General features: G+C 29.9%; 15 protein-coding genes across 23 annotated transcripts; 8 read left to right on the plus strand and 7 right to left on the minus strand.

Annotated features, from left to right (window-relative positions):
- The first annotated feature begins 19,574 nt into the window (after window positions 1-19,574).
- On the plus strand, window positions 19,575-32,993 carry LOC130898314 (UDP-glucose:glycoprotein glucosyltransferase). Its single transcript, XM_057807526.1, has 23 exons — window positions 19,575-19,792; window positions 19,854-20,083; window positions 20,139-20,368; window positions 21,098-21,286; window positions 21,547-21,719; window positions 21,862-22,057; window positions 22,596-22,939; window positions 23,921-24,011; window positions 24,512-24,824; window positions 24,883-25,197; window positions 25,906-26,105; window positions 26,357-26,548; window positions 26,889-27,135; window positions 27,442-27,727; window positions 27,953-28,162; window positions 28,984-29,208; window positions 29,565-29,732; window positions 29,878-30,049; window positions 30,855-31,037; window positions 31,406-31,554; window positions 32,312-32,555; window positions 32,634-32,796; window positions 32,857-32,993. The coding sequence occupies exons 2-23, from the start codon at window positions 19,855-19,857 to the stop codon at window positions 32,883-32,885; spliced, it is 4,548 nt and encodes a 1,515-aa protein (XP_057663509.1). The 5' UTR covers window positions 19,575-19,792; window position 19,854; the 3' UTR covers window positions 32,886-32,993.
- Window positions 32,994-33,101: 108 nt separating this feature from the next.
- Window positions 33,102-46,598, minus strand: LOC130898329 (protein Wnt-11b-1-like). Of its 2 annotated transcripts, none has more exons than XM_057807562.1 (5): window positions 46,372-46,598; window positions 39,600-39,883; window positions 35,258-35,598; window positions 34,874-35,166; window positions 33,102-34,256 (listed from the first exon to the last, which is right to left on the minus strand). In XM_057807562.1, exons 1-5 carry the CDS (start codon window positions 46,446-46,448, stop codon window positions 34,082-34,084), a joined length of 1,170 nt encoding a protein of 389 aa, XP_057663545.1. In that variant the 5' UTR covers window positions 46,449-46,598; the 3' UTR covers window positions 33,102-34,081. The 2 variants fall into 2 exon arrangements, with proteins under 2 accessions (XP_057663545.1, XP_057663555.1); XM_057807572.1 differs by lacking the exon at window positions 46,372-46,598 and adding an exon at window positions 40,201-40,246.
- Window positions 46,599-48,053: 1,455 nt separating this feature from the next.
- LOC130898319 (uncharacterized) lies at window positions 48,054-54,337 on the plus strand. Of its 2 annotated transcripts, none has more exons than XM_057807541.1 (7): window positions 48,054-48,222; window positions 50,227-50,312; window positions 50,444-50,855; window positions 51,214-51,536; window positions 53,332-53,436; window positions 53,642-53,808; window positions 54,180-54,337. In XM_057807541.1, the coding sequence occupies exons 1-7, from the start codon at window positions 48,183-48,185 to the stop codon at window positions 54,301-54,303; spliced, it is 1,257 nt and encodes a 418-aa protein (XP_057663524.1). In that variant the 5' UTR covers window positions 48,054-48,182; the 3' UTR covers window positions 54,304-54,337. The 2 variants fall into 2 exon arrangements, with proteins under 2 accessions (XP_057663524.1, XP_057663533.1); XM_057807550.1 differs by having other exon boundaries at window positions 50,444-50,807.
- A 352-nt stretch (window positions 54,338-54,689) lies between these two features.
- Window positions 54,690-55,055, minus strand: LOC130894992 (general transcription factor II-I repeat domain-containing protein 2B-like). Its single transcript, XM_057802082.1, has one exon. The coding sequence runs from the start codon at window positions 55,053-55,055 to the stop codon at window positions 54,690-54,692; it is 366 nt and encodes a 121-aa protein (XP_057658065.1).
- Window positions 55,056-61,571: 6,516 nt separating this feature from the next.
- On the plus strand, window positions 61,572-64,232 carry LOC130892506 (thyrostimulin beta-5 subunit). The gene is made up of 3 exons (XM_057797954.1): window positions 61,572-61,645; window positions 62,161-62,397; window positions 63,973-64,232. Exons 2-3 carry the CDS (start codon window positions 62,170-62,172, stop codon window positions 64,213-64,215), a joined length of 471 nt encoding a protein of 156 aa, XP_057653937.1. The 5' UTR covers window positions 61,572-61,645; window positions 62,161-62,169; the 3' UTR covers window positions 64,216-64,232.
- A 2,592-nt stretch (window positions 64,233-66,824) lies between these two features.
- Window positions 66,825-68,909, minus strand: LOC130892476 (thyrostimulin alpha-2 subunit). The gene is made up of 3 exons (XM_057797916.1): window positions 68,855-68,909; window positions 67,887-67,996; window positions 66,825-67,175 (listed from the first exon to the last, which is right to left on the minus strand). The coding sequence occupies exons 2-3, from the start codon at window positions 67,993-67,995 to the stop codon at window positions 66,916-66,918; spliced, it is 369 nt and encodes a 122-aa protein (XP_057653899.1). The 5' UTR covers window position 67,996; window positions 68,855-68,909; the 3' UTR covers window positions 66,825-66,915.
- Window positions 68,910-70,744: 1,835 nt separating this feature from the next.
- On the plus strand, window positions 70,745-78,546 carry LOC130897471 (tumor protein p63-regulated gene 1-like protein). Of its 3 annotated transcripts, XM_057806368.1 has the most exons (7): window positions 70,885-71,140; window positions 71,235-71,330; window positions 73,772-74,018; window positions 74,512-74,688; window positions 74,959-75,069; window positions 76,759-76,892; window positions 77,196-78,546. In XM_057806368.1, the coding sequence occupies exons 2-7, from the start codon at window positions 71,285-71,287 to the stop codon at window positions 77,396-77,398; spliced, it is 918 nt and encodes a 305-aa protein (XP_057662351.1). In that variant the 5' UTR covers window positions 70,885-71,140; window positions 71,235-71,284; the 3' UTR covers window positions 77,399-78,546. The 3 variants fall into 3 exon arrangements, with proteins under 3 accessions (XP_057662335.1, XP_057662343.1, XP_057662351.1); XM_057806352.1 differs by lacking the exon at window positions 71,235-71,330 and having other exon boundaries at window positions 70,745-71,140; XM_057806360.1 differs by lacking the exons at window positions 71,235-71,330; window positions 74,959-75,069 and having other exon boundaries at window positions 70,752-71,140.
- A 6,220-nt stretch (window positions 78,547-84,766) lies between these two features.
- On the plus strand, window positions 84,767-88,997 carry LOC130901691 (glycoprotein-N-acetylgalactosamine 3-beta-galactosyltransferase 1-like). Its single transcript, XM_057813229.1, has 4 exons — window positions 84,767-85,730; window positions 86,137-86,306; window positions 86,452-86,562; window positions 88,314-88,997. The coding sequence occupies exons 1-4, from the start codon at window positions 85,067-85,069 to the stop codon at window positions 88,455-88,457; spliced, it is 1,089 nt and encodes a 362-aa protein (XP_057669212.1). The 5' UTR covers window positions 84,767-85,066; the 3' UTR covers window positions 88,458-88,997.
- Window positions 88,998-90,528: 1,531 nt separating this feature from the next.
- On the plus strand, window positions 90,529-91,301 carry LOC130901699 (cytochrome c oxidase assembly protein COX20, mitochondrial). Its single transcript, XM_057813241.1, has 2 exons — window positions 90,529-90,664; window positions 90,921-91,301. Exons 1-2 carry the CDS (start codon window positions 90,641-90,643, stop codon window positions 91,239-91,241), a joined length of 345 nt encoding a protein of 114 aa, XP_057669224.1. The 5' UTR covers window positions 90,529-90,640; the 3' UTR covers window positions 91,242-91,301.
- A 7,969-nt stretch (window positions 91,302-99,270) lies between these two features.
- On the minus strand, window positions 99,271-101,868 carry LOC130901708 (vesicle-associated membrane protein 7). Of its 2 annotated transcripts, none has more exons than XM_057813262.1 (5): window positions 101,669-101,868; window positions 101,351-101,554; window positions 100,953-101,181; window positions 100,590-100,657; window positions 99,271-99,789 (listed from the first exon to the last, which is right to left on the minus strand). In XM_057813262.1, the coding sequence occupies exons 2-5, from the start codon at window positions 101,552-101,554 to the stop codon at window positions 99,634-99,636; spliced, it is 657 nt and encodes a 218-aa protein (XP_057669245.1). In that variant the 5' UTR covers window positions 101,669-101,868; the 3' UTR covers window positions 99,271-99,633. The 2 variants fall into 2 exon arrangements, with proteins under 2 accessions (XP_057669245.1, XP_057669235.1); XM_057813252.1 differs by having other exon boundaries at window positions 101,613-101,868.
- A 2,226-nt stretch (window positions 101,869-104,094) lies between these two features.
- LOC130901717 (sortilin-related receptor-like) lies at window positions 104,095-136,280 on the minus strand. The gene is made up of 20 exons (XM_057813271.1): window positions 135,855-136,280; window positions 128,666-128,917; window positions 120,351-120,512; window positions 119,981-120,229; window positions 116,921-117,183; window positions 116,543-116,865; window positions 115,896-116,260; window positions 114,010-114,191; window positions 112,667-113,457; window positions 111,965-112,535; window positions 111,688-111,881; window positions 111,340-111,617; window positions 110,701-111,039; window positions 109,967-110,211; window positions 108,288-108,762; window positions 107,599-107,868; window positions 106,955-107,171; window positions 106,592-106,848; window positions 105,958-106,152; window positions 104,095-105,463 (listed from the first exon to the last, which is right to left on the minus strand). Exons 1-20 carry the CDS (start codon window positions 136,074-136,076, stop codon window positions 104,954-104,956), a joined length of 6,360 nt encoding a protein of 2,119 aa, XP_057669254.1. The 5' UTR covers window positions 136,077-136,280; the 3' UTR covers window positions 104,095-104,953.
- Window positions 136,281-136,571: 291 nt separating this feature from the next.
- LOC130898194 (uncharacterized) lies at window positions 136,572-143,819 on the plus strand. Of its 3 annotated transcripts, none has more exons than XM_057807291.1 (6): window positions 136,572-137,078; window positions 137,231-137,316; window positions 138,907-139,418; window positions 140,323-140,701; window positions 140,981-141,110; window positions 143,623-143,819. In XM_057807291.1, the coding sequence occupies exons 1-5, from the start codon at window positions 137,037-137,039 to the stop codon at window positions 140,994-140,996; spliced, it is 1,035 nt and encodes a 344-aa protein (XP_057663274.1). In that variant the 5' UTR covers window positions 136,572-137,036; the 3' UTR covers window positions 140,997-141,110; window positions 143,623-143,819. The 3 variants fall into 3 exon arrangements, with proteins under 3 accessions (XP_057663274.1, XP_057663290.1, XP_057663283.1); XM_057807307.1 differs by having other exon boundaries at window positions 136,587-137,078; window positions 140,467-140,701; XM_057807300.1 differs by having other exon boundaries at window positions 136,618-137,078; window positions 140,461-140,701.
- A 1,095-nt stretch (window positions 143,820-144,914) lies between these two features.
- LOC130891637 (transmembrane 9 superfamily member 2) lies at window positions 144,915-151,738 on the plus strand. The gene is made up of 6 exons (XM_057796488.1): window positions 144,915-145,326; window positions 145,451-146,007; window positions 146,131-146,437; window positions 146,552-146,850; window positions 147,430-147,589; window positions 150,459-151,738. The coding sequence occupies exons 1-6, from the start codon at window positions 145,210-145,212 to the stop codon at window positions 150,960-150,962; spliced, it is 1,944 nt and encodes a 647-aa protein (XP_057652471.1). The 5' UTR covers window positions 144,915-145,209; the 3' UTR covers window positions 150,963-151,738.
- Window positions 151,739-157,563: 5,825 nt separating this feature from the next.
- On the minus strand, window positions 157,564-171,291 carry LOC130903986 (MFS-type transporter SLC18B1-like). Its single transcript, XM_057816469.1, has 13 exons — window positions 171,197-171,291; window positions 168,164-168,347; window positions 165,867-166,098; window positions 165,678-165,751; window positions 164,946-165,093; window positions 163,552-163,620; window positions 163,236-163,326; window positions 162,562-162,704; window positions 161,041-161,234; window positions 160,106-160,201; window positions 159,844-160,012; window positions 158,711-158,917; window positions 157,564-157,735 (listed from the first exon to the last, which is right to left on the minus strand). Exons 2-13 carry the CDS (start codon window positions 168,334-168,336, stop codon window positions 157,655-157,657), a joined length of 1,677 nt encoding a protein of 558 aa, XP_057672452.1. The 5' UTR covers window positions 168,337-168,347; window positions 171,197-171,291; the 3' UTR covers window positions 157,564-157,654.
- Window positions 171,292-178,369: 7,078 nt separating this feature from the next.
- LOC130891360 (MFS-type transporter SLC18B1-like) lies at window positions 178,370-224,492 on the minus strand. 2 transcript variants are annotated; one of them, XM_057796026.1, is made up of 10 exons: window positions 224,120-224,492; window positions 186,722-186,929; window positions 185,216-185,289; window positions 184,598-184,745; window positions 184,444-184,512; window positions 182,919-183,009; window positions 181,611-181,750; window positions 181,063-181,253; window positions 180,621-180,716; window positions 178,370-180,273 (listed from the first exon to the last, which is right to left on the minus strand). In XM_057796026.1, the coding sequence occupies exons 1-10, from the start codon at window positions 224,125-224,127 to the stop codon at window positions 179,946-179,948; spliced, it is 1,353 nt and encodes a 450-aa protein (XP_057652009.1). In that variant the 5' UTR covers window positions 224,128-224,492; the 3' UTR covers window positions 178,370-179,945. The 2 variants fall into 2 exon arrangements, with proteins under 2 accessions (XP_057652009.1, XP_057652002.1); XM_057796019.1 differs by lacking the exon at window positions 224,120-224,492 and adding an exon at window positions 197,852-198,327.
- Window positions 224,493-225,907: the final 1,415 nt, after the last annotated feature.

The following is a 225,907-nucleotide window of genomic DNA, read 5'->3' on the forward strand; positions in this document are numbered from 1 at the left end:
TTCAAGACACCCTTCTATTTTTTCAGCGAGGCGCCGTAACAATTCTCTTCCCTTCGGCTACTATTAATATTTTATATATTCAACGAAATTTTTTCATAATTTTAGTATAGATACAAAAATAAAGTTGATCACATAAAAAAGTATTGATTCTGTAAGGTTAAAAAACAAAAAATGAATCTGCGTGAAAAAAATTTTTTCTTTTCGGCATTTTTAATAACGTATTTGTTCAATCTCTAATAAAATTGTACATTAAGAGAAATCCAGATTAAATAAATATAAATAGATAAATTAAGTGAAAATCATCTATGTGTTTAGCACCGGGGTTTTTGATTCCATGCTACGCAGACAGATCTAGTTGGTTACTTGGTATTCTTTTTAGAAAAAAATATAATATTTAAGCACATAGAATTTGTCTAGGACTGCATTTGATGTGGAGTCAGCGAAATACCGACATTTTTGTCAATTATTCGGTATTTTTGTATGACTGATAGGCAGAAAAAAAGTTTTCGTATACCAATTGTATTGGAAAATCTAGAAAGGAGTTTGGTATTAACTGACTCTCATTTTTTAAAATGGCTGTTGCAAAAGTATAAAATTTTACTATAAAATTGTTAATGTTAAATTTTTTATTGAGTTTTAATTTGATACCAGTGAGTATGTTTGCCATATATGCGATGAGAGATCTTATGAAAATTCAATGAATACATCCGGTTGATGCCAAAGATCTGAATCGGTCCAGTTTTTTCAAATCATTACTTGAAAATAAGCTAAATTACAAGTCGCACTTTTTGCCAAGAGCAATAATAATTGGAGAGTTATGTTTTTTAGAAAACTTTTTTTTATTGTAAGTACTTCTTCTATTATTAAATATAGAATAAACAAGAAGGCAGTAATTTTGTTATTTCTTTTATCTCAAACAACTAATGAAATATCATATATTATAGACAAATCAATGGAGCATGAAAAAACAACCAATACCTTTTTTTAATATGTTTTATCGTATATTGATTAAGAGATAACAGAAATATGTTAAACAAAGCTTATCAAATTTTAGACAAAACATCTTTCAAAGCATCTAAGTCTGCTTGTTCATAATTCAATTTTGACATCTGGATTACCAAGTTAAATAATACATTCCAAAAACGCTTTTCTTTCATACTCATAGCAGGTTAGCCCTGCCTTTGATTACTTTGGTGTTAAAAATCCATAATTTTTAAAGATGTAGCTTCTATCCAGGATCTTTTATGTTAAGGTATTTTTAAATTTGACTTTCAATTGATATAATTTTGTTGCAATAAACTATTACTCAAATTAAGACTGGCAAAGAATGTCGATCTACGATACGATTTGCCTAATCTTAGCCAGAGGGTTCTAAAATATGTATAATTTTTTTCTTTTCTTTAAAATCAGAATTAGTCTGGAAATATTATTGAAGTTTTTGGCTAGATTCCGCTTTTCGACTATTTAGCATTCTCCCAAATTTTGACCATCTTTTCTGTTGTTATTAAGTAATATAAGTAGTATTTGATTCGCACTCATCTCTTATACGGCTTGTTTATTTTCAGTGAATTGAGGATACAATTTTACCAGTAGTGCATATATAGAGAAGAGTAAAAGCAATTTTCGAAAATAGGAATAACATATCTTTGGAGCTGATTTTTGTTCTTACTACTTAGATAGTAAATTAAGATTGGATAAATTCAAACAGAATAATCAAAGATAATTTTTAAATATAACCATTAGATTTCAACTGTTTCCGCTCTTGTCTCATAATAATGATCCTTTTTAGATAGGAAATCTATTCTAGTTCCATAATTTTATATTCATACTTCCACTTATTGGTTACAACTGAATTATAGTCTGTTGTTGAGCCTTCTTATTTAATTTATATTGTTTGTTACAATTTTAGCTATATAAATTTCTTATGGTTGAATTTTCTCCACGTAACTGCACTTTTTCAAACTAGCAATTATTCTTAGTAACGTCGCAACGAAATTAATAAAATCAAATTATTATTTCAAATACTTACATTCAGATTTGCACGAAAATTATTATATGAAATTCAAGTTCGTGGAAAAACTACAATCGTAAGTACCTACTTTGAGTTTGCCTCTCCGTCCAAATGAAATAAATAATTCCACGGAAAGTGTGGATACTTTTTTGAGGCACTAAAAAGTGGTACAATAAACTAATTGATAATTGAATTGAACAGATTCAAATATATAGAAATGTTACATTATATAAATTTATCTTTTATGAAATATACTTATCAATCAGCCAAAGCAGTCAACTCTTTTATAAATGGATCGAATTTGAATAAAATATTATTGTCTTTTCCTTTATTCATTTACGTACAATTTGATTTTTTTAATGAACGTCCGCCTCATTTTATTACGAATTCGAATATTTTTGTGAATATCTATTGAACAGATCAAGTGGCACATGAATAACAAACAACGAACTAGAGATGTCACTGCCAGTAACTTTTAGATAACTAACCCTACATAAAATACATAGCAATATTACTGTATTATTTTTTAAAGGTTTATATTATCTTCAATTTTGTGAAAACAGTTTTTTTATTCCGTAACTAATAAATTTTTAGAATTTTTTTTTTGATTCTATCCAGATATTATTTTTCTTTCGAAGTAACTCCTCTAATGTATTGTCCTCAAATTTTTTGGATTTGTCTCTTCACTCAAACTTGATTTGCTCTAATGTTCAATAGTCTACAGATATATCGTATCCACTATAATTTTCTCAATTTTTTTTATTACTATTTGTTTATACTGTTCGAGTTCGTTGTTCCTACTTTTAATTTTATCTGCATAGATACTTCCAAATAGAACTTCTACTTTTGAAAAACTCACCTTCTCATATTCCTAAGTTATTGATTTTTTTTCACAATTTAGCACTTCACACAATATTGGGTTATATGTATTTTTATTTCATGTTAACATTTCTGTTAATGGTTAGTCTCATTAATATTTTAATGCTACAGCTATTTCATTTCTTTCATTTTATGTAAACGCATTTGGTGCATTGACTTTTCCATTATTAATTTCTTCGATTAGTTTGTCTTCATTTCGGGCTTTATTTTTTCTGCAATGTTAACAACTCTTGTTATGTAGTCTATCAATTTTCCCTCCTAATATAATCAAACACGTAAAAGCACTTAAATTATTCATTCAATTATATTATGTGTATTCGTTATGATTATTTTAATAACTTTCACATTTGGTATAAAAAAATACAGTGACAATACTCTGGTAGCTTAGCATAAAAATATGTGGTTTCAAATTTTTTCAATAATTATGTAAGAAAAATGTGTTTTTGTGATTTTTCGCAACCAAATCGGACTGATAACTTAAGTATAAAGAAAAGAACTATCAAGGCCGATAATAAAAATTCGAATTTCCTCCATTTATATACTTATTTAACGAAATTTGGCATTCCTATGTAGAATAACAAAAAAAATGAAAAGAACCTACTAATAAAAGTTTGTTAACTGTAAGATCTTGTAGTTTTTTGGAAAGTAGCTAAACAAATATTGGAACTGATCTTGTAGCAAATCAATACTACATAGAACACCATATTTTAGTTTAGAGAATTTGTGCAAAAAATGTCGACTGCCAAAAAAACTCACATTGCGGGGTGATTTTATTAGTGTTTCTGAACTGTTCAATGTTCAACGACACACCCTCTTCATATCAACAGATGACTTCCTGTGTCGATATTTATTTTTCTTTTAGATTGTGAACCCGAAAATGACCGATTAAAAAGATATTTTTTACGAAGAGCCCATCTTTGGATTCCGTTTTTGCAAATGAAATGTGAACTAATATTCAATTCTTGTGATATTGGAAAACCAGTAAAGTTTTGGTTATATGCTTATATATGTTCATTAGAATAATTTTATTTAAAACCTACATTGTTCAATCAAACGATCTGATCTCTACTACAATCTATTAACGCTATGTGATAGGCTGAAACATGTGTAAACAGTAAGTCGGAAAGTGAATGGATAGTTGTTTCTTGTGACAAAAAGTTACACTTACTATTCGCTACATGTTTAATCTATTAAATTAATGAATCATAGATTGTATTCAAACATACGCAAGTATTCATAATTCCTCATTATTTAATAATATAAAAATATAACACATTGTACTGTTACTACGTAAAATAATGAATGTATTGATTTAATTCATAAAACGTTGTCAAATTACATAAATTTGAACCGGAGACCGTAAGGTTCGCCTATTTTTTACTTTATTGATGACCAGATTTCTCAATAAGTAGAAATATATTATCATTCAACTCTAGATATTTTATTGAACTTAGTCTTCTCGATTTTACTTTCATCACCTCTACTTTTTCATTGAAACTTTTCTGCAGAAACTATTAACGTATTTCCCATAGTACTGTAACTAGGTTATGTTACTATTCATTAGTAAAAAATACACTATTAAGCTGGAATGGAAACTCATTCGTAGGCCCCTAAAAATATTAATTAATATATTTTCGGTTTTCCAATTATGTCTTCCTCTATTAATGTTTTCTATATATTTGTCTCATGAAACCCTCATAAGTGAGAGCAATGTACGGTACACATTACTGCAATTGTCATGCTTTTATTGAAATAAAGAGAAAAATCCTGGGACTTGACCTGGTGGAAGAGCTTGCTTTAACGCCAGCTATTTTGGAAAGTCTCCATGGGCTAGGGTAAGGGTTACAAAGGAGATGGTAAAGTGATTACTTAGGTAATTAGGATTGACAAGGCCGCCTCATTTGTATTTTGGTGTATCTATTTTCATTTGTTATTATCTCTTTATGCTATATTATCTCTATTAAGATATGTTTCACTTCCATTGCTGCTTCTAAATTGAATGTTTTGGGATTGTTCGAGATATTCCATATCACATTATGCTGCCACTTTATCAAAACTTAGTGTTAGGTATTTCTTGTTTTATCTTTCACTCAATATGAGTCATATTTCTGGTGTTCCATGTCTCATTACTATACGATATTAATGACTACATTTCAAAATTTCTATATCTACTTTATACTCTAATCAATTCTTTCTCCTGATGATTTAAACATTATGAACTTTGCATTCCAGAAGTAAATAGTCAAAAATTTTTGTAGCATTTTACTAGAACTCTCAGAAGTAATCACAATAATCTACAAAGTTAATCATTTCTTTTTTAAGTTATTGTATAGTTATTTTAAAGATTCCATGACACCATAATGTTCAAAATAGTCAAAATATCTTCATCGAAAAAATTGCTTGTCAGTTTTCTATAACAAATCAAAAGTTTCAAATATTTTCCTTGATTTGTATTGCTTGAAACAATCTGAAAAAATTGTACAAGGAAATTCCAGTTTAAATTTAGATAATAAATATAACATTATGAACATTGAACAATTATATTTACCCAAGGCTTTTTAATGAATTCATCATCGTCAATATATTCATAAGCGAATTATGTTGCCCATTCTTCATTAGCATGAGATGTAACTCATATTCAGCCGTGTTGTTTAATAAGAATATACACACCAAACTTATAAAAAATCATCTATTATTTTTTAATACATACAAAATATCAAATACTTTTAATAACAACAGAATTGAGCTTAATGGTATTTTTTCGTTTGTCAATCAGTATGATTAGTATAAAATATACATTTATTGAGTAAAGTTATAATGAAAATTGGTATATAGGCTGGTACTCTACTGATAACGCATTCTATTGGGATAATTTCTTCTATTTTACTTATGCTGTCTGGATGAACTTCGTCATATTTACTGGATTATTTTGAGATAAATCTAGCATCCTTGAGTCTAGCTTGACTCCTTGGAACCTGAAGAGCACGAATTTGACCCTAATTTAATCTGAAGAAATGTTTTATCAATTTTTATTGAATTGTCCAAATGTTGGTGTTGAAACAAGTAGCCTGGATAACTTAAGAAGAAATTCAACTGAATTTTGCTAAGTAATATTAAAAACAATATTTAGAAGATAAGCGAGCTCAAAATTGTACAGTTATTTTTATTTATAATGCAAAAAATTTGTATTCGCCGAATTTATCAAGTTTCTCTTACACATAATAATATTGTAATATAAACAATTTCATCGTAGGTTTCTAAGAGGATTGAATTTATATCTTAAGAGAAAACAGTGTAATTGTCTCAATAGTATCAGTGTCAAAATCTTCTATGGAAAAATATTATTTATTTAGATTGGATTTTAATTTGAATGAATGAAAATTACCAAAATATCCACTACTATGAACTGAAATCTCTTTTCATCGTACTTTCTGTATGCTCCTTTCAATGGCTTTATTCACTTCTGTTCACAATTTAAAATAGGGAAATCATTATTATTATATTTGGATGCTTTGATTTGTGAACAAAATGAAATATAAATGAAAATGTATCTATTATCAATTGGTAACTATTGTAAAAACTGATGACAAAAGTGCTGAGTGTCGAAATCTTATTTTTGTCAAAAGATTTTAGTAAAGATCAGCCGTTTATGGAGACGAACTTATCCACATTTGCTATTTTATTGCAAACTTTGTTCTTATTTATGAGGTAAAAAAACGAATCAACTTAAATTGTTTTTAGCAAATAATTATGTTATGGGAAAACATTTCTTCGCGATTACAGTAAGCTTTTTAAGGGAATATTTAAGTTGATACGTTTTCTGGAAACACCTTGTATTGTGAAAAGAAAACTAGCTGATATTGTACACGAGTATCGCATTATTACTATAATAATTTGAATCAGGGTAAATTTATATTATTCTATTAGTTGAATTAAAAATAAAGTTAACTTGAAAATGTGAAACATGTGGAATAATAATGCTAATTTTCTTGTTGTTTATTTTATCCAAATTATATAATATGGGAATATATCAGAGTTTAATCTAAACTAAGCACAATTTTCATTTTGGCTTGTAACAAATGTTGTTTTATTATATACGTATCATCAGTCATTATCACCTCAATGTTATTTCATAAGGTGCTTGAAACGTAATTATTTGTGCTTTAAATATGAATGAAAATTGAAATATTCCCCAGCAGTACCAAATAAAAAAATGTAGTTTATGTTATGAACAACTGTATTCACAAATTGTTAAATAAAACTGTCAGGTCCATGATTTTATAATTAGGAAAGTTGTGAAATTGTTTGTGTGCATAAATTTTAGTACCAAAATCAAAAAATATATTATTACAATATGGTAAATAATTGGAGGCGATTCTAACTGAAGAATCGTCTGCAATAATAAGATTGTCGCTAGTGGTGTCTACTAGCCGTGTTCGTTAGATACATCTGCAAAAGCTATGAAATATGAAATGATTGGACATTCTAGAAACCATCTTCAGTTTATTAAGGAAAGATCATTTTGAGAAATATATTAATTATTAAAAACATTAATGCTAGGAAAATGATAATTTTTTGGTGAAGTATAAATACGAATATTAATATCATCAAATTTTTGTTTGGTCTTGGTGATTTCAAATATCATACGATAATTAATAGTTGTTATCTAATCTAAGCTAACCTTACTTTTTCGGTTATATAATAAAGTGTTTATTATGATAAACTTATTTTAGCCAAAATAACTGATAAATTGATAAATAGTCTTTCATATCAATTTCGTTACTGTATTCTATAATCTTGCTTTCACTATTTTAATATTATATTTATCATTTGGATCTTAGTGGGACTATTCTTATGCCGAATTCTTTTAGTGGTACGATACTGAAGCAAGGTATATGTCTACAACGTAACCTAAGACATTTTATATAACATACTGACGTTACAATTCGTATCCCCTTTAAGTTCACTCTTGTCATATTTTTTTGTACAATGGAAGAATATTGATAAATGAAATGAAAATGATTAAAAAATTAACGAGGAGAAAGAAATACTTGCACGATAGCTAACCTAGAACGAAATGGAAAAATTAATAGAGAAAAAAAGAGTACAATGAAAAGGAGGAAAGATTACTTTCAAAATTGTTAGAAAGCAAGGATACAAACGCAGAGGAAGATATAATAGAGAAAGAAGATATTATAGGACAAAGATTTAACTGCAAAAAAGATCACGAGGAAAATGAGAAAGTAAGAAAAAAAGAGTTGTACAAGCAATTTATCTTTTAAAGAACGGAAAAACCCCCGGCGGAGGTAAAATAACATATGAAATGTGGAAAAAGATGGGTGAACAAAGGCTATTGCAAATATAAGCATGTAAACAAAGCTTTGGAAGTAAAAAGAATCTCGAAAGATTGGAGAATGTAACTAATAACGCCAATACAAAAAAGCGGGGAGAAAGCGGATTGTAATAACTATAGAGGAATAAATTTGATAAGTATAGTGATGAAAGTATACGAAAAGATAAGAGAAAAGAGGTTAAGATGCATCATAGAGCCAACACTAGCAAATTCACAGAGAGGGTATAAACAGACCAAAGTATACAAGACCACATTTTTACATTGAAGGAAATAATAAAAAAGTATTGACTACGAAAATAAAAGTGTATTTTTCAATCATCGATATGGAGAAGCGTTCTTTAGGTATAGTATAGGAAATGTGAATAACAAGCTAATAAGAATGATAGAAAATATAGCAATCTTAATTGTATTATAGGCAAAACAGAAAGTCAGACACATTCATAATATAGAATAAAGGAAGGATTAAGACAAGGAGGAGGATTAAGCCCATTGCTGTTTGTCGTATTTATGGACGATATAATTAAGCGATGCATAGAAAAAGCAAAAAGCAATGTATGTGGGGCATAGGTATTCAAAAAGAGTAAAAATTTCAGATTGTACATTTGCTGATAATATAGCATTAATTACAGTGACTGAAAAATAATTACAACAAAACTTATTTATATGGAACAAAATACTAGAAGAAATGGAATGAAAATCAATAGAAATAAAACGAAGGTAACGACAATAAACAACGGAGAAGAACAAATAAACTTAGTGCAATATTTAGGAGTTGAACTAGAAATAGTTGATGATAACTTAGAGACGGGAATAAATAGAAGAATTAAAAACGCCAACAAAGTATACTAGGCTCTGGTCTATGGATAAATAAGAGAGAGGTGTCGAGAAAAACCGAAACGGAAGTATTTCGAACTATATTTAGGCCCATACCTACTAGCATATGGCTGCGAATCATGTGTGCTAAATCAGCAACAATAAAGTAAAATACAAGCTACAGAGATGAAATATTTGAGAAGTGTAAAAGAATTGACAAAAAAGATAGAATTAGAAATGATAGTATTAGAGAAAAGCTGCATATCTTTCAAGTAGTCAGTAATACACTAGGGAAATGATATATTTAAAAAATAAGAATACAAAGACTAAATAAATAATCTCCTCAACCAATCATTTCGCCTAGGAAAACACCAGCCAGACATCATTTTTTTTTCTGGAGGCAACTCAATGGACAGGTTTCAGTTGCGTATTTCGCCAATATTCCTATATTAATACCGTTTTAAGTATACCCTCATTATATTACCTAACAAATCAACCCTGCAACTAGTCGAATGAAGTTACCATTTTTTTATACTTCAAATCTTCCTACAATTTAAAAAAGTTTTATTTTATTAGAATCTCTACTAAAAATATAACAATTTTTTTGTAAAACAACTTGCGCTTCTTTTCATTTAGTATGCCGTCGTTTTTTTTGTTGTACGTACTGACTATCAACTCCAACATCGCTATCAAATAATTCCAACACTGACTGCATTTTGGTAGTACCTTAATGTAGAACAAATATAGTTTTCACCAATTCGTAAGACCAAATGAGTTGTACTTTTCAAACAAATCACTGTTTCAAATTGACTCCAAATTGTTGAGGTTGGGGAAAAAAATCCAAACAAACGAAAGAACACTACTGATGGTATAGCTAACAAGTTCAGAATTTCATTGATTAGATTCCTAATGACTGAAGGTGAATCTACCTAGATCTAAATTCAATCGAGGGTATCATTAAAGTAAGGAAAAATATTGGCTAGCCCAAGACAGATAGTTTAATAATATAATTAATAATATAATAATTGATCGTCGCATTAAAATGTTTTCATACCAATAGTTCATAGGGTTATTCATGCGCATTGGCATACATTGTACAAGTTGATAATTTTTGAGGTATAATAAATAAATACTTGTCCATCTACTAGGAGACTAGGCTAGCAACAAGTCCAACTTTGACAATGTAGTTTAGGAACTTACCTTCGACAACCAACTTCTGAAAGTTCTTATGAAACTTAGGAACAGTGTGCTCAGAAATAAATTGAATGATAAATCAAACCGGAATTAGTAATATTTCTTGTTTTTGTTATTTAAAGTTTGGTCAGGGGCTTATAATATATTTACCATTCATTGCCATTATTAATAGGATAATCATAAGGTGTTGAATAAATTCAAAACATTAGGTTGGTTTGCCTAATTAGTAAACTAGAATCAACTTTATAAAAGTGTTGAACTCTGCTGGTTATAAATCTAACAACAGAAAAAGTAGAGATGAATGGCAGTGTTTACAAACTTTAAAATAATAACAAAAAAGTGGATAGTAATTAAAGCTATATACTACGTCTTAAGTATAGAACAAGATATTTAAAAGCATGTGGACAATACTTAATTCAATATTGTAGGTTTTAATCATAAATCACGAAAATATAGGTATTTCTAGAATGTCCTCTTAATAATATCCATGTAAATTTTCAAACGTTTCCATAAAGACGTAACCAATCACATTTCACATATGTATTTTGAAAACAATATAAATATATCAGTTTTTCAATTTAAAATAACAAATATTTACCACTATCTAAGGAAAATGTGTCGGACTGTCTCAATATTTCATTTTAACAAACGTCTTATGTGCAACATATAATATTATTAGTTTAAAGTAAATGTATGATACTTTTGTGATCATCTCAACAGTATTATATTAGATAATGTTAGCTGTATTGATTTTGTTGAATGTGGCTCAATGAAGAAATATATGTGAATTGCCTTCAACAATGCAAAATGGAGCATAAAATGTTTCATTCCAGATATGAACTGATTACAGCTAAATTGAATTCAAATATTAACCATTACATCCGTGTTTTAGAATAAAATTTAAACGAACCTGTATATAATTATTACGTTTTATTTTTTCTAAAATACATATATATATATATATATATATATATATATATATATATATATATATATTATGGTGTTTAACTTCCCGAATACTGTCTAATTATTACCTAAGGAAAGGTCTAAATGAAGTCATAAATGGATAAAATTAAAAGAATAATTTATCGAAAATCATATATATATTATATTCTTTTATTACTTAGTTTATTTTCAATATATTACTAGAAACATTAGTGTAACTCACTGTCGAGGAATGAATAATCTTTTTTAGTGTGCAGACGTTGTAATTAAAAATTTTTCATATAAAATATTTTCAAGTAAGCTCAGTAATAAAGAGTTCAAGTACTCATTGGTCAATTGGAAAGCAACTTATTTCTTAGTAGAATATATTGGCTTTAATGAAATATTCTTGCATAATTATTTTTGTCTAGATAATCCCGAGAATAGGGATCCGATGAATAGAATGAATACGTATATAGTTTTGATGAGGGACAAATTATATACTATATATTATTATATATTCTTACATAGGTAATAATAATTATAAAAGAGTAAGAAACCCATCAACGAACAAAGCATCAGTAATAATGGCAAAGGAAAGGTCTGACGAAATAATTAATTAACCACCATATTTTGTTAGTTACTGTTATATTATTTTTCACAAACTATTGAATAAGTTTTAAATAATATACCATAAAATGCAATATAGAGTGAATTGAAGAATTATAATCAAACACTGAAATTGTATTTGAAAATTAAATATTACGAACAAGGTTCCTTTGCCTTTTGCTCCAATATTGAATACCATAATTAACAGTTACATAATTTGTGATTAGTACCATTATTGCATAGTTTTATTTCTTCTTAATAAGGATTTTCGGTAAACTAACTTTTAAAAATATGTAAAATCTCATTTACATATATACAAATATAAAATCTGCTTTGCATTGTTGTAATTGTTAAAAAGTTAAAAATATATACTTATTGTTGCTAGTGTTAGCATTGTTGTTGTTATATTAAATAATAGTATAAATATATTTTTATTTAATTTAGATGAAATGTGATTTTTCATACATAGTATAGAAAGCTCAAGTGAATTTTGACAGTTAAGATCTGTACACATTGGATCTGCACAAAATAGTTAGTAGGTTTTAATATTTATATACGAAGCCTAAAAAGGATCTCCTCTAGAGAGCAGTGACAAAACAATGTAAGATAGCTTTCTTCAAACAAAAAGGCAAGAAAATAGATCAGTACTAAAAAAAACATGTATTTATGAAACAATTACAGTCAATAGTGGGCTAAGTTTAGAAATTGAATACAAACTTAAATAATAATAAATGTAGTGCTTCAAACTCTTTTGATGTTAAAGAATACGCCTGAAACTGAGGCGATCATTCGAAAATAGGTTGCAATTTTATTAAAGAACATTTATATGATATAAGAATAAATAAGATACTGAAAAAATTAAGTAGTACAAAATATATCAAGAAAATGAGGCCTATCAAAGCGAAACTTGTAACATTCATTTTAGGTAATTTTGCACAAAAAGCTAAAAACCTCAACTACGTTTATTTTTTCAGTTTCTATTATGACAAATTAATACTTCTATCATTAAAAAATAAAGTTATGCAGTGATTGGGTGGAATATGACAAGTTTTGCAATAGGAAAAAGCTAACCGTTTATTAAAATACAGTAAAATGTATATATAAAATCATATTTTTATATTAATACCCTCTTCTAGTTCTGGCGTTTTTGGTTCATAAAAGTATTCTTCGAGTTCGTTGATAGTGTCTTGAGAGCTCCAGCTTGACTGATACCTGACATGAACGTTTTTGAAAACAAATTTTCTCTCCTCTGTCATTCTTCTCCAAAATGCTAAATCAGTAATTTATCAACATCAGCTAGTTTTGTTGCTTTTACTGGAACGCCCATTGGAATGATCTAATCAGAAAAAATCGCTTTTTGCTACTTTTTGAAAGAGGTCAGGGTATTTAGGTATTTGGATTATAATTGTTATACTTATATTTCGTAGATATGAAACTCTTGGCTAGTGAGAACTCAAGAGGTCAACAACTGGTTTAAAAAACTCTCTACCACTCGATTTCCAATCCATCACTGGACAGTCATTCTCAAGCAATACCTTGTTTTTCAAGAATATCCAAATAAGTTTTGGAATCAGTGATCGTTGTCTACTTTTGCAATATCTTTTCGATCGAAGATAGAAACGAACAAATTCTTATTATTGACTATAAAGAGATATCAGTTTTCGAATACATATACTGCTGTCACAATTTCGTTTCGTCAGCGCCACCCGCTACGGATTATTCCTCTTGGTCAGGCAGATAAAGCGTGTTATGCTTTGGTAGTATAGCTTAGATAAGAGCAATTTTGCTATTATTGCCATGTTTTGGGATATAGATATATCCCATTTAATTTTATATCCCATGTATCCCATATATTTTAGCTACGCTTTAACTTTGCCGAATGCTGCGAGGCAAATTAAGTTAAATAATATAATATCTAACTCTATTTCCGTAAAATGAGGAAAATGCGAGTTTTGCTTTGATAAGCCTCGAATAGAGAGTTTGAGAATGAGCTTCATGGATTGTTTGGCATGATTAGATTCTGCCATTCTTTTATTCAAGATCGCTAGTGGTTAGTAACTTTTGAAATAGTTTGATATTGGTTTTGAAATGGACAGGATTGGCTTAAAGTGCACTCGATAAATTTAGACATTTCCATAGACATAGTTACTTCCTAAAAGGCAGATATATGTAAAGTATTCTTTAACAATCTTGTGCAAGGCTCCTCGGAAACTCGTAAGAGAAAAGAATGGAAAAACTTAGATTTTGTGAGAGGATAAGCATAAGATTCTTAGCCTTTCTTGGGTAGTATGTTATTAACAGCAAGCTTACATAAAGTATTTAAACGGCTACAGGTAGACTATGGCTTTCTTTCTTTATAAACTTTTATAACAATTTTCCACAATGTCTGCCATTTCTCTTTTCTTTTATTCATAACATTTAAATTTCTTAAGTGCGCTAATGTTATACTTTGATGTTTATTCTTTAGCCTCGCCTCACTTGTTGTGCATCCGAGCCTAGCCTCACTTGTTTGGCCACACATTATGTATGTATCTAACAACACTTGCTAGATCCGAATTACATAATGGCTCATTCAATTACCTAGTTGTTCTTTTTCTCCATCCGTCCTCTGCTCTTTTCGTCGTTATTTGCTTTCGAAATTGGTCTTCTGCAACTTTCTATCTGTGTATTTTATTGATACATCATCAAAAAAAACTCTATAGTAATGAAATTATGTATTTGTCAATAATTTTGTGTAATTTCTTAATCTCAAACTCGACATTATAACTATAGTACTTACCATGAAATACAAAGACAAAAAATATTTCTCGCATTAATTGTTGATATTGACTTGAATTTTATATAATTACTTAATTCATTCAATTGTATCCAAATGATTATTTCTTCAGCTGTTCTACTTTGCTCTTTTTGTTTGATTCAATCTTCTGTTTTGTCAATATCCAATTAGGATTATTAAACTATTTTGTGTTAAATACTTTCAATATGTCTGCAGGTCAGACCAACATCTTTCCGTTTGTTGTGTGTAAACTTGTAAATGACTGAGTGCATAAAAAATAAAACATTTTATACAATATGATGTTATTGTTAGTGTATATAAAAAGTAGCGATAGAAATTATTAAAATACTCGACTGGTACGCCAGGTTTTTTTATAAAGCCTTTTTGTCTGTATATAGGCGAGCGTGACTTTGTATTTTGATAAATATGATCGAATGAAAATAGTTTCAAAAAGTTGGAAAAAAGATATTAGTACAATTTAGACTTATAAGTGTAAGGTTTTAAAAGTATTTCATTTGAAAAAATAACTGACTAGACTTTTTTCATTCGATATGATTTCACAAAAATAAATTCATGTGGTAAATATTTGTTTATAACATAATATTTTGAATTTGAACCATAGTTTCCAATAATTACTCATAGACATTGTTTATAATATGGACTAAGCATCATTTTTTTTTAATTAGAAACACATCGAAATATAGTTGAATTACAAATAACATGGCAAATAATTATGAAAAACCTGCCAATGAGTAAAGGAAAATTCGAGTCGAATTATCCAAATAAATCTATACTTTTTTATGGAAACGTCAAACGTATAGCGATTAAGTTTGCAGGAATTTAATATAAACCTAATGTATAAGTCACCAAAATATTGATTTAAGGTTGAAAGTTTTTTTTTATTAGTGAAAAGTATTATAATATTGAAAACGATGAAATAAATAATTCAAACTAGTACTGTTTAATGTTGTTAATATAGCACAAATGACAATAAAGAACAACAATTGCGGTGTCTTTACTTTAATAGCAATTATCTAAACGAATATTTAAAAAGGTAAGTATAGTTGATACAACTTGAGTATCTATTTATGGCATATTCCATTTCGAGTTGTGGAGTAGAACCCTGTGGTTTTCCTCTCTAATTATCTCGTTTATACAACTTCTTAATAGCCAATACCACAAAACATGTATCACAAATATATTAAACCTAGGTATATCAAAATTAAAGTTAGTCAAATATAACAGTAAATATAGAAGGAATTACTTAATCAACACTTTTAGTTAACTTAAAAAAATATGCTAGAATCCAATAGTGTACATAAAGGACATTACTTAAAACTTTTAATCCATATAAAATACGTTAAATCTATTAGTGATGTGAGAAGTGGTGAATTTTTAAGCCTACGACGGATAATGAATTTTGAGCCAGTCGATTGGAAGACTGAAGGCTTTATTGTAGTTTTCACCGGTGACCACAGAGCAATTGTTATCTTCCTCATAACTTTTGATTGGAATCTCTCGATAATATTTATATTTAAAGAAGACGCTGAATCCCATAGCTGAATTCTATATGTCCAAAAAGCTTTGAATATTGTCTTATATTAATAATTTATACTCGAGAGATAGTTGTGATTTTCCTCCAATCATTCTATATAGTTGTCTAAATTCCATTTCTTCCATGAAAGTCTCCTATCAATATGGACTTGAAGATATTTGGCTGTAGAATTCTCACTCTCGTTTATTAAGTGGAGTTGGGGAATAGTTTCCTCATCTGTCTCTGAAGGACAAGTTGATGGATTTATACTCGTAAACTTGAATTCATCAAATTTTTCCTGATTTGTGTGAAGTATTTGTTGTGCGGTTTGAGGATCATGGTATGCAGCTACTAAAGCAGTGTGAACGGCATATGTTGCACCAAATATATTGAATGTTATGGATGAATTGTCTGTGTAAAGAAGATATAGAACTGAACCTAAAGCGCTACCTTGAGATATACCTGCGTTAATTAGGTATATTGTTGAGTATTCGTCTGGGTACTTAACTATGAAGTACTTATCTTCAAAGTAGAATTTTTGAATGAGGAAATAATCTAGAGGATGGAATATTGTTATTTTGTAAAATAGATCTAATTGCCAGGCTTTATCAAAGGCTTGGCTCATATCGAAATATATCCCGAAGCAATACTTTTTATCTGCCAAGTCTTCCATGATTTTATTTGTTATCCTTTACATTTGCTGAATGGCAGCATATTTCGAATTGATGCTTTGAAATAACTTGGTTTACATTGAGAATTCGTATTATTCTGATTTTTAATAATTTTAGACAGTAATCTGATTAGTCTATAGGAAGTAACTTCTTCAGCTGGTTTCCTAGGCTTAGGCTTATCAATTTAATGGCTTTTATATGTAGTTATTGAAGTTCTAAATCATCATTTGGTTCTAATCACTGCTGTAATTCAACTTGGAAAAATATAATTAATAAATTTTTTTGTAAGAAATCATTAATAACCAATATACTTGTAGTGAATTTTTTTCAGGTTCTAATTCTTCTTCTTCTTCTACTTCTTGGAGATCTGTCGATCTGTTAATTCTGAAGCTGCCTCTGCATCATTTCCTGAGAGGTGGAATGCCAACTATCTTTCCACCTTTTAGGTGGTCTCCCGCGAGGCCTTGAGCTAGACGGATTGTTTTCTAGGACTATTCTCGGAAATCTGTTCTCGTCCATCCGTCTTACATGGTTATACTACTGCCTCTTACGTTGTTTTCCCCATCTCATAAGGTTCTAATTGAAACTCTCAAAAGTACTTCTTTTCCTTACCTTTCCCGTATTTGGGGTGAACAAAATCAAAAATATCGTTGACAAAATTTATTATTTTTCAAATTATAAGGAGGAGCTGGTTCTTGTAAAGATAATAATCTTGGACTACGGATAGTGTTTTAGCTTTTTCTTCATATTCAGGAAATTATCTGTCTCTCGTGTCCTGAAAGAATAGAGCCAGAGAACTAGAGATCTGCACAACAGATGACAACTCAGCTTGAGATTCTGGAAGCATCTTACTAGCAGCATTAAATTGATCTAAAATTACATTCCAAACAACGACTAGAATTGCTGTTTTCAAATGCTGCAACTTTGGATAGAATCCCGAGTTTGAAATTTGTGCGCTGCACCAAAATTTTCCAACGATGGGTGGATATAGTTATAGAAAATTCTTTACAAAAATTAATCCGAATTGATTTAACTTTTTTTCGTATCTGAAATTTTGGTATTCAAAAATAAAATAAAACACTTTTTTAACAAAGAATAGTTTTTAATCAATTATATATTTTCTATTTTGCTCAAACACCTTTTGCCATCTTTCTTTCAGCTTCATGATTCCTCGCTCATAAAATTTCTATCCTTATCAGGTGAGATTGAAGATCATCGTCATTTGTGAAAGTTTTACTATTCAAAGAATTCTGAAAACTTCGAAATAAATAGTAATCAGATCGTGCCAGATTAGGTCTGTATGGGGGATGTGGCATCACTTCCCAGCCCAACTCCCACGAGTTGTCAAAGATGTGCGAAGCCTTGCATTATACGGTGGAACACTAAACCTTTCCGATTTGACAATTCTGGCCGTTTTTATTTGATTGCTTCATCCAGTTCCTTGGAAGTAGCTCAAAAAACACAACACTTTTGTAATTCCACCAAACTGACAGCATGAGCTTTTTTTGTTATTTTTAGCTTTCGATGTGATTTCTGCTGGTTCATCGTGTTTACTCCATGATCGTTTTCGAACTATATTACTGTACAAGACCCATTTCTCATCAAAAGTTATGATTCTTTTCAAGAAAGGGTCGGCTTCATATCGTTTAAGGTGCATATCGCAAATTTTGATTCTTTGTATTAAATGATTTCTTTCAATTCGTGAGGTACCCAAATATGAAGCTTCTTAACTAGCTCAAGACATTTTAAGTGCTTTTCAATTGTTGTGTGAGATACATGTAGCCTCTTCGCAACCTCTCGAAAAGTTATATGGCAATCCTCTTCAATTATGACTTTGATTTGGCCATCATCAACTCCAGTAAGCCGACCAGAACTTCAAAGAAAATGTTGATGCTGGTGCGCATATATTAGTTCTGGATATAAAATGTTGCAACTCCAAGGTACATTCACCCATCATTTAAACTAGGCCTGATTATGTGATGAGTCATTGATCACAACAGTGATTTGAGATCTATTGTGCTATAAACTCATACAATTTTAACTTATATACTAATATTTTCTTTTTTTCATTTCTTCATTGACTCAAAAGATCCCAATTAAATGTGGAAAAGCTTCTGCCGTAGAGCAGTACCAATAATGAAAATATTTTATATATAATGGAAAAAATATTAAATATAATTAAAAAAAAAGAATATCAAGAAAGATTCAATTAGGTATCTATGTGAAATATCAAGGACTGATCTGTTCTTTACAGATTTTTGTGATATTTTTTATTGTTAATATTGACATATTTATATATTTTCCTTATTTTTACTTCTAATACCAACTTCTATGTAAATGTATGGCGGTTATATCTAGTATCAAACTTTCAACTGTGCTTTTATATCCTACAAAAAAAAGTAAGTGGCATTATGTGAAACATGATATTATTTTATCAGTTTCTTTCCAATTTTGATGGACCTAATAATTTCATTCAACAAAATATTACTATTCAATAATGTAATTAAGTGATATATGAATGATTCTTTTTAATAAGAGTTAAACTATATACGCAATTTTGATAATTTCACAAATAACCAATGAATAGAGCCCTATTACAAGCATTGCTAAAAAACAATGTAAGCTAAGTTGCCTATCTACATATTAGTATATTGATGTTTTCTCGCTACATCTAGATAGATGATGATATTTTTTATGTTATAATAAACGTCTACCTTAATAATCTACTGTAATAATCTGTCACACAATCAAATATAATTATACATCAGAGAGCTCAATTTTCCATGAAAGTAGAAATTTTATTTTTTCTAGTTGGTATCCACTTTTATTTCACTTGCACATGCGGTGGCTACACCTGATTGGTTTGAAATTGATAACCGTGTTCAGGGTGACTGGTCAGCTTGCTAAGATGTTTCAGTAAATATTTAAATTTATTATAAAATAATTTCCAATCTTCTGCTAATACTCAGGCTATGAAAATAAACGTATCAACGTAATAATTACTTCTGATTTCAAAGCAATTGTCTAGGTAAGCTAAATACAAATAATAAACATTCCAGATTACTTAAGGTTATGTTTATCTGTTACAGAATGCAATTCATACCGTTCACTATAAGTATCTTATTGTTATTAAGTGTAAAAGAACACGTGGAAGGAAAATCTAAAAAATCTAAATCTGTAACAACTCTTCTTGAAGCTAAATGGCAATCAACGCCCCTCGTTCTAGAAACTGCAGAGTATTTAGCAGACGAGAATATCGACTTCTTCTGGGGCTTTGTGGATTCAATAAGTTCATTAAATCCGCCACTAATATCTTCGAGTAATGACAGCTGTTTTTTTTCATATTCTCATATAATTAACTTGGATTTTTACAGAAAATGAGTATGAACAGTACCAAATTATAATTAAACATGCTTCGAAATTTTTAACAGACTCGCAAATGTCAGTATTAAAGCTAGGATTATCTTTACATATTTACTCACCAAAAGTACAAATGTTTAGTCAAATAGCCCAAGAATTGCATTTGCCGGATTGTCCAACAGTTGCTGACATTGGAGGGACAGTAGTTTGTGATATAGAAAAAGTCAAATCTCTAATAAATGGAGTAAGTGAAAATAATTTTTTTAAAATATATGTTTATTTCAAATCAGTTTATTCTAAAACTTATATTCATAGTTTCTACATGTTTTTTTAAGATTTTGACAAATGCATATAAGTGCAAACTCCAAATTTAGTCTTCTGCAACAAGATTTATTCTCATTTTGTATTGTAAAAATTCAACTTCTTTCACCAATTATTCTGAAATTTTTGTGCAATCCCCCTACCTTTTTATTTATTACTTTATTTACTCTCTTCATTTCAGAGACTTTAATGAATTCAGCTAAGCCTCCTTAGACTATCATAGTTAAAAAAATCAAACACCAAAACTTAACAAAAAATATCAATCAATATTTATAGATAATTTTGTACAGTATTAACTAACAAGTCTCTAATATATTTGGGGAAATTCATATACACTAAAACCTACAAATACACTCTCTAACACCTGTTTTTGATAACCAGCTCGCCTTCAATTACTGAAGATGATTAGTAGTCATCAAATGCACATCAGTCCTAGTGGTTTATAGTGAGTTTTGGTATAGTGGTAGTAATAAATAGTTTGTTAGTATAACATATTTGATCATGCATTAGATATCTCATGAATATATTTTTTATATTGAATTGGACTTTCATCTCTATACATTTTGCATATTTAATGAAAGTCAAATATATTAATCGTTACTGTGTAAAGTATGAAATACTTTATAATTTTGTTGTTTCACTGACTTTTCAGCCAACTAAAAATCACAGAAAAATTGATGTGTACAGAATAGATAATCACTTCCCAGGCTCTGCAAATCGATCTTTAGTAGCGGTACTTTATGGGCAAATTGGTAGTGAATCATTTGGAAAATTTCATGAAGTCTTGAAAAATGCAACTGTTGATGGTAAAATTGATTATATTATCCGTCACTATATCAAGGTAAAGAAAAATTTATGTACTTTCAACAAACCTGAAATTTCATGTTTTTTGATGAACCAATTTCACAGAATTTCCTATTTGAACAATTACCTCATTTGAGTAATGTCAAGGGTACTATTATCTTTGTCATCTTTTAGGACACTAATATTTTTATATTTCAATTCATATTTTTAATTCTCAAATTATAAGGCAGTATTTAATAAAACAGTACATTACAAATATATACCAGATAATTAGTAATTGTTTTAAAAACATTTCAGAAAAATGATTCAAGAAAACTGAGATTATCTGGCTATGGGGTAGAATTACAAATGAAATCAACTGAATATAAAGCTCAAGATGACACTGAGTTACATGAAGATCAGAATTCTGCAGAAACTTCCCAACAAGATGAAGACACTGAATTGGAAGGTTTTGATTTTAAAAAATTGAGGTAAGACAAGTCTTTTAAATTTACATTGACCTGTATATAACAATCTTAACATGTGTTAGATATAATAACTATATTTCCATTTTAATATAGCTTTTTTAATTCTAAAACTTATTTCAAATTTATGAAAGCACATAATTTTTAGAGAAATTTTCCCCCATCTCCATAGTCAGTTAGAAAAATTTAAAACACATTTAGAAGATACTTCTAGTGAATTGGCACCACTTAAAGTTTGGCAGTTCCAAGAATTAAGTTTACAAGCAGCTGAGAGGATTATGAATGCTCCTAAGGAAGAAGCTTTGAAAATACTAACTAATACAGCCCAAAACTTTCCTATGCAGGTAATGTTCATTTCCTGTTTTTAACAATAATTTTAAGCTACCATTTTGTTCACTTTCAAAATACCCATGTACCAATATTTATTGTACATAAACTGGTGCGTGAAAATATAAAGTTAGAATGAGTATGAAATAATTTATGTAAAATTGACAAACCACAATTAAAAATTGAGGAAGTTGTGGAGGAGCAGAAGCAGTACTTAACTAATTAGCTAATATGGGAGGCTAATAGCAAAAAATAGCAGCAAACATCTTGGAAAAAGTGCAAAAAATTAAGAACCACATTAATTAATTAAATGGATTATAATTGATACAAAATACGATTACTACAAGTAAGAACAAACAAGATGAATATCATACTCTCACCAAGTTCCTCAGGAGTCATTATTTGAGCCATAATTATAGCATATTTATAGATTTTTACCATTCACCTAAACCAGGAATGTAGCACTCTTTTCCAATCAAATATAACATGAAAATATTAAGGTCACTTGATGATAAATCCTCTTTATTCATTTGTTTTATGTTTTTTATCTGGTAGGCTAAAGGATTAGCAAAAACAGTAGTTAACCCAAATTTGAAGGCAGAAATGAAGAAAAACAGTGAACTATTTGGCTCCCATCTAAATCTACAACCTTCTGATACTGCCCTTTTTATAAACGGCATGTTTTATGATATTGATTTAGTTGATGTTTATGGTATTTTGGAAGTGTTACGTCAAGAACTTAGAACTATGGAAGGATTACATGCACTAGGTGTAGGAAATAAACGAATGTCCTCTTTAATGGGACTAGACTTTGAAGAAGATAGTAGTGGTCAAGATTTTGCTATTGACATTAGAGATTCTGCTATCAACTGGATCAATGACATTGAACAAAATCCAAAGTAAGTATTCAATACAAAAATTTTTATAATTATATATTTATAAGATGTAATGTGTATACAAAGAGCCATTGAATCTGTCCAATACATTTGCAACTTTCCAAGGAAGCATCAAAATGAAAAAAAGTTAAAAATACTTTGATTAAAATCAACAATTTTCTCAGTTTCCTTTAGATCTTGACCAATATAGTTTTATGAATTTCTATAGTATGCTGTCGAAATTGCTATTCCTTTGCAAATACTCAATTGAATCATTTGACTTGTTCGTTTCAATACATTAATTATTATTTGTATTGTATAAATTTAGTGGATTGATAGATGAAAATCAATAGATCTGTTAGATTTCAAATTCAATAAATTTTACATATTCTTGTTGTCTGGAAACAGAAATGATAGTCTCTTCTATTATTCCACTCATGTTTCTATGTATTAAATACAGTAGTACTAAAAATACAACATAAAAACTCAGCTTTGCTCTTGTAAAACCAGAATTTGAGAGAACTAGTTCCTTGGAATATGAGCCCCGATAAATTTTGAAATATATCATATATCATCTGAATACTTAGATTATTAACTTAATTTATGTCTTCTATTTGAAAGTATGAGAATTGGCATCTATTTTTTATACAAAACCTTCAACCCTCTTTATATTTCTCTTGTCCATTGCGCCTCCGTTTAACAAATAAATGTTAATTTATGAAGGAATATATAAATGGTCTTAAGCCTTAGTTTCTCGAAGTAAAGAAAATCGTGAACCATAAGATGAAGAAATAAGATTAAATAACTTATTTATGAACAACTACAATATTTATATTAGTTCATCATTAGATATATGTTATATCTTCAATTTTAATTTGTGTAAAAATAAAGGGCAATATTTAACTAATCTTTCCTATAAAATATACTACTTGTTTGGCTAAAAATACATTATCTATTATCTAATAATTAATTAGTCCAGTATTTTTACTTGAAAAATATTTGCAGGTATGCTATGTGGTCGAAATCACTAATGGAATTGTTGAGACCGACATTTCCTGGTATGTTGCGGCAAATAAGAAGAAATTTATACAATCTTGTAAGTGCAATCAATAGAACAAGAGATAATTATTAACAAAAAATGAATAACTTCTCATTTGATTTGGCAAATAGGCGTGAAATATCTGAAATAATACGTGTCTTAAGTATGGGCAGCTACAATTTTTTCAGAAACACTTTGTAAATTATCTATATATTTTGGCTGATTACACTGTAAGATCCTCAATTTTCTAAAAATTATCCTGCATATTTTTTTAATTTAATAAGACATTTGTGTTACTATTTATTGCAAGTTTAGCAAGGCTGGTTATCTGAAAAAGAATGAAGCTTTTACCAAAAAACTTGTAATAACTCTCAATTTATATAAATTCTTATAACATGGTCTAAGTGAGTAAATTAGTACAAAAAGTTCCAAGTAAAATCTATCTCTCTACATCAGCTGCACTTCATCACTTAATGACATACATTGTTCAGAATATTACTTACTCCGACTTATTTTCTTTGGAATGTAAAATTAATTCATATTTATTGTTGATTTAGGTACTCATTATTGATCCAAAAGAAAAATCATCTTCTGGTTTGCTAAAATTAGTAGAGTCTTTTGTTATTCACCTTGCACCTATAAGAGTAGGATTAGTTTTCAATGTGACAGCTAATTCTGAAGTGACGGGCTTAGAAGATGTTGGTGTAGCAATGCAATGTGCTCTTAACTATGTTACACAAACTAAAGATGCTCCTACGGCACTAACTTTTGTTAGAACTTTATTGCAATCGTCTCAAGACAAGCTGACCATTGACGACGTTAAAAAACAACTTAGAAAAGATTATGATGAAGATCCCGTCGATATTTTAGGTATGTTTCTAATGGTACTATATAGATTTCAATTTATAATTATTTATTGTTGTTTTAGGTGAAGATTCTGTTTACGATTTTGGAAGACAATTATCAGCCGACTTTATTGAACGAACAGGCCTCAAATCGTTTCCTCAAGCTCTGTTGAATGGAATACCTCTTCCTCAGAGTCAGATCAACGTAGATGATTTTGAGGAAACCATTCTTCAAGAAGTTATGACCCAAACCCCTAATTTTCAAAAGAGTGTTTATAGAGGCAAATTGTTAGATTCTGATGATGTATTAGACTATATTATGAATCAGCCAAAAGTAATGCCTAGGTTAAATTATAGAATATTGAATAAAGAAAAATCGCCACATCTTGATATGACAGGTGAGATATTTTTGTGAAACAAGTAAAAATTATTACATTAGGCGGGATGCTAGTACATACTATTGGAATTATATTATACAAAGGATGAACCATAAACCAAATCTTGCTTCCACTAATAGTTAATGAATGTTATTGAAAATAATTGCACATTTTACAAACATATTAACAAATTTTGTAATGCTAGATAAATATCATAAGGGTGATTTTGGTGTTTTTATCCAAATGAGAACCTTCTATTTTTATTTTAGTTTCATTCGCTAATTTTTTTCATGGTATTCAATATGTATATCATTAGTTTTTCTGTATTTATAGACATTTATTCAATTTCAGTTATTTAGTATTATTATTCAGATGTTATCAGCGATTTATAATACAAACTGATTTTACCCTAAATTTCAATACCAACGAGTTATTTTTTATGTCAAAAAGTACAAATAATGCAAACATCAGTAGTCTATCAACAATGATGCTTATAAGAAGTAACCAAAGAAAACCTTTGTATACAAAGAATTAATAACTTTTCAAGGTAAAAGTAACCAATAAAATGATTGCATTCATCCACTGGTATACTAGGGCAGAGAATCGAATCCTAACATGTGTTCACTTTTTTGTTTTGATATATTTTGAAATTAAGATTATTTATCCATGAGAATATATATGTTACAAAAACTATATGAATTTAAGATAACTTGAACCATTTGATTATAGGCACTCCGAGTAGTACTAATAATTTGGATATGTTGTTGAAACTTAGTGCAAGAGATATGACCGCCACTGCTATAGAAAACTTGAGGTATTTTGCAGTACCTAAAAAGGGAAGCAAATATCATTCTATGACATATTGGGTTATTGGTGATTTAAGCTGTAAAAAGTCGAGAAGATTATTGAAAGATGCCTTGGAACATTTGGTAATATTTTCATGTATTTTTTATTTATTTGAATTGACTTGAACACTAAAACAATAATTTATATAACATTTACAGTTTTAAAGTTAATATGAAGATGATTGAATGTTGAAACTTACAAAGAAAGTCTTTATTTACAATTTTGTGTATTATAACTTTGTAGAGATGAGTTTGGAGTTTAATTTGCTTGATTACTTTATGTCTTTTTGTAAGGTAAATACAAAATTTTTATTAATAGATTCTATTTCACTTAGAAATCGGAAAGTCACGTGAGAGTGAGTTTTTTGCCCAACGTTAATGGTGAAAAAGATAATACGCTAAACAAAATCGTGTTAGCAGCACTACAAGAATTGCCTCCTGAAAAAGCACTGAGCTTTGTAGTATCACTTTTGAAAGATGACAATGTCATGGTAAAATTGGAACTCGGCGAAAAAATAGATATACCGGTAAGTAATTTTCATTCTCTTTGTTTACATTAACAAATTTGATTTATATTGAGGCTGATGAAATATTTGTGGGAAATTGTTAATTATATTCTAACTCTTACCATCTAAAGTGAATTGCCATAATGTTTTCTTGTGTTTGATATATAGTTAGTTGAAGTTATCAGTAGTTGTCAAGAATAGGGTTAAATGGGTTGTCTATTTTAACTCGAAACCAGCCTAAGAGTACCAATGTTTGAGCTGACTTCCTTTTCTATTTCTGATGTGTAAAAAGACTTGTCAATGTTTCCAGATTAATATTAAAACAGTTTTAAAATTTTATCAAATTTCAATTATATTTCAGAATGTTGTTCGATCTAAAATTGATTCCCAAGAGTTGAACCTCAAAATGTTAAGAGTTTATTGTCAGAGAGTACTACAATTGAAAGAAAGCCAGAGAGCCGTGATCGCTAATGGAAGAGTTCTAGGTCCTTTAGATGAGAATGAAGAGTTTAATTCAGAAGATTTTAGCCTCTTAGATAGGTACAGTTCCAACACCTATTGGGAGAAAATTAAAAGTGCATTAGATAAAGACTCCGATGAAGATGAAGGTTAGTAACTCATCATATGTATATATTCATGATAGATAAATAATATCCTGATGTACAATATTTTGTGACAACCTTTTAGTAATCCACGAACAATGACACATGTAAAATTTAAACTGAAAGGCACATGTATTTGTTTAAATGAAATTGCATTTGTTTTATCTCTGATATTGGAAATAAATTGATGATTATTTCCTATATTCTATTGTCATACTTTTCTCGATATCAGATAGTTTTTTGATAATAATATATTAATATTATATGTAATTTTGTCTTATTAGATGTTATCTCGATTTAAATTGTTTGTAGAAATGACCAGTAACTCATTAATGAAAATAATTTCTCTGCTTATTGCAAGACCTCAAACTAGATCTAGATTTGAAATAAAATTTTCTGGAGATGAACATTCTGTAATCAAAATTCCTCCATCTCATCTTGATAGAGTTGCATTTGATATTACTGCAATCGTCGATCCTGTTTCAAGAGGAGCACAAAAGTTGGGTCCTATCTTACAAGTTATGCAAGAAGTATTGAATTGTAGAATTAGAGTATTTCTAAATAGTGTTGAAAAGAATAGTGATATGCCAGTTAAAAGGTAAGTCTTCTACTTTTACTCTTGAAGTCTATTATAAACAATATCTATTGGAAATTGCAATATAAAATTTTCCTCATTGAACACTTTTGAGAAAGTTTATGAAACAAATTGTACATACATGTATATTTCATTTCCAACACTTCTAAATATTCTTTCTCAAATTTCTTTTCAATCTTTTACAACATTTCTTTTACTTGTTTATATTATATCTAAATACTTTTTTAGCTTTTATCGATTTGTATTAGAACCAGAAATTCAATTTGGAGAAGATGGCAAACAACTATCAGGTCCAATAGCAAGATTTAACAATATGCCTACATCACCGCTTTTAACTCAAAATTATCATGTACCTGAAAATTGGTTAGTTGAAGTAGTACGATCTGTTTATGATTTAGATAATATAAGACTGGAGAATGTTGAGAGTAATGTCCACAGGTACAAAATTCTTTTTACATAGTTATATCTAATATACTTTTTAAACTATTATCAATTGCATTGCATTGAGTGTGTAATTATTGGTTATTCAAGAACATTTAAGAGTTATGAACAGGCTCTATCCACAGAAATATGCTAGAAGGAAAAGTACCCTCACGTTTTGTTTTGAAATCATTTCTTCAATAACAAATTTTGTACAAACAGATTATATCACTGTACCATCTCTTTTCACAGTATTTCTTAAGTATCTTCTTTAAAGTAAGTGTGTGAATTTTTTTTATTTCCCTCATGAGTTTTAACATAATCAGGAGGAATAAAATCTTTTATTGATTTTAAAAATATCGGCTCATGATAGTCTCTAGACCTTTGTAATCAAATACTGTTATAGTTAAATCAAGTTTTACTTCTAATCTAAAAAACTATTGAGGTTTTACTTTTTTCGTGCATCCAGACTTTCCTATTGCCTATGGGCGAAATGAAATAACTTTTTTCTCATTAAAAATTTTATATGCAGGTCAACATTATAGCTTTGTGTATGACAAATTAGTTGTACCCGCTTTTATTTTTACATTTCATGTTTCTACGAGAATATTCTAATTAGCGACTCATGTTGCCTAGAGACAAATTAAATTAATATCCTACTTCATTTTCAATTGCAAGAATCTCGTAAAATACTTTTATTAAAAAACTTTTTACAAAATGAGTTGAATAAAAATGGTTATGCAATGTAATTTATTGATGTATTATTAAAATCCGTTAGCACAATTTAAAACCATTTAGCATTTACAATTTGATTTTATTTATATATTTTTTATGCTTAGTGAATATGAACTGGAATATCTCCTTCTCGAAGGTCATTGTTTTGAACAAAACACCGGCAGCCCTCCAAGAGGTTTACAGATAACTCTGGGTACAGACAGTCAACCTGTTATTGTGGATACTATAGTGATGGCCAATTTGGGTTATTTCCAATTAAAAGCCAACCCAGGTGCTTGGATCCTGCGATTAAGACAGGGCAGAAGCGCTGATATTTACAATATAGTTAGGTAATGTTATACATGGTGAAGTAAATGATATACTGAATTTCTCTATCGGTGAACAATTTGTTTATTCATAATACAAATTATTTTATTCCCAATACAAACTTATTTCAGTGTCACCCGTTAGTAAAGAAACAATAGTAAAAAGCTATTATTTCCCAATAAATTCAGGTTCTATTTATATTACATTCTTGAAATTATTTATAACAATCACAAGTGTATTAAATTAGAAGACAGTAATAGATTTTGACAACTGCAATGACAGCTCAGAACTAAGAAATTCTTACTCTCATGCCTTACGCACAAAATATTTTTATTGTGGAATATAGTTTTTTTGTGACAAACATGAAACATTTTTGTAGCCATGACGGAAGCGACACACCCGACAATTCAACTGATATCAAAGTACTTATTAGTTCTTTAAGATCTCATATTGTTAAATTGAGAGTGCAGAAGAAACCAGATAAAATGAATGTGGATTTGCTGTCAGATGAGGATAACGGTAACGGAATTTGGAGCTCTATAGCAAGGTAAACAGTCACAATTTTTAAAGTTTTATTACTGTCATTTATAAATAAATGAGATCAATATATGATTAACCATAAATAGTTATTATCCCATTTAGATATTGGACAACCTTAGTAAATATTATAAACAATTGTAATTTAATTTCAGCTCCTTTAAAAGTAGTGAAGATGAACAAGACGAAAAATTAAACATATTTTCTCTTGCTTCTGGTCACTTATATGAAAGATTCCTACGAATTATGATGCTGTCAGTTTTGAAACATACCAAAACGCCTGTTAAATTTTGGTTCCTCAAAAATTATCTCTCTCCTCAAATTAAGGTAATGTATTCTTCATAAGGTTTTAATATTTTAACCTTAATAAATATCGTTTCTATTTAAATTACCAAATCATATTCTACTTCTAACAAACCTTGTTATGTTTAAAAAAGAATAAACATTTTCAAAACATATAAAAAGAAGACATAGATTCTGGGGACATGTGATAATGCACATAATGACCACGCTTGTGACGTCGAATTTAACCAACTCTACTTTTTATGCGCTGAACGTCAAAAACATAACCTCACTTTCCTAGTGTACCTTGTAATTCCACATAGTAATTTAATAATTATAAATTAAAAAACTTAAAAAATCCGTCAAACACACTATATGGACAGACGTAATCATCCATTAAAAAGTCATTATGTCTGAAAGTATAATTTGGAAAATATACTTAAATCTAAGTTCTGGTTTCTAACTTCGAAGGCCCATAACTAAGAAACGAAGGGTCATATGAGAAAATTTTTTATGTTACAGCATTATTTTCATGTCATCTACTACAGAATTTTTTGCATTAAGTGTTGAAACACTTTGTATAATACATTATAAATAATTCAAAATCGTTCATGACAGTTTAAATTTCAGTCACCTCAATATACATGTACTTTTAAGACGAACCAGCGTCATGTTCGCGTTCATTTCGTGCGGCTTTAATTCCCGGTGCATTTTTGACATTTATGAACTACTAGAGTGCGTCATGTTCACGTTTATTCTGTGTACCGCGTAATTCGTACTTTTGGTAATAGAAAAGTAGTTATTTAATCGCTCAGAATATTTTTGTTAATCATGCACTTTGAATTTATAGGACTTTTTACCATATATGGCGAAAGAATATCACTTTGAATATGAGTTAGTACAATATAAATGGCCAAGATGGCTACATCAACAAACTGAAAAGCAAAGAATAATTTGGGGTTACAAAATCTTATTCCTGGATGTGTTATTTCCTCTAGATGTTAAGAAAATTATATTCGTAGATGCTGACCAGGTAATTTTAATTTTTTTTCCTATTACAAGAGATAATTAATAAGATCAACATAATCTATTTTAGATAATCAAAATTCGATACAAATTCAATCTAATGAACAATTCTACTCTATTAACAATATTTCTAAAACATCCACATTTGTAATTTTATTTACTTTGACAAATGATTGCAGTCAGTCGATGACATTGTATTCATTGTTTCAATGGCAAACTAGACTCACTTAAACATTATGTGAAGTCAATAAAATGTTTCAAACAATGCTTCACATGACACTTCAAAAAGTTCAGATTATTTCTTACAGTTTATTATGGTTATTTATAAGTATTTGTTTGTGCATAATTATATTGCAATTTCTTATATCATTGTAGGTTGTACGAGCAGATTTAAAAGAACTTCAACAGCTGGATTTAGGCGGTGCTCCATATGGATATACACCATTCTGTGAATCCCGTAAAGAAATGGACGGTTTTCGTTTTTGGAAACACGGTTATTGGAGAAACCACCTACAAGGCAGAAGGTAGTTACAGTAAAATAATATATGAATTAACCATGGCAACAACTGGAGTGTGAGTAGGTGTTATCCTGATGCATACATATTTATTTTGACGTTTTTTGTTGTTTCTGTCTTTGCGTTTAAAACACTTTACTTTATCCATTTGAATTCGTTTTTATCCAAAGGGAATAAACACAACACCCAATATTCACATGTCTATTTGGTTAGTCAATATATGACAAACGTATTCTATATCCTATATATATATACCCATATATATATCCTATATATATATATATATATATATATATATATATATATATATATCCTATATATATATACCTATATATATATATCCTATATATATACCTATATATATATATATATATATATATATATATATATATATATATATATATATATACACCCCTAACCACTGCCGTCATTCTAACCGATCATCTAGTACAACTTTTTCAATATAATCGGTGATTATTGCATATTTTAGACTTTATAAACGGACATCATCAGCCTGATGTAATGACAGCTTAGACAATTTTTTTAATTTTTGTTCAAATCGTCACAACGACTTACTTTCAAAATTAAGCATCATGTATTTTGTTCACATTGGAAACTTCAAACAATTCTTGTAGATATGATATAATATTTATTACACAAAATCTGTATAGTTATATCATATATAAAATGTCATCTATATCAGCAGAAAAAGATCTCATATCTTTCATTAATACTCAGAATAGTAACATTGAAAATATTTTTTCAGGTATCACATTTCTGCCTTATATGTAGTTGATCTTAAGAGATTTCGTAGGATAGCAGCTGGCGATAGACTAAGAGGGCAATACCAGGCTCTTAGCCAAGATCCTAATAGTCTTTCAAATTTAGATCAGGATTTACCAAATAATATGATTCACCAGGTTGCGATAAAGTCGTTGCCTCAAGAATGGTTGTGGTGTGAAACTTGGTGTGATGATGAATCCAAGGAGAGAGCAAAGACTATAGATTTAGTAAGTATAAATTTAGACAATTAAGAGGAATATTGTTTTCTCCAAGTTAATGCTACAAAATTTCAAATATTTCTTCAGTGTAATAATCCAATGACAAAGGAAGCCAAGTTAACAGCAGCTGTTAGAATCGTACCTGAATGGAAGTCATATGATGAAGATATTAGAAATTTGCAAAAGAAAATAGATTCTGGTTTATTGGATGCAGATCCAGCTGAAAATATTGTTATTGTTAGTGAAAAAGGTAAATGAAAAACAGGTTTCTGCATATAATTTTGTATTTATATAGTTTATGTTTTTATAGAAAGAACTGATGAACATGAAGAATTATGATAGGTAAATACAATATGTACATATTTTTTAAATTGATTTGTAAGTGATATATACAGGTCGAAGTCATGTATGTATTTTGATTTAAATTAATAAATAGATTTAAGTTTATTGCTTTTTTTCTTATAATTGATAGTGGTGAAACTTTTGTAGTTGTGAAGCACTAAATAGATTGTAATTTTGTCAGCAGTTTGGAAATCCCAAATTTTACCAGCTTTATTCTACAGAAATAGATTTGGAGGAATTGCAAAATTGTTGTTTTCGGTTACTTATTGATTTCAATGCTTAATCATTTACGTCGTTCTTCTAATTGGTAACGAGCTCTATTAGCTTTTTGTCATGGGTACTGGATCATTAGAATTTTCTTCTAAAAAGTATGTTGAAAATATTCAGTGAGCCCTACTATTGCTAGCTTTATTTCATTCAAAGCTCAAGTACATATTCAATTTTTAAGTTATTGCCCAGCCCAGAGGATATTAAAAATATTTGTCTCCGATAGTTTATTGGTTGCATCTGTAACGAGGTTTAATAACTTCGTAGTTTTGAGACTTACGCACTATTTCGGTTATAACAAGATCTTCACAAGTCTCAACATATATCACTAATTCAGGTGAATGTTTTGTCTTTACACTTTTCAGTAAGCATGTAGTTAAACATTGCGCTATCCTAAACATTTAATGCATTTTGTATGGTAGTAGTTAAACCAAAAACTTTTCAGTTTCTTTAAATTAAAAATTATATCTAACATATGAAAAGTATTTTTTTCCTTCTTATTTATGGATCGTAATAATACTGAACAATGAAATCTTAGCCAATTATTATGTATAAAATTTGAATACACGTGTTGTAATTAAATACTCTTTAATAATAATCCTAATAATTAAGCCAAATGGAGAAAATCATTAATAGTATAAAATTATATAGTTGAAGATCCTAAATAGCGATTTTTCAAAATATTGATGAACAATTGCTCAACACTTACGTAAACAATTTTTTTTTCACTAATATGGAGTGGGCATGGGTACAGCTAGCGCATTAATTAACGTAAATTTCTATCTTCAACATTCTGCCTTCTTTTTAACCAAAACCAGACTCTTATGGTCCCAAAATGATGAAATAATTTAATCGTATTTGAAAAGTGCTTACATTCAAATGCGCTAATTGCAACCTCCTTTTTATGTTTTTACACAAAATAAAATTTATAAACATTCATATACTTTGGTTTTAGTTCGACAAATTTTACATTTGACATAACAACAGTTATAAAATTTGCATTGACATCTCTCTATTTTTTCTTCCACGACTGTCCTATAACCTCTTCCACAACATAATTGCCTGCAACTTTCTGGACCAATTGAAGAAACGTTGCAATATCTGAAAATGAAATAGAAGATTTTTGTCTAATTATTAAATATTTTAGTACATGTCTCAATATGAGAAAGCCTGAAAAATGTATATCACGCAGCAAAAGGTACACTATTGACGATTGGTTGAAAAGAGGTGTAAGAATATTGTGCATTGTCTAATTACTCGATTATGTCCTAGTTGATGGTATAAAAAAGACCTGTAAGATAAGCAGTTGTAATTAATAAATTACAAACATATGATATAAGTAGCGAACTTATGCTGCACTCTACATCGAAAGCTTAAACCCCTTAAGGTAAAAAAGTTATGGTCGTTGTAGGTAGAACGCTCGTCTTGAAATTATGGCACTATTAAAGATAACATGTATTTTGGAACGAATATTTCATAAAGAATGGGGTAAAATTTGATTCATTATGTATTTATTTGGATGCCGGATTTTACGGTTCAAGAAACATAACCCTTTTAAAATAAAATCTCAACAAAAAATAATCGACAATAGAATGTCAGGTGCATATTTTCTCTTAAAAAAATGATTTCGATTAGGTTTTACAATTCAATAGTTATCCGAGGCAAGGAAATTACCCGTAATAACTTTTTACAACCCATGGAAAATATATTAAACTCACCTGCCAACTGTTCCAAAGCTGCCAAGTCTTTCGTCCCTAGTACAATAATCTGGTGATTTGGAAATATAAACAAGTTGCGTGCTGGAGGCTTTTTTCGTACTTTTCGGTAAAATTTCCACCGAACCAGTACTATCTATTACATTTCCAAGAACCTTAAGAGCATTGGTATATTGTTCTAACAATCTAACACCTATCTCAGACATTGGTGGAAGTGCGTTCCAGCATGTTTTTATATTGCATGAACCCGACACACCATGACATTTACATTGGGTGCGTAGACTACCACTCATAATCTGAAATAGGAAATTACTAAAAATTGTACTAAATTCTGATTTATAATAAAATAAAAATAAACGTTTCATCAAATAATGATTGAATGATTACCTTCCTACCAACTTTATTATTATGCAAATTTACAGCTGCAATAGAAGATCTTTCTACTCCTGCAGTCTCTGCACCATTCTGCATTTTCTCATCCTTTTCATTCCTTTTATTTCGTGTAACTAGCGCACTTTTTTCTACGTTGTCTATGAACCTTCTGGCGAACTGGATACCCCATTTAACATTATCATTACATCCACCCCATTGGAAGTCCCCGACGGGAACTGTGGTAGCTTTATTAGCACATGTGCATTGGTGTAAGGTGCCACTTGAGCAACCACGAGCCATGGTGTAAATAAGAGCTGCTGAACTTATAGCATATACGTAAGCTTGTTCTCGAGTAGCTGAAAAATAAATGTAAGTAGTATATTAGATATATGCCTTAAAAATTAGAACATAACCTTATTGTGATATATGTGATATTCAAATACCCATAGTGGAAATATTCAGATTTAAAAGTGGGAATTTCTTCCTCTTGAACCATGTCCGTGCTCGGACGAAGGCGACTTTTCACTTTACCTATGCTGTGCTTCCCTGTTACCATATATAGAATGTAAATCTACAGTCTATGTGGAGAGGTTGCACTAGGCACCATACCGTGATTTATCATTGCCTTCCGAAAAGTAGCGTGCCCAATTTTCATTTTCAATGTTATTCAGACCAATAGTTGCGCTCGGTAATATTTTTCACGGAACAGAGCGAGCAGGGAGCGATTTGTATCACGTGATCATAGGCTGTACAGATCGATCGTGGTAATTGCCAAACAGTAAACGAATAACGAAAAAAACTTAACCCAAAATAATTGAAGTGTGGAGCCTTATGAGAGTGTACAAATTGACTTTTTACATTCTTATTTGCTATCTAGCAATGAAAAACTCACTCGTACTGAAGCTGGCTCTCAATTCATGACCTCTGGAGGTGAGAAGTATTACACTCAATCAGTTCTTTTTTATTAGGAATAAGACAACTGACGAATGAAATGGCCAATTAATAAGCATTGCAATGTCTAACGAAACGTCAAAAGTCATAACAAATATTAGAGCTCTCTTTCAAGATTCGGAGCAGAGATTCACTCACAGTGTTCAAAAAATGGCCGAACGATCAGAGTCATGAGATGTACATAGCCGAACGCAGTAATTGAGGTAATATTAAAGATACAGAGAGCAAGCATGTAAGTGAAATTGTACTATTCGAGGAGAGAGAACGAACATTGATTTACCACTTTCTCTCTCCACTAGTTCTTAAAATTAAAACGTGTTATTCTCCTCGTTTGCCATCTCCACCACTCGACGTCATGACAATATAATCAAAAGATAGTAGTGGTATCCCGATGTTCTCTATCAGAACTATTAACTCTGGGTCCGAGCCCAGGCTTAAACTCCAATTGTCACAAGCCAGTGTAAAATCATTGACTCAGTACCTTTTAGCCTGCCTATACTTCGTAACTTGATCCGATCATTAAAACCAAAGAACCTGAAGAAAATTCCTACGCCTCTATTTAAACATTTCGTAACTTGTTAAGGCTAGTCTCTCAATTGCTTTACTTTTATTAAACTTTCTCTCTTTATTTATTGCCGACGAAGTACGTTTTTATAATAAATAGTAGTAATATAGAGTGCCAAAAATATGAAATTCGTGTATTAAGACATTATTGCAAATAAAAGTTTAAAGCAACCATGGCAGCGGAGTTAATGAGCGGACGGCACAGCGTTTGTTTTAAGTTTCAATGGCGGAAATTTGACGCTTGAAGATCGTTCGCGCTCATGTCGAACATCTGTGTAGATAATGAAATTACAAGGGATCTGTGGAAAACCAACCTAGTACCAGCACTCCACGATTATCGGACTCTCTTGGACCTTCTAAAGATATTATACATCTGAATTTGAAATCATTAGGTAATATCTATAAAAGTTGTGAATAGTGCCACACGAATCAACCAAGATTCAAGTAAAACATCGAGTAGAGGTATGTAAACAGCTCCTTGTACTGCCAAAAGATGATCGTTTTATTAGACTCATAGTTACTGGCGATCAAAAATGGATTTATCTAAACAACCCGAATATGAAAAATCAGTGATTAAATAATTGACAATTATAAGAACCCGTTGCAAAGAGAGGTTGATTCGAGCGGAAAATCTTGTTATGTGTCTGATGGAATTATGAAGGTTTAGTATACTTCGAAATCACTCCAGATGATCGAGATATTAGTGGCCAAGTATATAGAAGAAGGTAATGCAAATGTATGTTAACTAAACCCAGGTTTAGTTAACCGAAACCTCTTACAAGAAGACAATACTACAGATTGTGAAATTTACACCGAATAAGATGGAAGAACTTGGCGATATTCAACACCTACCACATCCAGCATTTAGTCTGGACCTTGCATATTTGAATTAGAATTAATATTTATTCAGAGCTATGGCGAAATTGTTGCTGAGAAAAAATTTGAATCCAAAGGAGATGTTAAAATGCAGTGCGACAATTTTTTGCATCCAGGCTTAAAGAATGGTTTTACCAAGGTTTTACACGTTGGATTAAAACCATAGAATACGCCTAGCTATACTTCGAATATTAAGGCTTTATTTTTGTATGATTATTTAATAAACAAAGTGAACTTTAGAAACCGAAATTATTTATTTACTCTATTTACATTTCGATAATCCTTTTCTTAGTACCTAAGTTGATTTATTTACTATTATCAGAATTATCAAAAGTTGCCTTTTTATAACTTTTCGAATTCAATTGAGACTCTAGTAGAATTGAAGATGCAAATTCTTATTGAAATATCTAGTTTCAATGAATAGAATGAATGGTCACAATATCTTTTCAATTAAACGCCCGATCTGTTTTCTCAAACAAAAAGTTTTTTTTGCTTTCCAATTCACGGAATAGAGAACTTTCCTTCCCGTTTCTCTACGTCGAATACAAAAGAACATTGTCTGAAAAGATTAGAAAGTTTTCATAGAAACGAATTTCATTTAACGGAGGTTGGTATAGTATCCCTTCTATAGACGTTGGTAGCTCATTAGCCAATTTCGTGTGTGGAATAACTAATGCAAGAATTGTATACAATGCTATTGCTAGTTGGAAACGACCAATAGTAGAAAGTTTCTACCTTTGAGATACGTAAGGATTTCTGTTTAAAGAATTGATTTGAGAGGTGAGAAACTATAGGTATCGTACACGGCAATTTAAATCATAGTTTAGTAGTATAATAGTGAGCGGATAAGGGCCGTTAAGCAAATAAGCCCTCGTGCCCCACTTGAAATTACTAAAGGCCCATGTCGTTTGAAAATCCAGTCAGATGCTTTGGCTTGAGCCGTGCCCCTAGGCAAGCTGTGAGGATTACCCAAATATTTGAATGGCGCCCGTGTGAGAGCTGGGTACTCACAGACGTGGTCTCAAGTTTCTTCCTCCTCCGTGTCCGGTTAAATGTCCAGTCACTAGTCGAATTTCGCGTTTATTTAATTGGAACATTGTTACCCTTATTGTCAGAGTGACTGGGCGCTCTAACGAGCTGGATCTTGCAGCCATCACTTACCAGCTGTTGTAGAACATTCTTACTCTCCAATACAAGCCTTAAGCTCACCGTTCCGGACGTTATGGCTTGTATAGTAGCTCTGGTGTCTGAGCGTATTGAAATTACTGTGTTTCTATCGCATCGATTGGGTATCACGAGTCCACATTCCATCACAGCGAATACCTCGGCTTAAAAGACAGTTCCCCAAACGAGAAAAAATTCGCTTTTTTTGAGCTGCAGCCAAGCCATTTATCCTGGAACCATCTGTGTACCAGGTGGCTCCATTATTTAGAAGGGCAGGCCTAGAGTCAATAATCCACTGCCCTTTACCCAACCTCCATGCCCTTATTATTAACGGCCATAGACACAATTTGATCAGTGCTCATCAAAATGATTGAAAATTCACCAGCGCCCTGCATACAGATTTTTGCTTGGCCAGTTGGTCCAGCCTGCAGTTGTTTAAGGATATTCAGCGTATGTGCTGTCGTTATGGCTTCAAATTGTATCGTTAGATCAAAGAATAGAAAACCCTGTGATGCCAAGACAAGCGAGGCGCTGAACTGAATTTTAGACGATATTGTGCAAAAAGTAATATTCTTCAACATCTGCCCGAAAGAATACATTTCAACCGAGGATCGCCATGTAAATCATAATTTTTCTAAACATTGAGTTTATTTTCGACCCCATGCGATGTAATTAGATTGGATTTAAATTCGTCCATTTTCATTTGGTCACATATAAAGTTGATTCATTGATATATTTACAAAGTGAAATGGCAGGCAAAGTTGATTTCATTTATTACACAATAAGGTATTATTTTACTCACATCTAGTAAGGTCTGGAGTTAGATAAGGAGCAGTTAGAATCGAGGAGCAATTCCATCTTCTATGTTTAAAAACGGATCTACATGTTTCAGATGCTAGTGTTGCTGCGGTTTGAATGTGAGGCATAATCTCCATAGAACGTCTACATAATTTTGCTTGGATTTTCTCAAATCCATATCTTCGTCTTGCTATTGTACAAATAGATTTTGATCCCGACCCAATTCCTCTCCCCAGATTACTATTTAAAATCGATATATTCCATTGAAAGTGGGAATGCTGAAGAGATCTGCGACAAAAAATTATATAGTATTAAGTGTATAAATACGGTCGTCGTTTATTACTAAAAAGTCATTAACCTGAACCTGATTAACGACAAGACTAATTGTATATATATATATATAAGAACTTTTCAATAAATTTTTTTACGAAATAGATGAAACTAAATTGCATAAGTTACTAAGTTACAAGGCAATTATTAGTATTGACAAATTATAATAGACTTGATTCATTTCCTTTGAAGCTATTGTTTGGAGATTTAAGAATACTGTTTGACTGTTTGTATTGCGCATTCTACAAAATAAAGCATATATATCTCAGACCTACCTACAATCTAAATAAATTTCTTAAAACTAACGAAACTTATTTGTACGAGCACAAAACACAATTGAAAGGTTGAAAAATAATTCTAGTTAAATATCCTGCACAGTAAAAAAGTTTATACGATTGATTGTAAATAAAGAAAAATGGTAATTTGAGTATAAGTAAAAACGGCAATTGATACGGTTCCAAATAAAATTCTTGTTTAACCAAGTAGAAAAATGTAGTCGTCGCCAAATTTAAATACAGTCAACTAAATTTTCAAAAGAGTCACAACATACAAGTGGTAGTGTAAAAATATTGTACTACTGTCTGCTGCAGAAAATACGTTTAAGTTTTCGAATTAATTTGAAATTAAAAACTCAATTTCTGTTGATATACATTATAACCTATAAACAGCAGAAAGCTCTCTTTCATCGAACGGGAATATACTACTTTATTGTAATTAATAAACTATTTTCGTCAAACGAACTATTTAATTGATGTCGATGAGATCGATTCACATTAGAGTAGCACCATTATGTAAGTATCTATAAAGGAAAACCAAGAAACTAGCCGAGGTGGAAGAGTTGAACCATCTTTCAAAATAGTATTTAAAATTAACGCGAAGGGAAAGTTATTGCACTCATTGTTCACATAGAGGTATGTAAAACCGTGCATGCAAAGAGCCAATTACAAACATGTTACCATTTTATATCATGAATCATGAATGATTTTTTTTTAAATATAAGTATTTTTGTGATTGCTGTCCTGATTATTGAGGAACATTTTATACTATAAGTCTATTATCGATGAATGTAGCTTGAAGTGTGCTAAGTGGTTTTTCTTTATTATCAGAGGATTTCTATGCCGTAAACTTAATGTGAACGGAAGAATTGCATTAAGTTGGATGCGGAAGACATGGTCAATGTTTCGTATATCTTTTTTTGTGGGAACTTTAAACGTAGTTTCATTTGTTTTGTGTCTTTTTTTTTAAATACACGATGCCCTTTCAATACACGCTTCCTGAAAAAAAACGCACACAAAAAAATAATTCGAAAATATAGATGAAATTGAGGGAGACGCTTCTATTAGAAAAATTCATCGCGGGTATTTACAGTAAGCAACGAGAAGTTAAGGAAAATGTAATTTGGTTTACCAAAAAACGAAGTTTGCAGTTGGCATTTGAATTTTCAACAGTGATTTAAAAAAATTTCTTGACAGCTGGACCATAAATAACTCTGCTGGGGGAGATTGGTTTACGGCTTGCTTTCGAAACAAGAAAGATGCGCAGATGCGAAACAAAATAATTACAATACCGAAAAGAAATCTAAAAACGAAAATGTTTTAATTTGCAGCAATGACTTCAAAAAAATATTCTAATAGCTGGACGACGAATAACTCTGCTTGAGATTTGTTTCAGAGTTTCTTTTCCAGATGCGAAAAAGATGCGTAACAAAAAATACGATAGCAAAACGAATTCTAATAACGAAAATGTACCGTACGTTGATAATATTAAGAAGAATCATGACATGAAAGATCGTTGGTACTGTTTTCTATGGTGGATATGCTCATGAGCTATGTGTAAGGCTTACAGAAGATATGGATGATTTTTTTGTCACGATTATAATCGAAACTAGTTCTCTGGGCAATATTATATGGAAAACACTTATCCGATTTGAAATATTTTGAGACTGCCAAATTATAATGAATAAGTGACAACGTGAATGTTAAAAAATGTTTATTGTTGTTTTTTGTTTATTTTAGAATATTTTGGTATTTTTCTTGCTGTAAGTACAAACAGCAAGTTCATTATTGTGTAAGATAACTTAATAAAGCTATGATTCAAGATGAAATTAATTTATCCTTTCCCAAAAATAGTAAGGTCAACTCTCCCCATACACCGATTCAAGTGCCCATGTTGCTGGGGAGATTTGACTCATTACTCATTGTTTATTAAAATGCCAATAAAAAAAATTAATTCATCTAAGCCCCGTGAAGAACAAATTATAATGTTTTATGTAAAAAGCGGTTCATATCTTCTGAACTCCTACTTCTTACGATATTATTGGCGAAATAAGCCTACAATGTCAGACCATTTCTCGCCAAACAAAAATTACTTTTATTTTCTGTCAAAGAATGGTAAGAAACAAATCATATACAAGGAGCGCATGAAGTAAGTCTCGAAAAATTGGAAACGTCTTTGTTTCTTGTGAGTTCAACACAGCCAAAATATAAAAACTGCTGTTCAGGTCCATATTACAATATATGTTATTGTAGCGTTAAAAGTTATTTTGTTGATGGATAAGTGAAGAAAAATTTTTCACACCATATATTTATATCTATGATAAAATATCCAATTGTGATAAAATAAAGTTAAAAAATAATAAAGCGTAAGAATGTTGCCTGTTGATTTTATTTAAGCATCAGGTACAATTTCATAATAAGAATAAAAAGGCGGTTTCAACTCTATTGTATATCTCCTGCTAATAACCAGAGGGAGGAGTACTACAGAATGTTTTAATGTCATTAATGTTTCAACTTAATCGCATACTTCCAAGATAGGTAGGTGTTAATTGTATATATTTTTACAATAATTTTGTATTAATCATAGACGTAGGTAGGAACTCAGTCGAAAGGATCTTTATATTCGCCGAGAGCTTCATCAATATTAATAATAATATATTGGAGTAAAAGGCTTCAATTGAGAATCTACAATTGTCTCGTCGATTTATATCGTGGGGCATCAGATCCTCGCATTATCGAAAAACGTTATCTAAAAACTCTCTTATTCTGGAAACCACATATAACTTCTAAATGGAGGCTACGTATTTGAAAAAAGATGTCTGAAAAGACAATACTTGAGAAAAAAAAATTTTAAAGAAACTATTTTAGGGGTGTCGTTGAAATGAATAACTTACATTATAAATAACGTGTCTAGATTCAATTTTCATATTTTCCGAATTGCAATTGGTGTGTGAAGGGAAGTATTTGTCAAAAGCACGCGTGTACCGATCAGAACGTCGACCGTTTGCGGACGCTATTTACATCTGACCAGTGCCTAACCTTTCTTGGCGCATATAAGGGAAAGAATTTTCCATGTGCGGATCGACCTATACAAGATAGGCTGGATTATGTACCATGACAACGTACCGATCCTTTCCTCATTGATTCTGCCAGCATTTTTGCCAAAAAATACATTCCAACGATATCGCACCTTTCTTATACTCCAGATATTTCCCCCCGAGACTTTTTTCATTTCCTAGATTGAATCAAACCTAAAAAGAACACATCAAGAAGGTATGGAGGAGATAAAAGAAACCGTGATTCTAAAATGGTTAACTACTGTCAAGGTCAATTATGAAATTTGGTGTCACACTGTATTGACTAGACTTTTATCGATAAATTTTCGGAACTTGATTGCCACACCTCGTATAGCCCGATGAAACCATTCCAGCAACCCTCCCGTGTAATTTACGGGCGCCATGCAGCCAAACTTGTATGATATTATCACCCCATAATGATGGTTTTCGTCAAGTTCACGCGATATATTTCTGATAATAAATTAGTAGAGTTTATTGTTAAAGAACTGAAATGAAATTTATCACAATTAAAACGTATTAGAATTATACTATTTTCAAAAATGGATTCTTTTTTATTTTGTAGTTTCACATGTTCACTAATTTACAATAATAAATATCAGATACGTTTTAATTGATCTTATAATGATTTTTTAATGAATTGAACTATAGTTGATTCGAATAGAGGTATTATAAATAAGAGCTAATTTAATACAATAAAGGTTGTAATATCTGATGCAGATATTTATAGAAATTAAAACTTAAGACTTGGTTTGAATACTGTTAATTGGATGTGATTAGTCTAAAATATAATTGACACGGAGGAGGAATGTCATTATTAGTGAATATTAAGAATATCTGGATCTAGAATAACTGTAGTAGAAGTGAGTACATCTACATGTATGATTAAATGAATAATTATTATGCGTTTTTTTTATTTTAATAGAAATTGTTAGCAAAATCATATCAATAAAAATTCCCCTAAGATAGTACAGGATTACACTCTACTATTATAACTCATATCCGATAGTACTTAAACCTTGGACACGAAAAGAAGTCTTTCGTTGTATAAGACTAAAATAATGCATACACGTAACCTATTTCTTCAAATTTCAAGATTAAGTACTTAAGCTTTGCTAATAAATTATAGTAACTTTATACATTATTTATCACTAGTTGCTTGACATTGCAACGAAATTGCATGATATGAAATTAGTTAAAAACGGCGACACGCAAAAGATACCGTGAGTAGTTATGTGAAAAGTAAAAGAGTAGACAATAAAAAGTTATTTTCCTTTTCTCGCCGAGTATTTTCACGATACCCTATTATATAACTATTTTTGAAACGATAATGTTACATTGTATCATTAATTAGCAGTGAAATGTTCAAAAATTTGTCTTTAATGAAGGTAGATATTAGATCGGCCAAGTATCCCATCTGATGTACAACATATGATGATACAAATGGAAATGCTGTAACTGAGTTGGAATTTCTAGAACTGTTGGAGATATTTACTGAAACCTGTTCACTATCACTACACTAAGACTCAAAATTACACTGTCTGCCACACGTTTCGTTAACCAAGTTATTGTCTTCAAAGACAGGTTCAAAAACTAGTGGTTTTAGCGAAAAACTTTTCTATTTTCAAGATAATGTTAAAAAAAAATTTGCTCATGAAATATTGATTTTTATAAGACAAAACAACCTTCTGAAATATCCTCTCGTAGAATCATTGTGGATGTTAGGTTTCATTACTTGCAGTTTCATGTGAACACACGAGCAGCTTTTTAGGAGATTGAGATTCTGTTCGCCTCACTGAAGTTCCCAATACGTTATCTTGGAGTTAACTCTAATTTTATCAGTACAAATATCTGTAAAACGAGCCAACTTTTCAAATTTTGGTCAAGAGTAGCTCAACCGGTTAGGTTTTCACAGTGACACATGACGGTTAACTAGTCTCTTGTATCACTAAAACTGTTCGAATTAATGAGAACGATGTCGTTACTAAAAGGAAGACAAAAACAGATTTTCAAAGACTCAGAAAAATAATTGTGATTGGAAAGACGGGTTCAAAGTACAGAAACAAAATAGCAGGATCCCTTGCGCTGTGGAATTGCAGGATTTCAAAATCGACGTCATAAAATGAGATTGTACAATTAGTTGATGTTAATAATGAATAACACAAATCAGATAGACAAAGAGTTTATATGACCAATAAGTTTTCATTTATCCATAACGGATTGACCATGTAATTATTCTAAATTGAAGTATCGGCTCAGAGAAAAAAAAGTTGATGGAAATAACGGATTAACTTTTATTTTGGAATGTTCGTTTTTCCTTTCATTGTTGATAAATTGAATATTTTTACATCACAGTATCACATTTTTCAAATCATTTTTTTCTGGATATTAATACCCTGAAATATCAAGACATTACGTTAGGTTAGGTTGTAAGAAAATAAGACGTTGAAAATGATATATGTTGAAGATGCACTTACATATAAACTGAATAGAGATTATATCTAAACACAGAATAAAATAAAAATAACAATGCAGAGAGGACAAGTCCAAGGACATACATAAAAATTAATGTGTTTATAACTAAGACAAAATAAGTAGGTACTCATTTATATGTATATTTATATATATATATATATATATATATATATATATATATATATATTTAAAATAATAAAAATAAAAAAATTACTTATTTTTTCGTATTTTCAGGCTTTTATATACATATTATTGACACCAATATGGATGGAAAATAAAATTTTTAACATAAAATTAAAGTAAAATAAACCATTATTACTATGATGATAATTAAATCTTGTATGGTAACATTGTTAAATTATTATTCATAATTCGCATATACTTAAAAAAATATTTTGCATTTCGAGGGCGTTTTTATTATCTACAAATCAGATATTTATTACTGACCACAAAATACATAGCTAACCATAGATTTAAAAATAACAAAAAATTATCAATAACCTCTTATTCGCCAAATTATATAAATTACCGAGAAGTGATTTGAAAAACATCAATAATAATTTACAAAAAGTAAAATTTATAAATAGTTAACAAAGTATTTGAAAAAATAGAAAATACTCACAACCATCTAATTGATTCTCCAAAATGAATAGAAAACATAAAAAGATACAATAAATACACGAACAGTACTTTAGCCATAGCGTCAAATAACCGTCACATTATTTTTGAACAAATACCTCCAAAAAAAGAATTCGGATTATGGAAGACATCAAGGATTTTGAAAAAAGCGCTTACATATAAATGTTATCGCTGAATTGTCCTTCACGCAAAGGACGACCGATACTAACTGATGTTGAAGGTTCTAGTCGCCCGTTTAAAAGCATTCAACAACTCTTTTTGGTATACGGAAAAATCTGAAATCGTCTAAGAACACTCTAGCCGAACTATTGCGTGAAGAGTTATTGAAAAAGACTAAAAGGAAGATATTTAAAGGAAAACAACTCAGAAAAGTGATAATTAATAGTTTACTAACAGGACATAGTCTAGGAATTTTTATTGCCTTGATAAATGAGTTCCGTCAAAAATGAAACTATAAAAATGTGGTTTTATAGTAATATAATAGTGCCATATATTTTTTCTCAAGAGGAGCAGTATACAAAAAAATATTTGAAAGTAGGGCAAAAGGGCGAACAAATAATGGGCATTAAATACAATAATTTGGGTTTATAAACTTTTTTATCATACACAAGCACTTACAAGCAATCTCGTTACCTTATTTCGTATACAATATTTTTAATGAAACTCAATTTTTTAAAGTAAACAATTCAAAATCCTTGTATAGTATATTAAAAAAAGTTATTTCCTAGAACCAATAGATTCAATTAAAAAAAATAAAATTCTTCAATATCCCGATTTTCATTCTTTATTAAATAATTAATTACGTATTGAGAGTGGAAAATAGTAAATATGGAAAATGTAAGAATGAATACGATTCATAAGAAATGTTGGCAATGACTGCCTCCAGCATAAATACTAACTTCTAACCACTATTGTACGAATATTACAATTAAAACGAGACGCAGGATATTATAAATGGGTTATAGGACAGAAACTTTCAGAAACAAAAAGGTATTTCTAGTAATTTTCATATTTTGCAAAATTTTTATAAAGTAAGTTTAACTTGGCTATCGAAAACAAGCATCATAATGTAAATATGAGTTTTTCTACTTCCAGTTAAGTTTAACAGAAGTGGAAAATTTACAATTGTTCCTTAAAAAAATCTTCAATGTTACACAAAGAGTAAAAAAAATTCTATTCACTCTATAGTAGTTATTTATTCTTTTCAAATTTTATACTTTACGCTGATGAAACACCGACGAGGTTAAATTTGAAATAAAGCACGAACAATTTTGCATCTAGTGGCTTTTATAAGTAAGTAATAACAATATTTTAGCCACGCTTTATCATAATAGATTTCCAGATTGAAGGGTCTAAAATTCTAAATCGTACAATGTGCTATTCGAGTATATAATCTTTGGTGTTATTTATGTTCTGTGTTAAATGTCAAATATTTCAGTATTACTTTTTTCTTCTTTTTGACTTTTGCCCTCTGTTTCGATTTAGTACTAACATTAAATTAACTAACATGGATGTATAACGAACAGAATACTTTGAATATATTTTTATTTTCTAAGAATGCATTTTCAAATTGCAACAATTGCCCTCTAATGGAAACAATTCAAATTTGAAAAAAAATCCATTTTGACATTGATCATAAAATCCAGTTTGACATTAATAGTGTGACACTTTTAAATTATACCTATAAAATAATTTGCTGTGTATTTTTGAGTTTTCAATTGTGACTTTAATCTATATGTGTGACATTCTTAGACCTGTTGGATATATAAATAAAAAATAAATCTTCAGAAAATAATGTCCTCCTTAACTGCTGCGAATATTGTTGAAATGAATGGTAAGTAGATAATTTTGAAATCACTTCTGAATAATATTAAACTGACATTTAGAGAGTAAATTTTTCTGTTCAACAAGTTTGATAAGGATAATCGAATACAAAATTGTAAATAATTCAAATACCTATAGCTAAAGTTAGTCTTTGTCGACTACTCTGTATAAAAAATATGGATGAAGTGGCATTATTTTTCCAAGCTTTCGAAATTTATTTATTTCTTTTTTCAAGGACAATGAGTAAAATTGTATTACAAGTTTCTTAAGTTGTAGATTATATCTAGAGATCACTTAGACTTAGATAGATCACGACCATGTTATTGACTCTAACCAAATGGGGGTCTCAATCTGAACTATTATATGACATTCCCCATAAAAAACTGGCAAATTTAAATTTTATTAATGGCGCGTAGTTTGAATTATTTGGTAGTTCACATTGCTACTTCAGAACTAATAAACTTTAAATTTCATATGTTTTTATTCATATTTATCAAAATGGTATATTTTAAAGATACGTATCACAAAAGATGAAATTTGAAATTTTGTACAGTATCACAATAGATGAAATTTAGGGAATGTAGACAAATCGGGTTTTAATAGTCATATGATAATCCTTTGGTGAAAACAAAAATTGAAGCAATATATTTTTCTAAATAAAATATTGCCTACAAAATAGTTAATTTAAGGGTTACATATTAGATAATTAGACCTAATTTTGCTAAATGTTATTATTACTTTATAATAAATCCCTTGTAGTTAATTTAGTATTATTTATAGCCATCAGTCATCTAATAGAACATTGTCATTTTAATTTTAAAAACGCTGCAATGAGCCTTTCCATAGATGCTTTTTTGTTAATACCGACTATTTGAATAGTATATTTGCCATTCTGTGAATTTAAAAATGACGATATGCATTTACCGTGAAATATGCGAAGATTTATTTATATACTTTTTGCAAATATCATAAAATTCTTGTGATTTTAAAAGCTTTATTGTGATTTTCTATATCTTCAGCTCATATATAATGTAATTCATTGGATCGACAAGCTCCCACCTATCTCAAGACTAAAGTAACTACAAAAATTAATTTGGTTAAACAGGAAAGTACTAACCTGAATATTAAGTGAATGTAATATTGTTATCATTAGATAGGCACAATCTGGCAATTCCTTAATAAATTTAATGATTTATTTCAGTATAAAATTTTTAGATTGTTGTAGTTAATGCCTTCAGTCTGATTTTTTTATAATGCGTAACTTCATGTAAGTGTAGGTGGATACTATGGTATCAATAGACTTTTTAGTGAAAAATAATAGCCCCACACTGTCCAAGCTCAACAATTATAGAAATTTCAGAAGAAGAAAATATTTTTGTACCAATTGCCATTCCATGAAATTTTTCTATACCGCATCCATCATATTCGTTGATAGACATTTTATCTGCAGCTAGTCGCTTATTTCAAAATGCCTAGCGATGTACAAGACTATTCTTCTTAAACTGTTTTACTATTAGACATGTTTCAAATGATAAGAGATAAGAATGGTACACATCAAATAAATCACCAAACAACTGGGTTCGCATTGCGTACATAATTTAAGTATTTCAGGAATGCAGCGTATTTATTGAAATAATTAATATATTTTCCAATAACTCAAACTAGTAATTGATTAATCCAATATCATCTATTAAAAAATTGCCCAACTCATCACATATTCCAAATATAGTAGCATCTTATGCCATCAAGTACCTTCCATCTGCTCTATAAATCTTTGTGCTTGTTCAAACGTGAGAATTTTTGATTTTTTGGAACTATAACCTTTCTTTGTTATCTCTTAAAATCCCTTGAAATATTTTCATACATTAAAATGATTTTTAACTAGAGTAACTAACGAAATAGTTTACCATATTACCATTACACCTTTTCCTTTCCTTATATATGGATATATTGTATGTTTTATTGAATTGGTTTTACTAATAAGTCTAACATCAATATTTTTTAAATTTTTTAGGCACCCAAGAAAATTCCCAATTCATAATTGGAAAAAATATTTTCGATTCAGAATTGTTACCATCAAACCCTACTCAACTAGCAACGGTAAGTTAACTTGTTCAATAGTTGTATTGTTATTTAGTGTGTGAATGATGATTTAAGAGTCAATCCCTTAAATTTTAAACACTAGACGTCTTATCAATAAGTTTCACAATAAAGGTTCACTTATATTCTAGACTTCAAAGGCAGTAATAAAATTAGACAGAGATCCTAACGATACCAATGAGAAAATATCAAAATACTCAGCATCTTTGATCAACATGAAATTGAGATCACGAAATAAATCTGCAGTACTTAATCCAAGAGTGCCCTCAAGTATTCCATCGTCTATTACCAAACGATCCAAACCTTATAATAATACCATAAAATCAAACGTTAACAAACTGACTAGATCAGATTCATGTTTGCTGAGAGGTTTTAGACAAAATATCAGTAGACACGTCGTAGCACTTCCATTACTCAACAAAAAATTTTTCAAAAAACAGAAGCCTGTTTTGGATGTTCATAAAAATTTTGAACAGACAAAGAAAAAACTTGAAGGTATGGGAAAGAATGTTTGCTATAACAATCAATTATTTCCTCTCTCTGGTGAGTTAAAACTTTTTACAATAAATCAGTAAAATTACCTCATGCTTACATCATTATATACTTTTTTTTAGCTCTACAGATTTTTAATTTCTAGATAACAATAATACGTAAACTATTAGTTGTATTGATCAATATTCAAATGAAATTGAATTATGGCAAAAATTACAATTGCTCTCTCATAACAACAGAAATTCACTACATTTCTATTTATATTCTATGCTCGTTATCATTTAATCAAAATAAAAACTACTTTGTTTAAACCAACTCTTGAAAATATTGACTAAAATTTCTTGAAATGTCACAATGTGATAAACTCTCTAAAGTTTCATCGAAGTTTTCAATGTGTATTTTTCATTAGGAATAATTGCTTCCCAAAAAAATATCCCGAAGATCTCGATGGATATATGCACGGACCAACAATCTAAGAAAAACGTCATTGTAGAACTTTTAGATAGTATCATAAAGGAAGTGAAAATTTCCTATCCATTAGAACAAATGAATATCCTTAAAGGTGAAAAGACCGAACTATATGTCATCATCAATAAGCAGCACATCAAAGTTAAGGAGATCGTAAGAAATCGGCAAATATTGGTCGATGATAAAAAAGATTCATGTTTGAAACTTGAGGCACTCGAAGAGAAGCTCAAAGCACAAAAAAAGCTCAATACAGAAGCTTGCCAGGTAACTTTTCACCATATTATGAGAATTTTATTGAACATGTAACCAAGGTGTTACTTAAATATAAAAATTACAGAAATAGTCAAAATAATCTTATAAATTAATATAAATCTTACTGTATTAGTAACTAAAATATAATGTCTGATATATGTATAAAAAAAGCATTCGTTACGCAGACTATTTCAGGAGGGGATCAATTAAAACCTATAGGCTTAGGTACTTAAGCCAATTGGATTCACATGGCATCTATAATTTGGTATTTCAGAAAAAATGCCAGATAGCCAGAAGAGCGTATCACAGCGTATTAATTATAAAATCAATATCATCTCCTATAGTGCAAACCGACTTTCGTTTCAATAATTGGAATTTGAAAAAACAATCAGTCATCTAATAATATACTCTATTAATAAATTACACAACTTTCCACATCAGCATCTTCTATTTATTCCGAAAATAGTAGACATTTTTACCAAGTATTTTTTTAGCGTATGATTTATAAATATCTGAACTTGTCCAAACATTAGATTTTTCAATTTTTTGGGATTATAACATTTTTCCTCTTTAATTATACTAGTATCTGGAAATATTTGCTTGCATCAAGGTCATTTTTAACTATTTCTCCATAAAGTTGACAATATCTATACTTTTTTTATCTTCTGACTTTTCAGCTTATCTTCTTCAAGATAAGCTAAAAAGTTAAATCTATGTTGAGGTATTATTATTAGCTTCAGCAGTTGCCGCCCAGTAATGTCATACAATAAAGCCTTATTGCACCTTAATAGCGTGGAAGAGCCACAACCTATTGGAATGTTGTTTCCAAATTACCGAGTTCCTCTAGATCTTCAAACAAACCTCACTAGAATTTGAGAAAATAGTTCCAATTCATCTTCTTGGGAAACTGAATGTGTATTTCATGAAACATGCGAGGATTTGAATTTCTCTAATACCTCATATTCTGTTTATTCACATCACAGTTTGGATATAAAGTACTTTCTTCATATTTAAATTCTAGTTTTCGGTCATAGTCGTCGTCTGAGCGAATGATTTTGAATTTGTACACCCTGTGTACAAATGCAACTTGAATTGTTGAAGAAGTGGGATTTTCTGTTACTTCTCCCAATACAACAATTTGATTCTTACAGAAATTTGTGTCCTACAAGATTATTTTGCAATATGAATACTTCTCATTATTTTAATGAAACCTATTCTTAAAAATGTATTCTGCAGCAAAAATATTTTGCCTAGTTTCACCATTACGATTGCTGCTATTCTATCAATAAAGCACGTACTATTTCGCTTCTTTAAGCACTTAAATGTTCGAAACGTAGGAGTTTAATGAATTGTTGAATGTAAAGAAAAGCTTCACTTGCAAAACCGTCCAATTAGAAAGACTTCAAAAACGTTAGATTCTTAGATAACTATCCAGAGACGAATTTTATTATTAACTGATTTAATCAACCGCAGTTTTGTTTTTGTTTAAAGCCATAAACACAAATAGTATCAGTATCATGAAATGGATTTCCATTAAAAATTACTCGTTACAATGACTTATGACGTCATCTTCTACCATCATCAAGAAAGACCTTCACAACCCTCAATATTCAGATTTCGAAATTTCATTAGATAGTTTATGTATAACCCTTCCAAAGATAGGAGGGTTAAGGGAACTTTTGAATAGCAATACATACAACATTTGTGGTTTTATGAAGGCATCGACTGTAAGTTAGTTACCGAAGTCAGACCAGTGCCCTGGTTACGATTGTATTCATTTTAGTACTTAAAACTGTGATTGTTTCAGATCATTAGAAGTTTACAGAGAGACATTGAAGAACAACGTTCCAACCACAAAAAATATAGTAACATGCTTCATGGTATTATCAACGCATTACTTAAAAGAATGGAGGTATGTGATTCAATATTTTATTTCCTATTTTGTTACGTGTCCGTTGCTTGTCAATTTAACATTTAGAATAACTAGAGAAAAAAAATCATTATGCCAGATTTCCAACAAAAAACCATAACTGCAATATTTCAGTCATATGATTATTCAATATCAAAACAACAGAATTGCTAAATCAAAAAAAAAACAATATTAATTTCTTTTATAGGAGTTGGAATTGAATATCGAAGTAGACAAAAAGAATATCGCTGATCATCAAACTCGAATAAGCATGAATAGTAAAGTTATAAAAAAGATGAAAATAAAAATTAGAGACTTAGAAAATGACAAGAAAAACGCTAAAAGCCTCAATACTCATCTTAACAAAAAATTGGAGTAAGTAAAAGCACAAGTAATTTTGTAACTATATGCATAACGCGTCTATTCATTTTATGCTCATTAAATATGTCCATTAACTTATATAGCAAAGATGGAACTTATTGATCAGGAATTCTATTTCTATTATATTCTAACCAAACCCCAAAAAATCACATCATTGTCGAAGGTTGAAAACTAACTACTACTATAACAGAATAAGGAATTTACAATCTACTATGTCCAATTTTTTCCATTGATCATTAGACAATGATGTTATCTGCCATATTTTAGCATATTGTTATGTGTTGCAATACTTGCCTGATTTAAATTCTTTACTCCTTACACTTCTGTGCACACATATGCCTAATATAACATTTTTTCGATTTCAGACAATCAAAATACCAGCTGAAAGTTCAAGAAAACATGCTTCAAAAATTGTCTGATAAATCGATGTCCAAATGTTTGATCCAAATAGCGCTTAGAGCTTTCTCTGAAATTTTAATGTATATCTAAATCTCACCGTCATAATAAATCTTATTATTTTTCACTTGTTTATTACTGGATACAGTCTGTGTGGGAAATATTATGAAATTTGTGTATGAAATATTATTGAATTTGGAATTCATAATTTTTTGTAGAACGCTGATTGAAAAAATCAAAAAAGGGGCATGGTATAATACCATTACATATACATTTTCAGAAGTAATTTCATTATAACGAACACATAATGAAGTGAAAAATATAAAGAATTTATTGTAGTGATAAGCTAGATTACAGAGATGGGGAACCTTTTTGCCATTAAAGGCCACATTTAAATTAGGCAGCAATAAGAGAGGCCGCATAAGCTGATTGACCTAAGAAAGTGACTTTTGTGAAATTTTTTTCATAGATTTAACAATTTATTGCATTATATAGAAAAATGTTGTCTCGCAACAGTAGGTACTTCCGAAGCACGAAAGTAAGCGGCGAGCATGTTCTCGAAGGCATGGATTTTCAACAGCATTTTTCCTCCAGATTTCTATGGGATCCTTTTTAGCGTTAAAAATGGATTTGATGATACTATCTTCCCCTAAATCGATTAACTCCATTTGTAGTTCTGCAGGAGCCTCGGATATATCTATTAAATGTGGTTCAAATGCCAGTTTCATAGCAGGAGTGTGCTCGTCAAAATCAGAAAATCTACTAGTATACTCTTCTATTAAACAATCCAAGACACCTACATATTCATAGAATATTTTATTTTCACAGTTCTGCTCATTTAACATTTTAGCTAACTCCGGGAACTGTTGTGCAGATATTTCCGATCGACAAAGCAATGTTTTGAAAAATAATAATTTTTTTCTAAGTGCTTGGATCTTTTGCCACATTTCATAAATATACCTCGTTTCACCTTGCAGGCAAATATTTAAATTGTTTTGTTTTGTCATCATATCAGACAAAAATGCAAGGTTTCTGAGAAATACTTTTTTCTAAATGAAAAAAGAAAAAAATAAGAAAGAAGAAAAAACACAAACACATAAGCGGGCTTTGTTTCGTTTAGTTCATTCTTATTGCATTATTCTTGTGGGCGCTAAAAACTGTTTAAAAAATTAACATTGAGTGTCCAAGTCTGAAAGGGATGGTCTGTGGGCCAGAGCCTCACTCATGCGTGTTAGGGTCTGTTTCAGACTAGTAATCTGAGTCATGTTACAATATGACTGTCTTTGGCGGGATTTTTCGCGCAACTGTCATGGCGTTGATGTACAATAGTTGTTTGAAACGAACTCTACCATTTTGTACTAGGTGGCAAAGGGCCGCACAAGAACCACGCGGAGGCCGAAGGTTTCCCACCTATGAGCTAGAATTTAACCAGTGATTTATCTGATATATTTATCATGCCAATTTTTCTACGTCCCAAGTGTTCAAAAATCTCGCTTTATACAATGAAGAACATGAACTGAGAAATTACTTTTCAATGAAAAAGTTACTTTGGTGTTAACAAAAAATATTTTATCTTTCAACATAAATAACCATAAATATTTGATCCAGCCTAGTTCGGCTTATCTCTCTACAACAAGATGGAACAAATGGACAGGTGTACTGTCGGGATGAAACAAACATTTTCTCTTCAACTAAAACGGTTGTTTTTCCTAGGGTTTTGCGATCTCATAACAGCGGGCCGCGAACTTATTGGCAGAAAAGTGATTTTTGCTTGATTGAAGCACGATAAAGCTTAAAATATTAGTTTCAATTTTTAATGCAAGCGATCTTTGCATCAGTATCAAGCAATCGCGCCACCCACCTTACTCTTTCCTATATAACCTTCCCAGCAGAATATCGAATACCTGTTTAGTTTTAATTATTTACTGCATTAGCTATCTCACGTACAACGCCAATAACCAGGGTAAAGAGTTTATTAACCATTTTTTGATTAGTTATAGTGAAAGACGGTGCTTTTTCCACGTAAAAAGTAATGTTCCATTTACACTGGAAATTTACCCTACGAAACCAGTTTTGTTTATATGAGTATTAGAAGTAATGTATATGTCAGATTTATCTAACAATATAGTGTCACTGTTACGAAGTAGTATCAACCTCTGGAAGTCACTATTCTATCTTAACGGTCCGGTCTTCTACATTCTTATTGACTAAATCTACTGAATTTGGTACATATTGCAGTTCTTCATTCAAAAACTATATTAATTTTATTGAAATAGATTTTAAGCGAACGTACCAAACATTTTGTCTTAAATAAAGAACAACCGTCTAAGATAACTTCAAGAAATGAATATTCGATTTTCAATAAATGTCTAAGTATATCGTCCGACATAACTAGTCGATAACTATTAAAATAAAATGCTTGTAGAATCACAAAATATTTTTTTCTGATATATGCAATAAACAAATCGCGAAAATATACTTTATTGATAATCAATAAAAAAAGTAATAAGATTGGAATGGGACATATTTTCTCCATTAGTTTCTGCCATAATAACATTAATGTTTTTTTTTTCAATAATTTTATTTCTCCTCTATCATTTCAGTAAATTGAAAATAAATTTCAGAAACATAATTTTCCTGTACCCTTGAATCAAAATCCATAGACATAATAATTATCTATTCGATCTTGACATTTTGTATATGTGGAAAAATTCGCAATATTTTCCCCATATTCCGTATCACCCATTACTCTCTACCATCTAATAGGTTCTTCCAAACCTACTAAAAATTAGACTATATTCCTCATAACAAATATACGGCGCCAGTCTCAATATTCTATTAATTCAGCTTTATCGCCTCATTTTCATGAAAACGTTTTTAAAAAAGACGATGAAAAGGTTATTGTAATTTTTACATATTCATACTTTCTAAAATGCTGTCATATTTAGATAACATTTGCATATCGTTCAAAAATCAACTTCTAGAAATAAAACTCGGTAGTCTTCATCATAAATAATAGTTTCATATAGACTACTACGCTTAAAAAATATAACAAAATATTTTTTAGTCGCTCCAACTAACTACGGTTTTTAGGAACAGAAGACACACCTTATATTACAATATATTATATATATATATATATATATATATATATATATATATATATATATATATATATATATATATATATATATATATATATATATATATATACATTTGAATTGAATCAGTTTTTTTAATCATTTTTTAAAGAAAGATAAAATTGACTTTTCTTAAGTTCTTTATCAAAATATATATTATCATATTACATATTAAAAAAACTAGTTTTGAAACAGAAAAGACCTAAAATGAAGAAGATTTAGAAATATATATATATATATATATATATATATATATATAGGAGTAGTTATTTATTGGGAACGTGGCAAGTAAACACCAAAGTGGACTAACTTCAATATATTTTCCGAGCTTTCGAATACTTGTTTATAGATGTACATTGATGTACATTCTTGGACGATTTCCATTTTATCAAAATTTTCTACATCTTGAGAATCAATAATGATGCAAAAACTTCTTGCATTTTTTCATTTTTTATCAGTAAATCTAAGGGTTTTTTCTTGCCTTTTCTAAAGAAGACAGCAGTTTAATCTGATTCTGTAATAGTCCGGGAGGTAGCGTTGCATATCCAAAAGTCATAGTAAGCCAGCTAATATTAACATCGATAGTTGATCTTATATGACTAATATAAGTAACTAAATACATACTAAATATAAATAAATACATACTAAACATAACTAAATGAACCGACCGTCAGCTGCTCAAGTAACGGTGGGAGCGGGTGTGGGAGGCTGCGAAAGAGGTAAAAAAAAATAAGTAATAGTACGCTGGCTGAAACTTTTTCCATAAATAGTTGATGTCATACTGAGCAAAAAAAATCGTCAGCTGCATCGTGGAAGGGGGATTATGCGTCAGCTGCCCGCATGAACTTGTAAAAAAAACGTAAAATAAAGTTATAATATGCCGAATGAAATTTAACTACGTGATTCTTCAAATAATTTCGAGTACGAAAACAACACTCAGCTGATTGTGTAGCGGTGGAAAGACCGTCAGCTGACCCAGTCAAGATTAAAAATTTTGGAGTATTGCTGTGAGGCTGTTCGCTTTCAAATACATATTTTGCGATACATTCCGGCCTTGCTTGAACCCATAACACGACCTTCGGGCTACCTAAACCTCTTCCCTTAAATTTCAAAGCAGCATCTGCCTGTCCGTGTGGATCTTTTTCGTATACTATCAGTTTCGTTCGAACGGTAATAAGGTAATAGTCATACTTTATTATTTTTTAATGTTATTTTCATTGAAACGCATTTCGATGTTTACTCTTTTATACTAATATTGAAGTTTGCATCGTTGATTCACAACGAAAAAAAATTTTCACTTCATTATTTTTTCATTTTTATCGTCTAAATTTTGGCTATTAGGTTTTGCCCTTAATTCTTGTAAAAAAGATAATTGATTATTTTTATTTCAATCTAATAATATTGAATTTCGCATTTTGCTATCAGATTTTGCCCTTGATTCTTGTAAAAAAGTTTATTCAAATACCGTAGACAAAGTATATGTGGGATTTTTTGTTTTTTGAATGGAAAAAAAAAATTACGTTACATTTCAACGATATAAACTTCGTTATGACCATTTCATACGAAACAATAACAGATTTTATGTTAGGTCGGAGAGAGACGTTCAACCTGTCGATGACTTGGCTGCCACCGAAAATATAAACACCTACGTGTCATCGAGTCAATCCACTGAGGAAACATGTGGAGCTGGAAGCGAAGAAGCAACGAAGCCAGATATACCTGGAGCTGAGGACGCTCAGCAACAATCAATCGAACACGTGTGTCTTTTTTGCATTAAAAGTCGCAAAAAAGAGCAACATCTGCAGACGTGTGCAACTGATGAGAGCATCTTAAATTTAAAACGTAACGTGAGCGAAATAGGGGCCGTAGATTTATTGAATAAAATTACGGCACAATATATAAAATTTGGAGTTGTTTATTATCACAAATTTTGTCGCTCAAATTGTAGAAATGCACTCAAGTTGCAAATCGCCGCACAAAATGAAAAAACAGAATGGCATAAATCGTGGGATATTCATGGCAAGGCTTTTGAACAAGTTTGTCAGTTTGTTTTGGAAAACGTTATTGAAAAAAAAACAAAGCTTCTTTTTAAGTTTTTTAAAATCAGTTTTTATCGAATGCGCGAAAGGTGAAAGAACAGACATATCTGTGGACATCGAACCGTACAGTTTAGAAAAAATATTATTAGAAGCATTCCCCCAAAAAAATTGCCGTGGTATCTATGAACTCGGAAAAGGTTGTTAAGCCGTACGCCGGAGTTCTAGTAAAAAACGATTTCGAAACCATCGAAAAACAGGACATTTTGGATAGAGCTATTTTTATTTTGCTATCGGAAATCCGTGACATGCATCACAATCCGCTGCCAGACAAATTAATAACGAAAGATTTGATAACAGGAGAATGTGACAGACTAAAATTGTTGCAACATTTACTGCGCACTTCATACATAGCGCTCCTTTGGAGCCATGCTCACCTTCAAGACCCTTCTTAATTATCTTCCACGGACTGGGGATGGGAAGAAAAAGACGACAAATATGTCTTTAAATGGTTCGAAGGAGATCAAGTACCCCTATCAGTCACCAGTATAATGGATAGCGGCGAAAATATTGGCGGTATGGAATTTTTGATCAGAACGATTTCCTGCAGGACAGTTGGGCCGATGATTCGTCAAAGAACGATGACGATAGCGATACCATCGACAACGAATAACTTTTGCGATTTTCTTATTTCTATATTTCGATTTTATATTACCCTTCATTTTATTTTAGGTTCATTTCATTTTACACTCGATTATATTTCGTATCGTGCATTTTGTTTCAAATAAAACGAGACAAAAATATATCGAGAAAGATTCTGTGCATTGCTAGAATAATCTTTACCTTTACTGCGTCAGCTGACGGTCTTTCCACTGTACACACAGCTGATTGTTATTTTCATACTTTTACTTATTTAAACAATCACGTAGTTCAATTTCATCCGACGTACTATAACATTATTTCACGTGTTTTTATTACAATATCATGCGAGCAGTTGATGCATATTCCCCCCTCCACGATGCAGCTGACGTTTTTTTTTCAACTCAGTATAATGTCAACTATTCATGGAAAAAGTTTCAGCTGGCGTACTATTACTTAATTTTTTTTACTACTTTCGCAACCTCCCAATTCCACACCCACTGCGGGTGCGCCAGCTGACGCTTGGTTCAGTTATAAGTAATTTGAGATAAATAGTAAAAGAAGGCAAGCAATCGGCGTAAAATCACTGCCGAAAATGCAACGCTACCTCCCGGACTAAAAAGCGTGGAATGCTGGGAGTGCCTGACACAAACACTCACCCAATGCCTTTGACATTTCCGTACAATTTCTACAAAAAATTTTGTGCTGTAATTTATGAATTAATGAATATTAAAAAAATTAACAAACATTAAAATTTTAAAATATATTTGTCTCTTTCATATGTTTTAATTATATTTTCTATATTTTGTCTACGTTGTAGATACGTACGTGCTAATTAACAAAAATTTATTGAGAAAACAATTAATTACATTATTCATTAAAGATTTTAAATATAAAAAATTAGTTGATAAAATTTAATGGGAAATATAAAGATTAAGGTATAACGTTCTTACGGAGTATATTATAGCGTACACTCGGGTTGCCCGTCTTCAAAGTGGGCTGTCAAAATTACTAACAGTCAGAGGTTAGGCAACCATTTTTTTTCTAAACCTAGAAAGTTCCAGCTTTCATTTGATATCAAAATCATGCTTTAACTAATAAGCTAAGCAACTATACCAAAATTCAAAAAATGGATGCCTAGTCAAGTGACTGACTGGCGACTATAACTCCTATATCATTGTTTTCGTCTATTTGAGTACTACCTTTTCCAATAATATATGTCTTTTAACCGATCAGGTGCCTTTTTCAGCGGTCGGCTCTTCGCCTAATAGAATAGTTGTTCTTGATTGAGATGATAAATTATTTTTAAGTAATTTAACATTTTACAAGAAATATTGTTCATGGGATTTCTCTGTGCAATTTGGTGAAATAATTTTGTAATTAAATTTTCTATTAAAAATAAAAATAAATCAAGAAAGTTGTTCATGTACAACAATTGCGCAATCGACGAAAAAATGCTCCGCCCACCGTTCATAGACGCTATAATGAGCGATGCAACTTTCAACATTCGCAAACTCCCAGCTACCTCCGCTTACTTATATGATACAGCAGTTGTAAATAATTCACTTCAAAAACTCCGCAACCAGTGAGAACTTCAATAGAATCAACGTCAAACAACAGGTAGATGTTAAGTTTATATATTTCGAGCTTGTATTTCCAAATCTCTGTTTGACAATTACATAGTTCGTATAAGTATTCGTATTTTGTATAAAGAAACTCTATTCTTAATAATAAAGTTAGGAAAGAGCTAAATGAAAAAAATGCTACCAGAAAAATTTGAGAAAGCTGATACTTTTTAAAAATGTATGAAATCGTTGATAATGATTTATTATTCAGTGAGAGTAACAAGAAAATACATATTACATCACCTTTTACATCTTAATTGAAAAATATAATAAAAAGCATTTCTCAGAGAAAAATTTAATGAAGCACGAAACAATATCAAAATTTTTTAATACGTTATTGAATCAGACACCTCAATCAGTTAAGATATAATAATGTGTGTTAATTTAATGTAATACCTTGTCCAAATTTTTTGTTATAATTCTATAAATGTCTATAAACATGAATGTTTAAAACCGCGTTTTTCTAATTATATGTATTATGTGCTAATACGTTATTCTTACTTGTTACAGATTTGAAATATGATGAGTTTTTTAGTGCTGTTAGTTATAACTTATAGTTGCGCAAGAGCAGTAATTATAAACGCCGCTATAGAACCCAAATCTACTTCCGAAGATGATGATGCTTTAACGTTAAAATGTAACAAAAAACAATACACATACATGGTGACCCAGTCAGACGAAAATGGCAAACAGTGTTGGGATAAAATTTCTGTTAGCGCTTGCTGGGGTCGCTGTGATTCTAATGAGGTGAGTGAGTGAAAGATATATTTCAGTAATATCATATACATGTTTACATTCGTCCTTCTCAGTTTATATCCCCCCAGACTTCCCATAAATCTTTTAAACATATGTCTTATTCTTACTGAACACACTGTTTAGAAAACCACTACACCAACACTCACGTTTACACTGTCTGACGCGTAAGTTATTGACTTCAGAGACTGAAGGTAAACAGTTTACTTGCACTCTGAAGACGATAACTTGGTTATCAAAACGCGCGGCAGACGATCTAATTGTGAATATTGGTGTAATGGTAGTATAAACAGTGTATTTAGTATGAATATCACCAACGGCTCCTTTCCATCCTTTTACTGTCTCTTAAAATTTGTTTGAATAATACTTATTCTGATATTCGCTGGACACGTCTATACCACCTTAGCTTACTGAAACTTTTTCCTTCTGTAATCGTAAGCCATACTTTCATTAATTCTCTTATTTGTAAATTTTACACATATTAAGGTCTTGCCGCACGTCTCCAACAGTTTGTCTCTATTGCTTCGAATAAATTAATTGATCAAGATATCCACGTTCATACAATCCAAACTTCATTGCTATATGCTGCTCAACTCTTGCTCTTGTATTCTTTGTGATCCTTCAACCAGACAGCAAAAAAGTTTTAACTTCATAAATTCGTCGGTATAAGGAAAGAAAAAAGTACTTGAATCTAGACTTATCAATCAGAAAAAATTATTTGCATAATTTGAATAAAGCTTAATCTTCAGTGTAATTACAGTGTAGTCTTTAGATTACTCACAAAGATATCTGGATATGATCCAGGATATGTATATATATATATATATATATATATATATATATATATATATATATATATCTTTTATTGAGTATTAATTATATGAAAGCATGTGATGAGATTCAACGTGACAATTTGATGAAATTAGTTAGAACAACGAGGATTCAAGTGCAAAGGATGAGTTTGGCTCTATTCAATTTATAGTTAGAAGATACAACCTAAAGAGATTTTTCTAGAAATAAAAAATCGCAATATAGGAATCAAAATCAATTGTATACAAATAAATAATATACGATGCGCTGATGACACAGTTTTGTTGACAGACCCACAGATGTATTGCCGAATTCTTAGAATACCATGGGTAGAGGAAGTTACTAACAATACAGTGTATAACCAGAAATGCAGAACAGAAAGAAGTGTTACTAATTATACATATAAAAAACTACACTATCTGGAATACGTTATAAGAAGAGAAAAGTATCATCTACTCCTGGTACTCATAGAAGGAAAAATTGTGGGAAAAAAGAGAAAAAAACATTCATAGTAAATTTAAAAGATAGTCAACTATTTAGAAAGGCGGTTTGCGAAATTCATATTGTTTTGATGATTTTAAACTTTAAGAATAAAGATCGCACTTGAATAAGAAGACTTAGGTCAAGTCTTATATATGTCCTATTTGAATTTAATGCATATCATCAAACAAAACGGAATTTTTTTGTAGTGTAAGTGACAAAACCCAGAGTGAGTAAGAGGTATATCAAATGCATGTTTCACAAATCTCTTTGTTTTAGATTTCCGATTGGCGATTTCCTTTCAAGAAATCCAACCACCCCGTGTGTGTGCACCACGGCCGTACAAAGATGTTCGTATCATTAAGATTTTGTGATGAAGGTGTCAAAGAAGGCACTAATTATTATGAATATTTAGATGCTACTGATTGTAAATGTCAAGTTTGTTCATCAACCGATACAAGTTGTGAAGGATTAAGATACCGACCTCCAAGATCACAAATCGATAGCTTAGGATTTGCATAAGAAAAATTTTCACCGATATCGAGTATATTTTGAAAATATTTATCAGGAAATATATTAATTGAAATTAACGGTTACTATTTATAATTTTAAAATAATGATTATGTGTAAAAAACTAAGTATGTTATAAATTATTTTGACTTGTATGAAATATCTAAATCTTATCTTTTTCAATGATGATGTGATAAAATCAACTTTGAAAAAAAAGATAAGTAAAATCTATCTCTAATAATGGAACATTCGTTTATCAAATAGCGGATGAAAATAAGGACAATTTCATTGAAAATGCTCTAAAGATAGGAAATAGAACAACCAAATATAAGATAAGACCAATATTTTTTTATCAAAGTCAAATGAAAAAGGAAATAAGCAATAGGTTTAAAGGAATCGGTAACTGATAAGAGTTAAATTATTTCTAAAGCTTCTCTAATTTGTTGATAAGTTTTTGGGAAATATTTCTTCTAAAAATTAAATTATTGTATGAAAGATCGAGTACCACTAGATTGACACATTCGACAATATTTTTAATCCAACATATAATGAAAATTAATGAATATTCAATTTCAGTATATCTATTCGTAATTTATTATTTATGTAAAATGAACTTGGTGAGTTTGTTATATTTAGTAAACCAATAAAAAAATATTTATTTAAACGATGTTGTTCATATTTTTATCCACTAACCTTATCCCTATAATCTAGAGTTACGTTCCGGAATTTTATCTTGAAAAATCAAGCAAAAAATTTTTCACCAAAATTTGATTATGAACCTTAACATCTCTCTCTCTCTCTCTCTCTCTCTCTCTCTCTCTCTCTCTCTCTCTCTCTCTCTCTCTCTCTCTTGTTTAGAACCACGGTGACAGCTTCTTTCACTTCCTCTACGCCACTTTATCTTGAGAAATTCAAAAATGTTACAGGGTGCAATATTGGGACTAAAGTATGGGTGCGACAGAAAGTTAAGTCGATTGACCATCTTTTCAAATTTCTTTACCTGGGAAAAACCAGGGTAATAAATCTATTAAATAATGGTTGCAAATGAAGAGTTTCCAGAGGTGGATTAAACAAGCATAAATTTGAATAGATCCGTTTAATTTTATAATCTATACAAATAATGACAACTATTCGGTGCGAAAAAATGTTAACTTAAAATACTTTAGATATCAGGGTATTATAAACTCGATTTATAAGTAAATCTTTCTGAAATAAAATAAAATGAAACCAAAATTACAAACAAAACACTTTACGAACAATTTACATTTCTACCCATTGCTGACTTTGTATACGGGTCATGGCAGGGCCGGATTAAGCTAGGGGCTTGGGGGGCTATAGCCGCGGGCCACAGGTCCAAGAGGACCCCATCATTTGGAAATCATTCTGTATTTTTTGATGTGTTGATACCACAAATCTAACGTATTGATATTATTTTGTGAATTTTTCCGGGTTTTCGAATTGTTCGAGTTGCACAGAATGAAGTATATCAAATCCTTGCATATTTTTTTGTTCATGGGTGAAATTTTTGGCTTTCGCATGCTCGTGTAACTTATTTCAGATGGATTCTATGTTAATATTTAACTCATAAGACCAACACACCGATATTTGGGCGACGATCAGGTGTGATCAGCGTGCGCAAACGGTCGTCATTCGCGATGGCACGAGTAGTGAACTGAACCCCCTAAGGTGGATCGTCTACTACTGTCCACATGCCTTTTTGAATCACTTTACCCATTCAGACTGCATGTTTTTGACATACCTTTTGTTAAGCCAAATGAAATTTGTCAGAAATTTCCGATATGCTTAAGTGAGATTTCACAAAAAATTAAATTATAACAAATTGCTTCAAATATAAGTCACTTATTTCCACGACATTAAAAAATATGTTATTGATTCCATGCTCGAAATTAAACTGAAAGAGGGTCTTTGCTAGGCAGATGTGGAAGAAGTGAAGCAGTGTTATATATTCCAAAGTTATGACTAATTTCTTCCTCACCTCGTCTACTGGGAACTAGATAAATCAAATCACTTTTTGGGTCGTCAAAAGCAAATAAAAAATAATTTGTATTGGAAATTATTTCTGTAAAATGCATTGACATCGGGCGTTTGCATGCATATTGCGCAAAATGAGATGTGTACAAATAGCACATTACAAGATATTAAGTCTAAATAAATAAGACGGGTTCATCAAGAGGTGCAAGAAAGCTCATCATTATTTTTCACTACATTGCCTCATATTCCACTTCTTTCAAACTAATGGAAGACTAGATATTCTAACACGGAATAAGAATTTAAACCAAACCAATTTCTTCAATGTCTCTAAAACTGTAATGTTCATAAATATTAGTGATGCTAATTTTAATGCTATTTAATCTATTTAGGCTCCATTCTTTTATAAATGTATTTTATAAATGTGTTTGTCTAGCGCAACTTTTTCTCTCCCCAACCAGCGAAAGACTTGCTTAATTTTTATTTTGCAATAGTCTTGCTGTTTGTCTTACACTGACATACTACTTTGTTAGCTGTTATTTAATAATTATTTTTAGAAACCATATCAAATTTCTGCAGTGGAAATGAAGTATTTATTAGGAAACAACATTTAATGAACATGAAATATACAATTAGTCAGTCAGTACAATATATTTACAATAATGCATGTTATATAATTATCTCATTTAATAATGGAGTAGTTAATTATACCAATTGCGAAATCTAATCTTTCTTACAATGATAACAAGAGCAAGTGACAGCCGATTTGAAAGTAACCGTCCTTATTCCATCAACACACAAAACTCTGGCTGACACATTTTCTGTTTCCATTATATTGCAACATTGGCCCATTGATGTGATTGGTTGAGTCGGCGTAGTCTTCTGTAGAGAAGGAATAGCCCAACTTTCGCAAAATCCTCGACAGGCATTAGTCGTCATATGAAATTCCACGCAGTTTGGTATACTAATTTTCCTAGTATGACCTTTAACAAACGAATACAAACTATATTCAAAATGAACGAAAAGCCTTCACAAAAACACTTATAAATAATGGATTTTCGAAAATACTATACATTGAATAGATATAATGTTTATAAAAGATAAAATCAAGTTTTTTTTACTAATATATATATATATATATATATATATATATATATATATATATATATATATATATATATATTCAAAAAACATCGTATCGGTGATAACCAATTGAGTACAAAATGCTAGAGAATATTTTCGAACTCAGTTAAGGTTGGTTAGTAGCGGAATATAGACATTGACGTCTTTCTCTCACTCTCTCTCTCTCTCTTAAGCATAGAAAACATAACCATTAAGATAATAATATTCCACTAAATGCAATTGAAGCCAGCGTTATGTTTGGGTGATAATACTGAAATATCAGTAACTGCGAATGATATATTTTTTGTTTATATGTTTTGAATATTCAAAGCCAAAAAAGTCGCACATTCTTGGAAATGCAGGAAAATAAGCCTGATGGTATTCCTCAATCAACATTGCTTAGAATGAAATAAACAATAACTATCAAATTCTAAAAGAAAATTCAAAGTATTTCTTCAAAAAGGAGGAAATGACAATCTATTTGTGAATTTCTGGTCAAATAATTTAAAAAAAGTTATAATGTGAATTAATTTGTGAACTATTTTTTTGAAATATTCTCTTATCATACTCACCAACTTTGTGACAACCCGGAGCTTGCCAAATTTCTTTACCTAATACCGGATCTAGAACAAAATCACTAGATGAAGAAACAACAACAAACAAAAACCATGCTGCTATCATTCTGCAAAAAATAAAATATTCTCAATTTAGTAAAGTACAAAGAAAAATTGATTTATTATTATAAATGTTACACTCATAATGCCTGTTTTCTAAAATATATATCAGTATAAATATCAGAGAATAACGTTGAGTGACGTGTTATTTCTTCATCCGTTTACTCATCAGTACAATTGGCTTCATACTAGTTCGTCGGATTCATGATCTGATGATGAAACAATATGAAGAAGATTAATTCTTAAAGGATAGAAGAATTTTTCTTCTATGTATAGATAAGCAACATTGTAAAGTAAAACCGCATAACACTACAAATAAACAACACACATGAGGGGATTTTTTTCCATCAACCCTTTGTACCTATGTACTCTGTTCTGCTCTGCTGCAATCCAACTTAGATCAGTTTTGTGAACAAATGTACCCCAAAAATTTACCTATTCTAGAAGTAAATACTAGATATGGTCGCAATAATTACATCTGTACGGAAATGGTTGCAAAAGGAAGCAAATTTATTACTAATATAACAAAGTTATTTAGAAAATGATTTGGAAACTCAATTCAAAATCCACCGATACAGTTTAGAAACAAAAATATTTTCTTGTATGTTCAAGCAATCGTATAAACTACCAAAATTCAGTAAAAAAGTTAAAAACAACAAATTTCATTACTTTTTGACGGTAACATTGAAATTATTGTGTACCAATATATTGAGAATGTTTTTAATTTACTCTAATAATCAAAAAACAGATCGTAGGCTCAGAGACGAATAACTGTAGTTTGTTTGGTACATCCAAAAATAGAATTCAAAATATGGAGTTTAAACGTATTGTATAAATTATTATCCCGTGTTAAAATAATTACTCACCTGGCCGAGAGTTTCTTTACTGTAACTCAAACTACAACTGAACTTCGAATGAGGGTAAGAACAACACTTAAAATACTTTCTATGTTTTTTTTCCGAGCATATTCCCCCACTTTCAGTACATGTAACACCCCCGAAGTATTGTTTAATGTAGATTGTTTTCGAGGAATGTTTTTTCCATTAATAGCTTAATTTGAGATTAAATGATGCATACATTTTTTGATTTAATTGTCATTGTCTCCTTTTATCTATTTTTGTTTCATTAATGGATGATTTGTGTATCCCTGAAAGAATAAAAATGTAAATTTGACAGTAAATTTGAACCTACTCCAATTCAAACGTAAATAAATAATTTAGAACTAAGTGAGTTTAAGGAGTGTTTGAATAGAAATCTTGTTAGAAAACTCATCTACTTCTCCTCTGATAACCAAGCGGCCTTGAAAACTCTGAAGACTATTGAGTACACGTCCAAGCTATGGTTGGAGTGTAAACAAACTCTAAAAGAACCAGCTACCAGAAACAAAGTAATCCTCATGGGGCTACAAGACCACCAAATAATACAAAGCAATGATGAAGCAGACTGCCTTACCAAAAAGCGGCATGCCGCATATTTCATAGCCCTACTGTAGAGAAGTCACATCAACAACGATCAGAGATAGTCTTAGTAAAGACTATCTCTTTCGATATGTTCAGAAACGACATTAAAACTGTTATGAACTCAAACACGACATATACCATGAAGCCGGTTCTCCTCGATTATTTTAATAGAATCGAAAATTTGGTGTACGCGCCGGGTACAAATTTCTAAGAAATAAAGCGGAAGCCTTTGACACTATTTTTTATAAATTATTTATAGAATGGTATGACCGCTTTTATAGAATAAATTTATAGGCATTTTTCTTTGCTTACATTCCAGAACGGAATTATCGAGAAATCCATTTTGTATAAAAAGGCACATCAGCGAGATGACGAGAAGTCAGTATATAACCTGATTTCATCCCGAACACATAGGGATAGACAAGTAAACGGTATGTATAACTAAATTAAAATGTTAAGATTGAGATTAGTGTTTAGTAATAAATCTTAATATGTTATTTCGTGAAATGTGAATAATTTATTATACTTTGTTTTAATGTATAAATTATGTAAGAAGCACCTCATTATTAAAACAGCTTAAATAAATAAAAAAAAAAACATTATACTGTTGTTCGGTGCTCTGACAGGTCACAGCCCAATAAATATCGCTTTTAGATAATAGGCATGTGAGCAATCCATAGAGACGACAGAGCATCTAGGTATTTTAGAGATAAAACAATAAGACGGAGAGTGGTGCACAAAATATCTTTTTAGGTAAATGTGCAGAGTGGGTGGAAAACCAGGCCCGAGAACAAAGCTATAATTTTGCAACACCTTAAAAACGCCTATTGACTCTTGTAAAGTCCCTCTATTGGGACAAGACAACAACAGTCTCAATTCCAGCGCTATTTAATCAACTTTTTTCCTTGAAGAAGTTATGGCTACTGCCACATTAACGTTAAGTTTGAAACAACAGAAGTTATCACTGTAGTTGAATATATCAACTCTTATTCTATCTATGGGTTTAAGCTTCTACTCGCAATTTAAAAACATTTTGTTTTATTTGTAATTGAAACTATTTCTTTATCTGTAAAAGTTTTGTGTATATACAGTATCGATTGTTATTATCCCCTCTAAAAACCTTGAAATTTTGAATCTGTGATCAAAAGAAAAATAATTGGTCTATTAATCTTATTACATATTGAATTTATGCTTTAAATATAAAATAGAATGTTATTTGAAGTTTAATAATCATAATATTTTACTTGGATAATGGTTTATACAAACATTACTCCACATAATTTTTTTCGGAGCCGTCTTTATAGTCACAACCATAATTGATTTTCAGTAATATGTGCGCTGCCTGTTACAAACAGCTGTTTTAGAGACAGTTTTATCGGAGGCATTTGTTGAATGAACAATAAATAAACAACACGTTTAAAAATTTAGTGTACCTTGCCAAAGTTAAAATTCCAATAAAAATTCTGAAATATTGTACTGTTGAGAATATGATTGAAATGGCATTAGAAGAAGATTTACCCGAAGAATTTAAAGGATGCAGCCTCCGAATTCATCCTGACAGAAGTGATCCGCCCAAATCACCTAATCCTGATGTTGATAGAATTGATAATGTATCCGATATAAACAATCAGAGTCAAAATTATCATTGGAGAAACACTTTCATGGCTCCTTTATCATCAATTCCCAATAAAAGTTAGTATTTATTGTCTATATTTTTAATTACACACTGTTTTTGTTCTTATGATAAGATATAATTATTCACTGATATTTATTCACATTTGTGTAGTTATTTACCCAGTATGGAAAATGTGATCCCCTCAATTATTCGGAGTGCTCATGTCTATACATACAGGGTTCTTCTGTCCAGCATTATATGATATTTGTATGTACTAAACTACCTTTATATTTTTGATAATTTATTTTGTTGCTAAAATATCTATGTATAGATTGATTCTTTTTTTCTAATTAAATGAATTCTCCAGGACTAATAAAAATCAAACAATAAATATAAAAATCAATGCAAATAAATCTTTTTTAACCTGATCAGCATTATTGAACTATATTTTGTTGATTCAAGAAAAAAAGTTCCATTTAAGCTCCAAAAATCAATCTATACTGCAGTATATACCTCATAAAAACAAACATGTTCTAAAAAAACATGCTTTTGCTTTAGTTTTAGTTATTAAAAACATGAACTAATTTAGTATTAGAAAGATTTGGAAAATGAAACTAAAAACACTAAACACTAGCATTAGCACTTCTGGCTATTAGTTTATTTTTAGCTTAGTATAGGACAAGAATCAATCACAGAGTACTTGTTGATGTAATTATGTTCCAACATTTATCCTTGCAACTTTTTATTGAAATTAAGCAAATCAATTAGAGATAATTACGATATAAGAGGATAATTATATGTTTAGTATTAAATATTGTAAATAGTATCAAATACAATTTCACAAGTTTTCTAAAGTATGTCCTTCAATATACTAAGTAGTGATATACCAAATTCATAAATTATTCATAAAATACTAATCTGTAAGCAAAAATATTGTTAGTTGTTAACCCACTTAATGAACACAATGGAACATGTTGGAAATGGAAAGTGTCCATCAACATAATTTTCAATGATTATTTCTCAGTCTTCACTATACCTTCCAATGAGGGGTAATCAAGCTAAATATTCAACTGATTTTGTTACAGTAGTTTCATAACTTCATTACATATTGCACTGCTTGAATGAAACTTTATATAAATGTGATTTCTAGTATTTCTATGTCATTTACTATATGAAACTTTCTTTTATTTATGAAACTACTTAGAATCAGTTGCTAAAATATATCCCTGTAGATGGCATGGTTTGTGATTTTAATAATTAGTAGTATATGTAGTGTTTTAAGAAGTAGATGTTTGTTAAAAATTGAAAATATACTTACATGGATAACAATCTAAAAAATTACTCATTCAATTATTTATTTTCAAATTTGTGCTTATTGCTTCAATACTATAAGTAATAAAATTTTGTCATTAAAAATTCATTAAGTTTTGTTAGAGAGATATTGAATATGAAATGTTTGGTTTTAGAACGTGTTGTGTGTTAAATGATTGTTTCTTGGTAAAGCCAAATTAACAGGAATAAATTTGTATTATATACTGTAATACTTCTACTGTAGATGGACTGATTGAATCAGTTACGTCGAAGCAACATAAAGCATTATTGTGAAAACTATTAACTGTTTTAGAATGTATTCTATAAACAGTCTGAGTCGAATTTGACAATTGCGTATTTAGTTTTTCTTTTTTGCACTGGGGTCACAATTATCATCACATATTCTATATGATACGGCGTTATTTCCAATATTTCTCAACGAATCTAACATAATATTTGTTTTCATAATTTCCTATATACGCGATATGGAAACTGATAAAAAAGGCAATCAAATCAAATTAATACTGCTATGCGAACTGTGCATAAACAATTCACAGAAGGTGCTGAACCATTGTTTGCTAATAAATCTATGTAACATTATCTATGAATTATAAATATTTCTTTGACAAGACTATTTCAAATCTTATAATTTGATTGAGATTATTCAACAATAATTTTTTATTACATATTTGAATGGTTCCAATACTCACATTTTCTAACAAAATTTTCCTAATAGCAAAGTCCTAATATACACTGAAGAACAAAATCAAGTGATGTTGTATTCCAATACCACTATTTTATATTTAAGTAAGTTTCTGTTGTCTTTGAAATAATAGTATATTGTCAACAACATGTTCTATAATTGAATCATTTTTTGTAATATCAATTGATATCCTAAAATCCAAGAAACAATTTTCAACTTTTTAATAAAGCTTTATTTGAAATAAAAATGAAAAACCAATAAAAATAATAAGAATAGAATATAGAGGGTTTTGTGCAATGGATTAGAGAAAAGAAGTTTATAAAATAAAGGATATTCAGTAACATCAAAATAAATATAAACATTAGCACTACTCAATTTAGTTTTTCATAGGACTTTGAACACATGTGCGCTTCATATATCTAATTCCTAATCTACTTTATCAGTCCAGAAGGTAAGATCTAAAGAAAAGTATTGGGAAATATTCGATATCATGTATCATGCCTCAATTAATTGGAATGTGAATCATATAGATATAATTAAATTGAATGACTAAACGCTAATCATTTGTTCATGTTTGTATTTAGAATAAAAGAACTAATTTTCAAAAACAACTGGTTCACTAACAACTCTATTTGACTCATGGTAACTCATATCTACTTATGAATCAATCATTTTATAATATTTGTATCTCTAGTAACAGAAACCATATGGAGCTCAAAAGGAAGCAAAGATGAAACTCCTCCGCCGACGGCTACTTCTACTACAGCACCTCAGAGCTCCAGCAACGAAAAATGCATCCAACCATCCATTATCATTAAAGAAGACCCTAACAACTTTTTTACGTTCCGAGATGGTGTTATTGAAAGAGCTGTAAAAGAATGTACAGCTCATTTGCTAGATGAGACTGAAGGACCAGTATATGCTTCATTTTTGCTCACCCAGTAAGTATTTAATATTATTTTTCATATTATATTTTTTTTGTCTAGTAGAACTTGTTAGAATCTATAGTTAATTATGTATGAATTTCCTTCACTCTTATTTATCCTGGGTTAATCTATTCTAGTGTTTCAAAGATTATTCCCTCCATTTATTAATTTTGGTTTTCTCTCTTTTTATTTTTCTAATATTCTGCAATCTCAACCTGAAATTAGACCAAGCTTCTGAGATGAGGTCTAACAAAAACATATCCTAAGCAGAACTAACATGCAATTATAGTATACTAAGATCTAGGTACTTAGGTCATATCTTATGAGAAGAACACCCAAATTAAAAATATGCGGTACTAGTTCAATTGCACATTCAATAAATTTTTGATTTAAATCAAAAATATATGATATGGATGTGCATACATATATATATATATATATATATATATATATATATATATATATATATATATATATATATATATATTTAACAAACAATCATTTTCAGAATTAATCATTGGGACACTGACAAAGAACGCTTATTGATGATGACTGCCAAAAACCTAATTTTAGTTAAATATGATTTTATTGCTCTAAGAAGGCTAGGATGTCGTAAGATAATGTTCAGTGACATAGAAGGAATAGTTGTTGGAAATCTAGTCTATCCTAGTGGCTCCCTGATACCGTAAGTATTTATATATAGCTGTTGAAAAAGTTATTCATATTATGTCTGATAAGATATAGTTTAACCTTCAGATTATATTTTTAGTGAGTGTTCCCCTGTTATAAATACTAGTCCCTTGAAGTAACTTGTTCTTGAACTGACTTGAATGTTTACCAGCTGTATGCAAACATTAAATATATAAATAAATAAACAACAAAGATCAGTTCAAGAATTGCTTCAAATATCCATACCATGTAGAATAACCTTTTTTGTGTTTACATTTTTATGAAGAAAAATTAATGGATTTGCTGATGGAATATCCAGCTTATTGGAAAATTGTTTATTCAAACGAATGCCTAAAAACGACAATCAGGCAGACATAGAAAACCTTAATCAAACTAGGTATATTTATGTTGAATAAGGAATTTTATTTCACCGCATCTTTATTTTTGCTGATTTTTCTATCACTATTGCAGTTTTGTATGTTTTCTGCAATTTTCTGACGACGTTACCCTGTGAATTCATGCTTGAAATACTTGAAAATGGAAATATTTTTAGTTTCAAATAATTAATTCTATTGATATTATCATTCTGTTTAAAATATATTGCTTAGATAGATAGAGTTATATGGTAAAATTGTATATCAATGTTGAACTATAATAAGTATTAGTCACAAATTTAGAGTAGTTTGTATGGGATTAAATCTGAGAAAATGACGGAACATAACGTATTGTGTGAAAAATCGCATTTTTTTCTGATCTGCATCTGAATTTATCAAAATTTGTATTTTGTTGAAAAATATGTAGATCAATCGAGAATTGTAAAAAATTTAATACATACATTGAATTTCTCTGTACTATCACCACACATTTTTAATTGATTTTATAAATTGTCAACTTTTTCCGAAAATTTACAAAACTGCGTTTTAACTATAATGTTATGAATGTTTTTATGTGACATTTGAATCTCAAAAACATGCATGTTATTAATTTTCTGAGTGTCGTTGCCTTTTGTATGTATTTTTATTTCTCAAATTACTCAAAAGAATTGTGAATCTCACTTTTCTATTAATATACAGTACCCATATACATTGCCAGAAATTATTTGTAATATGTCTACTACCACTCAATATTTATAAAAATTGGATACTTATATCGTATACTGTAAGTTTAATGAATGACTATTGTATATTAATTAACATCAGTTGCAAATTATATGACGATTTTTCAATATCAGTTGATGTACAGCATAAATATTCTTCACATAACAAGTAATGTTGCCTTAAATCACCAATAATATCTACATTTTCCACTGAATTTCTAATTTTAATATTAGAAGTGAAATAATGATAATAATATAATTATTAATTATAAGAAATAAACTCTCTAAAAGAATATAAATTTTATGGTACATTTAGATGATATGAAATATGAAGATATGAAAATAAGACTTTAATCCTTAGAATGCTGTAACAAGAAATCTTCCATGTGAAAAACAGTATTATTAAATAGTAAAGAAAAAACAATAAAACGCGAAGAAACAGCAAGACATCAGCCTTGAAATATAGGAAAGTTAATGGTTACAAAAGTAGTGAATATGCATCATTCAAAAGTTTTCCAATATTATTTGAAAAAGCTTCTTTGCTTCAAGCTTTGTTATTGTTATTTTATAAATAATGTGGACAGGAGTTGATGAACACAACATTAAATTACTAAAATGTTTATCATTAAAAATGCAGAACAAATATTGTTACAATAATACAAAACCAAAACCGCAGTCCACTCAGAAAACATATCTTGTAGCTGTAATTTCTTTTCACATAAGAAAGTTTCTCATGTTTTATTTGAGTATCTAAAAAAATATGTTTAAAAATAAATTTTGTATCATTTATAAAGGTATTTATGCATTATCTGCCATATTTCAATACTTGGTTCAGCATAAAGTTTGTTTTTGCTGTTGCTTAATATTCAGTATCTTTACACGTAGTTCCTTTAAATAATTTTTTCAGTTTTATCTGCGTTTGTAAATTTTATATTTCATGTAAATTTTGTAATTTCAGTTCTAGAGCTCTAATGAATCTTGATTTTTCAGAGACCGTAATATGAAAGGTATTAGATTACTGTTGAAACAAGATAAGCCAGATAGTTTTGCTTCAAAATGGAATCCATTTAATAGTGAAGTACATTTCCTGACATTTACCTATCATCCTCTTTATTATCACAAAGGTTTGTACATACAAAAAAATATTTCTGAAAATTAAAAAACCATATCTAATGATTACCAAAATTGTAAAGGCCACTTGACATGGAAGACGTTAAATCAGCTGATCTGACTAATATTTAATTGGTTATTAAAAGAAAATAACTAGATTTTTTACTAGAAGTGCATTTGTTAGAATTGCAGGAATCAATCAGCCGAGCGTCACCTGCGCATACTTGTCAAGACCATATAGTTCTTCACAGTTGTTTTGTTTTAATTAATAATATTGAACATTTCATTTTCTCCTAAATGAGATTCTTTGGTTTCAGATTGTGCCGATGAAAGACTTCGCAGCGTATACAATTTAGATTTATTCATCGAAAATATATGCCTTTCTGTACAGAAATGGAAAGAAAACATCGTCATTCTGCAGCATAATATACTGTTAGAAAACTACGTGGGCCTAGGATCTGTTATCCATAACAGACATTCTTTGGGTTTTTTTAAAGTCAGAGGAAAATTTAGTTTCTAAAAACAAACGAATCTATACAGGGTTGAGCAATAATACATTTTTTTTGGAAATTAAAACTTACTGAAAATTTGTGGGATTTTTTAAATAGAATTATACAGTTTATCGCATAATTAATAACATCATGAAATGTCTATTTTGGAATATATATCTTATCTATGTCTATAAATGTAAGCTTTTAGAAAATAATTTGTACCATTCGATTTTTCTATAATATTCTACTAACTAATCGAATATTTCAATGAAAGTTTAGTTATAAAATCTACCCTAACATATAGTTGAGCTCTTTTTTTATTTACAATCAACTAAGTTATAGTGAAATTACTTTCTAATGGATTGAATTTATTATATAGTGTACCTTTCGCCATACTTTAGAGAAGGTTATCATATTGTATTATCAAGGACAATTATCTTTAACAAGAAAAAAGAGCAATTGATCAATATTATTTACCAGAAACATTTAAATTGGATTTTTCCGGAACCATTGATGAAACAGTGTTTACCTTTGGCGTCGGAAAGTGTGTGAATATAGTAAACAGTATTGTTCAGTATTAAAAGAACAAAAATACGTTTTTGTACTAATTATCACTTCAGATAAACTAGAAATTTTCGTTCACACCTTTTATGAATTAAAAATGTTAACATCATACTATTAAGCTGTTTTTTACTTCGATTTTTTTGTAATTCTTATTGCTAATAACTTATAAACAAGTTGGTCCAGAATTATGTACATAATTTTTATAAGTGATATGTTGAATACGCTTTATGCAAACTTCTTAAATCGAATAATAAATGAGGTACACAATTTAGAGGGGTGAGTGACAACCTTGATTTTTCAGTTGTCTGCCATACAATTTTGATTTTAGTATTTATATTTTGCAAATGATTACCCATATGAATACAGGGTAGTTTTGCTTTGGAGTCAGGGATTCTTACGCTACATTTTCGATTATGGTAATTTACATGTATACATTCGAATTTTAATAAATAGAAAACAGTAAAAACTATCTAATTTTTACAAGAGGAATTTTTTGTGCAGAAATGTTAAATAATTTCCCTCAAATTATTGAAAAAATGTGACATTGTACAACGTCACATTTTTGTCTACCATATAAAACTAAACTGTATTCATTGGGATGGTTGATATATATATATATATATATATATATATATATATATATATATATATATATATATATATATATATATATATATATATATAAGCCTAAAAAGTATTTTTTGGGATATAGAAATAGAATAAATCTGTATATAGCTATAAATATGAAGATAAACCCACAAAAGTTAATCCAGTGAGTTTCAAGATTGGAATTGTATCAACCCGCCCTGTAATTTAAGGTAATCTCGATGTGATATGTATTATTTTATAGTCAATTAATCAATGCTTGTGTAAAAATAGCAAAATATTTTTGGAGAATCTCATTGATTTCAACGGCAAATTCCTATATATTTAAACTCAATTCTAAACACTTCAGACCAATGATGATATATCAAGAAACTTTTTTTCTACATATCAAAGTGTATTAATTACACATATATATGCCGCAGGTATTGTTAAGGCTGTGACATTTTAATGTCCTTAGTGATATTACAATTAAACAATAGGTTGTCAATTCTCACAATTTAATGGCTTCTTTTCTTTTTCTTCTCTATTTTGGCCTCCACCTAAACAGTATTTGGCCAGCGCTGGTTTTCGCTTTGATTTATTTCAAACCAAAGCTTATATTTTTTCTGTTTTTTTTTTGTTTTATTTTCCTTCTTTTTTTTTCAATTCTTCCGTTCTTGTGAGATAGGCATGTTAAAATAGGACGATCACAACAAAGGTTAAAACTCTTCTCGCTCAGGGGCAACGGCCGAGCATTTCACACATTAGGGTTGTTGCCTGGGTTAGGAAAATTAGGACCAGGGTCTTGGAACGATTCTTTTTTGACTTATTTTCATATTTAGCTTTAAATGTGTACTATAATTATTATTAATGTTTATATCTCATTATTATTTTTGTTTATATCTCAATTTTGATAAATTTCATGATTAGCTTTATAATGTTGTAGTTTTCTCTGTTTAAAATGTTGGATAATGTAATTGGTGTAGGTATTTTTAATTCAATTAGCTTGTTATATAAATCAAAATTGGAGGTTCGATTAATGGGGCATCCGAAAAAAAATGTGGTTAGGTCTTCCGTTTGTCCACAGATACAGTATGGATCAGTAGCACATCCTATTCTAAATAAATGTTTTTTGTTGCGGGAGTGGCCTGTTCTAAGTCTGCTTATTATGGTTAGATGCCTTTTATCTATAAATGGAATTTTGTAGAAGAAAGGTGTTTTCAGGAACTCGTGTTGAATCGAATTGTACCATTTTCCTTTGTTTGCAAATGAGTTTTTCCAGTGTTCGTTGTGTTCTGTTTTAATTTGTTCTTTAAAATGTATATAAATATCTTCTTTATCTATTTTAAAATTTTCGGCTGGTATATTAAGATTTCTTCCGATTTGCGCAAGTTGGTCAGCAATTTCGTTCCCTATGATTCCAGCGTTTCCCGGAGTCCATGCTAGAACAATATTGTGATTTTCCGTTACCAAGTCCACTATTAATTTTTTCCCCATTAACGCGGTGTATTTAAATTTGCCTGTTATTTGATTACTAAGACTTTTGATGGCGCTTTGCGAATCGGAAAAAATTATGATTTTATTTTTTTATTTTTTGCTATATCGATGGCGTTAATTATTGCAATTATTTCCGCTGTGCATATTTGTATGTGATTATGTAGTCTTGAGGAAATCGGTAATTTAGGGAAAGAATATATACGCTGCACCTTGTTGTCTTCCGGATTCAAGGATCCATCTGTGAAAATCCATGTATATTCACTGTATTTCGGTGCAAATTCGTTGATGAATTTTTGTTGTGAATATATTTCGTCTTTTTTTGTTTCAGAAAATACCGTATTAATTCTCTCTGATTGGTATTTTATTTCTTCTTTAAAGCGCAAGTCTATTTCGCTTACGTAAATATTTTGATGTGTTTTTCCAGTACCCTGTTTTTTCTCTACACTTTTCCCAATTTTCTACGGTATTATAACGCCATTTCTGCACATTCTGCTAAGAGACTATTAGTTGGAGTAGATTTCATGGTTCCAGTTATGATTCTTAGTCCCTTATATTGGTTTTGATCTAGTTTAATCAAGTGTTTTTTATTGCATGGCTTAAGTGTAGTAGAAGCATAATCTAGATGAGATCTTATTAATCCTTTTTATAGTAGTAATAATGTAACTGGATTTGCTCCCCAGTATGTTCCACAAAGAGCTCTCATTATTTACTTTCAATGTGTTGAATGTATGATCCCCAATTTAAGTGTTTGTTCATTATTACCCCTAAATATTTAATATTGTCCTTGAAGTCAATTTTCTTGCCGTTTATTTCAATATTTTCACTTGTTACCCTGTTTCTTCTATTATTTCTAAAAATTATTGCCGCGCATTTGTCAGTGGATATTTGAAAATTATGCTTGTTAGTCCACTCATGAAATTCAATTAGATATTTGTTCATATCTTTGATCATTTTTTGACGATCCGTTCCTTCCATTGTAATTATCATATCGTCGGCTTATTGTATTATCCTGAATTTTTTGTTAATATCATGTACTGATTTGGTGTAGATGTTGAAAAGGATTGGGCTCAGGGGTGAACCTTGGGTTAAGCCTTGACTGTTGTTTTTGGTCCTATTAGATTCCCTTCTGTATCTTTTACATATAAGTTTCTGTTGCAGAATAAATTGAATATAAAGTTTGTTATTTTAATTTCACTCATTACGTTGTATAGCATATGTAGGTGGACACTGTCATAGGCTGCCTTTAGGTCAATGAATACTGATAGTAGAAGCTTTTTTTCGGTGAATGCTTCTAAGACAGAATGTGTTAATAATGATATAGCTTCATTGCATCCCTTGTTTTTCCGAAAACTTAATTGGAATTTCGAGAGAATTTTTTTATTTTTTATTATCCATTCTATTCTTGTTTTTATAATGCCCTCTAATACTTTACTCGCGCATATTAATGCAATAGGTCTGTAACTGTTATGGTTTTCTTCATTTTTTCGGGTTTCAGAAATGTATAATATTATAGTTTCTTTCCATTCTATTGGAATTTTATTTGTTTCAATGATCTTTTATATATCCCAATTAATTTGTTTCGTGTGTTTTTGTCTAGATTTTTAATCATCCAGTAGGAGATTCCGTCTTTCCCAATTGCTTTGTCTTTTTTCCTTGAAATTATGTTGTTGAATTCATTATATGTTATTGGTTCAAACTTGTCATTACAAGTTGCTAGACTGAATTCAGGGTTAGTTGTTAGGCACTAACTAGGCAGGGTTGATATTACAAATAGTAAGGCTTTCTAAAATTTTCCTTGCTATTTGATGATTCGGAAGATTAGTGTAATTGTTCTGAGAATAATTTTTGAAGCCTTTGATTATTTTCCAAATTTTATTATTCTACATTCATTTGTATTACGTTTACGCACTTTTTATACCTTTCAGGAGGGCCAAGCCCCCCCTTTTCCCCCCATTGCTTGCCTTGACTGTTAATTTATTTTGTCTCTGTTGAATATTTTATGTACAGAATAGCAAAAAAAAGTTTTAATGAGAAAAGAAATGTTTCCAGGAATGAAGGGTGTTCTGTACAAAGGTTTATGTTAGTATAAGCCCACTTACCAATAATCCTTCTATAAATGGAACTTGATTGCACTTAATATACTCAATTTTCTTACGCACGTGTTACCTTCTTGAAAGCCAATAACCGAATCCAATGGCCTCTTTTAAATGTTATTGTGATATCACGAACACATTATTCATTATTTTAGGATGACGTCATTGACCATAATTCATATTTATTGCAACGACAAAAACTGCCTTCATTATGTTTGGTGGTAAGATAGTCTAAAAGAACGGAAAAGGAAGTGTGTACCGTGAGATACTTTGTGACTTATCTCTAGTCAGTTCCTCAAATATCTTTATCTCAACATTTATTATTCCAGTATTCCAAGCGCACCTTCTTAGTAGCGATACTGAAACTTTAATTTCACTGTCAAATCGCTGGCAGACCCTAGAAATGGATGGCGTAACTCCAAGCTCTTATAAGTTGTTAATTCTTCTACTTCTGGATTTGATATTTGTGGTGACATGAAACTACACTGAGATGGAGTTTGCTTATGTTTTTGGACAATGCCATATTACTCACTCTTACCATGACGAATAATATTCGCTATAATGCATATTTTTATATAAATAACAAAAAGCACCAAAACAAACCGAAATAAAAGCACTTCACTATAGTGTCCCCGTCATATTACAATGACACTAAAACGATCTTAAATTGTAAGAAATTGAGTCTATTGACATTCTACCATTTAATTATATTATCACTAATGAAATTATGATATCATCATGGCTTGGAGGAATTATACCTGCAGCATATATATATATATATATATATATATATATATATATATATTAAGGTATCTTACTTTATTGCACATATTAAACATGGATATATATGTATGATGAAAGATGTAATGCACTTTTGTATTATTTTTTTTGTTAGTTCCATTTATAAATGTATTTGTTTCGACCTAAAGTAAATATATCTATGTTAACTTCTATTTATAATTTTTTACTATATTATAAATAAAATGATTTTCCTATTCTTTAACCATTTACAATTACTTTTAGCAATGACTTGTTCATTATTAATATGCAAATTGGTTTTCTATTCATTGGTATAGAATTTCTTATATGTTTTCTAATGAGTCTAATCTCGTTTTTTTCCTTTACGGTGTATTCCACTAAGCGTTCACGGAGGCTGAAATACTGTTGTGCGTTCCACAAAGCGAATATTATCGTTGTGGTTGTGGCAAGAACGTCACTTATGACGTCATAACTGACGTTCACCAAATATTTTACTGTCGCACAGAATATATTTTTATTTTACTAAATGTACTGTTAACCAGTCCACTAAAAAATTCAATAACTTACAAATAATAACATAACCTCTAAAAGCTTTCGGTTAATTTTTTTTGTTTAGTAAGTAAATTTTTATGTCAACGCTCACAATGACTCGTAAGCCACTCCACTTGGGTTTACGATAATAATTCTCTGTACTAAGTGGAACGGAAAAGATGGTGGTCATGCACGTGATTGTCATTACCATAGATTTATTCACACATTTTTCCCATGTACATGCTGCAAGTTAGACCGGGCGAACATTGAAAAGCAGGTGAGACATCGAAGCCGTTAGACATAAGAAAGCCTTATTTGAGCACGTCAAAAAATGAAATACAGGAAAAGATTGCCAGTGATGTAAAAATTGTGAGAACAAGAACCTATTGAAGGGAAAAATAATCAAGATCAATTTTTAAAAAATTATATCTGTTTACTAATAAAAATATCGATCTCGCCTAAATACTTAACCATTCAACAATAATCTAGACACAGAAATTAAATTATGTGTCATACCTTGTACTATTAGTGCATTTATCTTTTTCCCTTGACATACCCCTTTGACTGTCCCTTTTTTCTTTGCATACAGCACTTCATTGTTCTTTAGAGTTTCTATTTTTACTTCTGATGCCAAATCCATCACATTTGACATGTAAGGTTCCATTTCACCCATTACCATATGCTGAGTGCACCCAGAGTCCAAAATAAACTTGTTAATATCTCTAGTAGAAGGCACTACACTGCTTAAAGCTATAAATGTAATTTCATTAGCCGCATTTGCTTGACTTCCTGTACCTCGACTTTGACCTCTATTCTGTCCTCTAAGATGACTTCTACGAAAACCTCTTCTACCTCTAAAATTGCCTCGTGATGACTGATGTCATTCTGCTAACTTATGTCCGGGTTTTCCACATTTGTAACACACATATTGAAATGTATTAAAGGATGCATCAGTTTGACTACTATTCTGTCCTTGTTTTGATTTATTTTTAATTCTTCATCAAGTAAACCAGATTTTGCAAAGTCCATTGTTACACTGGTGTTCTTAGTTTCAATCACGGTTATTACTGCCTGGTATTCTTCATTCAATGTTAACAAAAGATGACATACTTTGTCTTCATCATCTATTTTTGATCCAATTCCTTCTAACTCCCTTATTATAGTATCAAATATATGGAAATGATCCTCTAATTTATCATTTCTTCTATGCTTCAAGGTAAGTAGTCTCTTTTTAATTGTAATTGTATAAATATTGAAAACCTACTAGAAATGGTAATCCAGTAATAAGGCAATAAATGCGAAAAAAAAACTTAAAAGTCCACTCCTGTAAAATTACAAATGAGCTGTTGTGACTTTGTTGCACCGAAGGTGCGATATGTAGACAAAACATACCGCTGATTAGCAACGTCAAGGCAAATCCTACCTCATATTGGCAATAGTGATTATAGTATTCACAAGGAGACAAAATCTACCTATGATTAGCAATGTTTGTACAAAAAGTATCAGCCATTAGCGACAACCAATGAGAGATCTTAATTTATAGCCTATTGCTAATCAATGGTAAATTCTGCCTAAATACGAACGGTCGCGAACGTGTACATTGCTTAAGTTATTTGGAACGTATCCTTAAGTCCCGTTTTGACATTTTTTTTTTCTAACCTTCAAAATATGGTTCATTTTTATTACAGAATTTGTTTATTTTTTCTGGGGATGACGTTGGGGATAATCATTAAAAAATCCAATATGTTTGATGAAAAAGCTGTACCAATCCACTCCTATGATGTTTGGTTTAAAAACCAAGGATTATTAAGAAGAGCTGTTTCTTGGGATAATTTAAGATATGTGAAACATATGAACAAATCTGTGATAGAATCGAACTTCCTATTCAAAAAAGTAACTATTTTATGTATAATTTTAATGAAGAACGACAAATATTTTAAATCAATTAAAGAAACTTGGGCAAATGGATGCAACACAATTCAATTTATAGATATTAGAAAGAAAAAAGTGATACCTATAAAAAGGAATAATAAAAACTCTTCGTGGGTAAAGCTGTGCCTATATTTACAAGATGTAGGTAATTATGACTGGCTGTTAATTACAAGTGATCTTACTTTTGTGATAATGGAAAATCTTAGATATTTTTTAGCACCATTTAATCCAGAACAGAAACATTATCTAGGACATCCTGTTGAATTTTGGAAAACAAAGTATAATTCTGTTCATAGCGGAATTGTGATTAGCAAAGGAACTGTTAGTGCGTTTAAAAATGCTATCAAAGATTCTGATTGTTTATTTTCTTCCTATTGGAACAGAGAAGATTATTATCTTGGTAAGTAACTTAATAAGAACTAAATTATGCAGTGCTGGTTATTTTTGTTTATATTTATATTCATCAATGTTTTGTTGTTGATTATCTTGAAGAAATAAAAACATACATTTAGGGCAAATGATAGTGTCAATGTTACAATTTTGGAAAAGCCGAAATTTGTACCAATCTATCAGATATTTTAAACAGCAAACTACATAACATAAAAAATCACTCAAAGAAAAGAAGCCAATAACCATCAAAGGTTAGAAAACTACCATAAATCATTTGTATAGTAGTTACAGAGTCCTTCTGGAAACCATCTCCTCAATAAATTATCAATAAAGTTTACTTAATATATATTACATCATTGGAAATACTGTAGTGTTTTCATATGGCTGCAAATGTTACAGTATTGTTTTATTTCTAGGCAAAACATTAGCAAGCCTCAATATTACTCCTGTTGATAATAAAGATGTGAATGGATATTCAGTATTTTATCCAGGCAATCTAAATAATTTGATTTTTCATGGTGACAGTGGTGATAAGTCAGATGTATTTCCCATCAAATGTTGTAGTAGATATACCATATCGTTTCAAGTAAGTAGGAAAACTGAAGTCATGAACACCTTTAAAAAATATATTGAATCAATATGAAGATTTGAACTTGAAACATTCTTATCATACAACTGATTACTTTTGTGTGTGTACTTGTCAATTTATCAGCGTCATTGTTTATTTTCAGGCACTAGATGGTGATAAAATGTATACTTATTACTATTTGCTCTACACTTTACAGCTTTTCACTGAAGGGCATTTTGGGAATACACCTCAAGTACATGAAAATGATGATGAGGTCAGTAATTCATATAATACAAACGTGTTCATTAATATCTCTTTGTTTATATCAGTACTGTTTAAAAATAACAATTCAGAACCACTGTTACATATTAATTAGTTTCTATTTATTAATGTGCACTTTCCAGATTACCAGATTACAGATGTTTGTTTTGTTTGGTGTCAAATGATAACAAAGCATACTTGTTTTTTATAAAATTTCAACTAAGCCAAAATTCTTGAAACTGTTGTTAGGATTCATATTGACTAATTGCCACCACAATAATTACACTATAGTGCACACATTTCATAACCAAGTTTTATATTCAGAGTGCATGTCAGAGAGTTTTGACTGCCTCACTTGAATTTGCTTCTAGAGGTGCTGGTGTGAGGTCTCTGAGATGTAATGTCAATTGTTATTTTGTAGGCTTTAATATATAAATATCAGGATTGAGTAGTTTTGGAAGTGTATATTTTTCCCTGTCAATCCACTGCTTTACAAAACTTTTGTATTTTGGAAACTTATGTCCTTTTTCCTTCTAACAAAATTAAACTTGCTACTAGCAAATGCTTTATATTCAAGCTGTTTTGACAGGTATAATAACCTAAGTTGGAAATTCTAGAACCGTTGAGAATATTCATACTGAACACACTGTTTACAATATCACTACACCTCACTTACAATTACACTGCCTGACGCACATTTCGATAACCAAGTTATCGTCTTCAGACACTGAAGGTGACCTAAAACCTAATAACCTTTATATACGTGTTTTACACTGAATTTTCCCACCAATAAATCTTCTCCCGCGACAGAGTGGGTTTTAAATTGGTTTATAAATCCAATAATACATTAAAACAATTGTTGGGTAATCTTAAGGATAAAATAATAAATTTGGAAAAGAGTCGTGTACATTAAATTAGCTGTGGTGATTGTGATGGTAAGTATACAGGGCAGACTAAGAGATTCGTTATTGTCTGGTTTGAAGAGCACACAGGTCATTTAAAATATGGACAGGCCGAAAAATTGAGTATTGTCGATCACCCAGTCATAAAATCATGAGATAAATATTAATAATGTAAAGTTATTAAAAATAGTATCCAATTATAAATTATTGGATGCATTTGTAATCATTGAAATTGCTAAATGTGAGAAAAGCTTGAATAATTGGTGGGAAAATTCAGTATAAAACACGTAAGTCAAGTTGTTAGGTTTTAGTTCATTTTCAGTCTCTGAAGATGATAACTTGGTTATCGAAACGCGCGTCAGGCAGTGTAATTGTAAGTGAGATGTAGTGATATTGTAAACAGTGTGTTCAGTAGTACCACAAATTCAGTACTTCAAGTCCATACCTCATCAATCTGAAATTTGTATGTATTGGCTGTTTTTTTGCCTCTTACACTACTTGCAAAGTTATTGCATTATTATTTTCTGCATATATAGTTTTTCATTCAATTTGAAAAAAGTTGATAATTATTTGGTTATTTGGAGATATGAGTTGTTGGGAAGAATACATTGGAGCATATAACATTCTAAATTTAATTTAGATGTGAGTAATTTATGTGTGTTTGTAGACATTTGTATGATTCTAAGTGCTGGTTGATCCTGTTTATTGTACAAATCCTTTTATGTATGTACACACGTTTTTCTTCAAATAAATTCAATTGAATACATTTACAATATATCTTCAAATGTACAATCCAGATTTATTTTTACAACAAACACAAGAAAATTTGCGTTTCAGTTTATTTATTCATGTATAATTGTAGGTATGGAAGACTTTCTTGAAACAAAGAAATGTTACAAGAGATTACGTTACAAGTGCTGAATATTACAAATTGTGGGTAGATCTAATTGATGACCCTATATCATTTGCTGCAAAAATGAAAAGAGAAACAGTAGATGATACTTGATAAGATAAAAGTAACAAATATTATTTCAAAAATTTGGATATTGAAATCAAAATATTTTAGTGAAAACATAAAATGAATAAGTCGGTAGGTAACTGTTGTACAAGGGCTGCTATTTACTTTGGTAACATAATAAAAAAATAAAGATTTATAGTGTGAACAAAATGTTTCAATATATTCTATATGCATCTTCATTAAATTTTTCAAATTACTAGTTAAGACTGGTTGGGATATCAAAATAAGGACCTTAAAAATATATCGATATCTGGAAATACTTATTGTTACCAATGGTATAAATATTAATAGCAATCCTCATATGTGTTCAATTTATTGCCAAAACATTCATTTATTGTTAATTTGAACTCTTTTTTTTTATACTGAGGATTCCATGAAACCTCTAAAAATTTTGGTGATTGTGTTAACAAAACTAGCTCATACCTATTTATGAAAGTTTTAATGAAACTAAAGATCGTGTTTTTACAATTTGTGTAGTTTTAATTTGATATATTTGTATTTTTGTTAATATATATACCATTGTATGAATTTGTTGAGCATTCTTCTCTAAATAAATTTCTTCCTATACTTCCTAACAATAAAAATAATATATTTCAATATAATTTGTTTTGTAAGAGTTTTGAACACCACTGCAAGATTTTTAACATTTCTTATCTTAAAAGTAGTGTTATGCAAACATCAAGTCCATGGGGTTTTCTGGATGATATGGTACAAAAAAATTTCATATAATGTGAATGAACTACGATATTAAATTTTTTATCTTTGCATACTCTATTTCATCTACAATTGCTTCATTCGTACCATACCCTCGTCTACACCATTCTAGGTTTATCATAAACAGCTGGACCATTTTTCTTCCATATAAAATACTTCTCCTTCACCCTACTCTCCATAGATCAAGGATGAGGTTGATCATTGATTGCGAACGATTACTTAAAATGATATTTTTATCAGCATCCGAAGGTCCTGTTCAGTTGTAGGTAGATTATGATCGGATTAACCTAATCATAGTTTCCGAAAACATCCCTGATTGATTAATCATATGTCTATTTCAAATCAAACTAAATACAAATGAGATTAATAATATATTTAATGTTAAAAATCAGGAAGGTTGGGCTAAAACACCGAAAGTAAAGAAGCCACGTCAGAACCTATTCGCTACATTACTCTAACAACAGTAATATTGATTATTACGTAATGTAAAAAAATGTCTATATAGATGTTTAAAATGCTCGTCGCATACGGGAAGGAATTGTTGGAAACCAAATCGTAGGTCCCTTTTTCATTGATGTCAACTTAATGGGGATAAATATTTAGAACTGCTCCAAAATAATGTGTCAACTTTAACAAACTTATATCCTGATTCAGCAAACTCACAAGTTTATTATAATATGGTTTCAGCAAAATAAAGCACCGCCTCGTTATCAAATTAATGTCTAGTAGTACTGAACCAAATTTGTCCAAATCGGTGAGGACATTTTGAAAGTAATATACACAAAATAAACCCCTCAACTTAGATGACGTAAAAAGTTGAATTCAGTTTACAATCAGATCAGTCACACCTGTTGAGTAATATTAAGAGACATTTCTATAGCAGAACATCTCATACATTGACATTAATGTTTTTTTACATTATCACGAAATAATATTAGGTTTTTAGTGCAATGTAGCGAATGATGAAATAAAATACATAATTTAATTTTTTTATGTTAATATTGGTAAGAAAACTGAAAAAGCTCAATATTTCCGAAACAGTTGAAGATAAATATAGAACATTTTATATAAATTATGTTAAAATTTTCTGAACAATTCGAAAAATAAATAATGTACAGTGGGTTGCATTTAAAATGAGAAAGTTCATATTGGGCACTGTCACATGACACTCTGTATAATTTTTTAAAATGCGGATTAAAAAATACAAATTGACGTGTCCAAGCGTTATTCCCATTTATTTATTACCGAATTTATTCCATTTGGCTGTTCCACACCGTATAAAATAATTTTTTTACACAAACGCGAGCTCCCAATACGATAAAAATCACTGACTTATTCTACAGGTAAGGACAAATGAAAATATAGAAAAGAAGAAGCGTAAGTAGAGAAATAAGTAAGGTTATTTGCGAACAAATTTTAATAACAAAAACGGATGATAGAACTAACAACTTTTCACAATGACACAAGAAAAAGACGAAAAAGTAAGTTATACAAAAGTAATATTTGTTGTTTCAATATCAGAAAACTGAATTATGCTGAAATTACTTTTATTTCGATAGTTATGTAAAATATGCTTAATATATCTTAAAATATTTTTGTTTTATATAAATATGCACTTGAAATAAATCCAAATTTATAGTATAGAAGGTTCAAAATTGATCAGTTCTAAAACTTATTGGTAAGATCCGTAATTATGAACAAATACTGAATTGCTTAATTATAATTCTTATATTACAGAGTCTAGTACTTTTTGGAAGGGATATTTCAAAAATACCATGTTTTCGTAATAGTTTACTCTATGGAATTGGAGGAGGTCTATTTTGTGGATTAACTAGATTCATGTTTACAAGTCAGACATTGAGATCAGTCAATTTCTCAGTATATTCTTTTACAGTAATTACATTAGGTTATTGGTTTCAATGTAGATATAATTACTCTAAAGCAAAATTTGAAATGATGCGATTACAAGAATTGTTAAAAACGCATTCAATATTAGAAGGTACTGCCGAGGCAGAAATTTTAGAAAAAGAATTTGGAACAAAACCTGTTGATATATAAGTTATATATTTATAGTTCTATTATAGATTATATTCTGTAAATAAAAATAGTTCATTCAAATAGTTGTTTTTTCTCATAAAATTACTCTCTATGCTACATAAATTATTTTATAAACTATATTATACCTCACACTTCTAAGGTATTGAGACAACGAGTTCTACAGGTTCTTTTGTTTATTATTCCTATTTGATTAAAGTTGTATCTTTATTGAAATAATTTGAACAAAATATTTAGTTCAACCTTTGGTCTTTCTAGTTTTAATGCTCAATCACTTTTTCAAATTCTCAACTATTTTTAAATAAAGTTGGTAGTTTCATTTTAATTCAAGATAAAAATTTTTTTTATTAGCTGGCTAAATAGGACATGTTCTTTTAAAAGGGCAGTAGTAAAATGCAATACTGTAGATAAGTGAAAAAATATATTGTAAGAAATAATTTCAATTATTACATTGTATGTTAATTTGGAAAGCATATTTTCGGGTGTAACGGAATATTGCACTTTTCACACACAAACTGGACATTTTTTTCTGGTAAATTACAAGATGATTCATACCATCACATCTTGAGTGTAGAACTACACTGGGATTTCGTCTTGTTGGACCCTGTTTTGTCTCCTTCTATAACGATTCCAAAATGTTGCAGGCTATGTTTCTGCCATCTGTTCTGAATAGCCATGTCAATACTGAGCCAACAAAGGAAAATACAATTTTTCGCCCCTTATGGATACACGGTAGACTTATATTCTGATTTCTGAGATCAACTACACCCATAAAAGAATTATAAACCTTTATTAAATTTGGTTGTGGGATGTAAATATGATTTTTTTTTCTTTCCGAGAAAAATGTTATACTAAATGGTAGGGTTCAACTGAACAAAAATTAGACGCAATTGTCACAATACTATTGTCATGCCAACGATAAATCACTATTCCCGTGACTTTATCCAACTGTTAATCATATTTGCCCCTTTCAGTTTTTTTCATAGTTGGAACACTTTAAAATTTTGTTGTCTCTCATCGTACCAGTAGCAAAAATGCCTCTATCTTTCAATTCGTGAAGTAAATGCATAAAAAAAATTATGAAAAGAAAAAGAAACCTGGTGTTCAGCCAATTTGTCTACAACACATCTGCGTAAGATTAAACAACGGTTATAATAAGTCCAAGATCTTTCTATGGCTTCGTTATCACTGATGAAGTTCCTTAATAGGGTGTAAATCATAAAATGTAACCTAGATGTAGAGTTCCCACTCACAATATGTAACAGCAACAAATAGGTTTATTTTCGTATATAGTGTTCCTCTAATGCCTCTTGCTCAAGCTCATTTAAATTTTGAGGAGATGGATTTCAACGACGAATGCGGCGTTTTAAAATGTCCCAGACATGCTCGATAGGATTCATATCTGGACTTCTTGGTGGCCAGTCCAAGGTATGAATTCCTACTTTGTTTAGGTAATTCAGAACATCTGCCACAACGTGTGGTCTAGCATTATCATCCATTAAACATGAAATCATCATCAATAAATGGCCCAAATGGAACGACTCCCTGGGAATGATACAAGACCTTGCACATCTTAGTCTAGCATCACAATGCTGCCTGGAGAGCTCTTCTGCTGTGTAGACCAGCATTTTGAAGATATTTTCTTATTGATCTATCAGAGCTCGACACTTGTCATTGACCGATTTCTTAATGAATTTAATTGCAAAAAACGGTCATCTCGAGGAGTTAAAACTGAAGGACGTCCTTATCCAGGCCTCCTAGAATGTGAACCGGTCTCTCGAAATATTTGCATCAATCTGCCAATGGTTGTGTGGTGTACTCTATTAATTTTTTGTTTAACTTGTCTCGACTCGAACACACCTTGATTGACTTGAATTACTGCTGTCCACAAGTTGGTACAACAAAAGAATCTCTCTGCGAACGTTTTGTATGGAGAAGAAACTCTCACGAATTTTACAAAATTTCTTTTGAATATGCAATTACGACACAAGATGAAATCCCCATGGTTACTATCTGAAAAGAAAACTGTCATTATTTTATAAAGGACCTAAGACATACAGATATTTGCGACAAAAAAATTTATTTTGCTAGCAATATCAACAATGAAATCATGGGCTGTCAATTTCCGTTGCAAACCTGGATTCAATTAAAAAATGCGGATACGATGCTGCCTTACGAAGAAGAAATGTATTCTGATGTTCGACGAAATGTCTATTAAGAGGAATCTTGAGTACAACATGAAAACAGATTTAATTGAGGGTTACGAAGATGTGGGCGATTTTGAAAGAAAGCTTTTCCCTGCCAGTGAAGCTCTGTTCTCATGATCAGAGAAATCTATAGCGACTGGAAAATTCCTATTGCCTACTTTGTTTCAAATGATGGGGTGTCATATGCTTCTTTATGGTGTATAATTACCAAGGCAATGGAAAAATTTAGTGAGACAAAGCTAGAGAGTATAGGCATAGTATGTGATTTATCTACTACCAACCAGAAACTCATAAAACATTTGGGAGTTAACAAAAACCAACCTTATTTTTTTCATAATGAGAAAAAATATTCTGTTGAAATGCGTTAGAAACAATTTTTTGAACAATAGTTTCATACTTAATGGGCAGTTCATATGTTTTTCTGACATTCGCAAAGTTTATGATCTTGACAAAAGGAGCAAAACAGGAAAGGCCTTATTGAAACTGAATGATAAGAACATCAATCCGAATTCTTTCAAAAAAATGAAGGTTAAATTAGCTGCTCAATTGTTGAGTCACAGTGTTTATTCTGCCATGTCCATAATGACATCTTTGGAAACTGGTGAAATTATTTCAAGTACAGCTAAAAACACGGCTAACTTTGTTCTAACAATGAACAATTTATTTGATGCCCTGAATAGTACACGTTTACATTCAACAAAACCCTGTAATCGTGTTCTGAGCGATACGAATCCAGAAATGCTAGCAGCTTTAAGCTCATGATATGATTTATTGGAAAATCTATACAAAGTTGGTAAAAAGGGAAATTTGACCAGACCTGATAGCTTTGACGGTTTTCTTCTCACCATTAACTCCGTTAAACAATTTGCAAGTGATCAAAAAAATTAAGGTTTCAATTATTTATTCACAGGCATACTAATTCAAGATCCACTTGAAAATCAATTTTCTGTTTATCGTCAAAGAGGAGGGTATAACAAAAACCCAATAGTGAAAGCATTTCGAGCTGCATTTAAAATAAATATTGTCGCCAATTTAATGAGGCCACCTAGAAGTGCTAATGCAGGCAGTCAACTGGATGATGATGATAATATACTGCTTTTACCAACAGATGACAATGAAGCATACGCTTCATTAAATGTTGAAGAAGAATCATCATCCGTATAATCGGATTCATCCACCAATTCTATTTCTTCCGAGGTACATTCAAATGATATTGCGACGTTAGAAAATTGTAGTATATTTTGGGGGTTATTTAATTAAAAATGTTTAGATCGCTTCAATTGCAAAGACTGTAAAGTCAGTTTGGAAGCTTCTGATGACATAAACAGTGGACAAGAGCTTCTTATATTTAAATGATAAGTGTGCATTGAAAACTCCAACATTATTGAAAAATTTCACCATGATAGTACTTAATAGCTTCGACAAAAATATGGGGAAAATTTCAGATAATAAAATAATATTAAATTTGAAAAAGAAAATTGTTGGAAAAATAGAAAAAATTCTTTCCGAGTGGTATGCAACAAATGCAATCTGTTGTAGTCGTAGGCAATACATTTTCAATTTATTATTGCGAACTCAGATTTTCAAATATTGTAAAACTTTTTCAAGTTCATTAAAAACTAGACAAACTAAAAAAAATGATAAATTATCAATAATTCAGCATAACTGAACAACCAATATATTTTGTATGCTTTTTATGGTATATTCTTCCTGTTTTTTTTTTGGTAAATCAATACACAATCTTTTTTATGTCAACGTTTCGGTAGCGTTGATCCAGCTACCGTTATGAAGAAAAATGTTTTATAAAATTGTTGGTCCCTAGCTGACATTAATGAAAAAATTCGAAAACTAGAACATCAATAATATATATAATAAGATGGTTTAAGACTGATGCAAAAAATTGTCGTACATTTTTCAAGGTCTATTCACAGTAGATTATAATCAAAGGTGAATACTGAAATATTTGTGTGGATTGTGATTTGATTTCCAATATCAACAACGAAAGAATAATGAATAACCAATAATAATCAACGTTTTTGTTTATAGTAGGTGCTTCAATAGTAAATTTGATTATTTGACCCAAGAATATCAAGAAGTCATCGCGAGTAGATTCTACATGTACTACATTTTTGGGATTTTACAGTCTTCTTAACGGAGATTCAGGTTGTTTAGTGGATTTTGTCCATTTCTTTCTGTGGTCAAAATTAAGAGCTACTTTGTATATATTTTCTTGATAACACATAGTCCAAATGGGTCAGGTACTGGTTATAAAAAAAAATAATTTCCAGAAAACAAAAATATTAGAATGTGAATAATGTTCCGAAGTAACACTATCATACTTTTTAACAAACATTTTGAGAATTTGAAAGTTTTAAAATTACAATAAATTCACTCAATTTGTTGGCCATTCGAATTTCCTACTAACAATGTTGTAGTTGTAAAATACACAAAGAATATATACAGGACCGAACTACTTGTAGTTTCTGATAATTTTTTCAAACGCTCAGCCTATAACTATTATAATTTTATATCAACAATTTCATAAAAAGTGTAGTTATTATTGTTACTTAATTAAATATTTCTGTTCGATATTTTCTAATAAATTCATTTACTAAAACTTTGAGTGTTTTTTTTAGTTATCTAATATGAATGATGCAATTACCTCAGAGCAAAAATCCGTGATTCCTGACGTTTATGCCAAAATCAAAATTTTTTTATTTACATTTATTTATTTCTATTTATTCATAATGTACTTCACATTGTATTGAAAATACAAAATTTTAACTCATCCTACTCATCCATATTGAAATATGTCTGTTTACAATTTAACTGAAAATCCAAGCATTAGGTAATGCCATAAGATGTTTATTGCCCAACCGACCTCTGACCTGTTAGAACCTTCATAATAAAAAATTATCATCTAGGTATCTTTAGAATTATAAGCAACAAATAGATTTAGTAAGTTCCGAATATCGACGACGGCATTTCTTCAGGAAAGGACATACTGCACAATTGAAGAATTCTACAATGTCATTAATTGAATTATTAGTACGATATTGTATTATGATACATTTAGTAGATTTCATCTCGGTACGTTTAAAATATTGGTAGAGTTAGAATTTTTTGCAAGTTATTGTTTTTGATTTTATCAAATATATTAATACAGTACGAAAGCGGAACAAAATCAAAAATATTTTTCCCAAGAAGAAAGGGGAAAATGGATAAATCAAATAAATCAACTGAAAGTTAAAAAAAAACATACAAAATAGTTAGGACTTATTTTTTCGCCTCTTCAAAATATCATCAAAATATGAATGTTTCAAAAATACATTCATGACAGAGGTTCTGAAATCGCAAATTCATATTATTTCAGTCACCAAAGGAAAGTATATATATTTTATATACCTTTGTGCAAGGATCCTTCTTTCTATCCCAAATTTAAGTGATTAACAGATTAATGAAAAATTATTTGTTTCATTTGCTAGTGCTACACGAACTCATTACAAAAATCTTTTTTTATACATTGAAATTGGTGACAAATAATTAGTACCGAGATTAAGTTTATTTTCGATTCGAGATGAATACATGCTATAACATTACTAGAAACATGATATTTCAAAATACGCTCTATCTATTGTAAAGATTCCTATCGAATAGGTAATTTGTGTCACTTTTGTAATAAAAAGTAAAATCGACAGCAATGTACTGTAGGTTCGAATTTCGAAGATAAAGAAAACTTCACATTTAGTTGGGATCTTTCCAAAAAAATTCAGTTTTTGAAAATAGTGCTGTTTATTTCAGATGGCACTAAGCTACGGGTCATTTTTATGAAGAACGAGCGTAAAAGTAACTAGAAGGCGTGCAAAATTGCCTCAAATGGTTTTAACATTGTCACTGTTCTATTATTGTATTTTTTATACAATGGTAGTTATATCTGGATTGTCACATCTATTTTCAATTAAAATTTTGATTTTCCTATCATCAGATGATTTTTTTAATCGGATGAATTTGGTGTAGAAATCCCATAACGATATTTGACTTGCATATATTATTCCCACAAAAACGAAAAATTTTATTCTATTCCACTCATTGTTGGTTCTACTTACAATATAGAGCTTTGACTATGACTTAGAAGAGTTGTTCCACCAATAGGGAAACAGAGACAAAGCCTATTTAGACTAGAGTCTAAATAGGTCTAGCAAATTACACAAATATTATATTCCAATTTTTTCTTCTTAAATCAACATTATCACTATAATATTAATTTAAACCAGATTATAATGAGTTCATATTTCAGACAACAAAAAAGGTTTTAGTTGGTGCAAACCCACATAAATAAGACTACTGGACAATTATAAACATTTAATAAATAAATATATATATATATGTATATATATATATATATATATATATATATATGTATATATATATATATATATATGTATATATATATATATATATATATATATATATATATATATATATATATATGTAGATGTATAAGATGTATAAAGAAATATTAACAGAACTTAAAAGATAACAGAGTGGTTCAATAATGAATTTTTTCCATAAAATGAAGTGAAGTACAGAACTAAAAATGGAACATTTGATACACTTAGAAACAATAAATTTCACTGTCAAAAATATAAACGTATATAAAACTATATAATGATGTAAAAAGTACCTAAATATCACTTAGTTAAAAAAATTTAATACTATGCAAGATTAATTCCAATAAATGTATACAAACTTGTATTTTCAGCAATTATCAATATCAATTATGGATACATATGTTTTCTTATGAAATAAACAACTTTGAAGTTTGATGAATGGATTTGGAAGGTGACCCAAAAAATCAATATGAGATGAGGGATGTGTATAAAATCTATGAGTTCAATTAGTTTCATTGAAGCCTACAACATGGTAAGTATTTTAAAGTAAAATAATTAATTTTGATCAATTATTGTATTTCTATATATAACATTATTGAATAGTAAAATCATTAGTATTAGCTATTCCGAATTTGTTTCTGAGAAAACTTATTTGATCTTGACAAGTCCTAAAAATTCTTTTATAAGGGATAGTTTACTGGTATTTGAATTAAAACAGACTAAAAACTATCGTAAATACATGAACATTGATCGTTTTGAAGAGCAAAACATCCAGCAAATGAAAAAACATCAAAGGGTTTTTTATAGAAAAAAGATCCTACCTTATCTAAGTTGGAATTTTTGGAAATGTTAGTGATATTCATTCCACTAAAAAGTTATCATCTGCAGACTTTCTGAGACTAAATTTCAAGTTTTTGTGTAGTTGTAGTGAACAATGTTTAGTACACAAACAAAATGAGATGCTTGACATTATGTTCTTTGTGCCACTCAAGAAATAATATAACAGTACTTTGCATTCTACTATATCCCCAACGAATTAAATTGAACCCCGGCAGCAAGCCATAACAACACTTACAAATATTGAACATCTTTTGCAAAAGGTGGTGATTAGAATTTAAGAATGTAGGAAGCTAATAACATGCTTGAAAATATTGTCGATTTGAACCCCAATGATGACACAAATTTGAAAATTAGATTTTTGAACTGTTAAAAGCTGATTTTAATTGTATTTAATTTCATTCCAATATATCGAATTTCAATTTTACTCATATTTATATCTATTATCCATTTTCATTTATTTATAAAAAAGTATACATTTAATTATTATCATATACACTACATGCAGTATAGCATGTTTCTATGTACATTTTAGTGTGACCATAATCCAAGACAGATGGTGGAACTTAAATAACTGAAACACTAAATTAACACAAATGATACATTATGATATATTACGACCTATTTATAATACAATCATATCAAATTTAAATTTGATTTTATTATAGAAGTAAATCCTGATACACAAAAATATATGACAGTTGTTTAATTAAAAATAAAAGTGATATTCTATTTAAGCACTTATAAGAAACATATTTCTGTTATTTTGTTGATATTTATTTCATCACAGTATAGATATATGTATTAAACTCTAAGCTTCAATGATACTTGTTTAAAATCTGTCACTTCGGATGACTAATAAAACCTTCATAAAACTATGTTTTTAATCAAAATATTCCCCTTTAACTACAAGATTTAGTAATAATGCTATTTTTATGAAGAAATAAATAGTTATATTTTTTATACACACCCTTGCCAAAGCAACCCTCCACATGATATGGAAATAATGAAATATATAATCACAGTAATGACAATCCCGATAATAACATACAGTTTTATATTCTTCCAAAACAAAGATCTTGCTAAATTTCTGCTTTCAGTCTTAAACGTCCTCGACTGAAACAAACAAAAATATAAAAAAACAGAATGAACTTCTTGGCAATATATGAACTAATTACAATAATAAAACAATGTTTGTTGCTCAACTATATACATAAATTGTGTAAGGCTTTTGTGGCCATGGTCCAACCACTCATATTGGAGAAACATCAAGAGAAAGATACAACCAGCATTTTCGTAGTGGGATAATGGCAATATCTATAAAAGTATAACAAAAATTAAAATTACTCTTATTAATTAGTTTAGAATTGCGGTGTATCAAATTTTGTTATTTCATATGAAATACATTAAATTCATCAAATTCAAAAATCTATATTCAAATTGATGCTTGAAAGAAATATTAAGCTTATTGATTCTAATTGTTATAGAAATTGTAAATTTTCATTGGTTAAATTATGATTGATATTTAATATTAATATGTTAGATTAGGTTAGGTCTAGATTCATGATGTTGAATATCTATTGGTTAGATTATATATCAGCTACATATAAGAACAATAAAATGATATCATAGTTTGACTCTACAATGAAATTAATTGAAATATGATTTATGTTTATAAGCATATTGAACAGATTAATAAAAAATGCTCAGATTGATAGTAGTGGTATCTTTTTCTTGATGTAATGTGCATAAGTGATATTTTTAGATATATAGATATTTATAAGTCATAAAATATATATATATATATATATATATATATATATATATAATTATGTGATAAATAAGGTCAATAAACTAATTATAGAGTACCCAACTCATTTTTCATAGATAAAGCGTTGAATAAAAACCCTACTCACCCCATTATTAAGATTATCTGTTTTAATAAGGAGATGTTCTAGTTTTTCTCCTCTCATTGCCATATCATCTGAAAAACAACAATGCACTTTAAACTTCAATCACAGTCTTATTTTGTTAATAATATAAATAATTTGTCTACTAAAATTTACTTTGAATTGTTTGGTTTTTTAGATCTAGACAAAACCATCCTTAGTAAAAGATGTCATTCTTAGACTAAAATTTTCCAGGTTTATACTTTCAATATATTTTATTCTTCCTTATTTTAAATTTATCATTATTAAAATAATACATTAGATATTATAATATTACATAAAACTTTTAAGTTGTGAATAACAATAGCAATCTAGATCACTTCAACTTACCAATATTCTTTACCATTATACTTTTTAATTCATCTAATTCACTATGTACTCTAGAAATTGTATCAAGTTCATGAGATTCTGAATAGTACTTCATTTCAGTTGCCAAAACAGAGGAAAATTCAGAATTCATAGCATAAGCTAAAGCAGTATTTGCACTTGTTCCATATGTGGTTTGAAACCTCCTTTTAATTGTATTAAGAAATAAAAATGCGCGGCTGCGTTCAAACTCCTGAAAAGAACGGTGAATTATCTCAGAAATGATTATTATTTTGTGATACTCATATAATACATAAAAAAAATTATTATAGAAACAATAAATTTTATATAAACAATGGACTAATATAATTATCAGTTAAATTTAATAAACCAGAAATTATCACAAAAAAGTAAATACTCACATCATCTGTTATACACATATAAAGAATATTATTTTCCAATATATAGTGAAAAAGATAATTTCCATGCGAATATGTAAGTTTATCATTATGCGGGGGAATTTTTGATAAAATTTGTTGTGTTACTTCTTCAAAATTACCAGCACATGTAGCAAATTTAACTAAAACAGTGGTGCCCCGACAAATAACACTGTATAATATAGGCATCTAAAAACAAAGAATGTAGGAACATTTGATTATTTGATAAACAATATACTCTTTATACCCTATAAGCTGGGGCCACACTATATATTTTGAAAACGTGAAGAAAACTTTATATACCTCAGGAAAATTCCAATTATATATGTATATGAATAAATAAAATGTCAGGTCTTCTAATCACTGCTTTTTCTTCTTACAAAAATACTAATGATATTACGATTTTGTTGTAACTAAATAATGATTCACAAAGCAAATTGGTACTGCATATAGTGTCAACAAATATCTTTTGTCTCATTTATCAGTGCACATACTGCTTATTCCATCTTTGTTGCGATTAAATTTATTTGCTTTGTTCGCGGTAGTTATCCTGAACATGTTCTGTCACCAGATTAATAAGCATTTTGAAATTGTGCGCTCGCTATGCTATTAATCATGTTCAGAATTTAAGATCCCGTGATCGTTTAGCACAGATGTGTAATTCCGAACGTGTTCTGAATAATCCAATATACCCACGGACGTAAGTAAGGGTTTTTAATCGGGCACATGTACAATCATTCTTTTTGTGATATTTACCACAAAATACTACGTATTTCTACGTAATTGTATTTCAAAAACGTGGTAGTTTTTACTTACAAATATCAAAAATAAACCTTTGGCCAGTTAATTATATACATTTTATTTTCCTAGCTAGTTCTAAGACTATTACAATTTTAAATGTTTATAAATCGTTCGTTGAGGAATGTATGGTCAAAACACATTTTGAACAAAGCATGCGCATTTGACACGTCCAGAAAATATTCAGAGTACCATATATGTAACACTCCAGTTTTACATATATGCTGAATAAATAAGCCTATAATTGCCACGGTCTTTTTACTTCTACAGATGTTTCAGGGGTCGTGAACCTGGGCATTTCGGGTGTACGTTTATATTCAACCTGTCGATGTCAGTAACAGTTTAGCCAACTTTAAGAAAATAATTATGAGCTTTCTAAGCCGAAAAATATTTTTGAATTTTGTAAATTCATATAGTCAAATATTCGGAATAAGCGGCATTAGGGTACATTTCTGATGCAATTCGCGTGCGAAGTGGAAACACAGCACACAGCTTGACTGAAAAAGACTTTTAGCATTTGTGTAATGCGATTCAAAGTTAAAAACCGTATGCTGGCAAGGTCCAGAGGCTGCGAGTTCCAAAATCTTGCATTTCTTGCCGTACATGACACATGCGCACTAGGGTGAATTAGCATATTTCACATTTTGATTTCAAATAATCTGAATTAGTATTAATAGTTTGTTTTTGTATCCATATTAAATCAATAAACGGCCCAATAAAACTTAACTGCAAAAAACTGGTGCAAAGTTCATTAGAAATAAGCTAATTTTACGTCAATCTGCGTACTGAACCGCTTTAGAAATGTACCTTAAAGGTATACAGAGAAAACAAGCTCACTAGTTTGAGGTGTAATGCTTTTTTAGTGGATTTTTTGCACAAGAAGTCTTAGAAATGTTGGTTAATTGAAAGCATGTGGGTATTTTCTATGAAAATCATCAATTTCCAATGTGTTCATAAAATTGAAAATAAGTAAATTCCATCTTTTTTCCCTTTGACTAGATTGTAAATGAAATCACGTCCGTTTTTTGGACAGAAAACAATCTGAAGGAATAAATAATTAAAGTGGAGCAGAACCTGTGCCGGTTTGCCTTAATTTGTATGCAGCCTAGATTTTTTATTTTCTGCAATACGGACTATGTTCAATGAGCATTATATGATACCATGTAAAATGCACCATGTCGAAATTTGTTTAAAAATTTTAGATGTGATCAAGGTGAGGGTATATCAGATATTTTCATTACAAAAGTTGTTCAAATTCATAAATGAAACTTGTTTCTAGGAAATAAAAGATGAAAATAACATTTTTGATACCTTTTATTGAACAATAAATATATATATGCATATTTATAAAGAAATTGTAAAATTTGACACTTGAAATTCTAAATATTAAAGAATTTCAATTAAATGTTTTCTTTTATTATCTGAAAATATGATTGATTGCATTATTTTTGTCAAATTCGTGATAAATTTAATAACTATGAACCACATGTTATTACAATTAATTATTGAGCAACATTTAATTCAAATCTTCAATAACATATATCAAATTTTATTGGTCAAAAACTTAAAACCTTATTAGGAAAACATAACAATACTAAAATCGCACTCACTCTAATTCCAAATGCTACAACATAAAATAAAATATTGGAAACAAGGACTATTAAGTGTTCAACTTTTGTTATTCAGACAAATATTAAAGATATAAATTTCATGTTTCTCATAACTTATATGGAATGGTGAAAATAATATTATCCAGGTAAAAGCGAACATTGATAGGCAAAATGTAAATATATACTAAGACAAATACCCATGAAAACCACATCTTAAAAAATCCTATTACAAAAATAGACAAAAAAGTCTTTTTAAACCTTCTCAAGTGATTATTGAATGAATTGGGTTGTAATATTGTCATTTGCTCTTCGACCTGGATATTTGAAAACTAATTATTTCAGGTTTTTCTCAATACTCAGAAAAAAAGATTTGCCTCGACACAAGCGGCTTTACTTAATAGCCCTTTCCGAAAACCTTATACAGAGTCAGTCCATCTAATTTGGAATAATATACACAAACACATTTCCATTACTTTCTTGTCAATATACACATTATTTAAATATACTAAAACTAGACATCACATTTTTTATATTATTTGAAGATCCCGTAATAATACAAATAATAATATACAACAAGACTCTTTTGATATATTTTATTTATTTATTTTATATATCAGATTTTTAGTGTTAATCCAAACTCATAAATTCATTAAATATCTTCCAAAATTTTACCTCCAGAACTGAAACTACAAAGAGCTACTAAATAATCAAAATACATTATATATATAAGTTTCAAGAGGCATATTTATTTTTTTTATAACCTTATTTTTCATTCAAATTTGATTGCCTTGAAATAGAGTACAAATATAGGAAACCACACTCAAAATTAATATTGTATTATTTATGGTGTTGAAAGAAGTAAAATTCATAGGATTTTGGAAACATAACCAAGTCATTCTTATGGTACTAAATCAGTTAAAATATACATATGTGATTATTAGTGTCTTAACTAGTATTTTAATTCGGCACCTTGTTTAATGTAATATTTATATTTTTGGTAACTGAGCAAGATATAAAATCACAAGAATTTTGAAAATTAGCATAAATATTTTATTGGCTCTTTCCCAGAGTAATTTTTACTATAATACATACTAAGAAAAATTATTAATAAGTATTTTTTTTTGAAAAAATAACTATATTAATATTTTTCATATTTGCATCAGACTACAGAAGCAACTTATTACGCAATAACGAGTGGTTCGTCATCGGAAAACCCACCAATATGAGGACCGTCGTCTTCTTCTAAATTATTATCATCAAAAGTGGCAGCCTGGGATCTCGTGTCATAATGTGAGTTACTGAATCGCGTGAAGCTGTTTTGTATCTTCTTATTTCTAATTATCAGAAATGTTATGACTGCTAGCAATGCTACGAGTACTATCATACTTGGTACGATGATGGCGGTCATATTCGATGGTACTTCCACATACGGATTTTCTCTACTTATCAATTCCGAGGTTTGGGAGTTTAGACCTTTAGCAGTTTTTATTCTCACAGCAAATGTGTAAGAGTTGTAAGATAAATTGGTGTAGATAAATGGTGATTTTTCAACTGTGAATTTCTGAGCTAGAGTTTCATTCAGAGTGTTTCCATTTTGAACCAAAATTTCATATTTATATTTTCCAATATTTTTAGGTAGGTTAGAATCTTTCCAGTCAACTATATAACTGCCGTTGGGATATGTCAATACCTAAAATCAATGGTTTATAATTGAGCTATAAAAAAGCACATTTTATGATATATGTTCAGTCATAGATGGCCGAGTTTCTATTTAATACAAAATAGGTAGAGGGAGTATTAGAATGACTTCAATTTTGGAGAATTTTATTGCAAATTCACATGCAGATTGTTTATTCATGTTTCTCTTTTTATTAGAAAATAAAAACAAAATTGCTTTCAAACTTTCAGGGTCATTAATTTTATTCTGTGAAGAAATTAATCCATGCTCAGTAAAGTAATCCTTCTTAGTTCAGATTTTCAGTTATCCACACTGAAAATTTGGCTTTCTTGTTCCTAAACACTCTAACATTTAAGTCAAATTACAAGTTTCATGCACTTACACCACCACTGTTGGTGCAGTACAGTGAACTATCTAATGGAAGTTGTTGTACAAAAATGTTTATACTCAAGATCAACTAATACGCCCTCATAATGTATCAACTTATTTGAAACATTTTTGCTTACCCTTATTTCAATTGGTGCTTGAATACTTGGTGCATAGTACGTTACAGGTTGAGAGTAAATAGCATCAGGTTCTCCAGTAGCTACTTTTATCTCATATACACCTCCATGTAGTATTGTAAAAACGTAACTATTAGTATGAGAACCATTTACTTTGCGAAGGGAAGTAAGAGTAGTACTCTTTTCTTGGATAAGTATCTGAAACACAATGTGAATATGAATAATATGAATTAAAAGATGAAGTTATAATGATATTATGACTACAACAGCACAATCTGAACCGACAAGTGTGTAAAACATATTTGTTAATTCTAGGAGTTCATCCATGGCGCTTGATAATTTACAAAATGAGATTTAAAAAAACTCTGAAAATATCATTGAAAAAGTTTATCTAAAAAAAAACAATGGAACAATTTCCGAAGCTTTGAATATTAGTATTGTATGTGACACAAATTAGAATCTAAAGATTGTAGAATGATTTTTAGACCTATTATAAAGTTGTAAATATGTGCGTGGAAACCAGTAGAGATCCAAAAAGGAGCCATTAAGGACATTACATGTAAAGTTGAACGTTTTATAATAAATAATATGAAAACAATATATTTCTTATTCTTATTTACTAATATTATTAAAGTACCTTATAAAATTCTGGCTGGATTGATGAACATGGTGGAATCCATGATATCTTCATTTTAATAGGATCATCTCCATCTGCTTCTACTTGAAGTCTTTTTGGTGGTGATTTAGGATTTCCAGATGTCGTGATTTGTTTTATATATCCCGATAAAGGACCATAACCAACAGGACCCACCAGACCAATAGAAAATATGTAGCTTTCACAGGGTTGTAGATTTGATATAATAATATTTTCAATGTTGGTGGTATATCTGGGTTCTGGAAATATTTTCAAAGGCATTTCACTTACATAATACAATAAGAGCAATTTTTGAGTTATATATTTAAAATGGATGACATTCATCTTCACTTTCATGAAACTTACTTTCAAATAATTGATCGTGATTGGTACCATAATATATTCCATATAACCAAGATAACATTTTCAGATATTTTGGTTTTTCCCACCTCATTTTAACACTAGTACCAACATCTTTCATTAGAGTAACTTGCAAACTGTCTATTGCTGGTAAAGGATGACCTGATTTCTTAACAGTAATTGATTTTGTAGCACCAGTAAGGTCTTTTTTGAAGGCATTAATCTGAAATGCATTAAGTTGAACATTTAAAGAATGTTATAAATTACAGTGTTTTCACATTAATTATACAACTACATATTGCTACTTTTAATTGTCATTTGCAGGCACGTAGCCAGGGTGGGGCTTTAGGGGCTGAAGGCCCCCCCCGAAATCTGGAAAATAACTTTTTTTTTGTTAGATTTAAAAAAAATATCATTATTGCGCGGATAAATGTAGAGAATCATTTTATGATTTACTCTGGTATTTTTATATCAATGATAACTTAGCAATAGTTCTTTGTTCATTGTAATTTTTTGGTGTAAGCTCAGCTTACAAGCTTACAGCCACGCTTCGCCACTGTTGATTCGATTATTTGAGACTTATGAAAAAGGTTGCAATAATATACACATATACGTGAATTAGTTGATTTAGCTTTACAAATGCGACTTACCTCAAATCTATAATTTGTTCCTGATGCTAATTTTATTGTAATATTTGTGGTTTTAGTTATTCTGGACGGTAAATCGGGATAAGGTCTATCGGCAAAAGTTCTTACATTGAAACCATCTGCTTCGCCATCATATATCCATTTGAGAGAGATAGAATCATCTGATTCTATTACAGATATATTCTTCACCATAGATACATTCGTTTCTCCATCAAATATCAAATGAACGGGAGCTGATTTTACACTCTCGTATTTTCTGTTGTGAACAATAACCTGAAAAGTCAAAGAATGTAATATTTATTTGTCTTACATAAGCAAATAATTCAGATTTATTTAAATGCATATTGAAGTCAATGATTGGTAAAATTTCATATTATTCAATTAGCGTTTATGTCATCAACCTATACATGGAACATCCTGATTCATTAGGAATAAGCAGAAAATTAAATAAAAAAGTTGAAGATTTATCAGACAATTCTGAGATTATTTCAAGTGAGTTAATATTTTTACAAAGGTTTCTGAAAGCTGATTCTCAAAACTTGGGTTTCAAAATCAAGCTGAATGTCTTATGTGCTTACTGAGTTTTCTAGACAGTTTGACAACTAAGAAAATTCTGAACCAGGACACAGTTTAGTGATCTTCATGTTAAAATCACAAAATCATCATTGGGTAGGAGCTTAAAATTAACTTACCCAGAAAGTGTAATTGAGACCATGTTCAAAATCTTGTGTAAGTAGATGTGCAGTTTCATTACCCAATAGCTTGAGTCTGACTTCAGCAGATTTAGGAGAAATCCAACATAATTCATATGAAACTATAATACCATTTGGAGTTCGTGGCTTATTCCAAGATACCAAAATATGAGATCCATTACGTTGTTTTACAGTAACATTCCAGGGTTCACTTGGAGTACCTTCAGCAGTTGAAGAAACGTTAAACATTGCTGGTGGGAATATAACGCTTGTGTTTTGTATTTTAACATACACTGTTAGATTGTATTTTGTGAAAGGTTGTAGATTGGTGAAATTATAGAAGTTTTGGCTAGTCCAAGATTCATTTTTCCATTGATCATTCCCGATTTTCTTAATGGAAGGAAGGTATTCAAATTTAATTGCAGGCGCTTGTGGAGTCCACCATCGAAGATAGAAAGAGTTGCTTGTTGTGAATCTGAAAATAGTTAATAACATTTTATACTGATTCCAATATTCTAATAAAGAACTTTATCATTTCTGAATAGCTTTTTAAACGTCTCAAATATGGGTATTCTAGCGATCTACGGGGTCATAAGTCAATTTTCCAAACAGGTAATTTCGATAACAGACTAAACAAAGAAAAATATCCGACTCACTTAATCTCTATCGTGTTTATATCACAAGTATACTGTCAGTCTAAAGGCAACCGTATTAACTGGTTCAAGAATTTATCATAGGCGTCGGATTAGAGACTTTGAGTCGATTCTTCTCTAATCTAAGAAATTATAATAATGGATTCGGATACTGCAGGTAAATATCTATCTATCAATCATAACAATTCAATTTTTAGTTTCAAGTTGTGATATTAATTTTTGAAAAGTGGCACTAGCTACAAAAAAATTTTAAATATTTATTTTTTTAATTAAAAAAAAAGTTACTGTATCCAAGTAGATCCAGCTTTATTTTAGTGGAGTTAAAGGTTTCAAGCCTTGATTATTGACTGATACAAGAATTAGACTCAGAAAACCGCGTTTGAGTGTGATGTGTATTATTTTATTTCTCCAACTCTGACGCCCTGTTGTACAGTTTATTTTTTAAGCATTTAGTTTCTCCCTTTCTTTATGCTTTTCATATGGAAAAAAAAACCTTGTCAATATATCTAAGATAGTAAAGGTCAACAAACGGTGCGAAAAGTTGTGATTATTTCGGACCATGGCCATGGTGCAGCTATAATAAAACATGCGAAGATGAAAATATTTTTTTATTAATGCGTATGTGTGTATTTTTTTGATCAAATAAATTTTACTAATTTCGTAGATTTTTTTTCCATCATACATAATGATGGTACCTTTTTCTAAATAATTGTAAGTAATCCGAAGATGAAAAACTTTTTCTTTATTAAGTAATATCACGTACAGTACATAAAAACTAACTAATACAGATCGATCAAATAAATACCTGTATAGGCATCGTATACATCCGAAATCAATAACTTTATAAGATTTTTTACTATTTATTCACATTTCGTACTTTTATAAAACTTCAAAATTATTTTTGTTATGAGATTCAATTCATTAGATTGTTGGGAACAATCAATTTTTAAATTCATATTGTGTTTTTCTGCCTACATGATAATTAACGATTATTAGTATTGAGAGTAAATTTCAATGCTTTAATACCTTTCATCAACCTCCATCAACACTTGATATACTCGAGATTTCTTGGAACAATTTCTCTCATCATAACCATCCTTACAATCAATTTTTCCATCACAGTATAGAGATAATGGATAACAGGTTTCATCACAGGGAAATAGTCCAAAGCTGCAGCTAGGTGCTCCTGGACCATCAGGCAAATTGTGCTCACAATATTGTTCATCAGTCTTATCCACACAATCAAAGTGATTATCACAAACAGCTGATTTCTGAAAATAATATATGAAGTACGGGAAATGAATACAAATACGAAATATAGCCAATTAATTAAATTATGATGGTAAATGTTTCAATAAATCATATAAAGCATAGGGTGCTGCCACAAGAACAGAATTTATGGTTGTTGCCATATGTTTTGTGTTTATTGTGCCTCAAGTCAGAGTTGTTTTAACATCTAAAGTTTGCCTTCTAGTCTCCAAGTTACAACGAATTCTACTACCTGTGTTGGTTTCGAGGTTACATCTTCGATTCTCTAGGTTTCCCAACCAAAGCATTTTTGCATATTCTTGCAATGACGAGACATTCTATAAGTAGGTTAACTAGAATTTTATCCTCCTCTCCATGAAATCTACACTAGTGTAGCCAGGTTCAATCTCAACAGTTATCACAAAGAAAACATTTAATACTATTAAATAATATCCCAAATATAATGAAAATTTGTTTCATTTAGTTGGTTGTAAAATTTAAATGTTACTTACAGGTATACAGCTTCCATCATTTCGACATTGAAACTGTGTATGAGTACAGTTCATAAAGGTCTTACAGTTCTTTTCGTCTTCTCCATGTAAACAGTCATCCATACCATCACATACAAACGAAGCTGTGATGCAATCTCCTTGTTCACATTGGAATTGATTGTTTTCACAAATAGTGTTTGGTCGTTGAGAAGTAGGTTCCATAGGAGGATAAACTGGGGTGTTACATCCTAATTCGTCACTACCGTCTTCACAGTCATCAGCACCATCACATTTCCACCAAAATGGAATGCAACGTTGAGTTCTACATCTGAACATCCAGGGGTCATGACAAGTTCCATTCTATCAAAGGGAAATAATCTTTAAAACAGTACTGGTTATAAATTTTGTTTTAAATATATAAATTTTAGTTTTGAAAAAATAAAAAATTAAATGTCACAAAGCTATCATTGTGACTTTATTGAATAAACAAGAAGACAAATTTTATAAATAATACATTATTTATTGCTGTTGGTATTTTATTGGACAAAAGGGTATTAAAAACATAATTAATAAAAGTTATTGTGATTCATAAACAGATGCCTGTACAATTTCAACAGAGTACTTTACATTCAACCACCACCTAACTAAATAATAACTCACTTTACTTTCAAACTCTTCAGGTAACTTAGGTACCTCCATGGTACTGAATGAACAATTTTTTTCATCTCTTCCATCAGTACAATCTGTATCTCCATCACATATCCAAGTTTTATAGATGCATCTGTTATTTGGAGGACCACAAGCCATTTGAGCATCAGTGCAAGTGTTGTTTAAGCATGAAAATTCGTCTGAACCATCTGTACAGTCTGATTCTCCATCGCATTTCCAGGTTGTTGGTATACAAATAACGCCACCAGACTTACAAGTAAACTCCTCACCTAAAATACAATATATCACAATAAGGGGGCACTAGTTGACTTTGCAATGTAATATTGATTTTAATATTACCTTTACAGCTAGTTGGTTTTCCTTCATTACAATTTCGTTCATCTGATTCATCCCTACAATCATTTTCTCCATCACATCTCCATTTAGAAGAAATGCACCTTCCATTTTCGCAAGCAAATTGACCAGCAGTACAATTTTGGCGTGGACAGTTAGCTTCATCTGAACCGTCCGCACAATCAGTATCATAATCACATCTATAACATAACAGTGAATTGGCGTTTGAAAATTTTAGAGATGTAAAATATAACCAAATTAGTTATTGAATATTCATACCCACCTCCAATAATTTGGCAAACATTTTCCATCTCCGCAAATGAAAAATGATGGAGGACATGTTTCAGTGATGCACTGAAATTCATCAGAGCCATCACCACAGTCATCTTCACCATCACACTTCCATCCTTTAGGTATACACAAATGGTTGTTGCATGTAAAATGTTCGGGACTACAACTATTTCCAACTGATGGACACGTCAAATTGACTAATGGTTCCACATTTCCTGGACACATACATTTACCATTTTGCATTATTAATCCATCGGGACACAAACAAGCGTGGCCGCCTTTAGGTAAACCAACACATATGTACGAGCAATCGGACTTTGTACATGCGTTTGTTCCTATTTGCAAACCATGAGCGAAAACTTTGAGATCCATAAGACCTGGCATTTGTTTTAAAATGATTTCTACACCAGTAAAATTATCTTTATCAGCGGCGAAGATAGAGTTCCTCTTCCAGTCGTCCCAGTACATGTTATTTTTGAAAACAGAAATAGCAAATGGGTGAGAGACTACATCAGTATTGTAGACAACCTTAATAAATCCATCCCCATGTAAATCGGAACTACCTATAATAAACAAAATTATATTATTTTCAAATTAAAATGGGATAACATCAAAGATAACCAGTTCTAGATGAGATTACTGAATATTTCATAAGTCCCCTTATGAAACTAAACAGATAAAAATATGTTCATACCTATGTAGTCTAATCTAGCATCCACCCAGTATAACCTATTGGCAATATAATCAATTGTTATTCCATTTGGCCATTCAACTTTGTTCCTTCCAAACAAAGTTAAATTATTAGTACCATCCAAATTAGCTCTGTTCACTGAAGGATTTTCCACGGACCAGTCTGTCCAAAACATATAGCCATTTTGAGGATGTAGGACAATACCTCTAGGTTTATGTAATACAGTAGAATTCAAAATTGTTCTTCTCATTCTTCCACTGTTATGTATATCAGTTCTTATTAGTTCTATCTTAGCTCGCACGCCATCTACAAAATAAAGAGTCTTCGAAATCCAATCAAAAGCCATCCCTTCTATAGACGCAAGATCATTTGATATGAGTACTTCCACAGTGGTACCATTAGAGAAGCATTGTCTTGATATAGTATCTTCAGCTATATCCGCCCAATATACACAATTCTCAGCAGTGTCGAAATCAATAGTTATGACATTCTTTAAATTTGAAATTGGTAATTTTTCTAATTTTTTAGTTACAAGATTATATCTCGAAATACGTTCTCGTTGTGCAAAAAGAATGAAATCATTGACTTCTTTGAAAGGACAAGGAACTAAATCCGGAAGATAGTGAGATTCAAAACCACCAATACATTTGTCTACTGCTATTTTACGATAACCTTTGGTGCGATTGAAGAATTCTCCTGGTTTGCAAGAAGTAGGTATTTTGTAGACATTTATGGGTAATGTCTTGTCACGAATGCAGCGGGGTGGAGAGCCAACTAGAGTAAATCCAAAATCACTAAAAATAGAATAAGAATATATCAACAAAAATTTTTAATTTTTGAAAATTATTATTACTTCTGATAAATACACTTGTCAAACTAAATAGTATTAATAAGATAATATGTAGTTAATTACTTCAAAAACAGTTTAACAGAAATTGCTTAAAATTCACAAAAAGATAAAAATAATCAAAATTTGATTGGAAAGTTCACATGAAATGGTTGGTAAAATGATATAACATAAAATTGAGACAGGTGATAGTGCAAACCATTGGGAAAAACACATAATTGATATATTGAAAGTCCCGATAAAAATCTATAACAGGTACGTTATGAGATATGGCTGAGAGCAACTGTTGCTGGTACATACACTTAGTGAAAAGAAATAGAATTTTAATACTAATATAGTTATATTAACGTTAGGTTGGAAAATATGCAGTTATTTCTGAAGGAAAATGAAACCTTAGATTCTCATAATATAAGAGAAACTTCTGATAATAATGACATCAACAGCGTATAACTTTCTTAAATTGCATAATACAATCATGATAAAATTTGTTTTTCCCTACCATTCAAAATCTAGAAGGTCACATTCACAGTTTACTATAGATGTTTCTTGAACATAATCCAAACCATTCAAACAATTAACAAGCGGTATTCTTCGCTGGTAAGTAACTTGTTGTCCAAGAATACAAGGGATATAATTACGGTTTTGTTCACTATAACTAGGATACCACATTTTATAATCACCCTAAAAAAATCTATTTTTTTACATTTGAAATAAACTCATGATTTTATTACACAAAAACTCAGTTTTTAATATCTGACAATGAAATAAGTTGGAATTTTTGGAACTGTTGGTAATATTCATACTAAACACACTGTTTCCACTACCACTATACAAACACTCACAATTACACCGTGTGACGGGTGTTTCTTGGCTATCAAAACACGCGTTAGCACTGTAATTGTGATTGTTGGTGTGGTGTAAACAGTGTGTTCAGTATGATAATGAAATGAAGAACAGGAACCAATTGGTGATCAAATATTAATAGTATTAACTAACATAAAACACTATAGTTAACAGTCAACTGGTATCATGGATTATTGTAATTACCCTACAGTAAAAATTTTCTATGGCCGCAGATAAATATTTGTTATTTTTTCTTATGTAGAAAATTTAGAAATAGAAGAAAATTATTTTTTTTTTATAGATAGGGTGTCGTATCACCCCACAATACCACTAAAGTGACTTTAAATCAGAGTGCGGGAATTAAAAGGGCGCGGCGTTCATTGACGCAAAGAGAACTGTAGTACTATGTGGAACATTTAAGTGAACTAAGTAGTGATGAAGAAAAGTAAATATAGTATTAAGATTATGTGCCTCTGTGATTCCAAAAATCATTATTTACTTCAGAATTTGGATTTACAAGAAACCTAACGTTAGTTTCATTCGTACCTAAAAAATAGAAATGTAATTTTAGTCTCCTCCATGCATCATAGCAGGACTATTGCTGAAAGCGGCAAACCAGAGATAATCGAACTATATAATTCAACTAAATCAGGAGTGGACTCACTTGAACAGAAATGCACTATTTATTCTTATCAGCAGATGACCTCTTGCGGCATTCTATGCAATGCTTGACATTTCAAGAGTTAATGCCTATGTGCTTTACACTTGTGCTAATGTTGATAATAAAATGTCACAAAGAAATTTTACAATATCGTTAAGGAAGAATCTTGAAAAGAAAATAGAATACAGAAGAATTTTTTAGGGAACTAAAAGCAGCATTTCTAAAGTATTCATCATATGCATCTTGGATATTCTATTATTTTGTTTTTGGATCATTAATAATTACTACATTTTTTTAAAGTAAAATTTAACATGGTGGTTAAGTTTATTTTTGAATTTAAGATTTATGTTTAACTTTTTCTTGTAATCTGCTATTTTTAATACTGTTTAAACAAACATTTATTAAAATAATACAACTTTCTAATCTTTTATTTAAAACTATTGTTTTAAAATGGGGTGTTGATACACCCCAGGATACCAATTACGTGTCTATAAAACCAAGATACCAGTCGAGGGTTAAGTGAGGTTAACACATCTCTATTAAAAGTTGTTAAAGTTTTCCATATTACGTTTCTCTCTCTATATATACATAAATATGTCTAAACTACAGTAATAATTAAGGTTACCAGTATAATTAGCAAATACAATGCCAATTAAGACTTTAATATAAAAAAAATTTAGCTGATTTAGAATACAAGCGAATTTTTCAGCTTGTTCAAGTTAGTTGACATAATGTGTGTGAAACAGAAAAATTGATACATTTGCAGAAGAAGACAAAGTCGTTATTTACTGAGTATTGTAGAGTTTGGGAAATTGTGTTTGGTGCAATATCAGTGACCGAAAGATAGACAATTGATTTAATAATCAACTAAGTTGACTTACCTTTGTACATTTACGGGGAAATAGTTTTGTAAAATCTACTTTAACTATAATCCATTGATGACGTTCAGGTAAAGATCCGAACATTGTAAAGACAGTTGTGTTTTCTCCTGGTTCAGTCATTAATCCATATAGTCTTAATTCTTCATTATGAAATTCCGTTTGGTTCCATGATCTACCTTCATCAATAGAATATTCAATATGTCTTGTTTCTCCTTTAGTTTTATAGTATTTAACAGCCGAGAGAATACCTCCATGGTCGCCCATATTAAAAAAGTATAAATCCATAAGTGTATGACGCCATGTGACTCCAGCATCCAAACTTATGTATATTCCATAATGTCCCTTTAAATTTTTACCCAAAACACCTGAAATCCAAATACTTGATGTTACAACCATAAAAGTACTTCTGTCTGTAAAATCTGAATGAATCCAATAATTTTTTATTTGAAAATGTAAAAACTGTGAAATTACCCGAATTATGGAATGACATTGAAAATTTTTAGAGAGTTCCACTGTAGAACGCTTTTGAAGTTGATTTGAACAGTTCCATCTTGGATTTAATTATTAGTGATCATAAAAGAGTTGAAGATGTATCAACCATTCAAAGATTTAGTAAGATGCAATATACAATTGTAAAATATACTAACCTGTAGCCATTATTATTCCAGGGGCTGATTTACTGGATAAGATTCCAACTGATCTAGTATCTGGTAATAATTGATTAAATTTCTGACTCAAATGTAAAGAGCAATTATTGGTGCTTACACAACCAGTTGATTGACCATCTACGTAGAATGCAGGGGGTTGGATCAACTTCCAAGTAGCTCCATGATCGAATGTTATGACAGATCCTAAATGCTGTGGTCCTAAATGTCCCCCAACTGGTTTAGAAAGTACTTTTGATGCTATATAAATTCCAGTAATTCCTTCTACTTTATAAACGTCTGCGAAAGCTTCTTCCGACATATGGCTAACACAAACATTATTATCAGAAACTAAAATGTTTAATATATAGAGTAACTTACTGTAACCATGTATCTTGCCATGAGCTTAATGGGAAGAAAACGAACACATCTTCCAAAGACAGTGTAAATTTCACTTCCTGACCATCTCCTGCTAGGTTTTCAGATGTATACAAATGAGATGTTGTATTTGTGTGACCCGCGGCCACCAATGCTCTAGGATTGGTGACGTCAACGATTAAAAAGCTTTGGAACTTTTCAGTTGAGTCGAAGACACACAACTGACGTTTACCAAATTTGTAAGAAACATATAAATTCAGTTCTCCCTAAAAATTTTAGTATGATTATTTGGTTAGGAAGAAATTTGAAATTTGATTGATACAGTTTTTTAAGTTTTGTAAAGATATTTATACAGAATTTCTGGAAATATATGAAGTACAGTCAAATAAATATAGAAAAGTAAGTGGATAAACATACTTTTGTTTTTTTGGTATTAACATCAAATATGTGTTTAGGCCAAAAACAATTCGAGATTGGCTCATATGGTTAGGAATAGTTTCAATAAAATTCTTGTAATATAAAAAATCGATATGGCTATTATTTTACTGATGGATAAAATGTTAAATTATGGACATGTGGATCAAATTTTTTTTAGTTGTTATTTTATCTTAATATTTATTATTATAAGAGGAATATGATTTATATTCAATACTGCGAATTTGAACAAGCCTATGGATGAAGACAAGTGATTTATTATCAACAGAATTATTCATATATTTATTAATCATATCCTATATACGTATGATTATGTAAAAAAATATTTATTATTATTTAAGAAATAGGAAGATTATAGAAAATATAGGTGTGTTCAAACTCGTATTGATTAAATGATTTAAAGGTAAAAAATACTGTTGAAAAGTTGAAACGGAAACATGGTTTGGTAGCTGATTTCTAGACTCGGTACTAGGAAGGGACCATTGATTGAATTTCAACATGGTTTTAAAAATATTAATTATTAATCAAACTAAACTCTGATCGATTTGGCAAATTGTAACCTGAAGTTGCAGGAGATATCAAAAAAGCTAATAATTTATTTGGAATAAACATTTGTATATGAGAAAGACGTTTTGGAAGTGGGTGGCGCATGAGCCAACAGTTGACAAAAATAAAAATATAACAATGGACAAAGCTTAGATCCACTATATTACACGCCAAAACCAGCGGTTAGCTGAATGTAGACAAGGCAAAAATTTAAGAGAGTACTGGAAAGATAACATCCATATTCGGAAAATAGGGCAGGCATTTTTTGAACGCAGATATATCAAAAAAAATAGCCATATACTTATCGAAAGAATATGATTTTTCATCAAATAGTGTCAAAATGTTAGAATTATACATTAAATTGTTAGCGCATTTATTTTATTCTCACATCTCTCATAAAATCTGATTTTAGTGAATATTTTGCATTTTTTTTATTAGGCTGAACACTTATCGAGAGATGTGTATTTTGAATCTATTTCTCAGAATATAAAAAGAAATATTTTTACATATAATGTTGCATATTAATTTCTGGATCGAGATTATATTCTAAAAATAAGTATTCCTTTTACTGAATAATGAAAAAGATGAAACATTTAAAGAGAGAATCTTATTTTTTCAAATATCTGCCAAGCAGTTTCAATTATTATAAGACATTAGGATAATAGATTTGATGTTAGCACCTATTCCATTCTATGGACCACAGAGTGGTTTTAGAGGATAAGTGAGGGTTATTCTATCATATTTTCAATTAATTCATGACATTATTTTAGTAATTCTTTTCTTAGACAATGATCTTTTAATAATTCTATAGATATAATCATTTCGAATTTATATAAATTCGAAAGTTTACATTTATTTTACTGTAATAGCAAACCATCCAGTAGGTAATAATAACCTCACTTACCCTCCGAAACTAGCATGTATCTACTAGCAATAGGGTAGGTCACTGTTTCCCAACCTCTTTTGTACCATGCCACACCCAAGCACTTCTAAAATTCTTATACCCCTCTATATAACATACACCATAATGTTTAATATTAAAAAAAATTTAATTGTTTAATTAAGAAACTTAAATGTTAAATGTTTTAGGAAAAAATATCTAGGAAATTGTTAAAGAAGCACCGTAAGTAAATTTTCAAAACATACAATTAAAAACAAAACTTCAAATTCGAAATAATTTGACTAAAGATTTTAATTAAGAGCAGAATTTTCCTTTATCCCTTCAACTCTGTGAAAAATGATAATCTTAATTACAAAAAGCCTTAGTGAATACGAGAACTACGACTAAATATCCACGTGGCTGTGAAGAAAAGAAATTATTCACAGACTGATCTTGGCTTACAGCGCCACTTGTTTGACTCTACAGATTCAGAGCGGGTGGTGCTCCTGGGAGCTTCTCTTTTACTAGGCATAATCGGACCTCAGATTCTTTTCAGTCGACTCAGGTTATCTCCTTCATCAATACAAATTCTTTTATTCAGATACATAGAACTGCGTTGTTTAGCGATATTTTAAAGCATCCGGGGGTCCACGTGGATCTTGCCGTCTACCTCAGGGATGTTTACTTGACGACGCTTATATTTTGGTATCGTCAAATGAATTTATAATATTTATTAGCCACAATTATTTAAGAATTTGCTTTTTTCTTCCAATTGGGCACCGATATCTAGCATTGCATTTGAACTTTCGAATTGTCCCTTTCTACAAACAAATTGCCCCCCTATTGGGGTGGGCCCCACGTTGGGAAACATGGGGGTAAGAGGTGATAGGACAATAATTATCCTACTCCCAAAATATGAAATACCTAATGAAAATTAAAAAGTTTGGTAAATTAAAAAAAATAAAAGGTTCTTAATTCAGCACGTATCTGTCATATTAATCAGATTCAGATAGTTTCATTCATTTTTCAAGTATTATCCATTAAATTCTCAGCTATATTAATTAGAAAGTTATTAAAATGTCTTAACTTCGATATAAAGACAAAGTTCATATGAAATTACTAATAAATTTTTAAAGGATCCTTAGATATTCTATCTAATTATTTTTAACTGTTTATTTTTCAATTGTTTGAACACTACTTACCTTAGAAGTGTAGGATGTGGTGAAAAGATAGTCGCCTTTAATGAAGAAGTCTTTTACATTTGTGTTATAAATTTGAGATGCCGTATGTTTGAATAAATTTGAGGAATGGATTATTGAGCTTAAATTATTCGGTTCCGATCTTTGTATAATAACGTGATAAGTTTCATCGACATCTTTCATCCAAAAATATGCTTTTACGTATTCGTAGAGTGGTCTGAACGTCTCTCCAAAGTCTTCAGTTACCCAAAGCTGTAAGAAAATATATATACATTTCTATCATTCCTGAAATTTCCAAAAAAAAAGCAAAAGAGAGCTATATTGAATTGATTGTGCTTCCAAGTCAATTTCAGATGCGAATTACTGAACTTACTTTGTTTTTAATGTGATTTTTATCCAAAACCAACATTATCGATGGATACAATTCGTGGAAGGAGACTTCGGAAGGTGTGAAGTTTAAATCTCTTCTGATAAATGTTTTCCCATAATCAGTTGTTACGTACATCACATTATGTTTGATATCAGTGACAACAAACTAAAAAAAAAATTGTGAATGTGGATGATTCAATTTGTTTAACATTTAAATTTATTTTGTTGTTCATTATGGTTATTTTTTTATTTAAATTGAAGCACATCACCAAATTGGTTATTTTTCAAAGTAATACTAATCTGTACAATTTATTATTCAATTTTAAGTTTTTTTTAAACAGGTTTGATATATCATGTCTTTAGTTATATTAAACGAACTCTAACTAAGCCAAATTACATATTTCTATCATGTTCTTTTCTTATTAACCTTATTACAGCTGTCACCGTTTTATTGTTTAAATTTTTTTGCAAAGTAGTTTTTGTGAAACTTTAATATAATCTGTTTTTATAAAATTACAATGTAGAACTTCTATTATAACATTATTGTCTAATATAATGCATCTGATAGTCAAGAAAATGAAACACAAAGCTTAGGACTTTATAAGCAAGACGTATCAAGATGCAACAGAGTACATTCGATTCGGGAGAGCCTCATGAAACTTTGTGATTACAAATGATGAATTAGAAATGAAAATACATCTGTGCAAGAGAAAAATGCATCTAGATGGTTAAAAATTGAAAAAACTTGGGAAATATTGCCGGAAATCAATTTTTCTAATCGGTTTTCGAGATAGCTGAACACGAACATCATGACAGAAAAGGTCTACGAGACACCTGGTGGTCAGGATGGCGCCAACATCTACGCCTCCCGTGGAAATTCGATATGAAATTGTGATATATATACATATATCAAAATAAAAGTTTTCGAGGTCAATGAACACACACCTGTGAAGTACCTGGTGGCCGGGATGTTTATACGTCATATTTGGAAAGCCATGGCCAGGTACTTCATAGACCCTTTCTGCGGTGATATTTGTATTCAGCGACTTCGGAAACCCTCGAAAATTGAGCTCATCATCTAGATGCATTTTTCTCTTGCACAGATGTATTTTGATTTCTAATCATTTCTCATCATTTGTAATCACAAAGTTTCACGAGGCTCTCGCGAATCGAATTTACTTTGTTTCATCTTCATCCGTCATACTGCTCAGAAGTTCCTAGGTTTCGCTCTTTTTTGTGCTTAATTTCTTCGATTATTACACGTCACGGTAATCTTACTCAGGATTACATAAAAAATAATACTACTTAGTTATTTCAACAGTGGGATACCGCTAAAAACGGCATAATTCTTGACTATTTTTTTCCTCCAACGAATTGTTGGCTTCTACAAGAATAGAGCTATATTCAAGTCGATTGCGAAGTATTAAAAATGTTTTTTGGATAATAGAAAATGTTGTATTAGTTTATTATTGTCACTACATATTTATAATTATCATTTAATTAGTTCTTTTTTTTTTAGAGGTCTACAGTACTGGAAAGCTTATGTACTAACCACCCTGGTTACACGTCAATTAAAATAAAAGCAGGAGTGTATTTGTGTATTAAATATTACCATACACAATGATAGCCCCTGTACAAAATTTTATAGATTAACAAAACACATTTCTTCCCTCTGAAGTAGCAATAGTAATGAAATTTCATTTAAAAAACTTGTCGCAAGATTTTCCTATTTTATTTTCTTTTTTGAAAAATATGTACTATTCCGTTAAAATGAAACAAAGGATTTTTGATGAGTCAACAACTCGAATTTGAATAATCCATACGTCATAATTAATAGCGGCATTCAAACAAAAATATTTGTCACATAAAGATAAAGAATGTGATAAGATTTTTCTACAAACAAGTTAAAAATTTGTTTTTTTTTATTAGAAATAAATGGTAATACATTGTTAATAATTTTATATTAAATTTCTTTGTCCTTGTGAATGCAATTTAAATCTGGATGATTTAACCGGAATATTGAAAAGGACATACTTTCTGTATGAAATTTTTTGTAGTAACTACGCTCTGTAAAAAAATTTCGACAATATTTTTTCATTATATACTCTTGTGAATAGCATGATATAATAGCTTTATATGTATTATGTAAAGCAATCTTTGAAGTCGATTTTTGAGCACTGAAATACATCGGATTTATTTGATATTTCCCACACTTATTGAAGACACAATAATTTAATAAATTTGTGTCATGATCCTGATAGGGTTCGCTAGGTTAGTGATTTTCTTTATATTCGATTTCTGGTAATGCTTTGTGTCAACTTCCAAGTGACGTGCTCAGACATGCGTATTGCTTGATTCTATAATCAAAGAAAAACGCGGTATTTTCAAAAAGGGGGCTTAAGAACCACTTATCTCACCAAACCGAAGTAGCAGGTGCGCAATTTACCCAGTTTTTAGATAAGTTACTTACGTAGAATAAAAATTAATAGTTTACAAAACTGAACAAATATGCTTCCATATAAAACCCAACTAAAAATTATAATATAATTTTTCAGCACTTTAACTAAGAGTACAGGGGTAAAATTGAATTGTTAAAACATTAATTTTCTATTATCAGTAGTACTGGATGAATATGATTGTTTCAGTACTAAGGATTGTGCATAATCCGTAATTCAACCATTCAACCAATATTCCGACCTTGGCCTTGGAATATCATTCTTAGTGCCATATATCTTGGTTAATTTAATAGTGGAAAGTATTTTTCATTTCACTTATATTTCATGAATTTAGGCAGTATTTCTCGCATGTTATAAGTAATAAATGTGTCATTTTTAAAACGGATCTGTAAATCAACAGATTTATAATCTATTTTAACTCATGATTTGATAAATATAATGTAATGAATAATTTATAATATAAAAATTTTGTCGTAGCACTAACGGGAAAGAAAATATCTATACTACCAAAACTTCAAAAGAAATACCATTATACAAATACTTGCACCTGAAAGATGAGTGAAAATGAAACATGAAAGAAATGTCATAAAACTCATTCTACTAGTCAAAGACCTATCAGAGCACTGTGCATTTATGATATCAACAAAGCTGACAATGGAGTTCTAAAGCAAAATTAATCAATAGACAAGGTCGCACAAGACTTAAAGGAAATGATGAATCCAATACACTTGTCAAACGAGGACACAAATTTATTTATTCATTTACACCACCCCACAGCCCAATAGCCAATTACTGAGTGGGAAAAACATACAGAAAAGTTATCAATTAAACGAAGTTGAATAGTACACATAAACAGTGATAAACTCAGATGAAATGTCGAGAATACACTGTAAATAAAGATATGAGAAAGGTGAGTCTAATAGTTGCAGGTAATTTCTTCATGAAACCACTAAATAATAAAAAAATTTTTTTATTAGAGATATTATTGCAAAAAATATTCAAAAAGTTCTGCATGTAACAGTTATATTGGTACATTCTATATCAGGGGTGGCCAAGCTCCTTGATAGTCCGAGCCATTTTTCAAAATTTGAAATGTTTTGCGAGCCGCAATTAAAAATGTATGCAAAAAGGGTATTATTTTCTTTTTCTTTTTTTACAGAAATTATGTTTATTGAAAACATATAAATAAAAGTACAAAATGTTTGTATTGAATTTGAAAGTTAAACATATTTATTTTACATCTTTTGATAAGTTTTTAAAATTTGGTGAAGAATTTGTGAAAGCACTTCTCAATAATTCTTTCAGATGCTGGTTAGTTAATATTGATCGGTGTTTGGATTTCACGAATTTTAAAGTAGAATCAAATGATTCACAAAAGTACGTTGTTCCGAATATTGAAATAATTCGACAAGCAGCTTTTTTTAATTTAGGATACTTCGATTCTGGTACAAATTTACAAAATTCAGTAATCGGCATCGACTTATATTTTAATTGTAGAACTTGATCTTCTTGCATCTCTACGAATTCTAATTCTCCAGATGCTTTTTGGGTCATAATTATATTGGAAATTGAAAACTCATCTTGAATTATGTTAATTTCAAAAGGATTCAGAAAAAAATCAAAAGACGATTTCAAAATTTTCAAGTCTTGAAATCTGTTTTAGAATTCCGTCAATATTCCTTCTAGTTGTTCTATATACTCGTTGAGTGTTTCTTGTTTAATATTGGAACAGTTTTTTTTAATTCGAGGAAAGTGGCAAAATGTTTTATTTTTGTTGTCCTTTAGAAAAAGTCGTAATTTAGTTTGAAAACTATTTTTATATTATTTTATCTTTCCCCTGCAATTGTAAATTGAGTGTTTTCAAATGTTCCATGACATCAGTGGAAAACATTAAGTCTTGTAACCACTCGTTATCAACTAATTCTGAATAGGTTATTTCCTTTTCTTTTAGAAATGCAGTTATCGGATCAAACAAATCTACAAATCGATTTAATACGCTGTAGCTAGATAACCATCTAACAATGCAAAAGAAATTAATGTTTGAAAGTTCTTCGTCTTTTAATTCTTCAAGGAAATTTTTGAATTGTCGATGATTGTTTGCATTAGTGCGAATGTAATTTACAATGTGTAACACTGTTTTCATAACATCAGGATATGAGAACTACCCCTTCGGAACACCTGATAAGATTAGGTCTTGCCATTACAAGCTTAGGACAAGAAAACTATAAAGATATAACCTCCTTAAGTCAGAACTTATACTATAGTTCATTAAAAACTGCTTCGATAGGGGGAATAATAATCCTTGAGGTTGCAGTGTAGTATAACTTCTAATTGAATCTATCTAAATCTATATTTTTAGTTATTCACTTGTTACATAATTTATTCCATATATACATAATTCGATATTTGTGAAGGTTTGTTTTTCTATAAAAAATTTATTTTTAATTAAAGGAGATAAAGTTTCTTCAAGGAAACGAAATGTTTTATCTTGTTTTGAGGTCAATAATCCTATATGAGTAATATGAAAAGTTACATATTGAGTATCAATACACATTTATATGGTATTAAATATTATTCACAGTATAATAATATGGATTATTTACTTTATCATTGTGGTTACTATCGGCAAAAATTATTAATTATTCCAACTCATATGTACATAATTAACACTGTAAAAATGTTTGAAAGCCATAAATATAAAAAAATGAGTAAATATCAAGTTAAACAGCTTCAAACAATTTAAATGAGGTATTCGTTGTAATACAAAAATATTTTTCTTTACATTGAATGTCAATATCGGGAGATATTCCTTATCAACTGCATTTTCATGATCAATGTGTGTTGTCAAAAAAAAAACAACTTTATTTATAGAATAAAATAATTGCATCTTTTTTGTGAGACATTAGTTGGATATATAGTAGAATTTGAACCCACGGACAATGTCATACATACATAATTTCAACCTGATATACGAAGATTGTCTGAAAAGTTTCCGTCCCTTAACCTGAAGATGTCAGCACCTTATAAATATAATTTGGGAAATATGTTTCTACGTGCGTTGAGAGATTTACTTCAATTGGTCATTACCAAAAAGGCTGTCGTTTTTGATAAATTTTTTCTCTTCTGAATATTATATTTGTTGTAACCAAACAAAAATTCTGCTGCGTGGCTGTGAAACACTTTCAAGACAATGTTTTTTTTTGATTAACCACCCATTTTGCACACAAATTCCTCAAAACTAAATTTTCAGAGAATAAGCAATAGATACTTTTTAAAACGCCTACTATATCTACACTTGATTATTTCTCATCCTTCTTCCAATTATTCCAATACTAAAAGTTACATGGCAGTGGCTAGCTAGAAACGAGAGTTTCATGTACTTAACAGCTTGAAGCGATACTATTATACTATATGTGAATAGAAAATTTGGTGATGGCACGGAAAATTGATGCAGAGCTATCTTTCCAACTTGAACTTCTTTTCCTTCACCTCTTACTTTTCATTTCACCAGGAGCTTCTGTACTGAAATCACTGCCTTGAAAATACTAACACATATTATTGTATCGGCAGAATACAAAATAAAATTCAATCAGGAATCAAAATTTATAAAGAAATGTAACAATAATGAAATACAAATCGCACACAACTATATCCAATACCCAAACTATATCAAAGTAATACTCCCTCCGTTCGGAAATATGGTATACATTTCGAGATTTTTTTTGTCCGGATATGTAGTACACATTTGCAAAACACACAATAAAACTTAAAATTAACATGATAAGTATATTATATCAACTTTTTTAGAAAAACTATTAATAAATAATAATTATTTTGTTAAAATACTCCCCAAATTCAATTAAAATATGATTTGGCCTTATTGTACGCTCTTTCGGAACATAAATATTTTCCAGCTAGTTCACCCTCGCAACAAAGTTTTGTTTTCCCTCATCTTTTAATATAATTGATTCCATACATGTTTGTAATGTAGTAAAAGCGTGATAAAGGGTAGTTACTTCTAATCTATTGAAAACAATCTATTAATTCATCAATTGTGTTTGGCGAAGCTTCATGTTGCAGCAACTGTTTCGAGTTAAAAAACCTACATTGAGAACGATTAAATCGGGGCTATTTGCCGTTTTTTCATTAAATTTAATATTCCAGCCACTAACAAAACCTAGAGTGATAATATCTGCATCTTTATAAAAAAGCGGGTTACATTATCTTGCTGTAGGTGAATTGTTTTCTTTTTTTTGCAATGTAGTGCTATAACAAATTTCACATTTTTTGTTACCATTGTCCCTTTAACCCTGTTCTTGGAATTTCTTAAAGCAGGTTCTTGATATATAAATGACCATATTCCAATTTTGCGAGGGCTGTTTTTTTCAACCTCCAATAGGCTATAAATAAAAGACAAGTTCTTATAAAAGAATAATTTTATTACCAAAAGATCGGTACACTTACGGTTACGTTTCGACAATATCACAGTTTACTTCTCGACATAATCACGGAAGAGATTGAGATATTTGTCATATCCGTGGACAAGCTTTTCAATACCCTCTTCAAAGAAAGTTACCGCCAATGTAGCTCAACCGTTCAGTAACAATAGAGCACAAAACATACTTTGAAACTTCTGGAAATTCCATTAAGCAGTAATGGTGAATCTGCAGTTTTCTTTAATCATTCTGTTGCGTCCTTGACCCCTTCATCATGCACATCATTACGGCTATTTTTAAACTTTCGACACCATTCACGCACAACACCATCGCTTATGAAGTTTTCCCCATACACACGACTCATTCTCCGATGGATTTCTGCAGCACTATTGCCTTCAACCTGTAGAAACGAATCACACTTGGCGGGAGCATCAATAATGGCAGAGATGATTACGTGGCTGTAGCACGCCGATTGACGCCTGAATGTCAACAATGACAGAGTGTGTAGTACGAGAGCTTCGCAGTCGCCTACAGCGCATGCCCGCTTGCTACTGCCCACATAGTGTCTGCACAGAGCGATCGGAGGTTAAAAAAAACGGCCCTCGTACCATAGCATGGTCGAGCCACTACATCCATAAACATTATTGTCCATTTTATTTTTATCCGTTGAAGTGGGTTGAACTGGAGAAGATATTTTTCTAAAATACTTTCTCGATTTAAATATATCAAACTAATTTGATTTTGGAATTCTAATTGTGAAAGAAAGATTGCAAAGCGTTCCTCGAAAATTTAATTGTGTATTTTTCATTTGTTCTAAATTGTTAGAAAAGACTTTTCATTCACATTTTTTTTTGAGAAACATCAGCGCATATTTTACATTATCTGTATCGAACTTGTGTTGAATGCAAAATTCTACTTATGTTTAGCCGGCATACTTGAAATGCATTAGCATCGTCATTGATTGCACCATGTTTCAATTTGTTCTTTCATGTACTGTAATAATCTTTCCAAAATACTACAACGTTGTTCAGTAGTCAGTTGTTTATATCAAGTCTATCAATTATTCTACGGAATTTTTCATATTGATTTTGCAGCGGGATCAATTTTATTTATCATGAAAAACCTGATCTTTGTTCGTCAAATTTTAAACCAATAAGAACATGACATTTCAATTGTATTAGATTATATTACGATTAGTATATACTGCAATAATATAATGAATATTATAATTGTTTTCTATACGCAGAATAATCCAATTTTTTTTTCAATATACACTATATTTTTGTAGTGAGGGAGCAATAAATAACTTCTAAAATAAACTCAGTTGAATACAGTAAGAAAATATAAATTATATATACTGATACTTTTCTTTTTTTTACAATTAAAAAAGTTTTATCCTAACCAAATGCATTTATTGAAATACTTACATGGGTGTGAATTTTTGGATGATTATAAAATTTCTCCAATACAGCATATTCTCCATTATCCAGTTTAAAATGATCAGTTTTATTTATGTAACTGTCACCATCGTCGTAAGATATAAAAACTGTTGACGATGACGGTAACGAGAAGCCTGAAATCGTTGGAGCTGGATCCCGAGCTAAACATATGATTATTTTGCTATTGTCTCCAACCCAGTGTACCATCAATTGCTTGTGGCTGTCATTGAGGTAATTGATCTGGAAGTAAAAGAATGCGGGTTCAAAGTTTTATCAAAAACCAACAATTTTTATTTGATTCATTAAATTAGATCACTACATTCATTATCTATTAGTAGTTTTCCTTATTGATAAAATAAAGATGTATATACTGGACGCAATATGTTTTTATTGAAAATGATGAGTCATTATTTTCCAGGAACTACTAAATTGCATGACTGCTCGAATAATGATAATTTTTAAAAGAATATAAAAATTTTACATAGGAATACCTAATCTGTATTAGTAAACAAGCATTTCTTCCCGATGACCTAACAATGTTAAACACAATTTTTTTTATTTTTTGAATGTCTGAATTCTCGTAAAGTTATCATGGAACCAGTATGAAAGAACACGTTAACATTATCTAGGTTTTCTAATCTTGTCAACGATCAATTGTTATGACGGAACGTAAATATCGACAATATTTTAATTAAAGATCTGCTGTTTCCAAAACGAATTGCGTAGAATTTTGAAGTTGTACCTTAAGCTGTACATATGTAAGTATTTGTGTAATTCATGGCGTTATATACACTACGACCTAAAAGATCTACTGTGTCCCTTTTTTATATTACGACGCAGTCTTTACAGCTGATCCTTTAAACCCACTCCTTTCAGACAGTTCGGGATGTGGGATGGCTCTAGCTGCTAAAGAACTTCATCTTCTATTTCATACGCTCCCAGGTGTAATGAAATGTTCCACAGTCTCTCATACTTCGAGTAAATGTGGATAGAGGTTTTTTCCTATAGTTAGCAGTATCGTTTATTTTTTAGTTTTTAGAAGCTTTTGTCTACAAGTTGTAACAATTTTTTTGACAATAAAGCATTTCTCTCTCATCTTCACGTTACATTCTCTAATAAACCTAGCGCCAGGTTTTTATTGAAGCAGCAATGTCACGACAGGAGTCCCCCCTTACTTTAGTAAGTCTGTCTGCTATTTAATTCCTCATGAAAAATGCATTTAGACAAACACTGCCACCGCAGAATCACCACTACTACACTAACAACGACTACAATATGTTTTATATAATTACCCACACAGATGGGTTTTTTAAATAATATTTTGATAGTAAAGCACATTTAAATGTTTATACCGACAAACAAAGCTATACACTTTGTGGCTCTGAAAATCTAAGAGCAATGCACCAATATCGGTGTTAAGGCCAATCGGGTATTAGCCCATACTCATTCGACAATAAAGAGAAACATATTTCCGAAGCTTTTAACAGAAAAATGATGGAAAGTCTCAGCAGCCAATGGCGGAGCAGAATCCTGAGCTTGTGATTATAAGATGGAGCAATTTCGCACACTGTTAGGTAAACTATGGACTTGCTGTGTGAAATTTTTGGCAAACGTCAGAATCCAACAAATTTCAATTTCCCTCGCCTCGCATTTAAGTAGATCTGATTTTTTATTAGGATATTTAGACGATAAAGTGTATGTAAGAAACCTCAGACTATTAGACGGCTGAGCCTTCAACCAGAAATTGTACGTGGTATCATAGAAAACGCGTTAAAAAGGGCAAGTCTCTCAGGTGGACAATTGAATGATACTAATTTCCAAAAAATACATTTAATGTATAGAAATTTATGGACACTGGTAAGACTTTTTCAAAATAACAAAAATTCTACCATTACATAAAAATGGCAACGTAGGCAGAAAATTAGAGACCGATAGCACTTTTACCAACAATAAATATAATATTTTAATCTATCACCAAAGAAAAATTGGACAATTATTTGGAGCCGAAGTCAATATTTACGGAATTTCAATTCGGATATCGTCGTAAAAAATCAACCATACCTACCATACTCATAAACTTGATGAAGACATTAATCAATTACTGGAACCTTTTTAACTAACAGAAAACAGTATGTAGTTTGTCGAAACATCAAAGCAAATTTCTAAGAAATGTCATTGCCTAATATATAGTATATAATATTTTGTAATAAAATTATTTCGTGTTCCCCGTCACTGAGGTTTAGATTTATTCAATACTCCATTAGGGTTAACTCCTTTATATTTTATGATGTACGATGATGATCTCAGAATTACCTGGCCCAACAAAGAAAACACACAAATTTTGGAAAAAAAATATATTTATTTTTCAACGTAATCTCCTTGTAGCTCCATACACTTTTCCCAGCGATGTTTAATAAGTTCGATACCCTTTTTATAATAAAAATCGTCAAGCTTCTCAAAATAACCATTATCTGTCAACATCACTTCTTAGAGTGCATGAAGAGCAATTCAAACTTTAATTTATCAATTTTGGCCATTGCAATAACGGATAATTATTGCCTGTAGATGGAACGGTCTTTGCCTTTTTTGGAGTCGGTTCTCCCTTTTCAGTCCAATATTTTGATTGTTCTTTTGTTTCGGGTGTGAAAAGACGTTTCATCCATGGTTATGCAACGGCGCAAAAATTCAGCTTTATTTATGTAAAACATTGCCAAACATTCAATGGAAATATCTTAACGACACTGTTTTTGTTCCATTGTGAGCAAACGCGGCACCTATCTTGAACACAGCTTTCTCATGCCCAAATTTTCAGTTAATATGCGCACTTTTGAAATGCATTTGAAATCTTCACAGGTCATACGGCATCGTTTAAACTCTGCTACTCAATATTTTACTGTTGATAACGTAGGAGCAGTCTCACCCAGATTAGAATCTGGTTCAGCTTTTATATTGGTTGGACAAATAAAAGTATTGTATCACATAATGATTACCAATTCTTTCCATGTTTACAAATTCACTGAAAACTTCACTATTGACGGCCTCCAAACAAATACTAAAACTAATACAATGGTATTTTTCAAGCAGTTACCGTAATCTCTAAGTCAGGCCAGGTACTTCTGTGATCATCCTCGTACTATATTCCAGTTTTATTGAGTTAATATTGAAATAAGAAGCTGCTTTATAATCCTATATATTAGATCTTTGCATTTTCAAATAAACTATAATTGCATTATTTATATCAAATATTTGTTGTTAATACATTTCGGAATTATTATAAAAATATTTCTAGCACTGATTGATTAGTTTTACATTTTCTTTGTTGGGGCTAGGGATATAGCTGATGTTATGAAACAATAAAATTATCATCAAGATGTCATTAAATACGATACGATTTTTTAAATAAAGCTTATGGATGGTAATTTTCCATAAGAATAGCAAATAATCCAATTACAATTGAACAATTTGTTTTTCAAAACAAAACTCCCCACTTATTATTATTTAGAAGTCTAAATATATATTCACTGTTATATAGCTGAATAGAAAAGCAGAAAAATGAACTGGAGAACCGATTTTGTTGTACTTTGACTGCCATTTAACCTGCTGACTGTGCAAACGTCATTTCTAAAATTTTATCATTTACTTCCTGCGCAGTTTCTACACTTGTAACTAGCATTTTTATAATACAAAATATTTTAATGTTAAAAGGGATGAGTCATTGTTATTGAGCAAACTGGATTTTTGCCAAAATATACATATGTGTTATTTTTGATGACAACCAGTGGCAATAAAATAACCTATCAATTTTATGTTTAATACTTTTGTTCACTTTGAGGTGGAAATACATAATATTGATAAAATATTGAGAATTTTAGGCTTAGAGAAAATTATGACTATAATAAATAATAAACTCCATAAAATGGAATAAAATTCCTAAAAGTCTTGTGCAATTACCTTTAACTTGGTAGTTTGAATAAATTCCGTTTTGTATGGAAGACTTTTGTTTTGCTTTAATATTTTCTATAGCTGGCTATTGCTAAAAACATCATATACAAGTATTCTAATTTGCATAGCTCTTAGTTATTGAATTAAAAAAAAATTACCAAGCAAAATGCTGCGCCATTTTAATTATTGGTTAAGATAAAGGACATCATTTTATCATGAAATTAGATATATATCTATAGAACTACAATGCACATTAGAATCCACAAAACTATTGCAGTAGGTTACAGGATGTTCTGTATTCTTCCAATGCGGTTTAGCCTATAAAGTTAGTTCATCCATTCTCATATATATTGATCATACAGAAAATATAATTTAAATTGATTGCAATACTTATTTATCCTTTTTATCAATGTTATTTATCACTGTTTGATGATAATCATTTTTGCTACCTGCAATTTTGCATGTCTAAATTCAGGATCTGAAAACTGAATCAACCAAACTAACAATCACTGATTATTTGGGGGATGGAATGTCATGAATGAAATGAAATTTGGATAGCTTGAGAACCAAGTGGGTTTTGTATATCATCATATGATATTTTATATAGTTTAACAATAAAATTAATTGTGTTTTTCGTGATTAGAAATGAATATTTCATTTAGTATATCAAAATATGGAATATTTATCAAATTAGTTCAAAGAAAAAACTTATTATCCTACAATTAGTTATCCAATTCATTAAAAAAAAAAGCACTGCAAAGGAGTTTAGTTAGCACTGCTATTTTTTACAAATTTCTCTGTTTGATTCAACTTACAACTATTAAAAATATTAAATTTATTTGATTCAATATTTGCTAACAATTATCTATTTAAGTAGAATTATATACTTAACAAATAAAAACTAACAATAATTTATATTTAAGGATAAGATTGTGTATATGTATACAGAAATAAATAGAGTTGGTTTTCTCATATTTTATCTTTTAATGCAAATTGATGCAATTGTGTATCTAAATATACCCTTCAATTTTATTAACTTTTCTTCATTAAACTTTGTTACATTGTGAAAAACAAATGTTTCTTTTGTGGGTTTTAGACCACTTTTTATGAGTAATATTTTGTTGTCCTAAAATTAATAAAGAAATTGTTTTCCTTATTATTCCATCAGAAATAGTCACATCATTTGAAATAATGTGGGAGTGGTATTTTAATATTTTATTTAGTCTACCATAGAAAATTAACTGACTAAACAATTATTTATGAATAGGTCACACATTAAATCAACATTCAACTTTTCATGCAAAATCAGCAGCTTTGATTGATAAACAAAGGTTGAAATAACTTTGAGACACATTCTAGTGGTAGCACTCTAAACAAATAAACATAAATTGGATATATTCTATTGAACATGACATAAAAGAGAAAATATTTCATGACTTGCATGAATTTCCTCATAACTGTAGCTTTGATAAGAAATAAATAACAAGGTATAGTATTTAAGAGAGAAAACTCTCTGCTAATAATAATCACAGCATTATAACTAAAGTATTTCCAAGCAATTAAAAATAAATGTTCTATAGTTTTTCAGACTCACTAAACCATATTATAAAACATTAGAATGAATCGATGTCTTGTTAAGGCATATATGTGTTATTTTTATGCAACTGCTCTTAATTCATAATTAATAAAATAGGAATAACCTAGATCAATCTAAGATTTCAATTATCAAAATGGATACATTCCTCTACTAAACCAGTAATAAAGTTATACTATCTATTAAAAATCTAAAAGTCGTAGAAACATTCACAATTATTAGGAAATGATTCATTTATATCCTTCCTGTCTACTGCATATTCCTTACTCAATACAACTAATCATTTTTATGAACCCATATAAAATAGAAATTTATCTAATACCCTCATTCCCAAAACCAAATCAATTTATGTAAAATTATTTCTAAATCACTCCTAAAAAAATCAATTTTCTATTTTTGATAGAATTATGAAAGAAATGATAAATTATCCAGAGCCCTATATTATTGCAACTAAAGGACATAATTGAATAACACAAACTATAATTTGTATAAAAAGTTTATAAAATTTGTTTAATCAGGTCATTGAAAAAGAAATAATCTATTATTGTTAGATTTCAATATACAAGTCTCATTTAAGCTTTTTGAAAATAAGAGTGAACTATTATATATTCTTGTTAAAATCAACTATTTTCTAATGGTTGAAAAAAGCCTTGGAAGTTAATGTATTTAGTGTCCTAATTTATTATTTTTTCTTGAATATTAGACCACAAAAATAGGTGAAAAGTTGTAAAACTAAACCACAAATAAATATATTTTTCTCATCTTAGGATATCTTTAAAAAGTTATGAAACTGAACAATTCTACTAAGATATATAAAGAACAATAGACATACATGACTATTGATTCTAAGATGATTATTACAAACTAAGAAGCGTTTATAGTTTAAAAAATGTATGTATGCATTACAACCTATTTTTTCACCTAGTCAAATCACATACTTTATTACTATCTAAGGCTTTTATTTTTGAGGACACAGTGGTTCCAGATTTTTGGGGTCCACCAGTTGAAAGAATATAAAATTAATAGAGTATTATAAACAGACCAGCCTATGTGATTATCATCAATATGAATTACCATTATTTAATTAACTTAAACTTTTGTATTCAATTTTCAACAAAATTATTAAAATATCACATTACTATTTAAACACACTGTAGGTGAATGCTGAACATTATGAGCTTGAACTACTATATCCATATAATTGAATGTTCAATATTAGTGACAAATTTGAATATATTTTATAAATAATAGGCAAGTATCAATAATTTTGTAAAGCTATCAAGCAACAAAGTAATGTATTCATAGATAAATACATAATATTATTAAATGTTGCATAATTATCTTAAATTATAAGAATTGCAAGTGCCACTTAAATATGATCTCTACATATATTACTATGGGATTCACTAAATGTATTAATCAGTACTCAAAAAAGTGTTGCAACAAATTTCAAGATATTATTTCATGACTTGTAAGAAAGTAACAAAATTGGGGTAGCTATTTTTGTATTAAAAATTACCTACATTACAATAATTCCACGAATTGTAGAAATTATAGAGATAAGAAATATATCAATAAAACTTGAGTTAAAATAATGAAATAAAATGGTTTAAGCAGGAAGTATGCTAATTTTTCAATTACCTTTGTCACTATGTTTGATGCAGCACTTGAAACTTCTCTCCTCTCTCGTCTAACACTTTCATGCGAAGGAAAATTACTGGAGACAGCGTCAAATTGATGAGATCTCTGAAGTTTTTCAACATCGTCAAGATTTCCAAAAAGAGTTTTTACATTGTTTTCAAATCCTACAGTTAACAAAATCGCCGATTTTGTAAAAAGTAACAAAAATAGCACTAAATACATTGTCTTTGTTTACATTAAAATTGAAAAATCAACGTTTTAGATCTAACAAAAGATTTACACTCGTATCCTTTCGTATTTGAATTAAATGTGCAGACTTAAAAATTCTCACACTAGTACTTTGTCAACAACTACTATTATACAAAAATGTAACTTAAATTGACACGACTTATGAACTAATGACAGCAAAATACAGTAGACTACCATAGATAAAATAAAGAGGTTCGATGAATATGCAAAACCTCCTATGAAGTTACTACGCAACCAGATTCCACAATTACTAAGGCTTTTAATGTGAATGTAACTACTTGAATAGATTAAAAATTTCATGGCAATATGAATCTCTCTCCATAATCACGTATTCGTCTGCAGCACACATTATAGTAATAATGAATGGGATAATAGATAAATTGAAAACTCGAAAAAGGACAACCATTGCCAAGGTTGTATATACACTGCCACTTTTTAACTAACGTTAAATTTTAACATAATTCCACTATCCTTTATCTATGCATAATTCAATAGTGATTTGATGATTGCTTAAATATATTGAATGAGTCTTAAATTTGGTATTTAAAGTACAATTACTATAATATTGTATCGAACAAGAAACTTGCGAGCATATGAACTCCTTGAACCCCATAGATACTGGTGTTCATAAGAACTTAGAAAGTGGAAGGCGACTGCAAATAGGGGTTAAGGTTTCTATTTCCCGTTTCAGTGTTAATCAGATTTATTATAAAATTCATCCTAAATGGTTTTTTATTGATTTTTTAATCTTAAAAATGAACGTTTATTTTCAAAAAATTATATTTGGACGTATAGCATTACATACATCGTCACTTCCGATAGAAACAAAACATAATCTACAAAAAATTGTGGGAACCTAGTAACCTGGAAACGCGATTATACAGGTCTGACAGATACCAAACTTTTCTATTAACTTCGATTAATTTTCACGAAATGTCGGAAGATAATTTAATTGGAAAACGACCTAAGACTTCTGTGAGTATTTTTGGAAAAATTAATATCCTTATTGTCCATTTTCTGAGCTATTTAATTAATCCACTTATGAACAATACAACCATATTGACTACTAAATTTGTCAAAAACTAAAATATTGAAATTAATGTTTTGTTGTATTTTATATATTACAGCCTGAGAAATTAGTCACTGAAGATTCAAGCACTAACGAAAAGAGAAAAGTAAAAAGAGTTAGTTTTGCCAGTAGCAGTTTTGTTAAGTAAGTTATTTTTTAGACTCCTAAATTTCAAATATTTTGGGCATGTTTCAAAAAAATAATTGTATCAAGTGAAATGTGATATTAATAGTTTATTCTGTAGTCATATATATTCCTGGGTAATATATTTATCAATATCAATTGAGTGGAATGGTATTCTAATTTCGAAGAGCTGTTGATTTTCTGTTATTGATCTGACTAAAGTCTATGACTATTGAAACCTGATATTCTCTTGAAAGTTGAAAGTATATAATGTTCTGTTGCTTTAATGGGAAGATTTGTTTGATCCTTTGATCTCTTGATATTATGGATATTTGAGTTAAACATAAGAATTGTATTATGAAATTCATGAAAATATGATCAGTTGCAAATTCTCTTAAAAATATCTATAACAAAATATTTGGCCAGTGGCGGATTTAAAGATTGGTTATAGCTATTGAAAACCTTTATTCTCGAAAATTTCCCCTACAAAGAATTATTGAAAGACATTGTGTTAAGCAAAGTAGAATCATGTACTACTTTTAAAGTAAGGTTAAATGTGTTATAAAATTATTCAACACTTATATAATATGAATAAAGCTTACACAGTGAGTAACGTTTATGCATATTTTATTTTTTACACTAACAGTTTAATAACAAAATCGTTTATTATATTGTCATATGAAAATTGTTCTTTATGTCTGACTATGCATAAAAGAGCTGAAGCCTTAAGCATTTCTCAACTCAAAGTCTATAGTAAGTAGTTCTTCTCTCTATTCAAGCAAGAAAAGCTTCTTTCTCATTAGCAATTTTACTAATTCTGATTCTAAATCAATTTTATAAGAAATGAGAATTTCAATCTACATCTCTTATAGGTCTCATATTGCTTTGCTAACTTGGACATGAGACAACGAGAAACGTATTAACTCTGAAATAATCACTAGTAGCCATTCCAATATATTCATTAAGTGGTTCATGAAATCTTTTTTGTTGTTTTTTCATTTCTCTAGTATATATTTTCTTTAAACTCAATTCCATCGCATTTTCTTAAAAAAACTTTTTAATTTTCTTATGCTGGTCATACAAAATCATCTTTTTGGTGTGAGCAATAATTTTTTTCAACCTTGTGTATTGAAATAAAACACTGCGGAACAAAATTTGCCGCCCTAGGCTACAGCCTACTCTTCCTGCTGGTAAATCAAACATCATGTTTGGCATATAGTGACAAAATTGCCAAATAATAATTTTGTTTGAGACATACTATTAGTATTTTGTCCAGGACTAAAAATTGCCAACTGTCCCCCTTTGGAAATTCTGATGAAGGCTATTAATAGGAATAGCTCTTAGCGATGTTTGATTTCTAAATAAGCCGAGCTATTCTTGCTACTAGAACTGATTTGACTACTATATATTTTTTAGTATACGTAGGACTTAGATGATTACTGTGTAGTTGTGGTAAAATCATCTTTTCAAACTAATTTTGGAAAGACTATAACAATGAAATTTTTTCTAAAATATTTATTGTTTTGAAAATTAAATGTACGTTTCAGTTTCCTCAAAGTTCTGTAATTTTATGAATTAGGTGTCAAAAAATGAATCTAACATACCTTGCAGGCCATTTGCAGTTGATCCCGAAATAAATACATTATGGGATGACACTTACGAAGAAGAACTCCATGATTCAGATAGATCTATTTGCAGTACTTTGGATCAAAGTTTCTTAGAAAATGCAGATTTTGAAGAGTATAATAAAGAAAATTATAACCCAACTAAACCATTTTTAACTGAAGATAATATAACATTCAGGAAAAAAATATTTAAAACTAATTTAGAAACAAAAGGAAATGCTACCAAGTCAAATATGAATGATACACCTAAAATTACAGATAAACCCAGAGAGGAGATAAACAAAGAGTTGTCAGAACAAATGTACACATCTGTTGGTGCATCAAATGATATTTATCCAACAGAAGTGGACAACTCGCAATCATCTACAGATTTTATAAAACTGCATTTTGAAAGTGATGGGACTACTTTCGAGAACATTTTTCCAGCTACGTGTGAACAGATCAAGTTATATAAAACTGTCACTGACAGGAAATTGGTAGAAGATTGTGATATCAGAGGTAAATTGAATTCTGATGACATTACAAATAAATAATTTTAAATTGCTTCCACATGTCTTCCATACCAAAAATACATCCAGTTCATTATTTGAGGTTTCAAATTAGAGTCCTGAAAATTCAGAGGAATTTGGAACTAAACTTTCAATACTTACCTGTAAGCAAACTTCAGACTCATGGACTATCATACTACTGAGACTTATTCTTGTTATAACACACTTGCACCATATATACAAGCAAAAGTTTCATGAAAGAACTAATCTTTGAGAATTTTCTATGACTGTTATTTCTCAATTTTTATCTTTCAAGAACACAGACTCCATATTGACTACTAGTACACATAAAACAATTTGACTTACATGTATTTTCTAATTCCAGTATGCTTTATACATATACATAGCATTTTCAGGCTTGTATTATTTCTAATTCCTTGAGAAAAATTCTTACTGTACATCCAGCCTCCTTGAGCATTATTAGTTTTCTTTAATTATAGTATTTGGGATTGCAGTTGGAACATCCTGTAAAAGAAATTTACTTTTTGTCTAACAATATATGTTAGGTTAGCTGCTGATAATTTTACAAGCGCGGGTTAACCTGAAATCGCCAATTATTAAGAATAACTTTCTAAGTAGCAGTCTACTAGCAGGTTTCTAAGCAGTCTTTTTTAAAAATTATTACAGAAACTGAACTGGAAGCTTTTTCTACTTGAACTTTGTATTAAGTTAAAATTTCTGGAATCGTTCATGACATTGAATACACTATTTACTATTACCACTACATTAACACTCACAATTACACTGTAAAGGTAAAAGCTGAAACTCCAGTCTCTGAAGACAGTTGGTTATTGAAACACATGCCATACTGTGTAATTATGAGTTTAAACATTTAAATGACATGTAACTTTTAGTTGACACTGGTCCTCTAACCTCACAGAAATACAATAAAAACTCAACAGAAAGTGAACAACAATGTAATACAATACATGACAGTTATTCAGGGAAATCATTTCATAAGCAAGCCAAAGGGGTACTGGATTTGGCCAAAGTTTCAGATTCCGATATATATACAAATTTATTGGATAAATTGGCTGAAGCAGACCTGAGAAATTTGGAGCTGTTAGAATCTTCAGAAAAGCCTAACGAAACAGCTGCTGCTGATTTAAAAGAAATGCATCAATTAGAATTAGGCTCTGGTGCTGAGTATGGGAGCAATTCTAAAGAAGAAACTGAACTTTCCGATGCTGTTCTCCAAACTTTGAGAGAACTAGTTGAGGAGGCGGTTACAAGGTAATAAAATTTCGAATATTTACTAGTGCAATAACTATAGTGTTCAAATAAGTGAAATTTCTTTAATTTCTTAGGCCTTTTGATATATTAATGCATCTAAATGTTCTTGATTTTAGGTCTCTTCTGTTTTAAAATTAGATTTTTTTTTATAATTTTTAAAAGAAAAATAAATTTTTTTTATTTTTCATTTAAAAATTATCAAAAAAAACTATTTTAAAACAGAAGAGACCTAAAATCAAGAACAGTTAGATGCATTAATAACTGAAATTATTATTGTAGGTCTGCCGATTACTAGGAGTTTGTTAAATTTCATAAACATGATTACTGTTTTTAAATCTTTTATGCAAAAGTTTCTTTCACAGTTAGTTCACCCTGATGAAGGATATTTTGGATGAAATCTCTATGATAGGTAAGCTTTGAGTTTTCAGAATCAGATCATGATAGAGATGAGGTAAAAATGGTGGAATTTATTAATAGATACAGCTCTACGGTTGCAATTTTCATCTTGAATCAAACAATATCAATAGAGTTAACAAATATACTATATTAATAAATTATTAACCAAAGCTAGTAAAATTGAGTTGCAATACTAAGTAGAGCTTGTGTATTGGATTGTTTATTCTCTTCTAATAATTCCATCTACTCATAGAAATATTCCTTTCAGTCTATCCTAAGAAAATCATATTTTTCTATGTATTCCCATGTTTGAAGCGAATTATGTGTGATTTTATTTCAAATTGAATTAATTTTCTGCTAGTACAGGGTGCGGCAGCATAACTTCCTTTTTTCAAAAGTTAATAAAACTTATTGTATGAATCAGAAAATTTTTATTCGTTTTTTATAATACAGGCACATACATAAAGTTTTGTTTTACTGAGTTTTGAAGATCAAATCAGTTAGGTGACGTCCCCCATTCTCCATACACTGAGTAAACCGATTTCTGGCGTTTGTCATGACTCTTGCCAGCATAGCAGGCGTTATGTTGGCAATTTCTTCCTGGATGTTCGTCTTCAAATCTTGTAGGGTCCTTGGACGGTTCACATACACACGGGATTTCAAAAAACCCCATAGGAAATAATCACAAGGGGTCAAATCGGGAGAGCGGGCTGGCCACTCCAAATCGCCCCTAATTGAGATAAGGCGCTCTGGGAAGTGTTCCCTCAAAACAGCCATCGATGTTCTTGAAGTGTGTGCCGTTGCTCCGTCTTGTTGGAACCAAGTGTCCCCTAAGTCCAACTCATCTAGCCGTGGGAAAAAAAATTCCTGTAACATGTTTACATACCGGTGCGAATTCACTGTCACTGTGACTTCATTTTCCTCAAAGAACCAGGGACCAATAATTCCACGTGAGTAAATTGCACACCACACTGTGACTTTAGGTGAATGCAAAGGCCGTTGATGCAATTGTCGAGGATTGGTATCAGCCCAGTAGCGCATGTTTTGTTTGTTTACGGATCCACACAAATGAAAATGGGCTTCATCACTAAAAAAAACAATAGCGTCCTCAGGAACGACTTCCAGAAAAACCTCACACGCGTTCCTCCGAGAATTGAAGTCACGTTCAGAAAGTTCCTGCACAATTGCCATCTTGTATGGATGAAAATGAAGATCATCATGAAGTATTCTCCTCACAGAACGATCGGAAAGTCCAAGGGCAGACGCATGTTTGCGCGCAGAACGCCGTGGTGATCGCAACACTGAAGTTCTAACTAACTCAATGTTCTCCGGTGATCTAATGGGCCGAGGGACTCCAGTTCTTCGTCTTGTCACACTTGCAGTTTGTCTGAACGTAGTGACCCACGTAACAATTGATTTCCGGTCCGGGACAGGGGCCAAGGGGGCTAAATTAAAGCGATTCCGAAAGGCGCGCTGGGTTGCGATCACAGAACATCCGCTCGAAAAGTAAACCTCAACGGCAAACGCACGCTCCTCACTGTTCCAACGCATGATGGCGACTGAACTGTGCCGGGACAAAACTTTATAGTCCCCCCTCTCGAACGAGACCACTAGCACTCCGTTACGACATCTACCGACTAAATGGCGAACTTTTTAAAAAAGGAAGTTATGCTGCCGCACCCTGTATTACGATGTTCTACCGCACCTGCGTAGAAGGTACGACCATTGGAGCAGCTGATCTGTCCTTGAAAAATTCTTTTCTCGGTTTTTAGAAGGGCGCAAATAGAAAATTTGACATAATTAGATGGTACAAATTAAAATACAACTATTTAGCCCTTGATTTTATCAAAATTTTTCATTTTACTGTCAGAAGTATACGTTTTTCGGGATTACTGTTTTTTCTTATTTTCTCCATTTGTTTGGGGGTTGCAATTATTTAATAGTATTTTTCGGGTAGTAAAAATAAAAACGAAGCTATACTTGTGCGATTTTTCTATACCTTCTATAGCTGTTATACCTGTTAACATAAATGGACTTTGTCTTTTTAGTCTGATGACAAGTTATTTGGGAATAAATTAAAAACCGATGAATCAAACATACTATATGAATGTTTCGATTTTTATCTTCCAGACAGTAATGGTTGTACAAATATAAACAAAGCTATACATGTGCGATTTTTCTATAAAATCAATCATTATTCTAATAGGACCTTTCCGATGTCTACCAGGGTAGAAAGGATCATACTATTAAGACAGATCTATTTCTATACATCAGAATATGCAGATCATGATCGGGTTAACCCGATCATAGTTTCTAAAAAGTCCTGTAAATATATATCCTTTTTCCACACAAAATGCTCAATATTTTTTCTAATTGCTCTCTTACACTAATAGGAAATGATTCATATTTTATAAACTGTTTTCAAGTACATAAAAACAAATTTTGACAACTATAAGTATAGTTTAAGTAAACTCTCCGATTGCGCCAATTGTTGAGTATAAAACCTAATTGTTTATTGATTTTAGTGTTATCAGCTCAAGATATGTTATTGAAGAAGTAAATGAGTACATACTTGGGAAATTTTTGGTGTTTCAATAAATATGTTCAAGAAATAGGCAAACCTGTTTCCAGAATAGAAGATGAATTTTCGAAAAATTTTTATTGTTCAAATTATTTTGTATTTAAATTAATGTTATTTTCAATAAAATATATGTTGATACAATGTTTTAAACAAACGTAGCACCGTTCCACTAGATTATATTCACTACAATTCTTCCAAAAAAGGCTTTTCTGGTTATATGTCGCGATCAAGATTATATCTCTTTCGAAAAAATGTGACGTTGATTGTTTTTTTGTCGATGAAAACATTTTTGATGGTACGTAATATGTATATTATATAACTGATATAAGCAATACATGCATTCATTGTCAACAATGTCAAATATGCTATTTTGTTAGTTATAAGATGCAAGCAAAACCATTTGCTTTTATATTGATACCACTCAGCATAATTTAAAGTTTTCTCATTCTGGAAATTGAAATCTGTCATAATTGTATAATCAGATCTTATATATTATTGAATCATTTCTAATGAAAAAAATATAAAATGTTATAAGACTACAACTACATTATACGCCAATTATACCCTTTATGCTTTATTCATAAATCTAATTGCATTAGGTTATCGAGCACCACTTTGCCGAATTTTAACAGCTGCTCTATCTATTGCAGTGTTTGAAATGTCAATGATACGTTTCGATTCTGGAACAGCTGATACCTACTTTTAGTTTATTATATATTATGGATATAATATAGAACAGTGATGAACAATTGAAAGTTTTAAATTTTGATATTATCTAACCCAGTTAAAATACTGTCCATAATTATATAAATTGAACCAAAAAGAGGTGCTTGGTCTATGTAATCCACTAGAAGAATCAAAAGTTTTTTTTACACGATTTTACTATCTTTCCTTATTCATGCGAAGCGACCTAACTTAAAGTTTTTAAACACAAAAATATATTAATTTTTAATTAAAAGTTTACAAACGTAATGTTACAACCTAACTAAAACAGAATGAACAATCATGAATACTTAGTTATTTAATAATGTCTTAATCTTTTGAATAACAGTATTTTTTTACGGCGATAATGCAATGCTCATGACTTCGCTTATATTCTGCGTCATCAAGAAGGTTGAGATAACCAGCGTTAAATATAATAAGGTCCATAAGATGTAAAATACATTTACAGCTCTTGAAATATTTTTTCAAAAATATATTCTTACTCTCTTAGATACATTGAGACCAATAGTTTGTTCAAAAAGAAGATGCAGCTTGACATTTGACGGTTTGACATTTCTTTGCTAACAAAAAACAGAATATACCAAACTTCAGAAATAAAAATGAAATTATTTTGATGAAAGTCTAAATAATACATAGCCATTCATATAATACTGTTCTTTTCAGATATTGTTACAAATTTAAAATTGTGCTTTAAAAAACTCAATTTTTCGGATCCATTTTTGGTGACGTTTTTAAATTGCCAAACCCTCGTCAACGTGTAATATTTTACATAAATTCAAAATATAGATGAAACTGAATCAATCCAAAAATGCAGAGATTATTAGTTTTTATTTTATTGAATAACCTCTTGGTTAATGCGTTTTATCTGCCAGGTTTAGCTCCTGTAAATTATTGCAAAAAGGAAGAGGAGACTGATACTTGTAAAGTAAGTTTACACAAATTAATGTTTCAAAATTGTAATTAAAATTATTCTATACTACATTATGGAGTAGCCTATTTCGTATATTTGTTGTTATACCTGTTAACATAAACAAACTTTACCTTTTTAGTCTGATGTCAAGTTATTTGTGAATAGGTTGAATACCGATGAATCAAACATACCATATGAATATAGTCATTTTGATTTTTGTCTTCCTGACAGTAATGAAAAATCTCCAGTTGAAAATTTAGGACAAGTTGTGTTTGGCGAGAGAATAAGACCATCAAAGTATAACATTGAGTTCATGAAGAATGATACTTGTAACATTGTTTGCATTAAAAAATACTCTGGAGACAATAATGATGATAACTTAAAACTTGGCAGGCTAAGGAAAGGTATTAGTCTCAACTATCAACATCACTGGATAGTTGACAACATGCCTGTTACTACTTGTTACGAAGCAGATGATTGTAGAACTGGTTTTCCAATGGGATGCTATTCTAGGAATGGTAGACATAATTGTATAAAAGATGTTGGTAGAGATGATGCGTATTATATCTACAATCATGTAAATTTAACTATTACATATCACTCAGGAGCTAAAGAAGAATGGGGTACTAACTTTCAAGGAAATGGAGGAAGAATTATTTCAGTTAAAGTGATTCCAAGAAGTATTGCTTATAAAAGGTGAAGTTCCAAAATTATGTCTAAAGAATATTATTTTGTAGTTTTAATTTGTCTAATACCATATTAAACTCAGGTATTGTCTCATGAAATTATAAATATATATGTCTACTTTTTGTTTTACAGTAAAGAATGTTCTCTAAGTGAAACTGAGCCACTTATGATACCTTTGAAAAATCTTCAGAGTGGAGAAACATTTGAAATAATGTACACTTACAGTATAACTTTTGTTGAAAATAATAATGTCAAGTGGTCTTCAAGATGGGATTACATCCTGGAATCAATGCCTCATACCAACATTCAATGGTTCAGTATTTTAAATTCATTGGTTATTGTATTATTTTTATCTGGAATGGTAGCTATGATTTTACTCCGTACATTGCATAAAGATATTGCAAGGTATAATCAAATTGATAATGGAGAAGATGCTCAGGTAAATCCAAACTGTATTCTAGAAATATAATTTTCATTTTTGGTACTGTTTACTCAGAAATATACACTTTTTGCACATCCTGTATATTAACTAATATCATTTTATATTTTCAAGGAGGAATTTGGATGGAAACTTGTTCATGGAGATGTTTTCAGGCCTCCACGAAAAGGCATGCTTCTCTCAGTACTGTTGGGATCTGGAGTTCAAGTTTTTTTCATGAGTTTGGTAACTCTAGCTTTCGCATGTTTGGGATTTCTCAGCCCAGCTAACAGAGGTGCACTTATGACTTGTGCTATGGTATTGTATGTGCTGTTAGGATCTCCTGCAGGCTATGTTTCAGCAAGAATTTACAAAAGTTTTGGAGGTGAAAAATGGAAGTCAAATGTATTATTAACATCAATGCTATCACCTGGGTGAGTTGAATATATTTTATTAATACATAGAATTGACATGATGATTTGAGGATAGTTTAATTTTTGGGAGGGGCCTTCCAAATTATTTTCAATTTAATGTGTTAGAAATATGTTTAAAAAGAGACTATTGCTAGTTATTTTGTATATTTGAAAAAGGAATATGCAATTGTGCATTATTTAATTATATCTTGGAGGTATTATTTGGTCTAGGAGGCTCCAAGCTGTACAAGTACATCCAACATTTATCATTATATTTCAATCAATTTATGGAAAACTTTGACTTCATACCTTCCTCAAGGTTTAGGATTTATTAACAGATTAAAAAATTGGAGATACGTCAAGTATTTTCAAAGTAATTACCTTTTTTAACAATTGCATGTATTTTTAGATGTTTGTTGCTAAATTGTCTTTATTGTCTTTTCTGGTTAAAAAGCAAGATATTTTTGCAACAAAAACTTATGAAAGGGTCTAAGAAATAAGAAATTAAAGAAACTTCTAGATTTTTGACAAGGTTTTTCAAATGAAGTTCAAATAAAATTTGGAAATTCATAATTCTTTCTATTTTAAATTGATTTGTAGAATCATATTTGGACTGTTTTTCATCATGAATCTAGTACTGTGGGGAAATGATAGTTCAGCTGCTATACCATTTAGCACATTAGTGGGACTTTTGGCTCTCTGGTGGTTGGTATCAGTGCCACTTACCTTTGTTGGGGCATTCTTTGGATTCAGAAAGCGGGTAAGTATCATCATATATGTTTGCTACTATTCAATACATTAATTCCTGTATTATGTTATATTTTTTAAGATAATGCAATTTTCTTAAAATAAATTCAATTTTAATTTAATTATTTTTTGGTTCTTACAATTACAAGCTGATCACACATTTGACTGTGGCAAGTGTAGTGAAACAGGATACACATTCAAAATATGTTCAAAAATAGAGGCCAATAGAGGATGTGAAGATTATCTAAAAATAGAAAGAGAAAAAACACTAAAAATTAACAGCAAATGGTATCTCTAATTTACATAAGAAATATCTAAGAACATAAAACAAACAATGGCTGACGAAATCTATGCTGGAGTGGTTAAAGAGATAGATAGAGCAATAGTTTGAATTCTTGGTAAAATTTTGGGATGAATTCATATAATCTTACAGTAAAACAGTATGATTCTCATTGTGATAATTATGCTCATCAATAAAATCAAATAACGATGACTGAGTTATAAAGATAGCTCCATGGAATTTCAATGGCCTTCTGAGAGATAAAAATAAAATAAAAATATTTCAAGAAATTTCATAGGTGTAATAAAAATTAGTGACACTCATCAATTTATTGTCATTATTTTGATAGTTAACTATTTAAAAATGATATTTTAGTGTTTTTGTGTTAACATGATAATTCCTTTATTACTGAGAATAGTATAATATAATATATAAGAAAAAACAGATTAGAATAAAGTTTGTCTTGATCATATCAATGTACACTCCTCAGCAAAATTAACAAAGTAGTTATTTGGCTAACATTGTTAGTCAAAGAACTTTTAGGGTATTTCTGGCTTAATTTTAGTTAAGTAACTACATTGAAACTTTGAAATAAGAAGGTTTCTCGCAAGTACAAGTAGTAGAAAGATTCCATGTGACACAATCGTCGATTTCTAGAGCATTAAAAAGGTTCCAAGGGATAGAAAGAAATCAAAGAAGATCAGGTGAAGGATCAATTTTTGCAACCTCAAGCAATAAGGCAAAGCATAGTTACATCTACCTAGTTGTGGTTTACCAAAAACTTAAGAACTTCTCAATATTGCAAAATGACAAAAATAATTGTAAGAATGTGACACATAATTGAATCAGAAAACAAACTTAGGAACATTGATAGAAGTATATGGGTTATGAACTAAATACTCTGAATCAATAGGAAGTTTGAGTGATTGGAAGTGTGCACAATTTGGATAGGAAAGAGTATGTTTGATATCTAGTTAGCCTAGACCAGTTCCATGCATAAACAAAATATTGCGTTACCATAGCAACGAACAATAACTTATTAGAAGTGTCAGTGTGAAATTTGACGTCATAAAAGTAAACCAAAGTTACGCAATAAATTAAAAGAAAATAGATGTCAACCGAAATTGGGAAAAACGAAAAATGGCAGTATTAAGCCATCATCAAGTACCTGTATTTAAGAGGGTTAAGAAGTAAGCAGATTTACGGAGATATGCTTAATACCCTTGGTGATCTATGTCCTTCATATGCGACCGTGAAAAATGGACTGCAAGCTTCAAAAGAGGTAAATTTTCCATTGAAGATTATGACCGATCGGGAAGGCCAGTTACTGTGTCAGTCGCCGAAAATGTCGATGCAGCTCATGACATGATTTTATCAGACCATCGAATTGGGCTAAAATGGATATCTGAAGCATTGAATATTTCATACGAATGCGTTCATCATATAGTTCACGTCAATTTGGACATGAGAAAAATTGCTGCAAAATGGATCCCCAAATGTTTGAATGTTGACCAAAAGTGTGCAAGGTTAGAAAATCGTGTTCGATCTGTGCTCAATTTGAAAACGATGTAGACTTCTTAAACCGAATTGTTACTATCGATTAGACTTGGGTACATTTCTACGATCCAGAAACAAAGCAACAATCGATGGAATGGTGACACTCTGGTTCTACAAGACCTAGAAGTTTCGTGTCCAAAAATCTGCTGGAAAAGTTCTTGCTTCAGTTTTTTGGGATTGCCATGGAGTAATCATGATTGATTTTTTGGATAAGGGTAAAAAACAATAACTGGAAATAACTATTCGACATTACTGATCCTCTACGGGAAAAATTAAAGAGAAAAGACGAGGAAAGCTATCCAAAGGTGTTTTGTTTTTACAGGACAATGCCCCTGCATAGATTCGTGATTTAGGGTTTGAATTACTGGAACACCCCTTTTATTCACCAGATTTGTCTCCGTCCGACTATCATCTCTTTTCTCAACTGATAAAAAGCTTAAAAGGTCGTAAATTTCATTCCAACGAGGAGGTAATAAAAGCTGTGGAGGTCTGGTTTGCAGAGCAAGGAGAAACATTTTTTTTAAAGGTCTAGAGACGTTGCAAGTTCACTGTAATAAATGTATCCAATTTAGAGGAGAATATGTTGAGTAATAAAATATTTTGACATTGAAATTTTGTTAAGGTCTATAGTAGGCTAAGAATTTTTCAATATATCCTTCTATATGAGTAATCAACTCACAAATATTGAAGTTATAAATTTGTCATGGAATGTGTAGAGATACTAAATAAACTAGCAAAAAAAAACAATGCTTTCCTTAACTGAGTGGTGCCAACACACAGGAGTGTACAGAAAAATAAAAATGGTGATAATTAGACTAAAAAGGGGCTAAGACTCTTATTACCAAACCATGACTGTTCTAGTCTAAAATTGAGATTTGAATCATACCCATATACTGTATAGTTTTTATATTAATATTCATTGTAGTATTGCAAGATTTTTGAGATTAACATAAGCGACCATATTTATGCTGGAGAGTGTAGTTTGTTTTACTCTTAAATAAAATGTATGATTTACAATAGAAACACTTTCATTTGTTTTTTGTAGGCTTTGGAACATCCAGTACGAACGAACCAAATTCCGAGATTGATACCAGAGCAATCGGTGTATACTCAACCTATACCGAGCATAATAATGGGTGGAGTATTACCATTTGGTTGCATCTTTATACAATTATTCTTCATTCTAAAATCTATCTGGTCTTCACAAATGTATTACATGTTTGGATTCCTTTTCCTAGTCTTTATAATCCTTGTTATAACTTGTGCGGAAACTACAATTTTATTGTGCTATTTCCACCTTTGCGCCGAGGATTATCATTGGTGGTGGAGGTCATATTTAACTTCAGGTTTTACAGCAGTTTATCTATTTTTATATTGCTGTCATTATTTCTTCTCAAAACTTCAGATAGAAGGTAGTGCTTCGGGGTTTATTTATTTTGGATATACTTTAATCATGGTATTTTTATTCAATCTTTTGACAGGCACAATTGGTTTCTTTGCTTGCTTTTGGTTTATCAGGAAAATTTATAGTGTGGTTAAAGTCGACTGAAGCCGATTCAATAATTGTTTTTTATATTATCAAAAATTATATGTGATTTGTTTAAACACCTTTAAATTATGTCCTAGTTGTTTATTATTCTTACTGTCTATTTGTAAGTGGTTATCATTTCTTTTATGTTATTTACTATGTATCAGAACATACGTGGCTGTGTAGTACTACTACATAAACACTCCATTTTTAATGTTGGTTCTAACAATATTATTTATTGAAAAGTACAGGGTTTTTTAAAAGTATGAATGAATCAAAAATTCAGTTGAAAAAATTCAGTGCAATGCAAGAAACAAAAATAACTTGTTGAGTGAATTACCAATTATACTTATTTCTACTAGTGATATATTTTTATAGTTTGCCTATGACTCTGCATTGGTCCCGATTTTCCTGCAAAATTTTTAGCTGTTACATTTTTACCTTTTGATTTTTTAATTTCCCAGGAGTTTAAAGTGGAGTGTTCATTAACATGCTTCTGTATTTCACGATAAATAATTTTATTTATATATTGCCACCTAGTATTTTATTAATTTCATAAATTAATTACCCTCGATACGAGGGTAACAAGCATATTAATAAGTTAAGACAGTAAGTTGTTGAAAAGTTTTTTGTGCTTCGGGATATGTAGATAAAAAGTATGCCTCTCTTCATTATCGGGTTATTTTCTACTATTTCAATAATTTCACAAGGAATATGCTTTTTTGGGTTTTTATTGTACTACCAAAACATGATTTCAAATTGTTCCATTTAACCACTGAATAAATTTATGTTATGATGATGGTGTTCTTGTATGTTCCTACTGAGCAAAATAAGTATTACTAAAATTTACCCAACAAAATAAAATAACTTTTGAGTGTAGTATTCCTCCCAATAAATCTAAAAATAGTATAGTGATATGTGCTATTTAATTAATAAACCTCAAAAAAATGGAAGCTGTAAGAAAGGGATAATTATTCATAAATATTGATAACCTTTTACCATTAGGCAAAGTATAGATATAATTGGGGCCAAAGTTACTTTGTCCTTGAAGTATTTTGAATGGGGTTTTTAAAATTCACAAAGATCAAACCTATTTAAAAATAGGAAGGTGAAGAAGGTATTGTGTGAGGAAATAGCCTGTCAATGCCAAAGTGATACTTGGCTCATAAGTACAATTGGTTTCCATAAATAGAAAAGAAATATTCCATCAGTCACACAGGTTGATATTTTTTACTAAAAAAGCTTTTCGATTTTGATGAGTTGTCTTATAGATAGACTAAACACTTCAACATAGTAATCGTAACTAGAAATTTAGTTTACTGTCGAATCTATCTAGTAATTCGTGGGAGGATGTTTACCAATTAGTTTCAATTGTATAAAGGTGTTGATATTGTATCAAAAAGTAGGCTTCACTTGATACTTTGCCGTATGTTAAATCAAACAATCATAATAAGCTGCAATGAAGAAATGAAGACTAGGAAACAGTGAACTAGTGAAAAAGTTTTATTGTGTAACTTTCTGATGATATCTAGTTTTTTTATTGAATAATATATATTTGCCAAACTAGTATATTATAGTATACTAGTATATTATATATATATATATATATATATATATATATATATTATATATATATATATATATATATTATATATATATATATATATATATTATATATATATATTATATATATATATATATATATATATATATATATATTAGGGGGGGCTGAAAATTTTTTTATTTTTTTTTCTTGATGCTATACCGAAAAAAACTTGTCTCTATTATGTGTTATCAAAATGCAACAAAGAAAAAATATATATGTCTAAGCCCCAGCTAGCGTACCACACTTGAAATTTCACTAAAATCACAAACAGCTAGATATTGAACTGCTATAGTGAAAATCATTTATATTAGAGTTAGAAAAACACAATGGGTTAGTGAAAATATATATATATTTTTTAATTTTAGGTAGCACAAATGCCTTCAATATAGTTAATTAGTTAATTGATCACTTTTCGAGTGCTAACCGACTGTAGTGCAGTGCAGCATCTAATTTTTTCAAACCCACAACCCATGTGTTTTTTTTTAGAAATATAATGTTGATGGAACAATTACCTGTGGGGAAAAAATAAATAGGCAATTTACAATTATCCAAATGAGTTTATTAATTACAAAATTTATCGTGAAATACAAATTTTCAACTCCCAACGTTTTATTGTGCTTCTCACAGAATAGTCCTTTAAATATTTGTAACTTTGAAATCTTGTTTGCTGAAAAAACTTGGCATTGAAGCTCTTGATAGAAGCGTTGTTCATATGAAACCATCTCTGTTCTTGGAACCAACGAGTTTTGAGGAGGCTTCAGTTACCAATTTCTCACAGCGCTCCACCGCTTGCGTGTGACACCGGAATTTATGGAAGTTTTATTCTTTTTCTGTGTTGGCAGATGAAATCTTGGCCCAAAATTCTTCGTCAGATACTCTTCGCAACAATGGTGGTGGATAAGTAGCAGTAGTAGTCCCATCAATAATTTAGTAGTATTCTTTTGCTTGGAAGTTCATTAGATTACGGTAGCTATTGTGCTATGAATTTATTAATTGAACAATTCTGTAGGGCGTCACTGTTGGTATTGATGCTTTGTCAAAGAGCTCTTTTATTTTTGGAGCGACAATATTAGATATTTGAGAGAAACAAACAGGCATGTTACTTTCTAATGCTAGAAGGTACTGTTCGTGGAAACAGCTTCTAAGGACATCTTGGTAAGTTGGAAGCTTACTCACGGGCAGCCAAACAATGGACAATCAAAATCATTGCGAGTTATTTTCTTAACAGCCCGGCCCGGCGGCTCAGTCATCGCCCAAACATGCAGCCGACATCTGCACTTGACTGTATAATGCGTCATTTTCATGTCCGTTGCGCTACCTCAGATAAATAAAATTATACTTTTCCAATTACTTATTGTATTTTTAAAACTCTACTGTGAAGGGCTATCACTATAGCAGCCCAATATGAAGCTATTAAGATGTTTAAAAAATAATTACAAAAATTGATGATTTTAGTGAAATTTCAAATGTCTTGCGCTAGCTGGGCGTTAGGTATATATTTTTTTTCTTTGTTACATTTTGATAACACATAATAGAGAGTTTTTTTCGGTATAGAATTAAGAAAAAAATAATAAACAAAATTTTCAGCCCACCCTTATATATATATATATATATATATATATATATATATATATATATATATATATATATATATATATATATATCTTTAATTATAAATATTAGTTTTCAAAACCAAAGAAATTAATATAGTCATACATGAAAGTTATTTGAATAAAAATAATTTATCTATCACTGCTGATTTTCTCAAAGAATTTATCGTTGAGAGATTTTAAATTTGGATTTGGTTTGTACTGACTATAATTTTTCAAGATTTGCATTTTCACCACAATTTCCATTGGTTTAAATTTATATATCTTTATTGTTTTTTCTTCGAAATAATTTATCATTTGTTAACTTTTTAAATTTGAATTTAGTTTCAAATGAAAAAGTCTAAAACACAAATTTTTAAATTGTACATTCTTTCAACACTTCCATTGTTTTAAATCTGCTTCATGTAATCTGTCTTCTGTATGAGTCCATGCATCTCCCTACTATCCCATCTTTACTTACGTTAATAATATATCTATATATCTTTTTCATTTGTTGCCATACCTAACAGACAACAATCATAAAACGAAAAATGTATTGATTTGAAGAAATTTGATGCAAAATTGATAGTGGAAAAGTAATTTAAATTGATTATACCTCATAGTAATTAATAAATACTAAATAATTTCACAAAATTATTGGTTTCTTTAAAATCTTACTTAAATTAAAAAAATTGAATGAGAATGAATATTAGGTACATAATATAAAAACCATTGATATTGTTACAAATTATGATGTATTGAGCACAAATCTAGCAATTTTTTTTTTAAAATGGTGCAAGTATATTTTGTCCTTACATAAATTAGGATTATTATTTTTTCTATTTTAAAAAGGTTAGCTATCTTTAGTTTTATACGGATCAACTGGAAGTGAATTTTTTAAATATCTGTACATATTGTATTACTGTATAAATAAAAAATAAATTACAATTTCATTAGCACTGTGTTTATTTATTGATTTTATTCAGGAAGTAATTTTATCTCATTTTCACATATCATTAATGGATTTATAAAATTGATAATCTACCTTGTACCTACCAACCACATCAAAGACAGTTAAATAGTTATATCTTATGCTCCTGGCAAGCAAGAAATTAGTATGTTTTTTCAATGTATGTAATATTACACATTACAGTGCATAGCTTGATTTAAAGTCTCAAAAGAACTTGAAACACTTTGTTAATAATTAAAATATTGATCCCTTGATATTGACAAAATGATGGTTTATGAAGTGACACATTTTAGATATTTTTAGTTACTCTATATCAATTATACAAATGCTTTATATAATTGGATTCATTTTTACCACATTTAATCATTGATTTTTATCCCAGATAATTTGTAGCAACTGAATAACACATATTTTTTCAAGTTAGAAGGAATTGACTTATGACATCAACACAGAAGATGAAATGAGTAGTCTCTTACTACTTATTTTTTCATTATTATAAATTATATAATGAATATTATTTATTTAAAATTCAGCAAAATTCCTATGAATATGTTTAATGCTATATACTTTACTAGATAAATAGATAGTCAAAGCAACATGAGCTCTATATACCATTTAAATGGATTTTTAAAAAACTTCATTGTTTCAATCATTTCCATTCTCAAATATACACCAAAAATGGTATTAATATCTAATGTACTAAAAGTATGATATTCAAAAAAAGTACAACTCGAACAATAACTTATATTTATTAAATAAACAATAAAATACTATTTATAATTTACTAGACATACATTTGCTAAAATGCTTTTACTTATAAGATGCAATAACTGCTGGACGTTCAGGAAACTCATTGTAGAACTCCAAAAATCCAGCTGCTTTTCCAAAAATGATAGTTCCAGTTAAAACACCTACCCCAACAGCTAAATGGGTATTATACTTGCGTTGGTTAGTATCATAATGGGTTTGCCAACTTCCACTGGGCTGAGGAAGATCGTTATAGGTGGATTGAACGGAGTGTTCACCATAATGAGCATTTCTCCTATTGCAAGTTCTTATAGCCCGACTAGTCAATAATTTTCGAAAATGCATTTTAAAAATCTTCGATTAAATTGAATACTAATATGGGGTTATGTAACTAGTGATTCACTAAATGTGATCAACTGCCTTGTGCGCTGTGAATAAACTGTCAATTGTCATTTAACATTAGATCATTTAACCTACACAAAAATTATCTGATGTTTTAAGCTTAATTACAGGACCGTCTTATACTTTGTCATCTTTCCGATGCCAGCTCATCTTTTGCATCTCATAAAACGAGAAGTAGAATATGCCCAAAACGAAATTCAATATCGCAGATACAAGGTGTATTCTATAGAATATCTGTAAATAGGTTTAGCGTTAACAAGCAGGTTGAGAAATTGTTAAAAAAAAAACGAGATGTGAAAGCCTGATGTCATATCTTTGTACAAATCGTAAAATGAAAGATATCAATGAGAATATGATAAATGAATGCAATAAAATGTTAATCTATCTGCAAACAATAAATTTAGTATCAACAAATACAAATATCATCTACAGTCAATGTAAGAACAGATATTAGTTTGGTTTTTATACAAATTGAATCATATAGATTACTTTCGTTGAAAACCAAGCATAATTATAATAGTATCACTGACAAGCAAAACCATAATAATCTTACATAAAAACAAATCAAAATAGAAGGAAATAAATAAAATATATTGACAATGTGGTAGACGAAAAGTTAACAAATAATACCAATATTAAAAGAAGTGACAAGAATGTTATATATGCCTAAATTGTGGAATAAAATGAAAGAACTACACCTAACAGCACCTGAATAAAGGATGTATTATTTATAAAACACATCAAAACACATTCAGAAACTATTAGAGAATAACTATGCTTTTAACAATACCAAGAATTATTCAATTATTTTCATGTCCTATTTTTAAAACGATTCTGTATTCAGAACTGAAAATTGTGTTGCATACCTGTTCCTTCAAATTCTCTGAACACAAGTGATCGCTTTTTAAATATTCACTTTCCAAATTTTGCACTTTTTAAGACACTATTATTTTAAATAAAATACTTGTTTGGACATTGTAGCTAAAAAGCTACTACAATTTATCCAGGTAGTAATTTTACATTATTTCAATGTGGATCTATACAGCTTCCTCTATCTAGAAGATAGCGCGCTAAATCTACACTAGTTTGTAAGTAAACGGAGCTTCCCTTCACCTAAAAGACAGCGTAACTACTATAGCATCGCTACTCTTCCAACACTGTCTATTAATCACATATAAATATTATTTTCTATCGTCTGCAAAATACGGAAATAATGTAATTTTTATAGACCAGAAACAACGCTCTGACTATTATGATTCTAAATTTTTTTAAATAAGATCAATTCTGAAAGTCAAGTAAAAAAGCATATGGTATTGAAACATTTATTTAAACAATATATATGATCAAGTAGAAAGTTATTAATATTATATGAATAAAAATATAAAAATCAACATAAATATCAAATTTCAGATGAGCCTTTTCCTGTATATGTTACAGACAATCCAGACCTTGGTTCCATTAAATTAGGGTAAAGCTCCAACTAAAATTAAAAGAAATGTACATAAAGAATATTCAAACTCAAATCTCTTTATTAAAATCATTTATTACAACGCCACAACAACAGGTCTATGATTAAATACCCTGAATCAAATTTCATCAACCAACAAACAAACAAACCTTATTATGACAGCTACGGGTAATTTGTGAAAGGAAACTTGATACTGCATCTTTTTGAGTTTCAAGCACAACAATTCGCCAGATTCCCCATGAGAAGAAATTGTGATGTATGAATCACCACAGCTTGAGAATGAAAAAGTATCGGAAACTTCTTAGTCTTGGAATAATCATACAAAGCAGCTGGACTTCAACTGAGTATTCTCAGTCTGAATAACTGCTGCTTATGTACCAGTTAACTAATGCTTAATAACATTATCTGGGAACCTCTACTCTCAACTCAAGCATTAGCTACACCTCTGAATTGGTTGATGGGAACTTGAATGCATAATAAATACACTATGATACCATGTATTTTTTACTATAGTAAAGTTAACTTTTTTGGTATTTTTTTGATGTTTTATGACTACTTTAGACTGAGTAGTCAATTTCACCAGAAGAAAATTTGAAAGATTAGAAAAGGTAAAGTTTTTTTGATTTTGATAATTATAACCAACAGTATCGATTGATTTAATTATATTTATAATTTATCAATACAGAGTAGAGCTAATACAAGATGTGTAGTCAACCTAGAGTATGACTCACTTTACTTTAAGCAAGGAAATGTTAGAAGCTTTGAACTCATACAATAATTAAATGAGTTTGGTATTATCTATGATATTTAATGAATTAGCTATGTTGAAGTTCCAAATAACTTTAGAATTTATTTTAAAATCTGTTAAGTTAATTCATTAAGAATTTTCATCGCCGAATAACTTTAGTTTTTGGAATATTATCAATGCCATCTATGGAGATTAGCTATTTGTGCTTAAAATGAAGAAACAAAATAATAAATACTTACATCACAGCTTCGCTCATTTTGTGTATAATACTGCTTCTTATTGTGCTGAAAATTGGAGGAGAGAGGTGATAACAGAAGTGGAGTAAGTTCATTAGAGAAACTAATATTAGAACTTCTCCAGGATTCACTGATACCACTATCTGGATTGCTCTCGTCCTCAGAACAAACTGAAGTTTTAATAATAAAGAAGACACTTGTTAAGATTGCCTGAAATTGATAGGAAATATGATTTATTAATATTAATATTAAAGGTTTCGGAGGATTGTGAGGTTTGTTTAGCACAGAAACCGTTAAATTGCTATTCTATATTAGTTCAAAAACAATCCTTTATTGAAATACGAGTGTCATTTTTAAAAGTAGGAACTGATCGCGTTCGTTACGTTAGTTCAAGATCTGTCACTTTTTTCCAGTCTCTCACTTTTTCTTCACTTCGTTTTACGTTTCTGCAGGTGTTAGTTGTACGGTTAAACTTCTTTGTTTGGTGCCATTAGCAATTTCGCCGATTGAGAAGTTCGCTCAACTATTTGGTTTTTTAATATAAACAAAGCTTTAAAGAAATCTGTAAAGTTTGTCTTTAATTTTATTTTTAATAGAAAAACCTATTGTTTTATCGTAAACGGAGTTTAAAATTATCTGAAGTTTTTGGACGCCTCGGGCATCATAACATTTTGTTTTGAGATTAAGAAATTCATTATTTAACTAAATGAGCTGAAGCTATCATTATTTTGAATGTAAAAAGTGCTCAAAATGTTATGAGAAGGATATTTGAAAAGTGCTATGCTAGGATAGGATAGCCGAGTTATAAATCAGCTTTGATTCTTGTGAGTTTTAACGTCTTGTCAAGAATATGACTGAACAAAGCCGTAAATTTTTTCTTAAATAATACTAGATATATTGAGCTGAAAAGTTGAATCTAAAAAGGGTAAGTACATACTTCTCCAATCAGAAATTATTCTCGGCTTGTGTGTTCATTATAATTGATACTGACGCCTTTAAATGAAATTGTATACTGCAGCATAAGTACTGCGAGAAATACCGGTTGATAAATAATAGAATTATTAGACTAATAATTAAAATTCATTCCGTGATTGTGTAATCAATTTCAAACTACAGTTTAATCGGATAATGCTTACCAAAGAGAAGGTGAGTATCGCCATTACAGTTGAACTAATTGGGAAACCATATTTTTCCAAAAGAAAACCACCGAGTGCTGGTCCTATAACTTCACCTAAAGAATACATGCAGGACCATATACCAGCTACTACACTATATGTTACTAAAGAATCTGGATAACCTGCATTTCTGGTTGGAAAATTATTAAGATAATTACTTATTTTAATATCGATAGAAATGTGTTTAATTTATTTGGACATTATTTTAAGAATTCATACTTACGTGGCAGAAGTTAATATACCCAAAAATGTGGGCATTAGAGCTAAAGCCACGGAGACTCCCAGAATTGATAAAGCAACTAAATCCAGCCACAAGTTTCTGTGGAAAAATATGTAGCTTATATTAATATTAGATAATTCAACATAAAGATTTTCTATGGACAAAGCAACTATGTTGGAACTGAATGAATGGGAAACGAAAATCTGTCAATGGCAGCAAAGTGAATGTCTCTCGAATTTTAAGACTTTTCTATTAACTCAATGAGAACGACAATAACTGCCTTTTTATCTGATATTCAAAACTTTCTTTCAATTAAGCTAGCTTTTAACAAAAATTTTAACTTTTGAAAAAGATAAAACCTCAAAAGAACAGTGAATCCGTGAATGCGTAGACTGCTTACACCGCACAACTACTTTCTCTGCAATTTTTGTCAGGACGTTAAATAAGATAGACCAATGCTGATGATATAACATCTCGACAGGCAGTACAAAACGGCCACTTGTTAGTGTGTGCACTAGCTACGCCTCTCCAACTCCAAAAAAATATTACTTACATTTTAAAATTTTACCACAAATACAAATAGGTAGAACAGTCGATACAAGCTATATAATAACTAAGACTAGGATTGGGAAATCAAAATCTATAGTTTTTTGTAATTATTAGTGACGAACATTTTTTATCCAATATCACAAGAGACCTGTTAAGAGAATATACGTTTAAATTGTAGTCAAATTTAAAAACAATATTGTCTTATAATTTATAAATGTATTTGTATGATTTCTTGTAAATATGTGCTGCAGTCTTATTTCTATTAAATGAAGTATTATTTCTGGTTATAAAATGCTTTTGGCTTAATCATTTTTAATTGTTCTTTTTAGAATAAGAAAATTATATAGCGATAGGTTAGATGCTAGTAAAAAAATATTGGTTTTACTTACGGAGATAATCCTGGAATAATAGGAGATGGTCCCAGCAATAATAGTCCTAATGTGCACATAAATAATCCAGCAACCATCATAAACCAATGGTGGCTTACTTTATCGGCTATCCAACCCCATGCTGGGCTTGATACTCCATACAATGCAGAAAATAGAAGAAATATTAAACCAATTTTTTCTGGGCTCAAGTTGAACTAAAAGGATAATAATTGTTTTTGTAATTATTGCGTTTCTAATAAATATTTCATTGATTCGTAGATACAAATATGTTGTAAAAAATAAATTTCACATTTTAAAGCACTAAAACAGATACTCCTAATGAAACAATTTTCATTTAATTGAAGCTTCTTATTTTACCTATTTGTGAAATAAAGCAGCCGAATTACCTTCACATTCACTCAGTCATAGAGTCATTTTGGTGACAATTTGCAAACTTCGATACGCCGGACATTAATCTCTCTTCGTACTTCTTCATAAAGGTATATCGTATACCTATCTTATGGTATAAATATTTTCTCACCTTATTTACATGGGAAGAAGGAGCTTCATCATGTTGCAGCCTAATATAGGTCGGTTTTCACATGTGAAAATTCGTACGCCTTAATTCAAACACGTCGTAACTTGTTAAGACGTTGAGACTAGTCTCTGATTCTATGAAGAGTACAATTGCTTCCCTTTTTGTTAATCATTCTCTTTTTGTTTTTTGACGATTAAGACATTATAAAAAACAAAAGTTTAAAACAGTCGTAGCATCAAGGAAAATATGTGAAATTGAAGGAAAAGACAGAAGTTGGTTTAATCGTTTTAATAGTGTATATTTGAGGCCTGAATATCGTTCGCACTCAGATCGTCCACCAGCGTGGGATTACAAGGGATTATCATATAAACAACCAGCATTTAGTCCAGACCTTCCACCATCAGATTACTATTTATCAGATCCATGGCGAAATTCTTACGTGGGATTAAATTGTATTCCAGGAAATGTTGAAAATGCAGAGCGACAATTTTTTAAAACCATAGAACACCATGACCTATACTGCGAATATTAAGGCTATCTTTTTGTATAATTTGTTAATAAATCAAGAAAATAATGGAAACCGAAAAAATTTATGAGATACTCTTAATATTATTTTTTTAGATGTTGTTTTCAAAATTAGTTCAAAATTAGAAGAAAAATGTGTCACTCCTTTTGAACCAGCCGTATTTTTTCTACATGGAACTTATTATCACATAAAATTCGTATTCCATATCTTTGCAAAATATAGTTTCCTTTAAGGATTTGAAGATACCATGCATAGAAGATACTTTCAAAATCAATTATATTCACAGAAAATTGAAAATTTAAAAAGAATATTAATTCAGCAATCGACAAATTCCTCAAAAAAGTGCCAACATTTCTGGAGTAGTTTCACACTTAAGGCTCACTCTGTATAATTAACTTCACTGTATAAAATGAAAATATAATTTAGTGACGTATTATTTCATGGAATCAATAATAATATTTATTTTATTGATACTTACATCTCTCAAATGTGGCTCTAGTGTAGGATCTAAAAATGCCCAAACACTGGAGACGACGACAACAACGAGTCCTGTAATTACTACAGCTGGAATTTGTATCAAGTTAATCATAGATGTTGTCTTGTTCGTTACGGTATCACAGTCTTAAAAAAAGAAAATATCTCGTTTTATTTAAAAAAAAATTTTTATTTATGATTATAACGAACTCCAATACTCATCATATCAATATTAATAGACGAGTATAATAACTAAAAATTATATTTCATCTGACGTTCTAGATTTTCATTCATTTTATTTGAGAACTTCCCCTTTCATGTGCATTTTGCAAAAGTGATGTGAATACTTAATCTAACGACTCTACTAATAAACTATTTTTTTGTCTTCAGTCGCTTAAGCTTCATCTGGCCATCTTAATAGCATAACAATTAATTATTACAATATTAATGACGGTTTTTGAACATATTTCAAATGGTATGAGAACTTTATGAAATGAATGAGGATTCTAACTACTATAGATCTTCCAGGAATAATATTTCATGTTTCTGTAAAAATAACTATAATAGTAGTAGTAGAAAACATTCTTTATATGACATACTGGGGTAAGGGTATTTGATAATGAAATTATGGTTTAACTTTTTGGTATTTTAATTTATATCATAAAATTGTAATCTCACCTTCGACATTTGGTATAAGTAACATATTTATAAACGCTATAATAACCATTGCAATTCCCAAAGTATAAAAAGGTACACTAAATCCACCAAGCTATCTAGAAAATAACATTGGAAATACAATCCTCATTTAAATAAGTTTCACGGCAGGCGAATTTTTGTTAGTCACTAAACATTGATCTGTACTCTTTTAACTTTTCTTTAGATATTTGAAACTACATAATAATTATATATTATAGAAGATTATCTAAAAAACACATTTTTCTACCTACGATAAAGTAAAAATATTAAAAATTTTTGAAGATTTCTTCGTACATACCGAATACAATATGCCTCCTATAGCTGGACCAATACTCATTCCTAATCCCACAAACGTCTCCAATATACCCTACAAATATTGAATGGACAATAATTAGTAACACTGCTAAATGAAAATATTGATAAACCGTATTAAAAATTACGTTTTGAAGAACTACTTCTAGTCCTTCCAGTATTTTCTAACATCACTGCTTAAAAAGTAGTAATAATAATTTAAGACGGATCCTGTTCTGATTAACGATACTGAAAAAGTTGTGCAAGTAAACTGTAATAAAAAAAACACATAATCATGTAGAAACCCAATACAAAACGCAAGCCTTTACGCCAAAGTTTGTCACTCAAATTGGCATTGTGATTTTCTCGAAAATAATGAGAAATATTCGATTATTTATTGTGCATTTCATCTCTCCAATTAATCTGCAAGTAAAACTAAATGAGGTTTGCATATACAAATATTCCAGTTGATAATTTCGTCATGGAAACTTCATTTAGTTCAAATGTTTCATTATCATGATTCAATGTGATATGACCTTTTATAACTACCGGTTTTAATAGACTCTTAGTCACATTATCGAAGAGTCTTTGGACAATAATTTCTAAACACGAATTTCTACGTTTATCTCAATTCTGATACTAATACACAATCACGAGGTGTGATAAAAAATAACATTGAATTATTTTATTAAAAAGTAAGAACGTAAAAAAACAATAATATATTCAAGTACTGCCCTTTCTAGCAATGCACTTATCCCAACATTGAAGCCATAATTGGAAGGCTATTCCCAACTGCTCTGGCGTGGCCTTCTCAATTCAAGGAATGGTATTAACCTTATACCACATTTCTTATCTGCGCGAAGAGCCAGAGGTCGCGTTAGCTTCAAATCGGTGAATCAAATGTAATGTAGCATGGGGGATTTTCATGATGAAAAGTAAAGCCGTTGGCTCATTTTTCAAATGTTTTTCTTTGCACATGGCTTCGCAAATGCTCCAGTACACACTAAAACTCAGAGTTTACATTTTCATCTGTTTTTGAGGTGAAAGGACGGACGTCTCTACCATTCTTCTTATTTGACCATAGACCATATTTCATATTTTCAACATAAAGAAACTTAATGCTAATGCTTTGTTTAGGATCCACTTTTCGCGGCCGACACGATTTCGCTAAAGCGATTATAGTAGTGGACTGGCAAACCGGAACAGGTTCAAATTTCAAATCGCTTCTACAAATCAGGGTATGACTAGTTAAAATAACTGCAGCATGAGTAATTGCTGCTATATAAATTCATTCATTGCATTTTCACACCCTATATTTATTATAAGTTATAAATATTGTCATAGTTTAGTTATTTAAATTGAATTTATTCAACATTTCAATATTTGTATCTGAGTACTTACTATCACTGATCCGATATTATTTGGAAAATAATTAACCACAAAGATATAACTAGCAGTGGAAAAAGCGCTGGCACCTAAAGCCTCGAATCCTCTTATTAATATGCATAGAGTGGTAAAAAGGGTATATGTTTCAATATATTCCAATAACCTAAAAAATAGTTAATGAATTCTATCCGATTCCAATCTACTACCTATATGCAGTAATGGCAATAAAATATATTCCAAAATCTCGATCTGTGGAGTAAGAGAAATAATGTTAGTAACACCCATATCAGATTCCCTCATCTCCAATAGATGGGACTGAACGGCTAAGTGACATTAATAACGCGACTTTCATTAACGAAATTAATGCATACTTTCGATTTTTCTTAATTAAAAAAGATTGCAATTAATTTTACAGAAAAATTGCAATATGGAAATGAAATTGCAACTTAACAAAAGTTAAGTTTAATCTATTTTCGATTCTAGAAAATAAAGAGATTTAACGAAGAAATTTACCGAAAGGATTTTGAAACAAAATCTAAAAACCTATGTCTAATTTAATTGCGCATATTTTCTTCCTATATCACTGGTGATTTTCCTACTCCAAATAATCTCTAGAAATTTGCAGTCGTGCTCTTACATTTGCCGATATTAGGGGAGGTCCAGCTTCAGGCTTTGTTTCTTCAGTGAAATAAATACGCGTCCAATTCGAATTCTATACACCTAAAAATTAAAATAAAAGCTACTTACCCAAATAATATATTGCATATGGCTGCTACAAATATACCAAGTATGAATAAAAATTTCGCTCCAAATATTGGCAGCTGAAAAATGTTTAAACATTATAACTCTTATTTTAAGAACATGACATTATCTTCATTCTACACGTTTCAGAAACTTTCAGAATATCACGGCGCGGCATATATATTTTATACTTACAATTTTTCCAAAGACTGGAGACGATAAAAACATGACTAGAGCATAAAAACTAAAAACAAATCCGGTCATTGAGTCTGACATTCCCTTTTTATAAGCTTCATTTGGAAAAAATGGAGCCATTATAGACATTGAACAAAAACTCATAAAATCCACCAGAGCAAGAGATATTAGAGTCATTATTTGAAATTTGTTCAAGTTTCTTAAAGTTGATGTTGTCATACGTGGATTTAATCTAAAAATATAAATAGTCTTTTTTAAAATAAGTTTGAATTGGATAAGGGTATATTAAACAGAGTTTTGAAAAACAAAGTTTCATATAATGATTTTTGTTTTAAGCTTATTACATTGATCAGCACAACAATCCAATCCAAATACACCATTGTGTGTTGAAAATGGTTTTGTTAATTATTAGTAATAATATAAGTTAAATGTGTGAATAAGGATTCAGGTTTCATAGTAGCTCACAACATTCAACATTTGCAAATAAAACAAAGTCCATAAATAAAAACCACCTTCAATCTCTTATGCATGTTTTGAAAGTAAAATGCATATATATTTACAATGACTCTCTATACAATCCAAGTTTACTGTATTTGGTTATTGGGCTGACCAAATTAATATATCTCAAATAGTGTCTTTAAATGGACAAATAACACAATTTGATGTTTTTATCATACATTAACTTGATATACTAATAAAAATATATTTTTTCAAGATTATTCATGTTCTTTAACTGAATAAATAATATTCAAAAAAATTTCGAGCTTTCCATATTCCTAATGACTATTTATATAGACTGCATATTATTTATGTAATAAATAATTGATTCAAGAAGACGAGTTCTTCATATACATATCAATTTCAAGGATGTTTCTGAGCCATGTCTTATACATAAAGATTATTTTCTAGGAAAAAACCCCATATTATCACGAAGAATTTTGCGATTACTTAAAATTTACATTATTATCATTGTTATCAAGTCCTAGAAATTTGTATGCAAAATGTATGGAATAGAATCAATTCAATACACACTTTTGTTAATGTTCTATATTGGAATTAAATTTCTCTGATAATAAACTCATTGCTGAGCTCAACATTTATTGTTTCATTTTTATTATTATTAGTACTAATCACTCCTAAACTAATTTCAATAAACATGATACTTATTGCTTAGTAAAATTTTCAGTATTTTCCATTTGCTATTTTTGAGGAATGCAATGCTAATTGGCTGTGCCACAAAACTTTGGATTTTCAATAACCCCATATAAAAATCTAATAGCAATCTACCTGACCATTAGTCTAGAACTATTTGTTTGAGTACCATTAAATCACAATAGGAGGTTGCACTATTTTTATTTAGTACTTTCAGTAGGCTCAGACCTATTGCGTAGGATAAATAATTACCAATCTATGATATGAGTACAAACGTTTATCTTTTGAGAATATTGCTTCGAGCAACATTAAACATTCTTTTCAAATAGATCGAAAGTTCATTTTACAATCTTTCCCCATTTTTGTTAGATTTTGTATAAATTTCAATTCGTATGAAATTTTTCTTCTTAGTGACTTGTCCACGGTCTTCGTATTGGGCACTAAACTCAGGACTTATGGAATAATCGGCCAGTAAGGTTGAATAAGTTTTCCCTTCACGAGAAGTTCTATCTTCAGTGTTTTATTTGTATCGCTTAATATCCATAATATATTTATTGGAGTGAAAAAATGACACTTTAACAAATAACATATATTTGAAAACAATCTCAATATTTCGAATCGTACTTCCTAAAAATGGAAGGAGTGCTTGGAAGCATCCTTACACTAGTAAAGTGAACTTTGATATTTCCATTTAAAACTGAACACTTTCATCTAAAATTGAGTATGATTCTTCCGCAATTTAAGCATTTAAGACCCAATATCTAATTGTAGCGAATATGCACCTCGGTGGTTACCAAAAATATAGAATGTTTTTATTTGATGATCATATTCTGAAATTCGAGAAGATTGTTTGCTTTTTTCTTTGCAAAAACGTATCATACTGAATACATAAATTTACTTGCTGGATATTGAAATCAAAGCAGACAAAACAGCATAAACTGACGATTTATTGTTTATCCTCGTTTCGCCAAGAGAAACCTTAAAAGGCCGTCTTTTGAGGATTTTGGAAACAAAAATGTATACAGAAGTTTAATCTGAAGCTTCTCCAGTTAGAAAATACTACAAGTACCCAATGTCTGTCTGAATTATCAACAAACATGTTGATAATTTCTTTGGTTAATGTTTAATTTCAAAATTGTACTTACCTTAGCAATCTCTCCCGCATGTTTTTAACTTCTGCAGTAGTAAATGCATCAGGGGAGACAGATGACATGGATTTGCTTCTAGGAAGAGTTAGACTAATTTTTTTAGAAGTACTTGAACTATAGTTATCTGCATTAGGAGTAGATTTTTTTGGGGTAAATAAATCTTTATCCATTTTTCCTTAAACTAATTATTACATCAATTAGATGGTACTGTGGGTTTCACTACAGTGACTATAATTAAAATATCTAATCAAAATAAGCAATGTAATCGATATGTTCTTCTACACCAAACTTGATGGTAAATACTAGAAAATTGAGACCTTATGCTGGGTTTTTATTATTTATTTTAGCATCTTACAAGAATTAAGGTTGCTTTCAACTTTGGCCTGAAAGTCGAGGGTTTTTGTAAAAAAATATCACTGTCAGTTTGAGTATAGAAGAATAATGCTCTTCTAAAATATATCCAAGTTCTTTGATTATAATCTATTTTTATGAATAAGAGAGTATTAAAATATTAAAGCATTTGTTATCCATAGGCGTATCACTTATTTTAGTAGACAGTCAAATATTTATACTCCGAGTATTTTCGTATGAAATAACATTTGTATACATATAATGAATATATCGGTTAAACACTTATATTTTCACCTTATTAACCTGCTTATAACTTCTAAACAGCTGAAGTTAAAAAATTTTTTTTTAAAAATGTTTAATTTTTCCACAGGGTAAGATAAGAACATTGTGTCATACTTTTTAACTTTTTATATAGGTATAAGGGTTAAACTTTAATTTTTAACTTACGTTACGTTCATAAATAATAATTTTGATACAAAAACTTAACAGCATAAGTAAAGCTACTTCTTACAAATCCAAATCAGAATCTAAATCACAAGATGAACTGTTGCAACCAATATTTACTATGAGTGGCTCGATCATTTCATCAGTATTATTGTTTATCATCCACATTTTCTCTTCTTCTTTAATCGTATTATTTACTACTTTTTCCAGTTTTCAGGCTTCACAGCATTTATAGCCTCCAAAAACAACTGTTTAAGATCACTCATTTTGGAAAAATTATTTTTTCTTGATACTTCTCCCTTTATATGGGCCCAATCGGATTTAGTTCGCAATTATATAAAGGGATCCAGTCATAGTTATTCCGATTTTCTACAGTTTCTTCAATTTCATATTTTTGGAATTTTTTTTGTGAAGAGAGCACAAAATACACAGTTCCTTTCTCACAGAATCGGGATGGCACTCTTTTAATTTAGCTAATTCTGTTCTGAGGAAGAAAATCTATCATTTGTTCGAAACATTCTTTGAAGACATAAGCATTCATGTCCTCGTGGTAGTCACCGGTACTAGTAAATTCAACAGTCAATAAAAAACATTTAACAAATCCGTTTAAACTGCCGATGTGTACCATTATCAATCCTGGCCCCTTTCCTGATAGTGTATTTAAACTAGTAGATGAATTATTCATAAACTCCTGTTTTCATTTTGTAAAAGTTTCATCTTGCCAAAATTTATATTGTATATGTCCCTCTTTCATTCTTGTTTCATCTGAATAAAATATATTTCATCTTTGGTTTCTCATTTTTTTGATAGTCCTTCAGTAATTTCTTTTCCATACTACTATATCGATTCTATCTATTATGACAGACTTTTTAGAATGCTTTTTTCAACAAAAATCTATTTCTATAATATGCTGCGACTCATTTCAGGGTAAGCCTTGACAGCTCAAGCCGTGGCCAGAACTTTTTTTTATTGAAGGTTTTTGCTTTTTTTAAGTCTTTCTAATAATTTTCTATTGAAAATTTTGGTTTTCTTTTCTTTAATAAACTCTGTAAATCGTAGATTTCCCAACACCAAGCGTACTACTAACTAATTTCACTGTGTCATTAACAATTTCACATCAATTTTTCTTTGTGAATGATTCAAAAACATCAAATATTCATATTTTTTATTAATTGTTGAAGGATTGATTTTTTGGCGTTTACGCGGTCTTTCCAAATTCACATCAGAATTCACAATAGACCGCACACTACACCTTGCTTGTTACAATTAAACTAATCTGTCTTAAAAATGGACACCTTGGACTACCTTACTGAATGAAAAAACCCAAAATCGTATTTTTGGTGACATTTATCGGGAAGAGATTCTTGGAATGAAAATAAAACAGAAATTCTAACCTTTATTGGCAAAAAGGTACTTATTGAGAAAACCTTGTTACTTATATCTTTAATACACTGGGCTTTTGGCCTCTCCAAATCTTTTTCTAGTGTTCTAAAGTTTATGGTTATATAAGATCCAAAAATTATATTAGCAAAGGTACATTATTCTGTAGTAAGTATAATTTAAAATGACCATAGCAAGTGTTGCATTAGATACTAGGCTTTTGAATTCTGTCGTACATAAAAATAGAGTATAGTGATGTGGAATTATAAAAAGAAATATTCTGTCCAAGATTTCTCACAGTAGCGTCGATACTTTTATGTCAAACATGGGCAAGGTCTTGAAATTTACCTCTAAAATATATGTAAACATCTTGTAGCTTTATTCCTACGATGTATAATGTTGTCAAGTACATTGAATTGATAATCTTTATGTTCTTTTTGTCGTCTTATCAGTTAAACATTGCCATTCTCATTAAATTCCTTCGCTTCATTTTGTTTACAAGATTTTTGATATGTCACATATTTCTAATTTATCTACATAATATATTTGTATGATGTTATTTTTTAATTGCATGTACATGATACTGATATTATTACTCGCAAAATTTTCTCCTTTCTTTGTAAAACTTTATAGCATACAAACTGCATGTTTTTGCATGTTCAATAACCCAGAGAAAGTAGAAGAACGTTTATTTTTGAGTACACTGATTGTACGTATTAAACAATTGATATAGTATAAATGTTAAATTAGATTATAAAAGAATGTTATTACACAAAACTGTCATGTCGGAAGCAACCGGAAATAAGTTATTAAGGTGTTGCTGCTAGTAAATACATTCTATTAGTAAATACTCACGTTTCTCATCAAGACTGAAAAAAATGGATGATCACCGGAAGCACTCATTCACCAGACACGATAAATTCTGAAATAATGTGTACCCTCTTTATGATATTAAGTCTTTGTAAACAAAAGTTTATCGTTTAGCGGTTATCTCTTTAAGTTCAATTCATTGTCAACCAATAATTTATTGATTATTTTTGGAATACAAATGCACTTGCCTATACAGCAAATATAACGATATCACACCAGTATGGGTCTTGACAAATTTTCGTATACATTAGAAATGTTTAAGTAGCAGAATATAACAGAAGATGAAATGGAATATTTCGATATCAAACCAGCATTGATCTTAACTGAACTTTAGAAACAAGAAAACCCGTCACGTGTCAATAAACAGGTATAAAACAAGTTTAATTGCAATAGGCTTACTACACTACTCTCTCTGGCGCTTCCCAAAGTTAAATGAAATTCGAATCGCATATCCACCATTCACGTACTCGTACAACCTCGCGAGGAACAAAGTGATAAAACAAAGCTGATAGCATTAAATAATATGAAATCTCTTGCACTACAGCAAGCTTTTGGAAGTCTTTGACTTTTCAAGGTTGGAAAACTACAAAAAAAAACGGTCTAGCAAAAAGCTGATAATTAGTGACAATATATTCAACAGAAATCGTACTAGAAACTTCAACGAGCGAAGAGATTTGGCTTTGAATCGCAAACAAATTATTGATCGATTGACTTGATCGAAGACAATAGCAGAAATCAGCTACCAGACAAATTCAAATCTCGATCTCATTCAGACAATTAAATGGTGAACATTATTTGCATTTCTTTCAAAACGTATCAACAGAAATGTTTTCCACACCGAGGAATAAAACTCCAGTACATTTTGAATGATAAGGAATCGTTGATACACCGATTGCATGTCAGCTAAAAATTCACAGCTTGACATTATTGTTTTTTGTTTGTAGGTAGTATTATTTCTATTTTTAAGTGATCTGAAACCTGTCACATATATGCTTTATCATGAATTATGTCGCGTGTATTCAACATAGGTTCCCATAAGAAGATGCTGACGGCACACACCCCACAGTCAATTTCCCTGAACCAGCCTTTTCAGAAACTCAACAAGATCGCCGATCTTCTCAAGAGCAGTCATATAAATTCCAATTTTAAGCTCGCTTCTACACATTTTTGTTTGTAATTGTCTTAATGATCGCCAAAAAGACCTTTTTAACCCCCTCGATCACTATTAGACAGCTCCTTTCCTCAAGACCCAAGAGCGACGGCATACGAAGACTTCCCAGAAAAGTACAAAAGTACCTTACATTCCTTGGCATTTCCTCTATCATCATTAGGTAAAACTCTTCAAATCCTACCACGTCGATTGTCGGTGTTGTATGTTTTCTTCGGTTTTCCTTCTCGGTTCATCACCCAAATGGCAGACTATAGGGAATGATACAGTCGTTCGACTGTTTGTCGGGCATTTCATTTATTTTTTCACTCTTCTCAAGCCATGCAGAGGAATCTGTATCAGTGCTGAACTTAATAAATCCCTTCCCCACATAATAATCCTCATCTAAAACATACAGAACCCAATGAATCCCTCTCTCTTCCGATTACTTCGCTCAGTTTTGCAACGACAGTGAACATGATCATAAAAACTAATTATTTAGACAATAGTATATATGACATTGTTGTTTTTTTTTGTAAGTGACAGTGACAATAATTTTGAAAATTAGGAACTTTATGTTATTTTGAACAATACCGAAAATAACATTTAATTTCTTTTATTTCTCAATGTAAATAAACCTGATAGTGATTTTGTAAATCAGGGAAAATATTTATAGAATATAATTAATGTATTAATCAATTCTTTCTCTGTAATTCCGCAATATATGTTTATCAAGGAAAATTTTACATTACGTAGTCTTAAATATTTTCTTCAACAAAATCGGTTAGAATCCAGTAATATCTGGTATATTACTTACCGAATAATAACTCGAATTATTATAACAAATACGTTTTCAAATTAAATTAAATGAGGATATTTTGCTTCTATATCCTCTCTTACTTACACTGCTTTTGAACAACATTAGCCATTATATTGTCGAACACTTTGGACTAAAGTTAATAAATTCTGTTCTTTACAAAAAGAAACAAATAACAACATATATAACATGTATAGCGTTGTATATATATATATATATATATATATATATATATATATATATATATATATATATATATTCATTTGCGACGAAATTGAAAAATCCAAAGGATTTAAATTGGGGTCTCTTAATGGCCAAGCAAACTCACTTCCACGACCAATCCATCGATGCGGAAACTGTTCGTTTAAGTATTGACGCACTTGTAAAGATGTAAAGAATAATGTGGTGGTGCTCTGTCGTGCAGAAACCACATATTTTGTCTTAAAGCGAGAGGTATATCCTCTAGTAATTCGTGTAAATGTTCTTAAAGAAAATCTAAATAAAGAGGTCCATTTAAATTCGTTGGCAGTTCAAAAGGACCTATTAAATATCCACATATTACACCACACCAAATGTTAGCCTTAAACTCGTGCTGAAAATGTGTTTTCCTCATGGCATGTGGATTTTCAGAATCCCACATATGATTATTTTTATAATTAAATATTCCTCGTCTAGTAAATGTTGCCTCATCAGTAAAAAGAATTGTATCCAGAAAATCTGGGTTAACATTTTGTTTATCTTGCAAAAAATGGGCAAATTATAGACGCTTAGGTAAATCTTGAGGTAATAAATTCTGAACAGGTGTGTAATGATATGAATCCAATAATACATCATACAAAGAACTTAATAATGGTCCAACTCTAAAAACAAATTAAAAGTTTTTAACAAAAAACAAATTGACAAAGAAACCCAGAAGAAATTAACAAACTATAAAGGTAATTCTGCTAAATTCTACTGTTTACCAAAAATTCATAAACCTACTCTATCAGCAAGACCTATTGTAGCATCAATCAACACTCCCATCTTTGTTCATTTAAAATAATAATCATATTACTGGATCCGCGCTCACACTCTGCCGAACTGTATCGAATTAAGATCTTCAAGAATTACTTTGCCTCCAGTATCAATATAATCTCTAAACGCATTGATACATTGTATCGGTGATGTTAAATTCAATCTGGTGCATAATGACTGGATCTCATTTTCTCCATAGCCAATTTCAATATCCGCTTTCCACTCCGTTGGGTCTAGTACTCGAAATTCACTTATTAAATCATTTTCTGTATGTAGTCTTCTAGTTATATTATTAATGAGACTTACAAGGAATTGATGTTTCCTTTTTTAACGTCTTTTAGTGATTCCAAATAGCGAATAGTTCGACAGGTTTAGTTAGAGATAGTCCGCATATACTATCGTTACACTTCTTATCTGTAACGCTACAGAAAAGATGGAAAGTTCATACAAAACGTCATACATTAATGCCAAGGTAATTATAAACTGTTAGACATGATATATTTTTTTAGACCAATGTATACACTCTGATCAGTTTTTGAACGAGTTTCATCAGTTGCGGCTTGATGAAAATGTTCAACAAGAGATTATAAATTTTGCCAAAACACGTTCTATTTTTTAAATTTCTTCTCCCAAATTTTCCGCGCATGATTCTAGTTCGCATTGATTTTTAGGAGATTGTTGATAAATGGTATATAATTTATCCATAAATATGTGAAAATGGTTAATACCATTTACTTTCGCGACAGCATCGTTAACAAAGAGCTCCAGACGATAATTTAAACAGTGCCACGTGATTATTTTTGGAAATTTATTCAATAATCTTGTAGCCATTCCTGACCTTTTTCCTAACATTACACTAGCTCCGTCACTGGAAAATGCAGTTAAATTTTGTTCCAAATAATTCTCGTCGAAGCCATATTTGTCCAAATTATTTAAAAGGTATTGTGTAATGGTGGATGCTGTTTGATCGTCAATTCTATTAAATCAAAAAAAAAGGAATCGTGGTTCGCTGATTTTATTTATTTCGAATTATAAAAATATAATTAGAGTATATTTCTTACTTAATGTCATAGATTCATCAATGAAAATCGAAATCTTTCCATTTGTTTTAATATTTTCTGAACAAAGGTTATGAAAATCGGTACGTTTGTCGGCATCACTGTAATAAACTAATGAAGTTTGAAACATCTACCAATACTGGAAACCAACATCTGGAAATTCTAGTTCACAACAAATGTATAAAAACAATTCTTAGCATTAGCCGCTGGTACATTTGCGTATGTCAATAAACCATACCAGGGATGAGTAACATACGGTCCGTGGGCCGCTTGTATTAAAATTTATGTATGAAATCTTTACTTTCTAAAATTTTATATTTTTTTCTTCTAATATTTATTGTAAATAAAGTTTAATTCCCGTTGAACCGGTTCAAAAACCGGTTCCCGTATTTGTTTCGGTTCGAGTTCCGGTTCAGCAGAAAAAAAAACGTTCCGGACTCCGGTTCACGGTTCGAAAAAACAAGCCGGTTCGTTCCGGTTCGGGTTCGGTTCAAACCCTTGTTTATAATAATACATATAAAAATTCATCAAAAAAATCAGCAATTCTTTATAATTCTTTTCTCAATACGTCAGCGAACTCTCGTTGTCAGAATTCATCTTTAGTTTTCGGAACGCATATTTACAATTTCTCAGTTGGCCGGTTTTTTTCTTTAAAATACTCATTTTCATCGATAATATGAATTTCTGGGACACTTCTCGTTTTCTCATGTCCTTTATAATTGTTTTTTTAAGACTGTCGAAAGCTTGTTTGAAGTCGATGAATAGAATTAGCATTCTAATGTTGTACTCATAGCATTTTTCGATCACTTGTTTTATACTATGAATGACACCACCTGTTCATTTTTCTTGTCTAAAATCTCTTTGATACTCACCTATCTCTGGTTCCACAACTTTTTTAGTCTTTTATCTAGTATTATAGTTGGTATTATAATTCCTTCATGATTGCTACCTTTGCTGGGATTTCTTCCCTTCTTATTGCTATAATCAATCCACACTCTCGGAATTCTTTCTGATTTCCATACTCTACATGATTTGAAATATTGCGTGCTTTAGAATAAGAGATAACTTATAACACTATTTAACTTAATCAAAACTAATGAGCAAAAAACAAAACTAATCAAAATCACGAAAAAATGCAAACAAAGCACTAACGACCATAAACACCAACGTCAATGAATTGCACACTTTACCCCTGTATCGCTCCAGCAAATGCCAAGAAGTGTTCAAAATTAGTTCAATCTATTTCTAAACACGTATGATTTGTTTCCATCAAGTTATGTCTTGAAATTATGAATGTATGTATTACATTCTTTTGTCATAGTAGGTTTAAAAAATATAAGTTTTAATTCAGCTCTGAATACCAAAATCGAAAAGAGCTGAACCAGAAGAGACAGCTGGTTAAAGGATTGACTAAAGATATGTAGTCAAAAATGTGAAGATTTTGAGCAATTGCAAAGTTATCAGAAGGTGCTCTATCCTGCTGGTATCTCATTCCTAACAGTATGTAAGAGCGATTCTATGGCTTTTTCTGAAACCAGAATTATTTCGATATAATCGAATAGGTTTATATAATGTCTCTTCTAATAGTATACAACCCTTGGGTGATGAATAATAGAATCTGTAGTTAGGTTAGTTATAATTTTAACCTTTATATAATGAATAGATCGTTTGGAACGCCCAAACTTGTAGTATCTCGGACTCAGTTCATTGCTTCGACTGTATTTTACTTTCTGGTGCATTATGATGTATTCAAGTTTCATTGACTGTGACGTATTGATGAAAAAATTCATTTGCAATACTTTTGAGGGTTCACAAATATTCATTTGAATTCTAATGCGAGCGAGCTTTTGATTAGTATTAAACAATCATTAGAATAAACCAACACATTTCATGAGGTGTAGAGCTGTCAGGAAAATATTTACAGAGCTTTGAATCAGCTTCTTTAAAATTATAATAAATAATATAAAATATCATTATCTTGAGCAACGGTAACAGCTGTCTTATACGTGTATTGAAACTAATCTATAAGCCAGATGTATGTAATATTTTGAGAGACGATATCGTAAACATGGCGGAAAATAATCAACATAGCCAATGTGCTGTCAACCTCTGAAAAGTAACACTTCCCTCGTATTTGTTCAATTTAAATTTTATTTAATAACAAGAAATATAATCAATTTTTCGTTTGCTTGTTTGCAATACTGTTCCGCTAATATAAAATATTTTGAACGTTTATTTACGATTCGAGTATTTTTTCTACATGTTAATTTTCAAATTTTTCAAATGTGTTTTTTTTAAATTATAATCATCTCGTGTACGTCTTATAATCAGAAGGAACGTCTTCTGTTTCAACCATGCGCTATTCAAGCGCTTATCTGGTCTTCTTTATAATTGGAGTACAAAAGAGAGGATCATTGATTTCTGAGTACATAGTTCGATTTTAAATTCTCTTTAAATCACATTCGGTACTTCGGCTCTGGAAAGTAATTTTCGAAGTATTGTCTCAAATAAACTATACATCACTCTAATGTCATTGGCCATATCAATAACTAATAGAATTTATTTAACAAAATAAAATTTAGAATGGAAAATCAACTAACTAGAAACTTAACAAATGTGATACTTATATTCCACAAACAAATAATATTTCTCTAGACGTCCTGGATCTAAGAAAATTAAATAACCTTATAAATTCGTCAAAATTGTGATTTAATTTCAATTTTCCTAGAAAATATTTATTTTTTGAATGTTGCTTATGTTTTTATTTTAAAACTTGTCGTATTCGTCATTGTACCGCTCTTGAGAAGCCTAATCTATGAGCTGTAAACATAACGCTTACAAAGTTATCAATAAATTAGATATTTGCCTGATTGTTAACCCCTATTATACTTAACCAGTTCCACGCAACCTACAAGACAGTCGAAACTCTGTAATGAACACATTATCATCGTTATTTCTCTGGCAAGTTTTTGAAATGATAAGGAACAAATATATCATATTCACAAAAAAAAATTAAATCTATATTCCAGTGTACTATTCCATCTTCTATCAACAGTAGGTATCTTCATTTATTTGTAGAACTTTGAGATTAAAGTGATTTTAGCAAATAAAACAATTGCAAATTTTTATGCTGTGGTATATATTACAACTAATATTTACACGTTAACTGAGAAATATCAAAACATGGTTTATTAATATTACTCGTATTGCTTCTTAATTCACTGATAAGTATATTTTTCCCTGTGGATAGAAAAGAAACTATTCAGCATTAACCTATATATACAAAACATTGAAGGTGCTCTTTTAATATTAGAAAATGTTGTAAATGATAATTTACTATATGAATACATTTTTTTTAATATCCATATAATACATGAATTTCCATTTTTACGATCTATGAGTTTGATGACTTATTTTTGAAAGTTAGTACAACTGAGAATATATTTTTTAGAATATTTTCAGAAATCATTAAAAAGAAAATTTCACAAATAATGTGTGAGATATTTATTGATAATGAGCGTTAGAGGATTGGGATTGTATTATAATGATTTCAATGACAAATAATGAATATTGGATCTACCTTCGGGGTAATGAAAGAAGATAACTAAAATGAAACTTATATATTACGTACCTTGGTATGGATTCTTGGTAGGGTTTAGTGTCAGCGTTAAATATTTTTAGATGAAGAATAAAACGCTTCAAATAAGAAAAACTAGTGAATATTTATAGTTAAAAATGGCAAATTCTCCAATGTACTGGTTTTAGAATAAATAGTTTTGACAGATTGTCAATAAAATTGATTACTTGTTAATTATCTTTCAATTGTATATCATACGTTTGATAAATGAGATTTTTGATTTTATATTGAACAATAGCTACTGAAAAAAATTTTATAAATTGTGGAGAGCCTCGTATTGAGTATGAAAAGTTCAATATTTCACTATCTATACAACGTTATACAATGATGGAGTTATTTTAGCCACTACAGTGACTTTCAACGGGACCTTTGAATGTTTACTTTATCTCTAGCATGATCTGATGAGTATAGCCATTTAGTATAACTAAAAGCTAAATCCACAAGATACGTATATTAATTAGTAAGACCCCTGCAAAGATTTGAATCTAAGTTGAGTAATTTAGATAAGAAAAAAATGATATCCGAAATATCTACTTTGAAATATGCGATAACAGTTTTCACGTTTATCTCAGCCAAATAACTGACTTTAAAACCAGAAACTATTATTTCGACTGAGAGACGTGCAAGTAGAAATTTCAATTTGTAAAGAAAACAAAATAGTTTTTTATCTTATTATTAATCAGGTAGTAGTATCATAATGTATTCACAGTAATTAGAAATATATATTTTCATAGACTGGCTCTCTTGATATTTTTTTTATTTTCATGTGATGTTGAAAAAATATTGTACTTATATACTTAAACATGGTTTATTCCGGGAATAAAATGTAAAGCAATAAAGGACAGTATTAACAATTCATTGTTTAGATAAATCTAAAGACAAACAAAATGATCGTAATACATTTTTAAAAATCAGGAAAATTTCACTTTGGTTTGAAAACAAACGTCAAAAAATCCTAATATTAGAATTTTTTATATTTTTTCCTGCCATTTAATAAATACCAATTTACAAATAAATACTAAAACAAACTCGCACTAGGGTATCATTTAATAATCTTTTCATTATTTTGTTTTAATATTTTCTGTCCTCTTCTGCTCTTTTTCAATAATAATATCCGCAGTACCGTTTTGATAAATCTCAGGTTTTGTAAAAACACTTAAAATATTTCCTTTAAATGATAGCTGTTTTCTGTTCATAAGAAATAGTGTTGTTAATGCTCCTACGATCAAATTCAGTGCTGCAAATGTAGCACAGGTATTGGAAAAATCGTAATGTTGCATAAGAGATCCTCCGAGAACTGGACCAAGGACTTCACCTAGCGAATAGACAGATGACCACAAACCAGCTATCACTGAATGAGTAGCTATGTCATCAGTGTATCCATTTTCCCTGAAAAGTGGAAAATCTTAATTCAGTTTATTCATATATAAATATAAAGTATAAAATATTTTATTTAACTATGACTCAAGCCAACAAGTGTCGAAGCAAGGTCGATAAAAAATCCAGTAGCTACGACAAAATAAAAAATTACACAATATGACTCTTGAAAAAAAGCTTTAATCTTAGCATGCAATAAAATCTGTTGAATACGAGATTAGAGCAAAAATTACGTAGATATTGCTCTTAGTATGGCGAAAAATTACAGTGATTTGTAATTTTATGCTAGAATTTCTCAAAAACTTGATGCATTAGAGCAATATTTAACTAAAAATCGTAACACATTTAAATATACTTACAAAGCACTGTCCAAAATGAACTGATACGTAGGCATTAACGACATGCCTACAGTTATTCCTAAGAGTGAGAGACTCACCATGTTCAGCCATAAAGGTCTAGATGAAAAAAAATAAATAAATAAATAAACAATATATTTTCGATTAACATAATTTTATTTCATTGAAATAAGATTGGTAAAAATATGAAATTACTTCGATAATTTGATATCTAAGTGGTAGAAACATATTTCTGAAAAATATTTGTGGTTTTGATTAATTCCCATCGATGTATTGATCACTTTGAAACAAATCCATCCAAACATGAGCTTTCATAATGTATCTTACATAATGTACATGATTTGTGTAGATTATAAAACTTTGATATCGATATCGACTATCTAGCTGCCTGATATGATTAGTTGAAATTTTATTTTATATTAGATTTTGCGATTGTTATACTTACTCTGGCAGAAAACCTAAACATGGTCCTAAAAATAATAATATCACAGAGTTTCCAAACAACCCTACGGTCATCAACCACCAATAAACATCTAGTTTGTCTGTCAACCATCCCCAAAACGGACAGGAGATCGCATATGTTCCAGACATCATTAGGAATAACAATCCTATCATTGTATTGGACAGAGAAAATTTCTAAAAAAGGATAGCTTAATACTAAAGGTGTATAATCTTAGATGGGAGATATGAATACACTACAGATAGAGCATCTAATAATGGAGAGCAGGAGTACACAATTAAGGAGAAATTTTCACGATTATAATTTTTGTACGTAATTCTAAAAATAGTTTGGTATAACGATATAACAATTTTTCATAGCACGCTTGTATAGTTTCGGAGATTTTGTTAATCATTATTAACAAATTATAAAAAATTATTTCACATTGATAAAAATTTGGGAAGGTGCTTCAAAGTAAAACTATCTACGTGATTTTTATTTGAATAAAATATCTTTACTTTATTTTTTTGTTTTAAAAAATCTGTGTTATTTACCTTACTCAAATGAGGTTCCAAAGTTGGATCTAAAAATCCCCATGTCATTGATACCACAATCATGATGAAACATGTCATCATTATTGGTGTTAATTTCAACAGACTAGTTAGAGAACCAGAATTAGCGTCTATCTTTAATTCTGTAAAAAATTGATAATTTCAAATACAGGTGAGCTACATTGATAAAATTACATAAAAAAGATACTTTCACATTCTATTAATAAATTATGGCAAATACTCATCAAATAATTAAAGGAGGAAAAAAATTACTAAAGATAATGGACAAGTTTCATAAATGTGTTATACAAAATGAGGAAATAACAGTAATTATGAGCCCCGTATCATTTCAATTGGCACATCTCCTAATTTTTACTCAAAACATATTGAAAAATTTAATAGAGACCACGGGAATTGTGACTTAAAATAGAGGAACAAAATACAAGTGATGAGTCTTGTTGTCAAGAATAATTAAAGGCAGGTGAACTTATGCAGTTATCAAAATTAAAGTCGATGTAACGCAATGTTATATTTCCGTTATTGTTTGTGAAAGGTTGTTCCTCATATATTTATGAATAAGATTTCTTCTTTTAAAATATTACTCTCTAGAAATTTTAGAGGTGTGCCAATTGAAACATGTCGGGGCTATTATCTTGTTTTTGGAGAGCCTTTCTGGGTTATTCCAGATCCTTTGTAGAACATATTCAATTTTGCAATTTCACGTACAGATCAAAAAAAGCTTTATAGTGGATTTCCAGCGATTTATTTATATATGGTGCCACCACTGGTCATGTTACTTGCAATACGTCAGAAAGTCAATGCAAGAAGTGAATGTATTATATATATAGAATAAATATTTATTGTTTTGATAGCTCTACTGCGCAAAACAAAATTTTTTAGATTTTTCAATGTTTGATAATTGTCTGAATCCGACCTCAATACAGCTTCCGTTTTTCAATGAAGTCAATATTTTTGATGTGGGTTTGATAAAATTACTTAATTGGGCATTATGTGCTTAATTCCACTTTATTTGTGTACCTATTTCATTTACTAGTAAGTTGTTATAATTTACAAAGGCAGCGTAATTCATTAAACCTAACTAAATTCATTATGCAGTTAAAAGAAATTTGCAAACAATATAGACTACTCAACATAGATCTCATACTTTTTTCCCAATGAAATGAATATTTTCTAAAAATGAATGAACAAAATGTTGCAAAGTCAAATAATGATTTAGGGCTTGTAATTAATATGAGTGGGATACCAGCATTAAAAAGTATTTAATTAAATAATTTTTAATGAAATACTCACTTTGCGGTTTTTCCAGTATGCACAAGTTTATTGGAGCTATTAAAACCGAAACTATTCCTACTACGTAAAATGGTAGGCCAAAGCCTCCGATCTTCCTAGAAAAAAGGCGTTAATAATACAATTTTTGAATTAATTAATGTATATTAATAAAAATAGGTGATGTATCAGATATACATATATATATATATATATATATATATATATATATATATATATTTACATAAACGCATGATTATGTCAAACAACGATCAAGGTGCAGGTCCCCAAGAAAAATGCTATATCACATAATTTATGTTAGTTTTTGTGTAATGAATAGTAGCATTAATTAATAAAATAATATAGGACTTAAATATAGACTGAAACGCCATAAATACGACAGAATCTATACAAAACCTCTAAAGAAACAAATAAAACGTAAAATACTTTCAAATAATTGGTATTGAAGCTGATGCAACAGAAAGTTACACATACTACCAATTTAGCTCTTACATTAAATGGTATTATGGTAGTTTCCTGGAATGGTAGTGCCTGTGTTTCAAATCGTAAATTCTTGTTTATGATCATAGTGGTAGTTTTATATATATATATATATATATATATATATATATATATATATATATATATATATATATATATATGAAAAACGGCAAAACGTAAACGTAATTAATTTTTACTTTTCTTTTGTTCATAATATAATGTTTATATTTATGTGACAATAGGTATATATCTCATATTTAATAAATTGTCTTGATTTTTGTTTTATTAAAAACACGTTATTTATAAAAATAGACTTAACATGAAGAACATATATTTGTGCAAAACATATAATGCAAAATATGAAAAGGTCAAAAATGGAAAAAATATATATAAATCCATATAAATTATTAGAGTTATTATGTCAAGTTATATTTTGATAAAGATTGATATTTGGTCGGAACGTTGAATATCTTATATTCAAAAATATTTTTCAAAATAAACCTAAACTCAATAAATATAATGGATTTCCCATCTAATTTCGATATAGAGATGAGAAACGAGTGAAATTAACAAGTTTTTCGAAACAGGCCAATTTTTTTATTTCCATTTCGTTACTTTTACGATCATCCATACAACGTCTATAATTCAAAACATTTCCAAAACATATTGGCCTTCAAACTATGTTTATTTGTGTTAAAACAACTCAAGACTATAGGTATTTGATTTGTGTTTAAGAATATTAATTGAGAAAGAATATTCCCAATATTTTATTTGTAATTTTATGATTAGGATTATAACTTAACCTATGAGGTCGTGTTACTACAGTCTTATGTTATTGAAAAAGCTCATATTAATAAAAACTTATGTATAAATAAAAATTGACATAACTGCTACCTGTCAGAAAATAGAATTGTTTTGAAAAATTCTCTTATTTGTGAGTTTTGAAAAAACTCTTGACTCCATAGGGCACATGTATATATATTATTTCTTATTGTCAAATGTTTGTTTGATCCGTAAGTTTTTAAATTGACAAATATGCAAGACTCACATCAAAAAGTACGCCGCCAATTCCTGGACCTGCACACAATCCCAATCCTACAAAAGTTTCTAAAATTCCCTGAAAATAAAAAAGGTAATGTGTTATCCCCCACTATCATAGGTGAATATTAGGTTAGGGCAAATATAAATTTTGATCTACTTACTCTGATAGCACCAGCATTATCGGGAAAAGTATTCATTACTATCACATAAGCGGCAGTTGAGTAGGCACTAGACCCTAAGGCAGCAATGCCTCGTATAACAAATGACAATGTTGTGAAACCACTGTAATCTTCTATGTGATGTAACGTTCTGAAATTAATGGATCATAATAATTGAGGTATCTTCAGTAGTGTGTGCCTCAAGTTTCACTAACTGGGGGTTCATTCACAAACACATTGTATATTTAATAATAGCTTATACATAAATCATGAATGAATGGATAGTATTTTCTTTATATAAGTAAACTATTGTACTTTGTTCAGAGTATATGAATTATCTTCGTCACTGAGACCATGTTATTTATCAGTATGTTGATATATTCAAACGTATTGAAATATTTCTTATTAAGTACATGTCCAATATCTCGTCCAATATATATATATTCAAGAGCATTAGTTCCTGAAACCTAGATATCTTCCTATTGTTCTTTCAGAAAATAATTCTTAGTGATTCATTATTGGTTTCATAATTGGAGAAAAAAGCTATATAACATATTAGCTTTGGAGCTACCACATGAAATAATATGCAAAATATTATGAATAGTAATATATAACACTTACCCAAATATCACAGTACATATCCCTGATGTGAATAGTCCAACAATAAATAAAAATTTAACACCCACTCTTGGACACTGAAAAAAAAAGATTATTGAATGATTCAATGAGGTTTTATCCATAAATTTTTAATACTAAACGAATAACTGATCTTTGAGACGAAAAGATATTTCTCTTAATTGGGGAATATGGCTAAGAGAAAGTATAAAAAATAATGTTCAAGCTATGGAAAGAAACATTTTTAAACCATTTTTTTATACACCATGATATGATTTTGGGGCGAATAGGGAAAAGTTTTATGTATTTGTTCCACCCGGTACATATGATTCTTGCAACTGGAACATATTTTTCACTATATACAATTGATAAACCTTGGTATTTTAGTTGTGATACTAATTTGGTTTTTATGGATAGAGGTAATTGACTTTAAAATTATGCTAAGTATATTCTTAAAATATGTATACAGAATTTATTTATAGTCTCAGACATTAAGAATTATCAATAACAGCTGTCAACATTCAAGAAAATGATAATATTCGATTTGGTTTTTTATTGGAGTGTGAGGTTTCAATATTATAAATTAACCTATATAAGATTAGTTAGTGATTGCAACAATTTAAATATACTCCCAAAGATAATCAGTTTCTGATTAATTTGCAAATTTGTTAACCACGGTATCCTAAATGCAAAGGTATTAGAATAATTTTTGTATTAGTCTACTACATTCTCACCAAACATGGTACAACGATTAAATACCAGAATTTGATTCTAGTTGAAGTTGGATTTGTTTAAAGAATCTACTGATAATCGACGAACAGTGCAAGGTATATGGCTCATTTATCATATAAAAAGATGATGTTTAATACAAAAATTTATTGTCGATCTTCACAATAGTTTCCTCACAACGATTCCAACGTTGTTTCCACGATTTAAAGCGTCCTTGGATTACAATCACGGTTACAGCTGCTTTTTGACCACCAATCTGCCACTATGATGAGTTCCTTTGAGGCATGGCTTCATATTGAAACTATAGCGTGGATGAGACATAAAGTTATGTAGAGAAAAATATAAAAAAACCTACCATCTACGATATATAGAGTGCAGAAACCCCTTATTGGATAAAATTATTTGGAAAGATTTTGTTCAAGGTTTTTCTTGTCATCCAAGTATAATGGAACATTACCCTGCCTAATAGATCCAAACCTACCGGATGGTAGGTTTGGTTTTTTCTCGGAGCTTGTATATTAGTAATATTCCGTGAGCTGAATGGTCCTTATTGTTGAAAGAACAACTAGAATAGTACCTCCTACTTTGATTCCACTTAGTGTAGAAATGGCTGTGAAATGTTATCTATTCCATTGAATAATGTACTGTGAATGTTTAAATTGATGTGATACGATAATTATGTTACTATGAACTACGATATGTCGAATTTATAAGAAGGTAAATGGCAGTATGATCTGTTTCGATAGTTTAAATTTTAGAAAAATTGGTGAAAAATATACTTACAATTTTACCGAACACCGGGGATGATAGAAAAACAACTAAAGCGAAATATCCAAAAACAAAGCCTGCCATTGACTGTGTCATTCCTCGATTTGCAGCTTCTTGTGGATAAAACGGTGCCATGATCGACATTGAACAATAACACATGAAATCCGCCGCCAGTAACATCACCAGTGTACATTTTTGTTTCCATGTGAATTTCTTAGTTAAGCTGTAAAAACAAAAATATTGCTGATATATATATATATATATATATATATATATATATATATATATATATATATATATATATATATATATATATATATATATTTACACAGTGCAGGGTTTTCAAAATCCATTCAGTGTGCTCTTACATTGAAATATATTACCTAATTATCATAAAATATTTGGAGATTATGCTTGGCAGCAGTAAATATGGGAATGTTTATTTATATTTGAATGATATGTCACTGTCTTCTAACCAACAAGCTAGACCAAAGAAGGTCTATCACTCAGAAGATTAGAACTGAGGAAAATGACTACTATCGATCCGTGAATTATCTATTGCAGAGCATGAGAACAGGTTATGGATGATTCATATCCTGATTAAAAACATATTTGAAATCTATTCGTCCATAACAAATAGCAAAGTTCTTGACCCAGGCTGTCATTTTACTTCTCGACGATCTGGACCAAAAAATCTCAATCATTCAGTAAATTAGAACTATAATCTGCAGAACCTGTTAAAGGTTACCGACGACACCTATCGCTTATGCCAAGTATCCATTAAGTGAGCTTCGCAATTGTTAAGATGTAAATAGAAAAATTTCAGTCCCTAGCCTAATCTCTTTCACAATATTGGTTAAGACGTTTCTGTTAACCACGGATAAAAAAGTAGACTGTATTCATATTGTAATTGCAAGTGTAATTTTTCAACCTTTTTGAAGCAAATATTCTGGATATATATCTGGGTTATTTTAACTTTTTATTCACTTTAATAGTGGTCACGTATTATTTTAGCGGTTTTATTAATTTATGAATTTTATTTTAAAATTACAGGGGCCCCTATGAAATTAGCAATTGGTTCCTCCAGATTATTTCAAAGCATATTGTGTTGAGCCGTAAATAGTCTAAATATATTTTCTTATGTATCTCATGTTTATTATGTGAATAACATAATGGACCAATTTTACAACCAATTCGATGCAAATTTGTTTGATAACTTAATTTTCTTAACTATTACAAGGGATTCTATATTTTTATACAATTTCCCTGTGAACCCGTTAACGAATTACTTTGCCAATTAGAAAATAAATATAATCTCATTTTTCCTTTAATTAATCACACAAAAATCGGGTAAAATTCATATATCAAAATCTAGTAGAGTGACTATCTGAAAGGACATGACCGAGAAGTTAAATTGCAGTCTTCAGGTTTTGAGTAGAAACATAATTTAGTTTACTAAATGAATAAAAATTTTAGCAAACTGATGATTTTTGCCTTAAAAAATGTTATCTGAGATTTATGTGTAATAACTATTATGTAATTCTACAAATTTATCCCATATATACTAAGCTGTGAATGGAATGAATTGACTAAATCATTTGGTAGATATGTTTTCTGAAGACAATGAAGACAAACATAAAAGACGTACTTCGTTGTATCACAAATGTGACCTTTATGCGTATGAACTACAATGCTTTCTAAATATATCGTTTCCTCTATTAGACCATTCATACGTATATGAAGCAATCATTGTAAAAATCTTGCATTTATTAATCTAAATAGCCTAAAAGATATATGCCTTCCAAAATGACATGCTTATATTGGCGTTAGTTGAATGCTACGAAAAATTTTTCAAATATTCTAGAGCGTAACTGGTGACAAAAAAATTAAGAAAATATAAATTCGCAAAGAACAGAGCAAGAACTTTTCAAAATTATATAATTCTTCTGAAATTGACGGACATGTTCCTGTGTGTGAATAGAAAGGAAGAAATGAAAAATAAAGATTTAAGAAAGGAGCTTCCACTCCAATTGTCAATATAATTTATTCATTTATAGGAAAAAGACAACTACACAAATTAAAAATATACCTTTCAAAATGAGATAGAAACAAAAGCAAATAATATGAAATGTAACAAAAAAGTGGCAACCCACATTCATAAAAAAATTGTAATACGCTTGTCACTAATGAGTCGTAGAAAGATTTTTTCACTGTTAGTAGGTAGCAGTTATTTGATTTACGTGTTTAATATTTCAGTTATTAGAAAATTACGAAAAAATAAAATTGTAAAATTTTTCGATTGCATCGCTTAATATCTAGAATTTAGAGTACAGATAACCAAAAATCGCTGATCTACCCTTGACATCATTGTTAAAAATGATAAACATATAACCAACTCAACGGTGGTTGGAAATATAACAATATTAATCAATATCTTTTCATTACACTACAGATAGAATTAAAATCACCAATCGACATACTTGAAATTCAACAAGCAATTTAATATTGATCTATAAGAATAAAAATGGGGAGTTTATGTTCCCCAAAAATATTTATAGAATTAAATATACTTTATTTATTTTTTACTACATCAGATTTCCAAAAACTATGTGGATTACTTTGAGAAACGGTTTTTCAGTATACTTACCTCATTTTATATTTTTTATATTCTCCATCAAATCAACTCCTATTATTTTATTTAAAAGTAATTTTTCTTAGTAAGTTCTCAGTTAGAGTTATAAAAGAATTTTAATTAATAGGTATCAGGATGCTTGATGACCTTTTCCATAGTTTCAGGATACTTATTAGTTTTCGAAAAAAAATTTGTCCAGGTTAACAGGCAAAATACGTAAGTTAACAAATTCTTTCATGTCAATATACTTTGTCAATTGAAAACTAAAGAGCTGTATAATTATATACGTTCCATTATTTAAATCATTGTTGATTTTACATTTAAATATTTATTTATTTCTCTCATTAGCATGGCTCTTGAAGTGACATCCAAAAACTATTCAAACTATATTTAAAAAACAACTTTTTGCGATTGTCTCGTATCTTTCTTTTGTTTTGCCTTAAATTATATAATAATTTAATCGCATTTCATGTATTTTATTGATATGATGTAGTAATTTTTATGACGTCTTTGATAATAAAAAATAAAATATCAAAATCACACTTGCTAATTTTGAACACAAAAAATAGCCATGATGCAATAAATCAAAATCTAAGTAAATGCAGTTATCTCAGTGACTGTCCAAATTTTAAAAAGCAGTTAACCCAAGATGATGACCTGTACTGCTGAGTAACATATTTTTACTTCAGATAATCCTGCTATTTAAATTCAACGCAAAATGAGATTGTGATTCAATTTAAAAATGTAAAAAAACTACCGCCTCAAAAGTATGTCTCAAAGACAAATAATTATTCAACAGTTATCCACGAAATTCATTTAGCGAAAATGTTTTGAAGGCTCATTCAAAATAACTGTTTGTTCATCAGGGTTTGAATTTTCTGAAATGTACATTTACACAGAATTTTTTACAAAAATTGTGATCCTCTATGACTAAATTATTAATTCAGTAAATTCAAATATTGGTCCCAATTTTAAAGTTGAAGGTCACCACAATCTTATTAAATGTAAATAATGTATGTTATTTTTGATAACCTTTCAAATCATTCGAAATATATATGAAGAAATTAAAACTCACGTGTCAAAGGAAAGAGCTTTGGAATCACTACTATTTTTAGTCTACTGTGAAAGACAAATATGCAAGCGAATCAGTCAGATAATAATACATGCAAGCAGATGTCAGGATTTCAAGTATCTTCAAGAGTCGTTGATACGTTGCGTGACTATTCACAGAGTATTAACCAGACACGTTCAGGTACCACTTAGTAAAAATATCTGAATGCAAATTCTACAATGCTGATTGAAATAACCTACAAATGATGTAAAATGCGAGAGAGAATTTTCCCATGAAAATTTAATGAGGAATCATCCGAACATCAAAAACTGGTAGAAAACCTAAATAAAGCAATATATCCGAAAGCCGAGTGATATCTAAAGATAACCTTGCTAGGGTATCGCAATGGTTATATCATAACAACCCAAAGACCACAACAGTAAACAACGAGGATTCTGGTTGGTGTTCTGGAGGAGACTATAGACAAACCTATGGGGTATAAGGCGTTAGTACAAAGTTAGGTAGCAAGAAGAATGGCATTAACTAATATGTCCTAATCTTAGTAGGTATATTCATACGATTCATAATTGATTTAGTTCCCAAACGACAAAATAATGAATAAGCAAATGGAAAAAGATAATTTCTATATCAAGAATAATAGAAAGATATGAAAGTATTCGGAACAGAAAAAGATAAGCTGTTGTTAATTTATTTTGTTTACTTGTCAAAAACAAATGATAATTAAGGTTTCATCATAATCAGATAAAGTTTGTGATTGCTAGATGTGTGAATTTGCCAAAAATTTGTTTGAACAGATCAAAAACTGGTACATATGTTGACTATACGAAAACGGTTTGAAAGAAAAGTACTATTCATTGGCTACGGTAATTATATTGCCTTACTTCTAATGTCATCTGCTAAAATTTCACAAGAATCTGATAAGTAGATTAGCTTTAACACTTACATAATGAAGTACTTTTTCGTTGTTGGGTTAATATGAAGAAAAAGTAGTTCAAATATTAAATTTTTTCACGTGAAAAAACAATCATCCAATGAAAGTACGAGAGATAGCTAATGAAGTAAATCTTTCAACCGAAAAGGTAAAATTTTTTCTTTGAAAGGTGATATATCAAAAAATATCTGCAAAGTGGATGCAATGATTGTTTAATGCTAATGAAAAACTCACTTGCATTAAAAATTGTGTGTCAGTTTTTCCGTTGATTTGTCACAACAGATGAAACTTGGTTACACCATTATACCCCAGAAACAAATATACAGTCAAATAAATGGATGTGTGTCCAAGGAAGCAAAAACCTTTCCTTCCAGTACCGTCGTGGCTACAGTATTTTGGGTTTCTCGAGGTGTCATCTTTATTGATTATTAAAAAAAAACAATAATTGACCAATAATATCAATTTGCTGACACACAAAAATGGCCCCATTTGTTCTACCACCCGTCTGCTCATTCGCTATAGTTGCAGAAAATTTTGTCGAATTGTGTTTACTGCACCAGAAGCCATGTTCAGCTGATACTGATACTGATCCCTTTGAGAAAATGGCTAGTAGAAGCAAACGCGTATCCTGCGGAACTTTCGATATATTTTTTGAATTATTTGAAAAAATTGGAAACTTGCTGGATTAAATGTGTAAATTGAAAGAAGATTATGTTGAAAAATAAAGTCTTTTTTATAGAAGTCACTTCCGTCAAACGACCCTCATAAGTAATTTGTGAATGTGAGCAGTTGAAGTTGAAGAAAAAAGATCCAATTACTAAAATACTTAAGTTAGTATAAGAATTATAAAAACCCTTATAAATTGTTGTCAGATACAAACATCTATCACCTAGACTGTGGAAAAATTAACAGTGTTATATAAATAGATGGATAGTTAAGAAATACGATTTTCCCATAAATAAAACAAAGCTAAAATTAGATAAAAGAGATAAGATATTAAAAACAGGTTGTTTGCTTCTCCACTTTCAATAGACAGGTACGAAGAAAATTAATACTATGACAAACCTCACCCATCGATACGATTAACTTTTAATGAATGAAAGTGGTAATCATCATATGGTTGGAAATTATCTGTCAAATTTTGTTTTACACTGAAATTATCATTTTGTAAAGTAATAAAGAATATTATACTGCAATGTGCCACTATAATGAATGCTTTCGAATTTGATATAATAACAATAAACAAATATATTGAAACTTTATTTTATCAAGTCTACGTATATACTTATTTTGATTTGTTGACATTACCTTCATCAAATATTCTGTTTGACAAACATACCAATTCAAGGCTAATATCACTATATCTTCAGTAACACAAGAAATATGATACCAAAACAAACGAGTTGTTCATGAACATGATAAGCAATAAATTTATTCAACCTGAGTTAATAAATATTGAATATTATTAAGCGAATTAAATGAATAAGGTCATATAGATACAACAACCTGTGTATAAATGAATTATTAGTTGTTTCTCGGTCTCCTACAGAAAATATCAACATTATAAAAAGAGTATCATAAAATAATACAGTTTTCAAATAATTATACGATGTATTGTGACACGGCTGAAGAATTAGTAGACGTGGTGAGTCAAATACTCAACCCCAATAATCTAATTATTATAGTTGGCTTTTTCAGCACAGTCATTTGCGTTAGTTGATTACCCCCTAAAATTTTACTTCATCTTAATCTATTCAAACTTTTGTGACATCTATTTCTACCAACCGCTGTAGTTCTTCTCTAAAATATCTGCATTTTCGGTGTCTTTACTTTGTTTTCATTCTAATTTTAACTAAAATTTGATGAAATTTCATGTGATTACAATTGATGTGTCGTATAATTATAAGTTCTCATAGAACAATAAATCGATTGTAGTTAGAGAATAGGACTATTGGGCTTCACCCCTTCTTATTTCATAATATTTGTTTGTGTCTGGTTTCTTGTCTCTTGTTTGTATATCTCTTCCAATTATTTTTTGCTCCTGGCTTAATAATTTGTGGATTATTCTTGTAGATGAACGAAAAATACTTTTAGAAAACATATCATGCTTAAATGATTCATTCCATCATATTTTCAACCTTCTTCAAACACTTATTGTCTTTTAATCAATTATGTTATTTTTGTTAGACTAACTTTTTAGTAAATTTATTATCTTATCGACATTTGTATTGCGACACGACTGAGTAGCAGAAGTTATGTTTATTATTATTACGAGTATATTATCTTAATAAATTATAATTGGAGTTAGTTCAGCTTTAGTATGAAAAAATTGTATAAATTGTATATAATTAATTTTCAATTATTTTTTCTTTTAATTACTAAATTAAAAAGAAAACATTCTCTCAAATCTTTGGAATAAAACTGGAGATAATATATTCAATGTTACGGTGGCATATTACAAAAAGAAAATTCACACCCCCAAGTCTTACTGTGATAAGCATCGTGAAGAAAAATGTTGTCAAATTTTGTTTCAATCAATTCTTGCACGCTCCAATATAAAAAAATGAATTTTACTGACCATATTTGGAGTTTTGATTCTATTGGGATTTAAATATTTTATATATGCGTATATGTATCATCAAAAATATCACTAAATTTACTATGTTAACTGAACCATTAACTAATGTTTATTACTTTGTCTATTTATTGTAACGAGAAGTTTACCTTCAATAGATTTATGTATGTAAGATAAATTGAATGAAAACAATTTAAACATTAAGAATTAAATCTCATGTGAAAATTCATTGTTGTGTGATTTTAGAATATACATATTAATCATTTTCTAATCTCAGATCAGTGTGAACTGAAGGTTGAAGAGAGTATCTGGTTATATGTCCATACTTCTCAAAGTTTCTACAAATATTTGAGACTTCTGTTGGGTGGATGTTTGGTGTTATAATGGTAGCCTACGATGCTGAATAGGGATTTACTCGAGAGTTATCATTGAACTTAAATGAAATCCTCGGGATCCAGTATGCAAATAAAAAATTGTGTTTTTATGTGAAATACTTGTATTTATGAGAAAATGATTTAAAACAAAATATTTTTCATAAACAGTGCCAACTTATTGTTATAAACACGAACTTCAACATGAATGCATGCATCTGAAAGGAAATCCCACACAAAATGGATATATCACAGATACTAACTGAGTAAGATTACAATAATAATAGGAAATTGGATAGTATTGGCATTATTTTCAATATAAGTGATAAACAGAAACAAATTTTTGTAAATTAGAAGAATTGTATCAACTAAGCATAAATTGAATAAATACAAGCGGTAAAAAAATGTGAGTTCAAAAATGGATCTTAGTCACGAATCTAAATTAAAATTATATCCAACACTGTCAAATATTTAAAAAAATATCTAGAAGCGTATTTCTTTAATAGGATAGAGCACCATAATTTTGACGATTTACCACAGAAGTGAATTATATCACACTATAACTCTCTAGTTTTGGAAACTAGGTACGTAACAATAAATATCAATATGTCGCAAACTTTTCAGTCATTGTTATAAACTCAAGTCTAGAAAACAAAATATTGCATTCTGACCTTTTTTTGCTTGTAATTATAAAATATATTCTCACAATCAGTATGAATAATATTACATATATTTATTCAACAAAACAATAATTTCATTAAACTTGAACTCTAAATTAGAAAAAACAAAATTTATATGGAACGTGAAACGACACGATTGGTAGATAAACTACTTGTGGTACCTACATCGTTCGCGGTAAATCAGCATTCTGAATAGGTTCGTAATCAAGCATGTGCATTACAGCGATCCTAAATTAGTTACAAACTGATTCGGAATCGATTCTAAATTGACCCATAACATGGCGTCATGGCAATAGAAGCCAGAGTGGGGACAGAATCAGAAAGTAATAGATAGAGAAATATTAGAGAGAAATAGATACGCGGAGAAAAGAAAATAGACATCACGGAGCATTATATTTTATTGACGAACTTTTGTTACTTCAGCTTATGGAAGTTGAAAAATTATATATTTTTAGTTATCCTTGAATTGTTTCCTTCAAAATAGCAGAAAAAACTAGCCACCCTCAAGAATATCGAGATGACGTTTTTTTATAACTTTGTAGCCATCTTTGTAGAATAGACACTCCTTAGCATGTAATTAACTAACCCTACCTTAATATGACGCTCTCGAGAAATTCTGACGATTAAGTTCTTTTACTAATCTGATCTTTTATTCTTCACGGGAAGCCTTACATATTGGGCTCATATTTAGTGGAGGTACTCAACCGAGTATAAGGTATCCCCCTGTATATTAATCTGCCGCGCTTTAGTAAATTCCGAAATCCTCGCTTAGGCTCCCTTACTATAAGAACAAACTCCGATTCTTGGGAATTAAAAAAACATAGCACTTTATGATGTTACTAGCAATATATTCACACAAAGTTTTATTGTTATATTGAAAAAAGTTGAGCCTTTCCAAACCAACAGTAAAAACTATGAGATAATAATTAACCTTAAGAATACATTAATCAAAACGAACACATCTAATTTTGCACTCATATTATTTTGATCTTGTATAGCACGGTACAATGAATTTCGAAATTAATTTAGGAAGCAAAAAAACAACAAAAAACTGAAGTATGTCATATAAATTAGATTATAAACCTACCAAATAAATATATCTGGTTATACATGCTTTCAACATAATACAAATTCGTCATAAAAATCTGAATTGGTAGTGGACTAGTGAAACATATAAATTTGAATAGTAATACCCACACACTTGTATTCATTAATATATAAACCTGTGTTGCAACCAATACATCAAGCAGTTTTACTAATTTCCATTTAATTTAATGATTTATTCTTTCTCGTTCCAAACTGGATTTTTTAACAAACTTGATACTCAGTTCCGTATGTATAAAAAATCATCCAAATTAGAGGACTTGATTGGAAATATATTGCAGATATAACATTATTAAAATTGTGGAAAACGGATGTCAGGCCATTCTCCTTCACACATATAAGTTTACACAACTTCATGAACGTGAGGATAATCACTATTTATATTGTTTCTTCAACAATCGATTCATTTGTTTATTGTTATTGAACTTTTCTATTTTTTCACTGTTTTAACTAATTCAAATTATTTATATAGTAGTAATAGTGATAATACTTTTCCAAGACCACAAATAGTTCAATTAGATTGTGGCACTATTAGTCCACACATTGTTTTTGGACTTCCATTTTTCTCCTAATACTTTTTTGAAAAACCACTCAACGCCAATTTACGACTTTCAGTATGTTCTCATCTAAATCTATTCACTGAGTACCTGTTTCGAATGACATATTTCTTATTATGATAATGGCACATATTCTTAGAAATGGAAAATGTGTATTTAATTCTGGGTAAGACTATAATGTTATAGTTATGCTGAATGAAGTTTTCAGATAATAATCGACTTGTTTGATACTTACAAGAGAATGTCAGTGGAATAATAAGAAACGCCTAAATTAAAGTACACCAGGCAGAGAGTTATTTCTCTTTAGACATAATTAAAAAAAATCTTGAAAGTCAACTCAATTACTTTATAGAAGGAAACCAGGTTCAACAACTGCTCAAGAGTAAATGCATTTTTTTGCAAAAATTGAATTTATAGAAACATTCAAAACCTATACTATAGTGATTAACATGATTACGACCCAGATTATAAGAGATTACCGATGCTAAGAATTTAGTACCACCGTTCATTGCGAAGGGGGATTGTAACTTTATTCACTCTAGTATATAAGATTTCGCGATTTACGGACATATTCTGTAGATATAATTTATGAAGAACAGAAATATATGATACTGAATGCGTAAATATACAAATAAAAATAATTTTGATAATTGAAATAGACATTTTTTAGACCGACACATGATTTTTATGAAATGCAGATTCATCATATTTTTTGAGTTATTAACGAGCAGATATTTAATAGATTTAATAGACGATTGTAAAAAATTCTATTTCCTAAAATATGTGAAAATAAAAGCTTAAGCTTGGTGCGTCTTTTAGTATCAAATATTATAATTTAATAAATTTTAGTACTCGAAGTTGATCATTGTATTTTCTATGTATTTTAAAATCTTGTTTTATTTTTCAAATACTTTTCGACATATGAAGAAAATTACAATAATTGGTCATGAAATTTATTGTTTAACAAATATATTGAGTTGGAAATAATTTTTTTGCGACAAATTTCTACAGATATAACTTGAAAATACTTTCCTTAACTCAATTACTAGTTAACAGAAACATCAGATAGAAAATGAACTTCAACCTTTTTTTATCTTATAGTTTACTTCGTGCGAGAAAAAATCAAAACAAATTGATATAATTAATAAAACAGATGGTATAATAGAAGCAATTTAGATAGAAGTGGTTGGATTTCTTAGAAAGGTGGAATTAATTGAACTTACCTTTTAGTTATTACAGTGTTTCCTTCCTCAGCTTTAACTGTAGTTGCCGGATAACTAGTTCTTTCATTATTATCAACCACTTCGGACACACTGGGTATATTTTTATTCACATCTGGTTCCATGACAATAAACCGAGAAAATACACAGAAGAATTTAAAACTGAACAGTCTGTTTGTACGTAACGATTGAAAAGGTAGTTATCACAACTATTGTCATTTTTAAACATCCACGATTTATTTACAGGTCTGATGTCGCTGACTTCTTAATCAAGTTGTTTCTGCGGGTTCGAATGTAAGAACAAACTTAATATATTATCAACGTGGAAGAAGTTGTCGACTAATTCCAAGCTTATAAAAGCTCATCTTTTTAACAATTTATTCATTGCGTTAGTTGGTGGGAATATGTGTGCTGTCTTGTGTGAATACTAGGAACTTACTAATTGAATCATATTAAATGCAGCCAATATTTATATAAACTCTGTTTCTCTTTAATCGGTTCAAGCGATAAGACTAATCAAAACACTACATACAGTGTGGGCTACCCAATAATCGAAGAAAATTTATGCGCTGGTATTAATTATTTCAAGCGTTTGTAAATATTTTGCAACAATTTGATTCTCTCTGAATAAAAAGCTATGCTTGATTATATACAGTGTGTTCAAAAACTAACGCATAATTTCAAAATTATGATAAAAAACAGGTCCATATAACCAGAAACGTATAAAAAGATCATTGTTGGTGATTTACTTTCGGAAAAGAAGCTAATTTTTTTAAGATGAGATGAAAAATCATAATAAATAAATAATTTTTGATGTTTCCAAAAAGTGAAACCAAAAATATTTTATACAAGCTGAAATATAATCTAAACCCAAACATGGTTGGTGTGGGATGCTCTGCATATGCATTAACATGGAATCCCTTATCTCAAAAATTTTTTTGCTACTTACACAGTACGATCCGAAGCTCTTAAAATTTTCTGAAATGGCCGTGATTAAAATTCAGAGCAAATAAATCTTGTTGAGTTAGAATAGTTACATTGTAAAACTGAATACCAAACGGTTTCAGTACTTAAGATTTTTTCAATGTTTATTAATATGTTTATTAATATATTAAGGTTTTGTTTTCATAAAAGAATATATAAATAATTTTAATTTGTGTTTTATTTTTAGAAAACTGATTGTTAAAATAATTAGTAATAAACTGTAATAAGATTAGATACATTTAAAATGATGAATAAAAATGACTTTCAAGTTCAATTTTAAGGTTTCAAAATAAATAAAAAGGTAATGAAATTTCCAATATTAACTAGCTACTCGTATGCTTAAACAATCTGTTGACGTGTCCGGCGTTTGGGCTCTAAAATCCAGGGTTGTTACGTGTCCTGCCCTGGTTGCAAATTTTACAGATAGCGACCCTATGTCATTAATAAAACAGAAAAACTATGAAAAATATGAAACTGACGCACAGAAACGTCGATACAGAAAGCATGCTCATTGAGCGTCATGAATGATAGTGTAGAGAAGAAATTAACTCTAAAAGTATTTTGTACGTTTAAAAAAAAGTCAATCTGCTAATGTCGCACATGGGAAAGATAGTGGATTTTTACCAAACTGATATTGGAATCGAAAAGAACCGACGATTACCAGGAGGATATGAATGCAGAATATGTTCGCAAATGGTTTTTAGGTATAACAAAAGTATAATAAAAGCTATAATTTAATAATGTTTGATAGAAAAGTCTTTGAAACCCGTACAAAAACACAAATCACACTAAACAACCAATTACCCCCACTCACAACAACAGAATGGCGTTTGAAAGGCGACACGCGGTGACCCCGTTTCAGTATTTACTTACTTTCTACGTCACAACCGCAGTAACCAACATGTTTTCTGTCAGGTGTTATTATTCAAATTATCATCAATTTATATTTGCGATTTATAATATTTTAAGTTATATATAATATAATTCATCTTAAATTCATAAATAAGATGTGATATATAAATTTTTAAATATGTTAAATATCCAAATTACCGACTACTGCAAGGACCCTATTTGGAATAACAGCACGAGAAAATCATTTACACTGTATTAAAGTGTATCACTCTATACCCATCTCGTATTTATGGAGAAAGATCATAGAGTTAATATTAAAAGTAGAGAGAGCGGCGTGATATGAAATTGTACTATTAGAAGAGAGAGAGAGAGAGAGAGAGAGAGAGAGAGAGAGAGAGAGAGAGAGAGAGTTTACCACTCTCTACTCTGAAAGCAAAATTTGTTACACTTATCCTTTGCCGTTCTCAGCACTCAAAACTTCGAAGACATGGCGATCCAATCAGAATAGAGTATAAAGTGGTATATCGATGTTTTTTCTCTCTGTATCAGCAATTCGGGTCCACTTGAAGAAGCTCCCATACCTGGCTCTTTCTATCTTTCATATTAACTTCATGAGAAACAATCAAGGAATTGTTTGTATGTAGGACATTATACTTAGATACATAGTAGCAATTACTGGACCTATGTTTTTTAACATTTACAAATATTATCGAAAACTCAACAAACTTTATTATAAATAGTCTGGAAATTATTGTTAAGTTTCTTTCTAAACATCATCGACTTCGCTGATGTGTTTTCTAACAGATAAGGTTGATAAATAATTGAAGTTTATTTATATACACTCGATATGAATCAAACTATTAGATTGTTACCGTTTTCATCCAGAGTAAGTTTCTGTCGGAATTGTTTATTAACAAAATATTCATCAATTATTGTCTTCATTTGCTCAAAAGTCATAATTAATCACTGACTGTCTAAGTTTATTGTCTATTTAACTAATGATAGATTATGAAATGTAAATACAGATCCTTATCATATCTTATTAGAGAATAATTTACTGGGCATTGATAACGATCTGAGTTTGTGTAAATGGAAATTAGTAATTGGAATGTGCTGATTTTAGTATATTTAAATATAATATTGGAAATACATTATTAAGCTAGTGTCTATAGAAAGATCTAGTCACAGAAACGAAAGTTTAATGTAATTTTGAATTCATTACGTTCAGAAAACTCCCTTCAAAATGATAATAAGACATAAATATGAAGTTTAATGGTTTTGGTTGCTGTTCAATTGAAAGTTATGTTAGTTTAGGTTGTTACAAATGACGTTGAGTTTTTATAGAATTTGTAATCCCAAAATCTAAAAATATAAATAAAGAAGCATATATTACATTAAGATTATTTAAATCAGTTTTTTTATTAATACACTGATCATTTTGAGCAAAATATTTTGTTTCTAAGCAGACTATTTTTGTAGTTATTTTCAGTTACTAAAACTTTGGCAGAATTATAATCCATAAACTGATATAGGAAACTTGTTTGGCAGGTGAGTATCTGACAGTTTATAATTTTCTGTCACTTTTGTGAATGACCCCTTAGACTGACCAATGGATTTTTTCATAAATTTCATTCCATAAACTAGTTAGTTTATTGGTTGATGTTGTATCTTTAATTTTAGTAAAGGCAGATTAACTTCTTAATGCTATCTTTATATTGGATGTTTAGAGATTCCGGAAAGTTTAGGAGTAATTGATTTTAAATATAGCGAATATGTGTAAATAGGTAAGATATTAATGTAAGAATAAATATTTGTAGACTCTTAATCTCATCTGATTTAAAAGTCACACAATATTGGATTGGAAATTTTGAGGATTCTATTTTTCAACTGTTTTATAAAATTTGTTGGAAAAAATGAATTTTGTCCCGCACATGCATATCATGAAATTAAAGACTTCATTTGAGCTTTTGTATTTATTTTCTTACAATAAATCACTAAAAATGGATCGTATAATTTCATCTTCCTCTTGCTCCTTCTTCCTATCAATATTGTGTTTTTCAATTTCTGACTGAATAAAATAATTACATTACAGGGTTTTTTTGTTTTGCACAATGCATAATATAGCTTGTTCTAAAGCATTATATCCTAAAATATTCATTTTCGAAGATTATCATAAATTTACTGTGTAATATAATTAAATATTTAGAAATATTTTGGAGGAACAATGCTTTTAATCATAATATAGAATGTAACATAGATAATGAGGGAAATTTAGTTTTAGCTGCTTGTGTCAATTGCAAATGTTTGGTTTTCCGTTAATTCAAAACCTTGATAGCGCTGATATAAATTATTGAGTAGGTACCTATTTGCAACAGATCTCGGGCGATATAAAATATATCTCGACTACTAAACTTCTTAAGTTTGGTAATACTAATCCTATAGACTTTAAATAAACACCATTATCATTATTCTTATGAAATTAAGTTCTATTTATTTTCGTTAGAAAATAATATACTTCAAATTTCACAAGCCCATTGCTGATTTCAGTAAGACTGATTAAGTTGCTAAGAAAAAATGAAATAATCGCGGCCAAAGCATTCGAATAGTGGTAAAAATTCTGGAAAATTATTTATTTCGTTAATATTCATTGAATCGGCAAGTTTCGAGAAGATGGTCGTTCGGGTATATTGAAACAAAAAATCATGAAAATTAACTTTCATTAATTAGTTTTGTTATGACACAAAACAAAATATTATATATATATATATATATATATATATATATATATATATATATATATATATATATATATATATATATATATATATATATAGAACAGCTATCATCTATCGAATCCAAACCCTACACAATCTTCGGTTGGGAAGTTAGAACTAATCAAGAAATTGTCAATTGCTTCGGCAATTGCTGAATCATTTTGTGCTTTTAGTTCAACGAACCCTATAAATTCTTCTCTGATTTTTCTTTTGCTTTCGTCGTAGAACCGCACGCCTATTGACAGCTGTTCCTTCCCAGCTACGTCTGCAGTTTCATCAGCTGAAACTGCGTAAGCCATTGTCTTCTGAACCTCACACTAGTCCCCTGAATTAATTCTCAACTTCAATAAATCTAATAAAACAACATCATCTTCTTGTTCTCCCCTAAAAGGCATATCATGTGTACCGCAAAATACTATACAAGAAATAATTGATGACAATATTTGCCGATTGCTTTTTTGCAGCATTTGTCGCTGTTAGGTGAAGGTTGGTCGATGCATGCTTTCGGCAGTCTTCATGCATATCTTTGAACTTTATATATGGCCTGACCATAAATGATCCCAAAATTCCTCTCACAGTGCTGATGGGCGGAGGGAACAAAATACAATGCTTACAAAGATTGCCTTTTAGTCGCTTGGAATATACTAGCCATGGTGCATATTTATTCAAACAAGCATGATTAAATTTTCTTTCCACCACTTTCAAAATCGTAATTTTTGGGCGGGATCCAAGGATTTTGTAACAACTCCTTCTTCTTTTCCGTCAATAGCCGGGTAGCCAGCCCAACATAACGACCCAGATCATTCTCATGATAGCAATCGTCCACTATAATTTCAGGATCGACGTTGACGTCATAAGTTTGTTTGTCGATGGAGAAGAATAGTCGGCAACAGATATATTTACAGGTTTTGCTGGAGGATGTGACGCTTGTCCAATGCTAGCATGCAATGTTCTTGTTTCTCTATTTCCATCCTTGTCTCATGACTCATACTTGCTTTCACTGTCTTTCCTTTCCAGAATAGTCCATGCTAGAATGTTCTTCGTGGTATTGCTATTCAATACAGGATGTCGCTATTGACCGTATAAATTAATGCTATTTCTCTTTTACTGGAAAAAGTACTGTCGTCCGTAACTCGATAGATAGCGCTAGATGTTGTTTTCTCCAAATTATATTCGGCTTTAATCCTAATGGCTCTGATTGTCTCGTCGGGAGCGGAAACTACGAGATGCGTCGCTAGCGTATACTATATCGAATGTTGTAGAATATTTAATTATAAATAAAAAAATATTAAATCAAAATATCTGACTGAAAAAATATTTTATTTCAAACACTTCATTTTGCGCAGAGTAGGTAACAGGTTTTTAATTCCCACTTGCCAGGAAAATTGATGTTTATTTTATCTTCTGGGGGGGGGGGGCAGCTGCCCCCCTACCCCTACCTGGGTACGCCCATGTTACATATTCTATCAGCAACAATAGTCTGATGATAATAATTCAAGTTTTTGCTCAATTTCTTCATTTGTTTGCGATTTTTCAGTTGGTCATAGACGCAGCAGTAAATTTGTGAAATTGATAGTATTAAAACATGGATGATGAAAAATATGATAAATAAATAAACAAAGCTAATGACTTCTTAACCCAACAGTTAATAGAAATCTTTAATAAATAAATTGATGAATTAAAGAAAGAGTTTCAGCATAGAGTAGCTGGAATATTCAGAATAAAACACAGGAATTGAAGAAACAATACTTGGTCACGCAAAGAAGGTTCATAAGAAATAATATAATCATTTTTGGTTTAAACTTCAGCAAAGATTTTTTATTGCAAGGTACATCCACCAGACTAAATGGTGCTCTGGGTCTGAATATTAGTAAAACTGTTATAAAATAAAATTTATATATGTTGTCAGAAACACTGAAAAACCTGCCGTTGTCCTAGAGTTCATTTCTTATTTTAAGAAACAGGTATTTTTTCAAAAAAATCGAGTTTATAAGTAAGTGATATTTTTATAACTAATGATCTTTGCTATGAAGATAGTGAAGAACGAAGAAATTTAAGAAGATATCAAAAAAGAGCAATAGAAATGTAGCAGAAGGTCAATGCCGAAGACATAGAGTTGTCAGAAAAAGAGGAAGACAATAAACTGAAAAAATTGAAAGATCATAAACGCAAAAAAGAAATTATTTTCTTGGGTTTTTCAAATGAATTTTATTTTATGTGAGTATTAAAAAGTACTACCAACATACTTCTTTTTTTATCAAGCATTCCCCAAACCTAGAATTATTAGTCCTTAAGATATTTTGATTTTTTTGTGTTAATCTATGATTATGTATCTATATCTAATTATTTAACAATTAATTGTGAGTTGGCAACGATTTACTTGTAAATAACTAATATTTGACAATGACATAATAATAGTTACATTATTGTTTTTTGATTTAGTGGTTTGGTATATTATATGGTGTTTTGAAGAATTTGAACTAGGGCAAAAATGGATTACAATAGTGATGAAATTATTGGTATGATCTGGATATTGGGAAAATGCAATAAAAAAGCCTTGCTATCAGCAAGAGTATACCATGAACGTTTTTCTAAAAGGCGACAACCTACAAAAGCAAGCTTGGAGCGATTGATGGAGCAGTTCAATTGCACGGTTTCAGTTAATTATGAGGAGCATTAAAAACTTTTGTGACAGAATTATATGGAGTATTTCCAGTGAACAAGGACTGAGTTACTACGGTGTGCAAATAATCTTTGACAAAAACAAAATGCGCTCATACGACATTTACTTGCAACAGGAATTAACTGAAGTTGATTTTGAAAAAAATATTTCAAGAACTAGTAATTTTAGGTATAGGGAATGCTTGATAAAAAGAAGTATCTTGGTAGTACTTTTTGATACTAACATAAAATACAGGGTGATTCATTAGAAAAAACCGAGAAAATAATGTATTAGTATTTTGATTCGAGTTTCGGCCAGCAAGAAGAACCGTTGTTGTCTGGAGTTACTAGTGATAAGAAGTTCGATCGTCTTATCATAAGTACGACGGAAAAGTTCTGTTTCATTGATTACGTATTGATTACGTTGCGAACTGAAAAACAAAAAATTAAATTCAGTTATATAAAAAGAGTTAAAATGGAAAAATTTCTGAAGGAAAACGAAGAATTAAAGAAAAGAAAATTGATGCAAAAGTTGAAAATCTAGAAAGAGGAATAATCCAATAATTGTAGCATATAAACTATAATCTAGAAATAATTATGAGCTTAAACACGAATTACAAAAAATCAACAGAGAAGTACTGAAAGTAGAATCGAAAATCAGACAAGCCAGGAAATTGAACATTAAAATATGTATGCTCGAAATTGAAAATTGGGAAGAAAGGCTGGAATACAAAGGTCGAAAAGCAAAATACTATTATGAACGACAGAAGAATATATATGTATAAATAACGATCTCACAGACAAAGAAAAAGAAACGCGAAGACAGCTAAAAGAAATCGAAATAAAAGAGAGAGGCAAAGGAAACACAACAAAGCTGAGGTAAAAAAAATTGAGTATAATGGGAATAGGAGGAGAGAAAATAGGAGATAAAACAAACGCAGCAAAATTATCTAAAATACTGATATAGGAATTAGAATATAAGGATATAGACCAGGCTATGCAAAACTATTAAAATAGGTATAAAAACCAGCAGAAAATAGTAACTAAAAGCAATAATAGAAAAATATATAAAGAGGAACTTAGCAACGGTAAACGTGAGAGGAATAAGCGGAAAGGAAATAGAATTAAATGAGACGATGGAAAAAAGATGGGCAAAAACGCATATAGAAATATAAAAATGCTGTATCATATACTGAGATTTTAACAGAAAACAAAAATCCAATAAGCAACATAAAAACTACATAAGGTAATATTATAACCGAAGAAAATTACATGAAAGAGGGAAGGAACACTTCCAATAATTACCAACAGCAGGACATATAGAAGCAGAAAGAGACGAAGAACGGTCAGAAAGAGAAGACCGGAACAAGCGCAATATGTGAAGAGCCAGGAGCAGAAATAGAAAAGCTAAAAATATGTAAAGCACCGGGAAAAGATGAAATTAAGACGTAAATGCTAAAGGACTTAGGAAATAAGGGTACAGAATTATTATACAGAATATTACTAGTAACATGGAATACGCAAATAATTCCAGAGGAGTGGAGGATAGCAATAATAGCATCCATCCACAAAAAAGGAAGTTCTAACGATTGTAGAAATTATAGAGGGATATCACATTAAATGATATACAGACAGAATTAGAACCAACAGATCAACTCAAGCTTGGGTATTCACTTTGAGACAAATAACAGAAAAAATAACAACAACAAATACAGACAATGGGATTTATATTGCAGCAGTTGATTTAGAGAAAGCCTTCGATAGTATGAACAAAGAAAATATATGAGAAATAATGAGTAATAGGAAAGTTATTGAACAATTGATAAACATAGTTAAGAATATATATAACAAAAAAGAGAATGTGGTAAAAGGTAGCGAGAAGACGGCGAGTAGTTTTGTAACTTACAAGAGTGAGATAAGGAGGCATTTTGAGCCCGTTTTATTTATTTTAGTTATGGACGAAATAGGTGAAGAAGTGAACAAAGAAAGATAGATAATACATATAGGATGCATCAGATTGAGACCAATCTACATATACGACCTACAAATTACTAATATCCGCTAACACCAAAGAAGAGCTACAAAATAGAATACAGAAGTGGAGTAATATGATAAAGCAATACGAACTGCAGATAAACATACAAAAGACAGAAATAATGAAAATATCAAATAAACCAGAAGAAATAACTGTACAAAATCTTTTCTTTGAAGAATTGCAAGTCTAAAGAATCATGGAGGGCACGTCTTTTCCAAACACTACAATCTACAGAAGTTCACGATCTATATTCACAGACATCTTCACACGGAAGGCACCACTCGAACTAATCGAGTGGTATATTTACTTGCTCATACATCAAATTTAACAATTTGCAATTCAGTTCTTATAGTAATTAAATTGTTATAACTATTTTAAACGAGCTAAAAAATATTATGTTGATAGTCAATGGTATACAAATTCTTCATCTCGCACACTCATTTGAACAGGACGTTTTCAATTAACACTATAAAACTTTCTTTTTCTCAACCCCCTGTTCAATAATCCTCGTATACCATTTTTACACGCCTCGTGATGAATGAAAAACAAGCCTGCTTAAAAAAATATAGAATAAAATAATAATAGACGTCCGTCACGCGCAATCTGTTGTCTGACTTCTCTTGCCATATCTAATTATTGTAATACTATTATTCAAAAGGAATGATCCTAGATATAATTGAACCCTCTTAAAAATAGAATAATATAAATTATTTAGGTTCAATTGAAGAACTAATTATGTATCGTTCACTAATTTTTAAATATATAAAAATAAATCAAGTGAATCTACTTATTTCAGTTGTAATTTTGGGGCCAAAAATAGTTTAGAGTGAAAATAAGTTTCATAATTTCACAATAAATAAAAATAATAGTTGCTTCCAGTTCACGTGAACTTGAGATACTTGAAATATTTACGCATAATCCAATCGTAAACTAGGTCGATTAATTAAAATTAATCCCCCTTTGTGTGACAACAGCCAGATTCACACTGTAATGAGGTTTAATAAAATTTATTCCAAATTAATTCTGTCGTTAACTTTATTTCACTTGTTCAACTTTTTTTTTATCGCGTATACACAACGACCTTGATTAATCAGAAATAAAATTTCCATATTATTTGCCATAGGTAATAATAATTTGGCGAGAGATATTAAAGTCAAATTAAAATAATTATAGTTTCAACTCAACATAATGTGAGATTTTTATTTATTCCAAGAATAGTCTAGGGATCTATATATGTATTAAAAAGTTAAAGTGACACTACGTATTCGGTTATTTCCCTGCATTAATTTAATTTTGTACTATATGTGACAGTCATTTAAAACCAATGTAGATAAAAACTGACAGTTCGAAAATTAACATCATCTTTTTAATGAGAAGAACAAAAAATACCAGTTGGGAATCTCCGAGAAAATTATTGACTTGACATTTCGAGCTACAAATATTAACAACTGCAACAATTATCCGAATCAATAGATGTATATGATCCATTTTTCTTGTAATTGATTCTGCTCCAAGGATCCTTGAATTTTTATAAGTAAATGTATCTTTTGTCTGATATTATAGACTATTGCAATATGTTGATAATATTTAATGCACTATATAACTCATTTTAATTTGACATTTCTTAAAGTAATGTGATAGCTGTCGATGAAAGTCCTTGAATACATGGCGACAAAAGATGTTTCGCATTTTGATGTTAAGAATCTGTTTTGTTTGCTCATTGATTATAAGCTTTGTTCATCTTTCTTTTGGATATGTTTTGATCATTTTTTCTTAATGTAATTTTTACCTTTCTAATAGTTGCACATGTAAATTCAATCCTTGATAGTTGGATATCTCTATCATTCAAACTACTAATCTGATTTTATTCATGAACTAGGATGACATTAATTAAAGTTTAAATATATTCAAGACCAATTTGGTTTCTTTTACAATTATGTTTTCATGTTTTTGTTAATTTTATAAAAGGTGGAATCAAGAAATAATTTTCAAGATATTCCATTATTATTTCGCTACAACACTTGATATGCTCCAAAACCACAACACTTAAATGTGTTTATTTTATATTTCATCCTCAAATTGGAGTACGTTGAACTGAGTGTTAATTCTACAGCTTTAATAAATTCGCTTTGGTGTAAATCAGAGGTTTTTCAATTTTGACACATTTGTTTCTTAAATGTAGCTTCTGAAATTCACATAGGAATATACATACATTTAATTAGGGCTGACATCATAAATTAAGTCCACGTAATTGATTACGTGACTGGAATAAAAAAGACAGGCAAGAGTTCCGTCTTACTTTTTAGGGGCCCCATGACTCCAGCTCCTAAGCATGTCCAAAATATCAATAATTATCAATAATTACGTCACATAAATATGTCAATTCTTCCAGTCATTGAAATATACACAATTATAAAAAACAAACCATTAATAAAAAGTTGTTTGGTAATTCCAATCTAACAAATAACAACGATCTTTTAATACTGACAATGGTTTTAAATGGTCCAGGTACGTATTTAGTTTCTGTAAAACATTTGAATTCAAATGAAATTCATGGTATTAAGTGAAAAATTAATAGATTTAGATTATTATAAAATGAACTTGATTCTAGTGGTCAAGTGAATAAATTTTATATTGAATAATTTTATTATTTGTATATCCAATAAATTACTGCAGTGTGAGGAAGATTGTGATGGAATATTAAGAAATCAATGACAGTTCTGTGCCATACAAATATACGAAGCCAACAATGGCAATGGAGAATTATTCTGAGAATTTCCTATGAGGAACAAATTTTTAACACGAGGACATACATTTTGCATTGTAGAAACAGTCGAGCACCATGCCAGCTACACAGATAGATTACGTTCTGGTATCCACGCGTCACTTATCATATCTATTAGTCATAGACATCAGAAGTTGCAGAGGAACAAATTATGATCTGGGAAAGTTCAGGGTGAAAATAAGCAAGCAATATTCTGCACTGACAGTAATTTATGTTTGTGTAAAACAGCTAAAATTTTTCTAAATAAATTATTGTTGAATGATTATTATTTCTATTTTAACACACATAAATTATTGTCCAATGACAACATTAGAGTATTAATGTATCATTCATTATAGAATTTTTGTTGTTTCTAAATATAATCTCCTATATTTTTTTAACCATTTGAAGGCTCTGTTCCCAACTAATCCTATAATGATTGAACTTAAATCCATGAATGAAGAGAATAAGAACACAACACAAAAATAGTTGAAATAAACGTGTCCATCACAAATATTTCCATTTCTAAATAATAGCTTTGTTCGCTCACAAATAAAATCAATTCCGAACCCATTAATGCCTATAGCTTTTTTATTTTTTTAAAATGTTTTTCAGTTGATATCACTTCAAAAAACTGCTAAAGTTGCTTCTGGTCACTTGAGAAATCACTTCTACAAAACAACCTCAGTTCAACAAATTTAAATTAGGAAAATGATATGAAATAGTTTCAAAATTATTTTTATTAATCAAAAATGTTATGACAAAATTATTAATCTACGGTCTCAATTACACTTATTTACTTACAGAGTTACAAAAATTATGAAAAAAATTCGGCTTTCTGCCCCTAATTCGGATTTTTCGGCTAAACCTAGGACTACATCAGCTCCTTGTCCGAGCCCGGTGGTGTCTAATTTAGTATGGGCACCAACGTTGAGGAACTGAAGTCGGACTATATATGATAAATATATAGCAAAATGCAGAAAAGATGTTTTAAGAATTAATTAGTTCACTCAAGTGCCCGGCAGCAACTTTAGTTGCCTCAAAATTTGAGCATGAAATTTTCATAAGTTAAATTTTTTTGTTCAATTCCACTTTTTCATCATAGTAAAATAGAATAATAACGAACTGTTTAAAACAAATATAGGAATAATAGCTCTATTAGAAAGAAAGTAACTTATCTCTTTTCACAATGAAATCAAGCAGGTAACTGGCAGTTGCCCAAAACAACCCGCTTTCACTACAAGTCACATAGTTTTGTTAACCCAACCAACTGTTCATTCATTACCCGAGAGACTCCTTATAATATTAAAAGTATCTCTAATAGCCAAAACTTGATTCTTATTTTCTTCAAAACTTGTCATGCAACTTTAGTTGTGGTTGGTCATTTATGGGTTAATTATGAAGCGATTCTGGATTTTATTTTATCATAGAAAAAGTTTACCTATCTACTGAATCTTAAACTACTCACTACTCTTATGATTATATTGTGAATAGAATCTTCCAAACTTGAACCGCGAAGGAATTTTAAGGAGGTAAAAGTAAAAAACAATTATTTGAGTTTTATGTTTACACTTTTGGTAATATGTATGAACAAGCTATTCGAGCTTTTAGCCCTAACAATAAGTCGATAACTGCTACTTATAACCTAAATTCAGAGTTAAGAATGAACTGAATTAATGTGACTCGCGAACATTAATCTGCTACCAAAAATATTGAGCTCGGAGAATTGCGAAAGACAATTTTGAAAGTTCACTTGCGGTAGCTCCCTGAACTGATTCAGAACTAGACGCTCAAAAAAGTGTTCATCGTTTTTTTATATATTGGGACATTTTATTTCAATATACGAACTGTGTACATACTTTATACCTTTCACGTTATTGGATTCATTTATCGCCACTGTGTTTAGTTTATTATTCATATTTGATTAAATATTATTATTTGCTGATTTATTAAAATATTATGGAATGTTGGATAGTATAAGTGACAAAACAAACAAAAGTATTAATCAAACAATTCATGATTTTACTCAATATATGTAGTACAAGTACTTTTGAAATTAAACCAACAAAACACTTGAGAGAGATCTCATAGCCAGATAATTCATATTATTTTTGATAAAGAACTGTAAAGAACGAATGATGATTTAAGATAAAACGCCAAGAAAAATGCACCAACAACTAGAAATAAAAACTTATTATGTACATTGAATATAATGAGTACAGAAAGAATGTTGGGTGCAAAAAGTGAGCATAAGATCACCATAAAGAACTACACTTTCAAAATATTGGTGCTAAAGTCGAATTTTATGACTTACGGAATGGCCATGAGACTTGGTAACGTTAAGAAGCACACTTAACGCTAGTGTTTCATATTAAACAAACAAATTATGATATAGTGCAATAGAAATCAGGGGTGAAATGCATAAAAACCCATCAGGTTTTGTCAAGACCAGCAGTAATCAATTATATCTTTGATCCGGAAAGCTGCTCCGGAATTAATTTAGTTAAAATGTGCTAATTCCAAATATACCACCATTTATTGAAGTTATAGAGGACAACAAAACTTATGGTAGAGGACTGATCAACTTTAAATTTGAATTATCGGAAGTAATCACCCCAATATCATAATAAATAGCAATAATGGAAACTTCCAAAAATTTTAGAATACTAAAAGCATACACAGGTTGAAACACAATCCAATATTTTGCATCAATTGATATTTGTTCTCCTATTCATTCCAATGAATCGATAGAGAATAAAATTATCACTATCTCCTCTAAATTAGGAATAATACTGACTCTCCAATTGAAAAGTTGTTCTACTATGAAAAATATGTTATTTATCAACATTATCTCCATTTAACCCAACACATATAGTCCAGCCAGTTTCCAATTTCTTTAAACCATCTAAAAAATAATATTTTGGAAAATCTACAAAATATGCGTTTGTCTTTACCATCTTCATTTGTCTAAAATTACTTTACGCTGAGAATAACGGACGAATAAAGAAGAAGATAAACTTTAGTTAGTAGTAAACATTGTGTTCAGTATGGATATCACCAACGGTTCCATGTGTAATAATGAAATCATTATAAATTAATTAGGAATTGTAGTAGTACTAGCTAGTATAGTTAGATTCTAAGCAAAGTACAAACCTGTTGAATTATATTTCAAATTCATGTTTCTATGGGTCTCTTTAATTTACTTGTTCACGTGCAATCCGCCACGAAGCAATCATTCTACTATTCGATTTACGCTTTGGCAGTTCACCCCCAACCATTTCTTAATCGATGAATTTTTCTAGATTTCACTTCGCATTATCGATTGCACTTCCTGATATACAATGTGTCCCAGGAAATTTTTTTAAACTAGTCCCCCCTTTTGATTGTTTTATTATTGTTAGTATTTACGTTATCTATTAAAGTACAGTGCTCAGCATAATCGTTATTCATTATGCAATTCTTTGTTATTACGGTTATTTGATCTTGTAAATTCTTTATAATATTCACTGATAAAATTTGGTGACAAAGCATTCTCCATTTCATTTAAACACGCTTACTATTGAAAATGAAGATCACTTATTTTGATACCTCAGGAGTCTGTGTTTTTATTGTAATATATTCTGATCAATAAAGGAAACGTGGTAAGTTACTCTATTCACCACAAAAATGCCTTTTAAGTTCCGTAACCATCTGTAAACTTATCTTCGGATACAGCACATTTAACGTGATTTCTTGGGGGTATAAATATCTATTCATCCATTTTTCTGGCGATATTCCGGTTCTGTAAATACTAGAGCTAATATAAACTTAAGATGCTCAGCTATGGGGTACAGCTAGAGGCTCTAGCATTGCCATCCTGTAGAGGTTCCAGAACAAGGTTGTGCGTACGTAGGCGCTTTTTATTGTATCCCTTGTGGTGATTCTACACGACTTCCCCTAAGAACTGCTCACGGAAACCGTATATACCCTGTATATTTTTTGTAGAAACACACGCTTATAACCCAATGAGCAGATTGCACAGAAAAATCCATACGTTTAGATTATTTTTGTCATAATTCTTCCTTTCTAATATATTAATTTGTTATATTTTTTAATACGCTTTTTATTTTATCGTTCCATTATCATAATTTTGTGAGAATTGGAACTATGCTTCTCCTTGTGCTTTTCATGTTTTTAGGCTTTTGTATAACGGGTATGTTTATTTCATATTTCCTTTCCAATGACAAAAAAAAAAAGGTTTTTTATTACTAAACCTATTTTGTAATTTTGAAATTGTCTTCTTATCCTAGTATTTCTTTAATTCTGCCGGTAAAATGTAAATACATACATAAATTTCATCTGTTTACATTTCTTATAACTACAAATCTTTCTCGCCAGCCTGTATTTGCTATTTTCTTTCTCCTCCTAATTATCTTTGTCTGTGTGAGCGAAAGCGTCAATTGCTATGAGATAATCTATGAACTGTTATTTTTTCAAATTTTGATTAACTTTATCTCTTTCTGTGTTGGCTATAACTTACTTGTGATATTCCTCATTCTTACATCAATGTTTTTATGCTAATTGTTAAAAATTGTGATAATTCTCTCATTTATAAACAAATAATTTGTTAAGAAAATGCAAATCATTCGATGTGCTAATATTTTCATAGATAATTGAAGTTGTATTGAAGTATATTGTCATTACCTATAAAAACAGTACGTATATATATATATATATATATATATATATATATATATATATATATATATATAATTTCTTCAATTTCTTAGACCTTTTGATATATTAATGCATCTAAATGTTCTTGATTTTAGCTCTCCTCTAATTTTTCGAAGAGAGAAAAAATTTGACTTTTCTTTAAGTCTTTATCAAAATATGATATTGACACTGACATTTGCATCAGAAATACATAGGACAGACCTCTCAGCATTTAGAAAATAGATTAAAAGTTCATCAATACGATAAAAAAAATAAAACTGCAATAACTAACCATGAAATATAAAAAAAAATCCAATATATATAAGGATTCAAAAATTCTTGGAACGGAATCTAATCACGAAAAAGAGAATTTTTAGAAATAGTTCACATTCATAAGATAATAATTTAAGTTAAATTTATAGCTCTATTTTATAAATTCTAACAAAACTACAAATAATTCAATTGATTAAGTACTGCTACATATTTCAGATGTAAGAATTGGGGTAAAATTAATTTTTCTTGTTAGAACAAGTTTCTATTTTGATTTTATTCTTATTCATAATGTATGTGATCTATTGATTAATAGTTAAATTGAGCTCAAATTTTTATCAATCTCTCAAAAATTATTAAGAAAAACTAATTTAAAAACAGAAGAGACCTAAAATCAAGAACATTTAGGTCTAAAAAATAGAAATTAAAGAAATATATATACATACATATATATTTATATATATATATATATATATATAATAATCGAGAACTGGGATAATATCTAAATGCCGAAACAAAAACACATTTAGGAAAATATTAATATTCCACATAGGTCAGAACAAAAAATTAAAGTTTATTCGCGATGAAACATAATGCTCAATAAATTGAATTTTTCTATAAATCCAACAAGCAGATTATGTATTCAGCTGCTTCTACTGACAACCTCTATTTATTGGAAATTTTATTATCGGATAAAGTTTTTTGGAGAATGATATAACTCCTTCGTTCTTAACTATTGAATTTTCGTAAAAACATGACATATATCGGCCTAATCAGTAGAGATATATAATTTGGTCATAAAAATTAAATTACAATAAAAGACGCAGAATTATAGAATTGTTTTACCTGATTTGAAATACAACAACCGTTTTATAAAAATATTGGGAAGAAATTCGAATTTTAGAATTTCAAGGTTTTATTGCGTAATAAGATACATATGAATATTATTAAAACAAGAGAATTTATCATAACTTGCGTAAAATAATAATTGTATACTGTGATAAGAAAGTTCTGTTTATTGAAATACGCAAATTTTGTAGATATTAAAATATCATTGTTTATCTATTCTGGTTGTTGTATTAAATATTACTTTAATTTACCAAAACTATCCCCACAATTATCTATTAATTAATGTAAATAACTATAAGTAATTTTTAATATTGTTACACTTCTATAAAATGTAATTTTTACATTGTACAGGATCCTTCACGACGTGCTGAATCGATATGTATTTGGGAAAGTACTGTGACTAGTGCCCTGAAAATTTGCTTCCATGGATTTTCCGAAATGCTCCGTGGACCCAAACTTCGTTATTTTAAACGGAATGTTATAGTTTTTATTAAATTTTTGAAATCTACGCAAAATTTCAATATAACTTTAAATGAGGTATCGCACGCCTAAAGTTCACCATTTTTTAATTATTTCAATTTTCGAAATTTTTGGATACATGCAGTCCTCCACTAAAAAAATTATATTTTCAAGTTTCAGGTGAATCAGGTCCAATATTTTTACACATACTTACAGCTTTCAAAATCTGTGACAACCTTGACAAAAATCTATATAGAGTGTGGAGAAAATGGTGCCAAATATCGCTATCTAAAAACTTGGCAACCCCCCTTTTTCCTCTTTACATTTCGATTCTACGCTTCGTTAGTAAATTCATATATCTTAAATTAACGGTTTTTGTAGAAATTTGAAAGATTTCATTTTTTCAAGTCCGAAATCTTCATGGTTTTTAATTGTCGGTTGTCTGGAGCGACTAAACAAAAAAAACAAACAAACAAAGCGCTGGTTTTTAAGAAGAATCCATAAATGTTTGGAAGTTGGGGGCAACCATTTCGAACATTTATTTTAATTTAATTTTTAGTTTTGTTCTTCTCCTCTTAGTGTAATGTTTTTAAATATTTTTTAATTCACCATTTTTATTATTATTAGTATTTTAATTGATTAATTGATACGTTAACTTTTGTTATTCGTTGTTCGCCATCGGCAGGTGACAATTAAATGAAAACTTAACCGTTAATTTGAGATGTATAAATTTACTCTCCCCCTAATTTGAAGCGTAGAATCCAATGGTAAAGAGAAAAATGGGGATTGCTATTTGAAAAAATTAAGTTTTTGAAGTTTTTAGATAGCGAAATTTGGCACCATTTTTTCAACATTCTATATAGATTTTTGTCAAGGTTTTCACAGATTTTGAAAGCTGTAAGTATGTGTAAAAATATTGGACCTGATTCACCTGAAACTTGAAAATATAATTTTTTTAGTGGAGGACTGCATGTATCCAAAAATTTCAAAAATGTGAAATAATTAAAAAATGGTGGACTTTAGGCATACGATGCCTTATAAAAAGTTATATCGAAATTTCACGTAGATTCCAAAAATATATATATAAAAACCATAGCAATCCGTTTAAAATAACAAAGTTTGGGTCCACTTTCGATATATCTAAAATAATTTCAGAAAACTGTATATCGACCATATTTTCAGCCCCGATTATGAAAACTTAAGTATTCGAAACCTCCATATATAACAAAAAAAGTACAACTTTGATTGCTACAGTCCCAATATATATATATATATATATATATATATATATATATATATATATATATATATATATATATACTCGACATTTCCATACCGGATGCTTCAATTACGCTATCACGCCTAAATCCATACCAATAGAAACCATCATTTGCCAAACAGAGGAAATAATCTCTGAACTCCCTCCCAATCAAGCCGAAATAATCAGGCATGATGTTACCAAGGTCCTCTGAGCATCAAAACCCCCTCCTTCCAACTTAATCTCCAAAGAGCTGTTGAAGATATTAATAACAATCCTGATATTGTAATTCTCCTAGCCGACAAGGCAATGCCCCGGTCATCCTTAATGCCTCTCTTATCTTGATAAGATGAATAATCTTTTCAATACCTCCTATTATAAAATTGTTCCCAATGTCTAAAAAAGACTACAAAAGCTCATGTCAACAAATCCAAACTTTCTTCTCACATCAAGCTGAACTCATTCCTCGAGAAAAATCATCCCGCATTCCTCGTATATGCGGTCTTCCGAAAATTCACAAATCCTATATCTGATCGTTAGTTCATTCAATTGTCCCACCCAACTTCTGGACAAATATCTTGCTGGAATTCTTTAGTCAATTGCTGAACAATCTCAATCCTACGTCAAAAGTCAAAAACTCTCGTCATTTTATCGATCTATTCATAAATTTCGATATTTCTCCCACAGATATTCTTGTCAGCGTCGATATTATCTCGTTATTCATCAACATCTCCATAGACGAAACTGTCTATCTTAAACACTAGTCACTACATGGCTCATCTTTTCTTTAAGTCTTTATATTTAGATTTAGAAAGCCAAAATGTCAAAATTTATCTTCCTTTTAATATATATATATATATATATATATATATATATATATATATATATATATATATATATATATTATATATATATATATATATATATATATATATTGAAGGTCGTCGATTGTAAAATGCTGTGGCAAGTTTATTGCCATATTTATATTCACATTGAATATTCATACGATAATTTCTATAAAAGAATATTCAATTCAATTGTTGTTTACTAAAATGGGAATTCAGAACTAATGCTTTATCTTTAGTAAACATCAAGTAATTTCTAATAAATGTTGATTTCCTGATATTCAAGATTTTCCTGAATATCAATAGTTCATGCTAAGATTCGTATAGCCGTTTGGTCACGTATTTATTTATCTATTATTTATATGAATCATGATCCTTCAAAATTTCATAAAATTAGGTAATTACAAGTTATAGTTAGTAGTTTTAATGTGTTCTTGGTGAACAAAAGCCCAAAAGTACCCAGTGTACAAATATAGAAACCTATCCAACTTTTAAATTAATTACGTTGGTATTAGAAGAGTTAAAAACAAAGTCAAAAGTAAAATAAAAACAATAATTGAATATATGATGATGATGTTAAAGGATAAAACGATATCCAAAAACAAAAAATCAATTTGTAAAGATAATAAACGAAATAAAGGCTTGATATACATTTTTATAGATCTCACGATTATGAAAATAAAGATAGTTACTTTTTACATGTAATGTGTAATAACACTAAAGAAAGAGAAATAGATCATATAATGAAGAAACGACAGAGAAATTGATATAAAAAGGTAGGTGGTCATAATTCAGGTATTTTGGGCAATCAACAGTATTTAGTTTTAAGTTTGATAATGAATCCAGATAATTATCAAGAAATTTGGGGGAAGGGCTGGGAAAATGATGAAGTAGCTGTAATGATTACTTTGGTTTCAGAGATAGATGTTCTTTTAAACATAGTTTGTTGGCGGATGAATAAACTGAGACTTGAATATAATTGGATTAACGAATCATCTTAATATGCAGAAATTGTCAGGAGAAAACTATGTATTTGCTGTTGAAAGCAATTTGCTGAAGACTTATAGGGTCATGATTCTAGAGACTATTGCTGATGATACCGATCACTACTTGTGTTTATTTGAAGCAGTATGGCAGTTGGGCGGAGTACGGTCCTGCATCTAATGTGAATAGTACACAGTTAAATCGTAGGAGTATAATTATCAGAAAGTTTAGAAATATCTTGTGTAAGTATAAGTTATCATATATATAACTGGTTATTTCTTTACCATTAAAGTAAGGGAAAAACTAAATATAAAACAAATCAGAATTATTTAAATCGATAATCTAAATACTACTTAATATCGACAAGAAAAGCGATAAACAAACACTGTTTTCCAAGACAAAAGAGGTGCGTAAGTAGAGAAATGAATGTCAAAAAAGAAAAAGTCGATATGGAAACAATTATAGGAATGTGCTTACAGATAAAAGAAGTCTCATGAGCATCGAAGAAAAAATAGACAGAAATGCATATATTATAGAAGAATTAAAAATCAATAGCTTTGTCCAAATAGTCGAACAAGAAGAGAGACTGGAAAATATAGAAAGATAAATAAGGCGCAATAATATAATAATTCAAGGATTCGAAGATGGAAGGAATAAGAGTCAACAAGAAATCAAGGGAAATGCTGATGATGTAACTCTAAGTACAATAGATTACAGAATTGAGACAGAACGACAAACAATTGCCAAGTAGATCAAAAAATGGGAAGATCAGATTGTACAAGATTTAAAAACTCTAGGAGTACGTGACTGGAGCAAACAGATGTGGGACAGAAATAAATGGAGCACAATAGTCGATGCTTCAAAACACGTGTTTTCATTAAGTGGTGATAAAATACACTCACAAAAATACAGGATCAAACGAGCTTAATCTAGGCGGCTATACGAGGATATATTGAAAAATTCTTAGCCTACTATAGAACCAAACAAAATTTCAATGTCAAAATATTTTATTAGTCAACATATTCGCCTCTTAATTGGATACATTTATTACAGCGAACTTGCAACGTCTCTAGACCTTTCAAAAAAAGTTTCTTCTTTCTCTGCAAACCAGACCTCCACAGCTTTTATTACCTCCTCGTTGGAAGAAAATTTACGACCTTTTAAACTTTTTTCTCTTGTGAAAAAGAAGGGTGTTCTAGTAATTCAAACCCTAAATCACGAATTTTTTGCATGGCAACATGAGATTTGTGTACAAGGGCGTTGTCCTGTAAAAACAAAACACCTTTGGATAGCTTTCCGCGTCTTTTCTCTTTAATTTTTCTCGTAGAGTGATCAGTAATGTCGAATAGTTACCTCCAAATATTGTTTTACCTTTAACCAAAAAATAAATTATGATTACTCCATGGCAATCCCAAAAAACTGAAGCAAGAACTTTTCTAGCAGATTTGGACACGAAACTTCTTAGGTCTTGGAGAGCCAGAGTGTGGCCATTCCATTGATTGTTGCTTTGTTTATGGATCGTAGAAATGTACACAAGTCTCATCCATAGTAACAATTCGATTTAAGAAGTCTACATCGTATTCAAATCGAGCACAGATCGAACGCGATGTTTCTACCCTTGCACGCTTTTGGTCAAACATTTGGGGATCCATTTTGCAGCAATTTTGCTCATGTCCAAATTTACGTGTACTATATGATGAACGAGTTTTTATGAAATATGCATTGCTTCAGATATCCGTTTTAGCCCAATTCGACGGTCTGATAAAATCAAGTCATGATATCTTGCATCGATATTTTCGGGGACTGACACAGAAACTGGCCTTCTCGATCGGTCATAATCTTCAATGAAAAATTTACCTCTTTTGATGCTTGCAGTCCAATTTTTCACGGTCGCATACGAAGGACATTGATCACCAAGGGTATTAAGCATATCTTCGTAAATCTGCTTACCTCTTAACCCTTTTAAATATAGGTACTTGGTGATGGCTCAATTCTCCAATTTTTCGATTTTCCCATTTTGGGTGGACATCTTTTTTCTTTTAATTAATTGCGTAACTCTGGTTTACTTTTCTGACGTCAAACTTTACACTGACACTTCTAATAAGTTATTGTTCGTTGCTATGGTAACACAATATTTTGTGTATGCATGGAACTGGTCTAGGCTAACTAGATATCAATATATCCTCGTAATTCGTTGAACATAAAATATCATCTGGTATGATCCTCGGAAATCCTAGCTTGGGAAACAGAAGTTTTCATGCGAGCATTTAAGCATCCAGCGGAGTGATAGGTTTATTTAAGTTGGGTTGCGATATAATAACAAAAAATGGTTTTTGAATCATTATTAGTATCAAAAATTTTTGCGTATCTTGCTCCAACCTTGGCAATTAAGTCAACGTCACCAATTATAGGAAAAATGATGCTACGATAACAAACAAACCACAGAATTGAATGTAATTAGAATTATTCATATTATAATCACAACAAGTACTAACAACAATCTGTAAATATCAGAATGTTTATATCATATCATCACAAAAAATATTTACTTCATCGATAATTATTGTCTTATGTAACAGTATAACTATTACGTTTTCTCCATAAAGTTATTTACACTAAAAAAATAAATTTTCCATAGTTTATTTGTTAATCATTCAAACTCATCTTGTTATTTTTAAATTACTACGATATGTAACTATGAAAGAATAATTTGTTTACGGCTAGATAAATAAAAAAGCGTAGGAATTATATTTTTCGGTACTCGAAAAATATTTTTAAAAATTTTATTAACACAAAAATATTACAATTTTTATGTTATCGAATGAATACAATTAATATCAAGAACAAACTAACAATATTCATTCTTAAAGTTATTTACATTAATCTTATTTATAATAAAATAAATGCTGACAAATGTTTGTGAAATTTAATCTTATTGCGTTTTATTTTAAAGAATGTTCTGGAATTTTCTTCGTGTAACTTAGGCATTTGAAAATCACATTCGTGATTTTTTATAATCCCATTATTCACGCTAACATGTTTATATGGTTCATTGTTTAATATTATACATTAAGCACGTGAAAATTATAAATACGTTGAAAGCTCAATTTGGTCATTGGGAAAAAAGCAATTTTATTTTCCAATTATGAATTTTTTGGTTTATTCATATTTTGGATAGCATCATTATTATCATTTTTTAATATACCTTTGTTGATAGTGCCAAGGAGAATGCTTTTTTCTGTGTACAAGCTTTAATAATATCAAAAATCACCGGCAATCTTAATTAATTATTGTAAGTAAAATTTTATTATTGTTATACATATAACATATTATACATATTACTCATATTGTATTTAACCATAATTTCAGTCCCAGACGATGAATACATAAGTATTCGAAAGCTCGAAAAATATATTGAAATTAGTCCACTTTGGTGTTTCCTTCCCAATAAAAAACTATATATATATATATATATATATATATATATATATATATATAATATCATACAATCATATATAATATCATACAATCTACTACTATTTACTGCTTACTAAGTATTACCAATGGTTCGCTTAAGGACTAAGGACTTATTGTGGCTACGAACTATTAGACTGAAATTTAAATATTACTTTCCACACAAGTTTTGTTGTTTGAGTGGTTAGGTTAACTCTTTTTTGACTATTTATTATATGGAGTTCCTGATGTAGAAGCAAAAATACTATCGAAACAAGTTCATCCTGTGAACTTCCTCTCAAAAAAGCAAAATCCATTTTTTTGCAAAAAGTGTTTTGGGCTTCCAAAAGTTTATTATTTAGACAAAGAGAAAAAGATAACTATGCACCTGTCCAAATTAAGAGTTACTGCCTCATCTGTGATATTCACCTGATCTGGCATCCTTCGATTACTTTTATTCTTTAACTTGACAAATGGCTCCGTAGAAAGCGGTTTTAAACAAATAAAGAGGTGTAATTTCTTTTTGTATGGTTCGATAGGGATATTATATTGATAAAGAAAATATTTTTTACAATAATTATGTTATTGAAAAGCGGCTTTTCCGTCAATCCGCACATGTGATTTTAGACAATAGAGTAAGAGATAAAACCCAAAAAAATAGGTATCGTGAATTTTAATTATTATTGTTTATTTAGATACTAATGAGTCCATGGATTACTTTATGTTCGCTATAAAGAAAGGAGAAAGATGAATGTGAAGAAATGCTAGCATATAACAAGTAATGAATGAAGAGATAACATCCAAGGAAAACCAAACAAAATATATGGAGCCATAATACTTCAATAAAAAAAGTACCAAGACTTAATTCTAAAACCTCGTTTCAAAGGTTTGTGGTAATATTTTGTAGCCAATTTGGAGCAACTATCGTTTTTTATATTTACGTAGAGTCTGAATGTCATCTGTCATTTAGTTTGTTTAGAGTGGTTCATATTGTTAACGAATCTGAAATTTATTATAAATTTTCCATAATTTACCAAATAGAAAATATGTTGCTAATTATGCATGAAAAAGAATGGAATGGACAGAAGCACTAGAAATATTTCACATGATTCCCAGTATTTTATCTTCAACACGTACGGTGTATTAATAAACAGTCTAGATGTGGTAAAAGATGTACCCCGTTCTGGACAAAGTTCAATATCTTCATCTGGACGTTTGATAATTCGATAATGTAAATTATCTTAAGTATATCTAAATATAACAAAGTTCATTTCATAAGCAGTTTCGAATAGAATTAAATTTTATATCCATATCACTCAACTTAATTTCAATAATCATATCGCCAAAAATCACTTCGACAAAGATTTAAAAATATGTTGAGTACTAACCTGACCATAATCACCAAATACACACATAGAATGTCTAACGTTGGTACAATCACTACTATTATTTATTTACCAATTGTGTGATAAGCAATTTTTTTATAAACAATGATATTGAATGAATTAAAATGCACGTAAAAATTTAAAACAAAAAGAAATATTCATGACCTTTCATTACTTTTATATTGAAAACTTTTTTTCGTAAAATATCATTCGTATAAATCACAAATCGGTGGAAACAGTATAAATAACTACAGCTTAAAAGATTATTTTAATCTATCCTAAATCGATTAAACGCAATATTTATACTTTGTTTCTTAACAATTCACTTTGGTAATTACTTATTATCACATAATTATAGAGATAAGATCATCTGTTATAAGATTCAGATTATATTTAAGAAAAAGTTTGATATATTCTTTTATCTATATGAAAATATGATATTTTAAGGTGAGATAAAGAATTTCTTAGAAATACTAATTCAATTATATATCAAGAATTTTTTTAGATAACACGTACGGACAAACCAATTCACTCTTCCAGTGACTCAAATTTAACCAACAAGAATTTTATCATCAAACAACGGAATCAACTAAACTAATTTGAATTACTGTTACGTGTTACGACAAAAAGACGATTAAGAAAGGCTCTAGTTTACAAATAATCCCAATTATTTTTTGGAAATATTCATTTTTTAATGAGCGAGCGGTACAGCGTTGTTTGAATCATTATGATGGTGGAGATTTGACGCTTTAAGATCGTTCCCTCTCAGGTCGTCCACCTGGATGAGGTATTAAAGTTGCAACAAATGCAGAAGAAAAGCAACCTAGTACCAGCACTCGCCGATTATCGGACTCCCTTGGACCTTCTAGAGATACTATACATCGCCATTTAAAATCATTAGGTAAGATCTATATAAGATGTAGAATGGTGTCACGAGGTTTAAAAGAAACCTCGAGTAGAGGTGTGTAAACAGCTCTTTACCCTGCTGTAAGTTGATCATTTTTTTAAACGCATTGTTACTTTCGATGAAAAATGAATTTTTCTAAACAGCTCGAACATAGAAAATTAGTCGTTAGACAAAGGAAAATTACCAGAACTCGTCGTAAAGAGAGACCGATTCGAGGGAAAGTCTTGTTGTGTATCTGGTGAAATTATGAAGAGTTAGTGTACTTCGAAATCATTTCAGACGATCATGCTATTATTGCCGAGGTATGTGGTGAGTTGACACGAATATATGAGGTTTTATTGGGGAAATATTCAGGTTTAGTTAGTCCGAAGGGGGTTACTACTTGGTGGTATTGTACTCCTACCACACCTACATCTAAGCACAAAGAATGGTTTTACCAATGTCTTATAGAGCATGCTGAGCGTTGGGTTGAAACCATAGAATACGATCTCACGAACAGTACCCTGTGAAAGGTGATTTTCCAGATGTTTTGTATCAAAGTACACACTTCACTATCACCTCTCATTCTAAGATCCTTTATAGATCTCGAAATTGCATTTCAGTATTTTTCAGAAAATTTAACTCATGACCCATTTATATGACAAATATAGCACTTTAATTCCTTCTTCAAAAATCTTCAACCGTTCCGATAATTTGAATCTTAAATTTTATGTATTCAAATTTCATAGTGTATTCCAAGGACTTATTGGCCTAGATAATTTTAAATTGCTAAAAGCCAACTTGGACTTTTCTGGCAGATGGTTAATCACTCCACAAAGCAAAATAAAATTAAACTATTACAAAACTCAGAAAGACATAAATACTATTACTATCGAATCTAGAAC

This window comes from Diorhabda carinulata, chromosome 1, assembly GCF_026250575.1.
Source record: "Diorhabda carinulata isolate Delta chromosome 1, icDioCari1.1, whole genome shotgun sequence".
Taxonomy (NCBI): Eukaryota; Metazoa; Arthropoda; class Insecta; order Coleoptera; family Chrysomelidae; genus Diorhabda; species Diorhabda carinulata.

Coding starts and splice junctions, on each gene's coding strand:
- LOC130903986 (XM_057816469.1), bottom strand. CDS start 168,336: ATGGATAAAGATTTATTTACCCCAAAAAAATCTACTCCTAATGCAGAT. Junction 166,099..168,163: donor ATGCGGGAGAGATTGCTAAG/GTAAGTACAATT, acceptor TTATATTTTTAG/ATTAAATCCACGTATGACAA. Junction 158,918..159,843: donor CGATACTCACCTTCTCTTTG/GTAAGCATTATC, acceptor TATCAATTTCAG/GCAATCTTAACAAGTGTCTT.
- LOC130892506 (XM_057797954.1), top strand. CDS start 62,170: ATGATGAGTTTTTTAGTGCTGTTAGTTATAACTTATAGTTGCGCAAGA. Junction 62,398..63,972: donor GTCGCTGTGATTCTAATGAG/GTGAGTGAGTGA, acceptor TCTTTGTTTTAG/ATTTCCGATTGGCGATTTCC.
- LOC130898329 (XM_057807562.1), bottom strand. CDS start 46,448: ATGGCTAAAGTACTGTTCGTGTATTTATTGTATCTTTTTATGTTTTCT. Junction 39,884..46,371: donor GGAGAATCAATTAGATGGTT/GTGAGTATTTTC, acceptor TTTTTGTCGCAG/ATCTCTTCAGCATTCCCACT. Junction 35,167..35,257: donor ATAATAAAGTTGGTAGGAAG/GTAATCATTCAA, acceptor TTCCTATTTCAG/ATTATGAGTGGTAGTCTACG.
- LOC130891637 (XM_057796488.1), top strand. CDS start 145,210: ATGCAGAGATTATTAGTTTTTATTTTATTGAATAACCTCTTGGTTAAT. Junction 146,008..146,130: donor AGAAGTATTGCTTATAAAAG/GTGAAGTTCCAA, acceptor TTTGTTTTACAG/TAAAGAATGTTCTCTAAGTG. Junction 146,851..147,429: donor ACATCAATGCTATCACCTGG/GTGAGTTGAATA, acceptor ATTGATTTGTAG/AATCATATTTGGACTGTTTT.
- LOC130891360 (XM_057796019.1), bottom strand. CDS start 197,973: ATGGAACCAGATGTGAATAAAAATATACCCAGTGTGTCCGAAGTGGTT. Junction 186,930..197,851: donor AACACTGTAATAACTAAAAG/GTAAGTTCAATT, acceptor TTGTTTTTACAG/CTTAACTAAGAAATTCACAT. Junction 180,274..180,620: donor TTCATTTTGGACAGTGCTTT/GTAAGTATATTT, acceptor TCCACTTTTCAG/GGAAAATGGATACACTGATG.
- LOC130898319 (XM_057807541.1), top strand. CDS start 48,183: ATGTCCTCCTTAACTGCTGCGAATATTGTTGAAATGAATG. Junction 50,856..51,213: donor TCAATTATTTCCTCTCTCTG/GTGAGTTAAAAC, acceptor ATTTTTCATTAG/GAATAATTGCTTCCCAAAAA. Junction 53,809..54,179: donor CATCTTAACAAAAAATTGGA/GTAAGTAAAAGC, acceptor TTTCGATTTCAG/ACAATCAAAATACCAGCTGA.
- LOC130894992 (XM_057802082.1), bottom strand. CDS start 55,055: ATGTTAAATGAGCAGAACTGTGAAAATAAAATATTCTATGAATATGTA.
- LOC130892476 (XM_057797916.1), bottom strand. CDS start 67,995: ATGATAGCAGCATGGTTTTTGTTTGTTGTTGTTTCTTCATCTAGTGAT. Junction 67,176..67,886: donor TCCGGGTTGTCACAAAGTTG/GTGAGTATGATA, acceptor CGTTTGTTAAAG/GTCATACTAGGAAAATTAGT.
- LOC130901691 (XM_057813229.1), top strand. CDS start 85,067: ATGGTTCATTTTTATTACAGAATTTGTTTATTTTTTCTGGGGATGACG. Junction 86,307..86,451: donor GATATACCATATCGTTTCAA/GTAAGTAGGAAA, acceptor GTTTATTTTCAG/GCACTAGATGGTGATAAAAT. Junction 86,563..88,313: donor TACATGAAAATGATGATGAG/GTCAGTAATTCA, acceptor GTATAATTGTAG/GTATGGAAGACTTTCTTGAA.
- LOC130897471 (XM_057806352.1), top strand. CDS start 70,936: ATGATTGAAATGGCATTAGAAGAAGATTTACCCGAAGAATTTAAAGGA. Junction 74,689..74,958: donor CCTAGTGGCTCCCTGATACC/GTAAGTATTTAT, acceptor ATTTTTATGAAG/AAAAATTAATGGATTTGCTG. Junction 75,070..76,758: donor GAAAACCTTAATCAAACTAG/GTATATTTATGT, acceptor TTGATTTTTCAG/AGACCGTAATATGAAAGGTA.
- LOC130901717 (XM_057813271.1), bottom strand. CDS start 136,076: ATGTATTTAGTGCTATTTTTGTTACTTTTTACAAAATCGGCGATTTTG. Junction 111,040..111,339: donor CTGAAGAGTTTGAAAGTAAA/GTGAGTTATTAT, acceptor TCCCTTTGATAG/AATGGAACTTGTCATGACCC. Junction 107,869..108,287: donor GTCTCAATTACACTTTCTGG/GTAAGTTAATTT, acceptor TTGACTTTTCAG/GTTATTGTTCACAACAGAAA.
- LOC130901708 (XM_057813262.1), bottom strand. CDS start 101,554: ATGCCTATATTATACAGTGTTATTTGTCGGGGCACCACTGTTTTAGTT. Junction 101,182..101,350: donor ATATGTGTATAACAGATGAT/GTGAGTATTTAC, acceptor CGTTCTTTTCAG/GAGTTTGAACGCAGCCGCGC. Junction 100,658..100,952: donor TATAATGGTAAAGAATATTG/GTAAGTTGAAGT, acceptor GTTGTTTTTCAG/ATGATATGGCAATGAGAGGA.
- LOC130898314 (XM_057807526.1), top strand. CDS start 19,855: ATGCAATTCATACCGTTCACTATAAGTATCTTATTGTTATTAAGTGTA. Junction 21,287..21,546: donor TTATCCGTCACTATATCAAG/GTAAAGAAAAAT, acceptor AAAACATTTCAG/AAAAATGATTCAAGAAAACT. Junction 26,549..26,888: donor GCGAAAAAATAGATATACCG/GTAAGTAATTTT, acceptor ATTATATTTCAG/AATGTTGTTCGATCTAAAAT.
- LOC130901699 (XM_057813241.1), top strand. CDS start 90,641: ATGACACAAGAAAAAGACGAAAAA. Junction 90,665..90,920: donor CACAAGAAAAAGACGAAAAA/GTAAGTTATACA, acceptor CTTATATTACAG/AGTCTAGTACTTTTTGGAAG.
- LOC130898194 (XM_057807291.1), top strand. CDS start 137,037: ATGTCGGAAGATAATTTAATTGGAAAACGACCTAAGACTTCT. Junction 137,317..138,906: donor GCCAGTAGCAGTTTTGTTAA/GTAAGTTATTTT, acceptor CATACCTTGCAG/GCCATTTGCAGTTGATCCCG. Junction 139,419..140,322: donor AGAAGATTGTGATATCAGAG/GTAAATTGAATT, acceptor TGTAACTTTTAG/TTGACACTGGTCCTCTAACC.